This window comes from Eublepharis macularius, chromosome 9 (assembly GCF_028583425.1).
Source record: "Eublepharis macularius isolate TG4126 chromosome 9, MPM_Emac_v1.0, whole genome shotgun sequence".
In the NCBI taxonomy this organism is placed as follows: domain Eukaryota; kingdom Metazoa; phylum Chordata; class Lepidosauria; order Squamata; family Eublepharidae; genus Eublepharis; species Eublepharis macularius.
The window spans coordinates 37,392,771-37,679,648 of NC_072798.1; the positions used below are offsets into that span (position 1 = coordinate 37,392,771).

A 286,878-nucleotide genomic window follows, 5' to 3' on the forward strand; every position below is an offset into this window, starting at 1 on the left:
ATACAACGTGAATAAAGAAGTACCAACCAGTAAAGTTTGGGACGCGTACAAGGCGGTTGTAAGGGGCATACTAATGGACTTAAATGGTAGAGCAAGGAAAAAGAAAGAGGAGAAAAGACAAGAGATTGAGGAGAAAATAAAGGCCAAAGAAGTACAGTTAAAAAAGAGACCAGGGAAAAAGAAAATACATCAGGAAATCAAAATTCTTCAAGAACAGTTAACAGCAATGAGTAACAAAGAATTGGAGTGGAACCTTAAAAGACTGAATCAAAAAGCTTTTGAGGGTGCTAATAAACCTGGGAAATATTTGGCATGGCAATTAAAGAAGAAAAGGGAAAAGAAAATAATAAACAAAATTTGTGAAGAAAACAAAACGTATTTGGAGCAGACTACCATTAGCAGAGCCTTTTATAAATTTTACGCTAAGCTGTATAATAAAAAAGAAGTAAACAAAGAATCAATAGCATCATATTTGGAGAAAACCAAACTTCCAGAGATCTCGGAAGCTTGGAGAAATAAGCTGAACAGTGAAGTAACTGATGAGGAAATAAATATGGCAATACAATCCGTAAATCTAGGAAAGGCGCCAGGGCCAGATGGACTTACGGCTAAATTTTATAAGACAATGGCCAATGAACTGGCACCATTCCTAAAAGAGGTGATGAACGGAGTTTTTAGGGATCAAAGAATTCCAGACACTTGGAGCGAAGCGAATATATCATTGATCCCAAAAGAGGGCCAAGATCTGACTAGCGTGAAAAATTATAGGCCTATATCACTACTCAATAATGACTATAAAATTTTTGCGAAGATATTGGCGGAGAGATTGAAGGGGTGGCTCTCGGAAGTCATAGAGGAGGAACAAGCAGGCTTTTTGCCAGACAGACAAATAAGAGACAACTTAAGGACAGTGATCAATGCTATTGAATACTACGACAAGCGTTGTGACAAAGAGGTTGGTTTCTTCTTTGTAGACGCTGAAAAAGCGTTTGACAATTTAAACTGGGACTTTATGTTTGCAACTATGGAAAAGCTACAACTGGGAGAAAGATTTGTCAGAGCAATTAAGGAAATCTATAGAGACCAGACTGCAGCAATTGTAGTGAATGATGAATTGACCAAAAAATTGACGATTAGTAAAGGAACAAGACAAGGTTGCCCGTTATCTCCATTGTTGTTCATTTTAGTATTGGAGATTCTGATGATACAAATTCGACAAGATGAGGAAATACGAGGAATAAAAATAAAGGACTATTCATATAAGGTCAGAGCATTTGCAGACGACGTAATGTTAATTGTAGAAGACCCACTGGAGAACATGCCAAAAGTGATAGACAAGATTAAGGAGTTTGGAGATTTGGCAGGTTTCTTCATTAACAAAAAGAAGTCAAAGATATTATGCAAAAACATGACTAAGCAGAAACAACAATTGTTAATGGAAACAATGGATTGTGAAGTAACTAGTAAGGTGAAATACTTGGGAGTTGAGCTGACTGCAAAAAATATAGATTTGTTCAAGAATAATTATGAAAAATTATGGACTCAGATAGAGAGAGACTTGATCAAATGGAATAGATTGAACCTGTCATGGTTGGGCAGGATTGCAGCAGTTAAGATGAATGTGTTACCAAGAGTAATGTTTTTGTTACAGACAATACCAATCATCAGAGACTCTAAACAATTTGAAAAATGGCAGAGGAAAATATCAGATTTTGTTTGGGCAGGCAAGAAGCCTCGAGTGAAAGTAAAAGTTTTACAAGATGCAAAGGAGAGAGGCGGAATGCAACTGCCCAATCTGAGACTTTACCATGATGCAATCTGCCTAGTTTGGCTAAAAGAGTGGATGACATTAAAGAATAAGAAACTATTAGCCCTAGAGGGATATAAAAAAATTTTTGGATGGCACGCATACCTATGGCATGACAAAGTAAAGGTCAACTCGATGTTCCTGCATCATTTTGTAAGGAGAAGTTTATTTACAATCTGGAAGAAGTATAGAACTTACCTACAAGAAGGAACCCCCTTGTGGGTGGTTCCATATGAGGTGATAGATCCGAGAGCTGTGGATAATGAACAACAATGTTTAACGTACAAAGAAATAACTAAGATTGAAGTATCTAAACTTAGAATAAAGACGCAAGAGGAACTATCACCTAACTATGATTGGTTTCAGTATAGACAGATTAGAGACTTATACAACTCAGACTTTGCAAAAGGGGGCATACGAACAGAGAACTCGGAACTAGAGCAGACCCTTCTTAAAGAAGACAAGAAAAGAATATCCAAGGTATACCAAGTATTGCTGAAATGGTATACTGAGGATGAGATAGTTAAAACACAGATGGTGAAATGGGCTATAAATTTCAATAAAGAAATAACAATGGAGGCATGGGAATACTTGTGGAAAACTACAATGAAGACAACGACATGTATCAATATTAAAGAGAACATTTTCAAAATGATCTATCGTTGGTACATGACACCAAAGAAGATTGCGCTAGGGAATTCGAATACTTCTAATAAATGCTGGAAATGTAAGAAACATTTAGCAGAGTGGTTATCAGGTGTAATCCTTTGAAAGGTTTCCTAACAATTCCTTTTATTTTGCCTTTGCAGTTGACTAATTTCCCACATGAAAGATCTCTCTGCATATGGTTGAGAGGGCACTGACATCATGAACGGCGTCAGAAAATTTTATTCAGACTTGATTTAACCCTTTGCACCCAAAATAAAGGAACTATCTTGTCCTAAGAGATGTATAGTGCCACCCTAAGCACACCCTGCTACACTGGAGGTCTTTGTTATGGGACAACTGGTGCAACAGCCCCAGTCCTCACACTAGGGTAGCTGCACTGAGGACCCACCCTGCCCCCGTCACCGTGCAGCTGACCTGGCTGCCTTTGCCCCCTGGAGAGTCAATAGTGAGGGGCAGAAGCTGCCTCTCCCAACTGCCATACAGCTGCCCTGTCCCTGGCAACTACTGAGTGTGTGTGTGTTGGGGGGGCTAAATAGTATGGCACCTGCCTGCTCACTTGCCCACAAAGCTAGCCACTGCCAGCCAGGTAGGAGCTGGTAGGCAAGCAGGTACCACACAGCACCTCTCTCCTTCTGTGTCTGCCTCATTGCTGGCCAGAGAGGGCCTAGTCATGCTGCATGCCGCCCAATGCTTATGGCCTGCCACCACAGCAAAAAACTCACTGGTGACACAGGGTCAAACCACACGAGACAAAATACACTTGAACTACACTCGAATTACAAAATACATTTGAGTTACCTGTGTAATTCGAGTGTATTTTGTCTTGTGTGGTGAGACCCTAAGGTATGCAATGGTGGGACTAGAGGGGGCATGAAGGCCCCATCCTTGACTTTGCCCCAGGGCCTCAGGATCTCTAAGACCAGCCAGCCCTTCTAAGTCTATGGAAGTCAACAGGCTTAGAAAAGATGCCACTCTGCTTAGTACTGCACTTTCACACAGATGCAGAACCAGAACAATCCATTTGGAGAGAGGGAACCAGGTTCAAATCCTGCTTCAGCTAAGCCTTGATTCAGAACCCCCCCCCTCTGCCGAGATCACACCCTCTTAGGGCTATCGAGCGTCCTTGCCCAATTTCTACCTGAAATCGGGGGGCTATGGGTGATCAAAGCACCCCACTAGCCCAAAAACAGCAACCTGGATGGCTCAGCTCCCTGAGACACTTCAGATCTCCATGATCCCCAGCCGGAAGTCCCTGGGGACCTTGGGCAAGTCACTGTTTCTCAGCCTAACATGCTTCTCCTAGCTGTAAAGGCTGGATCCCACTCTGGCATCCGTAGTGAAAGGACATGATATCCACCTAATAGGTAAATAAATACTACACACATGGAAACCAAGTTAAGCAAGCAGAAGTAACCAAACTATGCTGAGACAGCTTCCTGTACAACATGCTTCCCATGGCACATGCACGCATATGTTACCTGCAAGCCAGCCATGCTTTCTGGTGAGCTCACACTAGTTTTCTTATGATCTGTATGGTGGAAGAGGACCATGCTGGCTGCATTTTCTGCATGATCTGCATGAGGCTCTTCAGTGTCATAAGGTAGCCCATTATTAAGGTGAGATATTTTCTACATATGATATTTTTCCTACCAGATGTTCCTTACCATTAGAAAGGACAGGTTGTGAGACCAGCCCAGCGGGCAAGAGAAGATTCACAGTTCCCCTTTCAGATTGTCACTTTCTTTTTTCTGAAGGAACTTCTCCTGAGTATCTAAATTGATGCTGAAGTACAAAATCAAGGGCAGGAGACATTTCTATGCAGATGTAGACTAAAAACATATTCCACTCTATCCTATCCCATCCCAGTTTCCAGTGAATACTTACAAAGGTGGTTACTCTACTCCTACACTGAACACACATTTATTTAATGATATGCAAAGGGCCACACTTTCCATATAACTGTGGTTTCTGGCCCTTATGATTATAGAAATTGGCTCTAAAAGGTCAGGTCAGTGCCTGCTAAGTACTTTGAGAGTAAAGGCAATATGGGAAGAGCTTTAAATGATCAGGAAAAAGGACTTTTTTGACTCTTCAGAATTCCATTTTCCATCTTCCAGCTCATGAGGCTTAATGCTTTGTTCATCAGACATAGTAGGGTGAGGCTATCTTCAGTGAACTGCTGTGATTTTTGTTCATCAGAGTTTATCTCTTGAGATACAACAAAACAAAACCAGGATGGAGGGTTTATCAAAATTCTTACTACTGTGAGAACTCAGGTGGTCAGAAGTAGAGATGGGCACGATCCGCATTACGATCGAAAAAAACCCACGATAATGGCGATCGCGCGATCGTGAACCAGCGGATCGTGATTGTCCACAGCCAACGATTCAGCAGTCGGGAAGGGCCCGGATCGGGGTGATCGGGCTCGGATCGGGAAGCCAGACACTCAGGTGCCAGCAATCTATTCCCCTGGCAACGGAGCCAGGGGAATGCCTGAGCTGTGTTTGCCCTCCTTCTGTCACCCTGGAAACCCGAATGAAGCCCAGGTTTCCTTGATCATCAGGGCTTCCAACCACGGAGCAGCAAAGCAGTCACCAGTTGGGAGAAGACACCCAGGGGAGGGAGGGGGAAGGGGGTGTTCTGTAGCCATGGACACTCCAATCTCATCCCTGCAAACCCTGATAGGCAGCTCTGAGGAGAGGCGGCTTGTCGCCGTCTCCCCGTGCCCGCCATCATCACCCACCGTTCTTTTCTCGCCTGGAATACCAGCGTGCTCCTCTTTGGCCTGGCGGGCAGGCACATGGGGGGTGCTGCCATTGAGCGGCCAGACCCCCTTGCCCCCTGAGGGGAGGCGGCTCATCACCGTCTCCCCGTGCCCGCCAGGCCCGGCGGCCGCCACCACCACTCACCTTCCCACATAGCTGGGAATAGCAGCGTGCTATGCTTTGGCCTCCACAATCCACGGATTGGGAACGGGAGATGATCGGTGTGGATCGTTAATTCGGGATTGTCGCTGGCGCCAATCCACGATCAGCTGGATTGTTAATTTTTTTTGGATCGTGCCCACCTCTAGTCAGAAGCAAAGATCAGAGCTGGCATACAGGAGAAAATTAGACCAGTATAACTTGTCACAGAAGGATAAGAAAAGCTGTTCTTGCTGAAATATTAAGGTTGCCTAACTTGCATCATCCAAGCAAGATCCCAGTGCTTGTCTCAGGGATCGCAGGATCCCAGATTGCTTCCACATGGAGGCTTTGATCTGGTTTGGCAGCCAGACCAGAGCAGGTTGGGGGGGATTCACATGGCACCATCATCCACTTTCTGTGTTTCCCCTCAATTTGCTGTGATCTTCCTCGAACCTGGTTTGGTTAATATTTTTTGAAAGATCACAACCAAAATATCTGTGGATGCCATATGGATGGCACATTCCACCCACATCGGCACCATTTTCCTTGCCTTATCTTCCTGAGACCACCATGTTCCCCCACCACTGGAGGGCTTTGGGGAGAATTTTTTAAAATCAGCAATTGACATAGCATTATCACATTATTAAGAAGCTGTCTATTAGTTCATCTGGATTCTCAGCTTCATTAAAAAATACATCTAGTCCTTTTTGTTGCAGAGAGATGCCTTTCCCCTTGTATGTCAACAACAAAAGGGCTAAAGACTTGTGTAAAAAAAGAATTCAGAAGAGGTAATAGACAGATTGCTATAATGCTATAGTGATATGCTCTTTGCTGATTTTTTAAAAGCCTGGAAAAGCCCACTTGTGGCCAAAAGGGGGTGGGGCAGAGGCAAGGAAAGTGCAGGGGAAACCGCTGTGTGAATACACTATGACATTGTAAGCTACACTGAGAAGTGTCACCACCATATGGAAGCAGCCAAAGGCTGTTCCAAAATCTCCCACAGGCAGAGGGAATTATCCTCTTCCCAGACTATTTTCTCGTAAGTATGCCAGTTCTTCCAATGACCATTCAGAAAATATTCAGGTGAGTTTAACTTGAGTACAACTTTAATATGTTAATAGCAGATTGCCTCGCCACTGTTGTAGATCAGTGGTCTTCAACTTTTCCAGAACCAGACTCCTCCTGTGACTTCCAGGCAGCAGCATAGAACCCATTTTAACAGCAAACATGTAACATCACAGTCACATGAAAGGAAGGGAGGAAGCTAGAATTATGACCTCACCAAAGTCCATGCTGGGTCTGTGAGCTGTGGACCAAGAGAACCACTCACAGGAAATGTAAGCTGAACACTAGGATACCATAATGAAGAACAAGCCAAAGATCAGAGCAATAGAAGAATCCTCTCCACCGCTGAATCCTCTCCACCTCTCTGTCCTGCTGCTGCTTTCAGTGTGTGTGTGAACAGAGACAAAAGAGGTGGTGCCATTGTCCTGTATGGATGCATGCTAGCATCGTCCCTCCACAAAAACAGCAAAACCATGGGCTCTGTCAGGGCTCACTACAAGACCCATCTAAGGGTCACTCACAACCAGTGGGATGAAGACCAGTGCTGTAACTGAAAGGACAAGGTGACCTATGCGGCTTATCATAAATTGAGCAGTAGTGTATTTTCTGAATTGCACTAAAGCATGATGGTACATTATTCTTCTTTTTTGCCAGCTTCCTTTTTCCAAAGGGAAGGCCAGAGTGCAAGATTTGACTCAGTATGTAAGAGGAATTGCTGGTGTCACTTTTGCAAAGCTAATATGTTTTTGAAAGGTAGAAATTCAACAGGAAATGCATCTATTAACTGCCTTTAGACCCTGCAATAGTTGAAGGCAAATGAGTGGTACCAGGTAAAAAAGGTGGGCAACTGTATCCCTCTGCACCTGAGCAGCAGACCACAAGTTGCTGTGCAGAAGTTCTGTTACTATGAATGCTTCAGTAACAAGCCTAAAAATCAGAGAATCAACCTTGTCTCTGAGGTGACATATGGATATTAATAGGAGTGACAAAGAAGTAACATGCGTATCCACTACAGACTGTATCAAGGACAAGCTGGAGAATGGAAATCGTATAGTGGAGATGTAAATCTTGGCCAGACCAAGGCTGAGGAGAATTCCAGTCCAGGGCAAAGTCATAAAAGGTCTGCATTCAGGGATTTTTAAAAAACACGCACAAGACTGGGAACAAGGATTTAACACATACAAGCATGTGCCTGCGGAAGCTTCACAAAGGATGCAGGACTAGCAAAAACAAAAGGCCACAAACGGGCAGGCAACACAGCACTCAAGAGGCAAGTCTTCCACTGTGCAGCATGTTTACATAGGAGTAAATACTCCAGAATGCTCGTTCAGATTACAACTGCCTGCCCTTTTTATTTCTTTTCTGCATTAACAGGGATCAAAACATTCAATGAAAGGCTGGACACTTACAGAAATGAAAGCCTCAGGGGTCACTGTCAAGTGACTCTGAACATCAATGACTTTAGGCTGTTGCTTCAAATGCTGTAATGTGAATGTAAAACCTACATTTCCAGAATGCTCATTTGCATTACAAAGGCCTTCCTTCCAGTTTGCCCATGAACAGTGCTTGGACATTAACATAAATAGGATGAGAATAGAACAAGGGGGATGAATGCCTCATGAATGAAAGCATCCTTAATTATCTCATCACTGGACTGTTAACTCTACATCACAGCCTGTAAGAACTAAACTCAGCTCTACAAAGGAATTCCGGAGACCCATACATGGTGCATGTCTCCTACCGTGCAGTTTTGAAATAGAGCAATCAAGGCATTAGTATATGAAATTAATATTCCATGATGTAATAAAAGTACTTCTGGAGGAAAGAGAGAGGTAATTGGAAGCCATACAATGTCTCAACACATGAGAGCAAAAGGTTTAAGTCTCAACCAGACTACAGGAGCATATAGCACTTGTAGGCGAGAAGTCCTCTACGTTTGTTTCTCCACTCCATTTTCTGTTTCAATTTCAGACATTCTGCCTACAGATTTAAGGAGGTCAGCCACAAATGTCAGTGTTTCAGCTCCGAAGGCCAGCTGATGGATAGTAGCGTGTGCGTGGCTGGTGACCCTGAGGAGGTTTTGCAAAGCAACGTCTATGTGGTGTTTTACTGCTCCCATGTTGGTGGATTGGCCAGATCGTAAACTTTCGTTTTCCATCTTATAGCACGATAGCTCAGCCTGGAGGAAGTACATCTCCTGTTTTATCTTTTCAAGATCACTCTCTGCCTTCAGAGCTCTTTGAGTCATGGACTGGAGACTGTGTTCTGCCTGCTGCACCAAAGCTTCCAAATCCTGAGCTTCTTTTTCCTCTTTATTGACTGTGGCTTGCAGTTTCCTCTCAAGGTTTCTCACCATCTGTGTCTGACTTTCTGAGAAGTTCTGGATTCGCTTGATTTTTCTCCTCAGCATACAGTTTTCTTCCTTAAGCTCATGATAACTCAGGTGTGAGGAGGTATACTCCACATTTTCTACAGGCTGTTCGTGGGGACCATAATTTTCAACTGTCTTGGCATGAGTGGGACAGCTGTCACATGTGTCGTTATCATTGAAGGGCCATGAAGAAAAAGCCTCAACTCCTGAAAGACCAGGTGAGTTGTAACTGTAAGGGTTGCATGGGGTCATGTTGGACATCCTGGACAGATGTACTTTTTCAAAGGCAGATGGTGGGTATCTTTCTCTCCAGTCGTCGTCATCATCCCATAGATTTTCAGCAACTGCTGCCTCCTTGTACAATGGCTCTTGGAACTCCAAGTTCAAGCCCAGTTGTTCTGGAGACAAAGATTCTTCTTCAAGTCCGAATGTCTGCCTGGCCATTTTTTTCTTGTAACTTCTGTTTTTTGTATCGTGTTGCCTTCCTGCACAGCGGCTCTTATTTTTAGCCATTCCTTTCAAGGAAAATGTGGCTGGATCATCTGAATCTTTCAGTTGATTGTCTCCAGAGCTGATGAGATTCTTGACGTGATCCGGAGGTGGTGGTATATGGTGGTGACAGTAACAGGGTTGGATTTCCTCTTCCTCCTCATTCAGGCCTCGGGAATGTGAGCCACCTGCAAGAGGTGGACGTGGCATTTTTTGGAGCACAGTTGGATTCTACAGACATTGCATTCTTCCTCTAGGCTGGGTTCCAGTTTTTCTCCAGTGGTTTAGCCAGCCCTATGGACTGTCGTGCTGTTGGCCTTGGCAGAATTTAATGGTAAACTGAAGCATCTGAATCTATACCTGGTCATGTGTGTATATATCTTTAATAGTGGAGGAAGCAGAAGTTACCTGGATCTATGATGTCATCAGGTGACTGCACTTCATTTTGTGACTTCATTGGCTTGGGAGAGTCACGCAGCTAGAACAGGTTTTATAGTATTTTCAGCTGGTGACAAGTGCCATGAGTAGAGTTCATACCTGGCATCAGAATCCTATTATGACTCCTTATATACTCTTGGATAGGTCACCATGCCGTGACTTAGAGCCAGTGTAAGTAATCAACTAAAAGACAAAACAAGCTAGAACAACTTAGAGCAGGTCAGCCCATGTGATTTTAAAGAGTTCTTGTGGGATTTTCAAGCTATGATAGCACTCCTGTGTTGTGCTCTCCCTGTGTATCATGCTCTGCATCTCCTGGACACTCTCTAATAATAAAGGTACACACAGGTTGTCTGAGCATCCTGTTTGCAACGGAAGCTCCCAGTTGCCTACTGCGAGTAAGGAGGATCAGAGTAGCCAGCCCACTATTGCCTCACTTTACGATAAGCATGAGTCTCCAAGGGCCAATGACCACCTACAGTTTTTGGGAGGGCCTGTGGTGGTGGAATATCAAGCGGTAAAAGAGTTGATGACATAAAGCCTGCTACGGCCACATCTTCCTCTATCCCTGATAATTTTCCGTTGTTATGTTTCGATAGTAGGAAGACCCAGTTTAATTGGCCAGAACAGGAGATGGAAATCGGTCTATTATCCTCTTTTGCAACATTACCAGCTAGAGACCAAGACTCACTGTTAGAGCGGCTAGAACACCTGATTTTCACTCTGAAGAGCTTGAAAGGGTCTCCGAACAGCAAAGCGATGGAGACAGATGCCAATCAGCATCCCTGTGGAGATATCAGGTGCTATTTTCAATCCCAATAATTTTGTGGAGATTCCAGGCGAGGGTGCCCCTCACCAATTAAGGGAGAATCAACTGCCACTGGAACCAACCATAAAAATCACCAAAGGGATTTTTAATTCTAACTTAGTTGTGCCTGCCAACACTCCTGAACATTGTATGATAACTGAACTTCCTACTTCACTCAAAGGAAAACCGGGAGTGTGACTAGCATCATTACCAATAATGGAAATTTCGAATAAAACACTCAAAATTTTATCCTGGAATGTAGCCAGGTGGTCCCGCTGCCTTACCTCTTACTCAGATGTGCTCTTCCATCAACGTGATTTGGGCATTATTGTTTTACAGGATACTTGGTCAGCTGAGTCCCTTGAATTAGATGGTTTTTATTCCTATAACCTAGAGGTGGTACCAGGGAAAGGCCCGGGAAGATTAAAGGGAGGGCTGGGTATTTTAATTTCAACCTCCCTCAAGGTACATTGTGTATTGAAACTGCCGCTAGCCCATTTGGCTATGGCTCTGTTGGTGAAAGGGGAGAGAGAAAGCCTGCTTGTTATAAATGCTTATTTACCACCTAGAGGGCAAAGGTCATTTATAAAGGAAAATTGGCAAGTCTTGGACAAATATATATCAGACCTCTCACTTGAACATCCTGAATCACAAATATTAGTGGCTGGAGATTTAAATGCTCGACTGGGGCATAACAATGCTTCGCTAGGAAATAAATATAACTGCTTATTTGATGAGCAGGAGCAGGAATCTGTGGGCCAGATATCTAAAGATCCAGGGGTAAACTTTGCAGGGTTGTGTTCGGGCAAACTAGCATGCAAACAGGTATTGCATGTTTTGAATGGTGCATTTTATGGTGACTTCCCGGGGGAATTTACCTTTATGGCAGGTGACAGGGTTAGCTCTATCAATTATATGCTAGTTTATAATTCGTTCCTCCCTAAGGTTAACAGCTTTCAGGTTCTCCCCTACTTGGAAGGGGACCATTTACCATTTTGTCTACAGGCTTCACTCTCATTTAAGCAAGACCAACCATCAGCACTTTACACAACAGAGGTTGAACTTGTTGGCGAAAGAGTTAGATGGGCTGATAAACAAAGCTGCCAGGTTAAAGAATTTCTAAATACTGGGAAATTACAGAACCATATTATGCCATTTGCAAATACAAATAACACACAGGACCCTCTAATAGTCTACCAGGATCTGATTCAAGAGATAACTGTCATCCTGACCAAATCTGTAAGTAAGGAATTGCACAAACCACATGGGTTTAATAAACTGTGGTTTGATAATGAATGTGTAGAAGCAAAGAAAAAGATCAACTTCCTATATACTCTCACGTTAAGTAACATGCAAGAAAGGAGGGCAAAGGCTCAGCAGGCTCCTTTTACTCAGAAAAACTCTATAAGAGTATTATTCAATGGAAAAAGAAAGATTATGTCAAAAGGCAGTGGGAGGACCTCATCCAGGCTGTGAAACAAAACAACTCTACACAGTTCTGGAAACGCATTAATGTAAGGAAGGGTAAAACTTCTTTCCCTCTAGATATGCATATTGCCCCCAACAGATGGACTTCTTTTTTTCAGAGTTTATATGACGATCATGTACAGATCACTTACCCTAAAATAACACTATGGCCATCAGTTAGTCCCCAGGAGATAAAAGCTGACACAGCTCGATTAAAAAACGGGAAGGCTCTGGGATTATACGGTATTCCCCCGGAAGCCATAAAAGAAAACGCAGAATGGTGAGCACAATTTCTTGCAGTCGTGATTACATATATTGACCAATCTGGCTATATTCCCAAGCAATGGGGGACAGCCATTGTAGTTCCAATCTTTAAAAAAGGTGACAAAAACAATCCAGCAAACTATAGGCCCATTAGCCTTTTAAACATCATCAGCAAATTATACACGAGGCATCTATTGGATAAATTAGAAATCTGGATAGAAGAAGAGGAGATTATTCCAATAGAACAGGAGTACTACAACACTTAATAGAAAAATATTCGGCCAAAGGACCAATTTCTTTATATGCCGCCTTCACTGATTTGAAGGCAGCTTTTGATTTAATATCACGATGGAGACTATGGCAAAAATTGGAGAGTTCTACTATAGATAAAAGATTATTGGCTCTTATTTGTGCCCTTCACAATGAATCTTTTCTTAGGGTGAGATATAATAGACGCAGACATCTCAGTGACCCGATAAGAACCTATAAGGGAGTCAGACAGGGCTGTCTCTTGGCTCCTACTTTATTTAATTATTACATTAGTGACGTAGTTAAACATATGTCAGATCTTAAATTACACCCACCAAAACTCCCCTCACGTCAGTTACCAATATTGTTGTATGCAGATGACATGGTACTCTTGTCAGGGACCCCTTTGGGATTCCAGAGAGCATTTGATAGTTTTATCATTTACTGCCATAAAGAACACCTGACAATTAATTTCAAAGAAGCCAAAGTGATGGCATATGGCAGGTGCCCAAAAAAGAAGGTTTGATCAGTGAGAGAGAACAAAATTGAACAGGTTAATAGCTTTGTATACTTAAGGGTAGTCTTTCAGAAGAATGGATCCAAGACAGCCCATTGCAATCTAAGGGCAGAGTGTGCCGAGAAAGCTTCACTTGTGATTTTGAGATTCTCTCAAGTTAAAGGTGGTTCTTATGTACCGGCAGCGCTGAAACTTTTCCATGCTAAAGTTATTAATCAACTCCTTTATGGCACCTTTTTGGGCATCTCAGAATGTGGTTTACATTCGCTGGAGAAAATTCAATCCAAATTTCTCCAATCTTATGAGTTCCACCTGGTATGCCCAATTCCCTACTCCGATTAGAAACGGACAACGTCTATGGCTTAGGATACATAAGAATCCAAAAGGCCTTTTCCGTTTAATAACTCAGGATGGCTATCAGCCAAAGTGGCTACATCTAATTGAGAATAAGTTTTAAAAGATGAGTTTCTCTCTTGAAGCTCTGCTGTCCCAAACTTTTGATGTGGCAAAATCGCAAATAAAACAAAGGGTGTGTGATACTGAGCATCAGCAAGACAATTTAAAATCCTAAAGTTAGGGTATCTGAAGAATCCAGATACCATATGAATATGGTCCAATATCTAAAAAACTTAGAATTCCCACCCTATAGGAGGGCTTTTACTCTAGTGAGATGTGATGCCATGCAATCCCAGGTAATGGAAGAGAGATATAAGAAGATACCTTATGATCAAAGGATCTGCGGGTGTCCTGTTGGAGAGGTGGACACACTGAAACACATGTTTTTTCGCTGTCCCCTCCATAAAAGGACTAGAGATTCTACAATTCTTCCCCTGTTATTGGGATCGGAGGATAACACATCCTTAGCAAAGTTACTGGTTGACAAAAATCCAGATGTCACCATAATGACAGCTAAGTTTTGTGCCCAAGTGATTGCGCAAAAAAAATAGACCATCAAACACTGGAAGGGTTATGAGGGACCTCTCTCACCCTGATTAAATTTTAATGACCTCTGCCTAACATCACTTTTATATTAGAGGGATATAATGTCAATACAATTAATTCAGGACTGTCTTAAGTTTACCTTTTATATTAGTATAATGGGACAGGTGCTTGTATATCTTACTTGAAGTATATAAATTTTAAACAATGTATTTTATCTTGTTTTATGTCCTGATTTTATCTGTATCACTGGTCTAATGACCGTTACAATAAAATTCATTCATTCATTCACAGGTGGTTTCATTTGCCATAGGTGCTAGCCTATCTCGCCAAACAGAATCTTAATACTTAGCAATACTAGTTTTTGTGATTATTTCCATGTAATCTTCAGCTTTGGGTCCTCACTCACTAAAAGTATCATGTCATTAATCTGTTAACTTTGAAAGCTTTATGGGATAGAAATGTCTTCAGGTTTTTCTGGGAAGCCAAAAGAGACAGGGCCAGCTGTACCTCTGGAAAAAGGAAATACCACAACCCCAAGTTTTTTTCTGGCTAGTCTCTGCCAGTTCAGATTCCATCAGTGTATATTTAAAAGTAGGATTTTTTGCCCTTCTGTGAATCAGTTTACCTTTGCTTGCACTCAAACTCCTTTTCCATTTTGTTGCCCATTCACCCAGATTGGGGAGATTGGGTTTTCATCATTTTTAATTATGTGGTGTCATTCACAAATTTTGTTACTTCACATTTCATCTCTAATGGCAAATCATAGCATCAATCGATCTTTGGGGATAATCTGCTGGTTAGTTCCCTCAATTGCAAAAACTGGTTTCTCCCATTACTGATCCATAACTGATCCTCCATAAGAGAATCAGTAACTCTCATGACAGCTAAGTTCACTGTGGAACCTTTGGTGAAGGACTTTATCCAAAGCTTTTTCAAAGACCAAATGTATGTCTTTGACACCCTCAAAGAATTCAGGAAGATTGGTGAGGCAGGACTTCTATTTGCTGAAGCTTTGACAATTCAACAACATTTGTTCCTCTAAGTGTTTAATAATTCTAACTTTAATAATCTATTCAGAATATATGTTAGTCTAATTTAGTGAAATCTCCTTGCTCCCCCTGACTCCCCTTTTTAAAGAAGTATATTACATTGATTTTCCTACATATCATTATTAGAAGGCTGACAATTACTTCAGTTCTTTAAGAATTCTTGTGAACATGTCATCCAGATCCTGTGACAAGAGATGATCTCCTAGAGTTCATTAACAAATCAAAATTATTTATTGATCAGCTACAGAGTATCTCCTCTTGCCTCTTGTATTTTGCTCAGTTGTTCAATGCCAGCTTTCTCCCACCCTGTGAATGTGCTTCATTCAACAGTATCTGTCCAACTTCTTTCACAGTAAAAACTGATACACATATGTATCCCTGCAATGCAATCTCCCTATCCTTCTTTAGCAATCTTTGCAAAACTTTTCTGACATTTGTTTTCACATTGCTAACTTAACAATAGTTTAGAAGGCTGAAACAAGCCCATAGAGGGAAATTGGTTAATATGCTTTGAGATTTGATAAGCAAGCCAAGTTCATCAGACACACACAGTGAATGAAGAAATTGCTAAGTATGTATACTCATTTGCACTGAAATCCACTGGTGATAATAAGATGAGAAAATAATAACAGAGAAGAATTCAACACCGGAATCATAACTATGGTATACTACCAAGTAGAAAACATTTTACAATTTATTACACAAAGTTCTTGTGTGAGCCATAAGAAATATGATCAGACTTGTTAATGAATTCTAGTTTGAAGGCTCTTGTTATATGTGTCCTTTCAGAGCAAAACCAATACTAACAGTGGTGTGACCCAACGTGTATCAAGCCAAATCTCTATAAATGGGGTTGGAGTGGAGAGGTAAAAAGTGGCATAAGTGAATGAGCAGAACCCTTTGTTTGCCCATTCTTCACTTCCCAAAACTGCTTATACTAGCCATTTTTTCTCCTAGTGGAGCTTGTTTGAAGTCACAAAGCCCCATCAGGAAGAAATCTAGGGAGAACTGAGTGCAGGCAATAAAGGGCGCAGCTCCCCCACTTACAGCTATCCATGCCATGCTTTTAAATCTCTCCTTTATTGGTGATGATTTGATCCTGACACACAGGTCTATCACCATCACATCTAGATTGGTCATGATATTGTTCTATAGAAGCATGAAACCAACACCCTTTTTAGTAGGACCAACCAAAACAACTCATTGTGCAAGCTTTCTAGTTCTCCAGAACTCTTCATCAGGCTGGATATTTTAAAAAAGAGGGTAGGAGGAGAGGGAAAACACATTTTTCAAGCCATGATGTTGATGCCTCACTGGTTGCCTAAGAGGAGTGGCTGACTTCAGTGGACACAGGGTGTGGCTAGCTGATGTCAGATTACACTCCCAGCATGCAGGAAAGACGAAGCAGAAATAGAAGCCATCCAGCTGAAAATATGATGACAATTCATTATAAAACGTTTCTCATACACCCAGGAGAACATACAAGTAACTTAAAAGGAAAAAAGACAATACTGGAGAATATTTTTAGTTGGTTCACTAAATCAAGAGTCAACATAAGCAAAATCATGGTAGTATTACCTAATCATGCAGTTTCCCAAATTCCTTTCCTCCAGCTGAAATTTCCCTTTCTTCAGTGGCTCAATTCCATTAATTTTGGTCAGTCCTAATGAAAGATATTACATGGATTTTTTGATTTTACTATGACCCCACTATAGCTACCAACTTTTTGCTTTGTTCACGTATGGTTACCCTAAGGTAAGAAAATGGTGTTCACAACTTTGCTCTTTGTTATATTACCATTTTAATTTACATTGCACGTCCATTTATTCTCCTACTTTAGGGCTGTTCAGTAACGTGCAGTCAAATAATATGCAAGGCTTACTTGGAAGCAGGGCTTTTTTTCTGGGAAAAGAGGTGGTGGAACTCAAGACCGCACAATGACATCACTTTGGGTCAGCTGGAACAAGGGGGAGTTTTTTAAAGTTTAAATTGCCCTTGGCAAAAATGGTCACATGGCTGGTGGCCCCACCCCCTGATCTCCAGACAGAAGGGAGTTTAAATTGCCCTCCACGCCACCGAGCGGCACGGAGGGCAATCGAAACTCCCCTCTTTCTTGAGATCAGGAGGTGGGGCCACCGGCCATGTGACCATTTTTAAGAGGTGCTGGAATTCCGTTCCACCGCGTTCCCACTGAAAAAAGCCCTGCTTGGAAGTAAGAGCTATTAATGCTACACATTATGTGAAGATGTGCAATTGCCGCTGACCCATTTCTTACTGAGAGTCTCCTTGAAAATGACATGATGTAATTGTGTTTGTATTTCCCTTTGTTCAGCTCCACTTCATTGGCTGCCACTTAAGGGGGAGGCGAAGTACATAACTGAATGTGATGGCCTCGTATCAATTTATGGTATACATTTTGTAAAATAAAAAATAAATGAGGTGTTTTTTGTTGGTTTTAATAGTTTTTAAGATCTGGTTTTATTATTATTCATTACATTTATATATATATTATATTAGTTTAAAAAGGTAAAGGTAGTCCACTGTGCAAGCACCGAGTCATTACTGACCCATGGGGGGACGTTGCATCACGACGTTCTCTTGGCAGACTTTTTACAGGGTGGTTTGCCATTGCCTTTCCCAGTCATCTACACTTTACCTCCAGGAAGCTGGATACTCATTTTACCAACCTTGGAAGAATGGAAGGCTGAGTCAACCTTGAGCCGGCTACCTGAACCCGTCTTCTGCCAGGATCGAACTCAGGTCGTGAGCAGAGCTTGGACTGCAGTACTGCAGCTTACCACTCTGCGCCATGGGGCTCTGGTATTATATTAGTTTATTGTATTATTTACTATTAATTTGTTAGCCACCTCGGTGGCCCTTCTGAGGGTGGACAGGTGAGGTATAAATTTTGTAAAATAAAATAAAAATATCATGCATATTTTCTAGCTTCGGGTTACTTGGGCAATACTGGAAGAGAGTCAGGTCAGCAGCGCCTGGATGTATCCCTGTAATGCTTACTGTAGGCTTAAATTGCATAGGATTGCAACACTCAGTTTACAGCTTGCCTGCAGCCTCCCTGGAATAAGAGTGGGATCAAAAGGGCCCCTATCATTTGGTACAAGATGGTTGTCCCAAGAGAGCTATTTTGGGCACCAGTGAGGGCAATAGAAAGAGAGACAGAGAGAGATAATCTAAGAAACACAAATCAGGACAGACAAAAGAAAATACTTCTTTACTCAACAAGCAATTACATTGTGGAATTCACAGTCAACACAGATGGAGATGGCCACAAACCCAGATGACGTTCAAAAGGGGATAGACAGATTCATGGAGGACAGGCCCATCAATGGCTACTATCCATGGTTAGAAAAGGGAACCTCCATATTCAGAGGCAGTAAACCTCTGTAAGCCAATGCTAGAAGCCAATGTCAGGGAAATGCTTTAGCCTCTGTGCCCTGTTTGTTGGCCCTTCAGGACAACTGTTTGGCCTCTGTGTGAAACAGAGTGCTGGACTAGAAGGACTGCTGGACTGCTCTAGCTGAGCTCTTAGGTTCTTAACACAGCAGGGCCCCTTTTGTTTCAAAAGGGCTTGCAAATAAGATGATCCCAGAGGGTTGTACCACATGTTACTTGATGGTTAGAGGAGCTGCCATTTGGGGTTTCAGGCACTATAATATACTTGGCTAGACCTAAAATGGGAAAATAGGCTGGAGTAGTTTTCAAGTTTAAAATGCTATAAATTCCAAGTTTCACCACATGCATATGTAAAAAAACACTGACATGATGCACAGCCCAGGCTAGCCCAATCTCATCAGATCTAGGAAGTTAAGCTGGGTTAGTACTTGGATGGGAGACCACAAGGGTATCTAGGATTACTATGCAAAGGCAGACAATGGCAAACCACCCCTGAATGTCTCTTACTTTGAAATCCCTGTGGGGTTGCCATAAGTTGGCCACAAAAAAAAAAGCACAAATTGCACAACATGGATAAAGAGAGAGAAACATTGAAATATGCATATCTGTTCAAGGGTGAAAACAAATTACAGCTCAACTAACCAGCATAAAAAGACAAACGTATGAGCTAAACCAGGTCTCACTTTGCTTAGCCAACAAGCGGCATATGAAGGGTATGAAGAGGGAATGCAATCAAATGTGCCTTTTAAAAAATAATTATAAATAGACCAAGTATATGCCAGGCGTCCCCATCTGTCCTCCCAATGATTGTTAATTGACTGATTTCTTTAGGTCACCTCATTCCCTGATGCTGAAATAGAATTTTTATAAACACGTGTTTAATTGGTTACATTTGGGGACAGAAGAGGGGCGTGGCAGGTTTTTTTTCCTTAGTAGTCCTAGGAGCAATGAAGAAGGAGGGGGAAAAAACCAAATCCCCACAAAACAAACGGTTGGAAGTGAAACCATCTTCGGAGTGTGACTCAGAGCTATTCATAGCTCCATAAAGCCAGCTGCAGCATCAGAGACAGAAGGGGTTCTGCCCGTATTATTATTTCAATTACCATCTGAATTAAAAGTTTGAGCCGTGATCAGCCCACATTGTGGAAGGAGGGGACAAGATGCAGAAAAGCAAGGGATGTGCATCAAGACCTACTAGATGACACAGCCAGCATGAGACACAGAAAAAGGTTACAAAACCCTTACCACCCCCTGCCTCTGATCAATTCCCACACCCCCAGCAGGATGAAGGATATATCTAATGTCCCACACCTCTTATCAGCAGCTAGTTTTTTGGGAGGCCAGTTTGAAAGATGGGAAATTATAGGTAAGCAGCTTGATTCCTTTCCCTTAAACTGCCCAGCCTGTAGGTACTGTTATGCAGAAACTAATTTCTATGATACCGCTTTTGTCTCTAGGTTGACAACTAAAGGGGTAAGTAGCAGCAATCAGAGTGTGAGAGCTGTCCCAGAGGGGCATGTCCATCAAGTTTGGACAGGCAGGTGTGGACTGACCATTTAATTTACAGGGAAATATCCTGGTGGGCAGCAGCCATTCCAACAGCTCTGGGATAAAAGAAGAAGTTGGCTTGCAATCTTCACTTCCTTACATTGGGAAGCAGTACTTGGGTTGGTTCCCTTTGGGAAGAGACAGTAAAAGCACTGAGGACTGATGGTATTATTATAGTATTTGCTTGATTTAGAAAAAATACAAGTGGAGGCAAACAGGCGCTCCTGTAGGGCAGGATCTGAACATCTGCTGAGTCCACATCTGAACAGTTGCTAAGTCCAGTGGCACCTTAAAGACCAACAAGATTTTCAGGGAATAAACTTACAAGAGTCAAAGCTCCCTTCTTCCTGCTGCTCAGCTGAAGACCAACACAGAAAGGACCCTGAAACCCTGATAAAGAGATCCTGCGCGCTTAGAATGCTTCAGCTAAGCCCACTCACAGCCATCTTTCTCTCTCCAAAACTAAAACTTACATACACAAACACATCTCTCCCACTCTCTACCCTTTTTTTGGGTGGGGGGTGTTTTCCCAGAACTCTCCTGAGTACTTAACATAGTTATCTGGGGACTGTGTCTGCTGAAAATTGGCACTCACTGAAAAATTACCCTCCTTTTGTCATAGACCCTGGTTCTGGGGGCATGTATGTCATTTTAGGCTACGTTCTATCGTGATCGGTCCATTCACAGCAACCACTACAAACCCACAAGCACCATCAACACTAGTGCAAGATAATGACTTGGGAGGAATGATTCCACACACTCTTCTACCAGTGTAACACTCCCCCTTGGGAACAGGCACAACAACACTCTTGTTTGTGTGAAATTAACACTATATGTCTGCAGGTCTCACAAACACCTTCTGCTGCTTGTTTACACCACACATCAAAAAAGCCACTAGCAGAGTACTAGGAGGCTGCAGAATTGCTCATTTATAAATAAAGATACGTGATGACTGAAGAGTATTTGTTGATATCTTAGATGCTAGGGATACTCTGATTATGGTCACCCACAATGCAGCTGCAGTTTGCAAAGCTTTGGGAATACTTTACTATCAACTAAATGTTCTGTATTATTTAGTGTCGATTAGTGTTGCCATCTGCCTGCATACAAATATTCAACCCCTTTAATACAGGCTTAATCAGATGTTATTTACCTCCTTGACATGAAATGCTTCAACTGTCATTTCTGCGTATTATACCTGTATTAAAGGGACAGGACATTTTTTTTCCTGGCCAGTTGGCAACCTTATAGCTGAATGAGTACATGCAACCATACTCCTGGAGTTTTCCTTTCATTGCATAGTTCCTTCCAGGACACAATCCAGCAAACACTGTACACAAATGCAGAAATATTAACATCCATCCAGCAGTGCTGGGAAAGGCAAAGGTGTGTGTGCTGTTGAGGCAGACTCAGTGCTTGATTCTAAGAAAGGCTAGAGCTGACATCAGAATATATAGCTACCTGTTACCGAATTTGGAGCAGGTAATGACGAACAATGGGGCTTGGGCACACGTTGTGTGGGAGGACAGTTGGTGCTTTCCCACATTTCCCTGAATATTGTGTAGGGTTCAGCCACTCTAATAAATTTTGGCAACAATCCCTTGCCCTGTCACAACAATAATAAAGGATATTTGAATGGAAATGTATTCCTTAAATATTTGCACCTTACTTCATGTCTTGCTATGTGGCTTATCTGCGTAATCATCCCTACAAAGTTCTCTGGTTGCATGTTTCCCATTCTGCAATGCGTGTCTTTGCATCACAATTCAAAACAAGGTGATCTTTCAGTTATAAGTTCTATATGGCAACATAAAGAGTGATGTGCGTGGAGGCTGATTCCTTTTAGAGCAGAATAATCTCCAGCCATTTGCTAGGCTCTTTTTTTCTTTTCAAAATCCTGCAAAAGGAATGCTTCATGTTGGCGCTTTCAAGTTTCTAACACATCTACTATGTATATAGCACAGAGTTTATAAAGAAAGGCATACTCGTGTTAAAAGGAGGGTGGTTGATAATACTTCCTAAAGACAGGTGTGTGTACACTCAAACAATGTTTGCATGGTGGAGTAGTTGAGCAAGTTAACATAAAAGTTTGCATAAAATGTGAGGTTGTTTAAAAAACACAACAGAGCTCACAATGTGTGAATGACTTCTTAAAAATATATAAAATGGCAGAACATGTCTGAGCATGTATTTGAGAAAACAGTGCCATGGAGCACAGGAAAGATTATGTCATTACCTGTCAAAAATTAAATCACAATGATCACAAGTACCAATGAAACTTATGCATCTACAATCCACACAGTACTTGCTCAGCCTATAAATGCATTATTTGAAGGAAGGTATTATACTAATTTGACTGCTCTGACATTGCGATGCCCCTTTATTCTCTGCCAATGTGCATTAGCTTCTTTAAAGAAAAAAAATGAAAAGGTATGATAATTATTTCTTGACTTCTGGGCCACCTGTTGAGGCTAGAATAAAAACTTGCGTGGAAAATTTCTGGAGATTTATTGTTAGAATCTGGGGAGGATGGACTTTGGGGAAGGGAAAGTGTTCAGTGGGGATGCGATATCATGGAGTCAGCCCTCTGGAGCTGCCATTTTCTCCAGGGGATCTGATCTCTGTAATATGGAGACCAGTTCCAGGAGAACTCCAGGCCCCAGCTGGAGGCTGGCAAACGTAGATGAGGCTGGGTTGACGAAATTACACATTCAAGTGCTTTTAGGACATGTAGACAGACCTTGGCAGTCTTCCGAAACACAATAACCACTCCAATTTAAATTGCGTTATGTAGCTAAAAGAACATTGATGGGGCAGTGATAGTCAAGGAGAGCTTTTGTCCTCACTTTGGTTGATGGGGGAAAAAAAAGAAAGAAAGCTGCTGGTATTTATCTGTGGATGTGGGTGTATATGCGCATGTACATTTCAAGGGTGGCAAAATAGCTGTCCTGTACACAAACAGAAAAAAAAATTAGGCAGTGAAAAAGACAGAGAAAATGAGCTGAGGGGTTGGAGTGGGTTGAAACCTATGAACAAAAAAAGGAAAGTGAGAACAGGCATCTGCTGGGCCTACATTCATCTCGGTCCCCACAATTACTTCGGGGAGGGGGCTAGGGCTGGCAGCATCCCAGCATCCATTAAGCAGACTGTGCATTCTGAGGCTGCTTGGGAAGAGATGACTAGAAGCAGTCTGTTTTCATTTTTACAACACCACTGGTTTTTATCTTTGCTACACACCAAAGGAACAGAAAATAGAAATGCAGCATAGACACATCAGGCCAGATTTTCCACTGGGGTACGCTCATGCTTACATTAGCAGGCCCATGCTTACAAATATGCTTTGACTTGACAGAAAGTAAAGACCACTGTGAACAACCTATGCTCTGCCTTCTATAGCATAGACTATTAGCCGCTACAGGATACCAGACTAAAATCTGTCTGTCTTAGAGGTCTTATCTACACTAGCTGTTTACCATGCACAAACACTGATTTGAGCATTGTTAAGTACAAATCTGATCTGTGTTATCGGTACTGAAAACGTAGGTACTGGGAGTGGGCAGATTTCAGCACAGGGTTACTGCAAATGAAACCATGTCGGTTTGAAAAAAAACATACAACACATCACCTAGTACATCATACATAAATAGGTTAAAAGTAGTAGTGGTGGTAAATTCTCCATCTTAAAAACCGTATTGTTTAAAAAGCACATGGAGAAGATGCCCTGCTCATTGAACATCAAAATTCTCACCTTGCAAGATTTCCTTACACTTTTCCATTGCTTAGCTGGTCCCCCACCCCCACCTCTATCATTTTCTGCATCAAAGATATGTAGCATAATTGCAAATATTGTGAAAGAATGGTAGTAATTTAAGAAGCACACCCTAAAGTGTAGGCCACAAAATCCAGCAGATGAGAATGCAAGGGAAAGAAATTGGAGCAAAGAAGAAGATATTCACAAACAAATGTAACTTAAGATTGTGCATGCACCAGCAAAATGTGCAGATGGGTTGCACATCAGATGTGTACCAAGGTACAGCTGAACTAGGCATTATTCAGTTTGTTGTGCACTTGTCCAGCAGAGAAAGATTAAATTGATTAGTTCCACCAGTTGCACTAATATAGGGCCAGAGTCAGTGCAGTATTGTCTCATCCTACACAATTCCTAACTTGTGGAGGAGGGTACAATGTTTCTTTGATGTTTTTTTCCCCTGGTAGGGCTATATATCTTACAGCAGCATGCCAAAATAAGAGGCGCATATTTTTCTAACATGGAGATACAGTGATAGGTAAACCTTGCATTGCATCTGAACTTTTGAAAAGCCGTGAACATCTCAAAGTATTGAACAGAATGTGCCCATCTTGCTTCTGAATCAGTACTTTGAGGCTGTGGCCAGATGGCTAAGGCAGAACGAATTGAAGCTGAATCTAGACAAGATAGAGGTAATGCTGGCTGGGAAGGCTGATATTCTAGAGGGACTGAATCAACGTGTCCTAGATAACAACAACAACAACATTTGATTTATATACCGCCCTTCAGGACAACTTAATGTCCACTCAAAGTGGTTTACAAAGAATGTCATTATTATCCTCATGACAATCACCCTGTGAGGTGGGTGGGGCTGAGAGAGCTCCAGAGAGCTGTGACTGACCCAAGGTCACTCAAGTGGAGGAATGGGGAATCAAACCTGGTTCTCCAGATTAGAGTCCTGCTGCTCTTAACCACTACACCAAACTGGCTCTCTGGAGTGAAGTTGGCTTTTTCAGAGCAGGTCAAGAGCTTGGGGGTGCTCATGAACCCTGCCTTGCTCTTTGAAAAGTGGGTGGGTGTGGTGGCCTGGAGGTCTTTTATCAGCTGCATTTGGTGAGCCAGCTCTCTTGCTACCTAGACACAGCTGATCTGGCCTTGCTGAACCCTTGTTCTGTAACCTCATAGTTGCAATACACAGTATGTGGGACTGCTGCCAATGACAACCTGGAAACTACAACTGATCCAGAATGCAGCAGCCCAGCTGTTGTCAGGGGCTAGCCACCACGAATGTGTTACCCATTTTGAAACAGTTACTCTGGCTGCTAGTTTGTTTCAGAATTCAATTTAAGGTGCTGGTTATGACCTTAAAGCCCTTCATGACCTGAGACCCACATATTTAAAGGACCGTCTCCTTCCATATGTACCAGTGCACCCACTACCATCCTCAGTAGGGTTGTGAGGTCCCCTTCACCTCCTGGCAGGGGAAGGGGCTGTCACTTACCTAGGGGCAAACTCTTTGCATGTGTACTTTGTGTGCACGCACTCCCAGCAGGCATGATGCCATCACTTTCGGAAGTGACATTATCATGCTGGCAGTGGGCATGCTCCCACCCTTCACAGGGGCCCCCTGCCCACCGCCAGGTACTATGATATCACTTAAGGAAATGATGTCATGGCTCCCAGCTGGGGCACGGCCGCTGTGTGCTGGCCCAGGCTTTTGCCTCTTGGACCCATTCCTTGGGCCTTTCCCCCCCACTGGCCAGGGGAATGGCAGTGAGGGCCAGAGGCCAGGACCTGGCAGCCCTAATCCTCAGGTAGCAAATTGTTGGCTGTCCAACCACTTAGGGTGGCATTGACCAGAGCCTGGCCCTTTTCGGTTGTAGCTTCTGCTCTTCGGAATGGGCTTCCTGAGAATTTAGGGGAGCCTCCTCCTTGGAGATATTCAGGAGGCACTGCAAGACATGCTTATTTGCCAGAGCTTGGGGGGGGGGGTAAAGGGCAGGCATCTTTTAAGAGTGGGGGGAGATACTTTATCTTGGTTTTCACTTAGAATTTTAAAAATCATTTTGTAAGCTATCTTGAATGATGTGGAAAGTAGGGATCCCAGGAATCCCAGCGGGGGCAGGAGATCCCACCAGGAGGGTAAGGTGACCTGGCAACCCTAGTGGAAAGGCAGGGTATAAATGCTTTAATAATTTAATTAATAAATAAACTAGTCTTCAAAAAATACATCCAACTTTAACTGGTGGGGGTGGGGACCCTGAAAGCGAGAAGAGCACTAAAATTTCATTGAAACTGACTCTGGGTTGACCCAGTATGTTCACCCCACCCTCGAGGCCAATTTAGTGTCCTGTATATTCAGAAAACATGTAGTGAGAATGTAGTCTAGCAAAATTAATCTCTACAGCACCAAATTCCCATAGGATTCACCAGATGAACTTGCAAGGTTAAAATTGTAATTAGTGGTCTACTAGTGAAATTATCCCGAGGCACTCTTGACCTTATAACAATTTCCAAAGATTCCAGCAGAGGCTCTGATAATCTGTTTGAAAGCAGAATGAATGTACTCAATTAATCAAAATAGCATTTGGCTTTCACATTATGTCTATCCACCTGCAATTTAAATCAATTTCTATCTTTTTATCTGTGCCTGTAAGGCATGCAGTGGCAACAGTATGTTCACGTGATATTAACATAACCTGTTGGCAGACTGTTATTGCAGTGCTTGTGCTGCCAGGAATATTTTTATCTTCATTTTTTTAAAAACCCACAAAAACAAATCAATGTTAGCTGTTGTCTGGGAAGCTGAACATTTATGAATAAGGAACTGATTACTAAGGTACAAGTAGTCACAGACTAGTCTGTTTAATTGGACTAGTACAGTTAAATAACGATAAAACACTCAATATTTAGAACATGCTCAGAGAATTAAATATTAACTTGCTGAAAGCTTATGGGAATCACTTGGCAGTTTAATGGACAGTGTTCACAGATAGAACATGGATTCAACACCCTGCCCGGCTACGCTCTCACTAGGCAAATCTCTGCTTCTCAAGACCGAACTGCAAGTTTGTGTTCCCTGAACCTGACTCACGTTCCCTGCAGCCACAAGGCAGCTGCAGGGAATGGCTTCTTTAAAAAAAAGGAAGGCCTCAGTCTTTACCTGTAAAATGGGAAAAGTAAGAATGAACCTCACAGAATTATAGTAAGGTAGACAAGCCATGCCATCCTATTTGTGGCTGGGAGCAGCAAAGAAATGGGAGGCAATCACTTCACATGGAAATCAAAGGGTGGGGTCATATGTAAGTGCGCTTCATGTCCTACCCACAACACCCATGTTGTTATGAACGTTGACAGGAATAATTAACTCTAGTGGATCTTCACTGTACTTTGTTCAGCCGCCTGGAATCAAATTAGAGTAAAATTGCTATGAGTGGCCTGCCAATGATGTATAGAATGGTACAAAACAAATAACTTGTATTGAAATAAAGTGAACAAGTGCTCAATAAATATGCTGTAAGAATAACATTAAATATCTTATATAGACTATATACAATATACAAATCCCAATTCAAAAATATTTTTCATGTACATTCATTCAAATATGGGCAACGGCGATCAAATTCATATACAAGTCCAACTACACCTTCTGATGTGTCTTTCTTTTTCTTCTAGGTGCGTGGATCCAGGGTGTTCCTCAGAAGGTATGTATAGCTTTCACAGGTAAGTGAAAGACAGGTCAAAATCTACTGTCTTGAGTATCAGATTCTCCAATGTGAAACTTTTTTCTTTCTTCTTATAGTTGGATCCAGAAAAGACAGGAACTGGTCCTGTTTAGAACCCAACAAGTAACTGGTTACAATACACTTGTTTCATATGGAACCATTTCATCAGGGGTTCTGTCACCATTTCCACCAACAATCAGCAGACACACTTGTAGAGCACCTGTGTGTCTGCCCTGGCACACCCAGAATCAAGCTGTGGCCCATATCAGACACATCAGAAGGTGTAGTTGGACTTATATATGAATTTGATCGCCACTGCCCATATTTGAATGAATGTACATGAAAAATATTTTTGAATTGGGATGGATATTGTATATAGTCTATATAAGATATTTAATGTTATTGCTACAGCATATCTATTGAGCATTTGTTCACTTTATTTCAATACAAGTTATTTGTTTTGTACCATTGTGCATAATAATTTCCTTTTCCTGAATTGTGGAGTTCCATTTTGCTTGATTAGTTCTGTATTCAGGGAGGCTTGTCTGCTGTATAGAAGCCTGGTTCTATATGGATGTAATGGGATTAAGCCAATGTAGTGCCAATGATATTTTATTTTGTGGGTATGGGCCTCATTGTAGATGCCCAGAGCGCCACAAACCAAAGTTACTCAGAAAAGACCATCCCAGAATGCAGAACATAAGAACTAGTGCTCTGGATGACTGGTCAGGCCTGATTTAGATAGAGGCATGCACTTAAGAAGCCCTAAGCATCTAGTTAGCCTTTCTATATCAAATCATTTAACTCCTAGCAAGAGGTATACCACAGTTAACGTTTTAGGTTCATTATCAGGTATTGCACACAAGTAATGCTATTACACAATCTCTACTTCCATTCTAAGCTTTTTTATTATAACATGATTATTTAGAATTCTTAATATCCACTGTGTCGTGCGTCAGCCTCAGTCTCGACTGGCCACCTTACCTCTTGCCCCAGAGTCCTCCTCAGAAGACAAGCAGGAAGAGCCAGCAGAGGCTACTCTAGAGCCAGAGCCATCCATGGAAGAACCAGCAGGGTCTACTCTGGAGCCAGAGCCATCCATGGAAGAGCCAGCAGGGTCTACTCTGGAGCCAGAGCCAGCTGCTGCTCCAGAGGAAACTCAGCAGGAGCAGCCAGAAACCTCTGAGCAGGCTGGGGGAAACAAAGACTCCCTCAGAGCAAAAGAGAAACCTGAGCTCCCTGGGCCAGCAGAGAAGAGGAAGAGTAAAGCAAAGTCAGCTCTGTGGGAGCGGAGAAGGAGTGCTCATTTGCAGGCTCAACACCGGCTGGAGCTATCAGGCAAAGAGACAACACCTGCTCCTTGTTAGGACAGTATAAGAGAGAGAAGCTGAAGAAGCCAAGCATGGAAGCAAGTTTGTTCACCACTTTCTGCAACTAGAGCCCTGTGCCTGGAAGCTCCTTGTTACTTGCCCTGCTGAATGACTTACTGGACTCTGACCTTGGCCTGCCTCCTAGACTCTCCCTGTTCCTCTATCTGATGGATTCCTTGACTATGGCCCCTGGCTTGTTTGTTGGACTCCCACCTGTCTGCCCCTCTGCTGGACTGACACCTTGGCTCTGACCCCTGGCTTGTCTGTTGGGCTCCCACCTGTCTGCCCCTCTGCTGGAGTGACACCTTGGCTCTGACCCCTGGCTTGTTTGTTGGACTCCTGCCTGTCTGCCCCTCTGCTGGACTGACACCTTGGCTCTGACCCTCGGCTTGCTGTGACTACTCGCCTGCCTGTTCCTCAGTTGGACTGCTGCCTCTGGCTAGGTTGCGACACACACTATCAACAGAAAATCATACCATCCATTATATAGATTGTTTAAGGACAGCATTTACATGAGTCCAAACAAGTATCTTACTTCAAAATAAGAAGGTCACAAGCAAGAAGCCCCCTTCTAGGAAGAAGCTGCCTATCAATTTAGCTGAATGTTTCAAAACCTTCTCTTAACAATAGCTGTGTCTGTCCTGCTTTAATGGAGGGCTAACCTACTATCTTACAACCTCAAACTTAAGGTTATCCATATCTGAAATATCTTCTTAAAATATGTAAATAACAACAACAACATTTGATTTATATACCACCCTTCAGGACAACTTAATGCTCACTCAGAGCGGTTTACAAAGTATGCCATTATTATCCCCACAACAAAACGCCCTGTGAGGTGGGTGGGGCTGAGAGAGTTCATTCTTGCTACCTCTTATCTTTACAAAGGCTATGTAAAATTAGTGAAAACAAGTGTCTTATATATACGAATATCTTTTGGCCCTCTATCTTTGAATTCTATATCTGACTTCTGTGAAATTAGACATTCTTGCCATTCTTAGATGCTCCCTGCTCCTGGGCCTTAGTACTTTGTATATATTGATATGTGTTAGATGGCTCTTCTAAACTACACATGGCCATACAACTGTGTTACTCCATTGTTTCATGCTCCTTTCCAAGGTTGTTCTGTTCTAGACCTCCCTTTGTGGCTAGTCTAGTTATGGGGACAGGCTAGCCCTGTTTCTGTGAGTCTCTCTATATGAGACAGCTGACATGTGAAGAACACATGTTGGGAAATGCAATGTAATCCAGGAAGGGTAGTTTAAAAAGCTGGCGGCAAGGCAAAGGCTTTGCTATACACTGGAGCTGTGTGAAGAAGCTGAGAAATGCCAGAAGGGAAACTTCAGCCCATTATAACCTCTCCAGGTCTAAGCCTGACTATGGAAGGCAGCTCCAGCCCATTTCTATTCCTCGCTGCCCTCTGGTTGCGATCCCACACAGTTTTAGACTGGAGAAGTGAAATTGACAGAGCCTGTAGGGAAGTGAAGATGAAATTAACAAACCCTCTGAGGAGTAATCCCTGCCCGCTCTGTTTTTTAAAACTATGCTTCCTGGCTAACACTGCATCTCCCTACACTTGACAAACATGCTGAGGCATCTTGTGTAGAGAGACTCTGTGTGCAAAGGCATTTTCTATGATGTTCTTGGTCAAATCTGGCATCTGCTCTCCTATAGTCCTAGCCATAGGACACTAGGACATGAATTTCCCCCAGAGCTTGAAGGAATCCCACAGCCAGGAGAACACAAAAGACCCCATCAGCAACAATCTACACTGTGTTATTTTTTCTGCAGTGTTGATAAAGGACATAGGGAGCAACAACTAAGGATGTTTAAGTGCCTAAGCCAACAGGAGAACAAGGAACACTATCAAGGTGGAAAGGAAGACAAGCCAATAAGAAGAGGTGAAGCAGCTCAGCAGCAGCTCACAAAATGTCAAGGAGCATCTCTGTTTTTAAACATACCCATTTATGTTGCAATTTAAATCCCACACTGAAGTAACTGCTGGATTTTGTTGCCTATGACTATGCTCGAGGAGTATAGTCTCTAGTCTCAGAAGAGAAGCAACAGATTGTACCCACCCGTTTTGACAATGGGAAAGAGATGGCAGGAGAAGGAAGGAGAACAGAAGAGGAAAGAAAGAGAACCCTTGTTTCCATCATCTTCCTTTCTTGTATTCATCTCCTTTCCTTCACTTGCCTCTTTTTATCCCCACCAGAATTACTCTTTAAAATATTTGTTCTCTCCTGTGTAATTATTACCATTGTCAGAAGCTATATACAGTAGGTCTCATGCTCTGATGACTCATCCTTCTGAAGGCACCATTTCCAACAGAGAGAGGACCTTTCAAATCCTCATCTGACACCTAGTTTTAACTTGATTGAACCACTCTTACATAAACCCATAAAGATCCGTTTTCTGTTCTCACATCCCATAGAAACAAGTTGAAGAAGAAGGAATTTCTATTTCTTATGAATCTCAGAGGATCAGTAGAGGCATCATCTTGGATTTTACCAATGGGAGAAGGGGAAAGGTTCTCAATAAGGTTCAAAGGCATTGTCCTGGATTTTATTCAAGACTACACTGTAAAAAAGCAGAATGTTTTAAGAGCTTTTGTTGTTACTACTTTATACATAATCATAACTATAGCAACTTTATCAGCATAGGTCAACAACCTATCTTTTTAAAATAAAAGGTTTTGTGACTTTGGCATGCACAGCCAGAGACCTATTTAATCACACCCTCTAACAGTAAAGCCCATGTTCAAGTCACCACCAGGATGGGAGTGGAACGGGACCACTCACAGACCAGGTGAGGGTTCTGCACAGGAGCCTCCACAAACACAGGCAGCGAAATATGACTTCTAAACTTTCAAAGAAAAAACACATAAACATCATAATCTTATGAGAACTGAGCATGCTTGCTGACCTCCAGTGAGCATGGAATGTCAAGGACAATTGAGCGTTAAAAAGAAGAAGAAAGAAAGAAAAACAGGAGGGTGGGGTGGAATATTGGCCTCCTAAAGTTCCAAATATTCTGTAGCATGGAGGGTGTCAGGGCTATGTCCGATGAGTCCTTGTCCTTTGATGAGGAGGATTCATCAGGCCCTGTTGGAGGGAAGATTTAGACGGGAGTTGGATTTTCCCAGTCACATATTTCCCTTGTGTGGCAATTCCTCAAAGGCCCTCATCTTGCTGCTTATAATACTTACTCAGTCAATAGCAGCAGCAACCTTTACTGGCATTACTAATACTTACTCAATATATAGAACTAGCATGTTGTCCAGAAACGTAAGTGCACCTGAGAAATGCTCTGAAATGTATTTATTTATTTAGATTTCTATTCCGCCCTCCCCACGAAGAGCTCAGGGCGGATTACAGCATATTAAAACACATTAAAGTTAATTTATACAGTTAAAACCATAATATAATATAATATAATATAATATAATATAATATAATATAATATAATATAATATAATATAATATAATATAATATAATATAATATAATATAATATAATATAATATAATATTTATGAGATGGGGAAAGATGCAGTTCTATCAGCTATGTAACACTCCCTGATCATAAAGGAAGCAGGCCCATCCATCTCACTTCCCACCCTGTAGATCTTCAGGAGGCAAACCATTATATGTCAGAATTGTCCAGTTATTAAAATTGTCTTGTAAGACTTCTTTATTGCTCCTTTTGTGCTATACTGTGCTCTGAACTCTCCCACTCTGGGTTCCATGGACCAAATTAGCTGTGATGGCATCAGGCCCCTGCGCAGAACTGGCTCTGCTGCTGAATCACCCCAAGACAGCAGGATGGGGATGAATTAAAGAGCATTACGGTTGGGTAGGAAAGGGATTGAACTCTCCCCGTCCTCTCCCCCCTCCCCCCTTACTTGCTTTAGCAATTCCTCTCGGTGGGGCCAGACTCTTGCTTGGCCTTGATTTACTTTAAATCTGCACACAGACTTCATAGGGAATTGGTAGGACCTGTATTAGTTCTAAGAGCTGTGGATGTATATAGCAGGGTAATTAAGAGGGCAGAATTGCGGTATCTTGTAGTTCATGCGGCTTTGGGCACCAGTTCGGCCCTGCTTTTCACATCATCAGACTTCAGCTTTGTCATCCACCAGACTGTGCCACTCTCTTTCCGTAGACCACTTTGGGAGGGCAACAGTGCAATCCATTTTAAGTCACATGGCCAAAAAGTAATCAACGGGATTTCAAAAGACAGTTTCAAAGGTTAATTAGTCTCTGTGCTTCCACTGACTTTATACCTCTCCTTTTAAAAGTTTTAACAGCATACACTTTATTCTCCTGCACTTTGTTATAATTCTGAAACTCTTTCCCATTTTCCGACCAGATCTTTTTCTGGTGGGCTCAACAGTTAACTTTATCCCACTGTACAATCTTCTTTATGCTATAATACAGAGATCCCAGCATTCAAGGTGCTATACATATTTTCAGTTACTGTCTTACAACAAGTCTGTAGGGCAGGCTATTATTATTACCCCATATTGTAAAGGGGGAGGTTGAAACTGAGTGAGCAAGAGAGAAAGAGATAGCAGTTTTTCTCAGGCCATTCAATGAGTTCATGGCAAAGGTAAAATTTGAACTAGAGGCGTCACATATCATCTTATTTTCTTATGTTATTCCAGTTCCTGGTGTGGTATGTTATTCCAGTTCCTGCGTGCAGGTCAATTGACCTGCAGGGAGGGGGATCTGCTTATAGTTTTCTACCTGCCCAGCTAACCTTTGGGGGCCAAATGCCACAAAATGTATACAAGCGATCATCATGCCAACATAACACTGCTGTCAAATACGCACCACATCTGCCCATAAATTAAGCCATCTTCTGTTAGAGTAATCATTTCTCATGGCTTCCTGGGTCAAAAACTGCATACATTTCTAATTAGAATTCTTAATTGTTAGACTTGCCAGCTGTTGAGAGCTCCAAATATATGCTATTGACATTTGGCCCATAGATCTCTATAGTACAAAATAGATTTCTATAGTACAAAAATTAAATATGACAGTATCTTACACTTGGCATGTTCCTCAGACCCTTCAGATAATCTGGAACTATAAATATATAGGTAGGTTGACTTATCCATAAGAAAGCCAGTATGTGTAGTGGTGAGAGTGTTAAACTAGGATCTGGGCAACCCAGGTTCAAATCCCCACAATGCCATGGAAGCTCGCTGGGTGACCTTGGGCCAGTCACACCCTTTCAGCCTAACCTCCCTCATAGAGTTGTCATGAGGATAAAATGGGGAAGAGGAGAATGATGTAAGCTGCTTTGGGTCTTCATATGGGAGAAAGGCAGAGTATGCATGCATGTATGTATGCATGTATGTATGAATCCGTGTTATCTGGTTTCAGTCTATGAACCTCTCTCAGTTTACATTCAGCAATCTGCATACATTTCTAATTAGAATTCTTAATTGTTAGACTTGCCAGCTGTTGAGAGCTCCAAATATATTCCATTGACATTTGGCCCATAGATTTCTATAGTACAAAAATATGACAGTATCTTACACTTGGCATGTCCATCAGACCCTTCAGATAATCTGGAACTATAAATATATATTGTCTATCCAATTAGATTAGATAGATTTTTCATCTCGTTTCCCACAAAGCATACAGAAGTCCATACTATTTCTTCCCAAGGCGAGTTTCTCACCTGTCAGCAGTGCCAGATAGGAGTGATAAGGAAGCCAGAGGCGGCCCTACAGCCTGAACAAGGGAATCAGCCATGTTTGCTTAGAGGCTCCCCACACCACATCTTTAGCAGGACTAAAAGATGCACTTTGAGGACCTTCAGTCCGAAAAGCCTTCTTTATTCTCATTTAAATAGTCCATACAGCACAGTAGTGTGTTAGATTTTTCCATCCTGTCCACCCAGTACAAAGACTGAGTAAACCACATCAGTCCTAAAGCACAGGAAGCACGAGAAAGTCCCACCATTCCTTCACTGGAGGATGAGTGGGGTTAGGAGGAGCAGCACTGGCATCCACAGGCAATGCTTGCTAAGATAGGAAGTGCTTAGGGCTCCCTTTCTACATTCGAATGGTGAAAGAAGCAGTGATGGTGGGCAGTTTGATTCCACATGTGTGTTCTACTCTCCTTTCCGCTGAAAGTGCCCATTAGTTGGAGTTCCTTTAAAGAACTGCTAGAATTTGAAACTGCTTTCTATAAGCTGTCATAGCTAAGGACTCGGTTCTATCAGCTCAACAGGCAAGCAGTGTGTGACCTTAGCAGGGCAGAACTGTTGTATCAATATAAATAGTGGCGGCTTGATTGTGGTGGGGGAGGAAGAAAGTGAGTGAGAGGGAGAGAAATGCTCAGTTGGTCTAGTCCCAGAGAAAACTTTGACATGCCTGAGTTTTTAAAGAAAACTGGTACTTCATTCTCTTTCCCCCAGCAATCCCAGGGTCTGGCTTTGACCACCCCAAAGACCTCACTACAGATTCATCCCACTGAAATAATGAAGACCTCTGAAGAAACACTCTGAAAAGTGTAGGCTTCCTCTATGAAAATGAGTTTGAAAGCTTCATTAAAGAACTCTCCCGGAGCGTATAATATATGAAGAACTGACATTCATGGAGTTGGTTTAATACACAATCTAAAGCCAAATTTTCCAAGAGTACCCTCTAAGTAATGCAAGTAAATGTCCCTGAGCACAAAAAGTGAGTGGTATAGATCAATGCTTCAATGGAATATGGGCAGTTGAACTAGGCACAGGATTGCAGCCAAAAGTAAATTGATTGTGTCTTCCTTTTTACAGACAATCATGCATAGATCTAGATTTGCACGCACATATACTCAGGCACAGAAAAATGCATTAGGTTCAACTTAAATCATATATAAAACACATAACAACTACTAAGGATCTCTTACCTGGTCGGTGATTAGCTATTTCCCACTTGAGTCCTTCAAATCCAGTTATAAGGGAAAGGCAAAGAGGGAATGGTCAGCATCCTGTCCAGTTTGAGTTAAATCCTCTGAAATTGTTCCCTCTCCTTGTCCATCTCTTTTGCTTATTTTCCACATAGCTCTCCAGAATTTTCTGTGCTCTTGGTCTTTCTCCAACTTTCCTTCACCGGTTTTTCTACCTGCTTCTCCACTCCTCTTTGTTTCGGTACTTTCCTGATTTTAACATTTTGTTCTTTGTGGAGTTCTAATCCTTGATGTGCAGCTTTGCCACAAGCTTTTACAATGATGCTTCTATTTCTGTTTCTCCTCTGACTCTTCTTTTTCCCTCCTCCTATTTTACATTCCTGCTTTTTCTTTTACTCTTTTAGCCTCCTCCACGGTCTGTCTTTCTCTCTCCCCTCCTCCTCTTCGTCTCAAATTGCTCGTCTCCCGGTCTCTGATTACTGTGCAGTCTGTAGCTAAGAAGTCAGTAACTCTGCTAGAATCCAACAGCCTTCCACTACTTTAAACCATCCTCGCATGTGATCTCAGAACCATGGATACACGCTGCAGATGCAGCATGGGGGAGAGACAGGAGAGCAACCCAAAGCAATGGAAACATTAATAGGAATGCATGTGGCTGGCACTGCAGTGCCCCAGGCATCTTTGTGTGGAGCGCTGAGGCCTGAAGAGGTCTGCCATCCATTTGAGAAAATGGACACACCCACTTACAGAGTTTTAGTTGTTTTCCAAGTGTTGCACCCCAAGTTAGTTCCAGGGAAGTGAGAAGTCCTCCTATTCTGCCGCTTCCAGAACCTTCTCCATGGGTGCCTTTTTAATGCTATCACCCCCTAGGACCAACCCTCAATAGTTTGGTGCCTGAAGCGGAAATCTCCAATGGCATGCCTCCTCCTGCTATTAAGCAAGAGGCACAGGAAGTCCTCCATTGCAAGCCTAATTGAAAACAAGGGCAACATATGAATAGACCATAAGAGAGAGCTGCTAGATTAGTTCACTGGTCTATTCAGTCCAGCATTCTGTTTCACCAAGAGGTCAGCAAGTTGAACTGGAGGGTTAACATGCAGGGCATAGAGGTTTCCCAATGTTGCCTCCTAGCACTGGTACTCGGAGGCTTCTTGCCTCTGCATTTTAGAAGCCATGGCTAATTAGCCATTGACAGACTTTGATGGGGAGCTGTTCTAGGGCCTTACCGGCACCCCAGATCTGCTGCCTGCGGTGAGTATCTCATCTTGCCTCATAATAGGGCCGCCTCTGATATTCCGTGGTTTCCTGAGATTCTGAGGGTAAAGTCAGATAACTAAACTGGCCTGCTGAGAATATGGGTCCATGAAGAATATGGCACATGCTGAAGCAGCTGAGCCCATCAGGTCATGACTCTGTTTATTGCTCCACAGCAAAGCTGATGAAGGTAGGCTGAGTCAACAGAAAGTGTGGGCTGGATTGCAAGCTGGGTGCACCAGTGTGTGGATCTGCCCACACTATCAACGAATCCATTTGTTCATGCTAACATAGCCCCAGTTATTTATGATGGTGATACTGCTACAGATGCATGTGATGTATCCAACCCATACTAAGTACTTCTGAAGAAATGATGGCCAATATTGAGAACTGCAGAGGGTCAGGAGGACTTGACTCCCATCCTGCTGTATTCCAGACTAAGTATTTGTTCCCATATTTCACTCTCTTTATTAACACAGACACATGCAGACATGCCATTACATACAATCACATACTGCTTCGCCTCATTCACATGCACCATAATCAGTCACATATCCACAACACTACATTTTATTCACACACAACTATATACTGCTCATTCCATTCAGATTCACGGCCACATATCCTACAAAACACACAGATATATGCACACATCCCTCCCTTTGTACTTACACATGCTGCTGCATACCCCATATTTATTACATCAACATGCCCTTCGCTCCAATTTACATACACACAGAGCTGATGTAATATATTGGTTGGTGGTAGAGAGTGCCCTCAAATCATAGCTGATTTATGCCAACCCCTGGCAGGATTTTCATGGCAAGAGACTAACAGAGGTGGTTTGCCATTGCCTGCCTCTGCAATCTTGGTCTTCATTAGAGGTCTCCCATCCATTTAACTAACCAAGGCCAACCCTGCTTAGTTTCTGGTATCTCACCTGGGTTATCCAGGTCAGGGCCAATATATTGGATAGAGTTGTCAGATTAAAACCAGCGAAACAGACCCAGATCCTTGATAAGCCACAAAACTTACTTAGGCAGCATTCATAAGCAGGTCTACTCAGAATCCTGCTCAAGTCTAGTCAATGGGGGTTACTGCCAGGAAAGTGTTCTTGGGATGGCACAGTGGGTTACCTGAGGCTAATCCCTCTCTGTTTAATTTACCTTACAGAGAGATTAAAAGAATAAAAGAAAAGGGGGGATGACCATGTTTGCTGCCCTGAGGTAATCAGAGATATGATCGGATAAAAATGAAATAAATAATAACATATGCTCTCATTTAAATTTGGTGATTGCAGGTTATGATATGGGAGTACCTAACAACATGGGTAGGCCAGTCATCTATAAGCAGCGGACTCCAGACTTCACTACACCACCTGCTTCCCGCTGCTATGGAACTGTGGTAAACTGGCCTAGTAGCTGGAGGCCTCCACAAAATTGGTTCCCAACTATCTTGCTGGGATTTTTTAAAAGCAGCACCCAGTCAGGAACTGGCTGTCTGATTTTGTCCTCCACTCAGGTAGTTTTAGGTCATCATGCTGCATGATGGCCAGGTGACTGCATGCTCTTCTGAAACTGGAATCAGGGTTTTTCACAGAGAGTTGTTTTGTGAAAATTGGCTCTTAAACACCTACCTCATTGTTGCTTTTGAGTCTTTAGAACAAATTCCCATAAAATTCATTTCTTGGAAGACTACTGGTGCCTGGGATTCCTCAGAGCTGAACATATTTGCTGTGGTTATGGAGATGCACTGAGATGCACTGAGATGCAAGGCAGATACCACAGCTTAAGTCAATAAGATCAATAACTAACAACAAAAATACAGTGGATCATTCAATAAAACATGCAATAGAGTACGAGAGCCACAGCTCTCTTCATCAGATGCATGAAGAGAGCTGTGGCTCTCAAAAGCGTAGCCGACAATAAAATTGCTTAAGCTTAAAGGTACTACTGGACTCTTCACTATTTTGCTACTACAGCCTAACACAGCTAACTCCTCTGGATCTATGACAATAGGGTATGCATCTCAGAAATTTGAAAAGAAGCATAAAATTAAAAATACAGGAACACAGTCATGAAATGTTGCTGAAACAAAACATAAATAATGTGCTGTGACAAATTAAACAATGCAGAAACTACCCAGTAGGAGCATGTCTACATCAACAGACAGTACTCCATAACATAGTCTACAGTCCCTGTCCCTTTACCAAAGCATCTAAAGCATCTCTGAACCATTTCCTTACAGAACTGCATTATTGCCTGATTTAAAAAGCCTCCCTGAATAATTCAGGTTTTACACAGTTTGCAGAAAACCAAGAGAGTGGAAGCTTTCCTGACCTCTTCAGGCAGGATGTTTCATAAATTGGGGGCCACAACAGAGAACGTGTGTATAGGGAGGGACAGCTGTTGATTTTGCCCATTTGCACGATGGTATCTGTAGAAGGCCCTGTTCAGATGAGAGAAGTTGTGGTGGCAGAGCATAAAAGGAAAGGTAGTGCTGCAGATATGAAGGGCCAAAGCTGTGAAGGGCTTTTTATGTGATGGCCAAAACCTTGAACTGAATCCAGTAACGGATGGGAAGCCAATAGAGTGACTGCAGAATGGGGGTAATCTGCATGCTCTGCTTAACTCCCAACGGTAATCAAGCTGTGGCATTCTGCACTGGCTGAAGTCTCCAAGTTGACTTTGAGTGGAGACCCACGTAGAGTGCATTGCAGTAGTCTAGCTTTGATGTTACCATTACTTTGTGTTTCATGAAAGCATCCATTAGCTCAACTTCAGGATAAGTCATCCTTTTACATATCACAAAAGTGCTCTCTCTCTCTCTCTCGCTCTCGCTCTCTCTCAAAAACTTAGACCCTATACAGCCCCAAGAGAAGATATGTTACCCTTGGCTTCACAGTATCTTATAATGCAGGAGCACCCATCATATGGTGTGCCCCGTCATGATCAGTTGCTTAGGGACCCTTTATTTATTCTTTTACACACAGCTGAAGAGTGCTGCCTCTTTCATTTGAGTCTACAGTCTGTTTCCTAGGTCTGGAGACTGCCTATTGGCCCTGCCTCATCTAAGCAGCAGTGCTTCTTGGTCCTCTTTGCTTCTGGTCCTCCCGGCCTCTCTCTTCTTTGGGAGTGACCTGTAAATAAATCTCCCCTTGCCCTGCCCGTGGAAGCCTTCTTTCCTTGCAGTCCTTCTTCTTTTCTCCCAGCCGGGCCTGCCTTTTTATCAGTTTCCAGCCTGGGGAGGCTGCCACACCTTCCCCCTCCCCCCGGCCCATGGCCCCACTACTTTTAAACTGAGCCAGCTGGCAGGTGGTGGCACAGGGCCTTCGTATGGCTCTTCTCTCTCATAACTATGGTTGCCAACTTCCAGGGATCTGAAGATCCTGATAACTGATCTCCAGATGACAGAGATCATTTTCCCTGGAGAAAATGTCAGATTCAGAGAGTGAACTCTATGACACTGTATTCTGTCAAGGTCCCCTTCTGTAAATCCTGCCCTCCATAGGCTCCCCCTCCCCCAATTCTCCAGGAATTTTCCAACCTCGAGTTGGCAACCCTAACAACATGACACAAAGCATTGTGTCAAAGCATTTTGTGGTATTAACATTTGTCTACTTCATCAGCATTCTCCAGATAGAAAATGTTCCTTTAGTTATTTCTGCCCATTTTGTTTGAGAAGCGTCCCCTTTGTGCGACAATATCTGCTTGACATCTGATCAGCCGTCCATATTTTTGCTGGGCACTATAAAATTGACACATGGACTTGTGCAGGTGTTGCTTTCAGTGGCAAGGCACACACACACACACACACCCCGCATCCTGATTGAGATTTTCCTTCCTTACTTGAAAATATCTATTCTTGCTATGCAAAAGGATATTCTCACTCTAGGTCAGCACCTGGTTTAGGTGGAATCTTGTCCAGACAAATGCCCTCTGTGAGTCCCTTGTCTACTCTCCTCTCTTGGGGAGAACCTATAGGGACAGGTATTCCTCTTCTTCTTTGCTGTTGTCTGTTTGGTTGCTCAGAAAACTGGCAGGTGGGTGAATAAGCAGACCATTGTGGTTGCATGTTTCAGCCACTGATGCTCGCCTAATTATGTCAGCAGGTGAGAGAGCAGAAATTAGAGGTTCACATTTCTGGGGTGCTGGAACCTTGCCAGTTTCCTGTAAATGTTGACTTCTCCTTTGAACCACCCTTTCATATTCAATGTGATTTGATTTCTCCTTGAAGAAACTTTTCTTTGGCATTAGATGAGATCTTTTAGGGCCACCCTAATGTCTATTCTTCTGGCTGGAACATTTATTCTGCAATTTTGTTGTTTAACCAGTTTTCTCTTTCTGGCTATCTACACCCTCATATATTTTGGAGCTATGATGGTCTTTTAAAATTCTTTCTGCAGTTCAAAACGGACTAGGCTTGAGGAGAAAACCCATACCTCAGGAGGAAATTGTTATTCTGCCCTTACATTCTGTTCCAGAGAAAGGAGGCTTCCCAGTTTGTCCCAGGATCTTCTGCTCTTTATTAGAAAGGCGGCTTAAAGATAAGAGAGCAAAATTTCTTTTTTTCCTCTAAGGGGCCAAGGGGCCCCTGTTTGGGCTCTCCCTCCATCCTTGAGATCCACCTGTTAACAAGAAAGATACAAGATTAGTCAGTATCTATTTTGTTGATAAGAGACATTTCCGGTCCAGTCGGTTTCTCCCTTTCAACTAGTGGTTCATTATAGATTGTACATTGGACAATTCGTCCTCATTCATTCTACAGTCTTTACAAGGGAGTCCCTGGTCTTTGATGAAAAGAATAAACGCACACTTGAGGACTTTGCTACCTACTGTGGGACTGCCTTAAAGGGACATGGTCCCTTTACTTGTTGTTTGTAATTGACTTGTAAAAATTTTGTACAATAGTGATTGTTAAGAAATTGTAAAATTTTGGTATCACAAATTTTGCACTGAGCACTTTAAATAGATGAAATATTTTCTATAGATTTGCAGTAAGTCATTGTTTATATTATATTGCAAGTGCTGTTATTTGGATAGCATTTAGGTTGCATCTTGCAGAACACCTCTGGGTTTGCTACAGCTATGGGGATGGATCCCAGCAGGGTTTAATGCCATGGAGTCCACTCCCCAAAGCAGCCATTTTCTCCAGGGGGACTGATTTGTAGACAGGAGATCAGCTGTAATTTTGGGAGATTTCCAGGTTCTACCTGGAGGTTGGCAACCCTTCTGAGTAGTTCCCCATGCAGCTAGTCATCCAATGTATTCACTATGTAAAGAAGCTTCAATTTTGATGTCGTTCCATATGAGATTGTGGTGGCATGCAAAAATGTCAGTTAGGCAAGGTATCTGCCACAAGCACAGAACTCCTGAACGATTGTGAATCAAGCCAAGCTGGTGGCCTTACTCCAGAAGAGCCTAGATGTGGCCATCCTGCATAGTGCAGGACTGTCAGTGAAGATAAGGCAGCTTCACTGTGCAAATACATCCACCAAATGGCACCACTTAGAGACACCATTTGAAAAGGGATTGCAGTTACAGAACAGGAAGATCTTCTTGATGCTAACAACCTTTAAACGTTCAGTTCGAATGAATTCTAGAGACAGTTCTTCCATTCCAAAGAGATTTCCCCAGGAAAAGACTCTTTCTGCAAATCCAACCTCTAGTCACAAAAGAAAAGGGGCCCCTGTCAAAAGCTTAATTTTCTATCTTCTGGTTGCATTTACCAATCACGAATCCTGTGATCTAGTACTGTCTGTGTTGTAGATGCAGGCCAGAATCTTTTCACCAGTAGGGGTCAGTGTGCACACTTTTTGATTAAGACCTTAATGGATTGACTGTCAAAAGACACTCTGTTTAAAAGACACTACTTTCCCAATTGCTCCCCATCTCCCCAGTCACAGTGAGCTTGGAGACACAGGGTAAGGTAACTGGCTGGTCAACTCTTCCCACCTCCAACCTTGCTTTACCAGCTGCTTTCTTTATTAAGAAGCATAGAATATTTTAGCACCTAGGGATAAACCACCACAGACGGTGGCAGCAGCCGTTGCTAAGGAGACGCTCCCAAAAATAGCCCCATTCCGCCAACCTTTCCTGCTGCCAATGTTGTGGGGATGGGGGAGGTGAAGGAACCAAGGAGATCTAGTCGCTTCTTGGAACAGGAAGAAAATAATCTCTCCACCAACCTGTCCCAAGCTGGAGTTAACAGCTACCCTCCAACTTGACATACAATTAAAGATCATTCTTAGAGTTAAGAAGTAGGTGGGAATGGCAATTTTAAGAGTTCAATATCTGTAAAAAGAAACTCAGGCCACCTGAGTGCTGAGTGAGGAATCCCAAGAGCAAGTTAAAACAGTTAGAGCCTGAACTCGTCATGTCTTTGGGACAGGAAGCCTTGGTGACTTTCTGAACTGAAAGCCTTGTCCTTCATTCTGGCCAGAGCCGCTCCACTGTTTCACTCTAGATAAACCATCAGACCTTTCCTTCAAACCATAGTGCAAGGCCCAGAAAGAGTCATTACACGGCCCTTTCAGCAGATAGGTGTCTGGTTTTTAGTCCGTTCATGCTGACTTGCCACAAAGTAAACTGATTATTTATCTCATTTTTATGCCACTCTTCCTCAAAGGGATTCAAGGCAGCATACATGGTTCTTTATGTTATCTGCACCACAAACCTGTGAAGTAGAATGGGCAATAGATCCAGGACAGACAAAAGGAAAACTTCTTTACTCAACAAGTATTGAATTGTGGGATTCACTGTAAGTAGATGTGATGGCCACTATCATCATCATCATCATCATCATCATCATCATCATCATCATCATCATCATCATCATCATTTCTAATCCGCGAATGGGCTCAGAGCAGAATACAACATATATAAAATACATAAACATATTAATTTAAAACCAGATAAAAGCATCAATAAATATATAATACAATTTCTAAAAGACAGCAGCACATATATTGCACAACCCAAATGGCAACCCAATGGGCCGGATGGCCAACTATTAGATGTTAACAGAACATGGGGTAACCCCCCCATGGCACCCCCCCCCCCCATGGCAGGAGGCCAGTTTCACGGCCCACCCGCCTCAACCACCATATGCCTGGCAGAATATCTCTGTCTTACAGGCCTGGCAGAAAGATGACAATTCCTGCTGAGCCAGGGTCTCCACAGACAGAGAGTTCCACCAGGTGGGAACTTCAAAACACAGCTTTAAAAGTAGACAGTCAAATTCATGGGTGATAAGTCCATCAATGGCTATTCGCAATAGTGAAGAAAGGGAACCTCCATATTTATAGGCAGTAAACCTCTGAGTATCAGTGTTGGAAGGGAGCATCAGGAGTAGGCCTTGGCCTCTCTGCCCCATTTGTTGCTCCACCCCAGGCAGCTGCTTGACCACTGTATTGAACAGGATGATGGGCTAGATGGACTGCTGGTCTGATCTAGCAGGGCGAGGGGTGGTCTAAGCCACAGGGCATCTGGAACTGTTGCCCTGGTGCCAGGCTGGTGGGGCCCCCAACTGTCCACAGCCCTGCTCCTCCCACAATAGGGGGGAATGATGAGGAAGAGACAGCAGTGGCCATGCATGCCCTCTGGTGCTCAGGTAGCAGCAGGCTACCCGAGGTTGCCTGGGGCTACTGTCTGCGCATGGCACTCTAATAACAGTGCATTGATTCATTTTTATACCCTGGCAACTCCTTTAACCCTTTATTGGGAGGAGGAAGTAATCCTGCAACTACTTGAAGATATGGTTAGCTAGTCGGATATGCTTGAAGCCAGAATAGGATTACCTGACAACACCATTCCCTACTGCTCCTTGGGGGTTCTTCAGTGATGATACTACTGCAACTCTATCCAGCTGAGTTAAAAGCACATCTGGGGACTGGGGATGCTTATTTCAGCAACAAAACAAACATGGAGGAAATAGTTGAATTCTCTCTCTTTCCATACCCCTCTCATCCTCGAAAAAGCAAGCCCAGCAGCTACATTTACAAAAAAAGGAAAAAAATCATTGAAAAAATTATTTAATTCATAATATTCTGATATTCAAAATGTCATGTCATTATCTGAACATGAAAGGGCTGAGTCCACTTGAAGTGCCTTAGAAACCATCTCAGTTCCTCCATCTTCTGAAATAAGACTGGAGGTATACTCAGAGTTAAAGATAGGTGAGGAATGGAGTAAGAAACAAATGTAAGTTGCTGTTATAAAAGGGAAACATAACAGAATAACAGATCTTGCTACACTTGGCACAGGTGTGGCAGTGTTATCTCATCCCTTTGGTGTATTTTTGTCCTCAGACACCTCACATTTTCCAGCTAAAAAAACCTATGGGAAGATAAATTCTGGAGAGAAGCCATGTTGGTCTGCCACAGTAACAACAAATAAGAGCCTTGTGGTATCTTAAAGGCAAACACATTTTTAATCTGGCATGGACTAGAACTCACTTTTTCATGCACAAGAGTCAAGAAAGTGGGCTCTAGTCTGTTAATACTGGAATAAAATGTCTTTAAAGTGCTACAAGATCCCTGTTTGTTTTTAATGGGAAGATACTATCAAGTAGTTCATGATTGTGACATATATGTTTTAGGAGAGTCTTAGAATACATGAAGACAGCAGATTGATATGTTTTGGAGTACTCCTGTTGGATCTGGAGTCCCCACCCTATGTAGCAGTCAATCATGTTTTGCAGTCTCTCCTTGTTTCCCACACACATGTACCCAATTTGGATTGGGACCATGGAATGTATGGAGAAGGGGATTTAGCCTATCCTCCTCCCGGTGCTGTTTTTCTGAACTGAAGCAGTTAAACGATTAGGGAAATCAATATGTATTCTAGGGAAAATGGGGATTTCCCCAACAGGCCAAATACTGCCCTCCCCCACTGTTTCAGTTTGGGAAAATGGCAGAGAGGGAAAGATGAAACTCCTTCACATATGTCATGATCCCGAACTGAATTGGGCACTATGCATGCAGGAACAGAAGAGAGCCCAAAACTCATATCTGATTTTTACACAGGGTAGGAAGCCCAGACCCAGCTAGGGTTTCCAGCCTGCAGGTGGTAGCCGGAGATCTCCTGGAATTACACCTGGTCTCCAGGCAATGAAGACCACTTCTCCTGGAGAAAATGGCTGCTCTGAAGGGTGAACTCTATGGCATTATACCCACTGAGGCCCCTCCCCTCCCCAAATCCTGCCCTCTGCAGGCTCCACCCCCAAAATCTCCAGGAATTTCCCAAACTGGACCTGGCAACCCTAGACCCAGCTGGTGTATTGCACAATGTGTGAATACTAAGGTGGATGTACAGTAGCACCTAGAAGTTATGAACAATGGTTACTGTTGCAACTAACAAAATATTTGAAATACAGAAAATGCTAAATCCTTTATTCAGTTTTCTTAATGAAATGACAGAAGTAGAACCAGAAAGAATTCAGGGATTCTTGTTTTATATGCTGCTGGTTGCCCAGCTGACTTTTATTAAACACTGGAATTTGAGAATGGAATTTTTAAAAATGGCTTAAGGAGATCTAGATAATGGCCGTTTTCCCACTGTCTTATTTTGCCGGAATGCTAGCGCCAATGTGCCGCGTTTTGCACTTCAGTTCACATATTTCTGTGATCATTCCGTGGTTGTGCCGCAAAATCCCTACCCAAATTCCGCATTTACTCGTTCCGCTTTTTCCTCCCCTTCCACGGGTTTGTCCCGCCTCTTCCCCCTGTTATCTGAACACATGAGACGCGGGTTTTTTTGTTATTGCGCAAAATAGGTGTTTTCTGGCCACTCCCACTTTTCTTGAGTCAACTCTCCCAGCCACTTAAGTTACCCATTATAACAGCCATAAAATTTATTTTTTAAAAAAATTATTTGGGACAGTTTAGCGCTATTGCAATATCCTGGTATTTGGTCACAATTTCCTTTTTCCCCCGACATTTTCTTTTCATAAGGGCTCTTCTTGTCGATCACTTCCTATTGATCACTCCCTCTCATACAAAAGCTTTTTCCTTCATATGAAAAAGAATCATTTCAGTGCGGGAGCGCAAAGAAATTATTTTTCCTTGTGTGCGGAACATTCGCTTTCTGTGTTACACAAAAAGCGAATGTCCCGAACACAAGGAAAAATAATTTCTTTGCGCTCCCGCACTGAAATGATTCTTTTTCATATGAAGGAGTAAGCTTTTCTATGAGAGAGAGTGATCCATAGGAAGTGATCGATATGAGGAGCCCTTGTGCAATTTTTTTTGTTTCATATTATAAGTGTATTTCGGCAGCACGCTCTATTGATGATTTGTTACTAAAAAATTGCTGGTACTGACAGCAATGAAGTCTCAACAAGGCACCTCTTGACAGCACGTCTTTTTTACTGTATGAAAAGGGGACTCTTATTGGGAACTTACTGTCAAGGGACATGATTTTCCTTCTTAAATAATTAATTATTACTCAAGCCGACGGGAATTTTTTTCCTTTCATTAAGCGGGAAAGTAACGTTCGATGCCACCTAGTGCGCATGCCTGTGCAAATATGATAGCGAATGGTTGCTTCATTCAAATAAAAATTTTGGCGCGCAGTTTGAAAATCCTGTCTCGCTGGTCACACAACCGGGGAGACAGTGCTTTTGTGAGGACAGCGGAGGGTGAGTTACAAAGAGATGTCTGCTCTGGGGAAGGCAGTTGGGGGCAGGGGTGCCTCATGGAAAGAGAAGGAGATTCTGGACCTACTGGATTGTTGGGGAGAGGAAAAAATCCAGGAAGCGTTGAAAAGCTCACACCGAAACTTTGACTGTTTTGCTAAAGTGGCCGAAGAGATGGCCCGGAGGGGTCATAATCGCTCTGCCCTAGAGTGCCGCAGTAAAACCAAGACCATGAGGTTGGAATATAAAAGGGTGGTGGCCCATAATAATCGGTCTGGGAATGCTCCTGCCACCTGCCCATATTACAGGGAGTTGGACAGAATACTCCGTGGTGATGCAAGCGTCAGGCCCAAGAGGGTGTCTCGCAGCATCATTTTGCAGGTCATGGAGGAGCCAAGGATGAGGACATTCGAGCCACAGGAAGGTTCGGAAGAGTTGTTCTCACATGAGTACATGGGGATGCAGCCTGCACGTCTCGCCACATCAACTCCACTCTTGATGGGTAGGTAATGATGTTTTCTGAATTGAACTTTGATGAGTGTGTCAGTACTAGCTGAGCGAGTCTCAACAGGTGTGGGGGGAAAATTAATAATCAATTTATGCTTCGTCTTCCAAAGAAGGTAATGAAAACAGAGAACATGAAGCATCAGACAAGGATCAGGATCTGGATGCCACAATTGATGGCCTGGATGAGCATGGTGAGCATACTCTACAATTTTGTGAGGCTGTCTATCATGGCGTTTTTAAAGGGGACAGCAGGTCGATGTGCATTCACCAATGTTCAAAACTCAGTGGATTCTCTAAACATGCTTTTTGGAAAGAAATACAAGGGAGACACAAACCAGGACACAGTTCCAGGTTGGGTGACACTGTTATTGTGTGAGCACCCACCGCTTTGTGGTGGCAGTCCACACACGGCTCCTATTTGAGATCCTCTAAATTAATGGGCAATGTTCCATGAAGTGTGTTTGAGAAATCCATTGACAGAAAGAGACATGTTTCAGGTTCTGGAGAAAATGACAACGCAGAAGACGTGGAAACTATTCAGGCTGAAAAGGAGAATGAACCACCGATGCGCAGTCCTTCTAGAGAAGAGCAACAAGGTACTATGCACACTTCTATGGGCAGACGCATACAGGTGCTTCACCTCTTATCCTGCCCAACTGTGTGTTCCTAAAGGCTTGTGATTTTACCGTCCATCTCAACTCATCTCAGGTTTCGCACAATTTGGCAATGCTACTTTTGTCTTGACAATACAAATTTCACTCGATTTCTGACATTATTTCCCACACCAAGAAAACACCCGCTGTGGTGGTGGAGGAAACAAGAGCTATAGAGAACTGTGAACGGTCCAGGGTCTCACAGCTGTCTCGCTGTGGAGGATTGAATACTCAAACCTGGCTCTCCTCTTTACAGTGCCGTTCTCTATACCACCCCACCAAAATGGATTGATGTTCATCTTGTTTTCCATTCAAACTAGAGTTACAACTTGCGCATCATGTGTGGTGTGCCTCTAGATCCATTATGCGCTTTCTTTTTCCAATCATGTTTTGACTCTTGTTTTTTAACCTTTATTTTCAGAGACACCTTCCAGGCCACTTGCCGAGCAGTCACCAGGAACACGGTTGGGGAACCTGAGAACCAGGAGTCGGAGAACCACGGGACTGTACTGCGTCGCCGATAAAATGATGTTTCACTCCTCCAAGCAGCATACCATGGAGCTTGAGGAGAGACGTAGGGAACAGCAAGAAGCTAGAGACTGGCACCAGGAGTTCATGGATGAGAGTAGACAGCAGCGGCTTCTTTTCCAGGAGGCACTGAGTAAAAATTTTGACATTTTCCACAACGCTGTCAGCGCACTACATACCATTGGTGAGGCGCTGCTTGTGAGGCAGCGAGACCATAACCTCAGCAATGTTCCCAACAATCCTCCAGCAATCTCCTCTCAGCAAGAGAGGACAGGCCAACCAAAAAGGTCCTGTGTTGGGCGGGCCAGGGACAGGCTCACTATGTAGTGTGCTAGACAAACCAACATGTCCTTTATTGTACTTTTCCACTGTTGACTACGAGGCTTTTCAGGGAACCAATAAGAAATAAAACACATTTGAAGAAACCAAACAAGAAAACTTTTATTTTAACAGTAACCATTTACACAACTTGCCCAAACTAGAAAAACCATTGTGAATGTGGAATGTAAAATCAACATCCCTGTGATCCGGTGTCCTTTGTGCTGGATTGTGTTTGAGTGCTGGCGGTTTGCCTTCCCCGTTCTGCCCTCTCGAGTAGCCTCAACCGCCGGCCATACCTTGCCATCTTCTTTTCTATGATGCTGAGTCGCGATTCAAACCTGTTAACTGTGGAGATAAAGTTGAAATTTTGGGTTTTTTTCTAAAATTGGGAAATTGGGTTTGAACAAAGAAGGGGAACACTGTAAGATGCTGCCATGGAATGGGGCAAGTGAAGTTGTACAAATCCTGTTCCATATCTGCTGCCAAACCAGGCTATCTAATTTGCTGTCGTGTGTGGTTGTCACCACAGCAGTATTGTAAATTGATTGAATTTTTTCTCATTCAGTTTGGGGCACACTGAGCATTGTCAAGCAAAGGTTAATAATGGAAAGCTGCATGGGAATTGGCCGTGTAAGTCTGTGTTAGCAAAATCAAAAGGAGTCCAGTAGAACCTTTAAGACTAACCAAGTTCATTGTAGCATAAGCTTTCGAGAATCAAGTTCTCCTCGTCAGATGCATGATACAGAGACTGGTCAAATATAGAAGAGGGGGGGAGGAGAAGAGGAGAGAGAAGAGGCAATTGGGGGGGGAGGGGGAGGGTGCAACCAAACCATTCCTTTGCTAGAATATGTACTGTATGTAGTATATGTAGCATAGTATACATACAGTATATATATCTCCATGGAAAGCTTAGAGTGATACTCACAGCTACGCATCACTCGTTGCTCCATGCAGGTAAGGGTGGCGCAGACATCATCATGGGTTTTAGTTGAAGTTCCACTTGAAGGGACTTTCTGGCTACTTGTGGCTTCAGCCATATCTGTGCCTGAAGCTCCTGGAGACCCGTTGTCATCCTCTGTGGATACAGAAACAGGATTTTGATAGCAAAATTTTTCCCTTTTCAGGTTTGTCCCAGTTCCTGCAATCATGTTCAATTCAATAGTCTAACTATCAGTGTTGCTGTTTTTCAGGTTGTTTGCACTTTTCAAGTCATTAAACCCAAAATAACACTCCTACTGCTGTTCCCAATGACAGGTCTTCAAGAAATCAATAATTGTCCAGAGTGTGCCTTTTCCTGAGCCAAAAAAAGTCAGCGGGTTGGCAAGGAACAGTGCTGCAGGCCTGCATCGGCGCTGCATTCCTGCACGCACCTGTAGCTGCACTCGCCATATTATGGTGAAGTCCAGGGAACTGCGCATTGAGTCAAGTCAATCTACAGACCACAAGACTGCTTGGGCATGATGGTTTGAGGGTCATTTGTGGGGGGCAACAATTCTAGGCTCTCATTTCACTTACAGCATCCCTGAGAGCATTGAGCCCCTGTTATAAGAGGGCCCCAAAACAGAGTGACAACAGCAGTCATGACTGATCATAATGAAATTTTCAAAAAATATTCTAATTTTTTGAAAGGATGGTGGTGTTGGGGTGAAAGTTTGGTCTTTCCTGACTCAGCAGTAGCAGCAAATCACAGAGTATTTTTTTTCAAATGACACAGGAGGGTTCCAAATCACAATATGAATTGGAGGAAGCCAAGCCTATCCTCAGATTCCCTCTCCAACTGTGCTCGAGCAATACATACAAGGGAAACAACAAAAAAGGGAGGGCTGAGATACATACCGTTGCTTGCCACTGGAACCCCCGATTCTTCCACCTCCTCCCGATTCGGATCAATGCCCTCCTCATGAACCGGGCCTGCTTCCTCCTCAGGTTGACGTTCAGCCTCCCTTTCTTCTCTTGGCCTTGCTCTTCCACGCAGGGTGGCTGAAAAATTAAAGTTTCTTTCATTGACACGCATTGCAGTTATCGGTCACAGGGATTTGTCACAACTATGTCACAAAACAGTGTTGTCCTGGGATCAGACTCTGCCGTCCCTTAGACAGAAACATGTCATGGGTAGGGGGTTTGTGCACGAACAGAAAAAAGGACCGAAGCACCTTTTCAGTCCAGTTCACGCCGCCTGATGGACCAGATAGTAAGGCATTCTCTCCACTGCAGACAGTGGCGAATGGGGGGGATGGGAAATTTAGCCACTTACAAGCATGTCTTCGGTCCTCCCAACGCGGACGTCCAGCACTCTCCCAGAGCCGCATCATGGTTGCGAAGTGCGGTGGCCTCCCACTCAGACGAGGAATCCCCTGCCACGCCTCTAGAGAGTCAAAAAAAGAGGCCTTGACCCTTTTAAACTTCGAGCGGCATTGCTCCAACGTCCGTGGATATCCCTGCTGGGTCATCTTTCGGGAGGCACCCAAAAAAGTGGCCCGTGTGGGCAGATGGGTGCTGTTCATGAGGCGTTCCACTTTACCCGACTGCAGCAGCAGCGACAGGAGCGTCTCCACCTCCTCGTCTTTCCAAAATGCTCCTGGTCTTCTTGCCGCCATTTCTGCCCCGTGAAAATCGCTATACCATTGAACTGAATAAACGGTACCGCGCCTTTTTTTTTTTTAAAGGGGCACGTGTTTTGCAAGACTGGGGCTGCTTTTGAATTATTGATAATGGATGACATGTGGAAATCCACGTTGCACAATCACCACCTAAATCATTCTTGTTTTTTTGGGGGGGGGGAATTCAATTAAACTTTATTAATGCTTCATCTGCGAGCTGCGTTTCTTCCATGGCATGAGGTGTTGAATTTCTGCAGCTTATGGCGGGAAAACAATGCAATTCCTATGCGGTGCACGCAAACAGCGCAGAGACTTTGAATCATTTGTTCTGTCGTCCATTTTGACAACATGTGTATTTGGGAATGAGTTGGCAACCACAAATGACATGTCACATTAAGGCTTGGAATTTTTTTTTACAATAATGTGCACAGCCATGTCTCCAGATAACACTGCGCCCACCTCCCACCGCTATCTTGGAAAAAGAGAAACCATTATCTGGTCCTGTTTCTGGAACATCACAGAGACTGGAGTTGAGGGCAGGGTTCGGCGTTCACTGTCACGGCACTGTCTAAAACTTTTTTGCAAATAAACATTTCTTTGATTTTTTTTTCCTGCAGATGCCCATTCACTTAAGCAATCACACCACATCTCACCTTTGTTGTATGCCCTTGTCTGGTCTACATGCCAAGCATCCCACACACCCATTTGACATCCCAGAACCATAGATTAAAAGGGGCAAAGCACCTTCTCAATTGACATCAACAAACAGTTTATTAGTGTTGCACATTTACAAGGGAAGCTTGTGAGACTGGCAAACAGGGATGGCGGGGTAAGAGGAAAACATGCTCGGATTCATTGCATGGAAATGATCATTGCCTTGCATTTGCAAACATGAATGTGGCCAGAGCCTCCCTAACAACCTTTCCCTCCTCTAGGTGACTTCTGTCTGGTTCTAGACCTGCCTCCTCCTCCTGCGGCACCAAAACAGGATTGGGATCTCCCATGTGACATAGCGAGTTGTGTCCATGCTCCTCACAAATGTTATGAAGGATGGTACAGGCTGTCACCACAGCCACCACGTTCTCCTCCCTGCAATTGAGACGGGTGGCCAAACACCTCCATTTCGATTTCAAACGTCCAAAACATCTCTCCACCACGTTCCTGGACCGGCACAGTGCTCTATCAAAATGCTTGTGGGCATTGGTCTCTCCGTGGGTGCCATAAGGCTTCATCAACCAGCGGCGAAGTGGATAGGCACCATCTGATATTATTACTGGTGGGACCGTGACACCTCCCAATTGCAGACTTGGATTCCCTGGAATAAACGTGCCTGCATCCATGGCTGCGCAAATTGCTGAATTCTTGAAGACAAAGGCGTCGTGGTTCTTACCACTCCACCCAATTTCCACGTCGATAAAATGTCCACGGTGGTCTACTGTGCCTTGCAGGAGTATCGAAGAAAATTTTTTCCTGTTCCCATACTGCTCCGGGCTACCACCAGGAGCACATATGGGAATATGGGTCCCGTCTATGGCTCCAACACAATGAGGGAAGCCCATTGCTGCAAAGCCATCCATAATCTGTAAGAAAGAGAAGATGGGGAGCACTATTAGATGAAGCTAAAACTGACTCTTGGAAGCACGGTTTTGGTCTGCCATCAACTGTAATCAAACGAAATAATGGTATATCGCTGTTCGATGCATTGTCATTATAAAAAAAAGGGGGGGGTGATATACTCACCGCGCCAACTTCGCCTCCCAGGGAGATGGTCTTCGAGAGCAGCTCAGTCTCTAGAGCATAGCACACTTCCAGGACAGCAGAACACACGGTGGCAAGACCAATGCCAAACTGGTCTTTCGCCTGCCTATAGCAGCTGCCCGTGGCCAGGCACCAGATTGCTACCGCCACCCTTTTCTCTACTGATACGGGTTGTCGGAAGGATGTTTCTTGGCGTTCAAGACGTGGTCTGAGGATACAGACTATGTGCTCAAAAGTTTCCCGTGTCATCCGAAAACACTCCAACCAGTCTTGCTCTTCCCAGCAGCGAAGCACAATTCTTTCCCACCAATCCTGGCTTTTTTCGGTGACCCATTGTTTTCGGGGAACATACCCTTCGGCCAAACAAAACCACTGTTCTATCATGCATTGTCTCCTTTTGATGGCAAGCCTCTGCCTTTGCTTCTGCCTGCGAGAGAGGGCATCTCTGAGTCGGATGTAGTCTGTTCGGTGGTGCATGATCCATCTGAGGTATGCCAGATGAAGCTGAAGATTTGTTTGAATTAAGCTGAAGACTAATCTGGCCAACGAAAGGAATACAGCGACATGGGATGCCATGGCTAAACATCCACCAACACAATTCCAAGAAAAGAAAGCACTTTCCAAAGCAACTCAGAAGCCACTTATCGGTTCAAATTCGCCCGCCTTATTGATGAACCAATAGAATAAGGGAAAACGTGGTGGCAAAGAAAGCAACCAATTGTGTGCGTGCAGGGTGGAGTCAACAGCAATGAAGTCTACTGATACTTTGGTATATCGCTATTGAGCCGCAGACCAAAAAAAAAAAAGGGGGCGTGTACTGCGTCTTGTGATTGATGACGCTGCAGAGCCCTTGGAAAGAAATGGCGCTTTTTACCAGGCGCGTGAGAACAGTGGAGACCGAGAGGGGATCGGATTATTCGCGGTTATGTGAACACTTTGTGGAAATAGCGGCATCCGGTGAAGCGGGATGTGGGCGGAAAAATAAGGCAGTGTGAAAACGGCCAATGTTCACTTTAATTAAAGTAACTGCTTGTCAAAAATTATCAGTACCATATCCATCTATAATAAAGGTTTGGGCATCAGTTGTTTAATATGTATCTGGTAAGTAACTCTCTGTTTCAGATGCTGATTATGAATATAATGTATGAGAAGTTTTGCTGTTACTTTTCTGTAAGAACAAGTGGGGAGCCCATGAAGAAATTGTGTGAAGGGGGGAAATCCCACTCCCCCACTTCCTCTCTTCTTATTCAGGCCCCCAACCTTCCAGTTCTCTCCTTCCTTCTACACCCTCATACCACCCTCTCTTTCTCCTCCTTCCAACTCGCTCATCACCTCTGCTGTTTTCTCCTTCCTTCCCTCCCATTGCCACCTCTTCCCCACCCACAAACCTCCTACTACACACTTCAGCAATGTTTATTTGGGTTGCTAGGCAACCACAACACCACTACCCCTTTAAGTTGTGATACTTGCACAGGAGCAGACATCATATAAACAGTTTTAGGGATTTTTAACCCCTCTCCCCTCACTTTTTTTCCTTTTTGGGTTTTTATACAAACTTGGAGATTCTTTCAGAATCCCCCCTATCCCAGATTGGCCTACTTAGACAGATTTTTTGATCTGCATTCTGCACTGTGGGGGGGGGGTGTCCAGGATTCTATATATTACAGTGAATGCCTCTATTACTGTGGTAAAGGTACTTGGAGTTCAAGGACTCATTCTCTGGGCTTCTGCTGTGATGTTGTGGATCTGCTGCCCTGCAGGAGTGCCTCTTTGTCTCCACCTATGCCTTGCTTGAATACTTGTAAATAACGCAGGTATAGACTCATGCATTAAAAAAATACACACTCTCTTCCATGAGCAGTGAGAATGTGGTTTCTCTTGGATGAGATGCTTATGTTCCCAGTAGTATCCAATAGCTCACTGCTCAGGAAAGAGGGCGCATGTCACAATTTTTTTAAAATGCTATGATAATGTGCCCATATTCAGTATATGTACCAGGGTTGCGTATTTCCTTACACAGTCACAAAACACAAGAAATGTTTCGTGTTCGATATTGCCGGCAGCGATCCAGGCAGATAAAGAAGGGCAGAATGCATTACTGTGGGTGGGTGGCACAGGTTGGAAGCAGCCCATAAGTATGCACTGCAAAGTGTAGCCGTTTAAGTAATTTTAGAACTCCTTTAAACATTACAAGACATGATGAAGTAAAGACAGAAATGCCTATCTCTGCTACTTATATTTGCGTTTGCAATGTTTGAAGGGGAACATTTATGGGGTAGAATGCAGAAGATTGAAGTGCACATCCTTTTTTGTGCAAGTTTCCTTCCACACATTTACCAACATGCAGAGCATGGAAGGGCGAGTGTTCGCTCATCTACTTAACATATGCTATATAATGTTTGAAGCTAATCTTTGCCCGCCAATGTGAGATCAAAGCTACGTCTAATTCTGGACAGGTAACCTCTTCTTGCATGAGATCCCCAAAAGCTGAGTTTATGGGCCTTGCCTTATTCAATCAAAAAAGACTCCTAGGTCTATATATCCAACCTTTATAAAGTCAGAGCCTATCATCTCTCAGACGTCCAATGTATAATATTAGAAAAAGTCTGCTTGAAAACTAAGTTTGAGAAAACATTCCTGAACACAGGCCTCCATCCATCCTGTTGATCAAAAGCTAAAGTCCCAGAAATAAAGAAAACCCTTCCTTTTGTGCAGTCTTCTTATTCAAATGCTGGCACTTATGACAAAAGCCTCTTCTACTTGGCAACACCTAGCTCACAACATCTTGACATACATTTTGCCTGTTGTAGACTGGATAGTATGTTGGGAGAAGCTATCAAAAGATTTCAAGATAGGAAATATGAGCACTGCTAAACTCATTGCAAGATAAATGTTATTTTATGTTCAAACAAGCAGAGGATCCACAAGGACTTACAGGGGCATTTCATTCCCACCTCCCCCACTGTTTCCTTTTTTCCTTCCCTGAAAGCCCCCATAGCCTCTCCCCTTTCTCTGCTTCCCTCTCTCATTCATATCCACCAGCCAACATACCTTTATCTGCCCCCCTATCTTCAGCTTTCCTGCTTCCCCTCCCCTGGCAGCCTATCCCTGGGAAACTTTGCGTAGTTCCAGCCACTGAGCCAGTCTGGGCCCAATTGGGCAATGCTGGCCACTGGGATGGGTCCAGTTGCACAGTGAAGAACCAACAAGAGCTTTCACCTGTATCCCTTTCCCCATATTGTTTCCTCTTTTCTTCCTCCTGGCAATCTGCATATCCTTCCCTTCCCTTGTGTCCTTTTCTCCTTTCCACTCACCTTTTATCTCTCTCCCATTTTCAGCTATATTTATTATTTGTTTGCTTCATGTATACCTCCCCTTTTCATGCAGCGGAGACACAAAACAGCTTACATCATTCCCCTTTCCTCCATTTTATCCTCACAAAAACCCTGTGAAGTAGGTTAGGCTGAGAATGTGTAATTGGTTCAAGGTTACCCATTGCGTTTCCATGGCAGAATGGGAATTCAAATGTAGGTCTCCCAGATCCTAGTCTCCCTTTACCTCTAACCACTACTCAACACTGCCTTTTGTCAGTTGAACAATAGCAAACAGCCAGGCCTGGGTGATTCATGCAAGTCATGTGGTATCAAGTTACCCAGTGGCCCCAATGAGTTCACCCTCAAAGGCCAAAACAACCCTAGAAAGGGCCCTGCCTCTCCTCTTGCCTTTTCACTGACAGAAATCAAGGTTGGAAGGATGTTACTAGTTGCCTAGTAACAGTTATTAAGTGCATTTGTTCCTTAAAGCGGCAGGCTCTGTTTCTATTATATTGCGGGTTTTTTACCCCTGCCCAGTGTATTTTTCTTAGATTTCAGATTTTCCTGTAAATGTGAGGCTTTTTCCTGTTTTCTGTGGGGGGGTTTCCGTCCATTACTCAAGTCTCTGGATTTAAGTACCCACTAACAGTAACACATTGAGAATTATATATAATAATGAGTGAGGGGCCCTCAAGGACTTACAGAGGCATCTCAGTTTTCCTCTCTCACTGTTACCTCTTTCTCTTCCCTGAAAACCCCTGTAGCCTCTCACCTTTTCTTGCTTCCTTCTCTCTTTCCTATCCACCAGCCAACCTACCTTTATCAGCCCATTTTCAACTTTCCCTCCTTTCCTCCCCCTGGCAGCCTTAGCCTGGGAAAATTATGGCCAGTTGATCCAGTTGTGTGATGCTAGCCATCAGGCAAGGCCCAGTAGTGTGGTGGGGAACCTGCAAGGACCCAAAGCAGCTTATATCTTAGAGATATCTGGGTTCACATTCCCACTCAGGCATGAATCTTCTTAGATAACCGTAGGCCATTCACTCACACTCAGCCTAACCTACATCACACAGTTGTGAGTATAAATGGGAGGAGGTGATATATATTGAGGTCCCTAGAGGAAGAATGAGATCAAAATATAATAAAATAGTGCAGGAGAAGACATCCCCCCACTCCAGATGAAGGGCTTTTTTTCAGCTGGAATGCGGTGGAATGGAGTTCCGGAACCTCTTGAAAATGGTCACATGGCTGGTAGTCCCGCCCCCTGATCTCAAGAAAGAGGAGAGTTTAGATTGCCCTCTGCGCCGCTCAGCGGAGCGGAGGGCACTCTAAACTCCCCTCTGTCTGGAGATCAGGGGGCAGGGCCACTGGCCATGTGACCATTTTCTCTGAGGGCAACCCACTGAGTTCCACCACCTTTTTCTCCAGAAAAAAACCCTGTCCAGATGTCAATCTATATGACACTATGACTACACTTGAATTAAATTTGATAATACAGTGAATAATCATGTATAACTTTACTTTTCTGCATTGCATGCATGCCACCACAGTGCAAAGGAATTGCCTTTTCTACATAGATAAGCAACACAATCCTATCAATAGCTTCATTCAGATACACCACAGTTTTGTTACTTCCCCACAAACTTTAATTAAACCCATTTGTACAAAGGCCCGCATTAGGCAAAGTAGGAAGTCCTCAATTGCATCTCACATGGAGTAGAGGAAGGGAGCACACAAGAACAACCATTAACCAGTTTAACGCCCATTGCAAACAGATGGCTTGTTTGCAACATTTGAGTAGATACAGTTTCACCCTGTGCCTTGTCAATTTCTTTTTTGAAATTAAAATATTACCAGGGACTCCAGCATGGGTTTATGTGCATAGATTGTTAAACAAACAAACACAAGAGCTGGTGGATTGGAGACACAGAGGAAGGCAAGAGGGAGGACACAGACAACTAATAAGTAGGTTTCCAGTTATATGACTGCAAGCATGGAATAAAATGTTATACCCCTCTGGCTTTATTACTGAAATATATTTCCTTTAAGAGGAGAGTAGAGGAAAAGACAATATATTCAGAAAGACAAAGTTAGTTCCAGGGTTGTATGGCAGCATCTACTGTGGCTATTGCTATGCTCCCTTTTCCTTTCTAGTATTTACAGGGGGAGTTCTTTTTCACTCCCTCACCCCTTAAGAGTTATTGCAATGAAATTCACTTATAGACAGCAAAATATGGTGAAAAGTTTTCCTACTTTTAAAATATAATACCTGTTGTCATGAGCCAGTGTGGTGTAGTGGTTAGTGTCAGACTAAGATCTGGGAGGCTCAGGTTCAAATCCCACTCTGTTATGAAAGCTTGCTTGGTGACCTTGGGCCAGTCAAACTCTCTTAGACTAACCTACCTCACAGGGATGTTGTTAGGATAAACTGGAGGAGAGGAGAATGATCTAAGCCACTTTAAAATGACCATTCTGCTTCCTTTCCCTGCCCCCTGCTCTTTGGGTCTATAATCAGCCTACTGTGTTCTGTGAAATTCAAGGCAGTCTAGCAAACCCTTGTCTGACAATTGTTCTGAAGGATATTTGCAGGACAAAAGGTAAGCAGGATTCAGAGAATAGCCAGGAACAGACCATTTTGCATGACTGAATTTTAATCACAAGATACCATGGCCAGCTAGCATGGGTCGAATCCAAACTTCCTTACCTTCCACTTTTCATGTGCATTAATCAAGCTGGATTCTATCCCGCAATGTCCCAGTCTGTGTTCACATCCCTTCTCTTACTGCTGCTGCCTCGCGCTATACTTCGTCCACATCCCTGGTAGAATCACGCAATATGGGGCGGGTTGAGATCCGACATTGCCGATGACGACATCACATTCATTTTTTTTTCATTTTTTCATCAGATTTCCACTATAGCGTTTTTTTGCTAAATTGCTATAGTGAGGCCACACCCCTATGATTGGTTAATGTTATTCTATGCCTTCTTCTTTGAAATCCATTGGACCATTATTCTGACAGGCTAATTTGAACTGATATTTAAGGTGGGGGTGATCCAAACTCTCCAAACGGGCAGACTAATTATTTGACGCTTGAATGTAATGTTAGAATGATGGATTTCCGCTATAACAGTAATTTCAACAGTTAAAAAAAATTAATTTTAACAGCCACTGATATTTCCGACTGTTCAGCATCCTAAAAATGACACGGAAATATAAATGACGCCACTCCTTGATGTCTCCGCAGGGATTTTGGAGCACCCCAATTAAGATTTATGGCCGGGATTGTGCAACAATGCTGGGAAAGTCCCCCTTTTTTTAAAAAAAAAGGAAAGGGTGGGCAGGCAGGCCTACTGCGGAGAGAGTGGAAAAGCTTGATAATTGCATGGCAAAGAGGGATGGTGTTCCGGAAAGGCTGCAAACACGGAAGTGGGGTGGTTTGAAGGGGGCGGTCTCCTTGTGAAACGCTTCTATTTGTCCACATCCATGGTGAGAACCGCGCAAGAGAAGCATTTGAATGCATGACAAATTCGTCTGAGGCGCAACACGAAAGACATGAGAGAATGGCGGGATTGAGATAAGAGTATGTGAACAGCCCTCTGAGAAGCAAATAATAGGCGGGAAAGAAGCGGAAAACTTGAGATGTGTGGATTTGGCCATGGTGTTGCCTGGAAAAGCCCTGAGAGTAATGACTCTATTGTCTTGCCTTAGTGTGCCCTAACGAAAGAGTCTCCAGTGATTATTAATGGAGGTTACTCCTAGAGATGCCCTAACCATCTATATTTTGTGTTTTCCTTAGCTGGAAAGCCTTCTGTCTCAAAAGTCTCTGCCAGACACATCTCCTCCCCATTTCAAGCCTTCCCCCTTTCTCCTCTCCAAGCGAAATCAGAAGCTTGCCTGTATCTGAGCTTCCCCTGCTTCTCTGTCCTCCCAGGTAAATCAAAGTCCTATTACTATTAATATAACAAGAAATACTCCTGAGCATTTCAGTTCATGTATATACCCTGGATCCTGGCTCTCTTTGCCAAACCCATCGTTCTCCATGTGCTGTCCCCTCTGGATCTCCTTTGGATTGCTTAGGTTTCTGTTTGGTACCCTTGCCAAGCCATCCGTCCTGGAATTTCTAATATCGGGACCTGTGTTGGACTGTTTGGATGACTGAAGATCGTATTACCCATAAGCCCCAACCCAGATGACAGCTACATGTATACTTCTTGCTCCCCTTTTCTGTTCTTTGTCCCTTTTCATTCTCTGAGCTACATAGAGCACAGTATAGGTAAACATCATCAGGGCACTGGAATAAGGAATTTGTAGAACTCTAATATTTAGTACATAACATACTTGATAATTACTTGGGCCATTTCCTTTTACTCTTCTTCTTTTCAAATAAATGTTCTCTGATTATTCTGCTATCTATATGTATGCCATAAAGTTGCAACTGACTCTGGGGTTGCCAATCTCCAGGTGACACCTGGAGATCTCCCAGAATTACAACTGATCTCCAGACGACAGAGATCTGTTCTCCTGGAGAAAATGGCTACTTTGGAGGGGGGGACTCTAAGGCATTATACTCTGCTGAGGTCCTGTCAAGGTAAATAAACACAGAGATGAGGCAGCTAGCAGTGACTGATCTATGTAATCAGTAGTTACAGAGTGATGACTGGTAGCTATCATGTGGTATCAGCCAGGTGATGTATGTCTCTCTATATGTCAAGGTCATTTGGGCTGGCACAGTGAGTCAGCACTGTGCTGTGATAGGCTAGTAATTAGTATATAAGAATGCAGAGTCTTTTACTGTTGAGAGCTCCAGCTCTGCGGGTTGCTGGCGAAGCACATTGTCAGTCAACGTAATAAGTCTGTAATGTATCCACCTGTAAATTGTATAATACACCATTTGTACTAAAGCTTGGTGTGTCATGTCTTCTCTTGAACCTGCCACCGAGGCCAGTGCAATGTAAGCAGACTGCAACAGGTCCCTCCCCTCCTCAAATCCAGCCCCCCAACCCAGCCCTTCCCAGGCTTAACCCCCCAAATCTCCAAGTTTTTTCTAACCTGGAGTTGGCAATTCTTAGTGACTCCAGCAAGGGGCTTTCAAGGCAAGTGAAAAGCAGAGGCCATTTGCCATTGCATTCCTCTGCAGAGTCTTCCTTGGTGGACTCCCATTTAAGTACTGGCCCTGCTTAGCTTCCAAGATCTGACGAGATCAGGCTATACCCTGCCATTCTACCATCTGATCATTCAGCTAAGTTTCTGTTTTTGTCTTCATTCCAACTTGGCACTGGAGCCCTGTCAGTTTGTCATAGCAGGGTGTTCGGTCCAGATCTGGTCACTTTATCTAGCTGAGTGTTAAAACCAAAGTCAGTAACTGGGAAAGGAAGTAAGAGATGGCAGAGGAGTTTTCTCCACTATACTTGGTTATTTGTGTCACTCTGAGTCCAGTTGGAAAAGTTCTCATTCACATTAGACACAAGTCTGGCATGTGACTAGACTACATAAAGTTTCATGCCTACTGATACTGACCACAGGGACACTTCCATACAGGGAGAGGATAAAAAGCTATCCACAAATATGCACAACTCAATGAGGGGCAAATGATGGCTGGAAGACTAAAACACGCATCAGATAGGGCAATTGTGTTCACAAGTGACACAAAAATTGTAGGAAGTCTGAAATTAGCCATGCAGAAAATGGATTTACATTCTACTAACTAATTTAAAAATCTGATACAAGCATATTTAAAAGTGTGCTTTGGTCTTTTTGTGCATGCTGGCAAACAGTGGGAGAGATGCGCAAAAGTGCTTTAAGTCAATGACATGTGTGAAATTGTCCCACTATAACAAGTAACAACAAAGATGATTTTAAAGCAAAAGGCACATCAGGGTCTCACATCTACTTGGAGTAACAGCTTCTTGCCATGCTGTGGAGTCGTGGAAAGAAATCATTTCTGGAGAGAGGGACCATTCTCTTCTTCTTCCCACCATTGTTTCATCAGGACACAACTGATATGATGGAAATATGCTCTAAGAGGGTAACATGTTATGAAAATTACTATCCCAAGTTGGGGGCAGGAGAATAATTAACTCTCTTAATTTGGAAAATCATAAAAACAAATAACAATCAATAATCTCTTCTAATTTTTAAGATATTTCTCTTCCTTGTCACCCTAGTGACATTGCTTGCAGTTGCCATGGAAACCCAAGGCACTGGTGGGGGGAACATTATAGAGAAAGAGAGAGACAGTAGCGGCATCTTGGATTATTTTAGGAGGCAGGGAGACACCTGGAGTGAGGCTTTGCAAGCTTATTTTGCAGCAGAAGAAGGGGAGGGGGGATGAGAAGGTTTATTTTTAATTGTTCCCACTTCATGTGACAACTTTTTCTTTTTCAGTTATTCCAAATTTGGAAGCCTCTTCCCCCTTCTTTCAAGCCTTCCTTCACCCACATCCTCCCTCAGCCATTTTGATGGTACATGGATGTCACATTCAGAGCATTTTCATTGCTCATTCCCCCGCCCCTCCCCTTATAAAAGGCCCCAGCCTGGTAAAAATGGCAGGGGGAAAAGATGTTCTTAGGGCATGTGTGTATAGTTAGCTTTGAAAGGAAATAGATGTGCACCTGTTCTTTCATCTCATCTCATCCTGGACCTACAAGCAATTGCTCTGTCTCTAGCAGAAATACACAGATGAAGCTTTGCCAGGCATGGAGATAGCAGCGCTAAGGAAAGTGACACCTGCTGCACTGGTGCTTGTCACTCGGCTTGTCACTTGACTGCCTAAGGCCTTGGCACCAAGGTTAAGAACTTGAATCACACATCCATCTTGCAATGCAAAGCATCTGTTTCATAAAGGCATGCTCTTTGTCCTGTTTTCCTTATATAATAAGAAAAACTGAATCAAAAGCACTGGAAACAATGGCCGTCGTCACACGGGCCCTTATTTCGTCAGTTTTGCACTAGAAATAGTTTCTTCTGTTATCGTTATTAGAATGGATTCTCCCATCTTTTGACGACTGCTTCCAGTCAGTCACATTAAAAGGGAAAAGTGCAATTCGACGGTCAGTCAAAGTGCCTCCGGAAATGGGGCCCTAAAAATCCCGCCCCTTAAATAAATTTTTTTTGCATATTTGTGCTATATCACTCTTCCATTATACCAATGTTGTGCTGGGCCAACCCAAAAGCCAACTGTGATAGGTAGCAGAGGTTTACCGCCCATGGCAGAATAGCACTATAGTGCTATAGCACTATAGCGCCATAATGCTGACTTCTTAAAAAAAATTACTTTGAGGCTTAATTGCGGGTCGTGCTGGGGCTTGTGGGAGTGTAGGGCAGGAGAATCAGTGTTAGGTGAGACAGATGATTGGGGAGAGTGAGCGTTTTGGTGTTGCAAAGTGTTTATAGTCGATCCAGGGCATTCACATGGAAGTGGATAAAGATGACATAGAGTCACAAAGCATGATTTGGGGAGAATGGCGAAATCGCAAGAGAGCCGGAATAAGGTGAGCATTCAGCGGGAGATGGCGCTAGTTTGACGCTGAATTTATGGCCGTGCGATGATGGCCAATCATTATGTTGACTGCAATCGATGCAATACAGAGAACAGGGCACCTGTGAGGAAGAGGCAAGTGGTGAACTTTTCACACCCTGGCATGATGAGCTTTCCCTGCTAAAATTCCTTCATCCAAACAGTTTAGAAAGAAACTTTGCCCCTCTGTCGCTTTCATCTGACCACTTTAGGATCTCGCCTTAAATCCTGGCAGGCATTCCAGGGTTCTTAGTCAGTGATAACTCACAAAATCTTTGCATTTGAGACAGGGATGCTTTGAATACTAACGGGCTGAGCTTTCGGGATAGTGTTCCTGAACATTCTAGCTACAAAGGGACAGAAGCTATTAGAAGGTTTGTGGTCTCACTTCTGTGAGGGAAAGAAATTTGTCAGGTATTCAGTTTCATTTAGGTCCTTTCTTTGTTTTAGGTCCTGCAAAATAGGCAATTAAAGAGTCCAGAAGGAAGGCTGGCTAAAGGAAGAGTACCATGGAAGCAATGGGCTGAGCAAAAAGAACCAAAGATTTCTGCTTGTTTTCAGATTTCTGCACTGTTGATCTCCCACTCTTGTTAATTGTATTTGACTTACACTGCATAATATGCCTTGAACAGCAGGTACAAGAAAACACCCTAATCTAAAGCCAAGCAAAGCTTGCTACCAGAGAAAACACCACTTAATATTTTAAAAAGGCTAACAGAAGGCTGTTTCTTATAATAGCATAAATAAATAAATAAATAAATAAATAAATAAATAAATAAATAAATAAATAAATAAATAAATAAATAAATAAATAAATAAATAAATAAATAAATGTAGTGCCCCACAGGAAGCTTGAACAAAATGGCAGGAGGAATGGAGGACTGAAATAAGAATAGGCTAATGAAAAAAAGGACTCTGAAGAAACCATACAGAGCAAAGATCAAGATGGACTGCATGTAAGAGCAAGAGGGCTAAGAGGCATACAGGAGTGCTTGGAAGGCCAGTTAAGAGATAGGAGTGGCTAAATGAGGAGTTAATTTTAGTTTTTTAAAATTGAATTGTTACATTATTATAATTTGTAGCATCATGAAACTGAGTGACATTTTTTAAACACCAATTACTTTTTAAAATAAATACATCTTCTAAAAACCCTTTCCTCATAATCCCCCCACCTCCTAGTATTCCCCTCATATGTTTGGGGTGGATAAAAATCTGTTCCAAACTTATGCACTCACTTTCAATATTTAGGCTTTTTTTTAAAATTACACACTTATTTAATAACATTCAATAATAATAACATTCAATTTATATACCGCCCTTCAGGTCAACAATGCCCACTCAAAGCGGTTTACAAAGTATGTTATTATTATCCCCACAACAAAACACCCTGTGAGGTGGGTGGGGCAGAGAGAGCTCCAGAGAACTGTGACTAGCCCAAGGTCACCCAGCTGGCTTCAAGTGGAAAAGTGGGGACTAAAACCAGGCTCTCCAGATTAGAGTCCTGCACTCTTAACCACTACACCAAACTGTCTAGGCTGTCTTTCTACTCATACAGTACCCAAGACAGCCAGTAAATTAACAAAACAGAGCTTATTTAAGACAAAGACAATTAACATGGTACGAAGTATTAAAAACCCAAGCATAGGTACTTCCTGGATTATGAAGTTCCATAGTTTAAGGCAGCAGACAAGAAGTCCTTACCACTGATCACTAGCAGTCAAAATTCCAAAAACATAAATTCATACAGCAAGCAGGTTCATAAGCATGGAACTGGTCCTTCAGGTACCTTGGGACAAAGCCATTAAGAGTTTTCTGCTAATTTTCCTTGCTTATCTCTTCAGCCAGAGAGATAGAGTAAAGAAAGTGAGCTATGTATTTTATATGAATTAGTACTTTCTGTTGACTCTGCCCCTTTATTGTGAGACAAACTGTCATGCTGGGTTTTCGGTTAAGTAGGGAACAGATGATGCCTTCTTACCTCCACGTTATTTGAAATAGTAGGATTTTCAAAATGTTAAATATCTAAAACTTGTGGGACAGAACCAAAATTATGTATCTAGAATCATACCTGTCACTTTTGTTCATGAATTAAGAGGGGCAATCAAGTTTTTAAGCCTGCCCAGAAGTATCTAATTATGTCCTTGGCTTGTAAATGGTCCTGTGCTTTTTTGTTCAAAAAAATACGAGTACTCAATATATATATATAAAAAGTTGCCCTGATTTCTACCAATTTCGCCCTCAGAACTTGGGAGATCCTCCAAAAGACAGTGGTACTCAGTTCCAGTACTGCCACACACAAAAAACCCACCCTGAAATGATCTGTATTTATCTTTAAAAGATGAATGATTTTTAAAAGCCCTCTTAGCTTTATGGGGATTTTGATGGGGCTTTTTTCCATATTTAGAGTTGGGAACTGTTTTAAATTTCCCTTTCAGCACCCTAATTTATGTGTGTGTTTGACTGCCCACGTGTTTCCAGCTCTTTCAAAAGCATTTGTGATTGTGTCACACTCTTTCACACACTCATTTGTGCTCCTGGAAAACTGTGGGGGTGGGAGGAGGAACGCATGTGCAGGCTGAGAAACAGGGGGAAGGTATATGACTACTAATAATGGACTCACACTGGGAGGTTGCTCAGAAGGGTGCCTTGCTGCCACAGCCACACACTCTTGGAGTGTTGACATGACATTAATGACCTAACTCATTCTCCTGAGGTAGCAAGAAAGCCTATTGGCTATCCCAGAGTCATGATCATGGCTGCCTTCACTAAAGTCTTCATGGCAGATCAACGTTTTGGGGGCATCTGTTCTAGAAAGTTCTACACCTGGTATGCATTAAGACACCTGAAATATACCCTTTTCTGACTTTCCAGATATGAGGACTGAATATTCTACTTTTTAGTGTAACAAGGAATTTGGAGGAAGGGGTAAGGTTGTCAACTCTGGGTTTGGAAATTCCGGGAGATTTGGGTGTGTGTGCCTGGGAAGGAGTTTGAGGAGAAGAGGGAGATTAGGGCAGATGTGATGCCATGGAGTCCACTCTCTGAAGCTCTTATTTCCTCCTGGGAAACTGATTTATTTTGCCTGGAAGTCATTAGTAAGTCCAGGATATCTCTAGCCTGCACCTGGAGGTTGGCAACCCTAGGAGATAAACTATTGGGAACCCAGCTGCCCCTGATCCACATCTCCCCCAAATCTTTTTTTCTCCATTTTTAATTTCCTAATTGGCACTCAGCTGCCACTTTCTGTACTTTCTAGAGGCCAATGAGCATAAGCAGTCCTCACTGGAGAGATCATATATACCCTACATTTTTGTCAGGAACTCAGTACAGCAAAGAGGAAAAGGGAATGTGGTGGAGAACAGTGGGTAGGGCTATTTGTGGGGGTTTTCCCCCCTCAAAGTGCTGAGCACACCCATCAGCTCATACTGTACAAATCACAACTGAGGGCTGAACACAAAACACAAACAGAATCCAAATCCCTCATAGTGACATTTTCCACATGGGATATTTGCCCTTGGTTTGTTGCTAGTGGGAAGCAAGGGTTTTCCCTGCTTCCCCACATCATCATGGATTCCTGCACCTTCCAGATTTTCACCAGCTTTTTTGCAATCTTACTGTGAAGTTTTGGGGAAGATCGCAGAAAAGCCTAGATGGCTGCCAGGAGTGCAGGAAAAGTCAGACCCTGCATTAGCCATCCACCCCAATGTATGTAATTGGCTCAGTGATATACCAGTAAAATGGTACAAGTCAGTTACTGGGAACAAATATTTGAAAAAGCCCCCTAGTGACATGGTAGAGGAATGGCCACCACAGGATTAGGGTGGGGAATGTGCGGAAACCTACCATCTTGAAGCCCCGTTGCCACTGTGCTGCAATGGCAGCTACAGCAACAACAGGGCTTCTGAAAGAAAGTGTCGCTGTGCAGAACAGCCCTGAAAGACCTATCACAGATTATTTTTAATGGTTTATTGTTTTGCCCCTCCTCCCCTGCCCATTCAGAAAATGGGAGCAATAGTGCAATTAGCTTTAACCATATTCAGGCAGAAATCAATGAACCCCAGCCTTTCCCCCTCCTGTGAACTGGAGACTGGTGTTATGAGAACTGTATAGAGAGGGAGAAATGCAATGGAAAGTAGCTTGATAAGATCACTACTTAGGGTGCTGCTAGAGGACAGCGGATGACTGTAGGTGCTTGTATGCAGGTGTATGTGCATGCATGGATTAACATATGTGCATATTATAGGAACATGGGCACCACTAAGACACTATCAATTATACTGGTGTTTTCTTAAAGTTTCTGAGAATTCCGTGTTTTCCATGTATGCATATCCCTCTTCCCCACATGTGCAAGTACTATGGGTCAAACACCCACAAATGCCAAGAAATATTTCTTGATAGCAATACACTGGAATGAAAGGAAGACAAATCATTGGGAGTGAAGAAAACAACCAGGCGCTGATGCCTCAACTAATCACTTAATTTAAAGTAGTTTGCACAGAATACGGAGAATGTTGTGAAGGAAGAAAAGCAGTCCTCTGTTGATCTGACAGGCCTTTCCTACCTGCCTTTCCCAACTTGGAAGGCTGGAGCAATTTTGATACTTTCCCCTTTGGAACTGCAAAAGGAATCCCCCCCTTTCCTCTCTAAGGACATTTTAGGCTGTAACCTGAGAAGTTAAGCTGGAGGGATGCAGGAGAAAATTCAGCTCAGCCTCCTTGTTCCCGCCTCTTCCTCCACCCTACCCATATGAGCAGCAGCCACGCCACGTCATCCAGTGCTGGTCTTGGAACTCTGCAGTAAGTTTAGACTGTGATGTGCTTCCACTATTCTGTCAGGAGAACAAATCAACTTAAAGGAGGCAGGAAACTTCCCACAGAAGAAGCGCACAAGTCAGAAGAACAAATGAACTTTCTTTAGCCTAAGCAGAGACTAGTTTTAATACACCAAGGCTTTAAATACAAGTAGAAGATTTCCAGTTAGGAGAAGAAATCTGAACGCAGTGCTACCAGGAGAAGAAAAGGCTATTTCTTTTCTACAAAATAACCAAGTAAATTTAATGGAAAGGCATCATTTAGCTGTTGAGGAAGGAGGAAGGGAATCGTCCTTGTCTGAGATCTGAGTGGGGACGGAGCCAGAAAGTTAAGAGAAGCTCAAACAGATCTCTTCTTCCTCAAAATTACTTATGCAGTTTTCCTTCTAACCCCTTTGAGGTGTTCTTGAGTCACAATGAATGTATTTCGGATCCTGGGGGATGTGTCTCATCTATTAGCTATGATCATGTTGCTGGTGAAGATATGGAGATCAAAGTCTTGTTCTGGTAAGTCTGTTCTCCTTTCCCTCCATCCTGCTGACAAGGGAAAAACAATGTGAAGGGAAAGGAGGGAGCAGCCAAAGCTATGAATTAACTTGCTGCCCAAAATACTCACTTAGATGTTTACTAGGAGTTTACTAGAATAACAAAGCATAACTGACTTAAAATAAAATAAGGGTGGGAAGAAATAAGAAAACAGGACTGCATGCAATCCATAACTTATGTAGGGCCACTCCAGTCAACAAATATCCTTCCTGAGGAGGGGACAGAGATTTCTCTCGGAAAAGGTTACTATGCATTCCCATAACATTTTTAATGTACAGATTTCTTTTGATTTTCGTGTAAAGTGGGAATTTGTAGTGACTTCTGCTTTCTTTCTGTGTCTCTTCATTACCTGAAACATCCCTGCCCCTCAGCAGAGTTAGTTTTCTTTCGAGGGGCGCAAAGGGAAGGAATCCTCAACCTTGGGGTACTTGTACATCAAAACTGCAGAAGGACAACTCCAATGTCCAACCTTGTCGTCTAAGTAAGAATCCCTATTACAATCAGCAGAAATGGAAGAGTCACAGTTTAGCTGAAAGTAGTTAGGTGGGTAGCCGTGTTGGTCTGCAGTAGAACAGCAGGATTTTAGTCCAGTGGCATCTTAGAGACCAACACGATTTTCAGAGTGTAAACTTCTGAGAGCCAGAGTTCCCTTCTTTAGACACTATGTCTGAAGAAGGAAGCTCGCTCTCAGTTGCTTACACTCTGAAAATTTTACTGTTCCCTAAGGTGCCACTGGACTAAAATGCTACAGTTTAGCTGAAGCAGCTTTTCACTCCCTCACAGAACTCTCCTCAGTGAACAGAAACCTGCCCCAGCCAGGCTGATATAGGCCTTGTACATAAAATGGGAGAAAATGCAGGCATGCCATTTAGAAAGAGGGGGTGGGGTGGGAAGAAGTTGTGCAGCCCGTTCCATCCTCCATGTTTTGGGTCACAAGTTATGTTTCTTTGCGACCATCTACATGTTAAGTTATTTTGAGACAATAAAAAGTAACATAATAAAGGGTCTTGATTCTGCTTTTAAACACTTGAATCAATACTATATCCTGGAGCAGTCCTTTGACTCTAGCCTTACCAATAAATACACTGAAGCCAGAAATTAAGGTCTTGGGGGAAGCTTTCAGTGCCCCAACTGAATGCTAATTCTTTTCATCCTTGATTTTATTGCCTTTACCTCCACTTTTCTTTTAAAATCCTTCTTTTCATCAGATGGCTCTTTTAAAACACTTCTCTCTGCGTGACTAGAGTTTCCTACATACAAGCCCATCCCACCCTAATTCTTTTTTCCACTTTGGAGGAGGAATCAAGGCTGTGTTTGGGAGGAGCGATGTTGTGATGTGGCAAAGTGGCACAAGTATATCTCAGTTCCTGATGGGTGTGTGCTTCTATATCCTGCAGTCATGATAAATAGATAGGTTTGTAGTAGAAAAAGAGCACACAAAATCAAGTTTCTGTCCCTTCTGTCTGTGCAGACGTGCAGAGGGGCAGGCTGCACAGAAATAATTCTACACAAGAATTATTTCTGTGCAGCCTGCCTCTCTGCACTTCTGCACTGAGGTTGAACAATGAGACACAGAGCATCATTGTTAAAGACCACACAATATATAGGAGATTCATCAGTGAGACCTTTGGTCTCTTGTACCTGAAGAGGCCAATGAAACTTAGCCAATTAAGGACACCCACAGAATGTATCCCATAAATGGCATAATATTGGGTGGAGAGATGTGTTCTGAAGTTCTGCATTTCCCAGGCATGTGCAGACCTGATTTGGATTGGGACCACAGCACACATACAGTGGGAAGTTTAGACCTCCTCCCTGTGCAATTTTCCCAACCTTAAATGCCAGAGGATGCTTTGGGTCCCACTGAGGTCTGCATATATTTTTTCCACAACAGCAAAAAGCACTGCTTGAGCTATTTCAAGTCAAGAAAGAGGAGTGGGGTAGGGTTGCCAGTTCCAGGCTGGGAAATTCCTGGAGATTTTGGGGGTGGAGCCTGGAAAGGACAGGATTTGGAGAGGGGAGGGGCCTCAGAATGGTATAATGACATAGAGTCCACCCTCCAAAGCAGCCATTTTTTCCAGGGAAACTGATCTTTGCCGCCTGGAGATCAGTTGTAATTCCAGGATATCTCCAGCCATCACTGGAGACTGGCAACCCTAGGTGGGGAAGGAGATCTAAGCCCTCTCTCTCAGCATGCCGTCATCCAAGTTTGAGCTGGGATCCCATGGCTGGGAAGTGTAGAACTTCAGACGTGTCTCTCCACCCAACCCAGGGATGTCCTCAAGGACAGCACAACATGCACTTAGGGAAGCCTGACAAATGATTCAAGGCATATCAGTATTTATTTAACACATTTGTATCCCACCTTTCTACTTGACTTAATAAGCCAAGAGAATTTAAAAAAAAAACATAACTCTGTCTAAAAAGCGTATCAAAGCATTCAAATTCAAATACAAACAAAAAGGGAGGTAGGGATGCCAGCTCTAGGTTGGGAAATTCTTTTGAGAATTTGGAGGAGGAGCTTGAAGAGGGCAGGGCTTGGGGAGGGACCTCAGTGGGATATAATGCCATAGAGTCCACCCTCTCTAGGGAAACTGATCTTTGTAGTCTGGAGATTAATTATAATTCCAGGAGATCTCCAGGCCCTACATGGAGATTGGCAACCTTATAAGAAACCAAGTATATTAGTAATTAGATGCTTGGGCAAATAAAACCATTTTAACTTGGAATCTAAAGACAATACAGTCAGTGCCAAGCAAACTTTTCTGGGCAGGTTATGGGTGTCACCACCAAAAAGCCCCTGTCCCTGGAACAGAGCCTTAGAAAATGATGTTGCGGCATAGGCAGACTCCTATGAAAATAAGCAATCCTGGTCAAAGCTATGTTTATCAAAGCCAAGTTTGAAACAAATTGGAAGCCAGAGAAAATATTTTAACATTGACCTAATATGCTCTGTGTTGCAGTTAACAAACTGGCTGCCATATTTGAAACCAGCTGAAGTACAGATTTATTTTTTTTATTTATAATCTGCATTTCTCACTGAGACTCAAGGTGGATTACCAGCAAACAGGTCAAGGAGATTGAGGACTGAGAAGAGGCCCCAAATGGGCTGGAAACTTTGGTGAGAGGAGAAAGGACAAAATCCATATTAAAGATGAGGGTTGTTTTTTTTTTTTTAAAAAAAAGGCCAAGAAAAGAGAAGCAAAGGAGGCAGCAGGTGCAGGTCACAAGCTAACAGAGTTCAGAGCTGAAGGGAAGACAGGAAATGGAAGAGTGACAGAAGGCAGAAGCAAAGTGACATTCTTTGTAGGACTCCAGCTGCCCTGAAACCACGCAAATGAGATCTCTGCTTCCTCACAAATGGCTCCATCTGTTACTTTGAAAACATTACCTATAATGCAGGATTTTTTTGGTGAAAGTGATTTTTTCCTTGACCAAAGAAACACTTTTATAGCAAAAGAGGTTGATTTGGACAGCAGACATAGAGTCACTGGAAAGAAATTTTAATATGTCTCAAGTCACACCAGCAACCACCATTTTACAACTGGCCTCTCTCAAGAAGTAACTTCAATTTCCCATGTTTCTCTCACGCAAATGTTTTTACAGAGCAGAGATGGCTCAGAGTGACGGGGCTCCTCTTGGAAACTTAGGGTTTGAGGCTCTCTTCTGGATCTCATAGTGGGCAGGCATTACATGTCCACACAGAAGGGGGTAAAACAGCTGGGTTGCACCTGCGCTGTACAGGCTTCCCTCAGTCGTGAGCATTCCTAGCTCAACTGTGCTGAGCAAAACCAGCTGCATGCAGTTGCTCACTGCCTAATTTAAACGAGATACTCTAGAAGTGCAAAGTCCCACAGGAGAATGATTTTGCTTCAGCCAGTGTTCCATTTAAATCAGACCTTAGGGAAGTGAGGTGTGTGCACTGCACACACACGTTCCTCTCACTCAGGTACGAATACAACTTTAGTTGAGACAATTGTTGCACCAAGTGTTCCAATGAATGCATTGAGAGCATTTTTCCATGGTAGAACTTGAGATTTAGTTGGGGGAATACCATGGGATTCTTCATGCATGCCTCCAGTCAACTGAGCTATAGAGGTGAAGCGGGCTGGAATGCCATTCCTTCTTGCCCTGGTAGCCTGGCAGAATAGTGTTTCCTTGCAGACTGTGAGGAGCCCTGGAGTTTTTGGCTAGAGATGACAGTCACAATCGTAGTGCCTCTTTGAGGTCTACACTGAGGAGACATTTCGGCATAACTTTCAAGCTATTTGTTGTTTGCGCAGTCTGTTTCCTGCATTCTGTGATGTCATGGGGTCATTGTGGATTTTGCCATGCATTCTTTGGCATCTTCCCTGCTTGGTTAATGTGGGGGAATCATCATGAGCAATCTTGTGATTAGAGGATGGCAACGGTGTTTACAAAATTGCTGTGGGAGAGTCTGCCAGGGTTGCTAAGCAAGCTTTTGTTCCTGCAGCTATTGTTGCTCATTTGACCTCTCTGCTGGTTGAGCAAAGGACTGCAAGAACCATGACACTCTTAGCCCTGGCGAGGCAGCTGGTTGCGTGATCAGAGAGTATAAGATTGCCTTGGTTGCCCAATTACAGTTGTAGAAAGAGGTGAGTCCATGCAGGTTTTACCGTGGACAGGACATCCCTTCCAGGGATCCCTCCCTCCTTCCTTACATGGCCTCCTTCCCTCCTATTCCTTTTCAGCCCTGGAGTGGGCAAAAGTCTTAACTGACTGCCATTGCTCTGATTCTAGGGCTTTACTGGAAAGGGCCTAGAGCATAATCCCTGCCCCCAGGCAACCTCTTTGTTAGTTAGGGCAGGCCCTGATGCGTGGCACAATTTGAGACTTGAAGAGCCTATGCAGAGTGAACAAGAAACAGTATTACACAAATACTATAGCAGATAAACCAGTAGGAGAAAAGTTATAAAAATGGGGCAGAATTAATATAGGGACACTACAATCACACAGGGCAGAACTCACAAAAAAGATGACAGCTGAAAACAACAAAGTTCCCTAACGTGACTTCCTTACCTGGTTCCTGTTTCGGTCTCAATACCTGATCCCAAGGCAAACTCACCTCGGGTTGCCAGGTGTCCATGGGCAAACTCCCCGCAGTTTGCTTTTCTGCCTGTCAATCGCTGGTGATTGGCAGGCAGAGGCAACCCATGCAGCAACTGCTTGCCACCAGCAGGCATCTTGGGCAAATGGTATACACACCTCCACGCTGCACTCCACGCTGCACTCTCCACTACTGGAAGTCACATCACTGCACGGGTGGCAAGAACACCTGCACTCTTTACGCCAGGGTCAATTCCTTAAGAATCAGCCCAAAATAGTGTTTTGGGCTGATTCCTAAGCGTGAAGAGCGTGCATGCTCTTGTGCTCGCCTCCCACCCTCCCAACAGTTGCCAGGGAGACCTGGTAACCCTAGACTCACCCCACAGCGGGATCAACTCCCTCCAAAGCAGCCTCATTACTTTTCAGTTTCAGTGAGTGAACACTCTCCCTTCCCATACAAGGCCTTATATGTTTAGACCTCTGCCTTCTTGACAGGAATTGATGCTTGCTTTCCTCCAGGCACAATGCTGAGGCTTGGATTTATGACAAAAGTATATTATATAATACACACCATTATGGCAAATGTAATACCTTCATAACAACAACAACAACATTTGATCTATATACCACCCTTCAGGAAAAGTTAACACCCACTCAGAGTGGTTTACAAAGTATGTTATTATTACCCGCACAACAAAACACCCTGTGAGGTGGGTGGGGCTGAGAGAGCTCCTGAGAGGTGTGAGTGACCCAAGGTCACCCAGCTGGCTTCCGGTGGAGGAATCAAGTGGGGAATCAAACCCGGTTCTCCAGATTAGAGTACCATCACTCTCAACCACACCACCGAAACGGCTTATATGTATACTTGGGGAGACGGAGAAATTAAGCCTGATATGGATTACTTGAAATTTTGAGGAACTCTGAAGGGAGGGAAAATCATTATGCAGTATTTATTTGAAATATTTATATTGCCTGCTTATGTCCCCAGTGGGGACCCAAATTGGCAGACATCATTCTTCCCACCTCCATTTTATCCTCAAACACCATTCTATGAGGTAGGATAGGCTAAAAGAGTGACTGGCTAAGAGCCACCCAGTGACCTTCCATGGCAATGAGGATTTGAACCTGTGCCCCCCCAGACCCTATAACCACACTCCAACAACTACACAACACTCTTGGAATGACCAGTGAAACTGTATTATAGTTGTGTCATTTTTGTGCCTTTTCCTCTACAAATATCAGTTTCTTCTTTTTCTGCATAATAGTACTGAATTCTACATACTGCATCCACCAAATACAGCTGAAATACTGTATTTCCCTTTTTGGTTTCTATTTTAAACTCCCCCCTCCCCAGTGCAATTTTCAGCTATCAGAAAAAACTTAGGTACAGCACTTACTGCTTCATTCCTAGGTAGATTTATAATTAAAAACTAAAGAACTGATATTCACAAGCACACTAAACTGTAGTTTATGTGCTAACTGCTCTATAATGTATTTCAAGTTTTTAAAACTACTGATTAGATTTAATAGGTTAGCATTTTATGTAATTCAATTTTTCTCGAAGTTACCCTGGCTGGATGAGCAGATGCCAATGCAGAGAAGGCTGAGATGAGATTCACCAACAGTGGCTTGCATTATTGGAACTAATTTATCTATTTAGCATATTTATGAACTCCACCTTGCTCCCAACATAGTTCCTCCTAACCCGAGGCAGGTGGCAACAATTGATACAATAAAAATAATTATCTATTCAAACAACACATAATTAAAAACCAGTAATTTAAACAGACAGTAGAAAACAGCCAAGGGCTGTTCAAACTACCCCGTAAACTCTTTTAAATACTTCTATCCTACAGCTTTGCTGGAAGACCCCATGAGTAGGTGGGCTTGCCTCCCCCCTGCTGTTCCATAGCAGCAGGGCAACATAGGAAGAGCCCTGTGCTGGGCCTGTTACCCTTGAGAGCAAGTGGACTAAACAGGAAACCCACGGTGAGGATTGTTAACTGCTACACAGGTAGATAGCAGGAGCCTGCTCTTGTTCCCATCACCAGATACTGTTTCCTGCTTGTGGCAAATGCATATTCTGGGTGTTTGGGACAGATACAGATGGATAGTTACACTTGCTACAATAGGGTTTTATAGAAACAAGTAATAGGATTTTGTATTTGGAATAGCCACACAGTGAGGTTGACAGGACAGGCCCACGAGTCTCAGGGTCTGCACAGCCAGGAAAGTGAACAGGCACTTGTAACACTCAGAAATGCTTGGAGATGACTTCAGGTGAGATGAGGCCAATTCCACACTGGAGCCTAATTCTGCCAGTTCTGCCTCTTCCTTTCCATGCCAGTAAATCTGGTTCCTGTGCTTCCACAACTAGTTGTTTCTGCTACCCTACCTGCACCTTTTTTTTTGCTAGAGACAGTTGGTTTTCTAGAACACCAAGAGCCACTTTGGGAAGGCAGCATGGTATAGCCGGATTTTGTCAGATCTTGAGAGCATGGTGGGTACTAGGGGTGTGCACAATGGAAAAAATGAGCCAAAATTACACACAGGTTTGTCTCGTTAAAGCAGCTTCTGGAATGCTGAACCAGATCCAGGAAACGAAATTGTAAAAAATCCCCCTCACCAAAAAGTTTTGTGTGTTTTGTTTTCATAGAATCAGAGTTGGAATGGACCTCTAGGAGTCATTTAGTCCAACTCCCTGCACAATGCAGGACATTCACAACTACGTCCCCCTGTACCTTGGTTCGTACCTTCCAGCAGCAGACAGGCACTGGGCTCACCTCACCGGGCAGTAGCTTGTTTTCCAGAACAGTGCCAATCAGATTCCAAGGGGAGAGGGACATTGTTTTGAACTATGCTGGCAGGAAGGGGGAATGAGACCAATGTGTGTGAGCACCCACCTCATAGCTACCCAAGAAATGAAATTCTCTCCCTTCCTGAGAATTGGGTCCTGGCAGGGGAAGACTCCTCCCCTCATTTGGAAGACTTAATAGGCAGCAATTTGAAGGACTCTTCTCTGGGAGGCACTTACATCTGAGTAGACCTGTTTAGGATTGCTTTCATAGTCTTTCCGGGCTCTCTTTTTTGGAGTCAAATGGCAAAAGTACTTACTCCCCCCCTTTCAAAAACAATCCTGCTTGCCCCCACAGCAAAAGAGTAACTTACGAGGAAAATATAGGTTTGTTTGGACGAACAGGGGCAGGGAGAATTCAGCCAATCATTCTACTTCCCTGTACTTGGTGATGGAGAAGACTGGCAATGACAATGCCTCATTTTACAGTGGAACACTGAGCATCAAAAAGATTTAGATTCGTCCCTCATAATGGGAACAAAACTACAAAGCATAATGAAACATAGCAGCAACAGCAGAATACAAAGGTAATAGAAAAAGAAAAAAAGTGAACATGGAGCAGGATTGTTTTTAATATTGCTGCACTGTACTGGCTGGAGCACTCCTACTTGGGAATGCCCTGCTGCTGCTGTTCCACCCAGCAATATTTGCCCTCAACAGGTCTGTTGTGTGTGTGTGTTACTGTGCTTGAGGAAAAACTCAGTGTATCGATGGTTTAGACTGGGAGGGAAACTAATGGTTGATGCTGTTTTTTATTAAGTGTGAAAACAACTGCCCTAGAGCCTCATTTCTCCACCCCACCCCCTTGAAAAGAACAGTATGCATTTGTGCATGTCTGCCCAACACATGGGCAACTGACTACAACATATGAAAACGGAAAAAACAAACAGATCATTTGTACTGGCTGACTGAGAACAAACTAGTAATGGAATGGAATAATTCCAGACCGCCCCCAGAACCAAAACTAAAATGGAAACTTTCTTGGTGTGCACCCCTAGTCAGTACTTGGATGGACGATCGCTAAGACTCTGTAGAAAAAGGCAATGGTAACCCACTTCCGCTTCTAACTTGCCTTGGAAGCCTCTTGGTGGGGCTGCTATAAATCAGTTGTGACTTATGCAAGAGCTATTTCACAAAGTAAATTCCAGAGGCGAAACTTCTTAACACTGTACTGAATAAACTGACTACAGAAATCAGTTTTGCAATTATTTCTTCAATTGTGGTAGTGCTTCAGTGCTTTTTATTTATGTCAATGTAGTTCCTTTTCCCATAGTACTTTTGGCATATGACCTTATAGAGTGGCAGGGTGAAGTTTCCCCAGAGAAAATTTAGCAAAAAATGACTGAGGAAACAGGTTCTTGTATGTAATTCAGAGACCAAGACTGCAACCTGAGATGGATATATGGGGCCTTGTAGAATGCTGACAAACCTTTGTATAGAACAAATGCCTATTTTACAAAGAAATTAAACAGCAGGATTTAGTTCTCTCAAGTTCCTAGAAGCAGTTATCTCAGTCCGATGCTGTTCACACTAGAGATATTTTTTTAACTACCATATCAAAGTTGATTTATGGCAAATCCATTGGGTTTTCATGGCAAGAGACTTTCAGAGGTAGTTTGCCATTGCCTGCTTCCACAAAGCGACTTCCTTGGTGGACTTCCATCCAAGTACTAACTACGGCTGACCCTGGTTAGCTTCGGAGATCTGCTGAGATTGGACTCTTCTGATTATCACACTATTTCCTAGACACTTAGTCAGAGATTTCTGATTTTTCTTTATGTCAGTTCTGAGAAAATAACACTCCCCAAAACTACAAGAACTTACACAAACCTCTGATGGAAAGCTGTTCCTTCCACTAAGTTTGCATCTTTACCGACCTGTCAAGAATCCAAGATGTTCCCCCCCTTCTTTTGATTTTATCAACTTTCTCTTGTGGTCTGCAGGTATCTCAGGAAAAAGCCAAGTACTTTTTGCAGTTGTTTTTACAAGCCGCTATCTTGATTTATTCACAAATTTCATCTCCATCTACAATACTGTCATGAAGGTAAGGGCGAGAGTTTGTATGGATTTTCCTTACCCCACCCCCCTTTGCCACCTGCCCTGTTTCCATCACAAAGGTGCAAATGATATTTTAAATTTGGACAAAGCCCATCCAAATCCTGTCCCCCAGTGTATGATCAGCAGAGCTGTCCTGTCTAGTATACCTACTGGAGCACTGCATCTGTTTAGAGACATTGCCAAGACCCTCCTGCAACCGTCCAAAGACAAGCAAGAAAGGGAACTTCACAGTAGGACTTAGTTCTCTCAAGTTCCTAGAAACTTCACAGTAGGGCGGCTACTGCAAGAAAGATACCAATCTGGAGGTATTTTGGCAAAATAGAAGCTAATGAGAACAAATCTGTAGTCTGGCCTTTGAATTGCTGAAGAGCAATAAAGGTAACAAATTCAAAGGTTTTTCCAGATCAATCCCGAAAGACATTTGTAAAAAAGACAAATACAAGACTAAGCCGTTTTTTATTATTCTCCTTTTCCCTTCACAGCTTGTTTTCTTAATTTGTGCCTACATTACTGTGTACCTTATCTACGGGAAATTCTGTAAAACCTTTGACAAAGAGAATGACTCTTTCCGCCTTGAATTCCTTTTGATCCCTGTCACAGGCCTGTCATTTCTGGAAAACCACAATTTCACTCCTTTAGAGGTAAGGAAGCCGTGTGTGTTACAGGGGAGATGCAGGTGATCACAGCAGTTTCCTTCATGTGGCATCTGAATTTATACAAAAATTATCCTGATGAAGCCCCTAACATAGCTCAAACTTATGCTCTATGGCCTGGTAAACTAACCTGATCTTATTTTCTTTCCTCAGGTCCTCTGGACTTTCTCAATTTACCTGGAATCGGTGGCTATACTTCCGCAGCTTTTCATGATTAGCAAAACAGGGGAGGCAGAGACTATCACTACACACTATCTTTTCTTCTTAGGCCTCTACCGTGCCCTCTATTTAGCCAACTGGATCTGGCGCTACCAAACAGAAAACTACTATGATCAAATTGCTGTAGTTTCTGGAGTTGTACAGACTATCTTTTATTGTGACTTTTTTTACCTCTACGTTACTAAAGGTAAGATCTTGAGTGAAAATTGCTGATAAAGAGGCTGCGTGAAGCTTTCTCACTAAATAGGTTTGTCTTTTATTGGTATATCATTTGTTATTTCTGGAACCCGACTCATGAAATGCAACTGAAAATACCCTAAAATGGGAAGCTTTCTATCAAGCTTCCATTTGCAGGGACATCTAGATGCAGGTGTCTGGGCAAATTGGAGTTGTAGACATCATGACAATCTGAAATACAACTCTAAGCTTCTGAACCCGACAAATTTCAAATTGCGTAGAGGAGTGAATGAGCAGGGCAGCAACCACCATTTGTTAAGAACTTGTAACGACTAAAAAGATGGGGTCATTTCCTGTGAGTTCCTACTATGCGTGACAACTTAAAACGTTTTATCCTGCTTTTCTTCCACTCTGGGGACTCAAAGCAGCTTTTATAGTAGATACACAAGTTTGCATTGTTTATAATAAAAATATACAATCCAATGTCTTCAGTTAAACAATTGATACACCCAAAGGGCATCCTTGACTGGTGTATCAGAAGGCCACAGGTTGCAAGTCATTAACAGACAAGTGCTAGAGGCCTTTTGGCTCTTACCAAGCCCAGGCTTCAAGGACAGACGCTCAGCCCAGATTTCATTTAGTTGGAATGTCATCCTCTACACAGAGGTTTCCTTTTTTTGTAGTTTTATAATGTATAAAGCAGCCTTAAAATTAAGGGCACCATTTAAGCGTCACTACAGAGGCTTGTTCAATTTGCTATTCTTTTCCCACATGGAGCACAATTTTTCTCTTGCAGTATTGAAAGGAAAGAAGTTGAGCCTCCCAATGCCCATCTGAAGAGGTACATAAGCAAAGCATGTTCCTGAAGACCCTTCAAGATTGCAGGATTTTTTTTTCCTGCCATGTGGTTCAGCTATCCTTCTGAGAACTTGCCTGTTCCTCTACACTGTGATTAGCAAATTTCAGACTGTACCTAAAGACTGAGGTCTGGATGGCTAGCGATTCTTCAGTGTTGAGCAATACTTAAGCATTTGCATTTTTTTATATTAAAGCAATCTTTTATATGGAGCATTCCTTTGGTAATTAAACTGCTTCTAACAAATAAAGTAGTACACTTCATACTGCTCTGGTCTCCATTTTCTTTAGTGTTGCCACAGACAAATGTTTTGGGAGTGATATTTCATTCGGCTGATCCTAATTAAGTAGATGCCAGGTCAAATCATTTAAATATTTTTGGTTTAGTTATGTCTGAAATTGCTGCAGTCTGGCACAACACTGCTAGCTCATGTGGGGAAACAATGAGTCTGAACCAAGTAAGGGTTTAACTAAAGCATTAAATAAAAATAACTTGTAACATTTTTTACACACAGGCCACCACAACCTGCAGCCCACTAAAAATAATAAAGACCATAGCAATGTAGCATAACCCCACTAGGGGCTTAAATCTGTAAGGAACACAAAGCAAGTAAGTATGTATGTTGCTCCTTACTTCAAAACTTTTAACTATTTCAACATTGAAAGAGCTGTAGTTAATGAGCAAACTGGAAATGGGGAAGCACAAGTACTCTCCTCTCCCCTTTTCCCACCAGGTTATGGTCAAGAGTTTGGTCCTATGGATTATACCCTTAAAGCAGTAGGTCTCTGTTCTATCTGCTGCTTCTGATGCCTTGGAACTGACTATTCTGATCTGGTAGTCCTGTATGTTTACTGAATTCTGTCTCAGGTTCAAACAGAACCATTCAAACAAATGTACCAATTATCTTGAAACTGGACTCTGTGCGTGTGTGTGGGGGGGGGGGGGGAGAGACCATACAGGACAACCTGTACCACTGAACTGGGTACTTCTAATATTTTAAACCAGGAACAGGTGGGAAATATGAACATTTAAATTTCAAAATTTTGAAGACAACAGTTTGCACTTTGACAACAGTGTTTTATTCATACCTACAAAAGAAAACAAGATGGTATCAAAAGAACAATTTATAAACTAATCATAACATAGCTTTTAGTATACTGTGCCTGAACACCACAGAGCTACGAATCTCTCCATTCAAGTCTTTGTTAATACAACAGGAATGTGTTTAAATACCAGTCAGGGTTGAAAGAGTACTGATCCTACCAGAAAAGCCCCTAAACCTTTCAATTAAGAAAAGCCCACACAGTAAATTATCAGGAAAAAGATATATTGGATTTTTTCCATAAATGCTTACTGGGAAAAAAAACTGACATGCCTGCTTTGTCAACAAGGCTAGCTGGTATGTGGAACCAAGCAGTTCCACGTGGGACAGGAGCAGTACATGCCACAAAGCATTCAATGGTTAATACTCTGGCTGAGCATGAGAGACTCTAGGCTGCAGCAGTCTTCAAGCTACAATAAGCACTACAAAACCCCAAACATTCTGTATCTGCAGAGATACTGAAGAAAGACAAAGACCACTCAGCAGTCCTGACACCCTTTTGAAAACAGAGCAAAAGTTATGTGGTCTTATCCACATCCCCATAGCCTGTAGATTAATTTGTTTGAACGAAAAAGATAGCTCCATGACATATTTCATGAAGGAAATGCAGATTAGGGTTCAGTAAATAAATGTTAATTTGCATTGCAGCTTTTTGCCAGCCATATCAAGTATTTTCTGATTTTCTAGTCCTAAACTGACAGAAGTCAAATGAGACAAGAGGAATTTAAACTGGCAATATTCCCCTCACGCCGACAACCTACCTGTACACTGTGTGCAGACACGTAAGTGGTCTACATTCCTCATCCTGCTCTCTACTGAGGAACACAAACATAAAGCCAATTTTTATAAGCCAGCCCCTAATCAATATAAATTAACTGGCCAATCTTATTTGTTTGAACTATGTACTCCCTCAAACAGAAAATAAGGTAGTCAATCTTGCAGCACAAGCTTTATGCCTCTCAAAATCAGTACACAAGTATCTCCTGCCATGTTATCTGAACGTGACAAGTGATGTGCTATAAGACCAACTATCATCAGCCATTCTGCTAATAGTCACAACACATAAGCCTCAGTACTAGAAGAAAAATCCCATCCCACCCACCCACCCACCCACCTAAAACCCTCTCTCAGCCGGGGGGGGGGGGGGGAGATTGAATGAAAAGTGTTATACTTGCCTAAAATTTCCTAGGATGCTGCTACCTACCTGTAAAAGCTGAGTGCAAAGGACAGCTCACTCAAAAGCAAAGCCCAGATCAGGGCATGAATGCCGCTTCCAAGACACATTACCCATCTCTCTACCCTTCCCCCCCCCCGGGGGACCTAAATAAACCCGTTAAAACATAAAAACTAAACCATCCCATTTAGGACAGTGGTATCCTGGACCTACCCAGTTAAGTACTTCATACTAAAAGAAATATTACCAAGTAAATAGAAACTGTCTGGTTAAGTTTCTATCTTCTGCTGAAGTGCAATTTTAACCACAACAGCTGACTCTTGTGAGGCAAGTTTTCACCTATGTATGATCTCTTGAAAGAAATACAGCAAACAACCCTCACTATCTGATTTTTTTAGCAATTAAACCTGGGATGAAAGTACTTCCTTCCAATACTTACACCCTCAGCCTCTCCCTGGCTTCAAGAGCTGCAGAAATGCTGACAAATTTTTGTGCTAATTTCTATGTTATTACATCTGACAGGGGTTTGGAACACCATGAGCTGAGTCAGACAAATTATATTTTCAAAATTCACCTATACCAAATTCAAATACCCGTGTTCTATTTTCATTTTAGAAAATGAAGTCTTAACTCTGAAGGGAAAGTACACTCTTATTTTCTGTTAATAGGGGAGCACTCCATAGCACCGTCATTCTTGATGTTCACAGCATGGAAAATGTCCTCTCTGCAGCAAGTTTTCATACACAAGCCTCAGACACACAGACAAATTGGGCTGGGACATTTCTGCCCTGCAGTGTCTCTCCCCCTTTCCATTTCTTTTTTAAAGAAAAAAAATCATTCCAGATTCTTTAAACATGCAAGGCCAAACTTCTTAAGTCTATAACGTAGTCAGTTTTCCAGTCAATTCTAATTTTAAAAACAAAATCATTAACATGGATTGGGGACCACTGTCTGAAGGTAGAATTTGGATGGTGATCTCTTTATCTACCCTGCATGGAAAACATCACTATGGGGTGAGATGGGGGGAAAGAAGAGAAGGTTCTTAAATTGCAAATCTTGACTGGTACTAGGAAATCAAATGGTCTCATTTGCGTGAAGGGGGTGGGGGTGGGGGAGGAGGTGGATATTGGTAGCCAGCAGTCTGTCCCATATAGCCCATCACGTTAGTGCCTGGAGGCTGAGGAAACTGTTGCGACATGAGAGGCTGTGGCTGTTGGCCTGAACGGCCCATCCCTGCATACTGCTGTTGGCTGGTGCTTTGTGAGTTTCTCCCAGCATTGGCAGTGTTGGCTCCACCATAGCCAGCAGCACCATATTCTGCCCCATAGCCGCTTGTGCCATAAGCAGCAGCTCCATAGGCCCCCTGGGCATAACCGTATTGGCCCTGCTGTGTCCCAAAGGCAGAATTTGGACTCCCATATGCACCACCATAGGCCTTGTTGGCTCCATTGGCAAAAGTGTCACCACGATCACGGTCTCTGAAGCTACCGGAGTCTCTTCGGCCATCTTTAACTCCTCGGAGCCTTCGTTCACACTCCTCCTGATACATCAGATTAGGGTTGTTGGAGGAATTGCTGGTTCGGTAACGAGAACGACCACCTGGTGATAGATGTGAGTAGCTTTAATATGGCACCTCAATTTCAAATAAAAGCTCTCTACATCCATTTTGTTTCCATATTCACAATGCTAGAACCAAGAGTGCCTGTTAACACATCATGATATGCACCATGCGACTATTAAGTAACTTCACATTATATGATTAAATTCTAAGTTTGACGTTTGGTATAAATTTTAAAGAAGGACAAAGGGATTGGAAGACATCTGGTAGCAATTTCAGATTTCATGTAGAGAACAAGCAAGGCTGCAAAGGTAAATTTGATATGAGACTTTGAGCAGAACCACAAGTGACAAAAGGCACAGATTGGACACTTGTCTGCTTCCCTCAAGTTTTGATGGGAAATGTAGGCATCCTGGTCTCGCAGCTTCGCTCTCTGACTGCTGTCCAATGGACTTTTCAACTGTCACTTGCCCAACATTCCGCCAAGCTGCCTACATTTCCCATCAAAACTTGAGGGAAGCTGACAAGTGTCCAATCTGTGCCTTTTGTCACTTGTGGTTCTGCTCTTTGAAAGGGGCCTCTTCTATCAGAAGGAACAATGTCTAACTTGTATGGCACTGCCTGTGAAGAGAGTGGGAAGAGTTCTCTTACACGGAACAGATTCCTTACACTGGGATTTCCACTCCTTGTCTTCTGTTAAATTTCTCCTGCTTAAATACAAGCTTTCAGTTGCTCTACTATTCTCTACATTCTACTATGGACCTCCCTCATACTTTAATGTTAGCTGAGGATGCTTTACTTCTGATATCAACTTATACAGAAGTGATACTGGGACATTAGAGCTCCAGAATGCCCTTATTTATGCAATCTGCTTTGGCTTTTTTTTCTGTAGCATTTTGTTGAGAGGTGAAAACCTTTTTGCATAGGTTAGGTTCTCTTAACTAGTATTTATTCCCTAATAATTTTTATTTTCCTTTTTGTTTGAATATTCTACTTAATTTTTGTCTTTGTTTAACAAAATTTATCCCATCTTTCTGCCCTCAAAAGGATCACCAAGGCACTAACAAATTATTTATTGTTATTATTATTATTCATCCTCATCCATAGATTTATATATCGCCCTTCAGGACAATTTAACATCCACTCAGAACCGTTTACAAAATGTGTTGTTATTATCCCCACAACAATCACCCTGTGACGTAGGTGGGGCTGAGAGCTCCGAAAAGCTGCAACTGACCCAAGGTCACCCAGCTAGCTTTAAGTGGAGGAGTGGGGAATCAAACCCGGTTCTCTAGATTAGAGTCCCGCTGCTCTTAACCACTACACCAAACTGGCTAATAAAAATCACATCTTAAATTTGTATTATGTTTACACTGCTGTGAAAAGTAGGTTATGTGCTTCTCAAATATAGACAGATAATACATATCCCATCACTATACTAATTGCTAGTGGAATCTACTCTGCAACTGGCCCTTGTATCACTTCAGCACTTGAATCACCCATTAAAGTGTCCCTCTGGAACAGAACCAGTAAGCAAGCAGCCAAAACAGCCACCACCAAACATTTACCTCCACCTCCACCACCTCCTCTATGGTCGACTAGCTGCATAAGTTTTGGATTGATGGCCTGGTTGGCTTCCTCTAGCACTTTGATCAGCTCTCTAGCTTGTTTCAAATTCCCTGGTGTGAAGAATGTGTAGGCAGTGCCTTTGTTGGTGCTACGGGCTGTACGGCCAATTCTGTGCACATAATCCTCCGAGCTGTTTGGATAGTCGTAGTTTATCACAAACTTTACATCTTCCACATCTTGTGAGGCAACCAAAGCACAGTGAGGGGTTCAGGAGAGGGTAGTGGAGGAAGGATGTGCCAACAGAAGGTAGGGAGTACGAATGCGACAGTAACAAGAGAAAAGAAAAAAGTTAGTAACTGTAAGGAATAAAGACAGCATAGACTTTTCCCAACAGAGCAGAAGGCTAATTAGGTAGATTTCCCATGGGAATCAAAAATGTGTGTTCAGAAGTTAAAGCAGTTCATCACTCCTCTGAAATTTACCCATCCTTTGCTGTAGGCATGCCATGAATACATACATGTAATACTGCTCTCTGAACATTAACCAGTGGATTTCAGGCAGTTCAACTTGCAGGAAAAAACAACTGTACCACTCCTTTAACATAGCAAAATGGAAGGGATGAGTGAAAGAACTGCAAAACACCCTTAACTCTGTTAGGAGAAGTCTATCAAATCTACCATTACTTATATCACTTACCTTCCAATCAGTCACAATTATAACACAAAAAAAATTCAAAACTTTAACATTACTAAAACAGTAAGAAAGATTCCCCTCCCCAGCAGCCATAAGAGACCTCAGTTACAGCTGAGGTAAAGTTTGCCAGTTTGAGTTAAAGGATGGCTAGACTATGTTAATCTCCCTTGTTTCCAAAAATATGCAAAACACTAACATTTATTCATAACACAAAATTCAGCCTAGGTAAGATTTTTAGCATAAAATTTCTTGCCATTAATTTGAACAAAGGGGATAATGAGATGCACTGCCTAGAAAAAGCGCCTGAAATTTCAAAGACGTGGAAGGTAGAAACTCAGTAAATGTTAGTGTAATGCTTTGCTAAAACCCTGCCAAATAATAGTAAGGAAAAGCAATTTTACATTAAAAATTAACAACTCATGTACAAAAAAATCTGCATTTTAAGGAGAATATTCAGATTATATCCAAGATAAAACACAGATTGACTTTCTTTTAAAAATGAGAAACATTCCCTGTTGTTACCAGACCGATGCACACTCCCTCCTCCTGTGGGAAATCGCTGCAGCCGATCCCGTCTCTTTGCCTTTTATTTTTGGCGGCCTCCTTTCGAAAACTCCGCCCTCTGACACGGGACCACTGGAGCGCGGGGAGCATGCATCAAGGGTCCATGGCAGCGAGAAGTCCCCACACACGCTCGCTCTGTGAACTGGCTTAGATGCTTCTCTGTAGCCCCATTTGGCTGTCAAGCGCCTGAGAACCTGGGTTCACGTAAATGTTTCAGGTCCTCCAACGCTTGCTGTCCCCTCACAGGGCTTAAAGGGGGCAATTGTCAAAAATGAAGATGTTAAAAATTACATCCAAAGGGTAAGGCTGCATCTATTGCCCAGACTGCATCAATTTCAAATAAAAGGAGTGGGGGAGAGGGACAAAAGTGGGTTGTTAGAGATGGCAAAGGGGTGTTATGTCTGTTTCTTATTACAGCAAGGGGGGGCTCCTCAATCTTTCCAGACTCCAAAGTCCTGAATCACACCAAAAAGTGAAAAGGCAGATTTCACAGGGGGCAGCGCGAGTCTCCAGCTTGGTGCAAAGATCACAAAGGGCAAGTATTAGGGAAGGACAGGGTAAAACACTGAGTACATTCACATCTAGGATTTAACTGGAGTCTGACAGACAGCAGGCTACATGGCCTCAGCGAATCCTATTGAGTACATCCATTAGTGAAATAGGCACAATGAATACCATTAAGAATTTCTTGTTAGAAAGTACAGAAACTGGCAGTTAACAATGAAGGGATCAATTAATAGATTTGGATAGGAAATCCATGGAAGGACACTAGGACAAGAGGCAGTGGGGCAATTTCCACCTTAGACAGGTAGGGCTGATTGATATGTACATTATTTGAATAGGGTGTAGCGTGGGACGCAGGGGAAACATGCAGTAAAAAGTAGCATTTTCTCAATCTAGTTTGCACTGATGCAAATAGTGCTCATCACAGTATTTCTTCCAAGGAATTATATTCAGTTCTTGATCCTTCTAAAAAGGAACCTGACTATCTGGGGATGCATACCCACTGAGATGCCCCCAGAAAAGGACTGAATGTCTGAACGTAAATTGGGAGGGGCTGAAATTAGCAAACACGATCATCTAGAGAGCTGCTTCGACCACCAATGTAGATATGTCCCCAGACCTGCACTGAGTGATCGGCAGCTGATATCAAAGTTTCTGTTAAAGAAAACAAACAAAAAGAAATTTAATGATTTGACTTTAACAGAGTGAAGTGTAACCAATTTTTAATGAGAAACAGTGCAGCGGGAAGTCTTCTCTTCCGGGGGTTCATTCGCAAAGAAGCCAGTATGGGGGACTCAAACTTACCTGGAAGGAGCTTTCTGAAACCAGTGTTCCTTTGGGAAGAGGGAAAACCCTGGTGACTCAGGCAAAAAGTGCGCGCCCCTGTTCTATATTTTAGGTAGAAGCCTTCACTTTCCAGGAACTTGGAGGAATTCGTCCAGAGATTTGCTGGTTATGTATAACTTTTAAAAAATAAAAGCAGCAAATTCTGGGCCCCAAAACAAGCCAAGATGTTTTTTTAGTAACAAGAAACAGACTCTGGTACCTTTTCCCCACAGCCTCAGTGAAGCGGAGAAGGCAAAATGGGGAGACTGTTTTCTTTAAATAGTATCCAAATGAGTTGTTTTGGGGGTATAAATGAGGAGTAGGGTTGTTTTTAAGTGTCTAGGCAAGATGCACAAAGAAGCTACCAGCACACAGCAAGCCTGTTTAAAAATGAATGCCAAAGAAAACAATATTGTCTTTCACTTAAAAGAAAAACCCAATTCTGGCGTTACCCCTTCTCCTAACAGGCCCAAGTTCTACCTGCACAGGTCCAGACATGACCCCAGAGGACAGAGACTGAAGTCCATATGAACATCTCTCAGAGAGGCATTGGACAATTTAGGGAATGGGATGGGAGAATGAAGGCTATAAGAGTTAAGGCTACCAACTTGTTTAGTATGTTTACCATATTTAGGATGTACTATGAATAAGCTCTCTTTTTGGCACTTAAAAATTTTGAGTGACAAATGATTCACAAGTTTAAAAGAAGTTCCTATAAATCACTTGAGGGATTATTTCCACAGAGTCACTCACAACATCAATCAGAATGGGCCAACCCACTGGAACTCAACACTATTGAACAGCTCCAAGGCATGGTCTCTGCCACACAAGTCAAGTTTGTACAACAAAAGAGGGGGAGGTCTGACTTTTTGAACACAGGAGAATCAGACAGTACAGATATGCTTGGAGAAGGACTGTTCACTTAAGCATCCAAGAGAAAATACTTTGCATCATTCAAAGAAAACTAAGATATATTCTCACTATGAGAAAGCACTTGGTGGCTTTTACTATAACCTCAGTAATCCAATCTAGGAGGACAAGTGAGGTAGAATAGTTGTGTAGGTAAATACCAAATATGTTCACGTTAGTGAAATACTGTCCTTTGACTAGGTGAAAGTAAGGGAAAGGTCCACCTAAGCAAGGCTTTTATGGTGCAATTACATTAGTAATGCATTTGGGTGAAAAAGGATTTCTTTTAAGGTGTTCACTCTTATACCTAATAATTCTAACCAACAGCTCATTGGATGCAGTCCAGTCCTAGCCATCCAGACACAAAACGAGCTGGAAAGGAGGAGGGTGAGGTAGGATTGGGCTGAGTAATTTGGCGTCTCTTCTCCCCACTGGCGATCGATTAGTCATGCCTAGGCCTTGCTGAAGACCAAAGCCTGTTCGTTAGGAGCAGGAAGAGACTTTGAATATGAAAGAAAAAAAAAAGATTAAGGTTAAAAAAGGCATTTTACATGTGGGGGAAAGTCACGCTTTAAATTCTTTGGGAAAAGAACATCTGAATCTAAAGAAGTGACCTGAGAAGCAGGCAGAGAAGCCCATGTGTACAAACCTAGCCCACGAGATGCAACATCTGTAGCAATTAGGATAGGAGCCTTTCCAGAACGGAATTCTGAAAGAAAAGAACCAATCTTGATATACATCTACGTGCCACAAAACAATGTTTAACGCACGCACACAGATTTCTCTTTGATTCTGATGCGTCCAGAACAAGACCTGAAAGCTCAGCACTGAACCCACACTAGGACTGCAGGAAATGACTTACCCTGGCTAGCTCTGAAATATGCTCATTATTGCAGTCAACTCATTAGAGAAACTAATATTCATAAAAGCTCAACAGTACGCACACTCAGCATACATATATAGATTCAATGAACATGTGTTACTATACTGCTTGTAAATCACACATTTTTAATAGTGTTCTGATAAACCAGACAAGTCATCTTCTACTCACCATTAAGCACCCAATCTCTTTCTGGTTGACTCTTGTCTCCATGAATACACATAGCTGGCCACCTACCAAAACAAAAGGTTTAAAGAAGTTTTAGACAGCCTAAGACTCAGAATTTGAATGCTTTTAATATTCAGTTTAACAACAAACGAATATGGGCCAATTTAAGTAAACAAGACATGGAACTGCAGCAACTTTAAGATACAGAGAAAACACTAACACAGTCACAGCAGCTTTTTAGATGTACAGCCAAACACCACTGGGGGATAATGTGGTTCTACAGAAGCTAAGGAGACAGAGAACTCTCTGCCCCAGCTACAGACTGTTTTTCAGTTCACAAAAAATTCCATAATAAGGTGCCCCAGTAAATACTTGGGAAGCACAGCATGCTTTCTCCCCTTAACTATCTGTGCTGTCCAATTACAGCTTGCATATTTCTGAAGACCTGGGGTACCATCATATTAGTGATTAATTATTTCTTAGTTCAGAGTTTGACCTATCCATTCAGACTGGCAGTGTGTTCCCTTTGTATTATATATACCACTGCTTTTTAACCATAAGGCTTTCGAAGTAGTTTACATTTTAATATACAATTTCAACTACTTACTCCACTGCGTTCCTCATACTTTATCCCTCACTCATGCATGCAGTTCTGCTGTAGCTTATCCATCAGGGTATCTTATAACCCACTATTTGTAACCAACTTCATTAATAAACAATTGTTTTCAAATTTCTTTCATAAAGGTCTTATAAACATGCAGGGCCTAACTTCTCACATAGACTTCATCAATCAATATTTCTCGAACAGGAACCCATATCACTCCTTTTGCTGCCTGATTTGTTACAAATCAGAGAAAACACTAATATGAATATCACCATTGCAACAATGAGGGATTGCCCAAAAAGACCATTTTTGCTTATCAAAGTTTTTCCATCTGTAATATGTCAGTTCAAATCAGGACAAGACCTACCCATCTCTACGCATCCTTCGAGTTAGGTCATCACATCGTCTTTTTGTCTCCACAAAGATGATAGTCTTGTTCTCTTTTTCCGCCATGATTTCTTCCATTAGTTGTATCAGTCTATTTAAAGATTCAAAAAGAAATCCCCTACGCATTATACACAGTGACGTTTATTTATTTAAAGAGAACAGAAAGCAGAAAAGCTCATTTTGATACCACTCAATCATCAAATAACTATGAATAGTGCATTAAAAAGTTAGTTAAAAAATTTTCAGCCGCTAGATGTTTATAAAAAAAAGTTTTAAGTTTGGTCCTAAGCATTACTGAAATATTTATATGGGTGGCTCTATTTTATGGATTTCTTTTTGTAAATTGCTTTGAAGGTTCCATTAAGAAGGTGGCAAGCAGAATAAAAATAAAGTCAACATACAGTTGAATTTCACTGGTCTGACTGAACTGGTTTAACCAAACATCATCACTGAGAACATGCAAAAAAACAAAACAAAACTGAGGCTGGTATAGCAGCATCCATACTTATGGTCCTTCTCGCTCTCCATGCAAACATCCACTATCTGGAGGATATTATGATTGGCACTCAGCTCCAGGTTGCCCACGTTGATCTGGACATAGTCATGCAAAAAGTCCTCAGCCAGCTGGCGCACCTCCTTTGGCCAAGTGGCACTCCACATGAGAGTCTGCCTGTCAGGCTGAGAGAAAGGACAGGTTATCTGGCTAATATTTATAAAAATCAACATTTAAGAAGGTATAATAAAATTTTTACATACCCGTATCTGATCAACAATTTTGCGAATTTGAGGTTCAAAACCCATGTCCAACATTCGGTCAGCTTCATCCAGTACAAGGTAAGTACAACGGCGGAGGTTAGTTTTCCCTGCTTCCAGAAAGTCAATCAGACGTCCAGGCGTAGCAATGCAAATTTCAACACCTGAAGGGGAGGGGCAATACAATCACTTAGACATTCAAGTTAAAAGTGTAGAATATTGTACTAGTCAAACCGGCCATCACCTGGGTTTGCATTCTCTACTCAAGTCATTAGACGATCTGATCTCACCATAAAAAAGGAAAAGGTAGTTCCCTGTGCAAGCACCAAGTCAGTACTGACCCATGGGGGGGCATCGCATCATGATGTTTTCTCGGCAGACTTTTTGTTACGGGGTGGTTTGCCATTGCCTTCCCCAGTCATTTACACTTTACCCCCAAGAAACTAGGTGCTCACCACAGAAGTACAGTTATAAAGCATGCAGAACACACGTATCTATGCTTATAATTAAGCTGATTGAACCTCTTCTAGTCCATAACTGAATGTGCTCAATACTGGCAAGTTAAATTAAAATTTATGAACAGACTACAAAATTTCATAACCAATAGTCTCTTGCAGAATAATATTTTATTTAAATTAAATAGACAAATCTTCTACTTTATGGCCATAACTAAGGGGAGTTTATAGTCCAAACGCAACCTTTTCTTATAGATACATGTATTACATTCACCTAGGGTGAACTGCCTCTCATGAGCTTAGAAGGGTATAACTGCTTAGGACTGTACTGAAGCTAAACCAGTTGTTCATTACCTCTCTCCAAGTCTCTGATTTGGGGACCTTTGGGTGCTCCTCCATATATACAGGTACTCTTCAGTCTTGAACATTTACCATAATCATCAGCTACCTGCTGGACTTGCTGGGCCAGCTCTCGGGTAGGAGCCAGAACCAAGCACTGTAAAAAGAAACCCATTCAGAATATTAAGTACCACATTACAAATAGGTATCTGCTCAAACATCAGTGTGAAAGCTCACAGAACTGTCGTTTACCCAAGATCCACACAAATACAGGATGACAAAACAGTATACAGCACATCACAGAAGGCAAAAACACAAAAAGTACTCACAATTGGACCATCCCCTCTTTCCAAGTAAGGCTGGTGATTGATGTGAACAATTGCAGGCAGCAGATACTGAAACAGGGCGAAATAGCATAAATTAGAGGACACAAGAGGTAGTGGTTGTTAGAGTAGCTGTATATCCTTTCTAAATTCCTGCCTCAAAACAGCAACCAAACTAGTGTCTAACCAGAAGCTAAGAACATCCACTTGAATGTAACAGAGATAGGTATATCTTATGCCCACTTCAGAAATACAGTTCAAGTCTCCTCGGTTTCTGAGAACAGCCAAGCTGATCCTCAGAGGGCTGCACTAATAGGATCAGCAGAAATTCATTAATATCAGATTTACAATGGTGAAGTTTCAGGATGCTACTCGCTGAACTAAGCTAAATATTTATACTAGTGTAGGGAGCAAAGAAAGAGGAACAGCAGGTCTTCCAGACAATGAATGTAATAAGCTGAAGGTTGGGACATGCTTGCACTATTTGCCAAGCACAGAGTTGGCTACATCACTCACATCGACATATACTAAAGAGAAATAAGTTCTTGTATAAGTACCCCTCTCTGTAATTTTAACATGCTTCTGAATGCTCATGACACAAGAGTTAATTTCTCACATGTCGTATCATCCTTAAAGTTTCTATTTCATTTATCCTGCAATTTCATATATCCTGCCATTTACCAAGAGCCCTACAACAGCTTACAAAGAAAGTACTAAGATGTGTGGAAAATTCAGGATCTAGCCTTGAGGTACAAAAGAGATCATAGAAAAGTGATCCGACAGAAAATGAAAAAAGCAACGTACTGCCAATGTTTTCCCAGAGCCAGTCTGTGCAATGCCCACCATATCACGACCACTCAGAGCCAATGGGAAGCCCTGACACTGGATTGGGGTTGGTTCTGTAAAATGCTGGTCCATCAAGACATCCATTACATATTCTAAAAGTTAAAGGTAAAGACACAAAAATCAAGAACAGTGAAGCATTTATAACCTTTGTTATATGAATTAGGTTCTACTGAAATAAACTTCTTCCACACAATTAAAAATCAAAGCATAGCTTTCCCAAAGCTACATGCTAAGATTACCTTTTGGAGCCAAACATAATCAAAAGAAATAATCTAAGATTTCAATACTATCCACCAAGGTAGTTTATGGATTGCCTTACTGAAGCACTGTGTTATGATGGTTCCAGTCCTATACTGCTATTCCATCTTCTGTTTATTTAACATCTACATGAAACTTCTAGAAAAAGTTATCAAGGGTTTGTGGAATGATACCTTCAATATGCATGTAACTGTTTCATCTGATCCTGAAGAAGCAGAGGACTTACCAGATATGTGAATAAAGAAACTGAAAGAGAACACTTGGAAGCTTACTTTAGGTAAGAGAAAGGTGTTGATGGTCCAGGTGATCCAGACTGTATTCAACCTGTTTTGGACTGGGCTGACTATAACCTGAAGGCTCCGGATTGCAGTTCAGATGTACTTGATCTGAACATGCTCTTGGATGAACAGATAGTAGCAGCCAGAATTACAGATTATCAGCTTCGATTAGTTACCTATTGTGACTTTTCCTGAAAGAACCTAATGCATGGCTTAGTGATCTCCAGACTACACTAATGGAACATTTCTGAAAAGTTCTCAGAAACTTTGGTTAGTCCAAAATGTGCCTGCTACATGTTTCCCTCGTGTCTCTCCCTCTCCCTCGGGTGTTTCCTTTGAAATTAGCTTTAGAGACAGGGTTAAGGGGACAGCTGAGCCCTCAGTAAAAGTGACTGTGTTGAGAATCTGGGTGAGTGAGCAGGGTCCCTTTAAGGGGCTGTGTGGTGTCAGCCAGGATAGTATGTAATGGGTAATTGTTGAATGGTTTGGCTGCGTAAGAGAACAAGCACAGCCGCCATGTTATGGGCTTTCAAGAGTGTTGGTGATGCAATAACGTTGGATTGTGCTCTGTCCTGACCTGATGGAGGTATATTTTTATTTTGTTATAATCCACGGCACAAGAACAATTATTCTGGATATGAAAGCAGTTTTGAACTTTGTATTTTAGTGAACTGCACGCTCCTGACGAAGGAATCACGAAATCTGCAGCGTGAAGCCGGCCCCAGATTGGGCATGGTTTGGAACTTTGCCTTTCATTTCCAACTGTGTCGCTCCTTATAGATCTGGAAGGACTCAGGACTGTTTGTCTTTGCACAATACCTTATATAAGAATTCATGAAAAGACCTATGGAGTTATAGCCCTAGTATTCAGTGTATATGGATGTATTTTCCCTTGTAAATTTGTGATGTCTATGGAATGAATGTATGGGTATGAATTCACAATGTGTATGAATTTTCACTATTTATAGCACTTGCACTTTGAATATACCTTTTGTAAATTTATTGCTGAGTATTGCAGTTTGCTTCCCGTGGACTTGTTCCCTTGTTGTACCTGTATTTGTAGGGGAGTAGCCATCTGTTTTTCCTTTACATTATTATCTACAGCATAGTGCACTGGCACTATTATATTCAATCTGTGCCAATGTCCATGTCTAATAACTTACTTCCAAGCCTAATTCAAAGCGTTGTTTTTGTTCTTAAAACCCATGAACAGTTTGGACCCAAAATACTGAAATACTGCCATGAACCTACAAGGGCACTCATAACAGGTCTCTGTACGAGGCCCTGCGGCATGTATCTCCACCTTCAGGTCTGGCAGGTGGTGACATGTAAAAAGACCTTCTCACTGGCGATCAAGACAGTGGAACGCCTTCCCACATAAACACTGGGCCATTTCTCCTAATGTTTAGTATTAATCCTATTGCTGGTTAATTTTATTAACTGTGTGATTTCTGTACTTGTATTTATTGTGCTCTAGATTGTGAACATGGTTGTATTAATTCATTATTGTCTCATGGCTATTATGAATTGTCTGGAGATACCCTGGTGTCAAAAAGCAACATATAAACGTTTCCTTAAATAAGATCCTCTCCTCTTTCTCAATACCTCTGCTTAAACATATAGCAGAATACTCACGTGGGAAGTTACACTGGTGGAAGGCAAACACAGGCTTCGGGCACCCATCTGCTCCTCTAACAGTAATCTCTTTCTTTCTTCTCAGCTCATCAACCTCATACTATTTAGGGGAGCAAAAAATTAGTATCCTCCATATTTTTATCAGTGAAAATAATGGATATCACATTTTAATATAATATTATGAGATCTTTAGCTCTTTCTGATCTAACAGCTATAAGGTAGAGACTTGTTCTTACTTTTACTACTACCACCATTTCCAGAAAGTTACTGAACCCCCAGCTGAGCAGGAACTTGAGTCCGAAACTCAAATGTGCCAGACCATGTTGGCTCTCATTCAATGTAGTCAAAAGTAACAACCTCTAGAATTACTGGGGTGGACGCCACCACTATCCTACCACTCCACTAAACAATACCTGAAGCCTTCTTCAGCCTAAAGCACCTTCCTCCAACCAAAGAGCTACTTAAGTTGGAGAAAGGCTTCTTAGTGGAAAGTCAGTTTTAACTAGATATCTGTATGAATCCAACAGGACTTCCTATAGCTAAATCTTGTAATATATGAGGTACACTTCCGCACTTTACTATGAACACACTTTCAAGATATTCAATATTCTATAGAATCCCCAAAACAAGACCCTAGAAAATCATAAAATGACATCACATCAAGACATGTACTGACTTATCTACACCAATATTTGAACGTGGATTAATTTAAGCTTTACAGTCCATCTCAAAAAGACTCAAAGCTAACTAAAAACCTAGCAATAGTTTCCCCCATATCTTTGAGGCTGTTCCATCTGGTCTTCGGCTTCCTTATCAGAGGACTCATTTGTATACTCGAGTCACTGGATTTAGTTTGGAGGAGATTGAGGGGGGGCATGATTGCTCTCTTTAAATATTTGAAAGGCTGTCATTTGGAGGAGGGCAAGGAGCTGTTCCAGTTGGCAGCAAAGGGTAGGACCCGAAGCAATGGGCCTAAATTACATGCACAAAGGTACCGGCTGGATATTAGGAAAAACTTTTTCACGGACAGAGTAGTTCAAAAGTGGAATCGGCTGCTTGGGGAGGTGGTGAGCTCCCCCTCACTGGCAGTTTTCAAGAAGAGGCTGGATGGATATTTGTCAGAAATGCTTTAGGCTGATCCTGCACTGGGAAGGGGGTTGGACTAGATGGTCAGTATGGCCCCTTCCGACTCTATGATTCCATCAGACTTCATAGCAAATGCAAAGATTTATCCTTCAACTTCTGTTTTTTTCTAAGATCATTTCAATAATGGCAGTCTGCATTTCAGTTAAAAGCAGCCTTGGAAATACTACTACAATAAAATGCTATATTCAAAGTCAGACATGGATCCCTGAAAACACATGCATTTATAAAAGCTACAGCAAACTCTTAATAACCTCTTTAAAGTATAAAAGCACTCTGGTTTCCCTTGTTCGCTGTATGCAAATAATTATTTTGAACACATTTTTAAAAGTAAGTGATTATGATTAAATACATATTCCTGCTTCTAGAAATAAAAGTAATTTTGAGAGTTGTGTCTTGCTTTAAGAATTACAAATTTATCCATTTGTAATTTATCCAGATTTCTCATCCTTTAGCAAAAAAATTAATTCATCTGCCCAAAGTCCATTTTTACTTATGACTTATCACAGCTTTAAGTCTATAATAACACCCTATTACAAGCTTGAATTGTACAGTGAGATGAGCTGTTCACCCAAGGACAAGTAAAAATGACCTTTAAGTGAACAAACAGCAAATGTTATGAAAACTGCAGCAGAGTATGTTCTTGCTACTATTCTAATTAGATCACATCATTAACATACATAGAAAGGTGGGGCAAACAAGCTTTTGTAAACACATATTTTGTAGGTATATATAATCTTCAAGATGGATCAGACTAAACTATAAACAACTGACTAAACAGATGACCGGTATGGTATGTATGCTACCAATCTGCAGACAAATTCCTAGCAATTTTCATACTTTGAATAGCATACAACAGGCAAGATTAAGACTAGGTAAGATTCCTAGTACACAAAAAACTGACAAAAAAAACCTTACTGGAGTTAGTCTGGCTACTTCTGGATGTTCAACATAGAAGTTCTTCTCAAATTTGGGCAACTCATTCAAGTCCCATTTTTTCTTACGCAGCCGTTCTCCTGGGTTTCCAAATTTCTTGGGAGGAAGAGGACTGCCAAACCTGGGAGGAGGGGTGAAAGCAGCAAATATGCAGAGCATTTTACAAAAATATTCAACCATCGCTTTTTGTGGATTTTGTATGTAAGATTAATGTGTGTTCTGCTTAGATTAAATACAATTAGATTAAATACAATTTTGTATTGTAAGATTAATGTGTGTTCTGCTTAGATTAATGTAATGTAAGAAACACTAAAATATATGGGTGGAATCATGATCTAAAAGCAATATCAACTTTCAATCTTTCACCATTTGCCGCTGCCTGCCAACAAATAAAGAACAAATAGAAGACACTTGAGAGAGAAAACCAAGCCACAGCAGCACTGTTATTCACACAGAACAAAACCGTTCCACTTCAAAAGATAGAATAAATACTTAGTGTTTCTGGCATGTAAATGTTTCTACTCTAACAGGAAAGACTCAAAACTATTCCAGTTCATTTTATGTATAGACGTGTACTTAGAAATGTCATATATTTTCTTAACATTACTTTCTAATGGAAGCTAAGTTTCAAAATTATAGATTAGAACTTAGGAAAGAAATACCATATACATGAAAGACAAGATAAACTTGGTAAACAATTTTTAAGGTTTACTTAGCAACAAACTACTGGTTTGAAATTTTACTGCAACCATACCGGTCGTAATTAATCAGTTTCACCTCACAGGAAGAATCTCTTCACCATTATGCACCTCCAAAAATGCTGTTTCAGAATTTGTGCCCCACCTTCTGCCCCAAAGGAACTATTCTCAAGGTCCTCAAATCTACAATGCCAGGCAGCACTTTCCCTTCAACACATCATTTCCAAATTTAATCAAAAGGAGATTGCAGCAGCATGAACATCATGCAAGACATTTATCTTGACTTGGTTTAATAATTTCAAGAAAGAAGATACAGATCACCTCCCAATTATTTTTATTTCAAAATTATCATTAATAATTTCCAGTTTTTTAAATTGCTTTGTTAGAGGTATTTGCAACTCTGTTCAAGGGCCAGTCTAATTCAGCAGGTCCAACACCTACAAGTCACACAATGACTGTGTCGATTCCCATATTGACTACTGCTAGAGTAAAGAGATTGGGAGGGAAACAATTCCGGGAGTAATACAATCAAAAGGCAATTGAATACTTATTTCACAAATTTATCAATGTGCAAAGTGCAAAAGTGCATAAGTCAATGTTATAAATACAATAAATCATGCAATAAATATACAATAAATAGTTACAAAATCCGTCAGTCCATGTGTGCAGTCATTTGTTACTTGGCAAATTCCACAGTGAAATGTCCAACATTAGAGAACGGAATATTAGGAGTACCAACAATCCATGGAAGCACTGGTGTTAACAGTGGGCATACGCTTGCATGGACTGTTGGTACTCCTAATACTCCGTTCTCTAATGTTGGACATTTCACTGTGGAATCTGCCAAGTAACAAATGACTGCACACATGGACTGACGGATTTTGTAACTATTTATTGTATATTTATTGCATTATTTATTGTATTTATAACATTGACTTATGTACTTTTGCACTTTGCACATTGATGTATTTGTGAAATAAGTATACAATTGCCTTTTGATTGTATTACTCCCGGAATTGTTTCCCTCTTGTTCTGTTATCCGGGTGGTCTCCCGTTGTTGCAGAGTAAAGAGATTGGCAGAACCAGTTAAGGACAGTGCAAAAGTAACACAAAAGTGCTATACTGCCAACTCCACACTCTACCAGGAAAAATTTATGCTGTGTTAGTGGCACAGGGACTGAAGGGAGGGGTGTATTCCTTTTCCATATGAAGCACAGTAACATCAGAAGATCCCAGAAATGTTCACATGTCATTTATCCCCTTAATTTCAACAGAACTGTTTCCTAGTGAGCAGAGATAGGAGGACAAACTGAAGCTACACAATAAACAAATAAGGCATGAATCAAACTATTCTGGACTTTAACTAGCCTTCCCAAAAATGAACGTGACAACAAGGCCTAGAAATCAAAGTGCCCCAGAATGAAATTAAAAGTCCTCTTCCTGTTCTCAGACAAGCAAGGACTTGAATCACAATGAAAACGTCAAAAGCAGCACTCTGATTTTAACAAGATTAAACTTGCTTTGGCTGCAGAGTTAAGATTCATGTAATCTAATGACTTCTGAACAAAGGGACACTGACATACACAGGAAAATACCACATCAACTTGTTTAAGAAGTCCCACCCAACATGGAGAGGAAACAAAAAAAGGAAAATCTGTCAGATAATGATGGTCAATTCAGCACCAGAAACCTGCCTTCTGACTTGCTAATTAAAAACGAATTAAAAAAAACACAAGAGGAAGGGGAGGGAAGAACACTTCGTTTCCCCCTCCTCTGCAGTTCCCTCCTCCTCCCTCTCACTTCCTTCCCCCATCTCCGCCCTTCCGAGGGCTTACATGGGGCATCTCCCGGTCCACACTTTTTACTTCCATATTGTAAAACTACTTCTCACTCAAAAGCATCCAATTTCTCAACTATCAATTTTTTTTTGTTGGCCACAATTAGGAAGTTAGCAGGCGACAACAATTAGGAAGTTAGCAGGCGAAGTTTCAACTACTGAAAACGAAAGTTCGATTGCTGAATTAAAAGCACACACATATAAATCCACTACCCCCCCCCAAAACTAGCAACTATAACCTCATTTAGTTCCACCACCCGCCGTGTATGCTCACTCTGAAGTATCACGCCGATTTTAACAGGACTTCCTCCTCAACGGGCTATGCACAGGCCTGCATCTTTTCGTTCCCCCCCTCCCATTTCTGTAAGGTCTCCTGTGCCTTGGCAGCTAAATGGCGGAGCAGAAATTCAACAGGTCAGCATTTCCCAACATGGGAATGCAGCTGATAAATCTCTGCCCACTAGGCGCCAAGACAGGGCGAGGCTGCATGGTTGCCAACTTCCAGGTAGTGCCTGAAGATCTCCAGATATTACTACTGCTCTCCAAGTCTCAAGTATCAGTTCCTCGGGAGAAAATGGCTGCTTCCGAGGATGGGCTCTATGGCCCACTGAGGCTGAGGTCTCTCCCCTCCCCAAACCCCACACTCCTCAGGCTCCACCCCCAAAATCTCCAGGAATGTCCCAACCTGGAGCTGGCAAACGCCCCTCGTGGGAGGCATCAAGTTTCTCAGAGCAGGCCATCCTCCTTCCCCGATCCTCCTTACCCGCCGCGGTCACGGTCGCGACCTCGGTCTCCGAAGCCTCGCATCCTCACGCAGGCCGCAGGAGACCGCTGGCTCGAGTCTATGTGGGCGGATGAGCTCGGGGCTGGAAGGCCCAACTGAAATGGCGACTGGTTTCGCTGTTACCGCTCGATATTTATGACATCAAACTCAGCTGCCGTGTTTTCGAAGCTACAGCGGCGGCTGGGCTCGACTTCGCGCCCCTCAAACGGGCCGAAAAAAACCCCAAAATCGTTTAGCGATAGACAAGGCAGTCTTTCTTCGCCGGCCTCCACACACAAAATGGCCGCCGTCACCCCAGCTCGCCTCTTCTTACGCTACCGGTCTGCCCGCTGTTTGCGTAAAATACGTCCCTGAATAGCCGGGAAGGAGGAGCAGAGCCTTGTTGCGTCTATTCTCAAAAAGCAGCCGTGTACGTTGGCTGCCTTCTAGACAGGAGATTGTGGGACACGTTATACGGAAAGAACGCAGCAATGTTTCTGGGTTCGTTCTTTGTGGCTAACTCAGTTTCTATTCACAAACGACGTCTGCGGAAATCGCTTGTCCCACATTGTATAGAGGAGGCTGAGGAAGAACGCCTTCTAAGCAATACAATACGGAAGGTTTCTCCCCTCCGTGATTTCTCTATCTGCCGCTCTTTTTGAGCTCGGATTAGCGTAAGGAAGCGGGAAATTTCGATCTTGCGTAGAAAGTGCAAGGAAGTAATGAGTTACGCATTGTCCGTAGCGTGATTAAAGAATGGGGCTTTTCAATTGCACAGAGAGGAGGTGGTGCTAGAGACAAGTAAACGCTTCCTGTATGTTGTGAAATAAAACTGTTACGGTCTCGTCGTCAGTTTTCAGCTGTGATATTCCAAAATGTAGAGCATTCTCCTAAATTCTCTGTTGGACCTCGACGGCCTTTGATAAACACAGGTCGTTTGTGACAGATGAGTTGCTGCTAGATGTTTGCCTTTGCAGCCATGATGCTTTCCCCTGCTTTCTAGAAAATTCGGGCGAGGTCACAGCTGCCACGCTGATTAGAAACTAAATTAACTGTTTTGTTATTTGCAGTCTTTAGGTTTTTGTTGTTCAGTTCTTCCTGATACAGAGGAAAAGTTGCTCCGTTTCAGAAATGAAACGTGCGAGTCATGCTTTATTAAAAGCTTTCCATATGTTCAGGATACAGGGACTAGTCGTGGGCTACTTGAATAAACACTGCGCATTTTCAGAGGTACAGCACAAGTTCCAGGACCAAGCCCTGGTGTTTGAAGTAGTTCTGGGACTTGTGACCGAAATTGTGGCTTCCAAATTCGGATTAAAATAATTAAAATAAAAGCCATTAATTATACCTTCAATAACAACGAAGCAAAGCAGCAACATTAAAATGCATCAACAAACTCATAATAAAAAAACTAGTACTAATTAAAATTTTATGACATTGAGAGTTTAATCCTAAACAGAGTTACAACATCCTAAAGTCAGGGGAGTCAACAAGTTTAGAAGGGTGTCACTCTGTTTAGGATTGCACCATGAGCCAACATTAAAGTCAGAATTAAAACCTGTTCAGGGTTTGTGTGTGTGTTGATATTTGCTACAGATATATACTGGGGTATATACAACCATCCTTCAAGCAGGTTTCTTCCAACTTACCTGGTTCTTCTTCCAATGGAAGAGCCACTTAATTTGGAGTGATGTGATCTGCTCTGAGCCTGCTTTACAGGGAGAGCGGAATATAAATAAATAAATAAATAGAGATCTGGGAGTAGAGCTTGAGGATGGGAGTCCATCCTCCAAAGCATCCATTTTCTCCAAGGGAACTGATCTTTATAGTTTGGTGATCAGTTGTAATTATTCTGAGATCTCCAGGCCTCCCCATGCTCCCCATGCAGAGCTTGGATTTCCTAGAATTTCAACTGATCCCCCAGATAACAGAAATCAGTTCCCAGAGGCCCCCCCCCAGGGGAATGACTGCTTTGGAAAGTGGACTCTGTGACATTATATCCCACTGAGGTTCCTCTCCAAACCCTGCACTCCCTAGGCTCCGCCCCCAAATCTCCAGGAATTTTCCACCTCAGAATTGGCAACCCTAATTTGGAGGAAGCCTCCTTAGACTGAAGGAAAGGTACAAACTTGGGCTAAAGGAAAGGTGGGTATTACTATTTCAATAAAACAAATAAACTAACAAACTTTGCTCAGTGGATTGTCGAAGGCTTTCACGGCCAGAGAACGATGGTTGTGGGTTTTCCGGGCTGTATTGCCGTGACCACAATGCCAAGACCACGGCAATACAGCCCGGAAAACCCACAACAACCATTTGCTCAGTGGAATGGTAGGATAAGGGTGGGATCCACCCCACTATTTCTCAGTTAAGTTTTATTGTTGTACAAAGATAATAAGGTTCCCTAGCCATGACAGTTATTGCCTCCTTGTGTGGCTGTAGTGGAATTAGTATGAATTCAAATACACATTGAAATTGTGAACTGGCCAAGGTAATTAACCTATACTTCTAAAAAATTCATCAAGAATGCTTTTAAATCTGTACATATCCTTTTTTTTGCAGAGGTCTGACCTGTGAGTTCACAATTAGTTGTGGGAAAACAGGACTCAACAGAGCATGTCAGTGTTCCTATTTTAAATAATAATTCCGTATTCAATAATAGTGTCTACAGGTCTTTGTGGTATTGTTTAGTCTACAATGAATATTTGTATTACAATGCTCCCCCCCCCGCTGAAATTTTAATTTGTCCACCCTGACAAGTGATGTTGAATGTATTATGCAGAAGGTCTTTTACCTTCTGGGAAATACCATTTTTTCCTACATGAGATGCTTCTGTGAGAATATTTTGTGTGGTACGCCAAAGTAGGTACCTCATCCTTGCCCTCATCCACCAAATAAATTTCAACCCAAAATGTGATTGAAATAGATAATTAGAAGGATGAAAGGCAATTTGAGCTGAGCTTGGAGAACACTGACAACAGAATGTTATGAGGCGCTTTCATCCCTCAGGATACACCCATCTGAAAAGAGCAGATTTGTAGTGCGAAGGTGCTGTTAAATCTGAATCTACAATGGGATACCCAAACTCCTGCTTTTTGTATGTAGCACCATGTTAACTATGTGGGACTGGTTCACTAGCTTCAGCCCTTCTTCAAGGTGTCATCACAGAGACCCACACTCTCATCACTTCCGGATTAGATTACTATAACATACTCTGTGGGGCTGTGGAAACCTCACTTAGTCCAACATACAGCAGCAAGACTGCCACCAGATAAGGACTACAGGCAGCATATTGCTCAGTTCTTAAAGACCTCCAGTGAGTAACCTGTTCCTATGCTCAATTACAGGTGCTATTTTAAACCACTGTGCTGTAGTAGTTAGAGCATTGGACTAGGATCTGGGAGACCTAGGTTTGAAACCCAGCTCTTCCACAGAAGCTTGTCCTTCAACCAATAAAACACACACACAGTAACTCAACTACCTCATAAGGTTATTGTGAGGATAAATGGAGGAAAGGAGAACAGCTTAGAGTCCCCACTGTAGAGAAAGGCAGGGTATAAATGAAGAAAATAAATACATAAATACCATTAAAGTTGTATATGGGCTGGGACCAGAGGATTTGAAGGACCACTGACTCCCATTACAGACGCTTCTTTAGGACCCTTTCCAGGGTCTCAGGCAGAGGTCTTTCATATCACCTCCTACCTGATCCTTTTAACTGGAGATGCTGGGAATTGAACCTGGAACCTTATGCATGCCAAGCAGATACCCCATCATTGAGCCTCAGCCTCTCCCCCTTTACTTCAAGAGTAAAGAGGATGGCCATGAAGAACCTTCTTGGCAACAGTAAGTTAAGTGAAAAGTGACACACATTGGGGCAAAAATCCTAAATTATCATATGCTTTGATGGGGTGTGAGCTGGTGATGACAGAATGTCTCTGACTGTCAGATGTTTGAGAATAGTCAGCAGATAGGCCCTCCTTGCGGGTTACCCTGTGCCAGCCTGCTGACCACTGATGAAAACACAATGTTGAACTAGATGGTCATTCAGCATAGTTACTCTTAAGTTATCTTTTGCCCAATTTACCATTATCACCACCAACATTCAATATTTAAGTCAAATTAGATTCACGCGCACACACATTGGATCAAACACCGTTAAAGCTCATGTTCAAACACCTTAATGGAGATATTTAGTACAACACTGTAAATGTTTAAGACAAAGATCTGTGTTCTGTACTCCAAGTAGAATTCTTGCTTTATAAGACGCTGTTGCCAGTCAGATTCTAAGAACTCTGGAACACCAGGTCATTTGTGTTCCAGGACAATGCGCTACCTGGCATTGTTAGGGGAAATTCAGACACAGAACACCAAATACATGTGAATGTGCTGTTATAAGAATACATATGCAGAGAAGAAACAGAATAAGTTTATTTTTAAAGTAACTAAGAATAATTTTTCCAGCTTCTGCTTGTTAGACTCAAGCAGATGGAAGAGAGGCTGTAGTTTATGTTTTCCACAGACAGAAAAACTGGCCATAAATAAAAATTTAAATTTGGATTTAAAAACCTGGCAACTGTTTGGACTTCAGTTAACAAACCTGTCAAGACTGATTTAATTTTAAAAGTTTTACAATTACCATTTTTCCAGGACAAACATGCTATCAATTTACCATAGCAGTCTGTGCTATATATGGACAATCCAGAGCCAAGTATATTTTTAAAATGGTAACTGATTACCATAGTTCATTTTCAGGACCATTCCATGCTGTTATATTCTGTCTTACATGCATATGTAGTAAAACTGCAAAAGTATAGACCGTGAGTCCTTGAATTAGCTTGAGATGTTTAAAACTTTAAAACTTTATTTAAAAAACAGCCAATAATAAAATCTGTCTAAAACAACACACACACAAAACACATGTTATGGCATCCCACTAAGCCTTGATTCTCATGACGGACATTCTCCAAGTGTGGAGTTGCCATCTGTGTGGCAAACGGAATGTCTGACTACATGTGACTGGTTTCCAGAGGCATGGAACCAACATTCTCACCTATTTCAAAAGGGCTTTGCATTATCCTATTAACAAGTGCCAGTTCTGAACATTTCAAGTTTAGTGCAGTGAACATAAGTTAGGAATTCGTATCACAGAATAACTTGAGGTAGTGGGATTGCCACAACTTTTCACTGCCACAACTTTTCACCTATTCTTTGGCATCTCCAATTCCTCCAGCAGTTATTGCGAACGTAGCTTCATTTTCAGGCATTTCAGGGCTGAGAAAAAAGAGAAAGTACATTCTGGATACAACAATTTACCATTTATTTCACAAAAATGTGAGTTCAATAAAGCTGTTACTTTCAAAACTTTCTTTTTTACTTGTCTAAATTGTCCCTAAAATTTATCACATGTAGAAAAGAGATAAGTCCTCATGTGCATTAGGCTTCATCTGACCTGCACAAAACAAACATGTTCATTGGATTGGATTCTTTTGTTTCTGCCATGGTTTTTTTTCCAAAAAGCCTTCGTTGTACACATTTTATGTGCTTTACTTCTCACCCATCATGATAATGATTCTATTAATATATACATGCTCAGATCTTGCCTTTGTCCTCTTTAGTTTCAAATACACTGGCTGAGTAGTCTAAATTTTGACTCACAGTACTTGCTCTTATTTTGGTTCTTACTTAATCAAGAAATGTCAATCATAAAAATTGTTCTTTTGAGGGGTGAGCACAGTAGCAATACAAACAGCCAGTAAAATTAAGACAGATAATGCCCTTTATGATTATTTGGAATTTAAATTTTAAATTGAAAAGAAGATTTCAATTAAGACTGCTTAATTTATTAATAGTCTTGTATTTTTTATAATTGCATTCAAAAGCAGCTTTAATTTGAAATCAAATAAACTGTAGTGACCATACATGAAGCTGTTTTATACTGAATCAGGCCATCAGGCCATCAAGGTCAGTATTGTCTACTCAGACTTGCTGCTCTCCAGGGTCTCAGGTGGAGGTCTTCCACATCACCTATGACCAGATCCTTAGTGAAGATGCCAGGGATTAAACCTGGGACCTTCTGCATGCCAAGCAGATGCTTTACCTCTAAGCCACAACCCCTCTCCATCTTTTGGAACTCGATTCCTGGTTTTGTATTCTGATAGCATCTACTGTACCACAATATTACCTATCGTATATCTTGGCAATACGCAACTCTCCTCTTCCTTTCCGCAAACTAATTCTTGTTGTAGAAGCATGGGCAAGGATGTGGCCCCCAATGGGCTTCTTGGGGTCTACCTGAAAGCTAAGTCAAACAATAATCAAGTGAAGTTTTAGAGTAACCACTTTTACTCCTATATGTATGCAATAGAGCTTGAAGTGTACCCCTTTCACCTGTTGCTTCAGTGTAACTGTTTTGGGGACCTTACAGATCTAGAGGCAGATGTCATCAGTAGCTGCAGCAGTGGGACTATTTCATATCATTGAGTGCGTCCACCATCTCTTTCCTTGCCATACCTTCCTATTTCTATTATTTATGAAAAGAACAAAAAACGTGCATTGCTTACGTCATAGTTGCTCCTGGGTCAGCAGTCATCTGATTGGTCACAAAAACAGCCACATTATATTCTGCAGTGAGGAAAAAAGCCCAAATGAAAGGTACGGATATAAAAAGAGAAAATATACTATACTAGTATATTTTCTCTTTATTACTGGCAATGCTAGAAAGGAAAACTAGCTAGTATACTGCTAGCTAGTTTTCCTTTCTAGCATTGCCAGTAATAATGGGAAATTATGAGTATAGATGGTGTTACAACATTGACGAATCTATTAAATTTTTATCCTGCCCTTCCTCCTAAGGAGGTGTACAGGACTCTGCTTCCCATATTATCTCCACAACTTCTGGTGAGGTAGTTCATATTGGGAAAGGATGACTTGACCAATGTCACCTTCATGGCCAAGTGGAGATCTGAAACAATGCTTTCCCAGTCTTAATATGATACTCTAATGGTCAATGTCTAATTCTAACAACATTTTTAATTAACTGCCACCACATCATTGTTACAACATTTTCTCTAAGTAACTGTATTATTTATCTATTGCTTTGTATCTTACTCTGCCTCCAAGGAACTCAGAGGATGTTAGTGTCACAACAGTCCTGTGAGGTAGGTTAGGCTGAACAACTGTGACATACCCATGGCTTTGCAGTTCAGCAGATATTTGAGCATCAGTTGCTCACTACCAAACCTGACAATTTAGCACTACATACAGGTCCTTATGGCTACGTCATATCTGAAGGCAACACTGGGGCTATGGAACATGACAGCAGGCCACATATCAACACCAGCCTTCTTGCTACTTCCAAAATTCCCTCCTACCTTCTGATATTTTCTGAAGCCTTGATAACATCTGAGCAAGTTTTTGTTGCCTTTCTGCCAGTTCCCCACGACCACTAAAGTCCACCCGGAATAGCGCCATAATGGAATCAATGATCTGTAAGGGTACACGAGAGAGAAGAGAAATCGCCCTGAAAGCATCCAGGAAAGGAAGAACAGATTACTATGAACAATTAAATTTATACCAATAGTTTGAAAATTCCAGCTTCCTCATGGAATTTTGCAGCAACGTAGTCTAGCAACTCCATTTGATGCTCACCTGGTGATGGAGAAATGCATAGAAGAAAAATCAGAAAGAGAAGAAGCGGTGCTTAGAAAGTAGAGTGTCATGTTCAAGCAGACTTGGTGGCAGCATAATTTTACACAGTTTACCCTAACCCTTGGGGAGTGGGTATCTGAACATCTATAATGTTTTGAGCCTTCTATTACCTTTCCAATAAAAAAACTAAATATTTGTTAAGTAGCATGAACTCTGGAAACTGGCCCTGCTAAAATAACTCTTGGAATTTCTATCACATAATTAGAAGTGGCCTGGCCACACACAGGCCCAGGCTAATTCCAGAGGTGTAACTAAAGAAGCTCCTAGTCTGTTTCGCCTCCCCAGAGAGATTTAACTGTCACTGCCTCTTGCCCTGAAGGCATATCAGAGCATACAATTAATGAGCTCTGGATTGTGGGCTTTGTAGATAACATCTTGACTTAAGGTGTTATGCCTTATTTCCCTTCTTTTTTTTTGTGGATGTGGGTGCCACTTACAATAATAAAAAGAAAGTCAGCGTAATGTTTGTTTTACTAATGTAATAGGAAAAACAGGTTTTACTTACCATAACTGTTGTTCATCTAGGTCTTCCGTGCAGGCACACATGGGACTGCGCACGCGCAGGCCTGCCGATACCGGAGATTTTAATAGCTAAACACCACCAGGGGGCGCTCCCGCCTCTCAGCGCGCATGCGCGGCCGCTTTCCCGCCGAAACGGACCTTAAGAGGCGGAGCGCCCCTCACATACCCTCAGTTCCTCTTTCGCCGCCCCCTGCAAGGTAAGTACCAAGAGAGTTAGCGGGGAAGGAGGGAGGGCATGTGTGCCTGCACGGAAGACCTAGATGAACAACAGTTATGGTAAGTAAAACCTGTTTTTCATCTACGGTCTTCCTGTGCAGTCCCACATGGGAAGATTCCAAAGCTAAATACCTGGGTGGAGGTGACGCCAAAGCATCACTCAAAGATGGAGTGCAGAACTGCTGTGCCCACCGCTGTCTCCTTTCTATCTAGGATGTCCAGCGCATAATGCTTCACAAAGGTATCCGCCGAGGCCCACGTCGCCGCCCTGCAGATGTCCTGGAGTGGAACACCCCTGAAGAGAGCCGCTGACGACGCCTGGGACCTGGTGGAGTGGGCATGCACTTCCAAAGGACAAGGTAAGTTAGCAGCAGAATAACAGGTCAGTATAGCCTGGACCACCCATCTAGAGATAGTCTGAGCCGAAGCCCGGTTACCCTTCTTCGGTCCAGCAAAACAAATAAACAAATTAGAGTCAATCCTAAACGGTTTTACCCTATCTAAATAAAATAAAATGGCCCTGCGAACATCCAAAGAATGAAGGGCCGCCTCTGCCTCAGAAGCCGGAGTCGGAAAGAAAACCGGCAGAACCAATTCCTGAGATAAATGAAAACGGGATACTACTTTAGGTAAAAACTCAACCTTTGTACGAAGAACGACCTTCTCAGGGTGAAATTTCAAATAAGGGGGCTCGCAAGATAATGCTGCTAGCTCCCCAACCCTCCTGGCTGAAGTAGCCGCAACCAAAAAGGCCACTTTCATGGACAAAAAACGAAGTGGACAGGAAGCCAAGGGTTCAAACGGCTTAGACATCAAACGAGTCAGAACCAGGGGCAACGACCACTGAGGGACCAAAGCCCGCACAGGGGGAAAACAAATTATTCAATCCCCGCAAAAATAATTTGGCAGAATAGTGGGAAAAAACAGATTTTCTATCCACTGGAGGGTGAAAAGCAGAGATGGCTGCCAGATAAACCTTGACTGAGGAGTTGGCCAAACCCTCCTGTTTTACCTCCCACAAAAAGTCCAAAATCTCAGAAAGGGTGGACTCAAAAGGATCCAAACCCCTGCGACTACACCACACAGAAAATTTGTCCCACTTAAGGGCATAAGACTGCCTGGTAGACAAACGTCTAGCATTTAAGAGAACATTAGTCACAGCCTCGGAGAAAGCAGCCCCGGCCTGATCAACCACGCTGTGAGTTTGAGTCTCCTGATGTCGTGGTGAAGAACCCCCCTGCAGGTCAGGAGATCGGGAACCACCGGGAGACGGATCGATTGAGTCTGTAGACTCAGAAGGGAGTGAAACCAGGGTTGCCTCGGCCAATACGGGGTCACCAGGATGACGGACGCCCTGTCCCTCTGGATCTTGCTGAGGACCCGTGCCAGAAGCGGGAACGGAGGAAAGGCATAACACAGGGGACTTGACCAACTTAACTGAAACACGTCCCCACTTGATTCGGGGCCTACTCCTCCTCTGGAACAATAAGCTAGGACCTTGCGATTTTCCACAGTCGCAAAAAGGTCCAACTCTGGAGTCCCCCATTCCGAGAAGATAGGGGCGAGATACTCGTCCCGGAGGGACCACTCGTAGTTTTCCCTGTGGAGTCTGCTCAGGTGGTCCGCCATGGAATTCTGCACCCCCGGGATGTGAACTGCATGCAGCCAGACAGCATGATCTATGGCCCACTTCCAGAGTCTCATCGCCTCTGTGCAGAGAGCCACAGACGCCGTGCCACCTTGCTTGTTGATGTAAAACATCGCCGTCGTGTTGTCTGTCAGGACCTGAACGGACTTGTTCCGCACGACATCTGTAAAGGAGATCAATGCATATAAAATCGCCCGTAACTCAAGAACATTAATATGTTCCTCACGTTCAGATTCAGACCATAACCCATGGGCATAAAGGCCAGCACAGTGAGCCCCCCAACCGAAAAGGGAAGCATCAGAAGTAACTGACAGATGAGTTTGGTGAAAACCAAACTCCATCCCTTTAAATAAATTAGCATCATCCAGCCACCACTCCAGGGAGGACAGCACCCCTCTAGGGACGGAAAGCCTCCTATTTTGAGAATCACGGGCCGGTGAGAATACTGAATTGAACCACAATTGGAAGGGTCGCATAAATAACCTGGCCAGCGGAACCACAGCCGTAGTAGAAGCCATGCAACCCAAGAGGGTCTGGATAAAGCGAACAGATTGGAAACGACATCTCTGAAGGGTCGAAATAAGCCTCTTAATTTTCGCAGCACGCTCTGAAGGCAAGAAGCCTGCATCCCGAATACCATCCAAAACCACTCCAATAAATTGGATGGAGTGCACAGGGGTCAACTTGGACTTCTTCTGATTAACAAAAAGACCCAGGCGTAAACATAAATTTAAGGTGAGATACACCTGATTAGACACAGAGTCAGCAGAATCACCAACCAAGAGCCAGTCATCCAGATAAGGAAAGATCTGGCAGCCCTGGAGGCGTAAATGAGCCACCACCACTGCCACACACTTGGTGAACACCCTAGGTGCAGTGGCCAACCCAAAGGGTAAAACATTGTATTGAAAAACACGTTGACCATAGACAAATCGTAAAAACTTCCTGTGTTCAGGGAAAATTGAAATATGAAAATACGCATCCTTCAGATCCAGGACTGCAAACCACGACTGTTGGGGCAACAAGGTCAAAACCATCTGTAAAGTAACCATTTTGAATTTACGAACTCGTATAAATTTATTCAAACCCCTAAGATCCAGGATAGGCCGAAGCCCACCATCCTTCTTCTCCACTAAAAACAGGTTGGAATAGAATCCCAAACCAGCTGAAGCAACCGGAACCTCCTCTATAGCCCCTTTCTGCAATAGGGCTGAGAGCTCTCCCAGGATCTCTGAACGAGGGGGGTCAGAAGAAAACACAGGGAGACGTAGGTAAGGTAAACCAAGAAATTCAACTTTATAACCAAACTGGTTAATAGACAAAACCCAAACATCGGAACAAATTGAACACCAGGCATCCAAAAAAGCAGTAAGCCTGTCCCCAAATGTGGGGTCAGGTCCCTGTGATTGTCAGAATTGCTTATGCAATTGGTCCTGGTCCTTGGCCTGATGCTGTTGGGAACCAGGCTTGGGACGTTGGCCCTGCCTCCGTCTGGGAAAGGCAGATTGTGGGCTCTGGTAGCTCCTGCGCTGCTGGTAAGCATACCCTTGATAGGGCTGATAGCGGTGTTGTCTGCCACGCTGGAAGGAGCGATAGTATGGGCGAGAAGGCTGCTGCGACGGCTGGTGTAGAACCCCATACGAGCGGGCTGTCAGACGGTCGGTCCTCTTCTTAGAGAGGAACTCGTCAGTTTTCTCCGAAAACAGAGTGGTGCCCTCGAACGGCAGGTCCTCAACCCTGTTCCTTGTCTCAACTGGCAGGGCGGTCGTGCGAAGCCATGCGTACCTGCGCAGTACCACCGAGGAGAGAAGTGATCTAGACGCAGTGTCAGCCATACTTCTCCCAACATTAATTTGGTGTCTGGATAGGCGAACAGCCTCCTCCTGAATGACCCGAAGCAGAGTGCGCTGATCTTCGGGAAGCTTAGGAAGAAAAGACGCCACCTTCTTCCATAAAAACAGCTGATAGGCCGCCATCATTGCGGCATAATTCGCCACTTTGATGCCAAACGTAGCTGAAGTATACAACTTCCTACCCAAGGCATCGATCTTTCTACTATCCTTGTCAGTTGGAGCCGATAGCGAGCCCTGGCGAGGCCGAGCTTGCATCTCCTCGGTGACAAGTGAGGATGGAGGAGGGTGAACGGCCAGGAACGGATGAGCATCATCTTTGGTTCTGTACAAGCTCTCCACTTTTCGATTAGTGGCGGTAGCCGACGCAGGTCGAGACTGCAGTTTCTTCCATAGATCAGCAAACCCCTCAATAAGGGGAAAGGCAATCGAGGGAGTAGAACCCGAATAGATATGTTGCAATATCTTATCAGTAAATTTAGATTCAGTGGAAGTCACTTCAAGGTCCAAGGCTTTCGCCATTCTTTGGAGCAACTCGTTGTAGGCCCGAAAATCATCAGTGGGCGAGGCCTCATCAGATGGCCCAATCTCCTTTTCAGGTGACTCCGACAGAGGAGAAACACTGTAACGGGCCCGGGGTCGTGGAGAGACCCGATCCGACGGAAGGCGGGACGGGTCATAGCCAACATCGGAACCGACTCGAAATGAGGGAGACAACGAAGCACCTCTATAATGCCGGTCAGAGTAGTATGAACTCTCTCTACTAAAGTAACGAGGGACAGGATCATCCCGGCGTCGACTCTCCCTGGATCGGCTCCGATAGGACCGTGGTGGGGTCCGACAGCTAGAGCGACGGGTAGACCGACTCTGTCGACTCCGAACCGACCGAATAGAATCCGATTCGTACGAGGCCGATCGAGCCCGACCTGAAGGAGTAAGAGGCTTCTCGAGGAGAATGACGTCGTCCTCTTGAGCCACCCGGTCCGGAGGAGTCTTGGACTGCGGACGATCACTCGCCTCTGCCTGCAGCTCCACTTGGATAGGAGCGGAGTCGACCGGAACCGACGGGGAAGAGGTGAGTAAGCCTTCCAACACTGCCTTATCATGCTTACTGGAATGCTTATGCTTTTTCTTTTTCTTTTCAGGAACGGCCTTCGATCTCACAGAAGGATCCGAAGTCATCGGAACCGTAGAGGTGGTCTGAGTTGGAGGAGTCGACCTCGGAACCGACGGAGTCGAACTTCTATGGGCTCCACGAGCAGGTGAAGCCAAGACAGCCGACGAGATCGAAGGAGGTCGACTTGCTAGATGTCTCGGAACCGAAGCGGTCGGTTCCGACAAACTCCGACCCGAAGGGATCCTCTCGGACCTCGACTCTGAGCGACTCGGAGACGGTTGAGAACGAGGAGTCTTGGAACCCGACGTTACAGGAGGACGAGAGGACGCAGACGGAGCAGACGAAGACTTCGGTGGAGGGTCCTCGACCGACATCGCACGCTGCCAGAGAAAGGCATGCAAACGATCCGTCCGTTCCGCCCTGGCCTTGGAGGTAAACGCGCGGCAATGCTTGCACGCCTGAGTGTTGTGAGTTTCCCCAAGGCAATATAAGCAAATGGAATGGCCATCCGACCTTGTCATCTTACGATTGCAGGTCTCGCAACGCTTAAACAAGGCCTTCTCAGACATCGCGAACGAAGAAAGCTGTAAACCTCAACGATCGGCGGCGAAAGAGAAACTGAGGGTATGTGAGGGGCGCTCCGCCTCTTAAGGTCCGTTTCGGCGGGAAAGCGGCCACGCATGCGCGCTGAGAGGCGGGAGCGCCCCCTGGTGGTGTTTAGCTATTAAAATCTCCGGTATCGGCAGGCCTGCGCGTGCGCAGTCCCATGTGGGACTGCACAGGAAGACCGTAGATGAACTTTTTATTTCAGTGCACGCTGTGCTGTTGATGTTTTCTTAGCTAGGCAGAAGAGCCAGCCCCTCTCCCAGTTGAAATACCAGGTGCTTCTAGAGTGGATTGCTTGCATCTTCTTGCCAGGCCGAGCAGAGAAACTCTGCTGCTTTTTATGGACAGTTCTAGTTCTCTTTGATGAATAAATCATATCTTGGTCCCAGAAACCTAATTAAAGGATTCCATGTTTTGGCTGTTAGCAGAGTCTATCATTTGGCATAGGAAACGTGATTATAGGTGTCTGTGAGCTGGTTTTGCTGGCTGGTGTGTGTGCAGGAGAGAAAAATAACAAATCATACACTTGCTTTATATTTAGAAAAGAAATAAGAGTTCTTTATTGTAGGAACTTCATACTCTGATAGGAAAGGAGGAGAGACAGATCCTAACTACCTATCTATTCTAAGGATGGGCATGGATGCTAGGACAAGTCCTGCATCCATGCTTCCAAGATGCAGAGAGAAGAAGGAGAGAGATGTTGCCTGGAACAATGCCAGGAATAGAAGAAGTGAGAGGGAGGAAGTCAGGAGGAGGAAATCCTGAGAACAGCAATCTACATATCAAAGGATAGTCAGAGCAATAAACAGAGTGCCCTGACCTCTCTATCTTTCTAACTCTGAAACCTGAGGAAAGGGACAGCGCTGAATCCTCCTCTTCTAATACTCTTCTCGGTAGGAATGGGCCATAACTCAGTAGCATGGCATTGTCTTTGCCTACAGAAGGTCCCAAGTTCAATTCCTGGCATCTCCAGATAAAGGGATCATGTAGTTAGTGATGAGAAAGACCCTGAGGCTCTGGAGAGCCAGAGTAGATAATACTGGCCTTAAGAGGCCTGGTTCAGTATAAAGCCAGCTCCACCTTTACACATGAATGCATGGAGGAAGCTGCTTTATACTGAACCAGGCCTCACGCACACACCAAGCCATTGAGGCTCCTCCATCCACGTTTCCCTACAAATGATGCAACTCTGCTAATAGCAACAAAAGAAACTTCACAAAGCTGGGAGTCCATGAAAGCCCTGTTGCTTTTAAGCAGGAACAACTACAATTGGGGGAGGTGGTACTCCTCCCACTGGAAGGGACCACGCACAAAGGCATTCATATAGCCCTGCCTTGGAAGCAAGTGAGAGGCATGACCTGGATTACCACCATTATTCCAGAAGAACTGAATCTTACCAGTTGCATTACTCACTGGACTTCCAGTAAAATAACAATATATATAGAATACACATTAATTAAGCAAACCACTTGGCCTGGGCATATTCATAGCAGTGGAAGAAAACAAAAAATGCAAATTGAAAATGGAAGTAACTTTTAAAAAGACTATCTACAACATTCTTAGTGACTCTTCGGTACAGAGACACGACGATTGAAATAGCAATATCAAAGAAAGATTTCCATGTCATCTTCAGCTGTAAACTTACTAGTGTATGCTCGTGCATACAGTACGTTATCAAGAACTGCATCATGGTCCACATGGAAGCGATCAGCAATGTCACGAAGACGGTCGGGACGACTAAAGTATTTTGAAGCTAAGGATTCCCTAGTGTAATCCAGTCTCTGAGATATGTCAGCTGAAGCCACATACGTTCAAGCAAATAAGCCCACCAGCAGTTGTTCATGTGCTAGAGTGAAGCACTTGGTCTGCATTATTTTTTTTCTCCTCTAAAAGTAAAGTCAACATTTAACAGAGCTGGCTGTATAGTTCAAATCTCCTCTCTGAAGCATCTTCTTTGCTTCATATCACAGTTTTTAGTTGTTAGTCTTAGTCTAGGAAAACCTCCAACCCATTATTTTAAACTGTAAAATCTTAAAAGAAAGGATACAAAGTGTTTTCTGTGTCAATGAAGACAATCTTGCCTCCAGTATAACCATCTGCTGATGGAAGTTGGGCTGTCACTATAATGCATGATAAGGAAAGAACAAATTTCATGGAGAGGCAACCCGTCTACCTATCATATATTATTTTAATATCTTGCATATATTTTAAAGTTACATATCTGGCATGATTCACTCACTGATCCCAATCCACAAGCATGTTCCAAATAAGTAAGTCCTTAAGAAACATGGAAGCCAGGGCATTTACAGTAAGGGACTGAATACCTATTACAAAGTATTGGGAGTTTTGTGCTTCCCAGATGCACACCAGCTCCTTATGTTTGTGAGCACACTGCATGCCAGGAAAAGCAGCTGTAGCATTCCCCTCTGCTGTTTTTGCACACTCAAACTGCCCCATGGAGCTGCTTTTGGTTCTCTTGTGAAATTTACAAGTAGCCATATAAGTAAAGTGATGGTTAAAAGAGAGCCAGTAGCAGCTTCTCAGGCAGTCTGAGGATGCAAAAACAGCAGAGGGAAATGCTACGGTCACTTCTCCCTGCATGTTGTGGTGACAAATGGAAAGCAGCTGGTGTGTCACAAAATTCCCTGTGTACATGTGATACAAAGTCCTCATGTTGCTCCTCAACAAACATGAGGACTTTGAAATGCGCAGACAGAGCCCCAAATCACTCACACTTTCCTTCTAAAATATACTATGAGGAATACACTGTGAGTTGGATCCTTTAATCTATCAGTGGAAGGCACTGACTGTAGTCTATCTTCTCAGCTTTCCATCTCCACAGCAGTCACTTGCAACCCTAGGAAGGTGGTGTAATAGCCATGTGTTGGAAGGCTGTAGTGGGGTGAGGGAAGAGGGCAAAACTGCTCTCTCATGCCTCTTGTATGAGCAAAGGAGTGATTTGGGTCATTTCTTGCTTTCTGCTGCAGCCTCCTAATCTGCACAGTGATTATTCTACACACACGGGTCCTGTGACACTGGGGCTTCAAAATGGCTGCTAGGGGGAGGGAAGCACCAAAGTGAATGGGGATCCTTCCTTGGATTTCAGAGCATCCTTGTGCTAGATCCTATTCATCATAATAGTGGCACTGAAAATAACCAGATGAGATGACTATATATATATACTCTAGAGAAGCTGCTGTTTTACGAATCCAGGACCGTTTCCGCACGGCTTACCTCAACCCGGAACGCTGCACAACATGCCGAAAAAAACACAGAAGATCGCGTTTTCTCACACGAGTTTTGTGTGATGTTGTGCAACATCGTGCAAAACTTGCACGAGAAAACGCGATCTTCCGCGTATTTTTCAGCATGTTGCGCAGTGTTCCAGGTTGAGGTAAGCCGTGCAGAAATGGCCTTTTGTTCGTTCCAAGTTACCAAGGCTCCATAAATCAAAACAAGACATTACCTGTTGAGATGCATGACTAATAGTCGCACTGCAAGGTCATCCACAAAGCTCTGGATGAAATTTCTAATTGCTAAATCTCAGCTATGAAAGAAATAGTTTCAATATCTGTTGTTTGATAAAAGACAATGGAAACGGGGAGCATAACCTTTTTAGCTGCTGTTCCAATATCCTATGTCCAAACAATCATCATACGTCTGGGAACAACAATGTAAGAATTATAAGCAGCCCCTTTGCTATTAATCAGTTCATCAAAATGTTTAACCTTCATGGTTAGGGTTCCCAGGAGGTATCCCATTCCCATCCAGATGCTGATCAGATATGTATCTGCTTCAGATTGCTAAATCATATTCCTTCAGATTTAATAAAGGCAATTACTAGTGCTATAATTATTCCACTATTTTAAAAGCTACAGGAATATCATATATATCTTCTTCCTGTGTAGACACCTGAAAGACACTTGTGTCATCTTTCTCTAACTTTCCTTTAAGTTTGTAATTTCCCATCAGTCCTCTTCCATGGGTGTCTCATCCTATCTGGATTAAGATTGTGAGGCCAGGGCCTGTATCTTTTGCTTTGATTCATCTACACCCTAGTTTGTGTGCTTTAGAGTGTGTCCTTTAGAAATATTAATAAAACTTGGTAGTGTTTCTTTCATTTACACTACATAAAGCAAGTATATTTCAGGTCTCCATGATCAAAATATGCATAGACATATCTTGATGTAGGAATATTTATTTTAGTATGTTGTGCTTATTTTTAAATCAAAGTACAAGTGTCTGAAATTACTTTGAACTTGAAAGACAAAATTATCAGCATGATAATACATACCACAAAGAGTATGAGAAAGTTGAGTTTTTCCTGTTCGGAATTCTAATAAAAAGGAAGAGCAAACATCAACATTTTATCAACAGGAGTACTAAGAATACTCCCCAACAGGTTTCGAGTAATCCAGATTTTTAACAACAACAACAAACAACATTCAATTTATATACTGCCCTTCAGGACAACTTAATGCCCATTCAGAATGGTTTACAATGTATGTTATTATTATCCCCACGACAAAACACCCTGTGAGGTGGGTGGGGCTGAGAGAGCTCCAGAGAGCTGTGACTAGCCCAAGGTTACCCAACTGGCTTCAAGTGGAGGAGTGGGGAATCAAACCTGGCTCTCCAGATTAGAGTCCCACTCTCCTAAAATATTTTTTAAAATATTTTCCTCCCCACTCATATAGCCTGTGATGTTTTTTTTTTAAATGTAAGGCTACTAGCAGCATTCTAATATAATGCAGTCTTCCCAACAGATCTGGAACACAGAGGCCTGGTCTACTGTTTTCTTCCAGGATTAGAGCTCCAATTCACAGGTGGAGTTGCTCCATCCATCTGCAAGGACTTCCCTATTCATTTCAACAAAGAAGGCCATTGCATTAGGGTTGCCAACTCAAGCCTGGGAAATTGCTCGAGATTAGGGGTGGTACCTAGGGAGGGTAGAGTTTAGGGAAGGGAGGGAGCTCCACAGAAAGATGATACTACAGAGTCCACCCTCTGTATTGTTGGAGTAATGTCTTGTATATAAAGAAGAAAATAAAAAGATACTGCAGGGGTTAGCGAGCAATAGCTGGACAGGATTGCAGAGGGAGTACCTTCTTTCTAAAGGGGCTTTTCTTTGACTGTCTGCAGAATGCTATTTTTAGGCATTTCTTCTAGAGTTCTGCTCATACTCTCTTACCGAGCAAAGCAGCTAGTTTGATGCCTCTCTTTACTATCCCGTTTGTTAGTTTCATAAATAAAGCTTTTGTTACTATTAATCTACTCAATTGACTGCAATTTAGGCACTCTGCCAACATGAAGCTGCCATTTTTTCCAGGGGAACTGATCTATGTAATCTGGAGATTAGTTATAATTCCAGGAGAACTCCAGGTCCCACCTGGCAATCCTACACCCCATACATGAATGCTTTAAATGCAGAGTCGCCTCATCCATGTAAATTAATGTGGGAGCCCTACCTGAGGTATTGTATCACATCACCTTGCTTGGAATTAAGTCCCAAAAAGTTTGATGGAGATCACTTTGAAGAAAATGTTACTATGACTGCAGCCCAAGACATGTTTGCAAAAAGGGCTGCTTGTAAGCATTATGTGAACTCTATCGATTTTTTTTCAAGTTTGATGTTTATCTTTCAATAGAAAGGAAAGCTACACAACAATCACCCAATTCTTTAGAGCCACTATTTGTTCTGACTACATCTGTATGAGAGAGGCAAATTTCTGTATCTTTGGGGCCACTGAATTCTGTTTCCCATGGCCCAGGAGCCAGAATTATATATTGCCACACAGACAGATGCATTCAAAAGCAACTGGGCTTTATAACAATGTTACTAAGAAAAACAGAGTAAACTGTACGTGAAGGAATCAATTAATGTACTATTAAAATTACTTGTTAAGCGTGGATAAATATAGCAACAATATAAATCACTTCCAAGATATTGATCAAATGAACTACAACATCAATAATAAGCAAACAATTCTAGGCTCAAGCCGCTTGCAGAACAAACAGTCAAAATGGTTTACCAAGTAAAGTTCAATAAATCAAGGTAAGTCCAATTAATAAATGCTCCGTAGAAAACCGTATAGGCTTGCTGAGCAATGGAGTACTTTCTTATCTTCTTGTTTAATTGCAGGTGTAGATGGTGTCAAACTGTGGGACGTCCAGACAGATGAACCCTGCTGCCTGACATTCAGGGCCAGCAACGCGATCTGATGTTTCGTATGCTACCTCTTCAGGGGCGGATATACTTAAGCACCTGTAGATATTAAGCAATAAATATAATAAATATGATAATGAATATAATAAATATGACCTTGATTTATTGGACTTTACCTGGTGAACCATTTTGAGTACTGTTTGTTCTGCAAGCGGCTTGAGCCTGGAATTGTTTGCTTATTATTGATGTTGTAGTTCATTTGATCAATATCTTGGAAGTGATTTATGTTGTTGCTATATTTATCCACACTTAACAAGTAATTTTAATAGTACATTAATTGATTCCTTCACGTACAGTTTACTTTGTTTTTCTTAGTAAGGTTCTCTTCGTGACGATACCTCTTGTGTTGTTATTTATAACAACATTGGCATCAACAAGGAGTGCAGCACCACTTATGTTGGATATAAATAGTGATAATCTATAACTACATATTTTATTTGTACATGTGCCACATACATATTAATTTTTTTTTAAAAAATACATATTACTTTGAAATGTGAAAATATCTGTTTGTGCTACTTTAACTTGTTTTTCTTTTCATTAACAGTGACACTTTGGGCCTTACAGACCATCTAGACCAACCCCTGGCCCAGTGCAGGAACAGCCTAAAGTATCCTTGACGGGTATTTGTCCAGCTGCTCGTTGACTGCCAATGAGGAGGAACCCACCACATCCCTAGGCAGCATATTCAACTGCTGAATTACTCTTAATGTGAAGAAGTTTTTCCTAACATCCAGCTGGCACCTTCCCTCTTGTAGTTTAAACCCATTGTTTTGAGGCCTATCCTCTATTGCCAGCTTCCTCCCCTCCTCTAAGTGACAGCCTTTTAAATACTTAAAGAGAGCAATCATGTCCCCCCTCAACCTCCTCTTCTCCAAACTGAATGTTCCCAGGTCCCACTCTTTCCTTATAGGCTTGGTCTCCAGGCCCCTGATCATTCTGGAGAGCTGAGAGAGAATATGTCCCCTCCAGAGTGTTCTCCACCAGCTCTGACATCTCCCCTTCTGGAGCCTTTGCCCTGTTGAGGCTCAGTTAATTCAAAGTTTAAAGCAGTGAGGGCAGCAGGGTAAAAGCACCAGAAGGGTATACAGTCCAGGACGCCAAAGGTGGCGGAGGGCATGTGAGAGAGTCTCAATTTCGAATATAAATAGAAATCAAATACAAAAAATTCAAGCATGTACAATGAACACCGTATCTATGAGTAGCAGCAGCTATCTCATGCTCAAGCAATCTTCGACATATTCTCCCTTGAGCTAATCTGAGTATTGCAGGATTGTTAACAGGTAACTTAGAACAGGCATGATAGGAGATCCATGTGTATTTAATTAGAAATTTGCCAATTCCCATGGAAAGCAAGAGGGCTGAAGTGGACCTATGGCTGCTTTGGAAGGCAGGCTCTTACCGCCATCTAAGACCCAAACTAGTCATGACAGTGTCCTTGTGGTAGCCAAAAGGATGCTGCTATTTTAAGTGATTTGAAATTGCTGCAAGGCAGTGCAGTGGGCCAAGGCACTTGTTTCTCCCTTGTGACTTTTCAAGACACAGTGTGTGAGTACATGTGTGTAGCCATTTTGGTTCTTGATAAGCTATGTGACAAGGAGGGGGGGCAAGTGCACCTCAGCCCACTGCACAGTGGGCCTGATCAGCGTCAGGCCCTTGGGGCATTTTAAAATCTCTTTAAAATGGTGGCAGCATCCTTACGGCACCCACGAGGACACTGCCAGATCTAGTTTGGCCCTGAGCCCACTAACTTCAATGGACTTAAAAGAGCATAATTGTACTTAGGACTGCTTTTGTACTCACCTGCTTTAAATATGTGGGCATGGCTACAGTGAATATACACAAATGAGGCACAAAGAAACATAAGCCTACTAACGTACAGAAAACAGTATCATGCAACCCAGACGTATCTTACCAATATGATATATTCTGCCACTGACCTCCAAAGGCTTCTGTGATTGCCATGCTTTCAATCCCACCACCTAGGAGTTTACTAGAGAAGCAGATGGGAGTGAGAAAGAAGAAGTAAGCAAAAAGGGTGCAAAAAATGAAAGGGTTGTTTGCTCTAATTAAAAATGTGCCCTTGATGAAATATTTTTGATTTTGTAGCATATTGGAACAGTATGGAATGGTGTTAGTTGGTTCCTAGCACACAGGAAACTGCCTGTGATTTTTAAGTATCTTATTTTATAGACACTGAATACATTCTGTGGAATTGCTACTGGGATATGTGATGTGACTTAGTAAATAGGTCATTTGTCTAAGAAGAATGTTCAAAGATGGCCTTAAAATCCATTTAAAATCCATACAGTTATGGATTGCAAATCACCCTGCACACTGCAAAATTAAACAATCAGTATAATAACAAATTAAGGAAACTTGATGAGTATACTGGTAACTTTGAGTCTAGAGACTACATTTCCCAGCAACTTCCTCCCATGAGTGCCCTTTCTCAGCAAGAGGAAGCATGGTGGAAAAAGGGGGGAAACAATCAAGAAACAGATCTGAGCATTAATGAAAACTAAAGATTTTAACATTAAAACGAAAGGTGGCTCTGGGATACACAAATGGGTGCCAGGAAAGTCCCGGGACAGAAGATCCCAATATACCTCTGCATCTGAAAATGACTGCTGAGCTTGTTACTATAAATGCCTTGTTATAGATTTGATTTTGAATCCAGTTATAGAGTTTCTCCATTTCTTTTCTGATTATATTTAACTGTTCTGGCCATAATCCAACACAGAATCAAGTGCAAGACCATCATAATAAATGGATCCAATCCTGTCTGTGTTGGACGTGGTCTGTTCTTTTTCTTTTGTCTGGTGAAAGTTTTGTTTTGTAACATGTCCGCTAACAGGGCCACCTAGGGATAGGGGCAGTTCCTTTAGGGCAACCCCACCCCACCCGCGGTCTGCAGAAAAAAATGAAAATGAAGTGGGGGGGGGAGAGTAGGAGGATGGATGGGTAGTAAAAACTCTCTAAAGTAAAAAATGATGCAAGAGGCAAAAAAAACCAGCATCTAGGCAGCATTTTGGCTTGCTATACCTACCCAAGATGTTACCTGATATAATGTGGCCCCATTAGGATGTAAGGAGGGACGGAAGTAGGGGATGGAGAGGGGAAGGGACATAGAGGCTGTGAAGGGGAGGGGAGAGGAGCTGCAGAGGCCTTTTAGCCCAAAGCCACCCCTGATCAGCCAGCTGGTGGGCTCTTTTAGGTGACTTGGAGTTGACAGAGGATTTGGGAGGGGAGGGAGAGAAAAGCACACAAAGAGAGGGCAGGGTTGAGGGACAGAGAAAAAGTGGAGGAGGAAGGAGACAGCAGGGGAACAGCATAACTCTCTTGCAAGGCCTAGCAGGACCCCCACATGCACTTTACTCGAGAGCAACTTTAAAGGTGGGAAGGGTTGAGCATGTTTCAGCTCATGTGCTAAAACATGAAGCAAACCATACATCCCATTATTTCTTTTACCTTGTGGGATTAGGCTACATAGTAAGGACACACGTATTTATGTTAAATTGGGTCTAGAAGAAGAATTTACTAGCAAAAAACCAAAAAATATGCAGGGAAGAAGTTAAACAGCACTATTTCCTGTTTACTAACTCAAATTCCAGGCTTCCTGTGGTGATATGGAATACCCTCTTGCGCTTCTCACTGTACTCAAAAGCAGTCAGAAATCCTGGTTCCTGGAGGAAGCATAAAGCAAGCAAAATGGATCAGTTGGCTTTATATGTTCCTAATTTAAAGAACAATGTCATTCAAGAATTAGGATGCATTCAGATGTCACAAGATACTGAGGTTTGCTCTTGATGGGGATGTTTACACACTCAGAGCCAAGCTACAAGTGACGAATTACACTTGTCTGGCAAGTGAACAGACTCATGTATTCCTCCCTGTTCACTTGCCATTCACTTGCTCTCCATTTGTTCAAGTGGAGCACAAGTGGAGCACAAGTGAACAGGGAGGAATACACGTGAGTCTGTTCTCTTGCCAGGCAAGTGTAATTCATCACTTGTAGCTTGGCTCTAACTTTGATCTTCCTAGTGTTCACAGAGCACAATCTAATCACAATCTAAACTCAACAGGCTCCAGTGTTTAAGGAGAAATGCAAGTTAGGGAAATGGTGTAGGAGGAGGAAGCCACCCTCAAGCTCCTACTGCTGATGTGCTGTGCTCCCTGTCTGAATCAGGCCTCTGCATGCCTGGGAATCTAACTTTCATCCAGGAACTCACAGGACCCAGGAACAATGTATTGCTACATCCTCATAAAAAATAGGACACCTCCTGAGAACCCCATTTATCTATGGAACCTGGAATTTCATAGATCTGATATAAGAATTCTAGTTCCGGTTTTGACATGATAAGATGCTACAAGGCTGTACTCTGTCTTTAGAGCATTTTATCTTTATTTTACTCTGGCTGTTTCCACACAGCCCGTTGTTCCCACTCTTTCCCCACTTTAGGTCTGTGTTTTGCTGAAGGTCTCACCACACAAGACAACATACACTCGAATTACACGGGTAATTCAAGTGTATTTTGTATTTATCTCTATATCCCCCAAGTTAGCTCAGTACAAGCACTTTATTTTAACTGGGCAGAATTAGGCCGATTCCGCACATCCCAAGTGAAATGCATCAATCACGTTATTCTTGCGGGTTCTCCAAAAAGTTCCAGATGCCAATGTTTGCCACCCATTCGTGTCCCGACCTTTCCCTACTTTTGTTGCGCTCCCTCCGAGAATGAGTTTTGTCCGCTTCTTACTTTTTGGATTTCGCGTTTCTTGCGTGTTCTACAGAAAGAGCCACTGAAGACTCCACCCACACCGACAGCTACTCCTCCTCGCGATGTCCTCCCCCCCTTCATGGATGTTATCTATGCACATCTTGAAATGGACCGCACCGTCCTTTTAAAAAATACTGTACTACTATTGATCAGACTTGGGTATTGTATTTTTCATCATTAGAAAACAATGATAATTTAGATGTCTTACAGTACAATCCTAAGTGGGGGTGTGGAAAGCACACAGGGAGAGAAGTAAATGGCACTTACGTGGGCATAAACCCCTCCTCTGCCAGCACCCGCCCAAGGTGCATTACCGCAGGTGGGTTGCCGCCGGCAGGCACGCTTGGCTGGAGGTGTAAGTGCAATGCAAGTCCCCGTGCTGGTGCTGGAGGGGGTGGGCAGCAAGTTAATTGGCTTCCAATGCTGCCCCAGGCCCAGGAACGCCGCCTGCAGCGGCGGAAAGTTACGCCACAAAAAAAGGCAGCGTAGCCTATAGGTGTCCATTAACTGGAAAAACTCAGCCCCCCTTCCTGGCGCCCCGCCCTGCCCACCTGGCCCGAATGGGGCATAGGATGGCAACTACCATGGGGACCAATCCCCGTGCGATTCCAGGGTGGGTGAGCCTCCCTTCAATCAGCTGCCCAGGCACCCTACATAACCTCCAGCTGCGCTGCCAATACTCAGGTAAGTGGGAAGGGGGCTGGAGGCTCCACCTGGCAGCCCCCTGCCACTGGGACTTTGCATGCAAGGCAGGAGAGTGAGTACCCACAGTGGCAGGTCATGAGTGCACTGGGGGGACTTAGTGGAAAGTTGGGAGCCCTTTGCACTCACTCAAGGGAAAAAGAGCAAAGTCCAGAATGTCTGACTAACAACAACCTCCCAAGTCCCCTTGCAGGTTATCTTACTCTGGAGTCCCAGCTCAGGAAGGGGCAAGAGAGCACTGACAGGTAAGAAGGAGCTGGGGTGGCAGGTACCCTGGCTCGCTGTTTAGTGCCAGCTGCCCCCCCCCGAACCCTCGCGAATGCCAGCCTCTGCAGGTGAGGCTTGCTGGTGGGGGCTCGCTTGCCTGCCATGGAGACAGCTGCCCGGAAAACTGCTCTTGATGCAGCCATTGGGGAGGGGGGCAGCTATCCATTTGGGAACTCTGTTCAGACTCCCTCAGCTGAGGCCCTACCCGACAGAGGAGGCAGTACAGCAGCAGGTCAGGTTGACTGGGTGTTCATAACTCCCTGTTGCTGGAGGGTGCTCAGCCCCTTGACTTTCTCCCTCACAAGATAAGACCTCACACTGCAGAGCACTTTCTCGCCAGAAGGTCATGCATCATCTGGTTGTGAGCTGCACCTGTGGAGCTGCTGCTGCTGCTCCCAACCATGGACACCTTCCCAGAATGTTGTAGATTGGGCTTGGCCTTGGCCATGGACCAGGCTGGGTCACTTGGAACACATCATCATCATCATCATCATCATCATCATCATCATCATCATCATCATCATCATCATCATCATCATCATCATCATCATCATCATCATCATCAAAACTTGGACAACCACCGAAAATCGAGAAATAAAAAATGTTATGTAGGACCTTTATGCATGCACAATTTAACTGCCCCTTTTCAAGGGTACTGTTGGGTCTTCTGCTTGAGATCCCCTCTTCAGATCGGTTATGTTACCCCCTCCAGTTGGTGAACTCTCTTGTATGTATTCTCCTGCAATGCCTTTATGTGCTCCAGTTTAGGCTAAAATGGATTATGCCTTGTTTTGATAAATGAAATATGTTTCTTTTAGCAACATCAGAGCAAAAGTTTCAATTCCTCTTAGAGGATTCTGACTCCAAACACACTTATTTTGTTGCTCGATTTCTAGAGGTTGCAGAAAAAGGTTGAAGGGTGGTATTTTTAGACATGGATTCTATGTTAGCCTTATTGTTCAAGGCCTAGGTCCAAGAACAGGAGGAGAAGAAGAAGATCTGATATAAATAAAATAATGTTATATAATAGCTATGGCTTGAATTCTGTCCTCCTTTTCTGCTTGCAAAAGAAGAAACGGGAGACAATTTTAGCTGATTTTCCCCTTTTGATGCAGCCCCCCCCCCTGCTTTTCTCCCACCCTGTTCCTGGGAGTCCACAGACTCCCAGGGCATAATTTCAGGGGTCACTGTAGGGGGCAATGGAGGGGGGAGGTAGGAAAGTTCCCATTCATCTAGCTCCATTCTCACTAGCCTATAGCTATTCTAAAGCTGCCAGTTAGAAGTGCTCAAAGGATCACTTTTTGTGGATAACCTTAAATATAAGCATTAGCTTTTGCTTACTATAAGCTTGTTTGCTGCCTCTTTAATCTTCTCCACCTTGGCCTCTGAAAGTCCCTTCACATTGCATAATGCTCGCCTTGTTGTCATCTGAATGCCTTTGATTGTACAAATGCCCACTGATTTCAGCTTCTTGATATCAGCCACATTCTGCAAAAGAAGTAAATAGCACCTAAACTCTTGATGTTCATGAATCCAAAAGCTTAATAATTCATAACCAGTATAATGAGAAGAGTTCATGGAGAATTTTGGATATTGGTATTCAAATTATCTGATTGTTATTAGACATACTTACTGTATTTTTATTGTTATTCTATGCAACATTTTTGCTACTCTATTTCAGAAAGAACGATTGGATAAAAAATCTAAAAGTAAATAAAACAAATATGAATGCAATAACCATGCACTGGTACTTGCACTGTTACATTCCTTTGGGCTCTTACTTCTACAAGAAACTGCAACTTAAGGGCAGCTTTTGTGTTAGAAGAGGAGGATTTAATGCTACCCCTTTCCTCAAGTTTTAGAGGGAGAAAAACCAGAAAGTTAGAAAGATAGAGAGGTCAGAGGATCTGTTTATTCCTTACTGCCCTGAACTAGCCTTTGATGTGTAGATTGCTAATCAGGGGTGTGCGATTTGAGATTCTGATTCGGAACCTCCCCCAAAATTAGCCTGAATTGGAAAGATCTGGGATTCCCAAATTGGGCCCAGCATTGCTGGTCCAATTCAGAAATACCAAATCAAAGCTTTCCAAAGTGATTCGGTTTGCTTTGGAAAGCTTCAGGTTGGAAAGGGGAGCTTTCAAACCCCGCGGCTGGCTTCAGCTGACCAGTGGAGGAGGCGGCTTCCCCACCATCAGCTGAAGTCAGCCACAGGGTTTGAAATTAAAGCACCCCTTTTGGGGGCTTTCAAATCCTGCTGCTGGATTCAGCTGACCAGTGGAGGAGGAGGCTCCCCCACACATCAGCTGAAGGAAGCTGCCAGGGTTTGAATTTAAAGTGCCCTTTTCGAGTGGTGTGGAAAGGGGCACTTCAAAACCCCGCATGGCTTGCTTCAGCAGACCAGCAGAGGAGGCGGCTTGTCCACCCATCAGTTGAAGCAAGAGGCAGGGTAAACTTACTGCTCCAGTACTTATTTCACCAGATGGGACGGGAAGGAGAGAACCCTCTCGTCCCCCTCCCATCAGGTGAAATAAGCGGTGGGGCAGGAAGTTTGTCAGTATGCTCCGAATCTTTATGGAGCATACCGAAGCGGGTTAATAAGCGGTTTTTGAAGTGGCTTGCCGCTTCGGAAATCACTTATTTCTGACTTTTTCCCGCTTTGGAAATTCCAAAGTGAGAAACCCAAATCTTGTTGTTGTTGTACACTCCTATTGCTAATCTCAGAGCTTTCTCCTCGTGACATCCTTCTCTTCCTCCTTTTGTCATACAACTATCTCTTCTCTCCATCTGGCATCATGAGTGCAGGACTTGTCCTGCAATCCATGCCCATCCTTAGACTAGTTAGGTAGATCGGAATTTCTCTCTCCCCTCTCCTATCAGAGTACAGAGTTCCTGTAATAAAGACCTCCTTTCCCCCCTAAACCTAAACTAAGTGTGTTATTTTATTTCTCATACTCACACCAGCAAGCAACTTCCAAAATACCCACCATGTTTTCTCTGCAATTGATTGGTTTTTGATGGCTTCTGATAGCTCTTAATAGTTTAGTGGCATTTATAGAAGTACAGAGTTGATCAGAAATTTTAATCTGCTATTTTTAGTATTATAATGTTATTGTTTATTGACTGTTTAAACTATTTCATTATGCACAATACTTCATTATGCACATTATAAAAATTAGTAATTAAAGAAAAAAGGGATGGAAGGGATGAGGGGCATATCAATTGATAAGTATGGTGGTTTTGCCTCACATTCATAGGAGTATCAAAATTAAGTTATTTACACACCCAATAAAAAGCTGATATTGGTCCTGAACTGAATAAAACTGAACTGATATTAGACTACAATCATCCTGATGTCTGTAAACATCTGAAAATGGTACAGTTATGGTCTTCATAATAGTTGTCAGTGCTCCAGCAGAGAATAAGGATGGAGGAAGTTGGGAAAGATTTGCTATATGTTTTAAAATAGTATAAGCCATATAGTTGATAATAAAATGACAGACTCATAAACACAGATGAACAATCCTTGAATTAGTGGAGGGAGGATCTGTAGTGACAATCAGGTCAGGTGTTTGAACACAAGTAGTGTTTTCCAGTGTTTGCATGTGTGTTAAATGTATAAAAATATGCTTACAATCCCATGCTTCTGTAACAGATCAATGTCCTGGAAAAAGGATTCCTAAATGGGAAAAAAGTTTGGTTATTCCGATATACAACAACCACCCATGTCTTATTTTAAGAGAAGAATTAATAATCTGTTATTCCAGAATTGCCTTGAAATATTTTTATAGTACACATTACTTTATATTATACATTATCCATAAATGTTGCTTAAGGATGAACCATCTTGTACCTTCTTCATTCAATTCCATTTAATTTCCAGAAAAACTCAACCACTAAAGCGGCTGAGAACTACTGATAAATTAACTTCGTAGCCATACCTCATCATCTTGGTACCCTGGTTCTTCCTGTACCACCTGATCTTCCATTGATTTCATTTTTGGTAAGATTTAAATCAGTCCTGCAGAAAGCAAATCAGATAATGTTAAAGCATACCAAGTAATCAGGCATGCTACACTGTTTGTTGTAGGTTTGGGATATAACCTCATTACTACCTGTCATCATACAACTGTAATTTTCTTCCCTTACAGCCTGGGCCAAGTTGACTTCAGATATAGATAATTTGAGCTGAAAGATACTTATACCAAAGAGTGACTTAGTTGGGTATGTCTTGGAATTGACATTGATATAGGTCCTTTGTAAACTGGAAGACAGGTATCCAGAGGTATAATTCCAGAAGTCATTTACAAAACAACAGTAATTTTTAAAAGTACAATTAAATTTAAGCGATTCCTCTTGGGATGTCTCCACAGATGTTTGTATTTTTGATTCACTGTGTCTATGAATAATTGTGATATGTGAAAACAAATCTTAAGTGATTATTATAAGAAAGGGTATCAGTTATACCATTGCTTTTTGCAATCTGAGTAATTGCACATGGATTTTTATATAGAGAGTTCTTTGATTTCATCTTATTTAAATTCTTTGATCACTGTATGATAGCACCAGGTCACTTCTTCGACCTAGAGAGGCAGACTTTCACCTGCTCTAGAGTATTGTAACCTGTGATGCTACAAACATAGTAGCCCTGTTCACAAGTTACACTGAATGCACATACAATCTGAATATAGTGTACACTTTTCTTTCTATGTGCATTGGGTAATTCCCATGTTACATTCAATGCATGTATAGCTGAACATGCGAAAGAAACTCTATATTTATCCAGGTACCAGTACCTGATTTCATTTGTAAAGTGAATGTGAGTGGGCTCTTTTTTACAAACAGGTTGTATATGCATTGACTATAACATATGAACAAAGCTACTGTGTGCTAGCTACATGAAAGGCATTGTCTAACAGAGTCCCCACATAAAAATCCTTAAGTTGTTTTTTTTTTAAATCCATTCTGATTTGGTGATTTCAAGTCTTCCCACGTGAAACTGAGATAAGGTCACCATGAATGGACTTTACCTCAGAATTAATGGATGATTTGACTTTCCATAAACATTCTTTCTTCAAGCTAAAAATGTGGAATACTTGCAGCAGTAGGAAAAGAATGACACCTGCCACCCCATCACTCAGTTTCAAATCAGTAAGATAGTACTGAAGTGACAGTTGATAGCACTGTGAGGAAGAGAAAATCTATTAATTTGCATGTGTGTTTTAAAATCTCTTCAGGAAAGGATAAAATATTGTCTTGAGATAACATTACATAACCATCCCCGCCTTAATAGTGACAGATAGAAAACATTAAGTAAAAGGCATGTTTTAACTCTAGGTGAGGTTGCCAGGTTGCCTGAGAATAAGAGGGACAGAAGTTAGGAGGCTGAGTATAGTGCTCAGCCTGTAGAGGAAGGGAAGAGAAGGAATATGTGCAGTGCAAGTCAGGATCATTGCTGTCTTTTCCATGTGTTTTGTATATATTATTGATAACCCTGCAGAAAAAGACCCTAAGTCTAGGAGAATGCATCAGAGAGAAGGTGGAATTTAAACTTAAGAATCCTGTAGAAGGCTGTGGATGAAAAGAGCTTGCCTACTCCCCCCTCCCCCCTCCCCTGATAACTCACATTCTGAAAATTACCTCCTTTCCTAGAGATTCTGAAAATGACAACCCCTGAAACTCAGAGTCAAACTCTTGAGATGTCATGGTGGAGTAGGGACAGTTGTAGGTAACAAGGTGAGGGTTTACATTTTTCAAAAGCATAATATACTTCATGAAAATTCTTTCTAATACATATCCTACTGGAACTTAGTGGTGTGGCATTAGTAATTTTATACAGATTTCCCAAGGTACCGAGACTGCCTCACAATTAAAGTTACAACTTTATATTATATCCACTACATGCCCTTAACAAAGGCCTCATCTCTTCTCATCTATAAATTCAGCTGTTCTCTATCTTGTTGCTTTCCTTTCTAATAAGAACATAAGAACATAAGCAAAGCCATGTTGGATCAGGCCAGTGGCCCATCCAGTCCAACATTCTGTCACACACAGTGGCTAGAAATCCAGTGCCATCTAAAGGACTGTCAGTGAGGCCAGGACACCAGAAGCCCTCCCACTGCCTTCCTTCCAGCACCAAGACAACAGAGCACCACCTCCCCACAAAGATAATACCATCTATCTCGTGTGGCTAATAGCCACTGATGGACCTCTGCTCCATATATTTGTCCAGTCCCCTCTTGAAGCTGGCAATGCTTGTAGCTGCCACCACCTCCTGTGGCAACGAATTCCATGTGTTTTCCAATGCTCTCCCTTTAGTCTTTGTTTCAGCACATGCTGTGCAACCTAACCACAGCTCTCTTCACATTTAAGGGATTGGCAAGGGATAGTAGGAGAGAGGTAGTTTTTCTGTCTGAAAATCGGGAAGTTTTCACAAATGACTCAAATCAGCATTGGAACATCCAACATCTGTGAGCTGATAGAGGCTCACTGACAGCAGCATCCATTTGCTTTAAAAATGGCACTCTTCCTATTTCTATAGAGTAAATAACTTATTGAAATTATGCATCATCAGAGAATAAAGTAGATATTCAAACTGTAGTTATCACCAGTAAGTAACTACAGACATGAACACAGGGAGGCTTACTTCTGTTTAAACATTTACAAATTTATCTCTTTTGTATCCCACCTTTCTTACAATGGGGACCCAAAGTGGCTCACATCATTCCCCTCTCCTCTACTTTATCCTCATAACAACTCTGTGAAGGAGGTTAGGCTGAGAGAGTGTGGCTGGCCCAAGGTCACTCAGCAAGCTTCCATAGCAGAGTTAGGATTCAAACCTTGGCCTCCCAGATCTTAGTCCAATACTCTTAACCACTACGTCATATAGTAAATATGTCCACAATTCTTATGTAAAATGGCATCTTTAGAATCATTTGGGAAAGTGCCTACAGAGCTCTGTGCTAAGCACGTGCTTAGTTCCACTCTTCTGCTAATGTTTCTCGTTAGATTGAAATTATAAATCATGATGTAATCTGTTACAAGAAAATAGCTGCTCGTTACATATAGAATGTGCCGTTATTTGGTAATTTTACCCTCCTATTGCTAATGGGTCTCATCAGACTCTTAACTACAAGGAATATTAGACTCCTTTCTTTAAATCCAAGTCTGCCTCAATAAGGTATTGTGGAAGGTAGCTCTCCCCTGATTTTTTTAAAGCAAAAGCAGTAAATGTGTTGACAGATGAACAATCTCTGCCTGTTGCTTATCTCCTCAGTTTCTCTTTTGATGTCACTTTTAAAACCTCCCCCCCCCACAGCTATAGAACTAAGCTGCCTGAGAGAAAATTGAGGGGGGGAGGCTTACAAAGTGAGCAGTAGGAATGGAGAAAGTTTAATTCCCTTTACTCTGAAATTGGCGCCTCAGCCCATTTTTTATGTGATTGGGACCAATCCAAGTTTAAACAAACAGGTCTGCTGCTGCATGCAGTTGAGCCTGTCACATGTATTTAGGGGGCAAATCTGTATCTGCTGTGGCACTGGGGATTTCCAACAGCCTGGGGAAAAACTACCCTGCCTCTTTAACAGAGGCTTAATTGGATGTTATTTTTCAGGTGATGTTATTTGCCTCCATGCTGGAGAGCATGACTATTTCCACACACTGCCAATTCAACTGCCAATTTCCACACATTAAGCCCCTATTAAGGGGAGAGAACATTTCCTTCTCCCGGCTGTTGGTAATCCTATGAGGCATAGAGAGGCAAGATCTGAGGAGAAAAAGAGGCCACCTTGGCTTATAAAACAAGACAAATATGCTTTGGGGTGAGGCTGTACAAAGAAAATCAAGTCCAGAGATGGGGAATACTCTCATCTTGACCACATATACACTGACAGATCTGCCAAGAGGCGAAATATGGGAGCTTGAGGTGATGCCTGTCAGACAAGAAGCAGAACCCAGTGATTCAAAATTGGGGTGAGGGATGACACCTGGAAGAACAGGGTACAAGCCTAAGAACCCAGAAGATGAAATAATATCAATCACTCTAAAGCCAATTACACATCTGAAGCAGCAGTCATGGAACTCCTTTACATGTAGCTTCGCCTTGACAGAAGGTCAAGTCTCGACACCAGGCAGTCCTGTCCAGCTACGTTACTTCCCACAAGGTTTCAACGCCATACCACCCTCCAGCCCCAAACAGATAAAATACCAGCCACTTAAGCCACAGCAGTGGGTCTTTCAGGGAGTCAAATCATACCCAGTGCAGCTTCAAGGAGAGGGAAGCTGCTTATATGAACAACACCAAAATCTCTTTTGAGCTTTTGATTGGTTCACAGCCTTGCTGATCACCTGACTAGGAATAAGTACACAGAGTGTCTAGGCCAGAGCGTCTAGGCCATTTCTACCATTCACCTTGTAAGCCCAAGCAGATTTTGGAATGGGTGGAAGAGTAAACTGAGCAAGGTGCAAGGTAGGGAAGATAATCACTCAGTCGAGGAAGGCAAGGGCATTGAGTTTTTGATTGATTTGATATAGTCAACAGACTATAAAGGGAGATCATGTAAAACAAGGCAGAAATGTGCAACTGAGGGTTGCACTACAAGTGACGAATAACATTTGTCACTTGTAGTGCGACCCTAAATCTTTAAGCATTCCCCTTTCAAATGCCAGATCATGAGCCACTTATTATGCAGTTGTTTGGACCATATTTATACTTGGGGCAAAACTATCCCTTATCTCATCTGGATGGATAAAGTTTGGAAATGCTTTAAATGGACACATGCCACATTTTACATGTGTGCCCATCAGACTTGATGAGAAGCATGAATGATCCACCCTTCACTTCCCAGTGTTAACTTCATTATAGGCAGAATGATATGCAAGTCCATCTAAGCAGAAGTAATTTTTTAGTTAGTGGGAAAGTGTTCCTAGGACTGCAGTCATAAATTCTAAAAACAGAGGCTGCAGCTCTACCCTGAGTTGCATGGGTGAGCTGCGGTTATTCCCTCAGTGGTTAGTGAGATTCTATACATGCTTAGATGCAGTTTCATACATGTCGCCTTGGCACAATTCCAACAGCAAAGTCTGGTGGCTCGCTGCTCCTGAGTCTAGAACAGGTCTGAATTTAAGCCCTGAGAAAGGATCTGCTGAGTCTCCTCACTGTTGTGTACTACACAGTACACATTTTATTACACATTTTTATATTATCCACACTAGGCAGTTGAAGTTCCGAATTAGTGTTGCCTTACCCTCCTTATGAATGTACTCTGCTCAGAAAAGGCCTAGCAGTTGTTTTTCGTCAGGAGTAGGCCTCAGGTTGCCAACTCCAGGTTGGGAAATTCCTGGAGATTTGGGTGGGGGGAGCTTGAAGAGGCAGGGTTTGGGGAGTGGAAGGACCTCAGCAGGCTATAATGCAACAGAGTTCACCCTCCAAAGCAGTCATTTTCTCCAGGGGAATTGATCTCTGTTGCTTGGAGATCAGTTGCAATTCCAGATCTCCAGTCACCACCTGGAGGGTGGCAAGTTCAACCCTAGGTGGGCTGCTCTTTTTCAGTGCAAGGGAACACAACATCCTGCACACCACTAGAAGCTACCTAGCCAGAAAGTGCACAGTCCCACTTAAGATAATTTTTTAAACAAGTGTTTAAAATTTGTGGCATGACTGTTTAATTTAAAGAAGGAAAACCTGTTTTATATATTGTCTAAGGCAATAAAAACCCTGTTTTAATGGAAATAGATGGTTAATTTCCCAAATCTGCTATCCTGAGCAAATTTTTCCTGATATACTGTGAATTTTCAAGATCTGTATCACCCTGTACAAAAAAATAAAGAATGGCGGGGGTGGTGTGTGTGTGTGTGGTTGCTCACTTCTATACAAGGATTTTGTCCCATATGACCAGCTGGATGACTCTGCTTTCCAGGGGCCCTTCAACAGGGTATCACGTCACCTGGAACATAATTTTTAGAGATCCTGTACTTTTCTCCTTAGTACCAGAGCCGAGTAGATAAGCTTAGAGTTGCACTGCCAGATAAGGTATTAACTATGCCAAACTGATTATAAGAAATATTTGTCAAGATTACCTTGACCACAACTGCCCTTTCTGATCCAGAGATCAGAAAGTTACTACATGACCAGCATTGCTTCCTTTCAGAATATTCTGTGGGAGAGGGGCTGCTATCTGATAAACACAAATTTAAACCTAGCTAGATATGCTGTACTAGACGCACTTCAGTTTTCTGGATTTTGTCTATGATATTTACATGAAATATGTATTTACAAATTACCATTTATTATTGTAATAATGCAATATTCCGAGTTTAATACAGATTCAGATAGAGAAGGTAATTTCAATATGAAATGCAAAATGGTAGAGCTTTTAAAACAATGTTTAGGCTGACATTTTTAGTTTTTAGAAAAGCTGTGGCTTACAGTACTTGAAGCGAGCTAAATTTTATTATCTGCATTTTACTTATGAGGAAAAAAGTAGGATTTTTTAAAAAAATGTATGCATTCAGAGAAGACACATTGTTATCTAGCCAGGTAAGTTTTAGCTGTCATTTTTAGCTCCATTTCAGGGTCAAGGTATTCTTTAACACTGGCATCCTTGACACTTAAAGTGTTTGCAATCAGTAATGTATCTGCATCTCTTTATGCAAAATCTACTTTTCTTCCAGTTTTTCTTCTATAAAGCAGAGAGGAATGATCATTGTAACTGCTGACACCAAATACATCTAATTTGTATTTAATCTGAAGAGTGTATTTTTATCTCAATAGAAAAGCAGAGCTCTCTAAATGGTTACAAAGGGATCATATTAAATCAGGTTCTTGAAGGCAGATCTCTGGTAACCAGTTTTAAATCTTATGCGAAGTGTCCAGTCCATCTGAGTGACGGAAAAGCAACTATTTCTTTTGTGCCTTTCTTTTCTTCATCTCTTCTTGATCCTCTTGTCTGCAGAGTAAAGTAACATGAGGAAAAGTGAAATAATAGGACTAAGAATGAAGCTGAAGCATTTAAAGGGACACAGGATCTATTCATTCAAATAAAAACTAAAGAAAAACTCAAGAGGTGGTTTACATTGCAGAAAGCTTCAGCTGCCCATTTCTATGCATGCAAGTTCGATTAATATGGCAGGACTTTTTTTTCTCCAGGCAGTTGGCAACTCTAATTCTACATTTAGCTAAAGGCCTCTCAAGGCCTTTCTATATATTAAAAATGTGTCCCAACTGTATTTTGGCAACATTTGCAATACCACAAAGGCTTTTAAAGAGACAATTATATGATCTTATCCACATGTAAATGGATGGGGGGAAATGAGAGATGACCTTGCTGCTGCTGAAAGAAATCTAACTGGGTGAGTGATCTAGCATGGGAAAGGGAAAGCATACAATTTCAAAACATTTAAAGAAAATGCATTAGTTTATAATGTTGTCATCACAACAACCTATGCCATGCATATAAATACATTTCATACAGCTAGCACAACATTTGGCATTTTTCCCCAGGTCAAAAAATATTGCACTTTAATTACTGGGAAACTTCCAAACTGTCACAAGTATAACCTTGAGGAAAATGTGGAGTGTATAAGGTTGCTTGTTTGTTTAATTGTAGATTATTAAAAACATATAAGTACAGAATGCAGAATCATGTAAATACAATGATGACAATGTCAAGGGTACAAAAACTGAGTTGTCAGCCTAGGATGAGAGTTCAAAGTAGGAATGAACAAATGAGAAACAACAACACTTACACTGTATAAGAAAGTGACCAAGTAAATACCCTTAAGGAGTCCTCCTGTCTCCTTCTCTATGAGATCGTGATGCTATAGTGAAATTGCACTTGCAGACCCTTTAAGTACCTGAAAAGCTCTTGGTTCTCCTTACACTGCTGGTCAAAATTCTTCATTTCTCTCCAGTGCCTCAAAAATGCCTTTTTATAAGCTTTGTGTCTCTGCTGAAGGATGCTGAAACTTTGTTTGATCACATCTGCATATGTCTCAGCAGAATCAGTGATTTTAAGTGTAAAGGAAAGTTCTACTTTGATTGCTTTAATCAAGCATGAGAAGAAAAATAGAACTGGGAAATAAGAGTTTATAAACTTACCCACTAATGACGAGGAAATAGGACTCATTCAAATGACAAAATCTACAATAAGCATTTCTTCTATCTATTAAGTTGGCTTCCAGTGTATTCTAGTCTATTACCTATTATAGTGCACTATATATATCTATTATGGTGCACTGGTTAGTAAGTTGGACTATGATCTAGAAGACCCAGGTTCAAATCCCCACTCTGACTTTGGGCCAATCACAAGCTCTCAGCCTAACCTACCTCACAAGGTTGTTGTGATAAAATGGAGAAGGGGAGAAAGTTGTATGTCACCTTGGGTTCCCACTGGACAGAAGAGTGGAATATAAATGAACTAAATAAACAAACATTTATTAAACTGGCTTAAGATGCTTAACTGTCTATGGGGTTGTAGCCATTATCTTTAAAGAGATGGTGATAGCTTAAGAATAGGATCTTGTGACAGTATAACGCAACACACACAGGGCTAGGAATGATGTAACTCCCTGCTGCCACTTTACAGTGAATAACCAGCAGCCATGGTTCCCAGCCCCATGTTTGTGGCCAAGCAGTTTGGCCCATGGGAAATGAGTTCTCTTTTGTATTCTTTCTGACTCAGTAACACCTTACTCTTAAAAAATACAATCTGCCTTTAAAGTTCCAGGTGTGAATTGACGGCAACAGGGATAGGTTGCTGAATAGAAAGGACAGAAAATCCTGGGATACACAATTATTTTTCTATAGGGCTACAGACTCCTTTCATGCAAAGGAGAAGAGGCACATGCATACAACTTTACTCGATGGGAAAGTGACAGCACCAGGGCCGTTTCCACATGGGCTAGAGTAAAGCGCATACTATTGCTGTTCTATCGCTCAAACAGCTCTCTTTCCGTTTGCCTCTTTACATACACACAAATCCTTCCTCTGTATAAGAAAGGAACAGTCTACTGACTCTTTTTCCCTGTACTGAAGCTACTATTTCTACCCCATTCTCCTGCTTGTATTATAAAGATATGGTAGTGGCTTGCAGATCTCCCTCCTAGACACAAAGATGTCACATCCTGCCTTTGGTTCACAATTTCGAATCTGGAGGAAGTGCTGAACTAGCGGACTGCATCCACCAATATTCAAGAGATGCCAGGTGAACTCAGGACCACAACAGGCTGGGTGTGACTGAAAGATAAATGTAGTTTGCAGAAGTCAATTGCAGTAGCCTCAAATCAAGGAATACAGTATCTTATGTATGTAATCATTTTTAGTGTGAGTGAACTGAATCTCACTTTGATTTTGATGATACATTTAAATGTCTATAATGGCTACTTTATTTTTGAATGGCTGTTAAACCACACATGCATGTTAATTTGCGTGCTTCACAATAAGGATTGCACTACTGTAGGAAAGGCACACAGGTTAGTTGACTAGTTGGCGAACAGTCTGTTTGCAGAAACCTATCATCCATCATGACAGCAGAATGGAGGAACACCAGAACAGGATCAGCTCAAGGCTCATGGCGATGTGCAACAGTGGATCGGCCAATAAGTCTATGAGGAAAAGTCCCACTGGGTTAATGCCTTGTCTCCCCACCCCCAGCCCGGGGCCACTCCAACTCCAAGCAAGGGTTGGTTCTTACCCTGTGTAGGGTGGTAAGCAGCCTCTGCTTCTGGAAGCTGGTGGTCCAATGTCCACACACTTGACCTGGCCAACCCCTGTTCCGACAGTCACTCTACGTTACTTCTTTTATGAGCTCTGCATGGAGCCAACCCGTGCTTTGCACAGACACATATCACCTCGGGGACTGCCTTCTATAAAAAAAGAAAACAGCATGCAAATAGGCCCAGAAAGCTGCCACCACAAGAAAGCTCTTAGCTTTCTCCCAAGCTTCCCCTCCCCCCCTACAGTACAAAAACGGTGGGGAAACGAGCGTTTCCCCCTATCTGCTGCCACACGTACACACAATACCTCCAAGTGGAGCATCAAAAATGGAGAAATGTCTCCTTTCCACATTGTTTTTGCATGGGGGAGGGGGGAACTTGAGGGAAAGGCAGGAGCTTTCTTTCCTGTGGTGGCAGCTTTCTGAGCCTATTTACATGCTGTTTTCTTTTTTTATAGAAGCCAGTCCCCAAGGTGATGTGTGTCTCCACAAAGCAGGGGTTGGCTCCATGCAGAGCTCATCAAAGAAGTAATGTGCAGAGTGACTGCAAGTGGGGAGGAAGCATGCAGCCTGTCTGAGCCCTGCACAGCAATGCACATGGTGTGGGGCTGGCGGGTCAGGCCTTTCCTCCCTCCCTCCTTTGGGAGACTGGGCCCTTTTCCTAGGCTACTATTTTCTCCCAGTCTGCCCTTGGAGATAAGCTAAATGAACACCATTTTGGCAAAGGTGAGGGTGAATTGCCCAGACAACAGTCTGAGGTATTTGGGTAACTCTCCTAAAATTATCTGCACATTTTTCGGAGAATATGCTTAGAAAGTTCTCTAAATGTGCAAATATTCAACTAATGGTTGATACTCATCATTAACATTTAACCTCCAGCAATTTTGCAGTAGCAGTAAATATTTGACAGAATCTGACAAATGACATGGAGTAATAGTCAGCATTAGATAGCACCTGATAGCTATTGCATTGCCTTTTACATGCAAAGGAATTGGAGGGGGGGACTTGTACTACTATAATTAATACATTAACCAATCAAGATCAGAGACAAATCCAAACCAGTCAAATATTTAAGTTAAATTTCAAGTATGAAACTTAAAGATGAATTATGGACTCAAATGTTGACAACAAATCCTAAATTTGGAGATTTGAAATTTAACTGTTTTGTTTATTATATCTTATTTCAGAACTGTAAAATAGACTATTGCATCCTTAATCCTCAACTGATTTCCTACACACTGTTCATTTGCAGAATAATGTAACATCCTGACATGTATTACAACCTTGGTTATACTTAATGGCAGCCATCCCATGAAGGTCTCCATTGTATTTATGGCTGCTACTTTCTCCTAGCTGGGCACTGGGCAGAACTGATGTCACGCAAAACTCTCGTGAGATGCTATCTTCCGCATTTTTTGTGCTACGTTTCGCGATGTCCCGGAAGCAGGTATGTAGTGTGAAAAGGGCCCTAGAGATGTATTGTGTGAAACACCGTCTTGGGACAGCCATTTTGATTTCCATGGAAGTGTAGGTATTGTTTTGAGGCATCCCTGATTGTATGAGTTTCTGCAGTTCCCACTTGAAGGTTCACAACAGCTTTTCTGAGCAAAGCCGGGTTACCAGTGTGACTCTAATTCTGCTCACTACCAAGATTGCACACTACTGCCAACTATGAACTGGCTCATAATTTGGATCTGCTTTCTAATTACAAAACTTGTATTGCTAATCAGTTTATTCACAATGTTCTGTTTCCATTTCACTATCATAGGGAGCACTGATTTTTCTGCGTACTCTCTCTCAAAAAAAAAATCAAGATTTTTATAATGTGAAAAAGTTGAAAAGAATCTTAAGACACTTTTGTCTGCTACTGGTGTTGATGTTATCTGTAAGAACTATATTTATCTAACTCTAGGTCCACCAATAATTATGGTATTTGAAAATCTCCCCTCTCCCTAAATTACAGCACCTCTCTGGGAAGGTAAGTAATCTTTAGCCTCCTTTTCGGGGTGCTTCGTTGTTTGTTCCATGAATCCTTCTGCCTGAGCAAGTCATTATGCAATGCAGAGTGAAAATGATAGTATGTACTTTCTGGAAAAACAACAACAGTGATTTGTTAATTATTACTCAGTTATCATGTAAGATATCTTTTAATTTAATAGGAATTATATATCAGATTAATGCATCACATTGTGGAAGGCAAACATTTGAATACATCTATCTCGTACTCAAAGGAGAAATGTCTCCAGCTATGAAAGTTGATGTTGCAGCTGAGTGACTATGGCTGCAATCCAGAAAACACTTTCCCGGCAGTAAGCTCCCCAAAATAAAAATAAGCCTTACTTCTGAGTAGACTTGATTAGTCTCACTCCCTATATTGTTCTTTCAACACACCTGTTTAATTTTAAGGTGATCACAGCCCTATGGAAACATGGTGGGATCAAGATAAAACCAGATTGACTCTCCCCTTTGCCCCTGGGGCTTGTCGAAAGTCTGGCTATGAACAATGCATGCCAAGTCCAACTTGCACAGGCCCAAACTACAAGTCTGAGTGTCAAGGAGATACTGGGCCACTTGGAGCAATGGTGTACCAGTGGTAACTACTTGTACATTTCAATACATAATCTGAGGGGAGCAGAGCTTGTGCATTCAGGCTGGGCTTGTTCAAATGAAGTCTTACTGCCAGAGTGGACCAGCCATTTTAATTACAGGGAAAGTCCCTGGTAGGCTGCTGCCCTGGAGGGCTGGTAGCCAAGAGTAAGCAGACTCAAGCCCTAGTACTTCTGCCAGTGTCACAAGGGGCCACTTAGTTGGGACTATTCAGTAGCAACAACAATTGATATCACCTAACCTGCTGCTACAGTCGCCAGTTGGCAGCATGGAAGGAGGCAATGCCCATCACTGGTGCAGCTGTGTAGGATTGTCAGCTACCCAGAGAAAAAAGTATCCTGCCCCTTTACTGGGATGTTATTTACCAGATGTTATTTACCACATGTAATGAAAAGTTTCCACTGCCTGTTTCCATACATCTCTATTAAGAGGGAAGGATATAATACAATTTTTTAAAAGGGCAGAATATTTTTTCTCGAGGCTGTTAGCAATTTTAGAGCTGAGTCTCCCTTGCACATCTGGTGGTGCTGCAGAGGCAGCTTAGTTGGGCTTACTCCTGGGCTATTTTAACTTCCCAATCCCCTGCTCTCTGCACCAAGGGATCGTGTGGTTGTCCTGTATTATTGCTTGGTCAAGCACACCATTACATCTCTCCAGTGCACACCAACTGCTTAAGGTTGCTCCCTGCACTTGTAATTTGTTATAGCAAAGACAGGTCCATAGTATCTTGTCACTAGAATGTTGGCTTTAAAAGTATGGAGTATGACAACACATGCCTGTGTGCGTGCAGGTTGCATGCCACATCACGACAGCTATACTAATGTTTGAAAACAAATATTAATGTAGATCTCTTTTCAAATGGAACTGGTGGAAAATCCCTGAGTACAGTTCCTTTTCTTTTCTAAATGCTACCTCTGGAGGGAGATGGCTGTTGATATGTATTCCTGGAGGCTTGGGATGGCTTCGGGAAGCCTTGCGTGGCCATGCTAACAGTTTTCTTTGAAGGCTGAGGTCTCTGAGAGACAAGAAGAGACATGAAGTAAAAATTCAGTACCACATAATGCATGGGTCCCTTTGGAAAAGGAGAGGAGCAAATTATGGGGGGAGGGGAAAGATTACAGAAAGGAAAAATATTTAATGGTGAGGCACTGCTATGGCAGCACGTATCTGCTTTCATTGTCTTTGTAAATAGCAACATGTACGCTCATTGGCTCAAGGGAATAAGTGCTAACCCTTTACCAAACTAAATAAAAACCATCTTTATCAATATTTAAAATGGATGTCCACTCTGAATTTGGGCTCTGAATAGCTGCCATTTAGAAAGATAAAAAGACAGGGCTCCATTCATTGAACCTGCATCATCTGTATGTTGCCCCTTCCTGCAGTCTGCTAATCTATTGGTGCAATTTTTTAAAAATCATAAAATTACAAGGTGAGTTGGCATAAAATCCAAGCCCCAAAACTCAGGCAATGTCTTTCACCCTCCATATCCTGGACAGATTAGAACGATGACCCTTATTACAATATGCCTCAAGCAGAAAGGAGGAGGAGACAAGGCACATTGTGTCCAAAGAATCCAAGACACATCATGTTCAAGGAATCCAAGACTAGGAATACATTCAGTAATATAGAAGCTTACAATAATGGGAATATAATGGATTTAACAGAGGAAGCACGATTATGCAAGAAGATACTATACTAGTCTCAAAAAACAGGAATTAATGGTTCCTTCTCCCAAACTAATGTATGTAACTGAAATAATTTTTTACCTTTTGAACTTGAGAAGAAGGCCTGGAAGACTTTTTTGACCTGCCAGAGATCTTGGAGGCACCAAAGGGATCTTCATCATCTGATGGAAATCAATAATACTGATCACAATTTCTCCTTTGCAGTACAGTTTAACAACACATTCATTTTACAGTTTGTGCTAAATGGGATTCTTTTTTTCAAAATAACTTTTATTAGGAAAATGTACAACTATAATAACAATTAAAATACAACAATAAGAAACTAAAACAGTAAATTCACAAGATATTGGATTCAGATACAAATTACAGTCAAATTATTTTTAAACATTGCTTACTAAATACAGGAAGATTTAACTATCAAATATCATTTGGTATAAAGAATTTGGAGGAGAAAGGTCTTTACTAGCGATGAATTAAAAAAAAGGCCACCATTTCTCATAGAAGGATGAGGTAAATAGATGTATATTGTGTTTTTGTAAATTAAACGTTTTTTCTAAGATAAATTGATCCCAAACTTTAATAAGCCAGTGGTCTTCAGTTGGAAGTGTTTGTTGGTTCCTCCTTGACGGTATTATTTATTTATTTAATTAGATTTATATTATTATTTTATTTGATTGTTTTGGCCACAACCAGAAAGCTATTGATTAATTTGCCTCGTATTAAAGGTATATTTGGATTTTGCCAAAGATCTAAATAAATAATTTGCAGATTAAACTGTATTTTGTAGCCTGTGATCTCTTCTATTTGATGAAGAATTTGTTCCCAGAATTTCATGATTTTGGGGCATTGCCACCAGCAATGTGCATATGAACCATACGCACCACATTTTTTCCAGCAGGAAGGTGAACTAGACAGGTAAATTTTGGATATTTTTTGGGGTGTTAGATACTAGCGATTCAATATTTTAAAGGTTTGAACTTTTGTATTGATTGTTTGAGAGTTTAAATTTTTGGAAGACCATATTTGCTTCCATTGATTTTGATTAATAGATATGTTACAATCCTGTTGCCATTTATTCTGAAAACTGTATTTTATAGGTTTGGTTAGGTATATGATGATTTTGTAAATTTTTGATATGGAACCTTTTATTTTATATTAATGATTTCGGATTTCCTTGAAATTGGTCTTCCGAGCTTGCATGATATCTTTTAGTTTTATTTGATGTGCCATATGTTGCAATTGCAAGTATGAGAACCAAGGGATTGGGCATTGTAAGTAAATTTCTAGATCCTTTTTTTGTAAAAGACCTTTTTGAGTAGCAATATCCATTAATCTTATATTATCAAATGCTTTCTGTTGTATACAGAAGAATATGTGGGTTTTCATAGGTGATCATGTTTGCAAATATATAGTGGAAAATCTTGATATTGTTGGCACCATCTTATATCTATATTTGTCCCATGTAGCTAAAAGGTTCTCTAACAGAATGTTTTCATATTTACACAATGGACGAGTTTTGCATGCACACCATATTGTTTCTTGTAATGTTAATGGTTTACATGAATTTAAGATGCTTGTCTAAGCAGTCTTCCTTGTTTCCTAAAATTTGAGTTGTTTTAGTTAATTGAGTGGCTTCTAAATATGCTGAAACATCTGAGTAGTTAAAACCCCCATATTGGCTACTTTGTCAGAGTACTTTAAATGCAATTCTAGGTTTTTTATAATTCCCAAGAAAGTTGTTGAGGAGAGTTTGCCATTGTTTCACTAAGTTGCGAGGAATTGATACTAACAGTGTGTGAAACAAAAAAATTAATTTTGGAAATATAAAGGCCTTGATTAAATGATAACTATCATACCAGGAATATGATTGCTTGTTCCAATTTAATATATCTTTTTTATAGCTTTATTTTTTAACAGATGGTTGAATTTTATAAGCTGATCTAAATTCTATGGAATATTGACACCAAGATAAGGTAAGTATTTTTCAGCCCATAAAAATTTATACTTTGATTATATACTGCTTATAATTGATTTCGGTACATTTTCAGGCAGTATTACTGATTTTGAAGTGTTGATTTTTAAACCAGATATTTGAGCAAAGTTTTCGAGAATTTTTTGTAGTTCAGACAATGTTTCTTCAGGATTGGTAACATATAACAGCATGTCATCCGCAAATAGGCTAATTTTATGTGTTTGAAAATCTGATTTTATACCATAAATCAAGTCATAGTTGCGGATTATTTCTGCAAGGGGTTATTTCTGCAATAAGGCAAATAACAGGGGAGAGAGAGGACATCCTTGTCTGGTGCCTCTTGTTAACCTTCTTTTGAGGACAGTTTATTAATCTTCACTGTAGCTTTTGCGTGTGAGTAAACTGTAGATAGTGCCTGGAAGATTTTGCCCCCGAAGTTCATAAATTTCATAATAGAGTACAGGTAATTTGTTTCAATTGAGTCGAAAGCTTTTTCAACATCTAATGAAAGTAATAATGACTGTATGTTCTTTTGTTTGCAGATAGCCAAGATGTTAAGCATTTTATGAATATTATCTGCAATGTCTCTACCCGGTATGAAGCCAGATTGATCCTGGTGTATATATTGGCCGATAAAAGAATTTAATTGTTGTGTAATAATTGAGGTGAATAACTTGTAATCTTGGTTTAAAAGTGAGATAGGACGATATGAGGATGAGGTAAGAGGATTTTTGTTTGCTTTAGGGATTACTATAATAGTGGCTTCACTCCACGTTGAGGGTTGCTGACCAGTGTCTAATAAATTATTGCATACTTCAGTTAACAGATGTGTGAATGATGGTGCAAATTTTTAATAAAATTCTGACAGAAATCCGTTTGGGCCTGCTGTTTTATTATTTTTTAACTTATAGATAGCTTCCTCGATTTCTTTAGCTGTGATGGGGCTATTTAATAATTGACTATGCTCTTCTTTCAGTCTTTTTATTAAGTTGTTCCTACTTAAAAAAATTTGAATTTGCTCTATGGAAGGTTTTTTAGAAGTATGTAAGTTTTCATAATAGTCACCAAAATTTTTTGTAATGTCTTGTGGGTCATTACAAATCTTGCCTTTAGGATCTTTAATTGCATTTATTGCTCTGGAAGCTCTTTTTTCTTTTACATGCCAAGCTAATAGTTTTAATTGTTTGGGTGAGATAAAGGCATGTTTTTGTTTTAGGAAAAGTACATTTTTTTGAATTTGATTCATTTCAATTGTATCTAGTAACTTACGTTTGTTTATTAGTTTTCGGTAAATTTTTTTACTGCCCTTTTCTTTATATAGTCGTTCTAATTCTTTGATATTGTCTAGTATAGTTTGCTTATATAACTTTTTTTTCCCCATAGGCCGCAAGTGAAATAATTTGGCCTCTCATGACTGCTTTGAAAGCATCCCATTTTATATGTGGTGTTATGTCGGGTGAGCTATTGTCTCTTAGATAATTTTCTATTGCTTGTCCTATTTGTTTAGAAATATTCTCATTGTATAGTAATGCTTTGTTTAACGTCCATTGTCTTTCAGGTCTGATGTTCAAGTTCAGTGAAACTGTGCATATTATCCATGCGTGATCAGACCACGTGATGCTTCCAATTTTTGAACTAATAATGCTATTTTTTATTTCTCCTGTAACCAAAATGTAATCTATCCTGGTATGTGTGCTGTGTCTTGCCGAATAATATGTATAGTCTCTCTCATTGCCATGCATAATTTGCCGTATATCTATTAAACAGTATTTTTTCAATACCATTGCCATTTCTGTGTTTTGTGATTCTACTGAAGTATAATTGTGCCTGTGATGTGTTTTGTCCAAATTGTGGTTTATGATATAGTTGAGATCACACCCAATTATCACTTCACCCTCCTGGAATGACTGAAGTTTATTCAATATTTCTTCTATGCATTTTATTTGGTTGGAGTTGGGGGCGTAAATAGATGCTATTGTAATTTGTTGATTTTCTATTGTACCTTTAATGAATAAATATCTACCACTGGGATCTCTGCAAATTGCTTTGTGATGATATCTGACTGATTTGGAAATTAGAATTGAAATTCCCCTCGATTTAGATGAACCTTTTGCATGGTATTGATTTTGAATCCATTTTGCTTTAAGCACAGGATCATGTTTTGCATGTAGATGTGTTTCTTGCAAGATTGCTATGTCAGCTTAATTGTGCGCTAGACTAAAATATGTCTTCTTTTGACAACAGTGTTAAGACCTCTTACATTGTATGAAATGAAAGTGAGTTTTGATTGCATTGTACTTATAACGACAATAAAATACAATAATAAAAATATCAAATGTTTTACTTTTTTTTGCTCGTTTATAAATTTGGTTTTTCACTTATGGAATAATGAACAGCTATAGATTATTCATATAACAGTAAAAATAACGACAATAGACTACAATAACTAACTACTAACCATTAACTATTTTTTTTGGAGTTGAAATCTTACAATATATTGTATGTTTACCTAATTATATGCTTGCTTTTTCCACATAAAGTAATGAACAGTGAAATGTAAACCATCTAACAGTTCAAGAATAACAACAATAACCTCTAATGATTAATTTCCAGATTAATTATTATATAACAGTTTAATCTACTTATAACACTTTCCCACTTTCCCCCCTCCTCCCCCACCCGTACCTCCCCCTTAGTCACTTTCAACCCACCCAATTACTCTTTATTAACTTCTATTTTTTCCTTATTGTTAATTATTCTCTCCCCTAATGTGTTAATTAAGTACAAAATAACTGATTCCTAAATATAACCTAGTTCCCACTTATCTCTCTTATTTGTTCAATGTTGTACTAATAAAAAAAGAAAAGAAAAAATGTTAGGTACTTCTTAACATTCATTATAACTGCGGTGGTAATTACCCTTACAGTTAATGGTCACAAGCCAAACCTGGTAACAACTAAAACAGTGGGCAAACCATGGAGGTCACTCTCTCTCCCCATACCAAAACCCCTGATTGATTAATTAGGACATGAAAGTTTTACAGCACTTCCTTTAGAAGATAAATTGATCATTAGAATGAGTTTAGGAAAAACAGACAGGAATTTTGCTCCCTTTGCATGGAGACAGTTCTTGCAGCATTTTTCTGTTCTGAGAAAGTTTGTCCAGATCCATTGGAGTTTCTAGGTTGATGTTCTGTAATAGAATATGTCCTGATTCAGAATCCGTGGTGATGAAATGCTTTCCTTGATGAATCACTAGGAGTTTTACATAGTTGCTCCATCTATATTGGATTTGTGCTTGCTGAAGTGCTTCTATTTTTGATCTAAATTCCTTTCACTTATTCAAGATCTCGTTTGGTAAGTCTTTGAAAACCTGGATCAGGGTGCCTTTAAGAAGAATTGAGCCTTTAATTCTCGCCTCTGCAACAATTCTTTTACAGGACCTTAAGTCCACAAATTCCACAAGGATGTCTCTTGGTGTGTTCCGTTTGTTTCTTGCCCCGATACAGTATGCCTTAAGGATTAATGGAGCTATGCCTTCTTCAAGGCTCAATGCTTTGGCAAGCCATGATGCTAGAAATATTGAAAGGTCTTCATTTTTTGTTAAATCTTCATCTATCCCTCTGAATTTTAAATTACTTTGACGAATTGTTATTTCTAATTGCAAAATTCCCTCTTGTAGGTTTGCATTTTTTGCTTGGAGATCTTCAATGCCATTAAGTGCAGATTTACTCATGTCTAGGGCTGCATTTGTTTTTTTGTTTGTTTCATTTAATTTTGCCCTTACTTCTGAAAGCTGAGTGGTAATAGGTTGAAGCATTATTGCAATTTGGCTGAGAATGCTGCATTCAAGCTCTTTAAGTTGAGGAGACAATGCTGGGTCAGGTACAAATGCAGCAGCAGAAAGTCCATTGGCCATTTTGTTTTGCCCCTACTTTTTCTCCTTCCGCCCCAGAGTCTCTGTAGTGGAGAAAAACTCCTGTAGCTTTTTAGCTGCTTTGGGGGCTGTTTTCTTTTCGTTATCAAGTTTTCCCATAGTGTATTTATGAAATGAAAAGGGAAGCAAAGTGCTTACCGGTGGGAAATTGGCAAGAGGAGAGACGGAGCTCTTTAAAACATGCCCATCGCCATCGGCTTCTGCGCCACGCTCCCCCTTAACTGGGATTCTTTATGACCCCTATAATATGAGGAAGATTCTTCCTGTGAAATACTGGGCTACACTGCTGACTAGCCAACTACATCAAAACACTCCTTTTAATAGCACTGGAAGCAATGATTTGAGAGGCTCCCATATTGAGCCAACTTTAAACAGTTTTGAGACAGAAAGGTAAACATCAGTTGTGGACAACTGTTCATTCTCCTTATCCAGGAAGAAAGAATGGAACCATATGAGCTACTGCATCATTTGGAGATTTTCTTTTCTTTTCGCCCTGGTAATTATGCCTCAAAGAAACAGAGTGTGAGTGTGTCATTTTAAATAGAAGATGCCTGCTTTGCCCAGCACTGCTGAGGCAGGAGTCAAGTTGGTCAGGGCCATTTCCACACTACTCACCTTCAATTGGAACGTTGCGAACAAAACCCGGAAGATAGCGTTTTCTCGCGTAAGTTTTGCATGAAGTCGCACAAAACTCATGTGAGAAAACGCTATCTTCCATGTTTTGTTCGCAATGTTCTGCAGCGTTCCGATTGAAGGTGAGTAGTGTGGAAATGGCCTAGGACTCTTACCAGTTCCTAATTTGCTCTTTCCTGACAATATGTCTTCTCTCCTGGATCGCTCTGGTTCCAGTTGGGAATAATCCCATCGATTGTATTCCCCAGGCGCATGAAGTGTACCTGTTGGGAGAAAACAACTGAGAAGCAAAAGCCATGAGAAAGGTGCCTGATTATCATCAATATAATTCTTAATTTATTGGATAGGGCTATGGGTCATTTTGTTTTAAGGTCAGAAAAAGAATTTTAAAAGGGAGGTAACAGGGAATTGGTGAAAAAAATAGGGCCTAACCGGACATGACATTTTCTACTCATATGCTCACAGGTAGGTTGGAAGAGCTGTGTCTGTCTGGTGATGACCACTGGCGTGGAGTTAACACAGAAGGGGATAAAAAACATTTTACTTTGGTGGAGAGAAAAATGAGGTGTGATTCTGTCATTTGGAAAGAAGAAACTGGGGGAAATTTGAAAATCCCACTGTTGGTTCTTCAAGGTGACAAGAACTAATGTCCTTGGTTTCCTTAAAATGTAGGATTTGTGAACACCAGCAAATAGCAAAATGAAAGATGAGCAAACTAGCCAACTAAAGGTAAGCTGGACATGGAACAGCATCCAAGGGTACAACTGAACTCCAGAGAGTCAGTACAGTAGAGAAAGTGAGGACGCCTGGATTCACTCAGCTATGAAGCCTACCTTTAGGCTTTAGCTCGTCTTATTCTGACCTATTACACAAAATTGTGAGGATAAAAGGGAAGAGGAGAGAAAAATGTGCCATAAACTCCTGAAAGCAAAGTTTGAAGAAAAATATGACATTTAGGCATGTTGTAAGTTTCAGTCAGACCCAGTGTGTGTTTTTTCCGCTCTTTTTTCCTTTGGAACTCTATGCCATGTTTCGAACTGTTTTTGAAAGCCCCCTCAGATTCCAAAATCAGTCTGCAGTGTGGCACAGACAAATACTGCTCAAGGAATACAGCTTTAAAGCAACACACAAGTTGTACTTGGATCTAATCCTACAATGAAAGCCTCTCTGAAAAGGTCAAGAAGCCATACTTTTTTTTTGGCTTCAACATGGCTCACAGAAAGAGGGGAACAAACATAAGACAGTAAAGCAAATGGTGGTGATATTTTGATGAACTGGCAGCCCCCCCAAACTTCCCCCTCCCCCTGTTTTATTGTATGAAACATGAATCACAAACCAATCCATGCTCCAAGAATCTACTTCTGGAGCAGAAAGAAGGGCTTCTCACCTCCCAGCCACTCAGAGAAGACATCACAGAGCTGGGCCTTGAATTCCCGTGTGTTGAACCATGACCTTGTGAAACAGGAGCAAAAGCAAGTGTACACAGTTTGACTCAGCAACGATGGGAAAAACTATAGCTCAAGAAAAGAGAGGGGGAAAAAACAAATAGAGTGTAACTCTAGCTGTGTGCTCTCCTTCATCTTGCACCTAGAGAGCATTCAAAAATCAAAACTCTAATCCAGTTCTTTTCAAACTCTATTCCTGGCAAATGAAGGCTTATTGGGGGGGGGGCGGGTAGGTGGGCTTATGAGTGAGAAGGTTAACAACGATGGACAAGTTTTCTTGAAAAAGAACCTGCCCACCAATTCCTAGCTTCCTCGGCAATGTGCAGCTTCACAGATGTGGCATGTATGACAGTCACACAGCAGGTTAAGTGGTATATCTGATGTGTATCCTTGCTCACCCTCTTTTTGAATAGACTTCCAAACTTCCAAACTGAATAAAGCCTAGGAGCCACTGCAGTATGAAGTGGTGTTGGGGAACTATTTGGAAATGCTAATTAATTCTTGCCAATGAATTTTTACTAAAGTCCCAAGACCAGCGGATGATAAGGCCACTGACCTTGACAGATTGGCTCACTGCAGAAGAGATCCAGATACCACAGCACTTCACTAAACTAAGGAAAAGTTTATTTTAAATCACTATGGTGATATTACGTCTTCAGCATCCTATTACTAGAGTTTCCCATTCATATCTTACGCAGGCACACTAGATCAACTGGCCAGGTTGATCTGTGGCTAGAGGATGAGGCCAGAGTTCTAGTGCTGCTCTGTTGGTCTCTGTTGAAGTGGCGACTTTTTCACACCTCTACAGTCCCAATCTTTCTTTCTTTTTTTTTTTTTGAAAAATTTTTATTGGGTTAGGATCATATATTTACACATCACAGTCAATTTTCCCATTTCCCAATTTCTAACCCCCTCCCTTTCCCCCCTTTTTTGTTGACTTCCAACAGTTTTCCAACCCTTTGTCCCTTTTCCCTTACTCTTTATATATTCCTCTATCTAATCAAATGTATATTCTCCTTTTATTCTAAGCAATACTTCTTTAACTATTTTTAATGCTCTGTACCCATAATGGATAAACAATTTATCCCATAATTCCATTTTCAAATATTTCTGTATAACGTAAACTATGTAAACTATATAAGCCATACAATCATATAAATCAACCAACTTAACTTATACTCTATATATTATTAATTCTATCTTCTTCTTTCTGTTTTAGTTATATTTGTTTACATTGATATTTCTATTCCCTTCAATCATAGATCTATATATGATATCAATCAATTTGACTCATATATACCTTCATATAAACATATTCAGTTTGGTACATTGTACAAAATCAGAAAGAAAATATTATTAGTTAGTCATTCCTTATAATTAACCCTTATGATTAGTTATATTCTATCAATATTCTATTTATTATTCTGTATATATCAATCTAATAACATAACTGCTTAGAAGTTCATTTTTACCTCTTCTCCCCCCCGGTAAAGTCACCCCCCTCTGCATTTTATTATACAGTCCCAATCTTTCTTTACAGTTCCAGCCTGCTTTCTTTTTTACAGTAGCTGACCTTTAGTCCTTGTTCGGAACCCCCAATGTCCTGCCAAGCTGTCTGTCAAGTCCTTATTGGTATGGGGAAAGAAAACACGAGCTAGGCTGTCTTCTTCTTGTTTTCCAGATCCATTATCCTGTGCACCAGAAGTAGCAAAAACCATAGCCTTGCACAGCTGATCAGCTAGAAACCTGCCTCTTCTATTTTAAAATTCTAACAGTCCTTTCTGTCAACCACAGATGTTCCTCCTCTTTGATCACATGGCCTCTTCCTTGGATATCAGGAGGACCCCTATGCCTCAATTCTAGCCTTTCTAAAAAGCAAAACTTTTAACTTGATCAGTCACACAAACATGCTTTGCATTTTATTTTATTATTTTGATTGATTGATTGACTGATTGATTAGCCAAATTAATATGCATGTTTGCTGAGATTGTGACAACAGCTATGCAGTGCTGTGACTAGTCACTGTGGTAAACATGAAGTACTGCCTTTCTATCTCTCTCTGTTCTGCTGCACAGAATATTGAAGGACAGATTTATAGCAATCATAAATCTGCTCTTTTCCCTTCTACAGCCTTAAAAAATTTTGACACTTGGGTTCATGCTTTAATTTTTTTTTAAAACCCATCAATTTCTGTTCATCCAATGTTTGCAAAGCCAGCATGTCTGAAAGAATACTGATCATCGGGGGCAGGGAAAGGTGACAAAAATGACTTTGTTTCACAAGAAACATGAAAATAAAGGTTAGAACAAGGGCAGAACATCATTACTTCAGGCTTCCTCTGTTATGTTATGGGCTCCTGGGCCAAGGAAGGGAGGAAAGGACTTGAGTGGGCTTGCTAACAGCTTTCCTTAAAATACCTTCATATAAAGAGGAAGGAAAGAGAAGGCTGACTCTTGTACATGCTCTGAATGACTACATGGTGTGCCACAGCTGGCACAGGAGAAGCTACTGGAAATGCAGTTTGAGAGTTAAATAGCTTCAGACAAATTCTCAGAGGACAGGCCCATACAGCAATGATTACGATAGCTAAATGGAACTAAGAGTCCAGAATCAGAAAAACAGATGCTGGAGACAACCAACAGAGAAGCCTGCTGCTACCATGTCCTGTTTACAAGCTTGCCAAAAGCATAGGGCCAATTTCTGTTGGAAACAAAATCCTGGACAAAATAGATCTTTGCACCAATCCAGCAGAGTTCTTCTTAGCACCAAACTAGTCATTACATTTAACTCACGGCCACCACAAAGACTTGCAGTCAGATGTCAGCTGCAAGTTCCCTGTGGAAACTCACTTCGGCAGCATCATAAGGGCCAGATTTGGATCAGAAATGTGGCATGGGGGTGGGAAGGAGAGGCTTCAGCCCCCGCCCTCGGTGTTTTACTGACTTTATATAGCCAGATGGGCATGAGTTGCCCCACCAGGAGACTGTATGAATACAATTTTTAGTGCACATACAGGCCCCCAGAGGGGCTAGTAATGCCCCCCAACATCATTCTGGATTGGGAATACTGTGCAAGGGGAAGGCTAAAGCCCCTCCTCCCCCTGTGCCATAGTACTGATCCAACTCTGTCCCTTGCAGCACTGTGTGAGTGAGTTCCCAAGGGTAACTTGCAGCTGCTATCTGACTGTAAATTGCCACTGCGTCATCAGTTAAATGTAATGTCTACTGTGGCTCTTAGGCTCTAATGAAAAGAAAACACCAAGAGTGGTTAGGAATTGGGGCACAAGGGTAGGGACCACTGTCATTTTCTTCACAGTTATGTCTATAGCATATATTTTAAGAAAATATTCAGTGGTACAAACTGAAAAAAATCAGGTTAATTATTGCTATGATCCTATAATTTAATTGAAATTTACTTAAATGCTTCCTATATTTGGGAGTTCTAAAGCATAGTTTCAGGCTTAAAGCAATGTCTTTTTACGTTATTCATTACTACTTTCCTGTTTGGAATCTATACTTCCTTAAAAAACAAAACTTTGCACACTCACTTTAAGAATGTTTTCCTGATTGGAAACCTTGTGACAGCCCAGGAGGATGCAGGAATAATTTTCTGCAATACGGTCAAACAAATATCCCTGAATCTCTAGATCTGGCTGTAGGAAGACAGATACATTGATGGTTTACCTGAATGCAGACACTACGAGAAGGAAGTGTGGGTACATTATTCTTACTTGGTACTCTCCTGGACTAGCCTAGACCTCCAATGCATACCACTTTCCCTTCCTTTCTCCCTCCCTGAGACCATGAGTTTCCAGATGACTTAAGGAAAGTAAAACAGCTACCCAGGTCACCAGACAATTAGATTTATGAGAAAGGTTCTTCTTGACCTTTGGATGATAACTCCATCAGTTAGGGCTGCAATGCCATGCACACTTAATTAAGAATAAGCCTGATTAAACTCAATGGTATCTACTTATGAGTAAATATGTATAGGATTGGACAGCATGACATAAAATGCATTCCTGTGCATTCTGTCTTACTGGGAACTATCTGGTCTAACCATGTGCAGCCATTTCAAATTTATTAGAAACAAGTCGTCTGTAATTCCGCACCCCTCTCCACCCAAAATCAATGAACAGATGATGGCCCCTGTTTTACTTTCCTATAGACTTCACTTTTCTTTTCATTTTCAGTCTACATTTGTTCGTGGACAGTTTACCCAACTATAACCTCTAGTCATCTTTAGTTTAAATGTTTCCTTCATTCACTAATCAAACCTACCTCTTTATATTTAGCTTAGAGTGAGATCATTTCTACATGTGAAGCTTAAAAATTCAACAACAGAAATTCATCCATCCAATGTCTGACTCATTTTATTTATTCTATTTTTATCCTATTAGTCCTCTAAAAAGTTCAGGTTGATATATATAATTCTGACCCCATTTTATCCTTACAATAATGCTGTGAGTACGTTTGGCTGAGACAGAGTAAGAGGCCCAAGGTCTCCTAATGAGCATCATGGCAGACGGAGATTTGAACTCAAGACTTCTCAGTCCAATAAGCTTCAGCATCCTGTCTCTCTATCCTGCAAAGATCAAGTCTGTGTCCAATACTGTAGTACTCTAGCTAACACAAACCATCATGTAGTGGTTAGAGTATTGGTAACGGAAAAGGAAATCCCAGATAATCCCAGTTTGTCTATGAAGCTTACTGGGTGACTATGGACCTAGTCTATCTCACAGGATTGATCAGAGGTTACAGCGCCACTCTTGTCGAAGACTAGGATTAAAATGTAATAATAACAGCAGCTTTGGATTGTGCTCCATTGTTCCTGGCCTACTTATTGCTGATTTTTCAGAAATAGATAAGGTTGTTCAAGGCCAGAAAGAACCCCTGCCCTCTAAATATAATTAATGTATTAGCAATGTAATGAATGGGTGGGTATGCCTAGTATCAGGTGCTTAAAAAGACAAGAAAAAATAGCCTCTTCATAATGGACAAAGGCAGGACAATAACTGTATTGAGAGACATTGACCTTTTTTGCACAGGCAATATTTGCTGCTTTTGGCCCCATACCTCTTCAGGTTTTCTTCCAAATTCTCGACACTTAACTCTTCCTTCAATGCAGCAATTCAAGGGTCCTCTAATTCTGAAGAGAACCCTTGAAACATCGCATTGAAATATGAAGGGGGAGTTAAGCATCCAGAAATCGGAAGAAACCCGAAGAGGTATACGGCCAAAAACAGCAAAAATCACCTGTGCAAAAAAGCCTATTGTGTGCCTTTTGTCCCAGTTCCAATGTCCAAATCCCAGGGCTCACGGTGTACAGAAGGTAAACACGGAAAAACACAGTCTACAGAAAGATACTGCTAAACTATAAAACATATTGGAATGAACTCTATATGCAAAGAAGGATGAATATTATTATTCAAGAAAAATGCAGATATGAAGAAATAAAATGTCTAATAATTATCATCAATCTCAACCATACAGAGCAGTATATTATTCACATAATCATGATCATCAACCAAATAGAGCAATTACAATATGTTACAATCACTACATAAAAATAGACGGAATATATATATATATATATATATATATATATATATATATATATATATATATATATATATACAAAACCCCCACAATGGTCCAATTAAAATACTAACAGTGAATGACTCTACTGGCACAATGTTAGGCAATGCCAACTGTCACTAAGCACTATAAGTAAGGATGACCATCCAGTTTAACTTACTGTCAATGAATGACTTAACAACTTAAGGAGCATTCCGGTAAAACTCATTTCCAGTAGCCTTCTTCAGAAGTCATAAGCTTCAATATTCAGCAAAGTCATACAAAAGGAACATTTACATGTCAGTTTCTGCCAGTCAAATTACTCAGAAGTCACAGCAGTCATCCCAAATGCAACATTCACATTGCATACTGGAAAGAGACGCTGGGTCCATTGGAAGACGTGATATTTTTTGTTGCTGCCTACGCTGAGAGTGGGGAGGGAATGCTGCGCTGCCGCCCCCCCCCCCCCCGCCGACCCTGAGATAGAGAAAGATTGGTCCAAAAACACTGACAGACCATGATGTTGGGGTAAAACAGGCCACAACTTTATTAACATAACAAAGGAGCATTGGCGCGGCATGAGGGTCAGATCCCAGATCGAATCAGCTGGCCCGCCTGCCAGCCGAAGAACCCACCCCCCTCAGCCATGCTGAGGGGGGGACCCAAGGAGTGGCCTTATTGGGGAGTCACCTGGGTGTACACCCCTGAGTGGCCTCCCCAGCCACCTGGGAGTGAGTTTTCCTAGCTGCCCCCGAGCTGGGCATGCTCCTCCGAACTCACCCCCAAGATTCCTTATGGGAATCCCCTAAGGGAGGGGCCTGGGCGCGCAGGCCCTGGCCCCCCCAAACGAGATCTGACCCGATGCCCACCGCCTACAAAGTTGCAACGAATGAAAATTATAAGAACAGGGAGTGGTGGGTGGGTGCAGGAACTCCGCCAACGACTGAGCGGGGCGGGGCCGGCCGCAGGCTTTTATGCTGTGCGGCCGGACCAGAGGGAGAACCGCGGGCGCGATTCCCCTCGGCCACACCCCAGGCGCCCGTGATTGGGCGGCCAGGGTTTGAATCTATTGGCTGGCCTCGCCCCAGGACAACCGGGCGAGCCCAGCGACATGGCGGCCGCCACGCTTCCCTCCCCGCAGCGCCGGCACCAAACAGGCCCCAGGTAAGTCTGAGGCCACCGCTTACACACAGAACAGTAAAACTTGCAATGTGAATGTTGCATTTAGGGTGACTTTGCTGTGACTTCTTCATATCTGCATTTTCCCTTGAATAATCGTATTTATCCTTCGTTGCATATAGAATTAATTCCAATACATTTTATAGTTTAGCATTATTTTTTGCGTATATGGTGTTTTTCTGTGTTCACCTTTTGTCCCAGTACACCAAAGCATGCCCATTCAACGAACTAACTGGAACAGGCCATGCAATGAATTATGAACTCCACAGTCCGTTCCCGGTATTTTAAGGTATTTGTTGAGTGGTCTGGCAAACCCCCCACCAAGTAGCTCAATTCCAAATAAAACTTTCTGCTGTGTCCTTAGCTCCAAATTGTGTGTGTAATTCAAAGTGGGCTTAGGAAGGTTGTCCAAAATCAGAATTCTGCCCAGGGACAGGATTTAACTCCGTAAAATGGCAAACATTCCTAATGCTCATTTGCAGTTCGTTGTAGAGCTGATGTGGAACTGGTTAGCAGGAATGAGCCATCTCAGAGGAGAAACTGGATAGTAAGAGAAGAGAACACGAGGAGTGAAAAATCCGGAAGATCATCATCTACCATACCCCAGTATCCAGCCCATGTCCTTACATGATACAGGTGTAGAAAAAGCCACCAGAAACTATCCAGTAAAACAGCTTGAGTGCTGGGAGCATTGAGAAACCTGCGCAACATCTTCAGAGACCAGGCTGTCTGTAAAGAAATTAAACTGTAAAATCATGGTTTAGATTTCATTTTTTTAAATGACTGGTTGCCTGCACTTCCCAGCCTCTCTGTCTTCTCAGAACCAACAGTAAACCAACTTAAGTGATGAAGTCAATAGAATTATATCACCTTAGTTGACTACCCCAGTTTAACAGTGGCACAGTTTGAACGGAATAAGTAGCCAGGACTGAGACCTGACAGTCACATTCATATCTCATGCCTAGTTACGTAACCATTCACATAAAATGTGTGCATATACCTACACAAGCCACATACTCTTGCATTTTTTTGAAATATGCTAAGTACCTTCCCCACGGGTGTTCTTCTCTGGGCACGAATCACTTTCTCCACAATTTCCTCTAGCTCCAATCCATTTGGCAGAGGTGTCAGTTCCTGCTTATTGTACCCAGGATATTGATACAATTCTACAAGTTTATCTTTTTCCGATGCCACCTTGAGATCAAAGGAGAAAGTAACACATGAAATTTAGCAGATCTTCCCCCAGTTCAATTGGCAACCTGTTGATATGCCAAAACTTCTTTGACTTCACTGAGGAAACGTGCCTGGGAAAGAATCCTGTTCCCATCTTCGGTGCCCAATCAAATAGATGTGGTCAGCCACTTACTGATCTAAAAACTAAGACTAAATTTCTTTGTTCTTCAACAAAGAATTCTGAAATCTACAACAGACAACAACAGACTGTATGCAGTAGTATAGTCTACAGTCCCTGTCCCTGTCCCAATGCATCTCTCTGTACCATTTTCTTATAGTACAGCTCTATTATTGAAAAATATGGAATGCTTCACAAATTTGTGTTAGAGGGCTCAAGCAAGTTGGCAGAATTCAGCTTCCCAAATTAGACTTTCTTCCTAACTTAAGTACCTAGGACACTTGAGTTGCTGCTACATAGGTACTTTGCTCCATCTTGACTCAGAAATTGGAGCAGGGCTTTTTAGAAACATTCACACAACCTCACTGTCCATTCATGCACCTTCCAGCTTTACCCTTTCCATCTTTCTCAAATCTTATTTGAGACATTTTTTAAAAAAAGACTGAAGTGAATCTGGAGGAAAGGTGTGCATTTTTTTTACTTCCTGTCCCTTTCAACATTTTCCTTGCCTCACCTCCCCCCACCATGGCTGCTATTTCCCACCTCTCCACCACAGGAAGTCTTCTGATAGGCTTTTTTTAAAAAAAGTAATTGCTATTGTGTGTGTGTGTGTGCCATCAAGTCACAGCCAATTTACTGCTACCCCTGCTGGGGTCCGAAAGCCCCACAAAAGACACGGGCACGGAGGTGGGGGGGGGATGGTAGCCACAGGTGGTTGAAGCAAAGAAAGTACAGAAGAAACTGCTGTGTGGATACTCCACTGCTGCTACTTTCACAACGGCAATGAGAACTTTTCTCACATGGATGCAGCCCTACTCTTGCTGCTGTTTGCTGACTAAAGTGTTTTTCACACGGGAACAGACTTGTGTGGTTTCCCAGCTGCAGATACTGCACAGCAGAAATGAGGCTTCCATGTGGCAGATTTCTCTTGCCATTTTCCGGGCCCCAATCCCCTGGCAGCAGTCTATCTTCCCTTATGCCAGTGGTGGCTTTTTCATTTTTAAAAAATAGGCCACTGAATATTACTATAGCATTATAACAACCAGGTTCTCTTAATTTCTAGTTTTATTTTTGTAAAGTAAGACTAGAGCCTTTCCTTGCAGAGATATAACAGGAAAGGCATAGCAGAAGCTTAACTTTTTAAATGAAAGTTGGGAATACAGAGAACATGATAAAACAGACTGCTATAATTTTGTAATGCTATACCAAACCCAGGAAAACCCAAGAGGAAACTAGAAAGCCCAGGAGATGCACAGAAGTACAATGTTGCTGTGGCGAAATACAAAAACCTGTTTCCTGAGCTGGAGCAACCCATGTGTAAGTGACCTAATAGTGAAGTTTTAAACAGAGTTACACCCTTCTAAGCCCACTGAATTAAATGGACTTAAAAGGGCATAACTCTGTTTAGGATTGCACTGTAAATCACTTTTTCTCTAAGCATGACAGGATTTGAATTTTGAATTCATTTTCAAATTCACACGGGTACCACATAATCTCTGAATTCTACCTCAAAAATGGAGTGCTGAAACATCTGTAACTCTGGAGATTCTCAGCCTGCCCATTTCTCCTACAAAGGTTCTCAAAAGCCTGGCATTTACTAACACATTGTTGCCCCTCCAATCAGTTCTCCATAAATCCTTCCCTCTTGAACATTCACACCTTTTGATAATTTCACTCCAGAGGGAAGGAACACATGACAACTATTACAGGACAGCACATTTCAGTCTTCTGTTATGGGCACTGAAAACTACAGTGGGTGACAACAACAACAACGTTCCATTTATATACTGCCCTTCAGGACAACTTAATGCCCACTCAGAGTGGTTTACAAAGTGTGTTATTATTATCCTCACTACAATTACCCTGTGCAGTGGTTATGGCTGAGAGAGTTCCGAAGAGCTGTGATTGACCCAAGCTCACTCAACTGGCTTTAAGCAGATAAGTGGGGAAATCAAACTCTGTTCTCCAGATTAGAGTCCTGCTGCTTTTAACCACCACGCCAAACTGGGTGGTCCCGTCTTATCATGAATTGACAATACTTGTGGGTGGAGTTGGAATTTGTGTGTGAAATCTGTACATGATAATCACATTGAGAACTATTTGAGTGAATATCCCCTCATTCAGGGTCTGAATTTGGTGCTACCACCAGTATCAGGATGGAAGGTGCCTCCCTCCCTTTAAAAATCTGGGATTTATATTTCTCAGTACAGTAAAAGCCCATTATTCTGTCACTGACAGCAGGATGGCTACAAGATTTACACAAATGTACATTTTTAAAGCATTCATTTAAGTAGTTAGCATGGTATGGAAATAGGTCCAAAAATACAAGTTGCCTAGCAACAAGTAACTAGCTATTGCTTCTTTTCATTCTTCAACAGGACATGAATCAAGCTTGTAGAATGTAAGACCCAAGACAGTGACCTAGGCTTTTATAAAGATTAAGAACATGCAGTCTGGAGAATTAGGGTCACACATGGAAAATCTTCCATGATATTAACACTCCAGAGCTAAGGACATGTACGGGAAATAGGTCCCAGCAATTTAAATGGAGATTACTTCCAATTTAGTGCATGGAGGAGAACAGCCTAGTTATGTCTGTAAATAAATGGTTGTTTCAGAAAATCAAAGTTCAATAAAATTGTTTTGGGCTTGTGTACTTACTTACAAGGATGCTAAGCAGATCACTCAGTCTGCACTGGGATTTCCCCCCAATTATGAGTGACAAGATGGCAACCTTACAGCTATGCATGAAAACACCTATAGTTTTCTGAAAACATTTGGCTTTCTGATGAGTTTTCATACACAGTGTTTGGTAAAATCCAGCCTGGAAGCAGGCAATAGGTGGCTTGACAAAGCTAGTCGTTATAGGAGTAGGATCAGCCAGCATGGTTGTAGTGGTTACAGGGTCTGACTAGGATCTGAGTGATGCAGGTTAAAATCTCTATGGAAGCCCACTGGGTGACCTTGGGTCAGTCACACTCCCAGCCTAACCTAACTCACAGGTAACAATAAAATGGAGGAGGGGAGAACATTATAAGCTGCTTTGGATTCCCACTAGAAAGAAAAGCAGGAGTATAAATTAAATAAAACAATGTTACAGCAATCCGATCCAGCATGGTGTCATTACAGGAAAAGAGAAGATCCCTGCCCACCTGGATCCAACTCTCTGCTTCTAAACAATATACTAGGGACAGGAATCGAATGGATGCTCCTGCTCCCTCACACATATCATACCTTCTTCTGAGCTGTTTTGCTCTGAAGTCGTATATCAGCAGAAACACGTGTACCCTGTATCGCCTTCCACTCTTTCTCTGCAATGGAAGCAAAGGAATGATCCTACTGAGCTGCTGAATTATTTTGATACAATGGACAGTCCTACCTGGGAACTAGCTAAATCAGGGTGGAAATACATGTTGCGAAGTACCTGGGGACTCTCAAGTGCAGGATTCTATGTGTGGCCCTCAACTCACGTGCATAGCAACTCTGGTCTTCTTTGGAGGTCTCCCATCAAATTACTAAACAAAGCTGATCCTGTTTAGTGTCTGAGATCTGACAAGATCAGGCTTCCTTGGGCTATCCAGATCACTTGGTATTAGTCATACTTTATTATGGTTGAATTGCAATTTGGATCAAACAGATGTCAAGTAATAGGCACTGACTTCCCTGACTAGGCACAGCTGACTGAGTGTCAAACTAAACATTCACTTTTTAAAAGAGCTGGTCTGGGTTCCCTGCAGCTACACTGCCACTGCAGTGAATGGCTAGTAGGGTTGCCAGGTCCCCATACCCTCCTGGCAAAAGAGGTGGAACCTGATACTCATGACATGAGGATCTTCTAGAAGTGATATCACCGTGCTTTGTGCAGGAATGCTACCGTGCTTTGTGTGGGGCCAATCCTTTTAGAATCAGCCCCTTTGGGGCCAAATTTGTCCCCCACGAAGCATGGGAGCACTCCCAAGCGAGGTGTGATGATGTCACTTCAGGAAGTGACATCGTTGCACCCTGCTAGAAGTGCACCACCACGTGCTTGCCTGGATGGCGGGCAATCATTGGGCAGCTTTCAACCTCCCACCAATTGCCAGCAATTGGTGCGCAATGTGGCAAACTGCTGGGAGTTTGCCTGGCCCTGGTGGGCACCTGAGAACCTTAATGGCTACTAAAAAATAAAGCAGAGCCTAGACTAGGCCTCAAGAAAGTCTGAGGCCTGGAGTAATTTTCCAATAGGCCTGACTGCCAATTCTCCAGTGCAGGCATACATTTCCCAAGATCCTTCCCAGCTTTAGGATAGGAAATTAGAGGGTAAAGTAAGGCCATTCATCAGTGAGGAAGCCTAGTTCATAAGGAAAGTAATATAATGTCCCCCTGAAGGGGGAAGATGTTCTTCTTCCAGGAGCTGCGAGGTGGAGAAGCAGCTACCAGCAAGAGAAGATCCCTCACCCAAGGCAGGTGGGTTGGACACAGGAAGGGACAGGTATTGTAGGGACCAGCCAGGTAGCTATGTTAGAAGGCTTCATTGTTTTCTTGGTGGTCCTGCTTATTGAAAAGTATCCTGTTAAAACTGTTGCTTGCATACGTTTTCCCTCCACTTGTTTGGTGATTGTCCGTCTCGTAAATAAAACAGTTTGTTTTACTCTGCCTGGGTTCTCAGGTCTCTATGTTAAACGGTCATCTGGCAATGCCCTTCCCAATAGAGATGCACTACTTGGAAGGGTGAATGGATGGGTGCGGGTACTCTGGGACCTCCCTAGTGGAACTCCCAGACCAGAGTGGTGACCGGCAGTCAGGCCATTGCCTGCTCCAGGGCTGGAGGGGGCAGAAGGGAAAGGGGTGTGCTTGTAAGGCTAGAGGGCTCCTGGGAGGGGATGCTTTTATTGGACAGGCCCTCAAAGGGTCTCCTGCCTCATGACATGTGCACAGAATGCTCCACATGGAGTAGCAGAAATGAAGAAATAACTCTTCCCGAGCTGTTCAGCATGGAAAACAGCTGAGGGAGGCAAGACCCCCCCCCCACTAATGTTCTGAGACCAGAAGGACTCTGCTTTCTATTTTAATAGCTCTGGGGAATATGGACCCAACTGTCAAACAGTGAATGTTTAGTTTGGCCTTTATATTTGCTTCATGTCAGTGATTTACGTTGGTGTTATTTATACCCAGGATGGAAAGAGTGGTGGCTAGACACTTATTTCATATATTTATTTACCATGCTTGAATTTCTCCCTTCCTCACTTGTGTCTCCATGAATGTACATGGGCTCCTCAATACATCATGTGAATCCAACATGCATCAACCAGGCATTTGTGCCCTTAGATCGTATATTCCCAAGGGCCTAGCATATCCCCCAGGCTAAGAATCCTCAGATGCACCATTGATGAGATGCTTCTTATAAAGCTGTTTTATCTTAGGATCCAGAAATATTTCTGAGATACAATAATGACGCATTTGAAAAACTTAGCTTTCATCAATAATATAGCAAGATTGCTATCCCCTCCCTCGCATCTAGTCCACATTCAGATGGAATTCTGCTCCAGAGTATGGGCAAACAGGTAGTTATTTAAAGAAAATACTGGCAAACTTTACATCTGTAAACACCTCATACTAATGGTCTGTAAACACCTGATACTAATGTTATGTACTGGGCTAGTTTCAATAAATGCTAGCCTTATAATGTCTCTCTTCTTATTGGTGGTTTATTGTTGGCAGCAGCCAACTAATCCTCTTTAATAAAGACCAATCACAGCCTTGTAAATATGTTATTATGGATATAGTTAATGCAAATCAAGGATTCCGGTTATGCGTTTTTCATTGGTTGTTGTATAAACGGGGCACGGCTTATGTGTATATATTTGGCTTCTGTTGGGCCCGTTCCTTGGCCTGATCTGTCTATTCCCATTCAATAAAAATGTTGCTCTAAGCTGAAATCCTGACTCGCTGAAGTCACTATGAGCAGGAATCACAATACATAATAAAACAGTGTTGCACTTATCTATAACTCTTGTTTGTCGAGTGTTCTCTATGCAGACACACATTGGGACTGCACCTGCGCAGGCCTGCTCTGGAGAGAGATCTGTAGCTCTAAAGCTCTGAGGGAGTAAGTCCGCTAGTCTGCACATACGCGGCGTTTCCCGCCGGATAGCCCTCTGACGTGGACCACCCCCTCGTCCCTCAGTTCTCCTAAACCGCCTGAGGACAGAAGCCAATTGTAATTACATCAGGATTCCTCTGTTTTTCTTCCCCCTCTTTTTTTGTTTGGGTCCTCACAGCGGGGAAGGAGGGTGGGAATGTGTGTCTGCACAGAGAACACTCGACAAACAACAGTTACAGGTAAGTGCAACATCTTCATGTTTCTGTGCAGCCCCACATTGGGAGTATAACAAGCTACTCACCAATGGGGGTGGGTGTGAGGAGATTCTTGAAAATAATGACTGAAGTACTGCTGTCCCCACAGCTGCATCTGCTCTGGAACTCGTGTCGACTGCGTAGTGTCTGATGAAGGTGTTGTCAGATGACCATGTAGCCGCTTGACAGATGTCATGGAGGGACGTGCCTCGAAGGAAGGCTGCTGAAGATGACTGTGCTCATGTAGAATGAGCCTTTATCGATGTCAGGCATGGAGTATCCACTGTAAAGTAACAACGCCTAATGGCTGCTACTGTCGATCTGGAAATGGATTGGTTGGATGCTGGGAGGCCCTTGCGTGGGCCAACATAACAAACAAACAATGATTTGGATCTTCTAAATGTCCTTGTCCTGTGCAGTTAATACAAGAAAGCTGGTTTGACATCTAAAGAGTGTAGTGTCCTCTCTGATTCAGAAGAGGGGCTTGGAAAGAAAACCGGGAGAACCAATTTTTGACCCAAGTGGAATTTAGAAACCACCTTTGGGAGGAATTGTAGGCTCGGGTGTAGAACAACCTTTTGTGCAAAGAACTGTAGAAATGGAGGATCTATTCGCAATGCACCCAATTCCCCTACCCTTTTCAGGGAGGTAATGGCCACCAGAAATGCCACCTTCCAAGACAATAGGGCTAACGGGCACTGAGATAAAGGCTCAAACGGGGGTAGCATGAGTTGAGCCAGTACTAAGGACAAACTCCACTGTGGGACCGGAGGGGACCTCGGTGGGAATGTGCAAAGGACCCCTTTGAGAAATTGCTTGGATGCACAGTGAGAAAAAAGGGTTCTAACGTCTACATATTCGTGGAAGGCAGAAATTGCAGCAAGTTGAACCTTAAGAGATGCTGCCGAAAGCCCCTTATGCAGCCAGCAAAGGAGGCAGTCAAAGACCATTGATATGGGGCATGTAAAGAGAGATGTCCTTTTTCTAATGCCCATTTAGTGAACTTGTCCCATTTAAGTTCATAGGATGCCCTAGTGGAGGGCTTCCTAGCATTGAGAAGGATCTGCATTACTTCCCTAGAAAAGGGGGGTGTCCGGGTATTAGTAGCCAAGCTGACAGATTGAGGGTGGCCGTATTCTGATGCAGGACTTTGCCCCGTAAGAGCAGATCCAAGGCAGGTGGAAATCGATGACAATGACCCTTGGCCCTTGGCCCAAAGGAGCGGGAACCAGTTTCTGTGAGGCCAAAAGGGTGCGACGAGGTTAAAACGTGTGTGGTAATATTTGTTAGAAATAACAATGTCTGGTGTACTGCAGCAGCAAGAAGTAAGAAGAGCCTACCATGCAGGGGGCAGCAAGGATCACTTAGTTAGGACAGTGAGAGTAGCACCTCTCTTGTTTCCTGGGGGTCATTTCCTTGTCTTGTCTCCTATTGGGCTAAACAGGGCAATATCCTGCTTCTTCTCTCTCCTGCCACACTTCTTCTCTCTCTCTGCAAGATGTAGTCAGATAGCTAGGATCTATCTCTCCCTCTTTCCCTCAAGTATGTAACTTCCTCAAATAAAGCTTTTGCCTCTCTAACCAGCTCGGCATTTAATTCCGCAGCGTTGTTTTACACTCGCTCTAACAATATTGTGTCCTGCAGAGAACCTGCAGCAACAGAGGGATTAGAGGGAAGGTGTAAAAGAGTCCCTTATCCCAAGGAATCTGGAACGCATCCCTGATAGAGTTGGGGTCTGTGCTTGCCTGAGAACAGAAACGCCTGGCCTTGGTGTTCTCTGAAGTGGCGAATAGGTCGATATCTGGGAAACCCCATTCTACAAAAACTGGCCTGATGTACCTGTCTTCTACAGCTGGGAAGGCCACCGAGGAGGAGGTTTCAGAGTGAAGAGCTTGGAGCACCTTGCTCTTGGGCTTCGAGATTGATGACGAGACATCCAGTTCTAGAGCCTTGGTCATCCTAAGCATTTGCTCCAAGAAGAGCCTATAATCTTCAGTAGGGGAAGTAGATGGAGGTTCCCCCACAGTCTCACCTGGAGAAGGATCAGAAGCAAGTTCTGATGCTTGGTCCGAATATGAAACCGATCCAACCTCGTCCTCGTAATCCAACAGTGATTGAGGGCGCAGTGAGAGATGGTGGGTTGAAGAAGATGGGGCCTCTGATGGTGGCCTGGGGCCTGAAGTGGTCAAGGCGCCTGGATGCATGAGCAGTGCCAACTGAAGCCACGTTAAGAGTTTGTGCCAGTTTGGAACCGGTGGAGGTGCATAAGGCCACGCTGAAACGGAGATATTTGAAGCATTTGGCATCGAGGAGGGGGTCCAGGAGACTGGTGTGAAATGCTGAGCAGATGGAGGCGCTGGTGCTGCCAAAACTACCACAGCTGTTGGAGGGAGCGCAGTCAAAGAACTTGGAACCAGCTGCAAAGGGCTTGGGTCAGCTAGCTCAGTTAGAATCCTGTCCTCTCCTTCATCCCCAATACGATCCTCCCCTTCCTGGTGAGGTTCAGGGGTATGTAGCGGAGAGGGCGTGGGTGGTGGTCGCAGGATCTCCTTCTTGATCACCAGGGAGGGAGTTGAAGATGCTGAATGATGCCTCTCCCTGTGCGATGGAGTAGAAGAGGGTCTTTTTAGGTGCTTCGTCTTTGACTCTGCCTTCTTGGGGGCCGGTTCCAAGGCAGCGCGTTCTGATCTTATCAGATCTGGAGAACATCTCTTCGACGAGCCAGATTGTCTCTTTGGTTCCGCATTGGTTCCACTTGGCCTCGGGGTCTGAGAGGGCTTCGGAACCGATGGAGCATCTTGGCGGTCCTGGAGTCCTGATTTCAGAACCGAGGCATCGGAACCGAGGAATGGGACTGGCTCAGCGGATGATTCTGCTGCTGGCTGCTGGATCCCGATAGGACCAACTTCTATAAGGCTGCTTTGAGAGAATAAGCACGGTTATTGCACTCCTTAGGGGTAAAACGTTGGCAATGTTGCAAGTGGGAACATTGTGGGCCTCGCCCAAACAAAGCAGGCATTAGTCGTGTTCATCCGTGTGTGGCATTCTTGTCTCACACTGGGCACATTTCTTAAACAAGGCTTTTTGGGACATTGCCACGGTCGATAACAGAGATGAGACTCACCAACGATGTTCAAACATGAAGGAAACCAAAAATTCTAAACTATTAACAGTAACTAGAAGAACTATACTAACTATGACTAAGAACTATTAACAACAACTATGAAAACTAGTAAAAACTATCTAACAACTAACAACTAACAAGACCGAAGAACTGAAGAAGCGAAGGAGCAGGCGACCTCTCTCACAGGTGGCGAGAAGAGAACTGAGAGATGAGTGTCAAAGCGCAATTGGGTGGGAAATGCTGCGCATGTGCAGACTAGCGGACTCACCCCCTCAGGGGCTTTAGAGCTACAAATCTCTCTCTGGAGCAGGCCTTGCAGGCACAGTCCCAATGTGGGGCTGCACAGAAACATGAAGACGAACTAAAACGTTACTAAAGCTAAGTAGGCATTAACCTAGTAGCAAGCTCTGTGTTCTAGGTAAAAGCTGTATAACCAAATATATCAAGATAGGTAGCCATGCTAGTCTGTCTGTAGCAGTAGAAAATAGCAAGAGTCCAGTAACATAAGACTAACAAATATATACATGCTAGTGATAATTTGTTTCTGAAGACTTTAGAACCATGGTATAAAGGTAGGTAGTGATTTAATGCATACCTGCCCCCCTACTTTGCCTTGATATTTGTCTGGCTCTCTTTGGTCCTGACTGTCTTTTCGAACTTGCATCCTCAATCACCTTCAATGATAAAAATAATTAGTGTAGATACTATATTCCTTGAGCTTTATGGCATCTGTAATTTATTTTCCTTGTGGTGGATGAAGTAAAAAGGACCCTCAAAGGCATTCTTGGGTTGCTTTCACATGGGAATGATTCCCCTGTTCTGGTCACATTGCCATTGAGCACACGGAAGTATTTGCAGTGGCAGTGAAGCCTCCACATTATATTATATGGTGAAGGTATGAATGTGGTAATAGTGAAACTCCAGCATTTCCTGGAGGATATTTCTCACCTGGATCCATGATCAAAAGGTTTCTAGCATGTTGAACAGTCTTAGGACCAAATAATGTCACGTTTGACATCCAATTTGCAGTCATATGAGCTGTTGTGAAACTAATCTTCCCAAGTGCACTGGGGCTCAATGTGGCTTGGGAACAAGGCATGCAAAGAAGAAAGGCTTCTGTCTTCCCTCTCCTGCCATTTTCCTGAGCAGAAATGGCTGCACTCAGTAAACGTGCAACCCCTCAGTGGGGCAAACTGGGTCCCCCCACCCAGCCATTTAAGCTCAGAACCCCAACTCGTGTCAAACGTATAATCTAGTTTGGCCCTGAGCCACCTAGCATAAGTTGATCGGTGCCAGGAGATAGATAGGGTAGGTATATTACAGTTGGTTTTACTCTCAGAGTCTTTTGATACCATTAATCCTGGTGACTTTCGGGATTGTATAGTCAGGTTGGGCTTACATGACTCCATTTCTTCCTGGAGGAGTTTTCAAAAGTTGTTGATGGGGGACTTGTGCTCTGCCATTACCTTGAGGGGTGCAGCAAGTGTCTATCTTGTTCTTTTGCTGTTTGACACATACATTAAATTGGCGGGGGAAGTTATCCAGAGATTTGGTCCTCTTTGTCATCAATATGCACAATACCTTGTTCTCTCTCTTTTCTAGCTAATATTGGGAAATCTGGAAACTCTGAAGACCTATTTGAAGCCATTTATTGCATGGATGGGGGCAAACTTCATCCAGACAAAACAGAGGCATTCTTGGTCAGAAATATTGTTGGACCTTTGTTGAATGGGGTTGCCTATCCCAGGAACACCAAGAAGTGCCACTTAGGGGTGCTCCTAGATCTACTGTTGCTCCTTGATGGTCAGGTAGCGGTGGTTGCCTGGGATATATTTTATCAATTTATGTTGATTTTCCAGCTACTTATTTCCCTTTCCAAACAGGAAGAATCAGAGTTGCCACCAGCATGAAGAATAAAATGCCCTGTCCCCTGAACAGAGGCTTAATAGGATGTTACTCACATCCATGCCATGAAAAGCTTCACACATTAAGTGGCTCTTTTCTCTAGGCTGTCAGCAACCCTAGAAAGAATCTGGTCATGGTTTCTCATGCCTTAATGACATCCAGATTGTCATTAAGTCATTAAATGAATCAATGTAATTAAACCAAGTAAATAAATAAAAATATTTGCATGGCTTTTGTTCTTGTTTTCAGAAGGTAGGTAATAAGGGCAAGTCCACAAAGGATACAGCTATTTTGTTCCATTTTCAGTAGTTGCCAGTTAATTCTGGGTCCTAATTCAAACTGCTGGTATTGAAGCCTTTACAGCACTAAATTATTTAGGGCCAGAATTTTTTAAGGGATCGCTTTCTTCCCAATAGACCTATCCAAACACTGAGGACATCTCTGAAGCCTTTTTCTTCAGAGACAAGTGGGTGGCCACAAGAAAGAGGGCTTTCTAGGTCACAGCTCTACAGTTACTGAAGACACTCTCAAGGGCAGTTTGCACAACTCCTCTCTGTTAAATTTGCAATGGCTGTTGAAAATAATTTTTTGAAAGAGGGTCTTCAGAAGATAGGGAATTCAAGAGGTTGTTCTGATTGGGAATTGTTGATTGTTCCTGACAGATTTTTTTAAATTGTATGATTAATTTTATATTGCTGATGCAATATAAAATTTGGCCTTTTCCCTGCATTTATTGCTGCATTTTTCTGTTTTTATTTTTTCAGTGGTGGATTGTGAACTATCCTAGACATCTTATCCAGTTCGGAAAAGTAAGATTTGAGAATTCTAAATAAATCTGGGCACTAATAGCTTTAGTTATATTAGACACAAGTCAGCCCAGATTTTTCAGTCCTACTAACACATGCTAAAATCTTTCCCATAGAAATCAACGAAACACAAGAGCTTAAATTTTATGGGATCACGCCCTTTGCTTCCAGTTCTTGTAAACTTTTTGTTTGCTTATTGCTTCTGAGGGACTTTAAGAAACATATAATATTTGATTTATATACCGCCCTTCAGGGCAACTTAACACCCACTCAGAGCATTTTACAAATTATGTTATTATTACCCCCACAACAAAACACCCTGTGAGGTGGGTGGGGCTGAGAGAGCTCCTAGAAGCTGTGACTGACCCAGTCGCCCAGCTGGCTTCAAGTGGAGGAGTGGGGAATCAAACCTGGTTCTCCAGATTAGAGTCCCAGCACTCTTAACCACACCACCAAACTGGCTCTCTTAAGTTTCAATAATTTCTCTTCACCAGGCCTACATACCTGTAATTTGTTTAGCCTGCTCTTACCCCTTTTTTTTTTAACAATTACAAACATAGCCAAACTATCAGTCTCCTGAACATTTGCCATCTTGTTCTGTCTTTCTTGCACTGTGAACACTACTGGCTGCAATCTGAACAGCTTGTAACATTTGAAACTAGTTCAGTGATCAGTAAGATCATCACACGAGGTCTTTACCTCTTGTTCTATGGACAACTCAATAAAGAATGATGTAGGATATGACCTTCACTAAAAAGAAAAGAATTCAAGCTTATTTTCATCCTGTTAGCAAAAAGGCTAAGTAGGAAGCTTTGCCAAATGATCTGGAGTTGAAAGCCAGCATCATAAAAACTTCGGTGATTCTTGCATAAAGTGATGAAGATCTCTTTACTTACCATGTCACTACTGTCAAATTTTTGCAGTCCCGTTTTGAAATCTGTAATTTTTTGGTTGACTTTCTGCATGGTTCCAATGACATACCCTCCAAATCTCTGTTAAGGAATCTTCTGGAAGGCTGAGAGCAGTTTGAGAGGATTTCTTTTGAAAGCCAGTGTGGTTTAGTGGTTAACATGTCAGTTTGGTTAGATGTAGGTTCAACTCCTTTTTCTGTCATGAAACTCACTGGACAGTCTTGAGCCAGTCACACACACTCAGCCTGCCCTACAACCTCACAGGGCTGCTGTATGGATAGCATGGGAAATGTCATGCATGCAACTCTGTTTCTTGAAGGAATAGAGAGATAAACACATGCTAAAACAGATCAAAAGTCTTAGAGGTCTAAGAATTTCTTGCTGCCATTTTCAGATCCCATTGCCTTCCCTTGCATGTATTATCTTCTTTATGTAATGCTCATTTGTTACTTATAGTTATTGTAGAAATCATTACTTAGCTTGGCTAGAAAGCCAGTCTTTAGTAACACTCTGGCAAGGTGTGAGGCAGGCAACAGGAAAAAAACCCTGCAGCACTTTGTAAAGACACTCCTTTACAATGAATTTTAAAAGGGCACAAGTTTATCACCGTTTGGGTTCGCCTTGTTGTTTTGGACGACTTCCTTGTACTCACACACTGCCACCATTTATTTATACATGGCTTATGCCAAAATATAGTGGCAGCTTCCATATGGAAGTTTTCCTCCGAATTTGCATCCAAACTAGAACAGGTTGTTTCGGAACATCCACGTGACATCATCTCCTAATTGTCCACTTTCTCTTTACTGTGATCTTTACCCAACTGGTTTTGGTTCCATCTTTTTTCAAAATATCATAGTAAAAGCATGCTTGTATTCCCTGTAGATGAGAAGGTGTGCATTTTTGCAGGTGCCCCCACATCACCCCCATTTTCATTGCCTCAGCCCCTCTGTCGATAGCTGCCATTTCCCTGAAAAATTTGAGCTTTTTGAAAAAAAAATCAGTTGACATATCACTGTTGCATTATAATGATCTATTTTTCACCTTTGAATCCTAGCTTTCATTAAGAAAAAACAGCCTCCCCCCCGCCCCGCCTATTTGTTGTGTAGTAGAGATTTGCTTTTCCGTTCATATCTCCACAACACAAGGGGCTAAAGCAGGGATTCCCAACTTTTTTGAGCCACGGGCCTCTTTAGAATGATAACACAGGGTGGTGGACACAAGTACAAAATGGCTCCTGCAGGAGGTGGTTCCACACACAAAGAGGAAGCCCAAGTGCATGGGAGAAGAGAAGTAATTTAAAAAATATGTTGGGAAAGAGAGAATAAAATCAACACTGTGGTGGCAGCCCCTACTGTGACCACCTTATTTTAATTTACACAGCCAATCAGATCTCTAGCGGCCAATCCAAAGCCATGCAGGGCAAAAGCCCCATATGGCCCCACCAACTTTCTAAAAATGTTTGGTGGCCACCAGGAAAAATGGTAGATGCTGTGGCACCCATGGACACCATGCTGGGGGGCCCTGGACTAGAGGCTTATTATTTTCAAAAATTGAAAGCTGAGAATTCAGTGAGCTAGCAGATAGGTTGTTATAAAGATTATAACGCTATGGCAATCCATCAACTGCTGATTTTTTTAAAGCCTTCTTGGGGTGGGGGGAGAATAGTGGCCAGAGGTCACTATAAAAGGTCTTGCTTTATAGGTGTGTTTAGCCAGCTGGGGAAAATTTTACAGCCAGATTTGATTCAAAGGCTGTTGGCTGCCTACTACCGATTTATAGCTTGTCCTAAATGAAAGTTCAGGAAAAGAAACAATACTTCTTTATTTTTATCTGCACAACAATCTACAGGTTACTATTATTCTTATTTTCCATGAATGAGCATCTGAGAGACTGGGAAGACAAGGCTTAAACAAGATCTTCCCAAAATTATTGTGCTCTCTTTTTAAATAGGAGGGTGCCATAGGCACCAAATAAATGTTTAGATAATCAAAGAACCTTCATATGAAATCAAAAGTAAAACTAAAAAATGTATTAATTTATATATAATGTGACCAAAGGATACTTCGTGGTTTGTCATCTAATTTAGAGTATGTGGTGTCAGTGCCATTTTTCTTTTCTTGAGTTGCTGGTGACAATACCAAGAATCCCTTTAAAGGGCTCACAAAGGAATCAGTAGGTATAAATTCCATCTTTCCGCTGCATAGGAGGAGGGAAAACATAAACAACATATTTTTATTATTTCTGTACAAACTTGCCCACTGTGTTGCTCTCAGAGCATGATTCTGCAAGCTTTCAACTTCCCCAGGACATGATGTTCAGAAAATACTAGGATTGCCCAGAGGGCTGACGTTGGTTCCTAGTTCCAAGTTCTTTCTTTACACTTCCTAGTTCCTAATTTGCAAATTATAAATTATTTAAATGCTCTGCTCTCCAAAGTAAGCTTTGCACCCTCACATTAGACCTATGCAGTTTCCTAGTCCTAAACCCAGTTTCTGAGCTAACTGCTTCAAAGTGTGGTGTCCCAGGACAAATTCAGAAACTGTGGGGGAAGCTGTATCTCAAAATAATATCTGGACCACCTTGCATTACGCCCCCCCCACACACTCCAGAGACTATCTCCTACAAGAGGACATGACCTGGTGCCCAGTACATACACTGGTTCTGGCACCAAGAGCTTCTATGTGAGTTGCCTCCAAGAAGCTTATACCCAGAATAAGCTTTGGGCCACTTAACATTAAATACAAGAGGTTTTGCAGACTTTGGGAAAAAGTGGACATGGTGCTGAGAGATCAAAATATTGCTCTCCCTGTGTCATGTCTACTGGGGTCAGTATGGTGTGGCGGACTAGGATCTGGGAGACCCAGATTTGATTCCTTGCTCTCCTATAGAAGTTTTCTGGGTGACCTTGGGCCAGTCACAAACTCTTAACCTAACCTACCTCTCAGGATTTGTTGTGAGGAAAAAATAGAGAAGAGTGTGAGCTGCTTGGGTCCTCATTGCGGAGAAAGCCAGGGGTATAAATGAAGTAAAATAAAAATAAATAATTAGATTACATTGTACTAGGTGCAAAAGAAACAAGTTATATCCTTCTAAGCCCATTCACTTCAATGGATTTACAAGGGCGTAATTTTGCTTAGGATGGCAGTGTAAGTACACCTGGAAGAAATCTAAAGTACTGGAAATACTTATATATTACCTTTATGCTTCTCTGCTGCTCAGTGGAATGACACAGAATTTAAAAAGTAAACTGTTTCAGGAAGTTGCCCTTAGTTGTGAAGCACTATTTACTTTCTTGGGTCCTAAATCAAAAAGAGTCCAGTAGCACCTTTAAGACTAACCAATTTTATTTTAGCATAAGCTTTCGAGAATCAAGTTCTCTTCTTCAGATGCCTGATATCAGGCATCTGAAGAAGAGAACTTGATTCTCGAAAGCTTATGCTAAAATAAAATTGGTTAGTCTTAAAGGTGCTACTGGACTCTTTTTGATTTTGCTACCACAGACTAACACGGCTAACTTCTCTGCATCTTTCTTGGGTCCTGTTACTTTGCTTTGTTTCATTTAAACTACAGGAAAGGATACACGTAGGGAAAGACACTTTCAATGTATGCTTTTGAATTTTGATTATTTTAAAATATCACATAGCATTTGGGGTTTCCAATCCTATGCACACTTTTTTTCAATTCCTGCTAAGCACAATGGAACTTGAGAGTAAAAATGCATTGATCAAATTGGGCAACAAGTTTCATAGAACTCAAGAGGGGAACTAGATGAGATTTGGGATTTCCCGAGCAGATTAACTCTTTCCCTCTCCTGTTAACAACAGACTCAAGGCTTTGGAGGGTCTCTTTTATTTCGCTTGTACTGGCAGCATTGCTTTAATGTTCATTACGCATATCTGGAAAATGCAGGGAGAAGGTGACAGCACCATCCTAGGCATGTCTACTCAAGCAGAAGTCCCACTATGTTCAATGGCACTTATTCCCCCCCCCCCCGCCCCTAAGCAGACACAAGATTGCAACCTTATACAGGTGCAATAAACAAAAAATGAACAAATCTTTTCCTATTCCTGTTTGTCTTTGGGGGCCTATCCACCATCTACATATCAAAAGCTACCTCATCAATTTTTTTTCACAGAAGTGAGTCTAAGGGGAATAGCGGGGATGTGTGTCTGTGGCATATACACAGATAGCAAATTATTAATAAAGAAAAGCAATTGCTGAGTACGGGTTGCCAGCTCCAAGTTGGGAAATTCCTAGAGATTTTTTTGGGGGGGAGGGGGGAGCCTGGAGAGGGTGGGCATGGGGAAAGGAGGGACCTCAACGGGGCATAATGCCAAACAATCCACCCGCCAAATCTGCCATTTCTTCCACAGTTGTAATTCCGGGAGATCTCCAGCAGGAGGTTGGCAACACTATGTTGAAGTGTTATATCGACATTTGCGTGGCCTGATCCTCCTGTGCACGTTTACTCACAAGGAAGTGGGCGTTTCGATGGCAATCTTAAAAGAGCAATGGGCGAGCAGGGAGAAAGGGAAGCCTTCCTTTCTTCCCAGCAATGAGTGTGCGTCAGCAGCCGCCCCCAGACACGGTCCGCCTGCGAAGCGCCGCTCGCCCCTCGAACGCCTCACGCCAGCCCTAGGCCTCTGTCGCCCTCGCCCGGAACGTCAACCGAGTTCTTCTCACTTCGGAAACAGGCGTCCTGCTCAGATCCATGGCAACCGCGCGGCGCGAACCATGTCACGTTGGCGCCTCTCGAAAAAGACACCGGCCTCTCGGCTACCATTTGGAAATCGGCACGAAGGGAGGAGTTTGCTCACGTCCTCCAGTAACCGGGGAAAGGGATTATTAACGTAAGGGAAAAGCTGGCCCCAAACTTCAAACGCCCCCCCCCATGAATGGTATGGTCCGGACTGAGGCGGTCTTTCTCGCTCTGCCCTTCACGGTCGTTTGGGACGCGACCACTCTGGGACAAAAAGCGGGGAGTGTGCTTTTTGATACTCCGTGATCACAGCTTAAATTTCTGCTAGGCAAGATCATTGGGCTCGCTTTCGGCTGTTCGATAAGGCGGCTGTGAAGTTGCCCGTTCCGCATAAAAGTTATGTGCCAGCTCCTTCCCCTCCTCTCTGCCTGGTGGTACAATCCTTCGTTCCTTTGCTGGAGGCGGGGCGGATTGTTGCTCCCGTTACCCGCGCGTCCCTTGCCCACCCGCAGCCGCTAAGTGTGGAATAAGTTGGGTACGTGTGCGCCTGCGCAGATTGGCATGAAAAGCCGTTGAAAGGTGGGTGTCGAAGTGGTTTTGTGCCAACGGTGGAGTGACGGGTTTGTAGGGACGTTTTGGTGGATCCCTTCTGGCGTTGTTAATTTTTCACCTTGGGTAGCCGAAGAACACGTTCTGTATAATGTTGGACCGAATGCAGCTCTCCTTTCGAAGAGCTGGTTGGGATGAGAACCCAGAGCTTCCAGGATGTGGCCAGAATGGCCAATTTTCTTTGTAAGGCATCCTGCGTTTTTACCAGGGGTCGCGATGGGCGCACATTTTAAACAGCTTCTCCTGTAGCAGAGATTTGAAGAGCTAAACTTGTTGAGCTTCCAGCGTTGCCAGTTCCAGGTTGGGAAATTCCTGGAGGTTGGGGGGTGAAGCCTGGCGAGAGAGGGGGTTGAGGAGGGGAGAGACATCAGCGAGGTATAATGCTATAGAGTCCACCCTCCAGAGCTCTCGAAAGCTTATGCTGCAGTAAAGTTGGTTAGTCTTAAAGGTGCTACTGGACTATTTATCATTTTGCTACTACAAACTAACAGGGCTAACTCCTCTGGATCTATTTTCTCCAGGGGAACTGATCTTCGTAGCCTGGAGATCAGTTGTCATTCTGGGAGATCTCCAGTCACCATTTGGAGGTTGGCAAGCCTAGCATGAAGCCAGTTCACATGCGTTGTAGCTAGTTAACTGTAGCTAAGGTGTGGTCTGCATGCAGCAGGGATAGGTGATAGACTCCTGAGATAGTTGAGCGGGAACTATTAAGCTTTAAAAATGTTGATTTCCCCACCTGTATCAGAAACAGTACAGCCAATTATACCTCCTCAGTGCTTTGGCACCTCATTCTAGTGCATGTTTTTGCCCAGCCTAAGTTAGGCAACTGTAGGGGGGAGCATCTCCTGTAAGAGGATGCAAGAATGATGTCAGAAGAGAAGGCTATAGTTTAAGAGGATATCGAAAAGCTGGAAAAAGTGTGACCTAAAGGATCGCAGAGTTGGTAAGCCTGCCATATGAAGCAAGGCTACTTCACACACTGAGAAGCTGAACTGTGGAACTCATTGCCTCAAGGTACTAGCTTAGATGGATTTAATAGGAGCTTGGACAGATTGATGGAAGATAGGACTTAGGATAGCTGTCAGATGCTGGGAAGCAGCCATCAGGCAAAGGCTGTCATTTGTGGGCCTAGTTGGAGGTCTTTTTAGCGGCATCTGAGTGGCCACTGTTGGAAAAAGGGTGCTGGGCTTGATAGGCCACTGGCCTGATCCAGCAGGGCTGTGCTTGCATTCATAACTTACATCCTATCATCTGCCCGCTCTGCCATGGTGACCTTGCTGTGCTGGGTGACCTTGGGCCAGTCACACATTCTCTTCCTAACCTACCTCACAGGGTGTTGTGAAGATTAAATGGCTAGTAGAATGATAATAAACTACATTGGGTCCCCATTGGGGTGAAAGTTGGGGTATAAATGAACTAAATAAAACATGTCCATTAAAGTCAGTGGACTTGGAAGGTGTAACTATGCTTAGGATTGTACTATATATTACACAAAAAGCAGCTAAAACTGCTCCTTGCTCTGCTACTTTTCACTATGACAGAAGACCTCATTTTGGAACTAAATACAGCATCTGTTTATTCTATTTTTGTGGCCCTTTCTATTCTTTACAGTGAGCTGTTGACCATTAACCCAATGGAGGTAAGGGATAAGGCAAAATAAAGCCTTTAATAATTGTGTTTTGATGACAAATTACGTAAAATGTAAACGGGGAATGGTCACTGAGAATGTTTTTATCTGTATTCCAGTCTAGGTGTGCTAGAAACTCCTTTTTGACAGTCTGATTTCCCACAGTTTTTAAGGAGGCCAGGCAGACTGTGCATTGTTCAGCTTTCTGATGCCCCTGTTGTCATTCTTGCTCTTTGTTTCCTTTCCTGTTTCTGCATATCAGCAACCAGAGCCAGGCTCTTGGGCTGAGGAACCATGCCGCTCTTTGGGAACACCTTCAGTCCCAAGAAAACCCCACCCAGGAAATCAGCTTCACTTTCCAACCTGCACTCGGTAAGTTCTGGGATCTAGAGCAGAAGTGGGCAGGCTTCAGCTATGTGGGGACAGAGTTCTGCTTTGTTATTTTAACTAGCACCTCAAGTCCCCCAGGCACAAAAGGCAACTCAGAGGAGCAAAACCTATCAGAATTATTTGCCTGAGCCAGTCCATCACCTCTTTATACTAACCCACGGCTACTGCAGGTCAGGAATTCTAAAAGTGTGCCAGATGAGCTACGATGATATCTGGAGGCAGGCAGGCAATCACCATTTTACACATGAGAAACACTGAGGCTAGAAAAGGGGTGATTAAGTCAGCTACCCCTCTTTGTAGAGGAAAAAAAAGATGTTGTTTCAAGTCTCCACTTCCATATCTACACTGAATGGAAAGCCTGAGCCATAGTCCTCAGAACAGTTAATTATGCTTAATGTTTTGGGGCTTCTGAATAGCAATTAAAAAAACAAAAAACCCTTCCTATATCTTTGTCTCAGCATTCGTGCCAGTGTCCTTAGCCTGGGCAGGAAAATTTCCTGCACAAATTAAGACCAGCTCATGGGTGTCTCACTGTGTTCTGTTTATCTCCTATTTGGAATTGCCTAATTCCCTTCCTCATTGCAATCCCATCCTGCATGGTTTTTTATTCACAAAAGTCCCCCAACCCTGGCGTTGCCTTTTCACGGATGAAAAGGGGCCCTCCTCCTCCTTGTGCCTATGGGAAGGAGGGCAGGATTGAGTCTATTGTTCTGAGTAGTGTTCAGAACAGCTAAGCTGCAGTTGGTAAGTTACAGGACACTTCAAGGGAAAGCAATGCAAGCAAGTAGCAGAATTGCCCTTCTGGAAGGTACTGAGCCTTTTTGCCAGTTACCTGTTGTGCCCTTAACAGACCCTGTAAGAACTGCAAGCACCTCCTTAGGAAGACCTGCTGGTGTGTCTCTTCCAATAGAGAGTATCTCCAGTCAGGATGCACATGCGCTCACATTCATTTCACAGTTCTTGGGGGCTTGTACAAATCCTGATCTAGAGTTACGGTGTTGCAAAATGCTGGGAACATTAGTCTGATGGGGAACTGCAGGGTACTGCATGGTATAGGATACTTTTTTATCTTTTTAAAGCATTTTGCAAGGTTTAAGTGCTTGGCAAATAATCATGATGATCTAGGAAGTGAGAGGTACAGTTTGTCTGTAGGTAAATTAAATCAGCGGAGCAAATAGGGTTGACCTTTTGGGGTTTTTTTTGCTCTAGAAATATAGAGTCTTATGTGCAAGATTTGAGTTCAGTAGCACCTTAAAGACCAACAAAATTTTCAGGGTTTTTGAGAGTCAAAGCTCCCTTCATCAGACTCTCAAGAGCTTACACCATGGGAAATCTCATTGGTCTTTAAGATGCTACAGGACTCAAAACTTGCTCTTCTACTGCAGACCAACATGGCTACCTATCTGAAAAGGTTCTCATGTGTATCTAATAGCCATAGGTGCCCCCTCACTCCTATGAAAATAAGAATCTGTGAGAAGTATAGGTTTTTTACAAACCAAGTTTGCATAAAGGTATGAAAGTGTAAAAAAATATGAGGGGGGGGCATAAAAACACAAATAAAAGCAAACTCCTGGTTTGGATGTGTGAAAAATGTGGCGGTAATAGGAAAGGAAAAACCAATGAACATCTAGGAGGAGACGACACTGGTTAGGTGGGCAAGGAGGTAGGAAGGAAGGAGAAACTGGGTGATTGTGTGGGTGAATGAGCTATTGTGGAGAAGGAAGACTAGGCAGGCAGGAGGAAGTGTGAGTGACCTGGAGAAGACCTGTGTAGGTGAGAAAGGGAGAAAGTCTGGGTGGCAGGATAAAGGGGAGAGAATTGGAGTCGGGACAGGAGGAGCAGGGCCACTGGAGGTCTTCCCTCCCTCACAAGTCATTGTCTAACCTCACTCTTCTTATTAACATTTGTACAGAACATTAAAATGTGAAGGGGAGAATCAGGGTGGATGAAAATGAAATTCTTTTAAAATGTTGAATCAGCTTTCTCCCGACAGCTGGATAGAGTCACTCGTGAGATTGAGCTGGGCCTAGACTATGGCACTCCAGCTATGACCCTTGCTGGACAGAGCCTGAAGTTTGAGAATGGCCAGTGGATTACAGGTGAGGAAGAGCACCGCAGAAGGCCTCGTCAGGGTAGCACCCAGAGCCTCAGAGGACAGCCTGTTGTGACAGCAGCCCCTGGGCACCCTGTGGGTGTTGGTGCTGCTTTGGGGGAACCTGAGCTACCTTTTTCTCTGCTCGGTCTCCTTCCTGGCACTGCTACTGGCTCTTGCTCTCTAGTCTGTTGTTACCAGAGGAGGCATTTATAAGTTGCTTGACATGTGTTGGGATGTTTACACCTTGGCAGTATTGTCACTTCCTGCCAGGCTCAGTATACCTGTGGCCAAGCCAGACAACTGCTGAGCCTTTGGAAGGCTGTAGGGAATGTGGCTTCTGCCATACAATCCACTGCAGTGTAGGGCAGTGCTCAATTCCATCCCCTTTCTCACTTGTAGAATCATTTGGGAGCAGTGGAGACCGCAGAGAGACCCAGCGACTGCGCAAACGGAACCAGCAGCTGGAGGAAGAAAACAATCTTTTGCGGCTCAAAGTGGATCTTTTGTTGGATATGGTGAGAATGGGGCGATTTGCCCCATCTAAAAAGTCTGTATTCATGCGTCTTCCTAATGCAGAATTGGGAAACTGAAAGTATGAAATGGAGGCTATCACATACCTCAACAGGGAATTCATGTTGTAGCAGGAATTTGCATTCCAATGTCTGTCAAAACTTTAATCTGTACTTTCTGGGTTTTTGGAAATTCTGAGTCTTAAATAAAACAGTAATCCCACTCTCCTCTTTTCCCTAACCTTCAGCTTTCCACAAAGCTAGCTGATACAGTTTTGTACTATAGTATCGGGTTTTTTGGGTGGTGGTGGTGATTTGTTCCACTGCTGGATTATACAATTGATGAATGAGCCATTCTTGTGTACCTGATCAGATGCTTGCTCAAGGGAGGCCTTTCAAACTACGCTCCTGGGATTCCTTTATGAGAAGCAGGATAATGGCAAAGAAACAACTAACCAGAAAAGTGCTTGTCCACCATTGTCCATCTTCCTTTGCAATGTATGGGCTGCCAGGTCCTTCTTTAAATGAGAACATTAAGTCCCATATAGTTGCAATAGGCAGAATTCCTTGGCAGACACTCCTAACATGGAATATGGGTATGAAATCCACATCTTCAGAGAGTTACGCTAAAGCTTCCTTTTATGTGCTGTCAGCCTACCAGCTCTAGTACACCATGAGGAAACAACGATTTGTTCTTATTGCCATTGCTTTCTTTCATTTGCAGCTCTCTGAAACAACTGCAGAATCCCACCTCATGGAGAAGGAACTAGAAGAATTGAAAAATTACAGCAGGAGGAGGAAGTGAATAGGAAATGAGGATCTCCACATGACGGGAGGAAGGAAAGAGCATGAGGATCTGGTTTAAGAAAGTCTGCTTCCCAGAACTGATGAAGTCACAACTGCTTTGGAAAGCTGTTGTATTCTGGTCTTGCATCTTGTTGGGTCCCTATAGGACATATAAGCAAGGTCCAAGTGTGAAATGTTAATATAAAGCTCTCAAGTGCAGTCCGACAGCAGATTTATGGTGCATCTTAGGCACAGTTGCATCTTTCCAAGTCCACTGAAGTCAGTGGGCTTAGAGAGGTGTAACTGTGCTTAGGATGGTACAGTTACTCTGTGCCCCATTCTTTGTGACACTTCTTCCTTAAGTGCACTTAATATTCCTGTGCAGCACACATTTGTTCTGGCCAATAAAGTACCTTGCAGATAATATGCATCTTCTTTGCCCCGTACCCTGGGGTAGACACTAAAAGTTTTGTGGTTTGGATATGTGGGGGATGGGATGCATGCTGCAAACAGTTTGCAGTCATCCTGAATATGGGCTGGACTCTAAAGCTGACTGACAAAGTGCGGGGGTTGTGGCGGAGAAGAGCAAGGTCATATTATCAGTCCTAAACCATGCTGTATTGTCTAATGTGCAATTTCAGTTACATACACGGTATGGATTTACATCCCGTGTATGTAACTGAAATTGCACATTAATGAGAAACAGTTAATGGGACTCAGGTTGCCTCTTGAGTTGCAGATACACACTCCTGGTTCTTCTCTTGGCAAAAACATCTTCAGCTAATTCTTCTTTCAGGAAAGAAACCACCAATTGTAGGGCATAATGGTGAGGTGCATTGCTCTGTAAATGTGTGTTCTTTATTTTGAAAGTATTAAAGTGATTCTGTCCCTGTTTTATCACTTTTTTCTGTTGCATTTTTTTAAACCGGTATCATCGCCAAGTTAAAGAATAGAGTAAACTTCATGAACAATTGTGTATGCTTTGTACTTTGATAAGTCTTTATCTTCAGAAACAGGACAGTGACCCTAAATGTTTCAGAACTGATGTCTTTCATAATAAAGCTTCGTGCATTTTCTGAAGTACGGTTTTCTCTATGAATACATGTTTCTGGTAACTGGGTTGCATGACTCTTTCCCACCCCCTTAGTAAAGCTCATAATTAAGAAGAAAAAAAGTAAAGACAGACTGAGGTGGAGGGGCGTAACGGCAGTGAGATGCAACTTGCAAATGCTCACATGACATGACACCTTCAGGTCAACTCAGCATAAGGTTGGAAATGTTCTGAGAAGATTGAAAGTGCAAATTATGAAGCATTCCACTACTTGAACATGCAGCTGAACTTGAATTGTGTAGCACGCCGTCTATAATTTGACTGTACGAGCTTCATTCAACAACTAGTAAAGTGCCACAGTCATTTTCTTGCCTTGGTGGCATGCTTTGCGTTTAGACGGGCATCTGCAGTACCAGGATTGCAACACTCAGTTATGCTGTAAGGCTGTGGCTGAATGATGGCGAGCACTTGCTTTACATGCAGAAGATCCCTGATTGAATCCGAGGGATCCCCAGTTAAAAAATGCTACTGCTATGGAAGGGATCTTTGTGCAGCTAAGGCTGCACTGATATCATCTCGTGCCACTGGAAAGTTCCATTACATAATTTTTGTAGACATGCAAGTTCTTCCTCCTCAAACTGCCCAGAGAAAGTGAGATTTACAATGTGTGTATATGAGACTAACAGACCAAAATTAGGTGATTTTTTTCCTTCTAAATATTGAAAGCCTAGTGTCTCCCACTGTATGTCCAGCTGGTTTACCCTTTAGCAAAAAACAAGAAGCAAACTTACTGTGACAACTGGATGTGTGATAGTGTCATTGCGTTTGACACATGATCAGTAAAGAATCTCATTCACAAATGCAACTAGTGCTCAGAGTACAATTTAATTTGATAGTCCACAGGTCATAAAAAGATAGGGTCAACCACTTCTGTCAAGTCATTTTTGCAATTGAAAATACATCTTGTGCATTTTCATCATAATCTTGCAAGCTTGCCCCCCTGTATCATCAAACACTTTTGACATAAATTGGTGTTCTTTTTAAATAAAACAAGTCCAGTGGTACCTTAAAGACTAGCAAAATTTATTTTAATACGACTTTTGTGAGTCACAGCTCAATCCAATCTCAATTTTCACTTAAACTTTTCACATTGGTATCTGAATCTTTGATCTTATCACCCATTATCTGTAACTACAAATTCTGTTTGACGTACAGAGAGGTTGCATTTTTTATGAGAGGACTTACACTGTTCTGCCTCTTTTTGTACATAATGAATCTATACATGAAGGACTCGTGGTGGTATTCGCCCTTTGCCGTAATTCCCCCCACCCCCGCTTTGTAACCTGCTCCATAAGAAGGTTTCTTCTTCCGTATCCAACCTTTATAAAGATATTCCGCGAAATCTCGAATGCTATTATGGGTCATTTTTAATAAAAGGTATTACATGGTTTTGGGGTGGATTTTTCTTGGACCAGCACTGCTGCCTGGAACTTCTAAATACTTCGCAACAGCAGAGACAGAAATTCCGGCCTTGAGGGAGAGAACTTGACATTTATGCCTCCTTGCCGCTAGATGTCGCTGCGCTTCTGCAGGGCGGCGTCCTTTGACTTTTCTCACTCAATTTCCGGTGATGTTCTAGCCGCCGCCGGCCTCCTGTCTCGACTCTCCCAGTTCCCCGCTCGCAGTGATGGCCGCCGCGACGCCCCTCTCTCCCGAGGAGCTGCTCCTGCCCAAGGGCGGCACGGGCAAGGCCGAGGAGCTGGAGGAGGAGATGACGGAGGAGGACGATGACGAGGAGGTGGGGGGCCTTCGCCCTTCTCCAGGGGCGCCCTGCCGGGCCTCGCCATGTGCGAGAGGTCACTCCCCAGAGGCGGGCTGATCTGGCCGGGCCCTGTGGGTGTAACTGAGGCGCGGGGGCGGTGACCGGGCACTGTCTGTGGGCTGCGAGTGGCAGGAGTTGGGGCTGGAGGGTACTTGGGTCCTGATGGAAGGGCCAGGCTCGCAGGCGTGCATTAGCAACCGTAGTCTTGGGGTAGGGGAAGGGAAGGCTGCTCAGGCAGCGCCCGCTCACCATTTCTCTTGCTTCTGATCGCAGCTGGATGAGACCTTGGCAGAGAGGCTTTGGGGTTTGACAGAGATGTTCCCCGAGACCGTCCGGACTGCAGCTGGAGCGACCTTCGACATGTCTCTTTCTGTTGCCCAGAAAATGTACAGGTGAGAAATGGACGGGCTCAAATCCTGCACCCCTTTATCTTCGGTGCTGCAGCTGTGACTAGCAGAACAGTGTTTTGTGTATTGTTGATGAGCATGCAATACACCCTTACCAGTGTAAAATTGGAAATATTCGTTAGTTTTATATCCTGCTCTATCCCATGGACTTAGTGGGTGCACTTTTTCCACACGCAAACAATTCTATCCCCAAATGGCTCAGTGTAAGTGAGGATAGGTTCAGGTGGGTAGTGTGTTGGTCTGCAGTAGAAGAGAAAGATTTGAGTCCGGTTGCACCTTAGAAAACTAGGTTTCCAGTCTATGATCTTTTTGAGAGTCATGGCTGCCTTTGTCAGTCTAAATGAGATAAATGCCAAAGGCTATGAAAAGAATGCTGTAAAGACAGCAACTGTTTCAGCGTTTTTAATTTTAAAGTGTTATGTTATTTTTAGGAAAGATGCAATATGTGATAGTTTTTGGCCTTAAGTAACCTTTTTATTCTGTTGATTATTGATTAGAACTCAGCAAGCTTAACAAAAAATTCAGAAAAACAATCGAGTGTGGGGTTCTGCAATTTTATCATTAAAAACAGAGAAGTAAATTTGGGTGGGGGGATTTTCAGTGTACTGAGAAATACAGAAACTCCTATTCATCTGCAGCCTTCCAGCCAGGCTTGTTTTCAATAGCTTGGTTCTTACATTCCTTAAAAATGTCATATCTTTTATATTCCATTGGAAATATTGTGGTCTTCTGAATTGATGTTTTATTCCATGGATTTTGAGCATCTATAATAAACCCTGGAGATGTGAGACACTAGGTGCAGCAATTCTCAGACTGGAATCTGTTTTTTAATGGAAGACAACTTTGTGTGGTATAAGTCTAAATATTGGCTATCCGTTGTATACTTTACATTTTCTTCCAAGGCTTACTAGTTCCTCATGGTGTATTAGAATGGAAGATTAATGTTACAAAACAGAAAGGCCAGGAGGTGTTTCAGATTGCAGTTAATAGGGAGAATTTTGAAGTAGAAAGCAGTGATGAAGTAGCATTCACATGAAGCTACCTTATTCAGATTTAGACCATTAGCCTGTCAAGACTAGTATTGTCTGCAGTGACTGGCAGAAGCTGTCCAGGGTCTCAGTAGAGGTTGTTCACAACTGGAGACGCTGGGGATTGAATCTGAGACCTTCTGCATCAAAGGAAATTCTCTATGGTTGAGCTACAGCCCCTCCCCAAGGAAGAAGTGTTCAGCTATATTATTAGCACTCCATGCAGGACAGCTGAGACAGAAAGCACGAGGAAGAAACTGTAGTGTTGGATTTCTAAGCAGGCAAGTGATGATGAGGTAGCTCCCAAGTTTTGTAAATGGCTTCTGAAGTATCTGAGATGGAGTAATAGCATATCTTTAGGGCCAGTCCTTTCTGTTCTAGCAGAGACAGAAAACAATTGTATTGCTTATGTCCTCCTCCATCTAAAGATTCTCCAGGGCAGCATTGTGGATTGGGACCACCTCTTTCATGATCCTAGTTCTTCCTGTTGTTTTTGAAACGGAAAAGCTTCAGATGGAACAGCAGCAGCAACTGCAGCAACGGCAGGTGAGAACTGAATTACTCTCTTCCCCTGATTTGTTCATTTAGTGATTCTCATCCTGATTTTGAAATTAGATCCTTCTTTGATCTCTAGACCTTCAGCACTTCTGTTCCTCCCCTCCATCCTTACTGGTTTTTCTCATGATTCTGAGATATAGAAATAGTTTTATTTTTGTATGTTGTCCGTTTGTACATTTCCTTCTATGCATGATGTCTCACAATCCCTCATCATAATCTGTTCTAAAACAAATCTCATCAATTACATAGCAGTTAACACTTTTACCCTGATATTGATACACCCATTATCACATTGTATGCATGTTTGTATTTTTCCAATCATACCTGCTTTTCTCTTTCAGTGGAATAAACATTCTAAAGCCTTTAAAGTAACACCAGAAATTAGAAACTTTCATCTACTCTTCCTTGCTCTGCTTATTGCTACATTTCAAGGCTTGGTACTGGTCATACTTATATTTAACTATGGAATATGAAAGGTTTCTTCGGATTTGCTTGGGTATAGTTGAATATTCAGTGCTCTCAGAAGCAGAGTATCTGAGTGCTGGATCTATTATTATAGCAAAGCAGGCAAGTGACTGCAGGGCCTCCTAGCCTATAACAGTGTATATCCTTGAAAGAATGGCATAACCTTCCTTTTGTCATTGGCATGAGTCGAGTTTGATTGTGACTTTGGTTGGTTTCCAACATTCATTCAGTGGATTACAGCTGCATATGCCATCTCTATTAAAAGTGCTCAGCAATAAATGTCATTCTTGGTTAAACACATTCCTTTACTATCTGATTAGAGATCAAAACACTGGAACCTAATCTTGCAGTTGTCGTCTTAATGTTTCTGTATTGACTTGACAATTCTCTCTCCTTTTGTGAAAGGAAAACAAAACCAGCAGGGATAGAGACTGGAGCAATTGTGCTGGACAGTAAGAAATACTGTTTGAATTGTCTTCTTGCTTGGCTATGTGCACTAATGTAATCTGAGCAGAATTATTGTAACAAAAGGCAACAAAGAGCATTGCCCAGATGTCAGTAAATGCTATGCTTGTATTCTTCAAAAAAAATTATGAGATGTGAAAATCCTTCTGAATTAAGCTGTAGAGACTTGAATGTTGTTCTTGCCTTAAGTCATGTTTTCTCATGATCTCTTACAGATTTTATTAGGACCCAACACAGGGCTTTCCGGAGGGATGCCAGGAGCCCTGCCTTCTCTTCCTGGAAAGATTTAATGGAATGACATTGGAGCCATATTGTGCAAGGAAATTATTTGTTGGAACTATTGATTTGTTAGGCTGGGCCGTTTTCCCCCTATAAACCTTGGAACATCAGCATATTCATGGTGGAGGCAGGATCCATCTGGATCTCCTGAAATGGGCTATTTATCTTCCCTCTTAGGCAGTCATGACTTTTCCATCTACTCAATCTAGGTTATAAGCAACTACAAAGACTTTAATAGCTTCTGTTTTGGTATCCTTATCTCCAGGAAACCTCAGGACATGTCAGATCCTGGCTCACTTCAGCCAGAAATATTGTCAGTGTAAATATTCTTGTGTTTTCCTGCTGCATTGAAGACCTCTTTCAGAGCAGTAACAGCAAGAAATTGAGTGAATCCAGCACACCCAGCATATGGAAGAATCTAGTGCACACTAAACTCTGTGCAGTGAGCTCCTACTTGAAGAAAATTACATGCCCTGTAATGTTGTTTGAAAAATATGGGGACGTGGGAAAAGTCATTTTTGCCTATCATCTATACTGAATCTATTAGTATCAAAGTCAGCTACCAGTACTTTTGTATTAAATAGTTTCAGTGCAAAAAATGAGTGTTTTCTTTACTATTTCATCATGTGTTGCTTGCTTCGTTAGGCTGGATAAATTATAATGTAGTACCTTGACCTTAAATAATAATATTCAATTTATATACCACCCTTCAGGATGACTTAACACCTACTCAGAGCGGTTTACAAAGTATGTTGTTATTACTCCCACAACAAAACACCCTGTGAGGTGGGTGGGGCTGAGAGAGCTAGAAGCTGTGACTGACCCAAGGTCACCCAGCTGGCTTCAAATGGAGGAGTGAGGAATCAAACCTGGTTCTCCAGATTAGAGTCCCATGCTCTTAACCACTACACCAAACTGGCTCTCATGTGAATGTTCAGCAGAGAATGGTGTGAGAAGTGGTTTGGGATCCCTCCCAAATTTGAATATATAATAGCTGTGCAAGAAGACTTTCTCTGAAGCTTCGATGTCATCCCATTGTTTATTTTTCCTTTACAAAAATCATTACAGGACCCTTCAGTGCAGTACAGAGAAAGTGACGAGAGGAAGGTTTTTCATTTTTAATATTTGGCTAAACAAAATACATCTCTGTAAACAAACCCAAGACAAAACCAAACAAGCAAGAAAATGATTATGGGCTTCTCCATTCCCAAGCAATGGTACTGAGCTACTTTCTTTTCTCTGTTACCATAACTCTTCTCCAGAGGAGAGCGTGTGATCACATGTTCCCTTTTCCTGAGCAGCTGAATCACACCACTTTCCCTAGGAACAGAACAATGGCATAAATACAGAGAAGAGAAATAGCCTTAAGTTTTTAAAAGATAATTTGCATAATGTGCACTGGTCCATTGACTTCCATGCAAACAGGGTCTCTCCAAAGTGCTATTTAATCAATGCAGAACAGTCTTTCCTGTTGAATTAATGCTCTTCAAAAAAAATGGCTTCAGGTCAGAAGCAGAACTGCAAGCCTGACATTCTGCTTGTGAAAAGTGTGTGTACAAATTCTGCAGGCTGGTTTTGGTCATTGGAATGTGTAGTCCAGAAAGGAGAGGGCTTTGTAAAAATAGACATATTGGGGCTTGGACTGTAGTACATGCAGAGAAGAGCCACTCAGGTTTCCAGTATATTATCTGCAGGTTGTCCCAAGGCCAATAGGTAAGATCATATTCCTGTCTTGACACCACATGCAGCATCAAACTGAAAGGAGAGTGTGGGTACTTGGAATGCTGAATTAGCAGGTGGTATGGACCCTGCTCATAGGAAGGGCAGGCCAAAGACTCCCATAGAAGTGAAAAAGTCAATTTCAGCCTTCCTTTGGAGAAAATGTAGGTTCTATTTCTGCTGCTCCAATATTACTGAAAGTGAAGCTGGTGAAAAATAATGAAAAATGCAACAGACTGACCCGGACTCAAAGGGTCGATAGTGATAAATCCATCCTAAATTATCCATTTCATCTATTGATTGTGACAACAGTATTACACACAACACCTGCATGGGTTGACAACGAAAACTGTAATTCAGTTTCCTGGTGGGTTAAGGGGGTAAGGAGAGGGTGGCACAGCATGAAGCTGATTAATTCAGAGGACTGTTGACTTGCCAGTCACAATGGAAGACTGTGGCTCAGTCTACCTCCAGTAAACAATCTTCTTTAACACCCCTCCCCCTGCCTTCCGACAATTTTCTGAAACATCTACCCCGCTTACTATAGGAGCCATAGAAATCTAGCCCTTTGATCCTAGTCCACATTACTTCTCTTGGAAATTAAAAAAATCTTGCTCATCCATCAGAACTCTTTCCTAGGCTTAGTCTTGTGTTGCTAAAATTTAGCCAGCCTTCCTTTTAATTTCATGAAGCATCCCGTAGTCTTATTCCTTCCTCAGTGAATGTTTCCTTGTACTGCAGGATAGACAAACAGGAAAAATGAATTTAGACCACAGCTGGGTCACATCACCCCTCTCCTCCAAAGAGAAGCTTTTCAAATAGGCAATTGCTTTCTTCTTCCTATAAGGCTGCTTACTCTTTCATGCTCAGACCAACAAAGGGCACATTTATATTAGCTAGCAGAAAACCAGAGGAATTCCATAGTGATGGTCCCATTTTTTCCCCTACATGTCTCCCAACTCTTGGCACAATTAGGACTCCACAAGCACCATACTCTTGCTAAGTGTATCTGGAGTTTCCTGAGAGACCCATATGGTTTGCAGGTTTCTTCAAAATAGTTGTGTGGATATGGAGGGAGCATGCTTGGCCTCAGCCTTTCCACAAAGGAAAGACACACTCCAGCCTAAAGTGTCAAACTCCCTAAAGTCCTTTAAGATTGAATGGGAAAATGGGGGACTAGGGGAAGGGATGCCAATACCACACTCCTAAAGCATATTAATGCATTATAATTAAGGAGCATAAAGCTGATTCTTTCTTCTCCGAGTAAGTGTCCAGTGTCTGTTCTTCATGTTGGCCCCAACAATACCTTGTGGGTGCTTTTATTGCACCCTTAAAATAAAAAAATACCCCCCAAACTCCCAAGTTCCAGGGAAGAGGAGTTAGAGCACTTATTATCCACATCACAGGACACAGAAGTTGGCTAGGGAAAAGGACCAGTATTGTAGTGCAAGGACAAGGTGTTTGCAGGTCATGCATCAGCTCTCCAACTCTGATGTGCCTCTACATCCTCAGGCACTACCAAGAGAAGTTCACAGTTCTTTCCTCGCAGCTGGTGTCTCAAAAACTTCCTGTGACAGTGAAAAAGATGGGAAAAGATAGTTGAAGATACTAATTCTAATCTGATCCTGCATATCTAAGTGATTAGATAGGCATTCTCTTTTTCACAGCCCAAAACCAGACAATTGGGACTTGGATCCAAAAGGCCCAGCACATGTTCTACTTTGCCATGGTTTCACTTTGTTACTGCCCCAGACAAGTTGCTGACTCTCTATCCTAGTGGCTAATCTGGACCATGAAAATATAGTACAACTACCACTTCAGTTTAAACTGAATTTAGAAATCTACTCTCATTCCTCAGGCCAAGAACAAAGTCTGTGGTCTAAAGAACAACTACCTACTTCCAAATCTTACCATGTAATGGTAAGTTTTCCTAATTCAGTTTCAAAGGACAAGATCTAGAAAAAGATGCACATATATAGCACCCCGCCATTTACCTTTGTTATTAAACTTTAGTCTCTCCACTCTCAGACAAGTCAAATCCCAACTATACTGCACAGAATACATACTGCAGTTCACAATGTGTGTCAAGGCAGCGCCTCCATTAAAGACTAGGATGGAAGACAACCTACCTGAGCTCACTTTCACCTCCAATCCATTCAGGCACCTTGAGTTTGGAGTCAAGATTGTAGTAAGAACCTCCTACTTCCCGAACACAGATCCAATGTTGCCGTTTAAGGGGAAGTTTCAAGGGGCCCCAGCAGAGACTTGAGGGCAAATTCATGATGAAGCCCATCACATTAGAGAGGGCAATCACGTTAACATCCCTAGAAAGAAAAATGGTAAGACACTCGCATCCAGTTGCAAGTGGCTGCTTCTGCTAATAGCAAGCCTCTCTTGATACTCTGGTACTCCTTACCTACGTTTATCCCACCAAACTGCTTCATAGCCTTTGGTTTGAAGAGCTGCCATTATGACATTCACATCATAGTTCCCATTTCCCAGCATGTTCTTCTTGTGTGGGGTCACCATGGTATTGGGAGACAACCTGAATAAAGCAAGGAAACGTACACTGACAGTGACTGCACTCTTTCCCAAAGAGGTTGAAAACAGCCAAGAAAGGCCAGATTAGGAAAAGAAGGATGAGAATGGTTGCCAGTTCTTGTTTCCCTTCAGCAAAAGACACTGCACATTATTGTCCTCTCCACCTTCTCAGCATGTATGTTTCAAAAGTGAACTGCATATCCATCAAATGATATTGTCTTCCGGTAGGGGAGGTCACAGAACCCACAACTATGGGAGCAAAGGTGAGGCAATAGACTGCTTTAATGACACTGAATAGATGCCACCATCTAAAAGAAGCCTCAGCCATTATAAGCAATTTCAGAAGATTCTTATGCTTTTGAGAATCAGGTATCCTGAATTTCAAAGAAGCATGATTCAAAAAAATATCATCTCATGTTCAAGAGAGTTTCTGTAAGATTCATATATCAAATATTACCTGAAGCAAGATAGGAAAGTTGCCTTGGTCTCAACCGCAAGAACAAGCAAAATGCAATGCTTTAATAGGATTGTATTGGGAGTGATACTCTCAAACATTTAACACAAAAAGATCCTCTCTATCACCAGATAATATCTGTTCATCAGTAATTGCTCCACTTTTTGAAATCAGGGACAAGGGGGCTTCTATGACCTGTTTCACAAATGTTTGGTAGCAATGCAGAAGTCTGTCATCTAAGATTAGTTAAGCTCAGAAAGAGGCAAGGAGGAATATTAGCTGAATTAAGACAATATAGGGCCACTTTTCTATGGGAACCAACATCTTTAGGCAAACTAACTACATACATGATACTTCTGCAATTATATTTGTAAGGACTTCAACCCCACAACCTTCGCTTCCTAAACATTTCAGACACTTTACATAAACTTGATTTTTCATTTCCAGTCAGCCCAAAATGGAACTCAAAGGAATCAAGTTCAATTTGCTGCTTTTTAAATTAAGGCTCCTGAGAGTTACGAGGAGCACAGAGAATTCCCCTAAGAGCACGAAAATGCTGCATAAACAACACAGGATCTCTTGCATTCACTATTTTACCTGTTTTCGTTTTCAGTAAAAGCTCTGAATCACAAAGTTAGTAAACTTTGCTTTTATAGCACTATTCTGTATCAATAGGATTTACTCCTAATACACACACATAAGACATCCTAGGTGAGAATTTCAGCTTGCAAATGGTTGAACAGTACTTTTATTTTTTTTAAAATGGGTACCAGTTCTAGTGCACGTTTAAACACTCCTGCTATATTTTTCAGTTCAAGCCTTCCCTGATCTCAAGTCACTTATAAAGTGTTAATGCTATTTTTAAGAGAATATTATCTACTCTTTGTCAGCGGATCATAGGGAATACAGGATCCGCCAGTGCATTCTGACAGTAAAGCAACCAATGCAATTGAAGGTTAGGGAAATGAAGAAATGTTTGCAGAAGACAGTGATTCTCCAAATAACAGATTGTAGGCAATATGGAAGTTATCTGTCTAGGCTGTCAGCCGTAACTCAAAGGACTAAGGGCCACATGGCTCACATGGCAGAAAATGGATGTTTAACTGTGTGTCAACATAACAGGGAACGACAACTTAACTTGGATCCCTTTCTGTTATGTTTACATATCTATGTTTTTTTTAGAATGTGTATTGATTTAAGGCTTATGTGAAGTGGCTCTAAGTGGATTTTGTTTCCAAGTCAAAGGCCAGACTATGCCCCTAAACAAAGACAAAATGTACTGATGGGTCTTTGTAAAAAAAAAAAAATGTTGTAACTGCTAACTGCTGGCAGAAGAAATCAATTCAACAATCAGTAACAACATTCTAGATATCTTTCTACTTTCTCTTGTTCACCCTACACATTGATTCTGAGGCACTAACCCAAGGTACAAAAAAGGGGGGGAAACACAATGTGTGACTAGACAATCATAATGCCAGCAAAGGTACGTTTTACCTACCTCTGGAAAATCTCCTGTAGCGTGTCTCGTGTAAAGGCATTGCTGTCCTGGAAGACATTATTGAGGGCATGGAGAGCACACAACTCCCTACGTTGTTTTTCATGATAGATATGCACTGGCATCAACTGCGGCGCTTCTGGTGATTCTGATTTGGTTTTGTCACCTTTCCATGGCACACAACTCATTTTTTCGTAGTGTATTAGATTAAGATGGGATGAGATAAAATGTGAAACGTCTCTGCCCGCACACAAACAAAAGCAACTGACCACTTTTATAGACAACTCCAGTTCACAAGCTGCAATCCTGCTGCTGCTTTAACATTTGTCTTTATTAGATGACTGCATAAGAAACCCTTAAAGGTCTGAATCATTTTTCTTCCATCTTCATTCTTCCTCTGCTTTCAGGAGACTGTCTTTATATATTCCCTTCTTTCTCTTGGTTTCCCCTTGAAAAATATTTTATAATTTACATGGCAATAACATCAGAGTGTCAGATAGAATTTAACACATCGTTCCTTTTCCTCCATTTCCTTTGGTCAATGGTGCCACTAAGCAAAAGATCCACAGCCCAACTCTGAAATTATGCTCACTTCCCAAAAAAACACAAAACTACACAAGGTCACACTGTTGCTGCTTTCCAACAGGAATATAGTACTGGCAGTGAAGCATCAAATGAATTTTTCCATTCTTGAGAGACGGAGCCTATGCCCTAGAAACAAAGATGCCAAGAGGTAGAAAGATGCCTCTTCCAAGGCAAGAGCGGAAGGCAGCAGCTCCGCCTAGCCAACGCTGCTTGTATCCCTGACAGAGAAAAGACAGACCCGATTAGCCATTTTCCCCTCGTCTGTGAACAAAAATATAAAGAAGTACCTCAATGCAGGTACTTTTACAACTGCCCTGTACATGCAAGGCAACAACAAAGCTCCAAGGCCTACACCACCTAGGGCTTGCCCCTTCCTTTCCCCAACTCTTACAAACACAATCGTTCCAGGCAGTGCAGCGCTGAGGGCGCTCTCCTTTCCCACCGGAGGTCAGAAGAAAAAGCTCTGGGGTGTGGGGGAGTGGAAGGAGGATTCGACGCTTGCCATGCCAGCAGTCCTGGCCTGTGCTGTAAAGCCACGGCTGGGCGGAAAGCAAGGCCGTGTAAACACCACCGCCGAGCCAACCACCAGTAACGGGAGAAAGTTGCTGCTTAGGGCAGCTCTTCTAGAGGACCGGGTGGGGGTGGGGTGGGGGGTTGAGAGGAAGAGCCGGCCCAGCTGCCCTCTTGGGGTGACTCAGATATTCCGTGGGGAGGGGAACGACCCCGGGCGGCGTGCGAGGGAAGCAGCAACCTCGCGGGCTCAGCCCCACACAGGCCCTCATAGGCGAGGGAAGGGGGCCCAACAGGTAACACCGGGGCAGGACCCCCCCCCCCCCCGGGGGAATGGACACCTCCCTCTCCCAGCTCCCCTCCCCCGCCAAGCTCACCCACCAGCAGCCCCGAACCACCTTGGGTGCCTACCCTGCGCATGCGCAGACGTCATCCAGCTCGGGCCCTTCGCGCGCACGCTTAGCCCCGCCTCTTGTCGACGTCGAGGAACGGGGCTCGGCGTGATGTCACAACAGATGGGGTTCGACTGCGTGCGGCGGCAAGTCGCTGCCTTGCCCGTTCTAAGGACAGCCCGGTTCAGTGGGTGGAACAGCTGCACTGTCCGCTAATGTAGAGATGCTCCTGTCGGGTAGTTTTCACGTTGCTCAACATGCTATGCTAATTCGTTATGCCTTGTTTCAGAAAGGCTGCGTCTCTGTGTTTGGCATGTTTTCAAATGTTTCTGCTACCATACCCTATTGTATCTGTTTGTTGAATGTCCCAGCTGTGGATCATGTGTTTCGCTCAGTGGATGTCCGAGCTATTGATTATAGTGTATTCGCTTGCACTGTGTAATCCGCCTTGGGTCTCAGTGAGAAAGACAGGCAATACATAAATAATAAAAGATTTAAGCAGTCAAACTGGTTTGAATCTTCCTGTTTAGCTTCTGAAAGCTGTTCTCTCAAAACCTGGCCTAAAATGGCTCCATGCAGGGGAAAAAAGACGTCAAGGCTTCCTTCTGGTAGTACATCTCAACAGATGTACTAAAAGGAATGAGGAGCTTCTCCACTGAAAAACAATGGGAGAGACTTGAAGGCCCATTGGGCATACTGGAAACCAGAACCGCAATGATAGCACAGAAGAGTTGCAAAGAAAACACAGAACAGATTTAGAGTCTTGCTCTAGGGCTGGAATGACAAAGCTCAGAATAGAATTATGATCTGGGACCTGATAAAATGCTCTTGGCCCAGAATGACAGCCCCTGGAGTGGAATGATGGTCCTTGGGACCAGAAAAAGTGCTTTAAGTCTGGAATTTCAATCCCAGAAGTGTTTACCTGGTCCCAAGGATAGGACTCTTATTCCACTCTGGAGGCTGTCATTGCAGTCCCAGAGCAGTTTACCTGAGCATTTGCCACTACCTCGATCGATTCCCTCCCCCACCAACATCTTCATGTCTGGGGAGCTTACACATAACAGCTAGAAAAGGTGAGTAGGAAGTCAATACAGTTTCAAACCTCTTATATGAAAAAGGCTTTATTCGGTAACTTTCAACCTACAGAGTCCCAGCACAGAAGAACAGAATTTGTCAGCACATAAGAAATACAGTTCTAAGAAGATAAAAGATAGGAAGTATTGTTAACCTAAATCAAAATGGAATCTCCTAACACCCCCCCCCCTTTTAAAGGAGAGTATGGGAATGCCTAACAAAGGTGCTGTTCACCTGTTTGTCACATAGCTTCCAAACAGACTAGCTATTTTACCTCTCTTGCTCCTGGTTATAAAGATGGTTAGGTAATTAATCTGCACTTTAGAGGAAAGGACCTCTAGAGTCTGCCAAAACCCAGTAAACCAAGCAAAAGGGTTCCACATCAGTCAGTTTTATGGGTTTGAGCTGAAGATACATAACCCCATCTGTCTTGGCTCTGGTGACACTCTACCTCTCTGGCTCTAAGCTCTGCTTGTCCTTAGCCATCCATTGAAATATAATCCGCTTTCCTCCTTTCTTGGCTGAACCTATAGCTTTTAATGGCAGAGCTCACAAAGATGTTTATGGGTAAGCAGTTTGCATTTATCTAGCCTGGTTTCCAAACCCTTGGGCTCATTGCCCCAATAGACTTTAGTCCGTATGCTGAACTCATCTCGTCAGGTCAGGCACAGAACTTCACGACTGCGATTGCAACCATGAGTCTTTCTGAAGTTATTATGGGTCCAACACATGAAAAACAGCATAAACTGGATCTGTTTTTCTGTACTGAGCAGGCTTATAGTGATCTGGTAAGCAGGCTAAAGAGTAGGTCATAGTCAAGATTACTGTTTGCTTAAGGACTGATTGTTGGTGGTGCACCCTCCCTTCAGGCAATGGACCAGTCCTATCCCTATTAATGGCTCCAATAGGTTTTCAGAATAGTTTGAGAGAATTTGATAGCTTGAACAGTAATGAGGTTGAAATCTTATGGCAAGACTTGGATTTTAAGCTTCCTGAGGCAATAGATAAAGTTGCTCCCTGAGTCCTTTGCTTCCTACTAGCATGACTCCAACTCCTTGGTTTGCTAAGGAGTTTGGGGAATTAAGAAGAGCCAGGAGGCGACTCATGTAATTGACTCACATTGAAGCAGAACAGGACAAGTCATAGAGCCCTCTTGAGGCCCTCTGGGGTGGTGGTAGCAACAAAGGCTTTTGTTTCCGCTGCTGTTGCATATCCAGCACAATTGTTCAGGGTTGTATGGAAACAGTATCTGACACACTTGTGGATAATGATGTGATATCAGCTGTGATGAATTTGCTCTGTTTTGCAGAAAGTATTTCAGATCGAATCTAACTTTGGTACCAGTTCAAATGTACATTATATAGCAGAGGCGTCAGCTTTAGATTGGTATCCTTGAAGGATGTAGACTGGATTCTGGGTGTTGTGAAGTCTATCACCCTTGTGACTGGGATCCCTGCACTTTGTGGCCAGTAAAACCATGCTACTAGAAGCTGAGAGTACCCTGTGCAGGAGTATTTTCTCTCCTGAAAAAAGTAAAGGAAGCAATTATTACTGGTATATATTTGCTGAAAGTAGGTGTGTGCTGGTCTCTAACAGTGCAGTCCTAAGCAGCGTTACACACTTCTAAGCCTATTGAAGTCAATAGGCTTAGGAGAGTAGAACCATTTAAGATTGAATTAAATCTTGACCTATTTGGGCAATGTACTGTGTATGGTGTTATTATCTGTTTCTGTATTTATTATCTTTTTCTCAGTGCATTGTATTTCTACTTACATAATACCGTTTACTGCATGTTTAACACATCATATTTAATACTTACGCTTTGCTCAGATTTCTGCTTTGTTTCAGATTTCTGCAATCCCTGTCCAATTGCATTGATTATTAGATGTCTCTTCCTATTGATTATTTATTTTATTTACTTCATGTATACCCCACCTTTCTCCCCAATGGGAACCAAAAATGCTTAAATTATTCTCCTTTCCTCCATTTTACCCTGTGAGGTAGGTTAGGCTGAAACTGTGTGACTGGCCCAAGGTCACCCAGTGAGCTTCCATAGCAGAGTGAGATTCAAACCTGGTTCTTCCATATCTTAGTTCAGCACTTTAACTACTACACCACACTATCTCACTGATTGCATTGACTTACAGAGTATATTCTTTCTTAAGTCTCAGTGGACAAGGTAGACGGTAAATAAATATAAATAAATAAATAATATGTGCCTGAAAGATGGTGGCAGAGCTGCTATAGAAGCCCCTGGAGGACATATCTGTGTACCACCTATTTCAGTTTGGCTTTGGTCCTGGTTTGCATTCCTCTTGGTCCCGCTAGATTTGTCTGCAGCATTTGGTAGTGCTGACCATCTACTTCTCTTGAGATATGGGAGCAGCACTCTGATAGTTTCAGTCCTTCCTGTTGGAAGGATAGAACTCAGAAAAGTAGTTATGAGAGATGCTGAAATCAACAGTTTGGTTGTTCCACAGCTCTTTCTTTCCCCAGTGCATTTTAACATTTTTGTTAGACTTTGAATGAGATTATCCACAGCATCGTGTTTGTGTGCCATCAATATGTGAGTAACATCCAGGTCTATAACTAACTTTAACTCTAGAAGCAGCTGATAAGTTACGCAGATCAATGCCTGGATGTAGGGTTGCCAGCTCCACGTTGGGAAATTCCTGGAGATCTGTGTGTGTGGTGAGTGTGTGTGTGTGGTGTGTGTGTGAAACCTTGAGAAAGTGGGGTTTGGAGAGGGAAAGGACCTTGGCATGGCATCATTCCATAGAGTCCATCCACCAAAGTAGCCATTTTCTCTAGGTGAACTGATCTCTGTGGCCTGGAGACCAGTTGTAATTCCAGGAGATGTCCAGCCACTACCTGGAGGATGGCAACCCTACCTGGATATGTGGTCAAATGGCTAAGGAACAACAAGCTAAAACTGAATCCAGACAAGATACTGCTTATGAAGGCTGAGTACTGGAGATTTCCTTCCTAGTTTTGGATTGGATGAATTTAGCACTAATTGTTTAATGTGTGCTCCTTGATTCAGGTTTGCTGTTGGGAAAGCAGGTTGGTGGTGCTGTTGCAAGGAATTCTTTCTTTTAATTATATCTTCTGTGGCAATTATCTTGCCTTCTAAACTCAACTATTCTGGCCTGACTGGTCCATACTATTGTAACCTCACAATTAGACTACTGCACTGCTCTGGGACTGCTCTTAGTAGTCAGTAACTTCTTTAGGGAAAAAATGTTGTGGCCCCTCTGTTGACCAGAGTCCACACTAGTTATGATCTTATAAAACCAATTTAAGGTAGCTTAATTGGCTGGTTTCCAGGCCCAGTTTGAAGTGAATTGTTCTTTTTCTCCATTTCTAAACATTGTTTCAGGTTGCAATGAATTATGAGCAGTTGATTACTTTTTAATTTTAAACTCATTTTATATAAGTTTACTGGTTTACATATTTATATCTTCCTTTTCTTCCCAATGGGCGTAGAACATCACTTCCCCCTCTTCCTCTTTATCTTCACAACAACCTGCAACATAGGTTGGGCTGAAGATAAAGCGACTGCTCCAAATTTACCCAGTAAGTATCATGGCAGAGCAGGGATTTGAACTTTGGGTTTCCAGATTCAAGTTGCCCCCTTGTCCGTGTGTCTTTTAAGGGAGAGAGAAACGTTTAAATACATAAGTTTTATTAGGGTAGAACAGTTATTTTTAATGAACCAGGACTTCTGCAAACCAAGGACATCCAGGTAAGCAGAAGAGTGAATCTTTACAGTTGACAGGCTTGGAGATTAGCCCGGGCATGTTCAAATAGCATGTCTCATATGGCAGCTCCTTGCATAAGCTCGCTTTATTTCAGCCCTCTTTCATCAGCATTTGCCAGAGACTCGCCTCTGATACGGACACTTTTGCCACAAATAGGCAAACGTAAACACAGGAAATCCCCGCACGAGCCCATAACATGGCCTTCGTGTTTGATTCGCTTATGTTTGCGCCTTTCAAATGCGGCTCACTTTCTAATTGGTCAAAAGGATATCTGTCCAGCCTTCTTTTCTGACCTGTTCTGTGATTGTTAAGGATTCTGCTCCCGCCCTTCGTTTAAAATCTTTTTCTCGATTGGCGAAGAGCTTTGTTTATCAAGTTTTCTTCTCTCCCATTGGCCTCGAGGCGCTATAGGCTAGAGCTGGGTTCACGCTTCAAGGCTATAAAAAAGGGGTGGCGCGGTACCACTGCTTGAGCATTTATAGTCGCAGGCTGGAGGAAACGGAAAAACGAAAAAGATGAATTGAAAGAGGCGTGACTTATAAATATTAACAAACGTATCTCAGTTGTTATAGAAATGTAGCTATTATTAATAACGCTGCGTGGTGATTAGGGGGAAGAGTAATGAATAATTAAGTAGCCGTGTGGACGCCGCGAAGAAACTCCGCGGGCTTCTGCATAATTTACGCGGGGGTGGGCGGGGCTTATGCTAATGTGGCGGGAGACGGAGCCAGGGGCTGCAAAGATGGCGGCCGAGCGCAGTCGCTCCCCGATGGGGGGCTCGCCCGTGCCGGCTTCGATGTTCGCCCCGGAGCCCGCCTCGCACTGCGGGGCGGCGGCGGCGGCGGCGGCTTCCTCCCGGCCTCACCGCGACATCCCGGACTCGGACTGCAGCGAGGACGGCGAAGTGCTCAATGGGGAGCCGGAGCTCGATCTCACCAGTAAGGTAGGCCCGGCTGAGGCCCCCGGGGGGGTGGGCAGCGGCTGGCGGAGGAGAGCCTGCCGGTGTGGAGCCCCTGCCGGCTGCCCTTCTTCCCTCGGCGGCTGTCACGCACGGAATCCGCATGCTAGTGAGCGACCCTCCTTGTCCTTCGGGCTGCGCGGTGTCACGAACCCGGGTTAGGTAGCCGTTCACACTAGCACGGTGTCCCCTCTGAGGTAAAAAAGGGGGCTGTGACCTCTCTGCCAGGACATCAGTGCTTTAAGCGTGTGTGTAACCAAGTGGTGGTGCTTCCAAGGGTACCACGATGTAGTATACGTGGCAGGGGGTGTGCCTGGATTAAAAAGAAAAACTAAATTTGGTGTTTTTAATTTGTGTCGCGTCAAAGGCTGTGGAATAGATCCAGAACTTCGTCCATCTTTTCAGTGACTTAAAAAGGTGTTTTTAATTGTTCCGGGGCGATTGTGAGTTCTTGGGAGCGCAAAGGAATCGAAGTGTTCTGAAATTGCCAGAGCTGCCCTGTTCTGTGGACCTTAACTCTGTATTGGGGAAAGGTTTTGTTTTTCTTTTTCCGACACAAAAATGCGTTTCAGTGCCCCTAATTCCTGTTCACCTGTGTTGGTGAGGAGCAAATGTCATGATAAACTCCAAACAGGTGGAATAAGAAAGAAGCTTACCCTTCAAAGTTGATGATGGAGTCATTTTGACATGTCCAGTATATTGTTGTCTTATGTGACTTGTACTTATCAACTTTTTAATCTTTTTGAAAATACAGATATTAAACATAAGCATCGTGCTTAATAGAAATAAACATATGACAACAATAGTGAGATAATAGTAATCAACTGAACAGCAGCTCCTGCAGTTCTGAATAAAAGGGATCCACAGCCACAGTGCTGAAGCAGCTGCTTTGTATCTGATGTAATGTGGCATTCAATAGCAGAACATATATTTAACAATAGCAGAACAGCAAGCTTGTTTCTATGGTATCATAGGTTTTCTCAGTCTACTTTGAAGACCTAGACTTCATTGAATATTTTTCTTTATATCTTATCCTTCTTCACTCTGCTGCTGAGGTCTTTTTTTTTTTTTTGAATTCTTGTTCTGTGGCTTTGCAGTCACACCAATGATTGGTGCCTAGTGGTCTAGACAGCATTTCTTTTTGATCGATACCTTTGCAAAAGTATTTTTTGATGTTCTTGTTAAAAACATCCAAAAGCATTTTGAGTCCAACATCTCTGAAAAGACAGTGTAAAGACTTGGTCACACATCCCCAAAGCAGTATGTTTAATATGGGTGTTTCATCTTTGTGTTCAGCTAGCGATGGTGAGTCCAACATCAGAACAGTATGATAGCTTGCTCCGGCAGATGTGGGAGAGAATGGATGAAGGATGTGGGGAGACAATCTATGTCATTGGTCAAGGGTCAGGTGAGCATGATTACCTCCTTCAGTTGTGCAAGTATTTATGTATTTGCTTTATTTATACTCCCAGTCTAACTACAACACCAGGCTGGTGTTAAGAAGTTTTAGTAGTTCAGTGGTGATGGCTGCTTCATGAAGTATGGGTGGGGAAGGGATGGTTGTTCCTCATGTCTTGGTTCTAAAACTTCTCATCCATAGTACAATAAATGCATTTCACCATCACCACCTACATCCATGCAACGAGTGCTTTAAAATGTGGCTAAATTCTCTTGGGCCACAGCTACAAACGCTATTTTCCATAAACAATGCCATCTTCTGCTTTGGATTGGTCTGAATGTTTGCATGATCTGATCATCATACTAGGAATGGTGCTAGTAAAATATGGCTTGTACACCCCATGAAACTTTCGCAACTTCATTCATATTGTTCCCTCTCTCAAAATGGGATCCGTTCCCCACTTGGCTTTGTATGGGCTTCATTTATACCCTGCCTTTCTTTCCAGTGGGGTCCTAAAACTTTTTACACTGTTTTCCTCTCTTCCATTTTATCCTTACAGCGACCCTGTGAGGGTAGTTTATAGGTTGAGAGAGAGAGAGAGAATGCCTGGCCCAAAGTCACCCAGCAATCTTCCATGACTGATTGGGGGTTTGAACCTGGGTCTGTCTGTTTGTCTGACACTCTAACCATAACACCACACTGCCTCACTGGATTTTTATTTCTTCAATAGAGAAAATGCAAAGGTTCAGACAAGTAAGGATTTCCCTTTTCTAACTTGTGTAATGAGACTTATATAATGTCTTCTCCCACTTGAATATGAAAAGTAAAAGAATGTTTGTCCTTTTTAAAAAGTGACTGGAGGAGTTTCTTTGACATCAATCAAATCTTTAAAAAAGAATTTTGCCTAACCCTTACACACAGAAAGCAAAGCACATAACAATAATATTATGATACTGTAAACTGAATTAAGGTGGCAGTTCATCAGTCCCGAAAGGTATTTTAGAGAGGCAGCATTGTCTAGTGGCTAGAGTGTCCAACTAGGATAGGGGTGACCTTGGACCAGTTGCAACCTCTCAGCCTAGCCTACTTCACAGGGTTTTTTGTAAGAATAAAATGGAGGAGAGGAGAATGTTGTGAGCTCCTTCAGGTACCAATTTGGGAGAAAAGTGAGTTATAAATAAATAATTAAAACTCTTCTTGCAGTATCATAGGCTAGAGTGTGAGTATTAATGTTTTCTTTAATATTACCATGTGTCAGTGTAATATTTTTGGATGTTCATGTTTGTGAATTACAGTAGTGTGGCATCTGAGCTTATTTAAAGTCTTGCCTCTTGTATCAGCATTCATTATGCAGATTCACTTCATGCATGTAAGGAGTGAGGGGCAGGAAGGAGTCGTGAAGAAGCTATCTTTGTACTTGACCCTCTGGCTGTGTTCTCTTCAAAAACTGGTGCTAAGACTTTGCTGGGAGTAGAGCAATAGAGATTGGTTGGGCATTCATCATGCCTAGTCTGTATTTGCAGCCTCTTTGGGACTGCTAAAGAAGGATCAAACTAATTACAAAATAGATGCCCAGGCTAGAAGACATTAAGCATTGTTCCTCTTCTCCCCCTGCCCCCCACTCTGTTAGATGGGACTGAGTATGGGCTCAGTGATGCGGACATGGAAGCCTCCTATGCCACAGTGAAGAGCATGGCAGAGCAAATAGATGCAGATGTAATCCTCCTACGAGAACACCAGGAAGCAGGAGGAAAAGTGCGTGACTACCTGGTTCGGAAGCGTGTGGGTGACAATGACTTCCTGGAAGTCAGGTAAGAAGTGGAGCCAGGACTGCTGTTCCATAGCCTGCCCGGGTAGCTATGGGAAGCTGGTAACTCTGGTTTAATTGTGGGAGTGACCTGGCCTCGCCTTGTAATTAAATTCTCTCTCTTCCTCTATGCTTTGTATACAAGCTGATTATTAAATTCTTGAGCATGTGCTTGGCTCATCAAATGTTGTCTGATTAGGTAGCTTCTTGTATTGGTGTTTCCTTTGTAAGCCTGGAACATTGTTGGATGAAATCTTGTTCCTGTTCTTTTGAAAGATCTTATTCAAGATTAGGGGTGTGGTATCTAGCTTACAGTGGCTTGGATATGATGCTTCATGTGTAGATCAATAGGTTGACTTTAGCATTATTTTATTGTGGCAAAATTGTTCTCCTGTTAGGAGTTAAAACGTGTATGTTAAATTATTTGCTTTAAGGATAGGAAAAATTGCAGGTATTTGGTTTCTTAAATGAAAGAGTGATGGTGGTGACTATTTCATTTTTTCAAAATCCTTACTCAGAGCAAGCATATTACATCTTACATGTTGGCTCCTAAAATACTTAAAAATTGGAAATTTATATTTATTTATTTTGTTTATAGGCACATCTTTCTCACTGAGACTCAAAGAGGATTGCAAAATATGGAAACAGTTCAATCAGACATCATAACCAATAAACAATGCAATAGTACTAGGAATACAGAATTAGAAAACAACATAACCAAAACACTGTCTAAGGCATGACATACCATATTGTTCTAGTGTTGTATGTAATGTGTTGTGAGTACCAGATGGAAAAACTTAACTTGATATTAACAGTGAAGATAATATAAGAAGGGAGCCCTGAGTCAATATAAGATGGCACTGGTTAAGTTTCTTAGCCTGTAACTTCTCTTGGTAAAATGTTTCATGTGATCAGCATGCATACTTGATTTTCTTGCCATTTAAAAAATATGTAGAGATAGAGCAGAGTGGGTTGTACTAATGAAGGGATGTATGTATGTACTTTGCCATGTCTAGAGCTTTGCATATACTAGCTGTATATATGTGTAAGATTCTGTTGTGTACCTCACAACACTGCCCCCATCAGGCCTACCTGATGGGGGCAGTGAATAGGCCCTTAGTTGGACATGAGATCTCATAATGTACTATACTATACCAAAAAACTATTTTTGATCTTGATACTAGTCATGAAAATTAAAAGTTTTAATCTTAAGACTAGAATATTTGTGACCTGTTGTGTTTAAGATGCACTCATAGTGTTTAATTACACCATCATGCACCTCCTGGCTACATGCTTTTTCAAGATCATAGTCAGAACTCTTTGTGAGGGGAAACCATCTCACTTAGAGCTTTAGAAGTAACTTGTTTTGCTGCACCTTCTTTGTAATCTAGAAGATGCAAATTAGATCCTTGTGGTTTTAATAGCCATGCCTCTTACATATGCTAGAGAGTGTTACCCTTTAATGACACAGAGGAGCTGATTGTAAGGCTTGGACGGGAGGTATCTTGTCTAATAACTTTCTTCTGCCTTCCTGTAGGGTAGCTGTGGTTGGCAATGTGGATGCTGGGAAGAGCACTCTGCTGGGTGTCCTCACTCATGGCGAGCTGGACAATGGGCGTGGTTTTGCTCGGCAGAAGCTCTTCCGCCACAAGCATGAGATTGAGTCAGGCCGGACCAGCAGTGTGGGCAATGACATTTTGGGCTTTGACAGTGAAGGCAATGTAGTAAACAAGCCCGACAGCCATGGTGGAAGTCTTGAGTGGACTAAGATTTGTGAGAAATCAACAAAGGTTATCACTTTCATTGACCTTGCTGGGCATGAGAAGTACCTGAAGACTACAGTCTTTGGCATGACAGGACACCTACCTGATTTTTGCATGCTAATGGTAAGCTGTGCAGGTGCGGAGCACTACCAAAGATAGTGAGGGAGTTGGCACCTGTGTCACTTTTCCATCACCTTCCATATTGTAATGCTAAGGAACGAATAAAAAATGTCCACAGAAGTTCTCACAATAAAACATGTTTAGGAATCCAGAAGTTTAACAGGCACATTGGTATGTGACCTTCTGAAACTGATGGTAATTTCTTATTACAAAATGTTGGAAGCTTCACCGTTGGCAGTGTGTTGCTCACAATATGGCTTCTTGTTGTGCTGCCATGTTCTTCCTTCATCTGAACTGTAGTAGTGTCAGATCTCTCCAGATGTGCATGCAAGGCTTGTTTCCTGTTTCTCGCCCTTTACTTGGCCACCTTCTCTCCCTCCCCAAATAAAAGATTGGATATCTGCTCTGGTAGGCGCTCACTTGTTTCTGCCCATAGTTCATAACATGAGTTGATTTTGACTGGCAGCCCCTGTGGATATCTTCCTGTAACACAGATGAACAAAATGTCCCATATCTGTTTCTGTACCACATCCACATGAATAAGTAGAAGCGTAGGACTTAATTATGAGCAAGCATTCCAGACTACTAAGGGGTGCTTGCTTATGAGAAGACTCACCAGTAGAGAGATGCCTCTGCCTTTCTTTTGAAAAGGCAGGCTGGGGTGCTTACCTATGAGCAAGTGCTCTAGCCTGGCTTTTCATCACATTCTTGGGGGTGGTATCTTAAAGTATGTCTGGAGATAGAGAGGAATATTGTAGAGAATTTGATAGCTCTGTGAAAAAATTCCTTACAGTGAAACTCAGAAGTAAAATACAAGTTAGGATTCATTCAAGGACTAGGTATATATTACTTAATTTAAGATTCTTGTACCTCAACTCTTTGCTGTTCACACATGTAATTACTTGCTGTTTCTGGGATAAATCTTGGCAAAATAAGGTAGTGCAGGTTCTCCCTCAAGAATGCTGGTTGACATTTATCTTGTGCAAATAAGATTATACTTTGCATTCACAGTTTCATGTGGGTAGCTATGTTGATCTGAAACAGAAAAGGCAAGATTCAGGTCAACTGGCACTTTTAGAGAGTGACACCAACTAGATTCACAGTAGCCCTCTACACACAATGTTCATACATTTGGTGAATCGGCACTTACGCATCGAGGAAGTTGATTGGGAAGATTTGAAAAGCAGTGTCCCAGTCCACAGGGTGGGAGTCTACATATATACACTTTTTCCAAACATACATATTGGCAATCTTGTGCGAATGGATAAGGGGCAAACCCAGCACACTTGGGACTGCACCCACGCTGTGAGTTGATTGAATGTTTAAATGAATCACGTGTAGATGGCTAGTATTGCTTCAAAATGTGGGGGGAAGAGCCACTGATAATCCGTATTCCTGGCAGGAGTCTATGAGTAAGGCACTAGATACCTTTTGATCTTGCTGTTGAAGTTACCCTGTGAAACTTGTGGACTTTGTGCTCCAGGGAATACTTTAAGGAAGTCATCTTGTGAATGGCAAACTTTAATATCTAAATTGCCCCTTAACTTTGTTGCAAAACTTGACTTATTTTCCTCTTAATGTATTACAAATCTTCCTTTTGGAGTGATGGTGTCTATGTAAAACATAGCACAGGTATTGTCCGACTTCTTCACAAGCCTTTGGAAGTGTGACCTGCTTGCCTACAGTTGTTTTTCGTTTTGCTCGTGCTTCCTTGGATACAGGTGGGCAGCAATGCTGGAATTGTGGGGATGACCAAGGAGCACCTGGGTCTGGCATTAGCACTCAACGTCCCTGTCTTTGTGGTGGTGACTAAGATTGACATGTGTCCTGCCAATATTCTCCAAGGTAAATGGAAGTTGACAAGAACAGTGCTTTGTAATTTTGAAATGTTTTCCTTCTCCTTTGGCAGCATGCCTTCAAATAAACGAGGCATTTTAAAATATCCCCCCCCCAACTATTTTCTTGCTTTGATAAAATGCTCCCCCCCACCCTTTACTGGAAATTTTAAAAACGGTGTTCTATCTCTAAGGGCTTCTCTAGTAGGATTTAACTTGTCATGGCTACAATTTCCAAAATGATTGCTTCAGTGAAGTAAAGTAGCTCCAACATGATGATGTGACTTTTCCCCCCTGCTCCTCCACCCAACTAACTTAAGTGAAAGAAGTGGAAGCACTTCTGTATTAGTTTAGACCTCTTTAGTCTTAAAATGACATAGGCAGAGAAGCTATGATGCTCCATTCTAAAGATCTGTTTCTGCTTTTGGATTGTTTTTCTACCTTCCTCTAGAAGCTGTGGCCATTCATGCTTTACTTTTCTAAGACATTCTTTTCATTTAGTCTTGGTTTTGTCTTAAGGATGTTTTGACAGAACAGTTTTTTTAAATCATTGGTGCCCTGTAGTCAGTATTAACTTTCAGGCATCTGTTTGCTAGCAGTGTTGTAGAGACAGGTATGTGTATATAAATGCATATTTTTGCAAATCAGTAGAATAATAACTGTGCTTATACTGCACTTCCAGACAGATTAGTGGCCCACTCAGAGTAGTGAACTAAATGTTATTATTATCCCCACAGTACAGTTGGGGCTGAGAAGCATGTCTTACCCAAGGCAACCTGCTCAGGTCACAACAGTAGTGGGATTCAAACCAGCAGAGTGCTGATTTGCATCCCAACTACTTAACCACTGTGCTCCAGCAACTCTCTATCCAGAACCATCTGTATGGTCTGTCTCTCCCTTATCATGAAGGCTAAGCATCTGTACTTGAGATCTGAAATTCCAGGAAGCTGAGAGATGCACTGGTGTCAAAATGTGTTCTTTTACAGGGACTGAACTCATTCTGTTCTCTACCTCTTAAATGTCTTTAAGCAGCAGTTGGATTTAGTTCTGAAATGTAGCCTGCATTTTGAAAAATGGCCACAGAAGGAAGTATGTGAAACACGTGAGCCTCTATTCTGCTCACCACTGTGGTAAAATAATACAGGGAACTACACGCTGATCCATGTCACTGTAACCTCAAGGCTGGGTCACTGCTATGTGTTTCTTAGAGACCACTCAGAAACTGCAGCAGTTTGACTCTCCTCTTTGAACATATCTCTTTGAATAAGCAAACAATGCTTATTCTTTTTTGAGCATAATTGATGGTCTTTCATGGCCTGGGGCTCACTTAGCTCTAGATGAGCTTTCATGCCAGTAACAATCAACTTGCCAGCTGCTACTTTTGGTTCTCTCCCACAGGGCAGTGGAGGACAATGCTGGTCTGTTTCAAGGCTTTCTTGGTAGTGGCTCTGGAGTAGGCTATCAGGCTGTCATAAAATCCATTCTAAACTAACCAGTTGACTAGTAAAGTAATTTTTGTTAATGTGCTGGTTTGGGGTTATTGAGGGTTTTAAAGTAGTATGACTATTGACATTTTTGGACTGTACTGTAATTGTTTATAGGGATATTTATTATGTAAACCACCTTGGGTGAAAGAAGATGGTATAGAAATTACTGAATCTCAGGTGTGGGGGCGAGGAAATTGTGGCTATGACCAGTGTATAGCCTATTAGAGTGTTGTGGCCACTGGCAAGTGTGTGTGTCTTAACTAACCTACCCATGTTAAGTTTGCATTGAATGGAATATTTTCATAACTCTGTTCATTGTATTACTCAAGAAACCCTGAAGCTGTTGCAGCGACTTCTGAAGTCCCCAGGATGCAGGAAAATCCCTGTCCTGGTCCAGAGCAAGGATGATGTCATTGTTACTGCCTCCAACTTCAGCTCAGAAAGGTAACTGGAATGAAATCACCTTCAGCTGACATGGTCAGTTCAGCATGTGGGGTATCCTCCAAATATTAAAACCAAATACTGAAACGAATCTAGTGAATAGGTATGAGTGTAACCTTATGCTTTTGTTCCTTTAGGATGTGCCCAATATTCCAGATTTCCAATGTCACTGGTGAGAACTTGGAGTTGCTTAAGATGTTTCTCAATCTTCTATCTCCACGGACCAGTTACAGGGAAGAAGAGCCTGCAGAATTTCAGATAGATGACACTTACTCTGTTCCAGTAAGGAAAGTGATGCTTGGGAGTCACTTCTGTATTTGCAGAGCCGAGAAAGGAGTGGGAATGAAATGTCTGGATTTTGTTGTTGCTCTCTGTGTGACTAACTCAGTTACTTTTTCTTCCTGCCATAGGGAGTTGGAACAGTGGTGTCTGGGACAACACTTAGAGGGCTGATCAAGTTAAATGACACCTTGCTTCTAGGACCAGATCCCCTGGGTAACTTCCTACCCATTGCTGTGAAGTCCATACACCGCAAACGCATGCCAGTCAAAGAGGTGCGGGGAGGCCAGACTGCTTCGTTTGCTCTGAAAAAAGTATGTGAGCATTGCTCTACTTGGAGAACATTATTTTTCAATAACCTAGCTGCATGTTACTTGATGGATAGTGAGTTTTGTACATAAGTTGCAAAGACATCTATTTATTTAGTTACATTATTTATAGTTTGCCTTTCTCACTGAGACTCAAGGTAGATTACTCAGCATAGGTCAATATGATCAGCAGGTGGGACGTTCTATGAACAATACAATAGGGTAAAGATTTCAGAAATCTGAAAACAAACGGGTCTGATACAGAGCTGAAAACAGTGCTGAACCAAAATATAAGTGAGTTGACACATTAAATGACATAGAAGAGAATACTTACATATTACATGCTGCGGAACTATCCAGTAGGAGCATATTTACATATTATATGACACAGAGCTACCCAGTACAGCTATAGACAGAACACAGTAATGTAGTTTACAGTACCTATCCCTTTCCAATGCCTATCTATGAATCATTTCCTTAAAGTACAGTCCCATTACCTGTGTAAAAAAACTCCCGATGAATAATTCAGCTTTGATTAATTTGCAGAAAGCCAAGAGAGTGGGAGCTTTCCTGACCTCTTCAGGCAGGCCATTTGATAAAGTGGGGGCTACCATAGAGAATGCATCTGTATGGGCAGCTGTTGATTTTGCCCATATGCAAGATGGCACCTACAGAAGGTTCTGTTCAGATGATGTCAGATGTCAAGAGCGGCAGTCCTGTAGATATGAGGGACCAAGGCCATGAACGGCTTTGTATGTGATAGCCAAAATAATTGAGCTGCGGTGTTCTGTGCCGACTGGAGTCTCTTGAGTTGACATTTCGGGAAGACCTATATAGAGTATATGACAGTAGTCTAGTCTTGATATTACTATGGCATGGATTCAAGAGGTCTGACCGGCTGTGACAAGGTCGGGGACCATTTTCCAGGCTAAACTGAGTTTGCATCTGCGTTAACTTGCTTCTCTAGCAGCAGTGCTGGATCCAGAATATTGCTGTTATTGTTTATAGTCTGCCTTTCTCACTGAGATCCAAGGTGGATTACATACTGCAAATGAATACAATGTAATCAATAGCTAGGATATTCACAGCAAAAATACAATATGATTTTAACTGAGTCTGCAAAAAGGCTCACAGATAAACTTAAAAGATGGCAGAAGCTGCCCTGTAAGGATTTGTTTGCCAGTGAGAAATGTATTAGGAAGGGGTTTTTTGTATTCATGCACCTTTTCATCCACAAAGGCTAGAAGTTTGCTTTTTTTTCCAGTGGAAAGCAAGGATGCTCCTTTGACAAGGCAATGTGTGCCTTGAGAGCAGGACATAGAGGGTCAGCATGTCAGGATAATGTACCACCTAACAATATCGTGCCTGAAAGCTTGAGGGGTAGTAACTTTTTGCTGACCAAAGTGTCCCTTGAAGTTACTCCTCCTGAAATCGTTTCTCTCTCCCAATTTCTTCTCCTTTGTAGAGGTCTTGCTCAGCATTGCTGTATTCTGGTGGATAGGCATCCCATTCCACTGCAGAGGATGCTGTATTTCAAATGGTTCTTGTCCTTCTGTGAAGTGCTGTATAGAAATTGCATTTCTGGATTCTTCTAAATCAAGAACCAATTCCTAAGCCCCGATTTAAATGGTCCTTGCTTTCTCTCAATTCTTTCTTGCAGATTAAACGCTCCTCTATTCGGAAAGGCATGGTGATGGTGTCTCCTCGGTTGAATCCACAAGCATCTTGGGAATTTGAAGCTGAAATTCTGGTATTGCATCATCCTACTACCATCAGTCCACGTTATCAGGCAATGGGTAGGTGTAATCTCTTTTCCTTCCACTAAACAGTTTATATATGTTAGTATCTAGTTTGAGTTATAGCGAACCCTCTTCTGATGGCTCTTTTCTAGTGAAAGTGACAAAACTGCTCCTCAGAGTTCAAAACTTTCTAGGGAGGATCGGAATCAGGATGCAGAATCAAAATTTGTGAAGTGGAGGAGAGACTCCAGTGTATACCTTTACACTTAGTGGCTATGTAATTCCTTGTTGGACCTCAAAGTCCTGGTTCAGTGGTGGGAAGTGCCAGTTGGCCTCAACCTCAGCCTATCACACCTGCATGATGTAGCCAAGGAGTAGGCAGCCCCCAGGATGTGCGCTGACATCAGCACACCAGTCCACTTTAATGGCCACACAGATACCACGAAGGCACTGGCTGCACTGCTGAGGTCCTCAGTGCAGGAGAAGGCAACAGGCATGGCTGACTTCCATGATCATCTCCCAGAGCTGTACAGCTACCAGCAGAGTGCAGAACAAATCCCTGCGATGCTGGCAGCACTGCTGGGGCTTGTCTTGGACAAATACAGCCCTTGACACCCCCTTCGTTTGCTGGTGCACCCGCATTTTAACAGGTTAGTATTTCATTTTTGAATGCACTTGCACCAAAAAGGTTGCCCGCCCTTGGTGCATTGGTTAGAATGGCAGACTAAGATCTGGGAAACCAGTTTCAAAGTCCTGATGTGCTTGCTGGGTGACTTCAAGCCAGTCCCTCTCTCTCAGCCTAACCCTCATCATAGGGTGGTTGTTCAGATAAAATGGAGTATGGGAGAATGATGCTGTAAATTGCTTTTGGTCTCCATTGGGGAAAAAAGGATATAAATAGTTGAAACCATAGAGCTAGACTGGAGATTGCTTCACAGTGTTAGGAGACCTGCTGGGGAAAGTGCAGCGGGATGCAGTTTGACATGCTGTGCTCTAGCCAGCAGTATGCTCCTCTTGGCTGGGCCTGATGCCCTCCATGTGTACCGTAGCAGTGTAACTGCTGTGGGGCACCTGTGCTGCTTAGGCTTGTTCTGTTGCCACCATTTGAGTACCCATAAGAATCTTACTGTTCATAGTGCACTGTGGCAGTATCCGTCAGACAGCTACTATCCTCAGCATGGACAAAGACTGTCTACGCACAGGCGACAAGGCCACAGTTCACTTCCGCTTCATCAAGACCCCAGAGTACTTGCACATAGACCAGCGGCTTGTCTTCCGTGAGGGCCGTACCAAAGCTGTGGGCACCATCACCAAGGTAACTAAGGGATTGAGATGTAGTGGGGATGAGATGGCCTCCATTTGGGGGTATGAGGAGTTTCTAAGAGCAGCATAAACTTCTTTCTGACCCTCTGTCTCCATTTTGTGAGTGTCTTGGGACTCTAGTTACTGAAAAGAATGGTTTGTTGCTGGATAGTGCTCAGGGTTGGTGGGGGAAAATCCCAGTCTGTTTCAGGACCTTTGCACTCTTTGCTCAGCACTTGGGATTTTGAGTAGACTCCTATGGCCCTGTTTCCTTCTGTGACTAGGATGAGAGTGAGCCTTGCTAAGTTAATCAGAAGTCCCAGTCATTTGGTTTGCCTCTAGCTCTGCTGAAGGAGACAGTAAGGTGTGGCCAGACCTAGTTGCTTCCCTGTGCTGCTGCTGTCTCCCCTCTCCTCCTTCTCTGTAGAAAGAAAAGCAGGCTGGAAAGCCTAGTTTCTTGCCTGACATTTCCCTCTTGCCTTCCAGTTGCAAGGTTTTAGAAGAATGAGATGGAGAAGCAGGAGACAGAGGAACCAAGCTTGTTTATCTCTCCTTCCCCCCTCCCTTGCTGCCAAAGCTGTGGAAGGAGAGAGGCCTGTGCACGTGTGAATGCCATTTGCTCTGAGAAAGCCAATTACTGCCCTTGACCTAGCCATTTGGTACTGTCTGTCTGTCTTCCTGGTGGTTGCTGGCATTCTAGGCAGCAGATGAAGATCTTTTCTCCAAGGTTTTTGGTGATAGATTTGTGCTCCCCCCCCCTTTTTTTCTCAATAGCTTTTATTTTGTGCTGCTGTTCAATATAGGCTTGTGTTCTGGCTGGTGTGTTGTTGTTTTTGGATGTTTTTGTGAGCTGTCTCAAGAAATGTTACGAAGCAGCATACAACTATTTTAAATTAAATATTATTCTATGTCCTCTTAGTGTCAAGGTGAACTGCTTAGCTAATGCCTTGTGGATTTTTAAAAGTAACATTTCTGTTTACTTTCCACCTTCTTGTTCTAATTGACAGTTACTCCAGACCACTAATAACTCTCCGATGAACTCCAAGCCCCAGCAAATCAAGATGCAGTCAACAAAAAAGGGGCCCCTGATAAAGCGAGAGGATGGGGGGGCCCAGGCTGGCCTAGCAGTGGCAGGCCCCGCCGTGGCAGACGATGCTGCTTCCTCGGGAGCAGCTCCCTCCGCTCCATGTAGTGCCCAGCAACCACAGGTATGCAAAATGGTCTGTGCATCTGTTCCGTACTGCCTAGCAAGGCCTATCCTAAACATCATTAATGGCTTTTGAGTTTTTCCTCAGTAAAGTTACTGTCTTGAGGAGGAGTCAAAGCCACTCTGATGCTAATAAACAACTTGGTGAACTTTACTAGTTCAGACATGATATTGCTTGCCTTCTGAGTCTTGGAAACAGCAGGAATGGCTCTGCTTGCGTGGGGATCATCTTGTAGTAGGGAAAACTTGATGTTGCGGGGCCTGCTAATTCCCAGCTGACTGGGTTCCTTGATTTTTTTCTTTGAAACTTAGAAACATCTGGTGCTTCATGTTAGTCTTAAAAGAAGAGTTGTTTATCAAGCACAGATTAGAAAAGGTATTACCTTGAGTTTTAAAATTTCTGTTATCATATGTTTAAGTACAGTTATTATTATCTAGATGAGCCATTCACAGTTTGAATTGGGCCCTGGCTTGGAGTTGCTAATACCTTATGAAAGGGGTATGAAACTTGCCTGTTCCTCTGTCATCTTGCTGTTGAGTTTTTCAATGAAAATTTGGCTCCTGCTGTCAGTCTTTTGTATTTTGATGTGCTTTCACTGCTTAGTTACATTTTAATTGTTTGTGTTAGACCAGTGTTGTGTAACAGCTAGTGCATTGGAGTAGGAGTCATGGAAGCCTTGGTTCAGCTCCCACTCTGCTGTGAACCTCATCTTGGGCTAGTCACTCTCATTAATCCTAACCTATCTCACAGGATTGTTGCAAAATAGAAGGGTGGCATTATCCTTGGAGGGATGATGATGATGATGATGTATGCTAACGATTAGATACGTTTGATATAATTGTAAGCCACCTCAGCCATTGGAGAAATCAGGTATAATGAATTAAATTTCAAGCATCAGCTAGAACTGGCAGAAATGAGCGCAATGGCAGAAGCTTTGACCTTTGCAATACAGAAATCTTTTGTAACTAGGTGTGCCCTATGGCTAGGATACAGAGGTTTTTAATAGCACTCACTTTTCCCTGTGCTAAATAGCTCCTTGATTATTCTGCTGTCTCTTCCCTATTCCCACCCCCACCTCCAGTCTGTGTGTGCAGTGCTTCTCCTTGGCTGCTCTAACCGTGGCCTATTAACAGGGCTTTCTCTCATGTCTGTCATGCTCTGCTCATCCTCTTACCTGTGTTTTTATATTTCCTGCTGCTTTCCTTCAGCCTGTACCGGATGAAGAGCCCCACAACCGAGAGGGCAGTAAGGTATTTCTTCATCTTTGGGCTGGCTTTGGTTTGTGTCTGTGGGGAACCTGGGAGACTTTCTTCCTTTAGAAGTCTAAGGCCTTGTTCAAACATGCACGAGAATGAGGTGGTAGAATGGACTGTACCACCTGAGACTGCAGGTAGCCCCAGCTTATAATGTTCTTCCATGTGAAAGACTCCAAGCAAATAGAAAACTAACACAGCAGGGAGATGACTTGCCGTGCTCTGTCTGTGCAGGAAATTTTTAACAGAAGGCAGTAATCCAAACTGTGATCACTGATCTCTCACTGGTAGTCTGAAGTGGCGGGTTCCATTCTACCCTCTCATTCTCCTGCATGTGTGATCTGGGCTTCACTCTTAGGTGCTCAGGTGAGCATCCTTTGAACTTCCATTTAGGAAGCTTGACATATTTCAGAAGTGCTGATCTAAAAAGATACTCCTTTGAATTTTTTCCAACCCTCTCAGACAGCGTTGCAATAAATAGACTGCTTTATTGCGCTATAGCCCCCTTTCCTTTCTTCCTCTGGTGCTTACCTGTATAGCTGTTTCTGATTCTGCTGCTGGCTCAGATACCATGTGTTGAGTTTGGGGTGATGTGGCCCAGGTTGGTACCTTGTCCGTCCTTCCCCACCTTATCCAGTTTCTCCCCATTCCAGGCAAAGGCTGGAGGAGGTGGCCGGCGACGTGGAGGCCAGCGCCATAAAGTGAAGTCTCAAGGAGCTATCATGACCCCTGCCGGTGGCTGTTGAACATGTTTCTGTTCATCAAGGAATTCTTGTTCCCTTCTGTCCTTCTTTCTTAAACGCCCCCAATCTCCATCGAGCAGCATAACCAAAATCCATCTCAGCTGATCTGCTGCTGTGGAACTCTTTTCCCATCCCAGAGGGGAGTGACAGGGGCTGTGGGGGGGGCTGCAGCTGAAGGTGACAAAGCACACATGGAACTGACCAGCTGCCGCCTTCTCCCTCTGCTCCAAAACATTTTGTATGTCATGAGCTCTTAGTCGTTATTTTTATTAGTTTTTATTATGGTGGATGTTTGTGCGTGTGTGTGCATGAAAATCAGGAGAAATCCAGGTATTAGAGAATAAGGTACCTGTCTTCTCTCCCTGCCCCCAACCCCGTTCATTTTTAAAAACAAGTTGTCTCTGTGGTCTAAGGTCTAGAACTCCTAAAATGTTAAAACCCTGTAAGAGCACAAATGGCGTCAGGGGCCCAGTGATCCTTGCCCTCTGGCAGTGATGGTGCTGAGTGAGCTCTCGTCCTTCCCACTTGTAATGCAGCGGTGAGTGCCATGAAAGGAGCTCATGACAAGCAGCACCCCAACAGATGTGTTAAAGTGAGATCCCAGTATGGAAGCTTGCTTAAAAGCTTGAGGTATGGTTGCCTGGTTGGGTAATGGAAGCAGAAGCACTTCTTTTTTTCCCAACCTGAAAATAAAGGCAATCATTGGTGATAATTTCAGTTGACGGCAGGAAAGTCCACATAATCTTGGGTTATGTGGAGGTGTCATGTTTTCAAAACTGATTATTTTTTCTTACAGAGCTAGTCATGATTGTCTGTATTCTGGGTGCATGCCATATCTGACCTTGCTGCCAGTCTACATGCGTATTCATAATTTGGAAGAGGGGAAGACCAGCAGCTTGTAGTTACTTGTCCATTTATTCCCCATGGCTTCCTCCCCAACCCCTTTCAAAGACCACTGTTCCCTCCCCTTCTGCATGACCGGAGCTAATAACAGGCACTGCTAATAGTGCCTGCTGCTGGTGTGTTCTGTAATGCTGCTTTTTGCACATTGGAGAAATGGCATCTCCTTCTGCAACCAGACACATCTGATATTAGAAGCCAGCTCTTCCCTTTGTTTCAGCATTTTGTCAGAATCTTAACTTTGCCATGGACAGTAATGGAAATTTGGGGACTGTCTATGAAAGCAGGGACTGTAGAATCAGCAGAGAGCTGATTTGGTCACATGGCTGGGTTTTATAACTTTTGATAGACATTTGCAGCATCTTTTCAAAACACATTCTGAATTGACTTTTTAATTATCATCATGACTGTGTGTACGTGGTGGTCTTTTTTACAAAAGACAGACAGAACCAGGTTTGTAGTTAACTGGTTTGTAACTTTTTACCTTTTTCAACATGTTGTCATTTCAAATTTCCTGTTTTTTGAATAACTGAGTTCCTTGGAAGATAAAATGAACATTGGAGAACAGTAGGTGTATGCTGGGCCTGCCTTGCCTGAACTCTTACGGACTTTGTCCTTAGCAGCTACAGTATTAATTGCATCCTCAAAAGAGAAGAGAAACAGGGTATGAAGTGTAGCTAACGTGAGATGGCAGCTTGTGCTACTCGGTGTAGTATTTAACCGTGTGTGTGTTTCATTGCCATCTGTGTTCAGTGAACAGAGGTGTGAGGTCCTTTTTTGCCCTCTTCATTCCTTAGCTATGAATGAAGGTGTCATGCTGAAGATCTAATAAGGAAAAGCCAGAGTGCTGTATGCTATTTTGTGACCAGCAGTTAAGACTACTGAGGCTGGCATGATGCGAAGATATTAAAGTTTTGTTCAAAGTTCCCACAATCTACGCAGTTATTTCTAACGTTTATTCTTAAGCAGTAACTTGCAAAGTTGAAGCATCCACTTCCTAATGCTGCATCCAGGAAGGGCTGCCTAGCTTGATGCTCTTCAGAATGTGCACAGAATCCGTCCGAGGGGTCTGATGGAATCCCTGGCTTGTTACTCAAGTGTGGAAGGTTCTTAAAGGCTAATGCTTTAAGTGGGGCTGTAGATCATTGGGCCTCTCATGAAAGAAGCTTTCCCTATCCCAACCCCAGTTGCAGTTTTCACACCTACTGGATAAAGGCTACAAAACTCTGTGCAAGGAGGCAGATACCACAGGAAGCTAGAATATGTTTGGGAACTAGTCTGATGGTTCTCTAATGCTGCTTCCATTGGGATAGATCCCAAAGTGAGGGGCTTAATCTGTGCTGGCCTAGTTGTCCTGACAATAGTTAGAGCATTAGCCTTAGAGAACCTTCCACACTTGAGCAACAAGCCACAGCTTCCACCCGAACCCTCAGATGGATTCCTCAAAATCCTGAAGAGCATCAAGCTTGCTGCTGCGGGGAACAGGAAAAATAACTGCAAACAGGTACGAAAGAATGGCGGGTAAGTATTTTTGGAAACACTTTGTCCTGTGCTGCCAGCCACTCCACCCCCACCAGTTTCACAGCTTCTGCATTATTTGATATGGCACTAGTAGCCACAATCAGGGAAAGCATCTGAGTCCCTAAGACAAATCATACCAGGCACCCAAACCAAAATCCGGCAAGTAGAACATTCCATCATACTATCTCCATGCTGCAGAAATTTCTAGCACACATCAGTTAAGTCATGTCCCCTACTAGAAAGAAAGTTGGTAGTCTGGTGTCAACTAGAGAATTTGCAACAAAGATCAAAGTATAGTGACCTCCCAGTTGTAAATAAATAACAGAAAAGGAAGGTGCCAAGTATTTTTATGGGTAGGTGGGCTTCTGGTAATGGAAGAAGATGCATTTGCTGAAATTATTCCTCTTGTAATGGTTCTGTTAGATACATTAGCTGGTTCTGTAGGTGTCTGCATATTGTAAAACTACCACGGAGGTGTCATCTCTGAGGAACATGAAAGAATTGGGCAAATGTGATAGTGCAGTACAGTAAAAAAGCATCACTCAGTTGGAAGAACAGGCAATCATTTCATATTATTTCCTACTTGTAGTAACATAGTGAACCCAAATCTTTGAAAGTAAGCAGGGACTGTTGATGCAGAGCTGCTTGCTTCTATCACTCGTAAAGTTATATTACAATTAATTAGGAATCCCACCTCATCTATTACCTTGTTACTTTGCTGAAATGTTTATAAAGTCAGCCCCAAGTGTAAGAATTCTGCACAGCAAGATCTGTGCAGAGCTGTGCTTGTACCTATACAATAAAGCAGTTGTATATGCAGGTAGATACTACAGTCCACTCCATTTGGACTCCCCTCCAGTGACTAAATGTAATGTTTGGGACTATCAGTTGTTGCACTGTTAACGTGGAATCTTACAATTATCATAGCCCATAGTGGCAAATAGTTGCAGTCACCATTGAGAACAAAAGCCTATACTGAGTGCTGCAGTGCAATCTGATTTTTTTACAGTAGCATTCTGTCAGTTTACATCCTTTACATAACACAACTTGTGTTGTAATCACTTTTTAAAATCAGAATTTATTGTCTTGGATTGTTTTTTGCACACAGGTATAAATTACAGTCTGTAGATATAAAATGATGAACAAAACAGTGCAGCATTTGTAACAGGCTAGTCAATGAGATACAAACTGGAGTTTCCTGCATGGTAGATAAATTTCATAGGAAAAGCAAGTCATGCTTTGGACTGTGCTTTGTACATGCTACCATCCTGCAAAGTTCATTTCAGGGTATTTATTACTATTGTGCATTTTTGTTGGGGGTGGTGCCTTCAACCTTCCAGTACCAAAAAGCTTAGGGGTGGGTGTTGCTGATGGGATAAAGAATCCATCAAGATAACAATGAATATACAGTTACCCTTTAAGGAGCTGAGGTAAGGGGGGTGCATACTGTAGGTGGGTAGGTCTATACCGGGACCAACAAAGTAACATGCTCTTCCGAGCATAAGATTAAGGACTAATTACCCCGTTTTATAATTTACTTTTTGTATTTTTGTTCAGGAAGGTCAAAGAGTTATTAAATACAAGTTTCAAATAAGATCAAGCAAAACCTAGTCATAAGTGATTTAATTGTGGATCCAAAGTACAGTAGCTATACCAGGTCAATTAACCTGAAATTTAAAAAATCATTATATGCGCCTTTCCAGAAATCTCTTTACTTTCTCCTGCACAGACTCAAGCTTTCCTGTCATCCACTACAAAGAGACAGTATGTTAAAAAAACAGTGCTTTAAAACTTCCCCCATCGTTTGAAGAGTACAAACAGCTATTACTCAAAAGCATTTTCTTTCAGGCATGATGAACAGAAATCCATGTATATACTAAAAATTCCCCCCCTCCCCTGGTCTTAAAGCAATACACAAATACAACACAACATTTTTGCACAAGCAAACCCTGCTTTCTGCCTTCTTTGGTGAGCTTATTTGGGCCTCTAGTTTGCCCAGAGCTGCTCACCAGCCAGACTGCCATCATAGAGCTGGTTCTATTAACCCTTATCTACTTCTGTCTTAGAATGAAAATGGGAGAGATTGGAAAAGGGGTGGCAGATATGCTTTTGTTACTATAGGAACAAGCCTAGTGCGACTTGAAAGTTACTAAAAATGTCACTTCTGCTTGACCTATCCTAGTAGGTAATATCTGAACGGTCAAAATCAAAGAGTTACCATTATTTTGGCTGTTGTGGGTTTTCCAGGCTGTATTGCCATGGTCTTGGCATTGTAGTTCCTGACGTTTCGCCAGCAGCTGTGGCTGGCATCTTCAGAGGTGTAGCACCAAAAGACAGAGATCTCTCAGTGATTTTGTCTCAGTCTTTTGGTGCTACACCTCTGAAGATGCCAGCCACAGCTGCTGGCGAAACGTCAGGAACTACAATGCCAAGACCACGGCAATACAGCCCGGAAAACCCACAACAGCCATCGTTCTCCGGCCGTGAAAGCCTTCGACAATACCATTATTTTCCTTGTCTGTATATTGGGGAAAAGTAACTTCAGGAGCGGGATTTGCTGTCATACTGAAAGTAAGATCAAAATGTTCTAAACACGGGATTTGCAGTCATCTAAAGCGGGTCCCCAATGTGGGTAGCTGGGGAGGGGCATAGCACCTGCCAACTCTTTCCCTTGTGCCTGCAGGGCCTCTGATTTGCCATGCAAACTGAAAGGCATCCTGTTAAACAGAATTTGTTTGAAATGCTGAAAAGTGACATATATGACCTTGCTCCTGACATTTTATGTTTGGCTTCACTTTAGGGTTGCCAGCCCTCCCCCACTGTGGACATAAGGGGGTTGGCAGGCAGGTGTGGGCCCTGATCCATCTGTCTCGTGTGTGTGCTCCAGAAAGCCTGATGACTTCATGTCTGATTGAAAACCAGACACTGCAGGCACTCAGCAGAGCCAAAATTGGCCCAAAATATATCAGGGCCTTCAGATGCCACCACATGCTCTGGTGGATCCTGGCCTGCCTCCCCACTCCTAACCCCCCCCCACCAGCCAGGTGAACAGGGATGGGAGGAATAAAAGATGGGGCAGAGGATCCCATGCTCCCAGTGGGGGGCTGCCAATCCCACTTTCCTGTGGCAGCCATTTTGTGGTGGTGCCCACCACACTATCTCAAAATTCCAAAGGTGCCTGCAGTCTCAAACAGGATGGGGACCCCTGGGCTAAAGTATATGACACAGTATTTTTACAACCCCACCAGCTGAGATAGCTTCTTCAACAGAGCAAATATTTCGTGACACTAATCTTGATTAAGGAACAGGTGTCCAGTCTGTTTAAAGATGTGCGGTTGGCTGATCTAGGTTTCCACTATTTTAAAAAAGAAAACCATGAGCAAAAAACTATGCATTGAAAAATTCCCTGCAAATAAAAACTAGTCCAGCAGAGGGACAAGTTCTAGCTTAGCTTACTTCCTGTTGTGTTGTTTTCTAACCTGCAGGGTGTTTTTCAATGTCCATTTCAACTCTTCCTCCCACCACCACCCTACACCCTACAAGAGCTTTCTCTTGGATGCTTCTAGGAGTCATTATCCCTTGCTGTATTTTACAAGGTCTAGTAATACTAACATAGCCTAGATCTATCTATGCATTACCATTAAACTACTCCATCTGATGCAAGAACTAGATTATAATTTCTGGGCTAGCTAAACACTGTTCAAGCCTTTAACAGTATTTTATCTATATCCCTCAACGTAAAGTCATTAACCCTCACAACCCTTGAACACTGAAGTGGTGAGATGTACATAACACTGTTGATTCCCCCTTGCTCTGAGGTGCATACTTTGTTTTCATAGTCATTTACAATCTTAAGCCCACCCATTTCCCCTTGATATAAAAATGTAACTGATTTCTCCCCTCTCACAGCTGTGCCTTGTACACATGCAGGCAGATTCTAAAGCAGTATACAGCACTGAACAGGTGGCTAAATGATTTCAAAAGACAAAACTGAGGAACTGCCCATGCTAAAAAGAGCCATCTGCCTGTCCCTCATCCCTTTGTTAGAAGCCTTAAAATGAAGGCGCTAATTCATGAGGCATCCATGAGGGCTGGTCCTGCTGAATAAAGCTCTCAACAGTCAACGATTTACCAAGAGGCATGTTACCACAGCATGTACATAGCCAGGTGGTAAACTAGCTTTGCTGTGTTGTTTTTCTTGGTGGCAATTAAAATTTTACCATGGCTACTTACACACAGATTTTTTGCTTCCTTGGCTTTTATTTATATATATATATATATATATATATATATATATATATATATATAAAAAAGAACAAAAAAGGGGCTTTCAGTCACCACAGCAGCTGTGACAACCACATGCCTGGAAACAAGCCAATACAGTCACTGTGGAACATGTGTGGAAAGAAAAAATTACAGACACTATAATGGAGGAAAATGTGCAGAAAACTCCCATGGACAGCAGCTCCTTTGCTAACACGGATTTTTCAACTGGCCTGGTTGGCACCTGCAGCCAAATGAGGTAGTCAACTTCAGATTAAAGGCAACATTCCACATGAATACCTGTAGTTAAAAAGCAGCACAATAGCCAGAAAAAGGTTGTAAGTCTAACCTGTTTCCTGCTCTACAAGCAGTTTACATACAAGGGGAGCATTCAAAATCATACCTACTGCTGCAGCTATGACTACTTTGAGACTGACCTCCCTCATTTGGCTGCATGTATAGAGCAAGACAATCTGGTGCACTGCTGTGATAATGATTTTCCCCAGCATGAAGCAGGAGAAGGCACCTGACCAACTGATTGGACAATCTGCCATTTTCCATGTGGTAAACCAGCATATATATGAGCGCAGTCTCTATGCAAAGGAAGAACCTGAGGCCTGGTAATCTTGCATTTAAGCGAATGGAACAGCCGATGTGTTTGACAGCGACTCTTCCTTAGCTCAGTCCCTCAGGAGATTAGATAAACTAAATAAATTTGGGCTGTATTTGCCATGTCATGCAACCTCTACTGAAATAACTTCTGCGTTAAAATCTGCTTGAGAAGACGGGGTGGCAGAGTATAATTTTAAGCAGCATTGAAACTTTGCCCTGCAACCTGCTATGGAATAATAACTACAGAGAAGGCTGGCTGGGAGGTTGTACAGAAGACCTTCCCTCACCCCTGGCAAAGAGCAGCCACCCTCCACTTATCTGGGATTAGGAGGAAGCTCTTCCAGGCTGCTGGGAGCCCCAGCTTCCCCTCCCCCATCTTTCAAAGAGCAAGTCAGCACTGCACCATGGGAATGAGTCTTGATAGTGTCTGCTCTGTCAGGAATGGAAAGCTTATAATAATCAAGATTGTGCTTCCATTGTTTTTCCTTGAAAACCAGACTGCATGTTCTTTGAGAGCATAGCAGTTGGTTTTTGAATGCTTCTTTTAAGTACATGCCCACTTCCCTCTGCCAAGCTGCCAGTTCCTACTGCACACTACCATAGGCTCTTTCTGCCTACAAGCTGTCTTTTAAGCAAGACAGATTTCATAAGCTAGAGCCTCCGAACAATTATGCGTACAGCACTAGATCTACAAGGGGATCATAATAAAACTTCCCAAAGAAAAATCTGGAAAGCAGTTTTTTGTTTGTGATGAGGGGCATGAGGCAAATATGAGCTGCATAGGCTTTTTTAAAAAAAGAAACACACTTTTAAAAAGTAGCTTATAAAAGACCAAAATGAGAAGCCCTCTTCTCCCTCTACCCATTGAGAGAATAGATTGACCACAAGGTGGTTGTTGAGTGCCTACTCCTCACCTACGAGTAACACAGCAAAAAGAAGTGTTGCCCAACCCACACTGATCTCTTTTCTGGCACTGCCTTTGCCACTCTTGAGGCGCAGAACTTGAGGTAGCCAGCTAGCAAAGGTGTGGCACTGGGAGGGGTTAAGAGACGAGCTCTCCATGTACCCGGAAGCGATAGATGCAGGTATACTCGGGGTGGCCCCAGTTACTAAGAATTCGCAGTTCCACCAGCTGGAAAGCTGTACTTTTATCTTCATCCTGAGGATGGAAAAGAATAAAAAGTGACACACAGATTAACAATCAGGTAAGCCTTGACCTCCCCTTTCTGGGAATAGCAGATGGGCTAGAATGGACAAGCGCCTCACATGCTTTGGTTTTCTCTGAAATTCACATCCAAATGGCTTGACCCCTATCAGCCATTTTCTGCACTGAAACAGTGCCCAAACAGCCTCGCCTTTATTTTTTAACAGCCATTCTCAGCCGCTCCTGTGCAGAACCCCAGCTGAGCTTGGGGAACACATGCAGCAGGAAAATCTGTAAGCAATGCCTTCCCTAGTGCTTTTCCTCAGAAAATGAGAATAAAGAGAGAGGTTGCATTTCTGGCTGTAATGGGGCCTTTCCCTGGATACTGCCATTGAGACGGTGTTAACTAAGGGGTTGGCAAACTGATGACCAGGAATCCTGTCCAACTCTTTGTTCAATGATCTGATAAGCTCATGGACTAGAACAATGGCAACCCTGCAAAACACAGAGGGACTTTAAAGAGATGCTATCGTGACCCAGTGAGTTTCATGTCACCCAGGTGCTAGCATGTGAGTTCTTCAGGTCACTGAAGGTTAGCAAACAGACATTCAATTTGTTATTTTTACCAGAAGGGCGCAGAGGTGTGGCTTTTCTGCCACAGCACACCTAAATGACCAGCTCTGTTCCCCATATCTGAGAAACCAAGGAGCTCCACTGGCCTCTTGTCTAGTACAGCCACACCATGTGGGATCTGCCATGCCCCCCCCCCCTCCAGATTTAATCGCTACTTCTTGTCCTCCTTTCCTACCTGAAAATGGAATGTTTGGATGGGGTCCCCCTCCTGGTCGTACATGAATTTCCCAAGGTGGGTGCCCTCTTGCTGCCCTTCTTCACTTAAACCCTGTGGAAACAAAAGATGGGGAGAGGGAGGAGAGGGACATGGGGAAAATGGAGCAACCACAGGGGTGGAGGAAGATACAAGTGTAGCTGCATGCTACACTCCTGTAGCTGCATGCTGAAACACACACATGTACAGGGCAGTAAAGGGACAAAGGAGGCGTAGGAGCAATGGCGGGGGGATAAGGCTGATATTTATGAATACTAATCCCGCTTCCTTCTTTGTTAAAGACCAAGTCAATTCAGGAATCTCAGTGGGCATTACGGCACTACAGGCTTAATACTTATTCCCTCTCTACTAGGACACCTGGAGAACTATAGTTCTGAGCAAGGAATGTCTGACAATTCCCAGGATTTGGGGTGGGTGGGGGGAGCCATGACAGCTAAACTAACACAAAACGGATTTAAAATTTGTGTAGCAGATATAGCAGCCTGTTGATTCTTGCTAATTCCTTATCTCAGAACTGCATTCCCTCATTAATCAACACAGTGTCCCTACCTAAATATACCCCCTTGACTTTTAATCAAAGCATTGTTCTATTCTTATTTTATCACCACCACCCAGGCAAGCCAGATCTCCCACTATAGCAGGACTTCTCCAGCTGCTTCCCTGTTCCCTGCCAGTTCTTCTAAGGCCAGGAGGAGAAAAATGGAGGGGTTGCAATGGCACTATGGTGGCACATGATGTTTCTTCCAGTGAAAAACCAATGCGACGTACTAGGGATTTATCCAAAACTCTATGGTTTAATGGTTGTTGGGGGTTTTCCGGGCTGTATTGCCGTGGTCTTGGCATTGTAGTTCCTGACGTTTCGCCAGCAGCTGTGGCTGGCATCTTCAGAGGTGTAGCACCAAAAGACAGAGATCTCTCAGTGTCACAGTGTGGAAAAGATGTAGGTCATTTGTATCTACTCAGGAGGGGTGGGGTTGAGCTGAGTCATTCTGTAAGAGTTTCCCAGGGTGTGGAATGCTAATTGCGGGAGGCTTCACTGTAACCTGAGGAGGTTCTTTTGCATATGGATTGGTGCTTGATGTGCTAATCTTCTCTGCAGGACTATTGTCGGGTGTGGAGTGTTTTGTTGGCCTGGTGTTTTTCAGAACTGGAGCCCATGCTCTGTTCATTCTTAAGGTTTCTTCTTTCCTGTTGAAGTTTTGCTTATGCTTGTGAATTTCAATGGCTTCCCTGTGCAGTCTGACAAAGTAGTTGGAAGTGTTGTCCAGTATTTTGGTGTCCTGGAATAAGATACTGTGCCCTGTTTGAGTTAGGCTATGTTCAGCCACTGCTGATTTTTCAGGCTGTCCAAGTCTGCAGTGTCTTTCATGTTCTTTTATTCTTGTCTGGATGCTACGCTTTGTGGTCCCGATGTAAACTTGTCCACAGCTGCAGGGTATACGGTATACTCCTGCAGAGGTGAGGGGGTCTCTGCTGTCTTTTGCTGATCGTAGCATCTGTTGTATTTTTCGGGTGGGTCTGAATACTGCTTGAAGGTTATGCTTTTCCATAAGCTTTCCCATCTGATCAGTAATTCCTTTGATATATGGCAAAAACACTTTTCCTGTAGGTGACTGTTTTCCCTTGGTTGTTTGATTCATCCTGGGTTTGATTGCTCTTCGGATTTCATTTCTGGAGTAGCCATTTGCCTGAAGTGCGTGGTTTAGATGATTAATTTCCTCATTGAGAAAGCGCGGCTCACATATCCGTCTTGCACGATCCACTAATGTTTTCATTATGCCTCTTTTCTGTCGGGGGTGGTGATTGGAGTTTTTGTGTAAGTACCGATCAGTGTGAGTTGGTTTCCTGTAGACCTTGTGACCTAACTGAAAGTTTGCTTTGCGGATGACCAAGGTATCCAGGAATGAGAGTTTTCCCTCACTTTCTTTCTCCATTGTGAATTGTATGTTCAGGTGGATGTTGTTGAGATGATTCAAAAACTCCCTCAATTCTTCCTCCCCATGGCTCCAAATGATGAATGTATCATCCACAAACCGGAACCATACACTGGGTTTGTGGGGTGCTGATTCTAGAGCTGTTTTTTCAAAATGTTCCATGTAGAAGTTTGCTATAACTGGGCTGAGTGGGCTCCCCATGGCCACCCCATCCATCTGTTCATAGAATTCGTTGTCCCATTGGAAGTAACTGGTTGTCAGACAATGATGGAATAAGGCTGTTACATCCTCTGGGAAAAACTGATTAATCAGTGCAATAGTGTCTTTTACTGGAACCTTGGTAAACAGGGATACAACATCAAAACTGACAAGTATGTCTTGTGGATTGAGTTTCAGAGAACTGATTTTGTTGATGAAATCTGCTGAATCTTTGATGTAAGACGAGGTTTTCCCGATGTGGTCCTGCAGGAGATCTGCCAGATGTCTAGCTAATTCATATGTCGGTGAACCAATGGCACTCACAATGGGTCGGAGTGGGACTGAATCTTTATGTATTTTGGGGAGTCCATATAGTCTAGGTGGCTGTGCTTCAGTCTTGCATAGTTTTCTGTGCGTGTCGGGATGTAGTGAGGAATTCTTGATCAGCGCATTTGGTGCTACACCTCTGAAGATGCCAGCCACAGCTGCTGGCGAAACGTCAGGAACTACAATGCCAAGACCACGGCAATACAGCCCGGAAAACCCCCAACAACCATCGTTCTCCGGCCGTGAAAGCCTTCGACAATACATCTATGGTTTAACCTCGATAGGAGGATTGGTATCACACTAGTGCACCTGCCCCTGTCTTTCCAATCCTCCCAGCAGGTTGCCAGCAACAGCTGGCAAACCTACCACAACCACAGCTCTTCCTAAAGTGGGCTTTTTTCCCCACCCAAGCCTTACCTATCCAGATTCACACAGCACATCACTGTGCAGCTTTGGCTGAGATCATGGAGCTGTACAAATGACCACAAGCTATCTTGCTGTTAGATATCTGACAAAACCAGATGAGAACTTCCACCCCCACAAAAGCACAAGGAGTCCTGCAAGTCCAGCCTCCAGGAGACAAAAAGAATCACCATATTGGAGGAAGTCCTCCAAGTGGGTATGCTCCAGTTTGCCCAGTTTTAACTTACTTTACTACATGCAAAGAGTACTTACAAAGACCGAGAAGTCCTTGGGGGCACTGGGAATGGTTCCTTTGGGCGAGAGGGATCTAGGGATGTGTTCTAGTGTCACTGCAGTGGGATGGATGTTGCTTGAAAGGCGGACAACAGCAAAACCTTGGGAGCCTTGGAAAGCCCAGCAGTTGCCAGGGTAGACGTCTGGCTGTTAATGCAGGATGTCAAAAAGAAACAAACCCCACAATTCTTAGGTAAAAATAACAAGCATGCCTATATTAGGTCTCGGTCCTTCTGTCCTAAAGTACCGGGTTACTCAATGACCATTTTACCAAGAGGAAAAAAGAATCACCTCTTGGTAGCAATTCACAGGTTTAAAAAGGCTCTTTAAACTGTATAATATTGTCCATAAAAACTCGACAAATGAACTTTGAAAACTGTCTTGAAAGGGGAACTGATCTGTTATTCTCATCTCAACACACTGAAAAAACAAATTTGCTATGCTAGGGAATGAATAGGAAAGAGAGTAATTATCTTCAATTGTTAAGGATTTCAGGATGGAATGACACATTACTGCCAACAACGAAATCTACTGGAAACGGCACTGCCAAGTCAAGTGCATACTTTTCTCCTCCCATAATATAAAGTGGAGGGCACTCGTAATGATGTTGGTAGCACTGCATCATTTACCTGCCTCCATATCATCAGTCTGTGTTGTGTCATGTGGAGGCCCATGTTGCAAGGATAAATGGGATAAGCCCCATGTATACTCAGCCTCTTGGAAGAAAGACTGGATTTCAAAATGTAAAGAAAGAATAGAGTGACTGGAGGCAACACGGGACAAGGCCTCTATGTTGACCCCTACCTGCAGAATGACCCGTGGAGACTGTGAGTGGTACCACAAGGGGATCCCAAAAAGACTCAGAAGGGCCGTTTTGGTCTCATAGGTTTCTGAGCACCGAGTGCTGATAACGCTGGCCCCTGCAATTAGAAGAGACAGGTGAAACCAAATCACATGTTTCCCTCAGGACAAATAACAAGAGAGCTGACCCAACAGGCCATTCCACAGGATTAAAAATCGGCTCAATCCCTAACAGACAACCTGAGCTGCTTCCACACCAAGGTGAATGTGATTATGTGTGAAATCACCCTAGCAACAGAGATTACAGATAGCCCAAGGTAATCGGGTTTCTCCCCATTTTTTCCAGAGGTTTTCCTTTCACACCTGATGTGCACTGAAGCTTCCCCTGCTCTGTGATCACATGACTCTCAGACTTCTCCATCCACCCTGTTAATTTTTTAAAAATCTTGAGGTGCATGGGCAACGCAACACTGCATAGAAATAATGCAATAGTTTTTAAAAGAACTTTATAAAAACTCCATATATTTGCAGACACCTCTGAGGATCTCCCCCACTCCCTAAAAGGCAGGTTGAGCTGTGGGAGATTCTCTCTTAAAAAAAAAAACAAACAAGCAAGAGTAACATTTGGTAGGAATAACACAATACCTTTAACAACCTTTTGGGGGGGGGTAACCTTGTATTTGCAGAATCTCCGATAATCCCCTTCTCTCTAATAGGCAGGGAATTCTCTTCCTCTACGCTAACTTGCCAAGGACTGGCCCTTTACAGTCATCAACAAATGAAAGGAGTAGTGGAGTAACTGACTAGCTCCTCAACTGAAGTCCTGCAATTGCACTGTTTTCTATTCAGACACAAGCAACTGCTCCTGCTGACAGCATCCTGCTCAAGAAATATTTTACAGATTTAAAATAAAGAATGGGCTCATAATTGTGCACAAACAGAGAAGATATCATGTGGAAACACCAGTCAAGTGGCTGAAATGTGAGAAATCCTAGGTGTGGAAGCAGGCTGAGAAAGACTGGATTTTGCAACCAGACCACTGCATGCAAATCTGCACACTTTTATTTGGTTAGGCAAATGGGGGAGTGATTAGGATCTTTCTTTCCAAATGTTCAGGCTTGAGGAAAGGAGTGGTAAAACATTCAGAGACAACAGGAGATGTAGAGGGAGAAAGGGCCTTCTTTGGCTTTAACGCCTGTAGTTGAAACTCCCTGACAAGTTTCAGGATATTTGCTGACCATTAGAATATCTTTTTTATTACTAAATGAAACATGACTCCCAGGCTCTCTTCTCCAAATCCCTTCTCACAGCACGGAAATCATCTCCCCAGTTTTCTTTTAACAGGTCATAACCTGATCAGCCCATTTCCCTGTAATCTGAAATCTCCTTACTGTGACAAAAATATTTATAAATGAAGAGGAATATTTGCTAACCATTTCCTCTATTTTGGAAGAGTCTTGAAATAAGGTTGAACTGCTAAACTTAACTAATTGAATGCAGACAAGGATTAACTGCAGTTTTAGAAAATCATTCCAGCAAATTTTGGCATTCTTTCATTGATTATATGTATACTAGTCATTATGCATACACATACACACTCTTACAGATCACTTTTGTATGTATGATACTTAGAACTTTGTAGAACATTTTAAACTTATTTTATTTAATAAGATTTTTTAAAACATACAACTTGCTGGTCTCCATACCTCCAGATTCAAGGGCATAATCAACCAATCCAATGCGATCTTCACTGTAGCGTTTCAGGGCCTGGTTCACAATGTGGTGCACTTGCTGAAACAAAATGACAGGGCTGACTTGCAAAGACAACCACCACAGACCCCTAAAGCGTGACTTTCTGCTGCAAGGTTAGGGTTTCTTCATGCAAATGACTTCATGCAAATGCGGCTGTGTGGACAACTCCAGGCTTGCTGTATAATCAGTAGCACATCAATACACAGCCAAACCACTAGAGCTGCACCACAGGCCACAAGGAATGACACCGGGCCATCTGATGCCACCCACTTCTCATGGAAACTTAGCTGCTCCTCTCAGCTCTCCTCCCCCGTGTTCCTTTCATATAGGCTCTTTGGCAGCTGAAGGAAAAAGATTTTTTTTAAGGTTTCACACATCTTAAGGATAAAAATGCAGCAACCAAAACCAATTTGGGAGTAGGGCTGCCAATCTTCAAGAGCGGTCTGGAGTTCTGGGATTACAACTGATCTCCAGACTAAAGAAATCAGTTCCCTGGAGGCAAGTGCAGCTTCACAGGGTAGACTCTCTGAAATAACATCCCTACTGAATTCCAGCTTCGCCAGTTTTCGCCAGTTTTCCAGGAATTCCCCAACCCTACATTAGAGCAAAACAGTTTTTGGAAAACCCAAATAAAACTTCATTAACTACAGGACAGTGATTTATCCTTAAAGTTTGGCTTCTGAAGGCAAACGGAACTAAAGAGCCTGTATGAAAGGGATCCAAGTTGAAGTCTTATGACCTGCTGAAAACAAGCAAGAAACCATCAACGGCCTCTCAAGTTGTTGATTGTTTGGTAATAGATCCATAGCAGGGGATATGAGTTAAGATTTACCTTGTGACAGGCCAAAACCATGTATTACCAAAATAAACAGACAGTTGTGGATTTAAAAACATAAGCATGCTTATGCACTCAACGGGAACAAAACTCAGGGCAGCAGAAGCAACTGTATGGAGGAGCAGGCGTTTCTCTAGAGCAGCAAAATGCTCAAGGCCATCTGCGATACAGGCCATTTACTAAACAAAATCCATCTGGAGGCTATAGGACACCATTTCCCATAAGTGGTACACAGAAAAAGCTCTTGGGCAGGCAGGGGAGGTGGTGATGGGGAGCTTTCCAGGTGTGGCTGGGCTCTGGTGATGGGATGAACTTGGGAGCTCCAGGGTTGAGTAAACTCTCAGCCATGTACTGCTGTGCTGGTGGCCCAGAATTTCAGGGCTGCGATGAGGCAGAAGGAAGGAGGCAGGGAAGAGAATTACCTTACTTAGGGTGGTTGACTTCTATGGCCTTGAACAGAAGACCTAAGTAAACACAAGTTACTTGACTGGGGTGGGGCGTGGGGGAGATAAAGCCAGGAGTGATAGCAATAGTTAAATGGCCGACGATACAGGAAGGAGGACGAATGACTGAGGAGGGTGTCTTTGGCAAGCATTACAACAGGCAAGGGAGGCACAGTACTCTCTTCACTTTCCCTTGATCTGGGGAATACCTGCCGATGCAAGGAAGTTGGCCTACCCTGAAAACATGGTATCTTAAGGGAGGAAACCAGCCATGCCATGCTGGTTTCCTGCCTTAGCACTCCAAATGGAAGCGCAAATGAAGTAGTTAATGGAGTAGCGAGAGAAACCAATCCAACAAGTCCAGATTCATGGACACAAGAGCATCTTCCACATGAATGGCGGTCTCGGCATCAGTCCTACAGATGCCACTTGGGATAGAGAGCAAGCAGATCCTCACCTCTGGTGTTACTCCCGTGACTCCTTCCATTTGAAGCGCTACCCCAACATCCCGTGCAGATAATCGCTGGTTCTCGGAGACTTTGGCAAGGATCTTGTGCTCCAGGTTGCGGAGCTGTTCCTGGAACTCCTCATGCTGGAGGAACAGGCTGCCCCCTCCATCCTGCCTAGGCTGGGCCAAGAATTGGCTGAGCCACCTGGGAAACTGGATTTCCACCTAAAACCATTAGAAAGAAGAATGGGTTTGGTAACAACATTCCTCCCCCACCTCAGACCTCTTATGAGAGCATGTAAATTGACTACAGGGAATGGGAAATGTTATTTCAAATCTGTTGATTTCTGTGGGTCACAACAGATGGGACCAGAGACCTACAGCATTTGAGGTTATCATGCTGTCTACATGTCAAGAGCTCAAGTGCCCTCTTATGCGGAAAAAAGGCAGACTGGATTTCAATACTGAAGTATTATTTTCCTGTACACTGAGGTAAATGTGCCATAATCTGATCTACCATCTCTGTGAACGTTATAGAGTAAGAGCTTACTTATTTTTATGAAGTGAGCTGTGGCTCACGAAAGCCATCCTACCACAAATGTTGTTAGTCTTATAGGTGCTACTGGACTCGTTTTTATGCTTTATGTTCTCTATTTTAAATTACTTTGATCTTTCTAAATAAACATTTTTGGTTCAATTTAAACATGTTCTGCCTTGGAATGAAGGGACTGCCTCTCACTCTTGACAGAGAGACTTCCTAATATGCTTGGTGTCAAATTTTAGAAGGGCCTCATATTTTTGAATCTAGGTAGCTAAAGAACACAGATTTAGAAAGGAAACTGAGGTTATCAACAGGTTCAGGTAAGCTCAGTGCACATATCACCAGGCCTCCAGAGATGCCTGAAGACAGGGATTTTTTTCAGCAGGAACATGGTGGAATGGAGTTCCGGCACCTCTTAAAAATGATCACATAACCAGTGGCCCCACCCCCTGATCTCCAGACAGAGGGGACTTTAGATCGCCCTCCACACCGCCATCCATGTGACCATTTTTGCTGAGGCCAATTTAAACTTTAAAAAATTCCCCCCTTGTTCCAGCTGACCCAAAGTGACGTCATTGTGCAGTCTTGAGTTCCACCACCTTTTCCCAGAAAAAAAAGATCTGCCTGGAGATAAATGAAAATTATGGTATGCAAATTCTCCCACTCACCCCCTGGTCAGACACAAACTGGATGGTGATTTGGGAGGTGGCAGAATTCACAGGAGTGATCACATATATTCCCACAAGGCCACTTTGTGAGTGTTACTTGGAAATGTCCAAAATAAGATCCAGCAGCACCTATAAGTCTAACAAAATTTGTCGTAGGGTATGAGCTTTTGTGAGTCACAGCTTCAGTTATCTGAAGAAGTGAGCTTGGACTCATGAAAGTTCATACCCTTCCACAAATTTTTTAGACTTATAGGTGCTATTGGACTCTTGCTCTTTTCTGCTGCTACAGACTAACATGGCTACCCATCTTGATCTTACACATGGATTTTTTTGATGTTGCGTGGATGCAACTGCGAAGTGGGTTTCCCCCCCACTTTCCCAGAGTCATATTAATTTCATGTACTTCCTGGGTATTCCCATCTTTCCCAAACTGCTTTGCTGTGATGTTTTTTGAAAGATCTCAGCAAAGGCGGGATTTTTCTGGTCCTGCCCACACTGATACCATTTTCCCTTCCCCAGACCCCACACTGGCCGCCACCACCCCACTTACATCACAAGGGACTTTTAAAAGAAGTTCTTTTTTTAAAAAAAATCAGTAATTGACACATTGATATAATGCTATATCAAGATGTCAATTACTGTTTTTCTTTAAAAAAAACTTTAAAAGTTTTGCAGTGACACTGTGAGGACTGGAGTAAGGAAAATGTGGGCAAGCCCTATTGCTGCCACAGCAACTATGAGAAATTGTTGCCAAGAAGCACCACAGTATATAAAAAATTTAAGAATCACCCTTATAGCATCGAAATATAACTCATGTGTCTGACTCCAATGAGGATGAATACTTGAGAGATTCAGCTTGATGATAGTTTATGCAACTCCAATCCCTAAAGCTAAGCTGTCTGACTGTACCACACTAAAGATAAAATACAAGGTTACACAACAGAAAAAATAGGAGCTGCAAACTCACATCCTCTTGCACTCTCTTGATCTGTCCTGGAAGAGACTCCACATGCTTTGCTAAGGCCTTCTCATCTGCAGCCAAGATCACAAATTCCTTCTTCAGGCCTGCCAACTGTGCCTCCAGTGTACCCATCTCCCTTTGGAAGTCACTCATCAGGCCTTCTTGTGTAGATCTTCAAAAGCAAAACAGAAAGACTGAAGACAGCTCTGAAGTAGAAAGTACCCAATAACTTCCTCCAATCACATGGTTCAAGTAGGCAGCTTGATAGTAAAGAAGGTCCACCAGCAACCTCTTTCAAACTACTCCCAAACAAAAATTTTATTTAAACTGTATAATCAGAGTAGCAACGTCTATCTGTAATACCACTGCTCAAATACAAGCCCTGGTATTCTGCATAGAATGTGGAATCCTGAGAAATGCAGATTCATATTATGATTTCTAGCCCTTATAGTTCTTAAGATTATGGAACAGCCAATGAGTACAACTCTTTAGTTGCTCTTGCTATTCAAAAATGACCACACATATTATTTAAAAAGGTATCAAGATTGAAATGGAACTAGGGGAGAACACAATCTATTGAGCATGCTGAACAACAAGTTCCACAGAGTCTGGCACATAATTTTTATATCAAAGCTTATATACTAAACTATAGTGATGTGTCATGGATTAGATTTCCATAGATCCATTCTGTTAGCAAAAGTGCTTTCCTCTGGTAGAAGAAATTTCTTCTGATGAGAGAGGCAGAACCTCGTGCCCAACAAAAGTGCCTCCACTACCTGATCCAAACCCACATTAAACTTATTCCTCCAAAATAAGACAAATGATATTTGCTAGCGATTCTCAGTATGGTACATATGGGTGCCATCTTGCCCACTGATTTGTTTCTAGGCACCTGCACAGATGATTGTAAAAGTATTAATTCTCTGCAGTGTGGCATGTTTAGCCCCAACGATGGAGAAAAAGGGGGCAGGGGAGGAAGAGAGGGAAACACTGTTGCTTGTCACGATGTGCAGTGATTTTCCAAGGAGAAACTTCCCATGGCAGCCATTTTGTGGAGGCACCTTCTACTCTTTCTCAAAATTCCAAACATGATCAACAAGGTTGGGGAGCCCTATAGTATAAGAATGCAGATTATAATGAATGCATTTTATCTTTTTATGTTTTGTATGATTCACATGTTCTGTAAAAAAAAAAATTAAGGATGTACAAGAAGTGAATAGTGTTGACTTCAGATACGTTGCCTCATAAGCCAATTCTGTAAATGTATGCCTTCACTTTTAAAGAACAATGTTTGCTTGAAAAAAAAATCCCTGCACATCACACATTACCACCACGAAAAGATTGAAAATGGTAGATTGCAGCTCCTTGCTAATTACACTCAAGTTACCTTTGCCACTGTGAAGTCATTTGGGCTATCCGAGTCTCTGTATCCTGTGGTCAGAGAAGGGAAACACAGCAAAGGAAGATTGATATCATACAGGAGAAAAAAAAAAAAAAAAAAGGACTACGCAGTGCATTCCTAAAACGAGGAATATAACAAGCCACAGAAATACATAAATAGATAGATCTTAAGAAATTGGTTCTTTTGGGATGATCTTTCTTTTAATACTTTGAAATATTTTGTAGATTAGAACCCTTTTTCCTCTACCTAGATTATCTGGGAAATCTCTGAAGCACCATGTACATGCAAGCACTGTTAGACTTATTCTTGGCTGACTGACCTGGAGTCAAGCCAAGGAGTTACAAGGAACAGACGCGCAACCCACTCTCTCTCAACCTCACTCTCCATCTGTAAAATAGGACTAACCCTGACCAACCATAGACAATTTCATTAAGGGGGGAAAAAAACTTTCCAACCCAAGAACATTAAATAAACTGTCTGTAAAATAATAATGAGAGCAGCAGAATAGTTCCAGCAAAATTGTGAATATTCGAATGCTTTTTGTCCAAGTTGTTGAAAGTCTGTGCTATTTTGGCTCTGTAACTGTAATACAGCTTGTCTACATAAGCAAGTAGAAAATAAAGGGGGAAATGTAAAGATAGATCTGAGGTAAAAGTTGAGAAAAGCATTTCTGCTACAAACACCAGCTCAATACAACTCAACCCACAGATCACAGCATTTGTACACATCTAAAATTGAAGTTAAGTATTACCTGGGAAGTCTCAGAGACTTTCTGTAAGAGACTATCAAGATCTTTCTGCACCTCGGACTGGAAAGCATCCAACTTATTCTGCGGTGAAAAATAAACAAACATGAGAATCAGCACAGTGCTTATGACTCTCCACAAACTGTCGGAGCTGTAAACACATCAAGAGCTGATTTAACCGATTATTAAACAACTGATTAATCAGTTCAAAAAGCAAACTAAACAAGCATGTATTTACATCCAGTGAAGAGTTCTAGTGGCAACCGGGAGCAGCAAAGAAAAGTGCTAGGCACTCATGGGGGCTGGTGGAGAGGAGGGGGGGTGGGGGAAAGAGGTCAATTGGAGCAGCTGTGGCTGGCTATACGCAGCCAACCGAGATGTTTTTCCCAGTTCAACAGGAGAGCTTTCAAAACTGGAGATTAAACATCCCACGCAATACGCACCAATTCAAGCACACAGCCCAGCCGTCTACTTCTTCCTCCTATTCAGTTTCAGACGCCCTATTCCTCTAGAGCAGCCCTACCTGAAGGTGAAGATCTGTTTCTTTGTGGAAATCCTCTCTCATGGCCATTTCCCGTCGTTTCACTAGCCCGTCCAGAAGAACCAAGATATCCTCCTGAGGCAAAGCTGCTCCTGTTGAGGCTGATCCTTTCTGGAGCTCCAGCACTGACGCAGAATCCTCCAGAGTTTCAAAACGCTTCTCCAGAGCCTGAAGCCGAGATAAAACCTTCTGCTGTGCCTTTTCATCCAAGGAGTAGTAAAAAAGAAAAAGAGAAAAATCTCAGTTCAGAAGGGTATTTCAGGCAAATCTATGATCGACTGCTGTAATGTGGCCAGTGCGGAGAAGTCCTTGATGGTTGTTCAGAAGTTGCAATGTAGAATGCTGTAGCCTGGGTTGCCCGAGGGGCAAGGGTCCTGTGTCAGCTATATTGACTTTCAGTTCACTTCCAGACACAGTTAAGTATCTGGTGGTTGTCTTCAATGTTTTTTACAGTTTGGGCTCACTATATATTTTCCCCAAACATCATAATACAAGGTGAAGCAATCTCCCAAGGAGGGGGCACAACACGGCTTCTTCTCAAGGGATTGGTCAATTGCAGAATCCCCTCTCACACAGCCCTTCCTTCCAATCTCTGGTAGGTAACAATTTTGCTTAAACAGGCATTTTGATATGGTGGTCCACCTGCTTTACTTCTGTACTATTTATGTATCTGTATGTTTTTTAGGATTACAACGCAGACCTATTTAGATGGGAAAAGCTAGGTAATAGTAAAAGCTTGACAGACATCAGTATCTTTTCTTCTGCTTCCCAGCTTCCGGCAGACCCTTTAGTAATGTGTTCTCATGTGATTTGGCACAGCCTTTTAACTAAAGGGACAATTCTGACTAAACCTTTTTGAAATGTTAATGCTTTTAATACTTTCCCCCCAAGAAAGCTAAGAGGTAGGCCGTCCATTTATCAGATCTCAGTCCATTAGTTAATAACAACACACAGCAATGGTAATACTATTAGCAGTATTAATAAAAATTTGCATAGTGCCACTAATATACACATAGAGTATGACACATTGAATAGTACACTATATCACATTTGGAAACTAGGGACCCCTGGTGTCTATGCAGGAGCAGTCTTAGCCAATGGGCAACAGAGGCAGCCACCCCAGGCCCTGCTCTTGGGATGGCCTCAGCCACCCATTCTCTGGAGAAACAGAAAAGAAAAAGAGCAGGTGCCTGTTCCACTTGCATCTATCCCATCTGGGGCTCAGGCAGACTGCTTCTGGCTGCAGTGGCTCATGCTCACCTCACTCAGAGTGAAGCCACCCCTTGCTTGGCCAGTGGTGGTGTGGCAGTGATTCTGAGGCCTAATCCTGGGCTGCCCCTGTGTCCATCAGGGTACTACAGGTCAGACGGCAAGCCCTTCTCATGCCCATCCAGGTAATGAGAAAACAGCCCTCTCATCTTTCTAGGAGTGGGATATAGACTCTTGGCCTCAGCAGCAAGCCACCACTACCTGCAGTCACCTAGCTTCCAGATCACCTCAGAGCAGCAGCCAATTGCACAGCCTTAGCTCTTAATTGATCAAGTGGCACTGAGGAGGCACTGTCCTAATAAAGTCATTGTGGTTACCTCAACAATAAAATTGAACTGGTGTCTGCTGCATTTTCCAATGCTAATGCTTTCACCACAGGGAAAGAGACACACCACTCTTTTGACCATAGACAACAAAACCAATGGTGGCTTTCAGTTCAACATAGAAAAGATAGCCTGAACTTCCCACTTCTAAGATCAGCTCTGAAAGTTTTTCCAGGCCCCTTTCTCATACACAGTCAGCCAGTCTTTGGCTAGAACAGGTTTTGTTAAACTCCGAGGCTTGCTGGAGAAACATAAGCAAAACAGACAGGTCCCTGACCCAAAGAGCTTACAATCTAAATTTGGACAGCAGAGGAGAGTGGGAAGAAAGTAGCAATAATAACAATGGATAATGCAAGTAAGCAACAATATGACTCCACTTGCTAGAGAGCACACATCTCTAGGGACAAAGACAGCTGAAAATTCAAAGAATCAAAATGGGGGGTTGGTCACCTGAACCACATTTGTGTATCTTGGGTCAAGCTCTGCAGGAAAATGTATATACACTCAAAATGAATATTATACCTGGAATTATATGATATGCATACAACCCCTTTTTATAGACCTTGTATATATATTCATAAAACTAATGCTTTTTTCAGAAATTTATGTGCAGTTCAACACTACCCAAGATTTCTTGAAAGAGGATGCAATTTTTAATTACTGAGAATTTGGTCTTACAGATCTTAGTACTTATCATCAGGTATAATTGTTAGTGTGTACAGATTATTGGGATCCCTCCCCTTACTTGGAGAATCCATCTTGGACCCTTTTAGAGGCCTCTTTTTTAGAACCACTTTTTAAGTGGAATGCATTAGGATCTACTTATATTGAGTTTTGTTCCTCCAACAATTTCTGCAGCTAGAGAAGTAGGGCACGTAATATCACATGCCAAACTAACATTATGTTCAAATCCAGATTTAAAAATTGGGAAGAAATCTTTCTTATGGAATGCTTGAACAGATAAGGGAATTTTTTATCATAGATCAATTGATAGGTAATGATGATGAGTTCTTGTCATTTTTCAACTGAAGTCTAAATATGATTTGCCAACTTCTGCCAAATGGTAATACTTATAATTGCAACACTTGTTGGTGTCCAAATATGGTTTGGCAACTTTGAGTGCTTTAGAATCTCTCCCACTTTTGGAGATTCTTATTGAATCAATACAGAAAGCGAAATCTACAATATTTGTACATAAATATTTGAAGTTGGTTAATAAATATGATGCACAGAATCTTAAGAGATGAATGGAATAATGATCTGGAGCCTCTAATTTTGCTAAAGCAATGGGATAAGGCCTTAAGCCATATACCTGTTGCCAGTATGGATCTTGTGACTTATTCAGCAAAAAATTACGTTTAGGGTATATTGGACACCACAGCATCTTTTTACTAAAGGTTTAAGCACAGTGTCTAACTGTTGGCAGTGTAGTTCACAAGCATATGCTTGGGTTGTGTTTAGTCATTCAGCCCTTTTGGAAGAAAGTTATTAGTCACATTAATTTTGTGTTAGAAAACTTATTTTGGAGGATGTTAATGTACTGTTAAACTACTTGTCTGTATCTAGGAATCTAACTGTTGGTCAATGGAAATGGACCCTCTGTGCTCTTATAGTCGTTAAAAGACTTATATTTCAACACTGGAAAGACAAAAGCCCACTTCCTGTAAATTCCTGGATTGAAGACCTGATTGAATTATCAAAATTTGAATGTATCACATATAGAAGGCAACTGCACATGGACTTATATTTAGATATTTGGAAATCTTTTATAGATACCTATGTACAGATTTGCCAATAGTGTTTTTGTAGCCAATAGTGTTTTCTTTTTCTTCTCTCTCCTGTTTGCTTTTTAATTTTTCTATGTTTATGCACTAATAAATCAAAAAATTAAAAATTAAAAGCTCTGTAGGAAAAAAGTGGCCTATAGATGTTCTGCGTGTCTCATTTTGCACTAGGAAAAAAAATCCAGCTGCAGCAGGCAACCCTGCCCCCATCTTTGCAGCAGTTTGACAACTATGTTTATAGTATTTGTGGAGTTTTCTGATGGAGCGAGTGCGAAGGTAGGTGAATGTCCATAAGCATGAACGCATGTGTGTTACTTTAATGTGAAAGGAAGGTGGCCCACCTGATACATGAGAGATTTGTTAGAACTGAGGGCTGACACACATCACAAAGCAAAGTTTATGAGATGAGTGAAGACTGAAGAGAAGCTTTTGTGACTCCCCTTAAGAGTGCCAGGTCTGTCTTCACTCTGAATTACAGCTCAATTCCAGTCAACATACAGCAATAAAGCATATAGATCTTCAGTCGTGGCACAACTGGAAACTATTAAAAGGGGAACTCCCAAGAGCTGGTCTGCAGTTCTTAGTATTTTGGGGAGATTATCCAAGGATGAAAGACAAACCATGACACTATCCCCCCATAAGTGCACCCCAGAGATCTGTTTTGTACTCACCTCATAGAGTGCCGTGAAATCTCCAGCTTCATATACCTTCTTGGTAACAGGAGGGGACAACTTTGCAGCTCCCCAAGAAAACATAGAAGGATGAAGCCCGAAAGGGTAAAAGTACCAAGCACCTAACATGAGAGAGAGAAATCTGGTTAAAGATAACTTGGGAAAACACTTTTATTTATTTTATTTGTATCCCATGTTTCTCTCCAAAGGGGGCCCAAAGTGGCTTATTTTGTTAGAGTCCATATGAATAGGCTGACAGATTTACTTAGTTGTATCTGAGTTATAATATTGCCTTTCAGATTCACCCAGTAAAAACTATTGGCAGCAAATGTAAGGCAGACAGGAGGAAGTAGCTCCTTTCCCCAACATCTGATTCACTTGTGGAACTGATGGCAAGAATTCGATGTCCATTAGCTGAGGGGATTTTAAAAGATGAGGCAAATTCATGGAGGAACTGGTTAGCAAAAGGGCTTGGCTGTGAAAGTTAGAGGGAACCTGCATGCTCAGAGGGACTATAACTTCGATGTTACAAGAGGCAGGCAATAGCGGGGGAAACTAACACTACCATGCCCTGCCTCAGAACTCAACAAGCTTCACCCAGTGAGGAAATTCTTACTAGCTTTTTCCTGCTTACAGGGAACACATGGTGGCTTTGATGTTGTGCTTTACAGACAGCCACAAACTGTGCAGGCAAAGGAGGCCTAAGAAACTCACCATAACCAATAGCAGTCAATAGCAACAGCAGGAGCAGCAGCAAGAAAAGCTTCTTCAAGACTGGATAGCTCCTGTTACCAAATGATGAGAGAAAGGGGAATAAGCATCAGTGGAATTCTCCCAGAAAGACACCAGATGTCTAAGAGGCTCAGGGCTCCTGAGCTCACTCCCCCTTCCTGTGACATCATCGCACTGTGCGTCTTTTTACTTCCACCCCGTCCTGCTAGATGAAGGAAGTAGGGAAATAAACGGCACAGGCTGGAGAGCAAGTGTGTTCTAATGGGGAGGCTAGGTTCTGGGGAGACTGAGTTTAAAACCCCACAGCCATGAACCTCACTGGACCTACTTCACAAGGTCCTCATGAGAATAAAACAAAGAATCTGGACTCCTTGCAAGAAGAGCAGAATAAAAATGTAATCGACAAGTTGATGGACGTCATGTTGTATTTTCTGATACAAAGATGGAGCACAGAGATGCACAGAAACATTAACTCTGGATTTCTTAGTTCTTATTGATACCTATTTTCTTGCCAACCCTTGGGTCTCCTTACTACTGAGTTGTATACTGCTGAGATGACCCAGATCGCAATAGGGGTATGACTGGTGCAGATCACAGGATCTTGCAAGAATTTTAAAAAACACAGGTTTCCTAACTCTGTATTGCTTACTAGCATCATCTCCTGTCTCCTCAATCAGTTCAGAAACCCTTCTATACCCCATGCCACCCCAGCCACTGGGCTGCGAATTCTCTTCTGCACCAACCTTGTTAAGACAAAGACATCCAGGAGCGAGGCTGCAGTTGTCAGACGGTACCACGTGGTCCCAATCCACCAATATAACAGCCCAAAGAATCGGCCTGCAAAATCCCCAAGGCAGAATTAAAACAGCTGTCCCTTCCTTTTTTCCCTCCACTGGAGCACTAATATGTCACCTTCCTTTCATCCCCAAGTCACTCTTTAGCTTGTATTTCTGAACAGAAGTCTTTTCAGGATTCATTCCTCCACTCCCGCGCAGAGAATAGAGCACGTTATGAAAGAGGCTGCCTCCGGCCCACCCAAGTTGCTGGTCAAGGCAATTCATTTGCTAGTTTAGATTTTTAATGATCAGCCATTCCAACTCTGGAATAGACAGCATTATTTCTAAATTAGAATTAAACACAATGTCATACAGAAGACATTTTCAAACTATTCCAAACAGATCCATTCCACTAGTTGCTGGAGGAAAGAGCCACCATTAGCATAATGGATTCATGGGATCCAGCTCCTTGAGCTTCGTTAAAATATCACTAGGGATTCCCTTGATTAAAACATTAATAGGGTACATACAACTCTGAAAGAGACTCTGCCCACCATTACTCATCTTTCCTTGCAAAACACTACTGCAGGGAAATCCTGGGGGCATCTGAGGGTACCTAATTCATCAGAGAGGGAAATGGAGGGCTGACAAGCATATACAGTGCCCCTCTCCCCCGCACTTATGTACTCCCTGTAGCATACATGGATTCCTTGATATTTAAGTTAATGTCGGAAGGTATCCCTCAGATAGATTAGTGGAATTAAATATGGCATAAAATATGCATCAAAGTACAGTGTAGACAAAAACAACCACACATCATATTGTGTTGTGCTGTCTTCCATGCAGAAGGAAGTTTAGGGTATATGAAGATGTGCATGTCAATCCTAAACTCATTTATTTAGAAGTCAAGTAAATGACATTTCTGCATTGAACTGCAATTTGAATGAGGCAAGCCACAGAGAGTTTGGTCTTCCTTGAGTAAGCTCATCCTAGTGTAACTGTCACTTTCCTGATTCCTTCATCCTCAGCTTAAGCTGTAGCACATTCAGGCCAGAGAAATTTGTGGCTCTCTGCTACCAAAGCTCAGGTGCTTCCTTGAGCCCCAAGATAGCTCAGGGACTGCACGGTGCCCCAGGACTTTAAATGTCAGCCTTGGGGGCTTTTGAACTTCCATCCCCTGCCAGAACTGAAAATAGGGATCAGGAAATGGAGAGAAAATAGACAAAAAATTCAAGGGCCCCCTGAAAACACAAGAACTTTTCAGAAATAATTGTGCCTTTAGAGTTTCTCTGTGCCTTTAAGACCAATCCAGTGAATAAAACATGAACAGTTTTTCAATTTACCTGGTGATGTAAGCACCAGCCACAAAAAAGCGCCTGCTTTAGAGAGTGCATTCCTGAACCCAGATCCAGAGGCATTCTGGTCCAAGCAAGTATGGCCTACAAAAAACCAGAAGTGTTAGCCAGCAGAAGAGGGCATCATTTCCCACCCCCATGTGGAATATAAGGAAAAAGGAGGGAGACTTGCCCAAGGAGGCAGAGAGGGCAGCTAAGGCTAAGCTAAATTGCTCACTCAGGTTTTTAAAGAGTTGGGTCTGGGTTCCCCAAACTCAACACGGGTTCCTTGCTGCCACACAGCAGCTGTAAAGAATGGCTTTTAAAAAATAAAGGAGAACCCAAATGGGCTTGGAACAGCACCATAGGCGGGAGAGAAAGTTCCTGCCTCCCCTGCCAAGCCATGTTCCCACACAGAAACAGTGCTGGGCAAGGGAGTTATTTCCCCATTTTCTCATATGAGGTGTCCCATGCACATGGAGCAGCAAAAATTGAGAACCCCTCCCCCATCCTAGTGCTATTTCTGCATGGGAAAATGGCTTTGGGGGATGGCAGGAGCCCTCCCCACTACCCACATCAACATCCTGAGGCCAAATGGGCTCTCTCTTTCATTTTAAAAAAAGCCATTTCCTGCAGCTTCTGTGTGGCCACAGGACATCCAAATTGGATCTGAGGAACCCAGACTCAACGCATTAAAAACCCAAACCCTGGGAGTCGACTATACTGTCTAGGCCCTGTGAATATCTTCTTGACTATCCCAGGAGGGGGCAGCACTAATCTATTCCATACTATACTGGTGGCTTTTTGCACACCCACTTGTTGAACTAATTCAGATCAAGGACAACTGCAGGCCTTTTGCTTCCTGGGAGCTTTCCCCTTGGGCATCATGAGGCATTACGTGCATCTGGATGGCCATGGCTTGCCCTTTTTCCTGTGGCTTGTCAGAGCCTAGACAGGGAACCAAGTGAGCATCACCAGCTATGCTGTATCTCTTTGTCTTGTCTTGATGAACTTTAAGGAGGCCTTGACTTAGGAAGGCTTTATGTTGCCATGTTTATTAACTCCTCACAAAAATCCATTAGCTTTTCCTCCATTACAGATTCAGTTCTACAATGATTGTCCTAGACAAGTGAAGAAAATGGATAATATTTTAAAAGCAGGGTGGCACATTTGAATGTGTGATTTCACTGTTTTCTGTCCCTGAGCAGGCTCTGAAAAACCACTGTGTTTTATTTTTCAATACATGGATTCTAAACACATGCAAGTTGTCAGTATGATCCAGTTCAAACCAGTGAAAACACCAGCAGAGGACTATATGAAGAGCAGGAAATATTGGCTAGTGTTAGTGACACCAACACCACACACACCTTCTCCAGATCAGTTTTGAAACTGTTTTAGTGAATTATTTTGGTAAGATGAAGGAAGAACATATAGGCATCTGTCAATCTTTCAAAAACAACAAGGAAACAGCTCTCCTCAAGTACAAGGGGAGTTGAAAGAATAGTTAATTCAACCTGAGAAGCTATCAGACTGCAGGTGAAGCACTCTCTCGGACCACTGTTAAAATATTATGCCTGTCTTCACTCCAACCATCCAAAAGTATCTGAGGCTGCAATCAGAGTTGGGCCCCAAGCACTTCCATTCCATCCAAGTAATGAAACAAGCCCCTCAGCATGAAACAAGAGCCAAGTTCCTTCTCTGCTGAGAGTTTCTTGTCACTGACTCACAGTGGCTGCCTTCAGGCATGTAGCAGCTCTGTACCTGCATAGTCATCCTCAGAGGAGTAGCCCGAGGAAGAAGCATAGGTGTCATAGATCTTCCTTTCTGCAAGCCCATTGATTTTACTGGACTCTGTACCTCCGGTGCCTCCTCTTCTTCTAAGTGAGAGCTCCTCATCTATCCAGGAAACAGACTCTCTTTAGAGAAAAACTAGGAGATTCTTTGTTCATCTCTTTCTCCATAATACGGATAACTGGATTCCAAAAGGTCCACACTTGCTCAAACATGACTCCCCACACTTTAAAGCAGTTCAGAAATTGTGCACCTCCTTTACCTCCCCAATGGGCTTCCAAGTTTGTAACTTTTTCCATAGCTTTCAGGAAAGCAGTCAATAAATTTCCATTAACAAGACTGCAATATTTTTGTACAAGCTTATGGATCCTAGAAATCTATTGGCTGGTATGTGATTCTGTGGATTTGTCATGAAAAGTGGGTCATATACAGATTCTCAATACACCTCCTAACCTGGTATTTCACTTCTTTACCATTCAATCTTTGAAATGTAATCTCAATATATTATTCAAAGCCATGTGCTTGCAAATGGAAAGCCCCACCATCTAGGCATTGCTTGGAAGTGCTTCTACAGTCTTAATGTTTAGGGCAGTTGTATGCACTTTAATTGCCCTTTCTGTAATTGGGCACTCACCTTACAGGATTTTGAAAAAAAAGCTGTCCTTCTCACCAAAGGGAAAAACCTCATTTATTGTGCTTACTGTGTAATGGTGCAGACAGGATATTGTATTATTGCAATAGAGATGTTATCATACAGACTGTGGATCAGTTTTGCAAGATTTGTAGAATAAATAAAACACAACTTGTATAGGACTTTTGCATAACTTATGCTAAAGAGAGATGAATACTCACTCCAGTAAGAATGGCTGTTCAGTGGATCATCCAAAGCAGTACTGCCCCGGACAGAACGCCCCCTGCCATCACTCAGGTAAGACTCACTAATCACAGACTCACTGTAGTAGGTGGTATGTGCAGGGTTGGATCCCAGGCTCGGGGTCGGAGAGGGACGCTTTACACTGTTTGACTTCCTTCGTAGGCTCCGGCTGCAGGAGAGGAAACTGTAATGAGTTTACATACTGGCATGATGTTGTGCATGAGAGAAAAAAGTAAAATAGGAAAGGTAAAAAGGCAGAGCGTGCTTGTTCCCAGACTGTCCACATAGACAAAAAGTTGTGTTAACCAGGGCTTTTTTTTCAGCAGGAACGCGGTGGAACAGAGTTCCAGAACCTCTTGAAAATGGTCACATGGCTGGTGGCCCTGCCCCCTGATCTCCAGAAAGAGGGGAGTTTAGATTGCCCTCCGCGCGAGGGCAATCTAAACTCCCCTCTGTCTGGAGATCAGGGGGCAGGGCCACCAGCCATGTGACCATTTTCTCGGAGGGCAACCCACTGAGTTCCACCACCTTTTTTCCCAGAAAAAAAAGCCGTGGTGTTAACTAATAACAAGCCTGTTGCCACTGGATAGCTGGTTACACACCTGCAAGAGTGAGGGGGATGGAAAGTGAATTGTCTTAGATTGTTATGCACTGGACAACATACCAGCGATCTACTGTGTCCGTAAGTGCAGGTCTTCACATAGGGTGGGTGGGTGGGGCACGGTGATTAGAGGCATGGACTTGGATGAAGGCCCAGCTTCAAATCCCAGCTCCGCCATGGCAACTCCCTAGAAGACTTTGAGCTGCTCCTTATTTTTCCGTCTAACCTAGGTCACAAGACCATTGTGAGGATAAAATCAAGAGCTGGTGGTGATGGTGGGACACTAGGGCAACATGCACTGCTCTGAGCCAAAGGATGAGCTAATAAATAAATAGAAGGATCAGATGATCACTAAATAATCCTGCTATTACACTTGTATCCTGCCTTTCACAAGGGTGAGGCAGTGCGCCTGGGATATATTACTTTACTCTCATCTCCTAAGAGAGGGTGGGTTGTGAGGGAGCCCAGGATCACTGCACTCCCAGGTCTCAAATTATGAGGTGAGGTCTATTTGACGTTTAAGGCAAAGACAGGATCCTGTCCCATCTCCTCTCCCAGAAGAGCTGCTCCTTTGTTCTAGCAATGTCTCCTTGCTAAAGCTTTTATATGTTCCCCTTTTCATGCTGGTGTCAGAGTAATGTTCCAGTCCACCTATCCTTGCACACAACAGTGGGCTGCATACAAGCAACTGTGCTTAAGTTTACCCACAGAACAGATGTTGGAAGGCATGAAGGGGCTGCAGAAGCAGAATGGGCGTATGTGGGCTCCCAAGTGTTAAAAGTTCCAGAAACTCTAAGCTAGCCACAGAGGCTTGCATTTGCAGCAGTGGTGATGGCTTCCTGCCTCATCGCAGTATTTCTCGATTAGATAACGGATGCTCAGGCAATGCAGGGAGGGGTATTGCCACCTCAGAAAGAAACAAACCAGAATTGCTTTGCTCGGATTGTGGAACAATGCTGTGGGTGGTACAGAGACAAACCTTTTGACCTTGCAGAGATTCAAGCTCGCATTAGGTGAGATGTTTTAAAAAACAGAAGCAGCTCTTTCTACCTTACACGACAACATTTACCAAAAAAAAAAAAAAAGAGGAACATCACAGGCAGGTGGCAACATCTTTCAGCTGCCTACACATCTTTGCCCAAGCAGCGGAGATGTGCTTAAGCACAGAGAACATATTGCCCACAGTTTCGCCCACTCCACTTCCTGCCTGCTTCCTCTGCAGCAGCTGTGGGTTTCCAGGATGGTGACAGCATTTACGGCTGCTCACAGCAAAGCAGGAAGGAAGGATTTTTTATTTCCCCCAACGATTAAGCAATTGCTAATGGGGTTGCCCACTGGCCAACAAAAACAAAACACACATCCTGGCTGGCATTTTTTCGCTTCTGGGCTATTTGCCAGAAATATCAAGGGGCAAAGGCATGTTTTTCCTCTTAGCTGCTTTTCATTTCCTTTTTAAAAGGTGTACCTTTCAAGTGAAGAGACTATTTTTTGCACTGGGCTCAGTTCCACACTGTTGGACCCTGCCCTGGAGCCAACAAGAATTACTGGGCTCTAATCCCAGATACACACCAAATCACCGGGCCCCACCCCAGCTCCATCCCCAGATGTGCTCTGACCTGGTTCCAGGAGAGCTCTGCTCTGAAGGTCCACCCAGGTACAGGAATTTATCATTTCAAGACATGGCACATCTAAAGACAACTAAGCCTGCACCACAATACTGTGCACTTATACCAATCATTCACAACTGGATCTTCCTACGTGGGCAAGACAGTCCAGAAACTAAAGTGTAAGAAGAGCACATGCAGACTAAGACAAGGCGATTTTTCTCTGCAGCCCCTATTAAATTGCTGGGCTCCCTTAATGATGTGCTTCTGTTGCAAGAGAACAACAGTCTTTCATCACTGCTATATTTTGTTGCTGAGAAAATATACCAAGTACCACACACACACTTCTATTTGGAGTCCTGCATGCAATACAAATGATATTAGCAACCAATATAAATGCTAAAAGCTGCAATCCTAAGAACACTTTCCCGGGAGCAAATCTCACTGAATAACACCACATTTTCTTCCAAGAAGATTTACTTATGCTTGCTTCAATAGGCACATATTGGATAGCTTCCATGACGTCAAGAATGACAAGAGATGTGACCAATATTCATTTGAATCCTTTTATTTTTAATATTTTATCTTGACATAAAAATCATCATTATTCAAAAGATGAATATATAGACATCCAGAAGTTGTACAATATATTACTGATCTCTTGTATATATGCTCAATTGTTTGATATATTCAACCTGTTCTTGGGGGGGATTTGTTGGTAGTATTTTCTTTCTCTTTCAGTGTATTATATTATGTTGAATTGTTGAGTTAATATTATTGTTATTAAAAACAGAAAAAATTAAAAATAAAAAGTAATTTAAAAAAAATGACAAGAGACAACTCCCCTGTTGTCATGCTTCTGGCTGTATTTTCACATGGAAACAGATCTATGTTGTGCAGCGCAACAGAGCTTTCATGTGGCAGGATTCCTCACATTTTCTTTGCCCCAGTCCCCCACAGCAGCCATCCCACCCCCTCCCACCAGGGCTTTTCAAAACAGCAGTTGAATATATATAATAATTTCTCTCTCTGGTTCTCTTAATTCCTATTTTTCATTTTTGAAAGAAGTAGCCTCTTTCCTTGCAGAAATATAAGGGGAAAGGCACATCTGCACATGGAAAGGGACTAGAAATTTTAAAAAAACACACAACACAAAAGCTAGGAATTCAGAGAATCTGACTGACACATTCTTAGAATGCTATAATGATATTCAATTGCCAATAAGAAAAAAAAGCCTGTGAAGGCCTGGGCATGGAAAATGGTGCAGATGCGGGTGGAATTGGCACCTTGTTTAATAATAATGCTTATATACCACTCTTCTAGACAGATTAGTGCCTCACCCAGAGCAGTGAACAAGTTAGTGTTATTATTATCCACACTAGACAGCTGGGAGCTGGGGCTGAGGGGAGTGGCTTACCCAAGGCTACCTCCTGAGCTCATGGCAGTAGTGGGATTTGAACCAGTAGAGTGCTCATTCGCAGCTGAACCACGTAACCACTGTATTACAGCAGCTCGTGGAATGCCCTTCCCCCTGTGGTTCATCTAGCCACATACATCAATTTCTTTTAGGTCCCAGAAAAGTTTTGGTTCACATAGGCTTCTAATTTTAAACATTACTTTAGCTTGGATAACGTTATTTTAAGCTTTCAGTGATCTGTTTTAATGGTCTATGGTTTTATACTAGACTGGATTTTTAATGCTGGATTTTAATATATTTTGGTTTTTTGTAATTTTTATTTTGTAAGTGGTGTTAGGCAGGTTCCTGGAAGGGTGGCATAAAACTTTCCTAAAAAAGTAACATCTATATGGGTGCCACCCCACCTTTGCTATCATCTTGCTCCAAATAGTGCGGCAAAACAGGTTTGAGAAAGATCTCAAGCAAGCAAGGGGAAAACCATGAGGTTCACAGAAACACCACAATGCTGTAGGCGGGGGGGGGGGGGATTTCCCAATAGCACCCGAGGTGAGGCAAACTATCCATCTGTAAGAGACCAAAGATTCAGGGGTGGGGTTTAAGATGTGCATTTTGCTCTCAGTTCTGCCACTGTGATTCAGTGGTGCTCTGCCACCACCATTTTAAAACAAAAAACAAAAAAAGCAATTATGAAATTCATAAAGGCAATGGAAAGACTTTCAAAGTGAGATCTGTTCAACTTGACTTAAAATAGCTACCTCTTCTTCGTCAGAGAGCTGTGGTTCTCAAAAGCTTATGCTACAATAAAGCTGGTTAGTCTTAAAGGTGCTACTGGACTCTTCTACTATTTTGCTACTACAGACTAATACGGCTAACTCCTCTGGATCTTTGCTCACAAGCAATTCCTATTCACCTTGGGGCAATGCAGCAAGTGGCTTTCACAAGCCTAATCTAGCAAGTTCCTCTGGGATACACGAGCTACATTTAACACAAGGCACCCCTCTAACAGCAGAAAACTAGAATGGAGTGGACAGAACCTCCATACTGTAAACTGCTCGGTTCTCTTCTCTCTAGAAGTACTACAGGAGTAAAAAAATTACTTCTCCAATATTCTCACCCACCCAATTAAAGCAATGTGGTAATGAAGCTCTACAGCAGACAGGGTGTGGCCACACTGCTTGCTTGGGGAAAAAATCAGGGAAGATTCTGGAAAACAAGGAAGGTTATCACAAGACAGGCGTGGGAAAATCTGGCAAGGATGATGCTGAAGAGCTCAAAGCAGAAATTCTTCCAACAACTCATGACAAGTCTACAGAATTCCAGGCAATACTGCTTTACTAATATTGCTAAGAAACCAAGGTAAGCTGAAACGTGTTCCACAACAAATTTCCTCACAATGTTTACATTTTGGATTTTTAATTCTGAAATCCAGATTATGAGGCTCACACTCAGCTCCAGGTACAAAAACTCTGAACAAAATATTGAAAAGCCAAAATGTGGCTTTCAAAATCCAAAATATAGAGGGTTTTTTTTAAAAATCTGGAGTTAAATCCAGTGTGTGGAATAGTTCAAATTGCTTTTAGTTTTACAGCCCGGAAAATCCACAACAACCATGCTTTTAGTTTAGCTAGAGATCCAACACAAAAGGCTCCGAATGCCTCTTTGTATCCCTGTCTTGCAGACTGCAGCTTCCCAATTCAGGGATGTGGAAAAAAGCAATGCCAACTTTATGCTTCAATTAAAGGTCCAAAGAAATCCAGTTAGAGGGAAAGGTTTGGGTTCTCTTTTCCTTTGTTTCCACTTACCTGTTGGAACTGTCTTTAAACAGGGCCTGCTGGCCACTAAGCAGTGAACTCCCACCACTGCTGCTACTACCGTCATCAACCTCATCACTTTGGTAATAACGGACAGTACCGAGGCGCTGGCTTCGCCGAGACATCGTCAAAGAAGGCCACCACCGTCGCTAAGGTACCTAGGGAAGCAGCAAAGGAAGGCAAGCATAAGAACTTTGAATTTGCCTGCTGTGACTGGCCAAAGACAGAGGGAAGGTCTTAGAAATGTCACAGCGTTGTGTATAATGGGAACAGGAGGTGTCCACGTTCCTAGGTGTATCTAAGAGGACTCTACTGGGACTAGGATGTTTTCCTGTTCTTCTGCAACCTGTCCAAAAACACACACATGCTCATCAGGCAATGGATTTATTTTAGAACAATTTAGCATACATGTACATTAAGCAATCAAACTTGAAGGGAGTATATTTCATAATACTCATCGTGGCTTTCATCCAGGCCAGACTGATAAATAAGTTGCTGGACCAGCCCCCTCAAATTTAACTTCATTCAGCTACCCATACATTCAATAGTTTATCCTGTTTCTATCTCGTTCCCCATCTGTCTTAAGAAATCTATTACTGAAGGAGCCTACTAACTACTATGGGTTGAAATTACGGGCCCAAATGGAAACTTAACTGTGGGAGTTTGTTATCGCCCTCCAGATCAGAAAATAGAGGAGGATTATAAAATGATGACAGGATTAAAGATGGCTGCTAAACAAAAAAACTGTGTTGTAATGGGTGATTTTAACTACCCACACATTGACTGGGCCAATGGGTGTTCGAATCGGGGGAGAGAAAGTGAGTTTCTAGACTGTCTCAATGACTGTGCTATGGAACAGATGGTTACAGAACCTACTAGGGGAGAGGTGATCCTGGATTTGGTCCTCAGTAATGCTGAAGACCTGGTGAGAGATGTAAATGTGATTGCACCACTTGGGAACAGTGACCATAATGTTATTGAGTACAACATATGTATAAATAGGAAATTGCCAAATAAGACCAACACAGCCATGTTTAACTTCAAAAGGGGTAACTTTTCTGAGATGAGGGGGTACGTGAAGAAGAAACTGAAAGGGAAAGTAAAAAAGGTCAAAACACTTGGGGAATCTTGGAGACTATTTAAAACTACAATCCTGGAAGCTCAAATTAAATATATACCGCTGGTTAGGAAAGGCACAAATAGGTTTAGGAAAAGGCCAGCATGGTTAACAAGCAATGTAATAGAAGCTGTAAAAGGTAAAAAGGATTCTTTTAGGCAGTGGAAAACTAGTCGGAGTGAGGTTGATAAAAAGGAGCATAAGCTGTGGCAAAAAAAGTGCAAGTCTGTGATCAGACAGGCAAAAAGGGAATATGAGGAGCATATTGCAAAGAACATAAAGAAAAACAATAAACAATTCTTTAAATATATTAGAAGTAGGAAACCAGCTAGGGAGGCCGTGGGGCCCTTGGATGACCAAGGCGTAAAAGGATTACTAAAGGGTGATAGGGAAATGGCCGAGAAGCTGAATGCGTTCTTTGCTTCTGTCTTCACTGTGGAAGATAAGAAGTGCATGCCCACTCCGGAAGCACTGACTTTGGGAGGGGTTTTGAAAGACCTGAGTCACATTGAGGTGACGAGAGAGGAGGTTATGCGACTGCTAGATAATTTAAAAACTGATAAATCACCGGGCCCAGATGGCATACATCCAAGAGTTCTGAAAGAACTCAAGTGTGAACTTGTAGATCTCCTCACAAAAATATGTAATCTGTCATTAAACTCTGCATCTGTTCCTGAGGACTGGAAGGTAGCTAATGTTGTCCCCATCTTTAAAAAAGGTTCCAGGGGAGATCCGGGAAATTACAGGCCAGTCAGCCTGACGTCAATACCGGGTAAGTTGGTGGAAACTATTATCAAAAATAAAATTAGTGGGCACATTGATGACCAAAAGCTGATGAGGAAAACTCAGCATGGGTTCTGTAAGGGAAGATCTTGTCTCACCAATCTGTTAGAGTTCTTTGAGGGAGTGAACAAACAAGTGGACAAGGGAGACCCGATAGATATTGTTTATCTTGACTTCCAGAAAGCTTTTGACAAAGTTCCTCATCAAAGGCTCCTAAGTAAGCTCAGTAGCTATGGGATAAAGGGCCAAGTCCTCTTGTGGATCGAAAACTGGCTAATTAATAGGAAACAGAGAGTGAGCATAAACGGGCACTTCTCACAGTGGAGGGTGGTGAGCAGTGGGGTGCCACAGGGGTCGGTATTGGGTCCAATGCTTTTTAACTTGTTTATTAATGATTTGGAATTGGGATTAAGCAGTGAAGTGGCTAAATTTGCAGATGACACGAAATTGTTCAGGGTGGTGAAAGCCAGAGAGGATTGTGAGGCACTCCAAAGGGATCTGTCAAGGCTAGAAGAGTGGGCATCCATGTGGCAAATGAGGTTCAATGTAGCCAAGTGCAAAGTAATGCACATTGGAACCAAAAATCCAAAATATAAATACAAGTTGATGGGGTCTGAACTGGCGGAGACTGACCAAGAGAGAGATCTTGGAGTCATGATAGATAACTCACTAAAAACGTCAGCACAGTGTGCGACTGCCATAAAAAAAGCTAATGCTATGCTAGGGGTTATTAGGAAAGGGATTGAAAACAAATCAGCTGGTATCATAATGCCTCTGTATAAATCGATGGTGAGGCCTCATTTGGAGTACTGTGTACAGTTCTGGTCGCCACACCTTAAAAAAGATATCATAGCACTGGAAAAAGTACAGAGAAGGGCAACTAAAATGATTAAAGGGTTGGAACACTTTCCCTACGAGGAAAGATTGAGGCGCTTGGGGCTCTTTAGCCTGGAGAAAAGACGACTGAGGGGAGACATGATAGAGGTTTACAAGATAATGCACGGGTTAGAGAAGGTCGAGAAAGATGTGTTTTTCTCCCTTTCTCACAATACAAGAACTCGTGGGCACTCTATGAAATTATTGAGCAGTCGGGTTAGAACAGATAGAAGAAAATACTACTTTACACAAAGGGTGATAAACACATGGAATTCGTTGCCACAGGAGGTGGTGGCAGCTACAAGCATTGCCAGCTTCAAGAGGGGACTGGACAAATATATGGAGCAGAGGTCCATCAGTGGCTATTAGCCACAGGAGATAGATGGTATTCTCTTTGTGGGGAGGTGGTGCTCTGTTGTCTTGGTGCTGGAAGGAAGGCAGTGGGAGGGCTTCTGGTGTCCTGGCCTCACTGACAGTCCTTTAGATGGCACTGGATTTCTAGCCACTGTGTGTGACAGAATGTTGGACTGGATGGGCCACTGGCCTGATCCAACATGGCTTTGCTTATGTTCTTATGTTCTTACTATCTCTTTCCATCACACAACTTGTTTGCAGCTACGTGAGCCAGTAAAATTAGTTACAATAATGCTTCTGTTGCAAACAATACATCAAACCTCATTCACTATTCCATGTTCCATCTCAAAAACAGTCCCTGGGAAATCATGGGGTAAATTAACAAGTTATGCAGGAGCATCCCAAAACAGTAGCTGTTGAAGCCTGATAAGTTTAGTCCATGAGGTTGGGTAAGAAAATACATGGTGCAGGCTCCTGTTTAAAACCTGCCTCAACCAACCCAAGCATGTCCGCAATACAAATGTAAACTAGTTTTAATCCAATGTAGCTATCAAAACTATGGAACCCTGGGAATCAGAGTTCTGCGAAGGAGCGGGAGACTCTCTTGAAGGTCTGCTTTAGCACTCTTACAAAGGGATAGTTTCCAGAGTTCCTTGGGCAAAGTCAAAACACTGAAATCAGGTTAGATGGGGCAGCGCAGAGGTAAATGAGCTACCTAGTTCTTCTGCTTGGAATATCTCCCTCCTCCAAGTCCTAAAGTTGGAGGAGGAATGTGCTCATAAATGACCGTTTGTAAGAGGGAGTGCCAGGTCTACCAGGAAGCTGCTAAGTATACAGTTTGCCACATGAATACCCAGGAAGGAACAGATATGGTGAAGGATCTCTCTTTGGGGATGAGCTGTAGGTAGCTTGGCAATAAAGGCAGGGTTGCCAGGTCCAGGCTGGGAAATTCCTGGAGCTTTGGGGGTGGAGCCTGGAGAGGGTGGAATGAGGGGAGGGGCCTCAAAATGGTATAATACCATAGAGTCTACCTCTCCAAAGCAGTCATTTTCTCCAGGTGAACAGATCTCTGACAACTGGAGATCAGTCACAATTCTGGGAGATGTCCAGCCACCACCTGGAGGCTGGCAACCCTTAATAAAGGACATATTTAAAGGAGCTGCTGTAGCATAGTGGTTAAGTGATTAGGCTGTGAATTAGCACTCCAATGGTCTGAATCCCACTACTACCATGAGTTCAGCAGGTGGCCTTGGGGAAGCCACTCCTCTCAGCCCCACCTCTATTGTGGGGATTATAATAGCATGAACTTTGCCTCATTCTGAGTGGGGCACTAATCTGTCTAGAAGAACAGTATAAGCATTGTTGTTATTAATATTATTACTATGGTTTTCATGCACAAGTTCCAGATTTAAACCCTGGTATCTCCAGTTAAAGGGTCTCATGTGGTAGGTGCTGGGAGAAGCCTTTTTCCACATGAAATCCTGGAACTTTGCTGCTGGTAAGAGCAGTAGAAGACAAAGTCTGACTCAGTATACGACAGCCTTGTGCATTCACATAAGATGCACGTCCAGTGATTCTGCTTGAAAAAAACAGGACTGGGGCCGTTCCTCCTAGTCCAGCAGGGGGCCGAGTGGAGTGTGCAACTCTGGCTAGGGCCATCCGCCTATTCTCTAAAGCATCAGTGCCTCCAACTGGCTGGTATTAGCACGTGAGTTTCTAACTGCGCCAGAAGACAGGGCAAATCACATTACTTCTTTTAGCGCATCAGGAGCCAAATGCGTCTAAAACTTGGTAGACAGCTGCAGGAGAGCTCTTGGCCTAGACAAGAACTTAAATCCTGGCCAAGAGTGAAAGAAGGCCAGTTCGGAGTTTGGTTGGACTCATGTGGGTGCCCACCCAGCAGCAACCAACACCAGCTGCCCTGCAAAGCGGCTTGCCAAGAAGCAAAACAGCCCGAGCAGCAGAAACTCAGCCTGGCCGCCACTTTTAACTTCCACCCCTTATATGGTTTTTGCTGGGCTTCTTTCCAGCCACAGCAAGAAAGTCCATTTCACGTGGGCATAAAGCCCCACTGTTTAACCCATGCCTTGCTGGAAAGGGAATCTCGCCCCGGAGGAAGCAGGGCATAGCATAGCAAAGTCACAAGGGAGGCATGGCTTACGGACGTGCATGCTGTAATAATGAACTGCTTAAGCCTCTATGGTGCCACAGCACTTCCAACACTTCTGCTCCTACAGTAATGGGGGGAAAGTCACTGCTTCCCCGCCCCCTCCCCTGGCCTGGTCGCATGGCAAAAGCGCACACCAGTAGCTTCCATGCTGGGCTGCAAAAGATCCTTTCCCCTCTGCCAATTCTTGTCAAATCCCATCCCTGTCACAAAACAACAAAATACACTGTTAGATGTTCCCCGTACTTTATACAATTATACCACAAACACAGCATATTAGGTGTCACACACCCATTCTCATAAGTTTGCAGCATCTCTCAAGACATTCCTCATCCCCCAAAAGACAAGAAGCAATGAGAGAATTAACACCAAATTCCCAAAGGGCAGAAGAAAGTACAAAGGCATCTGTTCAGAGCTATTAAGAAACCACATCCATCCCTCGGGTAACTCAATTGAAATCATGTATGCTACTCCAGGGATTGTGTTTGGCCTCCTTTCAGATTTAAACAAGGAAAAGAAGATGCTCTCTTAGAAAGGAAGCCTGTGAGCCACTTCCTGTGTAGACACCCCCCCTTACTGCTTTGTTTTCCCCATGTGTCAAGCCCCAAGCAAAGCTGAGAAAAACTCTGCAAAAGAAAGGGCTGTACCGGCTGAGTTGCCAGAATTGTTTATGAGGGCAAAACATAATGCCCAATCCTGGCAGCAGTCCATAGCTCTGGAGCATGTGAAGAAATTAGTCCTGACCTGACCCAAAGCACGTTTCTGAACCGCCAGTGTCATCCCACACCAAGGCTCAAGGGAGATGGTGCCCAAGGTCAGAGATGCTGCAGCTCTTGGTAGGAGCCCTCACGCCTCACTCTGTATAAAAATTCACCATTGGCAACAAACCGTCCCCTATCAGTTACCCACTGAACCCCACCCCACCCCATACAAATACTAAACCAGCATGGTGTGGTGGTTAAAGCACTGGACTAGGATCTTGGAGACACCAGTTCGAATCCATGGAGCTTGCTGAGTGACCTTGGGCCAGTCACACCCTCTAAGCCTAGAGCTCTAACCTACCTCACAAGGTTATTATGCAGCTAAAATGCAGAAGAGGATGCATGCCGGTTTAGGTCTCCGTTGGGGTGAAAAACGGGCATAAATGAAGTCAATAAACACAGGAATGTCAACCAAGTCTGGATAACCTTTTGTACCATTTAAGAAGATGAGTGGGCTGTAAAGAGAGGGGGCGGGGACAAAAGAGACCGCCCGTGCAATAATTTCATTTTGAAATTCCAGTCAGCCTCGTGCAAGATGACGTTTCGAGCTGGTTCGCGTTGCTTTTAAGCACCCCGGGGCCCTAGTCCCGTGCAGGCTTACTTGGGAGCAAGACCCACGGACTAACTCCAAAATAAACACGCATCGGCTAGAGGTTGCCGCAGGTCTCTTCCGACCTCCCCCTGATCCTTGCCCAGCGCCTCTTGTCAAGGAACTCCTGCCCATCTGCGGCTATATTTACTTCGCCACAATAACAAAAGCAGCGTGAGGCGCATCCTTCTTGATGGGGAAGACAGAAAGGGAACAGTAAAGCAGCTCAGTCTTTTCCTCTCAGTGGGCGACTTCATTAAAAGGGGAGCAGAAATAAAATGCAAGCTTTATTCCCGGGAAGAAAGGCGAGGGGGGGTGGGTGAGAAGAAAGCTTTACCTGGGCTGCCCGGGGCGGAAGGACAGGCGAGTGACTCGAAGAATATGGAGCAAGCCGAAAAGCGAACCGGGCTCTTTCTTATCCTTGCCCTTCAAAGCCCACAAACTTCAGCTGCAATGCATTTATTTCTGATCCGACGCCAATCAGAACAAATCGACCCAAAGAACGCGAGGTTCGCAGAGTGGAGAGTCGTAGTGATCCCTCCAATTAATTAAGGGAATCCGCAGCCAAGGAGAGCGAGGGCGCAAAGAGGGTGCGCCCGGTGGAAACCCCTCGCTGCAAACCGGACCAGCCCCGGCGACGGGGTAACAATACGGCCTGGGGCTTAGTGCGCGCGGCTGTCAAGTCCCTGGGCAAACGGGAGCCCATTGGCAGGGGCCGCACCTAACCCCGGCTGTCAATCTTCGGCGACGCCCTGCGCCCATTGGCTGGTTTGAACAAAAAGCGCCGCTCGTTCCTCCCCCGCGCCAGTTCCTTTTCTAGATTCGGCTGTTCGGGGTTGCGCAAAGAGAGCGGCCTCACTTGCGGCGGGGCTGAGCTGCGCCCCCTGCGTTTGAATGGGCAGCATCGGGAAGCGAGCGAGAGGCGAACCCTTTAAAATACAATAAAAGTAGGACTTCTCACCCCACCCCCGTGCGTGAGTTACGTGAGCTGTGTTCGACTCCAGCGCCACTTTAGAGACCGAATAGTTTTACAGGGCCGGAGCTCTCGAGAGTAGAGCTCATAGCCTGGAAATCTAGCTGGTCTCGATCAAGTGCCACTGGACCCAGCCGCTACCCCCTGAACCGATCTATTCGAGCTGTCTGTCTGTTGTTTGGTTCTTAACGGTAACACCCTTGTGTGGCCGCGGGAATGCTGGCCCGGCTTGCAACGCTCGGTGTTTGCAGGTGGGGTGAGGGAGGCGCGTCCCGGTGAAGCAGCGTTGTAAATGCAAGGGCGGCTTGTTTCGGAAGAAGCGCAAGAAGAGTTTTCTGCAAAGTTGCCGTTCTTGCTGCGCACTTCATCATGGAGGCGGAGGGCGATGCAAATCCTTCCCTCTGAGTTTCCGGGGGAGAGAATAGCTTGACCTGGATACACTTAGGAATCTGGACTGATAGGTTAGGGCAGGGAACAAAGCGTTTGTTCGCAATCGTTGCCCGCGGTTTCCTGACAGTGGCTCTCGGCTTGGAACAAGCGGGAGTTCAGCAGGTGAAGCTTTTCTTACTGTGCAGATCTTTCCGCTGCTGAATTTCTGTGTGTCTCAGAGGACTTGAGGAAAAAAGAACTCTGACGCTGTGAGCTCAATGCAGAGGCGGCAAAAGGCCCGGAGCAGCCGGCAACACAGAGATCAATAGCAGCGCAGCTGTTGTAGGAATACCACAGAGTGACAGGGCAAGGTTTTATTCTGGTTTTGTGACATAACAAGGTCTCCCAAATGGCTCGTTATGCAACAAAAGGCCTGGCTTTAGCCCGCCGTTCCTACTGTATGCATCTGGAAATCAGTGTTATACCAGAAACGTAAAAGGGGGGGGGCGCACTGGGAGAAAAACTTTTTTCTAAGACTTTTTTAATTGAAAAATTTGGGGATTTTACAACTCCCTCAGTCACGAGTGCTTGTATATTTGTTTAAGTTCTTCCATTGTCCTGTTTCTCTGCTGGGATTGCAGCTGCACCACCCAAACAGTAGTCCCTTTCTTTGCTCTTTCCCTCCAGCTTCACAGAAATCTGATTCTCTGCACCCCCAACAACACCACAGTTGCTGGCCTCTCTTCCCACACAGTCCCCTGGTAGTGGTGATCTTTTTGCAAAGTCTATCTTTGCCTCACATTCTCATTCTGATTTTCATTGCAGTGCCTTTTTAGGGGAAGAGTTTGCTAACTAAGCTGTTATCCATGACATTGTTTCAAACACACGTGTGGAGAAAAGTTAGTGTTAATCTGTTATAGCAAAAATAAGAGGCCTGTGGGACTTCAGTAGCTAGGCAGTGAAGGTGTTAGATGCATATGGGTCGAGGAGGGGGAGGGGGAGAAGGACCTCTCTGAGAAGGTGAAATAGTCCTTAAATGCATCTTGATGGCAGAAGTACTGCACATGATGCAGTCATTTGAATTCAGCAAGGGTCACCTGTGGAGAAGACAAGCTCAGATGTGCTAAGATCCAGATATATCTTAACTATTGCATTCTGGTGCCCGCATCATTACATGTGACAATTCTTGCTTCTAGTAATGCTTTGTAATAAATGTCTTTACTCAAGCCAAGATAGTGAGCTATGTCCATGTAGTCTTGTCTCCAGTCTCTTGTTTTTATCTGCCTGAAAACGCCTTTTGCTTAAATATACTGACCATGAGGCTGAAAATCCAGGTAGACTGAAACACTCATCTTCCATATTATTTGCACTAATCTTTTAATGTAGCCATGTTGAACATGAATTCTTTGAGAGGATGATATGTTTGTTTTGTGTTATGCATTATTAGCTGGTGATAGCATAATCATTTTTGAGGATCTGCCAATGAATGAGCTTTTGATGTCGTTTGATTCTCTTAAGAAGTAACAGATAAGAGGATTGATCTTGCCAGCAGGATTGGTTGTGGGGCTTTGTTCCTGGATCCATGTGTTTCTGTTCTGCTTGTTTTTGCTAGCAGTTACTACTAGCTGAGTGGTAGAATATCTTGTTTCAAGAGAAACAACAATTTTCAGGATTTGTTGCAGAGACTTAAGAGGGTACTAAAGAGAGCAGGGTTCAGTGGTAAAGCATATACTTTACGTGTAGAACTAGGGTCCTCAACATTGTTACTTCCAGTAGAAAAGAGCAAGAGTCCAGTAGCACCTATAAGAGTAACAAAATTTGTGGTAGGGTATGAGCTTTCGTGAGCCACAGCTCACTTCTTCAGATACAGCTAGAATGTGAGTCCATCTGTCCTTATATCTTGGATAGTGGAGTGATTACAGAAGCCAAATGACAATAGCTGGTGAATAACAATAGCAGGCGTGATTGGATAGGGTTGGGTATGCAGAGGGGTAGTGAGTGTTGAGAAATCAGCATTGGTAATGAGACAGGAAGCCTAAGTCTCGATTCAGTCCAGGTGGATGCATTGTCTTGAGCTTCCAGAATTTTCAGAATGGGCAGTGGGTGCCACCATACTGGGTTTCTGCACAATTGGGCAAAATCAACAATTACTTGTACACACCCATTCTCTGTAGTTGTCCCCACCTTATGGAACAGGCTGCATGAAGAGGTCAGGAACGTTCCTTTTTTCTGTCTTTCTGCAAACTACAAAACTTGAATTATTCAAGAGGACTTTTTATACAAGTAATAGGGCTGGGCTGTAAGGAAATGGTTCAAAGAGATGTTCTGATAAAGGGGTAGGGACTGTAGACTATACTACTTGGTACAGTCTGTTACTCTAACAGTGTTCCTATCAAGTAGTTTCCATGGCTTTTAATACATCATGCCAAATTGCTTATTTTTTCAACATTATTTCAGCTCTGTATCAGATTTCTGCTTGTTTTCAAACCTCTGCAATGTATACCTTATAGTACTGAATATGCCAGCTGTTGACCATTCTGAATTACACTCTGTAATCTGTCTGGAGTCTCAGAGAGAAAGGCAGACTATAAATAACATACATAAATAAAATATAGGCAGGTTGCAAATCAAGCACCCTCCTACAGTGCAGGCAGCTGTTTCTGAATGGATGCTCCATGCATACATATAAGAGGTGCCTTCTGGGCTCTGCTGATGCACCTCCTGCTCCACTGCAGTGGACTGACTCTCTGCTTTGAGAAAGAAGCAAATGGGAATTGCAAAACCCACTGGTGGGTGCCATGGCACCTATAGGCACCATGTTAGGGACCATAGCTGTGGAAGGTTCCAGGTTAAAACTTTGCACTCTCCAGTGAAAGGGAAATAGTAATGATAGGCCCATGAGGTGCTCAACTGTACCCCAATAAAACAGTAACCACTTAGCACATAATCAAAAAAGGAACCAGAAAAGCTTGTAGACAAAAACTTGGTGACATAACATGTAGCCAGGGAGGTTGTTCTCTGAGAGTTTGCCAGAGGGAAAGTCCTTCCACAAAGGCCAAAGATCTTACAGAGGCCAAATATACTTTCTAAACAAGGAGTCTTAAAAAAGGTGATGGACCAGCCTAAGATGGCAGATGGATCTTCTGTTCCCGTAGAAATTTTAGTTAAGAACTGATGGTAACTACAAAGTGTATTTCTTTACATTTTTTCTGCAGGCCCTTTCCTTTAATAGGCCAGTCCCTAAGTTTTAGCCTAGTTTTAATTTGTGCTCAACAACAGAAACAACTCTTCATTATCTGTATAATTTCAGGAACTGAGGCTGATGTGACTTGCCCAGGGCCAGACAGTGTCTGTGTGGCAGGGGTGCACTTTGCCAAGGCCTCTTAGATCAATACAACCCGATGCACTATCAGAGCTCTCTCCAGACTGTTCCATCAACTGGCAGACCTGGATTAGTGCAATCCTCCTGCCATCCTTTTTAAAAACCCCAAATTAATTCATTAATCCCTGCAGAGCAAATCAGATTTATTCAGTTATGTTACGCCTGCGGTCTAGCGTTCTGTCCATTTCTGGGAAAGAGAGCACCTAAGTACAATCTATTAATAACGGCAACAACTGCAGTAAATAACATTTTGTACTCTCCTTTCCAGCTACACTATTTGACATAAAACGGTAGAGATGAGTATCGCACTCCCCCTAGAGGAGTTAAGAGATAACTCATGTCTGAGCCTCAAGATACTAAAATGATAAATAATGAGTCCAGTAGCACCTTTAAGACTAACCAACTTTATTGTACTATAAGCTTTTGAGAACCACAGTTCTCTTCGTCAGATGCATAGAGGATATGAAGAAACCAGAGAGATATAGGTGGTGAGGGGAGGGGGGAAGTAGATGCAATCAGTTGCAAAAGTCATGAAAAAGGTGGCGTACACAATCCAGGCTGGGTGTGACCCCTCCCCTCCATAGCTGAATCTGAATGGAATGCCTGAAAGGCAGTTACTTCTGATAATGAGATAACCATTCATAGTCTCTATTCAATCCAAGTCTGACTGAGTCAAATTTAGATATAAATTCCAATTCAGCAGCTTCCTGTTGGATTCTGCTTTTGAAATCTTTCTGTTGAACTATGGGGACCTTTAAGTCCTTGATGGAATGTCCTGGTAGATTGTTCTCCTACTGGTTTCTGGCTATTGTCATTTTTGATGTCAGATTTGTGTCCGCTTATTCTTTTGCGCAGAGGTTGGCTGGTTTGTCCTATGTACAGAGCAGGGGGGCATTGTTGGTACATAAGGGCATATATCACGTTGGAGGATGAGCAGCTGTAAGAGCCAGAGATTGTGTAGTTTACACCATTGGGTCCTGTAATCATATTTTCTGGGTAGATATGAGGGCAGAGTTGGCATCTGGGTCTGTTGCAGGGTCTGATTCCTGTGTTGCTGACTCTGTTAGCCGGTTCATGGTTGTTAGTGAGAAGTAGTTTAAGGTTGGGGGGGGGGGCGCTGCTTGTAGGCAAGGAGAGGTCTTCCACTCAGGGCTTGTGAGAGAGAGGCATCGTTTTCCAGGATGGGCTGTAGATTGCTGATGATGCGTTGGATAGATTTGAGCTGGGAACTATAGGTGACAACCAGTGGTGTTCTGTTGTTGGTTCTTTTTGGTTTGTCTTGGAGCAGGCTGTTTCTGGGTACTACTATGGCCTGTTGATTTGTTTCCTCTCCTCATTTGGTGGGTATTGTAGCCCCAAAAATGCTTGTTGTAAATCTCTCAAGTGAGTGTCCCAATCAAGAGCATTGGAGCAGATACGATTGTAACATAAGGCTTGGCTGTAGACAATCGACTGAGTGGTATGTTGTGGGTGGTAGCTGGAGGCACGAAGATGAGTATTGGTCGGTGGGTATCTGGTATAAGGTGGTCTTTATATATAGGCTCACCACCTGTATATCTCAGGCCAGTTTCCTCATATCCTCCATGCATCTGATGAAGAGAACTGTGGTTCTCAAAAGCTTATGCTACAATAAAGTTGGTTAGTCTTAAAGGTGCTACTGGACTCTTTGCAACTACAGAGTAACACGGCTAACTCCTCTGGATAAAATGAGGCTGGTTCATAAATTGGATTGTCTTGTAGAATGTAGAGTTAGGGAGGCACTGCACTCAGAGAAACTGCCCCTGATTTTGGATAGTTTGATACTAGAGATAAAAAAATTTCCAGAAATTCTAAAGCCAGGGGGGAAATCAAAATATTGGATTAATTTAAATGTATGCAAGGCTCATCTTATTAAACAAAACTTATTTTACTGCTTTAACAATATAAAATCATCATATATGATTTAGCATATATAAATGTGCTCTTTGGCATATTTTTATTTATTAGAAACATTTTCATTCTGCCTTTCTAACCAGCTTAGGGTCCCCAAGGCAGCAAACTATCAAAAACATAAAACGTTTTTGAAGTACTTAATATAAAAGCGCATAAAAATTAAACAAACATAATTAAACAACATTAAACATAATTAAAACACATGTACAAGAAGGAGAGTCAGTGAGAGAATGCAATGCCAGTGTAAAATGTATCAGTATGAATAACTTTGTTTTCTACAAGTTAAATAGCAAATATATCCAATAACTGAGAGAGAGCTTCAAACTACTGTACTTTATATTACCTTAGGACATGTATCTTCATTTTTACCCTTCTTTTTCTCTCCTTCCTTTCTAGCATCTCACATTCTTGCTTTGCTTTCCTCCGCTGCAACAATAAGAGGAAAAAGTTGCCTGGCAGCTAGTAACTTTATGAAGAAGGCAGGTGTGGGGAGATTGGGGTGGGTGGGCGGGAGCTGTTCGGCACATGGCAAAATAAGAGAAGAGAAAGAGGTATAAACATGGCTTTTTCTGGGAAAAGAGGCGGTGGAACTCAGTGGATTGTCGGGCAGCGTGGAGGGCAATCTCAACTCCCCTCTGTCTGGAGATCAGGGGGTGGGGCCACCAGCCATGTGACCATTTTCAAGAGGTTCCGGAACTCCGTTCCACCGCGTTCCAGCTGAAAAAAAGCCCTAGGTATAAGTGGGTGTAGGCTCTGTCTTGGCACTGCTCTTTAGTAGCCCAACCACTTGTCCAGCCCTCTGCAGTACCTCACAGCCATCTACCTACTCTGGGAGATGTACAGCACTGAGCCACTTGCCACCCACCTGTTCGCCATCATCTGCCTGCGTCTTCTCACCCCGTCCCCCTCCCCCAAGTGCCTTGTCATTCTCTTGGGTCACCACTGTATGAAGTAAATTTAGTCTTGTGGGTCACCGCAAACTATGCAAAACTGAATTATTCAAAAAGACTTTTGTATTGTAGGGACAGGCTCTCAGATATTTCCCTAATGAGTTAAGGACCATTGACTTCACCACTGTGTTGCTTTATGTACTACCTGTGCTTCATGTGGTCTAATGTCAGCCCTAGAATTCCTTATGTTCTATTTCAGCATTTCTTCAACTCTGTATTGGATTCTTACTAATGCTATGTCTTTGTAAAATTGTGTTTATTTACCCCATGGCGTTTATGGAAATGTCCTTGAAACTGAGACAGTACTAATCTCACACTATGTAATTCGCCTTGAGTCTCATTGAGAAAGGCGGAGTATAAATGACATAAATAAAAAATAAAAAAGGTTGGGAACCACTGAAATAGTGTATGTATTACATATATTAAAGCACAGTAATGGTAGACAAAATTAGTCATATTTAAATAGATCCTTAAAAATGTGTTGCATGTCTGCTGACTACAGAAAAATATTCTACTGTATACATAGGAATTGTTATCTGATGTTATAATTTCTGTTCTTAGAAAACAATGAAGGGTCACATTCCTTTTCGCCCTGATTTTTCTGATTTTTCTCCGGGCTTTTGGTACTCTTGCTTTCTGCAGGCGCACTGGATGATGTTATAAATGCTTGCATTCTGCTCTTTTTCCTCCCCATCACTGAAACCTTAAAGATCCTTAGTGCAAAACCCTGAGCTAATTAATAAAGCCCTGTGCTGGGGAGTGAGAAACTATGGAGATTATCACCCACTTAGAATGGTGAATTTGTAGAAGTGAAAACTGAGTGTGTAAACCGTGTTTCAATTCCAGAGCCATGTTAGTCTGTTATAGCAAAAACAAAAGGAAATCTTGTAGAAAGCCAGAGACCATCGTCCTGAGCCTAGAAAGATTTAGGAGAGCGACTAAGCTCACTGGCGTATCCTGAAGATAGACCATTTTATTAGGAGATACTTCTATGCTGACACACACTTGGGTGGTGTTGGATGTGCTGTTGTCAGAGTGGGATTTAGTTGGCTTCCTAAGATCGGGGCACACCCTCATGCACCCATTAGGTAAAGGTAGTCCCATGTGCAAGCACCGAGTCATTACTGTCCCATGGGGGGGACGTCACATCATGATGTTTTCTTGGCAGATTTTTTACGGGGTGGTTTGCCATTGCCTTCCCCAGTCATCTACACCTTACCCCCCAGGAAACTGGGTACTCATTTTACCTTGAGCTGGCTATGTGAACCCAGCTTCCGCCAGGATCGAACTCAGGTCGTGAGCAGAGCTTGGGCTGCAGTACTGCAGCTTACCATTCTGCGCCAAACACATTATGCCACCCAAATCTCTGGTGTAGCTTGATGTAAGAGGAGAAAGAATTGCACTCCCCCAAAGCACTAGCACAGCTCAGGATGCAGACAAGTCTGCGAGCAGTTAGGTCCCCCCCCCCCGCCACCGCATACATATTATATAAGCCCCAGCTGTGACATCCATAGCTCAGCTGATAGGGCATGTGCTTATACCTGTCTGGCCCATGTTGTACACTCTTACAGCACAGAGCCTTACACTGTGGTATGGGAAACTGCAAATAAAGCAAATGTAGCCCCCAGGATGGACACTTAACACAAACAGCCGGGGCACAGGACAAATTCTGCTGTATTCTGTAGCTAACAAGCATCCTTTGCTTGTAGTCCTGGCAGGCATAGCAGCCCACAACAGAGATGTGTGGCTCAGTGGCAGAGGATCTGTTGGGCATGCAGAAGGTCCCAGGCATGTCCAGTTACAAAAAGGATCAGGTAGGTGATGTGAAAGACCTCTACCTGAGACCCTGGAGAGCCACTGCAGTCGGACGTGACCTTGATGGACTGATGGTCTTATTCAGTGTAGGGCATCTGTTCAGTGCTTATTGCAAAGCGGAGAAGGCAGCCCTGTCCCCAACAGGGAAGGCAAAGACAGCCTGCACAGGGTAGTAAGGGAAGGGCAGGCAAGGGGATGCTGCCACTGTTCTGCATAGCTCTACTATGCCCAGCCTGTCTATAGCAGCATCCTATAAGCTCAGGCCAAGCAGTGCGCACACACGCACACCCTGGGGCAGTGCTCGTGTTGTGACACCAGAAGGAGGGAGGAGCAGGCAGCACAATCAGTGGCCCAGACCCCATCTAACTTAGATTACGCTCATTGAGTCTGCTGTGGCTTTTGCAGAAGAGCAGGAAAAGAGCAGAGGCCAGCCATGGCATCAGTTGGGAGAAGCTCAACTTGTCCTGTCTCTGCAGCTCCATTGGGAGGGGGAACACACACACCTCGTGCTGTATCTACCAGGGGAGTGGTTTTGCCCAAGCCCCCACGCAGCCCTGTTTGGTTTGTGATGAATCTGCAACTCGTTCCTCATAGGCTCTGCCCGCCTGCTTCAGGACCCTGTTAGAAGTGACATTTTCATCCCCCTGGGGGATTTCCCACACCCCACTTCAGAAGCAACACCTCTGATGTTTTTGGCCCTGCTCTGGTTGTGGGGATGGGGCTGCCAATGGACCTTTCCTTTGGCTGTGGTGGTCTGCAGGTTGTGCTTTGGATTGTTGACTGTTCCCGATGTGTTGCTTTTGGCGGAGGGGCATGCAGGGACAGATGCACCAGCTTCCTTGCCCAGCATGCCATTGACGTAAGGACAGGGGGATGTCTTTATTGGGTGGGCATTCTGGGTCGCTGTTTCCTTGCCAAATGAGGCTTGAGGGGGGAATCATCACAGCATTAATTATCTTCAGCTGCAAGCTAGAATAGCTAGACATAGGTTGTAACCTGCAAGAGTTTGCGATATGCTGATATTACTCTGAAATGTTGCAACTGAATGCACATTACTGAGTGCCAAGGTACACAGGACCTTTTGCAGCTATACTGCCGCTGTGAGTTTCCAGTGGCAACTCCACTTAGAAGTGCCAGAGGGGCATGATTTGGACTGGGATTGCAGGGGGAAGAGAGGCTCCTCTTCAGCTGCATCGTTTTTCTAAGCCAAAACAGCCCTAGGGGGCATTTGTCCGGCTTATAGTGCAAGGAGAATTTAAATACTGATGACGCATCCGGTGGATCCAAAGGCCCCTTTCCTGAAACTCAGTCCTGGTGTCCATGACCTGTTAGCAACAGGGGCATGATACTAGCCTGTCTGGCCGTGCTATTTGTATGGACTTAGGCCAAACCTTTGGAATAACACAAGGTAAAACCTACCTTCTCACCCAAAAGAAAAAAGGTTATTCCAAAAGAACAAGCTTTATTTTATGACTACATTATACCGGCATTGATGGAATTATGAGGGAAGCTCTGATGATCTTCCTTTTATAAGTGATGGCTGCTTTTGGTCGGCTGGTGGCCTCGTGTTTCATGGTTAGGAGCCAATCCAGACACACTTTGTTATATTTCAGTTTGGAAAAGCACTAAAGTGAAACTCTTCTCCTGAGTTCTGAAGAAGGGCAGAGGTCCATTTTCTATTGTTAGGATATCTTTGCAAAGGCCGTTTTAGATTCCATTGGATTAGAAACAAAAACAAGATAATCCAGCTGGGTATGCTAAAGTTTATCTTTGGCTTTAGTAGGTAAGAAAGAAGCACAGCCAAGGCAAATGTAACATTGCTAGTTATATGCAATACAAACCAGTTGTACTTCCAATATGTAATGCAGCATATTTCTTTAGACGGTCATTATTTATAGGCTCCCTAAAACCTGGCAAGTCAAATTACGGAGAACGGGGGACGGTATGAACATGGAGGGACCATCAATCAGCCCGATGGCATCTTTTCAGGAAAAAAGCCACTCGGAACAGAGCTGTTTCAATAAGCAACAGCAGACTGGTTCATTGTTATTCATGGAGTTGCCAAGGGAGCTTTCTCTCATTAAGCAGTTTCAATCTTTATTTAGAGAAAATAATGAGAGAAACAGCAGATAAATTGGCAGAGACAATAATTTCTAAAAAAGCTGCAACACCAACATTCTGACATATGCAGCAGACAAGACGGGCTTGGCTACTTCCTTCTCTAGGGTATTTCTAAGGCTTGGGAGACCTCAATCAGCCAAGTCTCTTTCACACTTTGTATGCAGAAGGTGCCGGTTCAAGCCCAGGCATCTCCAGCTAGGTAGCAATGTTGGATGGAACTTTCTCCAATTTGGGAGCCCAAAGAGAGGTGACCAGTCAGAACAGACAATATGGTGTTGCAGCCATTGCTGACAGGTCCCACTGGTGTCAAGGACACTGGAGGCTCACGGTGCCACTTGCTCTCCTGGGGTACAGCAGAGCCTTGACTCCCCCCCCCGTCTCCCCCCCCCACACACACACTTCTGCAGCTGCAGTTCCAACCTTAAGCACTGTTGCAGCTGAAGTACAGAATTGGGCCCTCTAAGAGGAGGCCCAGACACGTGAAGCTAAAAGGCAGTGAGAAATATATCAGTTATGCAGGGCTTTTAATGGCAGCTGCCCTCTAATGGCATGGATATATAATCTATCAAAATTCAAGACAAGGTGAGTGTCCCAAAGAAATAAATACTATATTTTTACTCAATGGGCTGTATAGCCATTTTCTCCCCCCTCCCCCTCCCTGGCACCAATTATTGAAAAGTTTACAATCAGGACAGCTCATTTGTTGGGAGTTTTCAGTATTAGTAAGCTTTCAGTTTGAAACGTTAGGAAGGCAGTAAGATTGCTGCAGGCAACAATCCACCGGCAGCATCCCCCATCCCCATCTCAGCCACAGCAAGAGGAAAAGAAAGAGAGCCATTTGTTGGAGATGGCATAAATTCACAGCAGGAAGGAACGTGGCACGTAATGCATAATTAACTTACGGAATTCACTAATGCAAGATGAGGCAATGGCCAGCACCATCAAAGGATGAGACAAATGTATAGAAGACGGATCCATGGCTACTGGCCATGAGAGTTAAACAAAACTTTCATGTTCGAAGGCAGTATATCTCTGAGTCCCACATTCTAGGATCCATGCTCATCTTACATCTTTATCAAAAGAGACAGTGGCAGTGCTGTTTCTTTGCTGTAATTTGCAGTCCCCACAATATTATTTCTTTCTCACCCTTAACCTTAAGTGCAGGTAAGTGAGTCTGATAGAGATCAAAACCTTGTTCATACAAGCAGTAGTTTGACCTAACCCCCCCCCCCTTCTACATGGGTGCAAGTAAGAGGCTGAAGGGGTGAATCGAGAACCAAGGTAAATTGCGAGAGGGTCAGCAATGACTGAAAGATCCAGAGCTGTTTTCACACTTCTCTTTCATCCCCAGATAAAGTTACTATTGTGAACAGAAGTTCTATCTAGTGGAACAGCTCCTATCCAGACCCAGTGACAATCCCAGAAAAGCAGTGGTGTGTGTGTGTATTTCTGCTCCATCCTGATTGTGTAAACAGCTCTCCAAACTACAGGAGGAGCATTTTCCTCCCCTACAATTGTTTAGAAATTAAAGAAATTTTACAACAGGGTAGAAGCTGAACAGAGATATTTTCTAGGGCAGTACTTTAACTGTTAGGCTACCTTTACTCTCAAAACTATTCCTTGCTCATCATGCTTCACAAGGCTTTCGCTGTAAGTCTTGGCACTCTTCAAGAGACGGATGCTAGCAACTCTTTCTTCCACATTTACACCAAGTGCCCAATTGTGTTATTTATAGTTAATTCTTTTGTTCCTATTTCTGCCCCCCCTCCTCTTTCCCTGATGGATTTCATGCCTTTCTGTTACAGGATTCCTCACTAACCTATGTCTTGTAGAAGCACAGCATGACCAGAGACTTTTCCACAGCAAGGCCACTGGATGCAGGCAGAGCAAGTTTTAGGTTTTGGAGGCCCTAGGGCAGAGAGTTCACAGGACCCCTAACCCTCCTCTGCTCACCAGATCACCTGCTCGCGCTTTCCTTCAATCCTACCTGCCCGCATGCCTCCCACCTGCTTGCCTCCATCCTGCTCACAAGCCATCCCACCACCCATGCTTGCAGCTGTCTACAGCCTTTCTCCAGTGGAACTGGCTGTGTGTGCAGCTGGGAGCACAGGTGGTGGAGTGCTAACAAGGGAGTCTTCTGGGGGGGGGGGGGGGTCAGCAGCCCTGAGCTTTGGCAGCTGCTCCATCACAGGGTATGCTGATGTGGACCCTGGCTGCAGAAGTAGAATTGAGGGGTGTGTTCTAAAATGCAGGTTGTCCAACCCCGTTATGCCACGCTCCTCTTTTCTCATTTCTCTGAGGTCACATCCTGTTGTCCTTCTTGGTCCTCTAACAGCACTTCTTGGTCGTGTCCTTTCTTCATACATCTCTCCACCATGTCCAACACCTTTTGGAGCCGCCGGTCCAACGCTTTCAGGTGGGGCTCGAACAAGATAGGTGACAGGCGATCAGTGGCCAACGACTCACGCATAACATCACTCAGGCGGTATGGCTCTGTGGCAAGCAGCTGCAGCCGCAAGTATGTTGTCTTTTTTATACTAGACCCATGAAGAAAAATCCCCAAGCAGGCATTAAAAGAAACCCATTCCATCATCATGTTCAATAATTCTATTAATATAAGTATAGTAGTTGTAAGAACCTATTTGGGACAGCAGTGGAAGTGGATAGGGACAGAACATCGAGTGCTGACAAATCATGTTTCCCAAGAATCACTGGTAAGCTAAGAATAATGGTTTAACATTATAGGAGTCTTGGAAAAACACATCATCCAATTTTCTGCTGAGCTGCGCCAACCTTAGCTAATTTGGTACTTCGGATAAAATATAGGTTTGGTATTTTAACTGCAAATGCACGAATCTGCCTGCCGCTTGAAGGTAGGGAAGAGAGAAAGTAGCTGAATAGAGTTGGGAGGGCACAGACAGCCATCAAGTCCAACTGCGTATACCTCCAGATTAACCTACACAGTTGCCACAATGTGCCCGGAGGAGAGGTGAACAAGAAGCATCGCACTGAGGATTCCACAGAGCATCCAAAAGTTAAGAAACCAAAAATGAAACAGCTGCATCATTAGACTTTGGGAAAAGGAAAGGCTGGACTCAGTGTTATCCCCTGCGTGAACCATCTCCCTGCACCGATACTCTGGAAAGGAGATACTGGGATGCAACCCAGTTGCTGAGTGACGATTGCAACCTATAGTGTCCTGTGCATTTGCAACAAGATGAACCAAGGCAGGACTAGAGATTGCATCAATCTCACAGCACTCAGAATTTACTAACCTCTTGGGTTACTACTGAGAGGTCTCTCTCCCCTTTATGAGAATATCTGAGTTTGGCACAACAAAAGCCTTGTTCCACTGGCGGATGGCCTATCTTGATCCCAAAAGATAAACCTTCCTCGCAAGACAGAGCAAAAACAGAGAGTGGGAGAAAGAATCCTTACATGCAGCACTGCTGGAGAGGAGCCAGAATGGACATTTCGTCATGCGAGTGTCTCCCAAACCTGAGAAGAAAAAAATATATAACTCTGTCTACTTTTCAGATGAGGCTAATATTTTATGCCAAAACATTGTTAACTTGCTTTTTAAAGAGCATATTCTGTGATTTAAAAGCCCTAATTTTACATTTGAAATATATAAATTAGGCTCATTCACATAGTGTTGGATATATTTTCCTATTGCAACGTTGAGGTTCCTTTGTAGAAATTTAGGTGGATACTGTCTGGTGTGGTGTAGAGAAAGGAATGAAGCAGGTAATAACAACAAAAACAACATTCAATTTATATAGCACCCTTCAGGACAACTTAATGCCCACTCAGAGTGATTTAAGTGTGTTGTTATTATCCTCACGACAATCATCCTGTGAGGGGGTGGGGCTGAGAGAGCTCCGAGAGAGCTGTGACTGACTCAAGGACACCCAGCTGGCTTCAAGTGGAAGAGTCAGGAATCAAACCTGGTTCTCTAGATTAGAGTCCTTCTGCTCTTAACTACTACACCAAACTGGCTGAGTCCTCTACAGTCGTCCTGTGCTAGTTCTTCGCCAACTGCCAACCGCGCCTACAGATATATCAGGAAGGGATTAGTGGGCAAGGCATCATGGGGAAGAATTGAGAATGTGGATTGAGACAAGATACAGACAACAGGATGTTCGCCTCTACATACTGAAGAATTAGCAGAAATTGTGCATTTTAAAGGACCCCCTCCTCCCTTAATCACATAGTATAGAAAATTGTTCTTTTAAAAGATAATTCTGAGAACATTGCACAATATCACATTCTGCAATTTGCAGAAAGCTTGTAGTGACATAACACTGGGCACACCCCCTAGGCAAAAGGAGGAAATGTGGGGAGCCTATGAGGAGATTGCTGCTGTGTGAAAAAACAATGTGTTCCTTTCTTAAATAAGGGAGAGAGCCATACAGCTCTGGCATAATTACCATCCATCAAGCACTCTCTGTTACTCTGAAGTCATTGCTGTTGGGAGTGCGGAGACCTAAAAGAAGTCTAATGGAGCCATTGTGAGGTCATTCTGAATCCTGTACTTCCCTTTTTCCAAAGCTCTGCCCTATAAAACCTACATTTGGTTCAGTCCAGTCCAAGAACAGAAGCATGTCCGAGGTTACAGTTTGAAAGGGAGTAATTTAACCATTTCTTCAAAGATACAGATGATACAAGGACAGAGCTCAGAACCCTGCCGGACAATATATTATGAGCTTACCCACGGCCATTGTCCAGATGAAGCAGAAAGGTTTCGTTACCGAATTTTTCAAAAGTCTCATAATGGTGGCGATCCATGTTCCCTGAGATGGAGACAAGACCGATAGAAGAGGACAAGGACTGAGAAAAACAAGAGAATGCCACCTGCAACATGATATGGCACTGATAAAATAATAAAAAAAATAAGAAACACTATGTCATGAGATCTCAAGAATCTGATGCGCTACACACAAAATTTTCTTATTCACAGTTGTGAAGGGGTGGGAATGTGAATTCACTGGTTTTTAGTTTTAGAGACAGAATTATTTACTTTTATTCAGTGTGGAATGCAGGCAAAGTAAAGCCAAAAAAGGGGAGATGTGTTGATGCACTACTGCAGTGTTCCCAGTAGAGAGCAGTGTAGCCATAAGACAAGAAGAAAATTAGGGCTGCTTCATATTATTTTCCCTGCTTACATCCTGCATACACTTATAGGAAAGCAGCTTGGAAATGTGAAAGAAAACATACAAAAGGTGAGTGCTGGCTAGGAAACAGAAAACAACCATGACTGAGGGGGCACTTTTATTATAACATGAAAAAGAATTACTGCACAAGAAGCTGCGCTTCTGTCCTCTAAGCCTGCAATGAAAAAAACAGCCTGAGATAATGTCTTCTGTATAATTTACTCAGATTCTGACTCTTAAATTGTCAGATGTACTAGGTTGTATGATGCGTGTAGAGATATTATTTTGTTTTTTAATCAAAGAACATTGTTTTTTCTGCTTTGTGGCCCATAGTAAAGATTGCCTGACGATAACCTGCAAAACTGGATTGCCATAAATCTTACAGCATTACATAAAAGTGAGATAACCTGCCTTCTTCCAATAAGTAACAAAACAAGCCAATTAAAATAACTAATATGATGCAATCTGAAATCAGCATAGCTTCAACACATTGCTAAAAACACTATTAGGATTCAGCTTATTCTACAGACAAACGTGTTTAACCAACTCCCAAAAGAGTCTTCTTGGGGAAAACAGCATGGGAGCAGTTTGGAGTGGATAAGCAGGAAGAATACTGAACCCTTTTGCCAACAGCCATCCTTCCATGCAGCTCCCCTCTCCCCCCCCCCCACACAGAGGTCCAAACATACATTCAGCACTCTTCCCTGCTACCGTGTCACTGCTTGCCTCCCATAGAAGCTGCTTTGCATGCTGAGAATGGCTGCCTGGGATTTGCATCTACCTGTGTGACGCATAGTCAGGGTCCCTGCATGGCCACAACTGATTTTCAAAAAGAAAGGAAGGTTGTCACATTTCTCACAAATGTGCTCCAAAGATAAGCTGAACGGCATGAGGAAATTTTAATGACTCCTTAGACAGAGATAGATGATCCAACACGCAGTGGGGATTTTATATAAGCTGAAGAAAAACTTAAAAGAATGCAGCGAACAACACTTGATTAATAATACTTTCTGTATGCCTCAGTCACCAGCTAGAGCCACAGATGATCCATGGTGTTCACAGATCTCTTTGCAGATCTCACTTTGCATGTTTCAGGAGAAGCACAACACTCGCCCCTCTCTTTTGACGTGCTTCTAAGTGGCTCACCGAATCAGCCATTTTATTCCTACACCCTCAGATGCTCTTTCAAAATGCACACAAAGAAAATAACTCCAGGAAAGACCTTAATTGGTTTATTGTGACATGTTTTCAGAGGGAGCAATCTGCTGCATCTGATGTGTGAAAATTGATTGAGAAAGGTGCAACAACGCAGTCCCATGGGCTGAGCATGCCAGAGAATAAACCACATCAAAAGAAAGATGAGAACAAAAAGTAAGAGAGAGACAATGTGGGCTGTAGTTGTATATAGTTACGTATATTAACATGATACAGCCGTAGTCTAGAGAAGCATACAGATGCTTATGTGCAAAATTAAGCTGGGCCACAACTCTCAAACGCTGAGTTGTGTGTTCTAAAGAGAACCATGATAGAACCAAGTGTTTTCAGTTACAAGCTGAGCTAAAGAATTTGGACTGGCAAAGGACGGGGAAGTACCAGTCAAAAATATCAGGAAAGATGCTGTGCATCCTTCAGGAAAAGGTACGCATGCTCACCCATGAGGAAGTCAAGTACAGTCATATCAATGAGGCTGAGAAGGCGGGAATTCCGGTTGTATGGTGGTGTCTGTCGTACCTGAGTGCAGTAATTTTGGTTCAGCTCCCACCTTAGAAGACATCATTATTAAGCATTATTAATATAAACAGCACATGATTGTTTTCACTCTCTGTGCATTTCCTTTTAGCCCCTTGATATCCCCTTATATCACTGGCCTTCAACTCTTCCATACTCAGGGCCTACCTTTAATGCCCAAGTGGACCTTCTACTGAGCAGCTATTGTAGGACATCAAAGTCATGTGAAAGGGAAAGGATAGGTCAGAGTGATGAGTTCACTGGTGGGGAGGGGGCTCTGTACCTGCGGAACACTGGAAGACTGACTGGTGAAGTAAGAGTGGCCTGGCCAGGGGAACAGAGAAGGCAAGGAGGAAGAGCTTTTGCAGACCCTTCAAAAAGTCACAATAAATGGCAGCCCAGGAAGAACTCACCATGGGTTGAAGACCACTGCCCTAGGTACATCATTCTGTCCCCAACCAGTGGATACATTGTCCAGGCCACATTTTATATAGATATTTTACAAATAGAATTCTATCTCACCTTTCCATCACACTAGGCCAGCAAGATGGCCGACAACACAGGCTAACAATGATTAAAATGGCTGCAACCACCAATTAAATCAATACAACCTAAACACATGAAACAGCAGATTCTTATTATTTGCCATGGAAGGCCCCAGATGAGCAGGATACTTCTAACCAAGCAACAGGAAAATGTGTCTGGTGACCTCCTTGCTTGCCTGCTCCCATTCTCTCTCTCTCTCTTCTCCCTAGCTTCCCCCACAGGGATTCTACCAGGAGAGGGAACGAAATGAGAGAATGTAAGTTTTCTGGGGAAAGGAACTTTCGGAGGTCTGTTAAGGCAAGTCTCTGAAATGAGAATTTTAGGAAGCAGAGTAAGATTTATAGAAGCACCAATACAAAAAGCACCAGGCAAAATGGAAGTGGGAGAGCATGCCGCAGATGTCGTGCCACTACTGAGAAAGCCTAAACCTTGGTCACCACCTCCCTGACCTCAGAAGGCAAGGAGCTATGAGCAGGTTCATACAGGAGGAGATGGTCCTTTAGATTCCCTGGAGCCAGATAAAATAGAACACTTTGCCGGTCAACATCTACACGTCTGAATTCTGGCAACAAATGCAGTTTTGTTTATTTTTTTTTTAAAAGGGATACTATGGCCAGTGCAGCATGACCTTGTTAACACCCTTGCCATAGTCTTTCTGTTAGTTTAAGTTTCTGGAAGACAGCACCCCCATGGGCTTTGAACCATGGATGACACTCAAGCATCCATTAATGGATCTAAAAGCAATTTTAAATCCAATTCTTCAGAGGGCATACTATCCTATTCAAAATAAGTGATAATCCATCATCCTGATCTGGAGAATCCCAACTAAAGCTTTTCTTTCTTGTCTGGATTGGGTGCCAGTTTATACACACCCATCCAGCCCATTATACCACCTCTAAGCCCCTCTTTGGTACATCTTCTGCCCAATCAGAAGAAAAGCAGAAGACCCGGGTGTCATCAGCATCCCTTGATAAACTCAGACAGCATTTCCATGTAATGATGAAACAACATGGAGGACACAATAGATCTCTGCCAAGCAATAGATCTGAAGTCCTACAGCATCACTTTCTGGACCTCTCTTTCAAGCAGGAATGGAACCACCAAGAAACAGTGCCTGCCATTTCAAAATACAACCCAGAGGGATCCCCTAGTTGTTGGTATCAAAAGCATCTGACAGATTCAGAAAAATACAAACACCATCACTAGCACACACAAGCTCTCTCTCAATAACAGTAATCAGTTAGCAACCAAATGTGGGCCTGAAGCCCAATTTAAATAAGTCTCCCAAATCAGGTTTATCCAGGAATGGTTGTTAGATTATTAGATTAGGGCCACCCATTCCAGTGCCTGGCCCCAAAGGAGGAGATCTGTATCTGGCTGATAGTTAAACTAACTCATGGGATCTAGAGATGGCTTATATATACTCTCGTACATAATGCTCACATTGAACTCTCCAATGCTCACCATCTAACAGACAATGAACAGTCTGCTGATAGGTGCCCTTCACTACCATTGCTGTTTTCCAGTACACAACCCTCTCGGCATCCATAAGCTTGGAAACAGTGGTGAAAAGGTAAGATAAGATGGCTACTGAAGACATGAGGTGATTGATTGTGGAGCCATACTAGAAGACTGGGGGAAAGCCTCTTCAATGTTTTGGGTTGGCCCATGCCGGGCTTTTTTCTGGGAAAAGAGGTGGTGGAACTCAGTGGGTTGCCAGCACAGGAGGCAACTCCTGGCGGCAGGTGGTGCCCCTGGTACCACATGTGCACACACAAAGTGTGCACACGTTTCCAGGACCGTGCAGGGACGTCACTTTGAATCAGCTGGAACAAGGAGGGGAGTTTTTTAAGTTTACATCACTCTCAGTGAAAATGGTCACGTGGCTGGTGGCCCCGCCCCCTGATCTCCAGACAGAGGGGAGTTTAGATCGCCCTCTGTGGAGGGTGATCTAAACTCCCCTGTCTGGAGATCAGGGGGCGGGGCCACCAGCCATGTGACCATTTTCAAGAGGTGCTGGAACTCCGTTCCACTGCGTTCTGGCTGAAAAAAAGCCCTGGGCCCATGTAACACTTTGCCACACTCTGGCAAGACTGCCTCCTCAGCTTTCTCTTCCTTGACCCCACTTATCTAGAACCATCTTGGGATGGGGTTTTTTGGTCTTTTTTTAGCAACATACTCCGCTTTCTTGCTTCTGGAGTAAGAACGCCTCCAGGGACTTCTCCATGAACGCCGTTTAGCCAGTTCCTCATCAGGCAGAAGGGCCGCCATGGAGCCCTCAAGCAGGTCAGGTTTGCCACACAAAGCATGTTCAGTGGAGCAATAGTAGGAGCACTTGCCGAAGAAGCACACATTGCCAGCTGAGATGACCCAGAAGAAAAATAAAATGGAGGGAAGCAAAAGTCAGGGAAACTCAATGCCAACAAACCCAGACATGTGATGATACCACTATCAATTTTATGGATTCTAACAACATCCTAGCAGGTGAAAATTTAGTATTTCCAGCATAGTTACATCTATTCGTTCAAAGACAAGGCTAATAGGGATGCAGTTTGGCTTCATAGGTCCGTTTCTACAATGGTCCAAATAAGTTCATCTTGTGCAGGATGGACTGCTGGAAAAATATTCACCTGGGG

At 42.8% G+C, this 286,878-nt stretch overlaps 12 protein-coding genes across 20 annotated transcripts in view; 4 read left to right on the plus strand and 8 right to left on the minus strand.

Moving 5' to 3' along the window:
* Positions 1-8,377: 8,377 nt before the first annotated feature.
* Positions 8,378-9,517, minus strand: LOC129335302 (endosome-associated-trafficking regulator 1-like). Its single transcript, XM_054987738.1, has one exon. The coding sequence runs from the start codon at positions 9,515-9,517 to the stop codon at positions 8,378-8,380; it is 1,140 nt and encodes a 379-aa protein (XP_054843713.1).
* Positions 9,518-53,119: 43,602 nt separating this feature from the next.
* On the minus strand, positions 53,120-54,485 carry LOC129335303 (putative nuclease HARBI1). The gene is made up of 2 exons (XM_054987740.1): positions 53,991-54,485; positions 53,120-53,830 (listed from the first exon to the last, which is right to left on the minus strand). Exons 1-2 carry the CDS (start codon positions 54,483-54,485, stop codon positions 53,120-53,122), a joined length of 1,206 nt encoding a protein of 401 aa, XP_054843715.1.
* A 15,139-nt stretch (positions 54,486-69,624) lies between these two features.
* Positions 69,625-82,339, plus strand: KDELR3 (KDEL endoplasmic reticulum protein retention receptor 3). Its single transcript, XM_054988716.1, has 5 exons — positions 69,625-70,153; positions 80,057-80,157; positions 80,654-80,812; positions 80,978-81,230; positions 82,017-82,339. Exons 1-5 carry the CDS (start codon positions 70,063-70,065, stop codon positions 82,055-82,057), a joined length of 645 nt encoding a protein of 214 aa, XP_054844691.1. The 5' UTR covers positions 69,625-70,062; the 3' UTR covers positions 82,058-82,339.
* Positions 82,340-83,132: 793 nt separating this feature from the next.
* On the minus strand, positions 83,133-103,578 carry DDX17 (DEAD-box helicase 17). Of its 2 annotated transcripts, XM_054988763.1 has the most exons (13): positions 103,278-103,578; positions 99,962-100,100; positions 97,901-98,000; positions 95,688-95,821; positions 94,890-94,955; positions 94,576-94,717; positions 93,770-93,930; positions 93,519-93,691; positions 92,994-93,104; positions 92,026-92,087; positions 91,624-91,683; positions 87,479-87,715; positions 83,133-85,951 (listed from the first exon to the last, which is right to left on the minus strand). In XM_054988763.1, exons 1-13 carry the CDS (start codon positions 103,319-103,321, stop codon positions 85,437-85,439), a joined length of 1,944 nt encoding a protein of 647 aa, XP_054844738.1. In that variant the 5' UTR covers positions 103,322-103,578; the 3' UTR covers positions 83,133-85,436. The 2 variants fall into 2 exon arrangements, with proteins under 2 accessions (XP_054844738.1, XP_054844739.1); XM_054988764.1 differs by lacking the exon at positions 83,133-85,951 and having other exon boundaries at positions 87,524-89,894.
* Positions 103,579-108,337: 4,759 nt separating this feature from the next.
* Positions 108,338-132,925, minus strand: DMC1 (DNA meiotic recombinase 1). Of its 2 annotated transcripts, XM_054988739.1 has the most exons (13): positions 132,858-132,925; positions 132,551-132,595; positions 130,261-130,407; positions 126,773-126,855; positions 125,110-125,162; positions 121,238-121,279; positions 118,991-119,063; positions 118,589-118,680; positions 110,851-110,924; positions 110,648-110,762; positions 109,838-109,898; positions 109,459-109,575; positions 108,338-108,548 (listed from the first exon to the last, which is right to left on the minus strand). In XM_054988739.1, the coding sequence occupies exons 1-13, from the start codon at positions 132,912-132,914 to the stop codon at positions 108,479-108,481; spliced, it is 1,029 nt and encodes a 342-aa protein (XP_054844714.1). In that variant the 5' UTR covers positions 132,915-132,925; the 3' UTR covers positions 108,338-108,478. The 2 variants fall into 2 exon arrangements, with proteins under 2 accessions (XP_054844714.1, XP_054844715.1); XM_054988740.1 differs by lacking the exons at positions 118,589-118,680; positions 118,991-119,063.
* A 6,256-nt stretch (positions 132,926-139,181) lies between these two features.
* FAM227A (family with sequence similarity 227 member A) lies at positions 139,182-180,907 on the minus strand. 4 transcript variants are annotated; one of them, XM_054988391.1, is made up of 16 exons: positions 180,571-180,905; positions 178,160-178,293; positions 176,083-176,168; positions 173,071-173,149; positions 166,250-166,326; positions 162,712-162,858; positions 162,292-162,393; positions 158,457-158,561; positions 154,852-154,975; positions 153,620-153,727; positions 147,005-147,084; positions 146,148-146,250; positions 144,595-144,716; positions 141,993-142,150; positions 140,770-140,919; positions 139,182-139,862 (listed from the first exon to the last, which is right to left on the minus strand). In XM_054988391.1, the coding sequence occupies exons 2-16, from the start codon at positions 178,284-178,286 to the stop codon at positions 139,814-139,816; spliced, it is 1,617 nt and encodes a 538-aa protein (XP_054844366.1). In that variant the 5' UTR covers positions 178,287-178,293; positions 180,571-180,905; the 3' UTR covers positions 139,182-139,813. The 4 variants fall into 4 exon arrangements, with proteins under 4 accessions (XP_054844366.1, XP_054844365.1, XP_054844367.1 ...); XM_054988390.1 differs by having other exon boundaries at positions 139,182-140,919; positions 180,571-180,907; XM_054988392.1 differs by lacking the exon at positions 158,457-158,561 and having other exon boundaries at positions 139,182-140,919; positions 180,571-180,904.
* A 187-nt stretch (positions 180,908-181,094) lies between these two features.
* Positions 181,095-187,892, plus strand: CBY1 (chibby family member 1, beta catenin antagonist). Its single transcript, XM_054988857.1, has 5 exons — positions 181,095-181,375; positions 183,295-183,404; positions 185,416-185,521; positions 185,917-186,032; positions 186,751-187,892. The coding sequence occupies exons 2-5, from the start codon at positions 183,327-183,329 to the stop codon at positions 186,829-186,831; spliced, it is 381 nt and encodes a 126-aa protein (XP_054844832.1). The 5' UTR covers positions 181,095-181,375; positions 183,295-183,326; the 3' UTR covers positions 186,832-187,892.
* A 1,616-nt stretch (positions 187,893-189,508) lies between these two features.
* TOMM22 (translocase of outer mitochondrial membrane 22) lies at positions 189,509-193,480 on the plus strand. Its single transcript, XM_054987722.1, has 4 exons — positions 189,509-189,661; positions 189,959-190,077; positions 191,549-191,666; positions 192,824-193,480. The coding sequence occupies exons 1-4, from the start codon at positions 189,551-189,553 to the stop codon at positions 192,896-192,898; spliced, it is 423 nt and encodes a 140-aa protein (XP_054843697.1). The 5' UTR covers positions 189,509-189,550; the 3' UTR covers positions 192,899-193,480.
* A 427-nt stretch (positions 193,481-193,907) lies between these two features.
* Positions 193,908-200,641, minus strand: JOSD1 (Josephin domain containing 1). 3 transcript variants are annotated; one of them, XM_054989307.1, is made up of 5 exons: positions 200,603-200,641; positions 199,100-199,899; positions 197,023-197,151; positions 196,736-196,930; positions 193,908-196,174 (listed from the first exon to the last, which is right to left on the minus strand). In XM_054989307.1, exons 2-5 carry the CDS (start codon positions 199,282-199,284, stop codon positions 196,075-196,077), a joined length of 609 nt encoding a protein of 202 aa, XP_054845282.1. In that variant the 5' UTR covers positions 199,285-199,899; positions 200,603-200,641; the 3' UTR covers positions 193,908-196,074. The 3 variants fall into 3 exon arrangements, with proteins under 3 accessions (XP_054845282.1, XP_054845281.1, XP_054845279.1); XM_054989306.1 differs by having other exon boundaries at positions 200,573-200,615; XM_054989304.1 differs by lacking the exon at positions 200,603-200,641 and adding an exon at positions 200,073-200,146.
* Positions 200,642-205,939: 5,298 nt separating this feature from the next.
* Positions 205,940-224,356, plus strand: GTPBP1 (GTP binding protein 1). Its single transcript, XM_054988238.1, has 12 exons — positions 205,940-206,361; positions 207,673-207,784; positions 209,406-209,586; positions 211,120-211,468; positions 213,187-213,310; positions 215,117-215,231; positions 215,366-215,510; positions 215,639-215,821; positions 217,476-217,611; positions 218,691-218,869; positions 219,864-220,064; positions 221,971-224,356. The coding sequence occupies exons 1-12, from the start codon at positions 206,122-206,124 to the stop codon at positions 222,061-222,063; spliced, it is 2,058 nt and encodes a 685-aa protein (XP_054844213.1). The 5' UTR covers positions 205,940-206,121; the 3' UTR covers positions 222,064-224,356.
* A 4,442-nt stretch (positions 224,357-228,798) lies between these two features.
* SUN2 (Sad1 and UNC84 domain containing 2) lies at positions 228,799-265,963 on the minus strand. Of its 2 annotated transcripts, XM_054987995.1 has the most exons (18): positions 265,611-265,963; positions 258,618-258,784; positions 253,172-253,362; positions 252,290-252,424; positions 250,538-250,633; positions 249,162-249,255; positions 248,401-248,471; positions 247,687-247,808; positions 243,622-243,837; positions 243,105-243,182; positions 242,339-242,382; positions 240,958-241,123; positions 238,791-239,006; positions 237,010-237,094; positions 235,307-235,422; positions 234,482-234,649; positions 231,309-231,401; positions 228,799-230,515 (listed from the first exon to the last, which is right to left on the minus strand). In XM_054987995.1, the coding sequence occupies exons 2-18, from the start codon at positions 258,749-258,751 to the stop codon at positions 230,399-230,401; spliced, it is 2,142 nt and encodes a 713-aa protein (XP_054843970.1). In that variant the 5' UTR covers positions 258,752-258,784; positions 265,611-265,963; the 3' UTR covers positions 228,799-230,398. The 2 variants fall into 2 exon arrangements, with proteins under 2 accessions (XP_054843970.1, XP_054843971.1); XM_054987996.1 differs by lacking the exon at positions 252,290-252,424.
* A 12,993-nt stretch (positions 265,964-278,956) lies between these two features.
* Positions 278,957-286,878, minus strand: part of LOC129335459 (extracellular serine/threonine protein kinase FAM20C-like) — a 17,925-nt gene continuing 10,003 nt past the window's right edge. The window contains exons 5-10 of the mRNA XM_054987997.1: positions 286,873-286,878; positions 286,422-286,602; positions 283,621-283,730; positions 281,527-281,608; positions 280,254-280,313; positions 278,957-279,352 (exon numbers count right to left, since the gene is read on the minus strand). The exon at positions 286,873-286,878 is cut by the window's right edge and continues 110 nt beyond it. Coding sequence (XP_054843972.1) covers positions 279,103-279,352; positions 280,254-280,313; positions 281,527-281,608; positions 283,621-283,730; positions 286,422-286,602; positions 286,873-286,878 — 689 coding nt within the window. The 3' untranslated portion in view covers positions 278,957-279,102. The remainder of the gene's footprint in view (positions 279,353-280,253; positions 280,314-281,526; positions 281,609-283,620; positions 283,731-286,421; positions 286,603-286,872) is intronic.

What these genes read in the sequence shown, in the direction of transcription:
- DDX17 (XM_054988763.1), bottom strand. Translation starts at nt 103,321, where the DNA reads ATGCGAGGCTTCGGAGACCGAGGTCGCGACCGTGACCGCGGCGG. An exon ending in GCTCTGGGAAAACATTGGCA is followed by an intron (nt 94,956 to 95,687) that starts GTACGTTGCTTT and finishes GCCCTGTTTCAG; the next exon opens with TATCTGCTGCCTGCAATTGT. An exon ending in GAGAGCGAGAAGGACCATAA is followed by an intron (nt 93,105 to 93,518) that starts GTATGGATGCTG and finishes ATCTTTAAATAG; the next exon opens with ACTGATACAACTAATGGAAG.
- DMC1 (XM_054988739.1), bottom strand. Translation starts at nt 132,914, where the DNA reads ATGAAATCAATGGAAGATCAGGTGGTACAGGAAGAACCAGGGTACCAA. An exon ending in GTATGCACGAGCATACACTA is followed by an intron (nt 110,925 to 118,588) that starts GTAAGTTTACAG and finishes CTCCATCACCAG; the next exon opens with GTGAGCATCAAATGGAGTTG. An exon ending in ATTGCCAAGATATACGATAG is followed by an intron (nt 108,549 to 109,458) that starts GTAATATTGTGG and finishes CTTTTTTCTCAG; the next exon opens with CCCTGAAATGCCTGAAAATG.
- JOSD1 (XM_054989307.1), bottom strand. Translation starts at nt 199,284, where the DNA reads ATGAGTTGTGTGCCATGGAAAGGTGACAAAACCAAATCAGAATCACCA. An exon ending in GTTTGGTGGGATAAACGTAG is followed by an intron (nt 196,931 to 197,022) that starts GTAAGGAGTACC and finishes TTTTCTTTCTAG; the next exon opens with GGATGTTAACGTGATTGCCC. An exon ending in GGAGGTGAAAGTGAGCTCAG is followed by an intron (nt 196,175 to 196,735) that starts GTAGGTTGTCTT and finishes TCACTGTCACAG; the next exon opens with GAAGTTTTTGAGACACCAGC.
- LOC129335302 (XM_054987738.1), bottom strand. Translation starts at nt 9,517, where the DNA reads ATGCCACGTCCACCTCTTGCAGGTGGCTCACATTCCCGAGGCCTGAAT.
- LOC129335303 (XM_054987740.1), bottom strand. Translation starts at nt 54,485, where the DNA reads ATGCACCACCGAACAGACTACATCCGACTCAGAGATGCCCTCTCTCGC. An exon ending in TGGGAGGCGAAGTTGGCGCG is followed by an intron (nt 53,831 to 53,990) that starts GTGAGTATATCA and finishes TCTTTCTTACAG; the next exon opens with ATTATGGATGGCTTTGCAGC.
- SUN2 (XM_054987995.1), bottom strand. Translation starts at nt 258,751, where the DNA reads ATGTCTCGGCGAAGCCAGCGCCTCGGTACTGTCCGTTATTACCAAAGT. An exon ending in TTTAAAGACAGTTCCAACAG is followed by an intron (nt 253,363 to 258,617) that starts GTAAGTGGAAAC and finishes CCTCTCCTGCAG; the next exon opens with CCGGAGCCTACGAAGGAAGT. An exon ending in ATGACTTCACAGTGGCAAAG is followed by an intron (nt 241,124 to 242,338) that starts GTAACTTGAGTG and finishes TTGCTTTTGAAG; the next exon opens with ATCTACACAAGAAGGCCTGA.
- KDELR3 (XM_054988716.1), top strand. Translation starts at nt 70,063, where the DNA reads ATGAATGTATTTCGGATCCTGGGGGATGTGTCTCATCTATTAGCTATG. An exon ending in GAGATCAAAGTCTTGTTCTG is followed by an intron (nt 70,154 to 80,056) that starts GTAAGTCTGTTC and finishes TGTGGTCTGCAG; the next exon opens with GTATCTCAGGAAAAAGCCAA. An exon ending in TTACCTCTACGTTACTAAAG is followed by an intron (nt 81,231 to 82,016) that starts GTAAGATCTTGA and finishes TTTCTCTTGCAG; the next exon opens with TATTGAAAGGAAAGAAGTTG.
- FAM227A (XM_054988390.1), bottom strand. Translation starts at nt 178,286, where the DNA reads ATGGAATTTATACCTACTGATTCCTTTGTGAGCCCTTTAAAGGGATTC. An exon ending in ATTAGATGACAAACCACGAA is followed by an intron (nt 176,169 to 178,159) that starts GTATCCTTTGGT and finishes AGAGATTTGGAG; the next exon opens with GGTATGTCATTGGAACCATG. An exon ending in AAAGAGCAAATTAGGAACTG is followed by an intron (nt 147,085 to 153,619) that starts GTAAGAGTCCTA and finishes GATTTCCATCAG; the next exon opens with ATGATGAAGATCCCTTTGGT.
- GTPBP1 (XM_054988238.1), top strand. Translation starts at nt 206,122, where the DNA reads ATGCTAATGTGGCGGGAGACGGAGCCAGGGGCTGCAAAGATGGCGGCC. An exon ending in CTGATTTTTGCATGCTAATG is followed by an intron (nt 211,469 to 213,186) that starts GTAAGCTGTGCA and finishes CCTTGGATACAG; the next exon opens with GTGGGCAGCAATGCTGGAAT. An exon ending in CTTCGTTTGCTCTGAAAAAA is followed by an intron (nt 215,822 to 217,475) that starts GTATGTGAGCAT and finishes TCTTTCTTGCAG; the next exon opens with ATTAAACGCTCCTCTATTCG.
- CBY1 (XM_054988857.1), top strand. Translation starts at nt 183,327, where the DNA reads ATGCCGCTCTTTGGGAACACCTTCAGTCCCAAGAAAACCCCACCCAGG. An exon ending in CACTTTCCAACCTGCACTCG is followed by an intron (nt 183,405 to 185,415) that starts GTAAGTTCTGGG and finishes TTCTCCCGACAG; the next exon opens with CTGGATAGAGTCACTCGTGA. An exon ending in GAATGGCCAGTGGATTACAG is followed by an intron (nt 185,522 to 185,916) that starts GTGAGGAAGAGC and finishes TCTCACTTGTAG; the next exon opens with AATCATTTGGGAGCAGTGGA.
- TOMM22 (XM_054987722.1), top strand. Translation starts at nt 189,551, where the DNA reads ATGGCCGCCGCGACGCCCCTCTCTCCCGAGGAGCTGCTCCTGCCCAAG. An exon ending in GTTGCCCAGAAAATGTACAG is followed by an intron (nt 190,078 to 191,548) that starts GTGAGAAATGGA and finishes CTCCATCTAAAG; the next exon opens with ATTCTCCAGGGCAGCATTGT. An exon ending in AGCAACTGCAGCAACGGCAG is followed by an intron (nt 191,667 to 192,823) that starts GTGAGAACTGAA and finishes GATCTCTTACAG; the next exon opens with ATTTTATTAGGACCCAACAC.